This window comes from Schistocerca serialis, chromosome 7 (assembly GCF_023864345.2).
Source record: "Schistocerca serialis cubense isolate TAMUIC-IGC-003099 chromosome 7, iqSchSeri2.2, whole genome shotgun sequence".
Classification (NCBI taxonomy): Eukaryota; Metazoa; Arthropoda; class Insecta; order Orthoptera; family Acrididae; genus Schistocerca; species Schistocerca serialis.
Window position 1 is genome coordinate 248,403,598 of NC_064644.1, and position 288,358 is coordinate 248,691,955.

At 42.5% G+C, this 288,358-nt stretch overlaps 1 protein-coding gene across 1 annotated transcript; it reads right to left on the reverse strand.

Annotated features, from left to right (window-relative positions):
• Positions 1 to 21,392: 21,392 nt before the first annotated feature.
• LOC126412994 (arrestin domain-containing protein 17-like) lies at positions 21,393 to 220,152 on the reverse strand. Its single transcript, XM_050082886.1, has 10 exons — positions 220,126 to 220,152; positions 211,083 to 211,212; positions 199,566 to 199,653; positions 177,465 to 177,558; positions 177,236 to 177,296; positions 119,870 to 120,081; positions 93,856 to 94,038; positions 58,699 to 58,893; positions 41,477 to 41,645; positions 21,393 to 21,787 (listed from the first exon to the last, which is right to left on the reverse strand). Exons 1-10 carry the CDS (start codon positions 220,150 to 220,152, stop codon positions 21,393 to 21,395), a joined length of 1,554 nt encoding a protein of 517 aa, XP_049938843.1.
• Positions 220,153 to 288,358: the final 68,206 nt, after the last annotated feature.

A 288,358-nucleotide genomic window follows, 5' to 3' on the forward strand; every position in this document is an offset into this window, starting at 1 on the left:
ACAAGGGAGAGTACATGCAGATGTGGATGCAAATTCACAGACACTGCAATTGCAGCTTACAGATTCTGTGCCATTAGATACATGTCAAAATAAGATTTTAAGAAACATTTTGACACTACCTTGAAAACATGCAGTAATGTTAACCACAGAAAAGAGCATTTTTTTCCAGTTGCAGAAAAACACTTATAAATGAGAATGATGAAAATTACACCAAAATTACACATTATTTTGTTTAACTCTCTATTTATTTAAGTAACTGTGGAAGAAGAGAGTAACAGCTACCTCAGAGTAACTAGAATCTCAAAATCAGGCCTTTAAGTATCTCAACCTTCCACTGTCAATAAATATTTTGGTTCTTTTGCATGATGCTCCATAGAAACAATTCAAAACCAGAATGGAATAATCAGTAAACTATGACACTTTTCATGTTTACTGATAAAATTTATGTAAATGTTTACAGTTACAGACTTCACATCTGTATTATAAGCACAACATTACAATTTCACGGAGCTAGTACCTGTTGCAGCAAGAATTTAACAGAGTGAATAGTCTTAAGAAGAGCACCAATAATACTAAAACAGGTGTGATTGAGAACAATCAAAATAAATCAGTTGCTGCTGAAGCAATTTGGTTGGGAAATGAGACACATAAAGCAGCAGATTAGTTTTGTTAATTAGGAGTGAGGTATACGACAAGGACAGAAGTTAGGAAAATATATAGCAGACAAATAATGACAATTTTTCCTAAAAATGAGAAGTATTTTAACATCAGATATCAGTTTTAAGTGTTAGGAAGTTTTTCCTGAAATTATTTGTGTTGAGTATAGTCTTATAGGGAAGTGGAACATAGGCAATAAATAGTACATCCAGGAGAAAAACATAACTTTTTGAAATGTGGTGTTTCAGAAGAATGCTGACAAGTAGATGGATAAGCAATGAAGATGTATTGAATCAAATCATGGAGAAAGGTGCATGGTGTGAGTAGAAAAAGGGACATATTGATAGCACAGGCCCTGAGACAACAAGGAAAAGCTAATTTGGTCATGGAGGGAACACGGTGAGATGTTGCGGAGTGGCTGTGGAAAAGAAGGGGGGGGGGGGGGGGGGCATAGAATTGTACTGATAGACTAAGGGTTGACTACAGTAATCACTCTCATTTATAAAATTAGCTGAATTTTCTGCTGGTGCTTGGCAGAACATAAATATATTATTAAGAAGGAAATGTTTCCTAATGTTGCACAAAATTATGTTTATTCAAGTCGCCAACCAACTTTGGTTTCTTAGGCCATCTTCAAATGACAACTGATGTGTCGGCAGCTGGGCCAACACCTTGTAGGTCGAGATGGCTGAAAATGCACGTTAGACTAATGCAGACGGGCGTGAAGTACTGGAACAGGCTACGTAATTAATGCTATGAAGAAAAGTACGTAGCTGGATTAATACTTATCTTTAATCAATCATTGTGGTACATCGCTCTTGACTATACACAGGAGACTTTAATTACAATCACTGTAAGGCTAATGGCACCTTGCTAGTTCGTAGCCATTAACTTAGCTGAAGGCTATTCTGTCTCTCGGCTAATGAGAGAGAAAGGCTTCGTACATCTAGTCGCTAGCTAGGTCGTCCGTCCAACTGGGGCGAGTGCTTGTTCGTATCACGAGACCTGCCTTGTGGTGGCGCTAGGTCTGTGATCACACAGTGGCGACACGCGGGTCCGACATGTACTAAATGGACCGCGGCCGATTTAAACTACCACCTAGCAAGTGTGGTGTCTGGCGGTGACACCACAACAACTGAATGTTGCAAACACTATAAAATGATGTGCAACTTATACAGATATTATTTACACAGAAGATACAAAAATTATGACCGTAGCATGTTTACATAAGATAGTATTATTTTTTGCCATGTAGAAATAATTACATCAATGAAAGAAAGAAACAAACTTTTTTGTATGGAGCTACATTTACCAACTGCTGAAAATAATTTCAAATCTACAATTTCAGTCTATTATTTGTAATAAAACTTAGTTTAAGAGAGGGAGAAAAAGGAAACTGAGTCTGATCACTTAACACTAAACTGGAATTCTGTGTAATTTATTTGTTAATTTCCAGTGTTTTCAGCATGGACATCTTACTACTTTTTTTAAATAAATGTAATACTTCACATTCTACATCATACATGTGGTTATCTGTTATTAAATGATCAGCAAAGGTTGAATCTTTCTTTTTTAATCTGCAGCTTCTCTCATGCTCAGACAACCTAATTACCAAAGCTCTACCTAATTGACCAAAATTTACGTTCCCACAGGGCTTGCATTTGATTTTATATCACTACTCTGTGCCAACAACTGCAGTTTGTCTTTACTATTGAATAAAAATGATATGATGTTGGTATTATAAAATGTAGGTCTGATTGAGGCTGACTGCTGAACGATAATGCTGCCAACAATGTGATTTCACATAAGGACCATTAAGCTAAGATTAGAGAGATTAGGGTTCATATGGAGACATACAGATAGTCATTTTTTCCTTGCTCAATTTGCAAGTGAAACAGGAAAGGGAGTGACTAGTAGTGGTAGAGTGGGCCCTCTACCATGCACCATATGGTGGCTTGCAGGGTATGTGTGTAGATTTAGTTGCAGGACTTCAATTTTTTACCTAGGTTATCTGAAATTTTGCCAGTATGTGGCATGATGCACCAGTTTTTGTAACTACTGACTGACTTGTCCAGCTTACATATTTTCTTTTTTTGTAGTATTTTATCAATCAGGGCAGAGTTGTAGCCTTTACTTGAAGCAATTTTTTTATGTTCTGTATTTCTGTTTGAAAGGCAGATCCAGATGATGAGACATATATGAGGCGGTGCACCACTGAATGGAAAACTGCATGTTTGAGGCTGCGTAGGTGCTGGTAGGAATCTGTAGCTATGGTTTTTCTGTAAATGGTAAGTGTCTCTTTGTACTAATATCTATATTAAGGTCCAAGAAATTGACACAAAATTGGTGCATCATCTCATGTATTGGCCAAATTGCAGATAACCTTGGTAAGAAGCTGAAGTCTTGCAACTACACATGTACATTTTACAATACCAACAGCAAATCAAAATTTTTGTTCAATAGTAAAGACAGATGCAACCCTTAGCCCAGAGGGATGTATATATTCATTGGTCAGACAGAGCTGTAGTAGTTAGTGTATCTGAACATGAGAGAAGATGGAGATTAAGAAAGAAAGATTCAACCTTTGCTGATCATCTAATAGAGAAAACTACTCATATGATCTAAAATGTGAGGTGTTACATTTTGTTATGAAAAATAGAAAGATGTCCCTACTGGAGACACAGGAAATCAACAAACATACAACACAGAATGTCAGCTTAGCATTAAATGATCAGACTCAGTTTTCTCTTCCCTCTTTTAAATTAAGTTTTAGTATAAGCAATAGACTGAAATTGGAAATTTAGACTTATTTTTCATCAGTTGGTAAATGCATCTCCACATAAAAAAGTTTGTTTCCTTGTTTAGTTGATGTAATATTTCCTTGTGACAAGAAATATAATACTTTTCTATGTAAACACCCTACTTGTTATCATTTTTTTATATACTGTGCAAACAATGTCTGCATAAGTCAGACTCATTTTATCTGTGTTGATGAGATTCAGTTATCACTTGAAGATTCCTAAGAAACTGAAAGCCAGTTTGTGACTGAATAAATATAATTTTGCAGGACATTAGGCACTGTTTCCTTTTTAATATTACTCTCATTTATATTTAGGAGTGAAGGAGACTGGGACAAATACAGAGAGCAAAAACTTATCTGCAACTTTTACACAAACCAGAGTTAAAGAACATGAAAGAGAGGCAGTAATGGAGAAGGTTATGAGACATGATTTCAGCCAGTCCCCTACGTTATTCAGCCTGTACATTGAGCAACCAGTAAAGAAAACCCGAGAGAAATTTGGGAAGTGAAGTAAATAGTCAGCGAGATCTCAAGTCTGCCAATAACTTTGCAGTTCTGGCAGAGATGACAGTGGGATTGGAAGATTAGTTGAATGGAATGGACAGTGTTTTGAAAAGAGGTTACAAGATTGTAGAATTGTTAGTATTGATAACATTTTATTTTGTTGACAAATGATGCAACAGGAATGAGTTTCAATTCTGAGTGAGGGGACATTAAATGTGGCGTGATGCAAGTACCAGTGCTTGATCCACTCATGTTCTTGGTCTACATAAATCATTTACCTGGGACACTGGGGGAGCTTTCAAAAACAGATGCTTGTTGAAGACACGGCTATATTGGTGGAGGACCCAAACACATCCACAGCCATGAGAATAATCTAACAGGAATTACAATTGGTTATCAACAAAGAGCTTAACTGGGCTTAATGTAGCAAAACTCATATTATGCAATTTCAGAAGATTCAAAATGACTTGCAAGTGCCAGAATTAGTGATCAATGAGCATACATTGAATAAAGCTGCATCTGTGTAGTTCCAGCACACCCACATGGATAATTAAGATAGCAACAGCATGAGGAAAAGTTAATAAAAAAGCTCAATTCTACCTTTTTCACACTTAGAAATCTCTCTCACTGAGTTGACCAGCAAAGAGGATACCTAGTGTGCTGTACCTTGGCATAATTTCTGTACCAATGCAGATAAAGTGAAGGATTCAATAGGAATATTGTGTAATGTTAATACTGAAAAATCTTGCAGATGCCTCTTCAGGGATGTAGGGATTCATAGACTTACAAGCTAACACACATACTCCTCAGTGGAGTTTGTAGTTAATAAAAAGCATGAATTCAGGATACACAGTGTAACTCAGAACCACAGTAGAAGAAGTGAAAATTATTTTTAGTTAGGCTATGCACCATTCACTAAGGTTCAGAATGGAGTCTTATAGTATAGTACAAAAATCTGTAACATTAGACAGGAAACTGGAAGTCTCCAAATCTTTAAAAGAACGTAAAAGGCTCCATCACCATCCACTCCTATAGGTTATCTCTAAGTTAGTGTTAGTAACGTACAGAATTAGCTTTTTATCATCACTGCTAGTCATATTTGACATAAATTCAATAACATTAGCTGAATGCTGAATCAGTGCTTGGTGGAAAATGGTAACAATATTAAATAGGAAACACTTTCTAATGTTCTGTGATATTCATTCTGTAAGAGGTTGCTGTTAAACATTGGGCAGTCCCATAACTAGCCAGATATTCTGTAATATGTATTCATCGTGTTTGTTTGTCAACATTTGACGCTATCAAGGGCTTTAAGGAAGCCAATAAATATGTCAATCTGTTTATTGCTGTCCATGGACATCTGCTGCTTTTTCTAAGGTATACATCTCCCAAATCACTCAGTATTATGTACATACCTACTTACTTACCTAGGCCAATTCTGTAAAATACCAGCAGTAACTTTGTAATTTGTGAAGCCATGATATACATTAGTGTGACATTTTGAAGAACATTAGGAAGTATTTTCCATTTAATATCATAAATTTAATGCTGACCTGAAGATTATTGATTCATGATGAAGCTATTCTTCGCTCCCATCATGTGCCTGTACAGAGTACTCCTGGCCATTGTCTTGGAGACTTATTTTTGTACAAAAAATAAAATACAGACTTGGAAAATTGTAATCAATCAATACTCTACTTGACACTTTCAAAAGTTATACAATTTACAAGCATCTCTAAAGAATGTGCACTGTAGTTTATGTCAGAATGATATGCAAAATGATTTTTAGTAAATATGCAGGTATGAATATAATGTGTGGTTGGGAGGACAAAAGGAGACAAGTTTTAGATGTCTCAAGACAACAACATTGAGACTGACATGTTTATTGACTTGCTTACAGCAAAGTCAAATATTGTCAAAAAACACAACAAATTCATAATTACAGACTGTCTGGCTGTTTAAGGGACTGGAATGAGTATACTGGTGCTTGTATACTATTTTATATGGAGACAGATATGAACAAGTGAAAATGTTGCTGACAGTACAGTAAATTTTAGGAATATATAAACAACTAAGCAACTTACTAGGACTTTCCTGGACAATTCTGTTATACATATGAAAAAATATTATTTATGGATAAGATTTCCAGAACAATCAACAATAGGTACCATGACATGTAAATGATCTAAAGTAAAAGTAATGGAAATGTAAAGCACAGCAACTGGTGAACATTTTTATTGTTGCTAGAATACAATGTTCCTACTAAATCACTTCAGTGACAATATTAAAATGTTTAGAGATGTGAATCTGAAGCTGTGAAAGATGGAATCACTATGTTTCTCTTGTATTGTGCCAGGGAAGTGCAAAGATGTGATTTATTGTAAGGTGTAATATGCCTTCAAAAGTAGTGGCTAAGAACTTTTGACTAGCCATTGCTGAGTGTAATTGATTTAAAAGATTCTCCTACCTACCTGAGGGAGATGCATGCCTCTTCATTACATGGACAACCAGGGTTCAGTGGTACTAGCTACAGTATTTCCTTGGCAGGACTAGAGTAGCATCAACTTAGTTTCATGTAGCCATCTGAAGAGCTATTTGGAGGAGGAGTAGTGGCTGTGAGTAGAAAGCCGAAAGTAAGAATGTGGAGAGCAGTACACTAACTACATGCAAAAACATACTGCATAGCAGGAGGAAATAGTCACACAACATGATGTGGATCCTTAGGCCTAATTGTAGACCTAGAATGGATAGGTTCATTGGTTGGGAACATTTACTAAATGAGAGTAAATAACAGATTTGTTTGTCAATAGTGTGTAATGGAATCTCTTACTCCAGTGCAAAATTCTAAAAATGCCATACTGTTTCCCATGGTGACCTACACTTACAGTTCTTTGGAAAGAAGTGCAGCTACAACTTATTGAGATCACTCAGTGGACTGCATACCGGTGTCACAGCTGTTGTCAGCTTGCCAGACCTTGGAGCCACTACTTCTCCCACAAGTAGCTCCTTAGCTGACCTCATGAGGCTGAGTGCACCCTGTTCCAATTCTTTCACCCAGGTTAGATTCCTGACCCTACTAGGAACTGTAGGTAAAGGAGCAGAAGAAAGAGTTTCAGGAGAATATGGGCTTGGTAGTACTAGTTAGAGGGGAGAAAGATTAATTGAATTCTACAATAAAGTTCAGCTAGTAATAGCAAATACCCTGTTTGAGAATTACAAGAAGGGTATGTATACTTGGAAAGACCTGGAGATGCAGGAAGAGTCCTGTTGGATTACATCATGGTCAGATAATAATATGAAAAGTATAGTTGCTAATCACCATATAGTGGAGATGCTGAGTTACAGATAGGCACAACAAGAAGACTGTTGGAAAGTGAGCTTTCAGCCAACAATGCTTTTGTCAAAACTAGACAACTGCCTGCCCCAACAAAGATGAGTTGCATTTGCGTGTGTGGTTTGTCTATTTTTGACAGAGGCCTTGTTGGCCAAAAGCTCACTTTCTGACAGTATTATTCCATTTCATTCTGGACTTTTCATTGTTTGATCAAGGTCAGACAGAGGTTAGAATCAGATCTCAGTTTAGTAATAATAACTGAAGCTTAAGAGAATTGTAGAATGGAAGCTTTCATGACTGGTATTGACAATATTGCTATATGCAGATATTTGTTTTATGGGCATTAGGCTATGGTCCAAGGCATAATTTTCTGCCTAAGAGAATTTAACATAATCATCCAGAAGAATCAGTGAGGAAGGAAGTGAGATACTGAAGTATTGGGGAATGATGAGATGCATTTGAATTTAACTAAAGATGTGGATAATGCAATAAGGAACCCTACAGTAGGCAGTTCAGTTGATGAGGAGTGAACATCTCTAAAAAGAGCAGTCACAAAAGTTGGACAGACAAACATAGGTAAATGATTCAAGGCAAGAGTGCAGTGTGCTGTGGTTTTGGAGAGAGGTGACCACCTGACTTAAAGTTACTTCCCCACTCACTGACACAACAGCCTATACAAAAGCTCCACTGCCAACAACAGTGCATTTGGGTGGTTGTTTCTTTCTGTTGCATGTGTATTTTTGTGCTGTGGCAACTAAGTAGAAGCATGTTGTGATTAGTTTTGCTGACAAAGTAGCTGAATCAATGAAGTTGAAAAAGGAAGTTTATTGAAAACTGTTGTCACTAATTATGGAGTTGGTGTTTCTACCATTTGGGTTCAAATGGCTCTAAGCACTATGGGACTTAACATCTGAGGTTATCAGTCCCCTAGACTTAGAACTTCTTAAGCTTAACTAACTTAAGGACATCACACACATCCATGCAGGCAGGATTTGAACCTGCGACCGTAGCAGCAATGCAGTTCTGGACTACCATTTAGGAATGGATGAAGCTGGAATCTAAATTTCTAGAGCGAGCTGTGAAAAATCATTATAGAAAACCGTGGAAAACATCTGTCTTTGAAAATGTAGATGAAGCTCTTTATTTTTGGTTCAACCACAAATGAGATAAAGGCATGCCTTTGACTGGCCTGATACTACAAGAAAAAACTAAAATATTTGCAGAGTTGTTAGGTGAGGAAGAAGGAATTTTTCTTCAAGCTTTGGGTGGTTGGACATGTTTAAAAACAGGTACGACATTTGTTGTCTGCAGACCCACGTATGGTTAATGTTTTTAAAACAGTGCAAGGGTACACTAAGAACCAAATTTACAGTGTTGATCAAATGGGAGCTAATTTCAAGCTTTTGCCTACAAAATCCTTAGATTCCTCAAAAGAAATGTCTGCCCCAGGACACAAAATCAGAAAAGAAAGGATAACTGTTATTTTGGCATCAAACATTTCTGGCACACGTAGGTTGCCCCATCGTGTACCTGGAAGTTGAAAAAACCTTTGACCTTATCTATTATCTATCCCATTCTCTTGTGCCATTTAAGGGAATGGGATAGATAATAGAAATATTTAGCTATAACACTATAATGTAAAAAAAAAAAACAAAATAAACCCTGTTTCCTGTGCGCATTTCTCGTGCATTTGTCACATTCCACATCATAACAGTTTTTCTGTGCTATTGATCAATGGAACACATAACTAACTAACTAACTGATCAAAATGCACTACGAGTTTTTTATAGAGCCTAAAAATATTCGTAGATGTCTTGTAAACTCTCTGACGAATGGTTTACTGATCATTTTGTACAAAAGTTTTTATCTGAAAAAGGCCTGCCTAGAAAAGGCATCTTATTAACTGACAATATGTCTATGCATCCTTGCAAGATAAAAAACAGCAATATTATTGCGTGTTTCCTTCACCAAAATGTAACAAGGTTAATTCAGCCACTGGATCAGGGCATAATAGCGACATTTAAACAGCATTACCATGGAATATTGTTGAGAACCATCCTGCAAGATAGTGACATGCAAAACAAAAACATTAATGATGTGGTGAAGGAATTAAAAATGAAAGACATATTGTATTGGGCTGTGCAAGCCTGGGATAATTTGAAAGTAGAAAGAAACTCTTCAAAGGTTTCAGACAGAACAGTATGATAGCCTTGGAGAAAACAAGACAGAAAGCTTTGAAAACTTGACAGATATGGTAAAAATAATTCCTGCATGTGAAAACATGGATATGTGTGAGGTGGAGAACGGGTTGTTGCAGACAGTTTGCAAGATATCATGGAGCAAGAAATTGTAGAGTGTTGCAGTCAAATGCTGACACAATTGAAAATCCCAAAACAGATGACATGAATGACAGAGTCACAACTGACAGTGGTTTTTGAACACTAGAGGTAAGCATAAATTAAGAACTTCTCTTCTTTCAAAAACCTACTGGATCTAGTGTAACACAGAAATTACAGCATATGTTGTTCTTGTTTTGGGTTGCCCTAGGATTCATTGAATAATGTAATTAGTCAACACCAGCTGGTGTCCTTCTAGTCATGAAACAGTGGTGGGACATGACTGCTCAAAAATGTGTGGAACGATACAAGAAATGAAAAAAAGTTACTGGTTTTTTTGAATGAGTAATTCATATACTGGAAACTACTGTATTAATTATGGTATACTGTACATTAATGTACCGTAAATCCAAAAATTTAATTCTAACTTTAATAAAGAACACAAGCCTAGCATAAAAAGGGATTTTTCAACCCATTTGGCCTTCAAAACTATCCTAAAATATGTACTGTAATTACAGTACAAAATACTGTAGTAAATGTTAGATGTTCATAGTTTAAGCAGAAAAATTATTATCCAAAACTCTTCATTAGTGTGGTTAACCAAGGTTGATGTGTACTTCAATTGATAGATAAAAGAAGGAAGTACAAAAATGTCCAAGGAAAGAATAAAAAAATAAGAAGTGCAGGGGAGCTAAGATGAAATGGTTACAGGAAAAGTGTGAAGAAATTGAAAAAGAAATTGTCATCAGAATGACTGATTTAGCATACGGAAAAATCAAAATAACTGTTGGTGAAATGAAAAGCAATTGTGCTAACATTAAGAATGCAATGGAAGTTTAACACAGATGAAAGAGCAGACAGGTGAAAAGAGAGCACTGAAGGCCTAAATGAGAGGGAGGCATTGTCTGATGATGTCACAGAAGAAGAAATTAGAGCTGAAATGAAAGAGAGGGTATCTAGTATTTGTGTCAGAATTTAAAATGGAAGACCCGAGATCAAATAATGCAGAAGGGATAGGTAACATTCCATTGGAATTTTTAAAGTCACTTGGAGAAGTGGCAGCAAAATGACTATTCAAGCTAGTGTGAGACAGATGACATATTATCATACTTTTGGAAAAATATCATCCATACAATTCTGAGGATAGCAAGAACAGATAAGTGCAAGAACTATGACACAATCAGATTAACAGCTCATGCATCAAAGTTTAAAAAATTAAAGATCTGTTAGATGATGATCACTTTGGCTTTAGAAAAGGTTAAGTCACCAGACAGGCAGTCTGCACTTGATAATGGAAGCAAGACTGAAGAAAATTCAAGATACATTCGTAGGATATGTTAACCTGAAAAAAGCATTTGACAGTGTAAAATTGTACAAGGTGTTCAACATTCTGAGAAAATAGTAATCTATAGTGAATGACACCTAACATACAGTATGTGCAAGAATCTAGAGGGAACAACAAGATTGTAAAACTAAGACTGAAGTGCTCAGATTAAAAATGGTTTATGATGGGGATGGACTCTTTTCCCCTACTGTTCAATCTACATTGAAGAAGAAGTGATGGAAATAAAAAGAAAGGTTTGAGAGTGGTATTAAAATTCAGGGTGAAAGGGTGTCAATGATAAGATTTGCTGATGACATTGCTATCCTCAGTGAAGGTGAAGAAGAGTTACAGACTCTGTTGAATGGAATGAACTGTCTAATGAGTATATGGATTAAGAGTAAACCAAAGAAAGTGAAAATGATCAGTAGTGGCAGGAATGAGAATAGCAAGAAGATCAACATAAAAATTGGTGATTATGAAGTAGATGAAGTTAAGGAATTCTGCTGCCTTGGAAGCACAATAACCCTTTATGGATGAAACAAGGGGCACAAAAGCAGGCCATTTCTGATGAAGAGATGTCTGATAGTACCAAATGTTGGCCTTAATCCAAGGAAGACATTCCTGACAAAACACATTTGGTGCACAGCATTGTATGGTAGTGAATTATGGACTGTGGGAACAGAACAGAATCAAAGATTCTGAAATGCGTTGCTTGAGAAGGATGTTGAAAATTAGGTGGACTTCTAAGGTAAAGAATGAGGAGGTTCTCCACAGAATCTGCAAAGAAAGGAAGAAACATACATTGTGCCATGAAGATAAGATATGAGAAATTAGGGCTCTTATGGAGACATATAAACAGTCATTTTTCCCTTGTTCTCCACCATGCACCGTAAGGTGTATTGTGGTGTATTGATGTAGATGCACATGTAGATGTACAGAAAACACTGACAAGAAGAAGAGACAGATAGTATGACAGAACATGTGTTAAGACATCAGGGGATTACTTCCATGGTACTAGAGGAAGCTGTAGATGGTAAAAATGCAGAGGAAGGTACAGATTGGGATACATCTAACAAATAATTATGTTGAGTGCAAAAGCTACTCCGAGATGAACAGCCTGCCAAAATCAAACTTACATCAGTCCCAGTGTTCTCAGAGAATACTCTTCCTCACAGTACAGATACAGAAAGTATTAATATGATATTAGTTAACTGCAGAAGCATTGAAGAAAAGATCCCAGAAATAGCATCACTTATTGAAGGTTATAATGCCCAGATAGTATGGGGAAAAGAAAGTTGATAGTAACTGGAAGTGAATAGCAATCAAACCCTAGGCTGAATTTGGAATATTTAGCATAAGCTATAGTTATCAATGGTAGTGGCATTTTTATTGCATTAAGGAACTCGATAATATGCAAGTAGATTTTCATAGATTCTAAATGTGAATTAATCTGGATGAAGTTAAGCATCAAAGGTCAGTCAAGAATGATAATTGGATGCTTTTATTGACAGTCTGGGTCTGGAGCTGTAGTGGCAGAGCACTTCAGAGAGAGCTTAGCAGAATATTGTTAATACTTTTCCTGATCATTTCCGTTGTAATAGGGAGTGACCTCAACTTGCCAGATACAGACTGTAAATAGAGTCACGCTATCAAACTGGTGGCAGGAGAGAAGGATTTGTGTGACGTTATTCTGATGTGTGACGTTATTCTGAATGTCTTGTTCGAAAATTACTTTGAGCAGACAGTAAACCAACTCCTGAAGGTAATGTCCTAGACCTCCAAGCAACAAACAAACCTAAAAAAGTAGAGGGAGGATCGTAATGCTGTGATATCAACTGTGCCTAAGCGTTTTATAAGGAATTTAAAGTAAGTAGGAAAATGTTTTTGCTTAGCAAGGGTGACAGAATACAAATTGCACAGTATCTGAGTAATCACCATCAAATATTCAGTGTGCACAAATTGAGAAAATCAAAAGCATCGTCCAACAAACCGCGACAAGTCTGATTTCCAGTCTAGCATACGGTAACTTGTTCAAGTCTGAGAAACGAACCGACCTTCCACCAGATCATACGTGGAACAACAACGAAGAATGACTACGAACAAGAGTTCCTTTCGTGACAGAGGCGACTGTCATGGTGTTGTCTGCAGCAGCTGTCACGTTGCGGCAGGTGCGTAAAACCGCCAGTACAGTTTTTACAACTGGGCCCAGGAGAAACGACGTAGACGGGACAGTGAATAATACAGCTAAAGGCAGATGATGGCTCCGATCGCCGCGCACATAATAAAATTTTAATGGCTGTGGAATTCAACGCAAAGAAAATTATTGTCTTGCTTTAGCACTCGAAAAAGGAAAATATAGAGTTTCCATAATGAAGACTTTAACGGTTTCTCAGCTCCCCGAGCTCATGAATTTCGATGCATAGATCGATATTTATAAGCACTGTTCAGTTGTTAAAGCCAGAAAAGGCACAATCGTCGTCCGCGAAACTCGTGTATTATAAGAAATGGAGTCATACACTCAAACGAGGAATGTGGTGAGACGGCAAATGTCAATATCGTATCGAAATTTGTCGCAGAAATAACACGGCAGTATGATAAATTTTAGGCCGTAGTACCTATATACAGTGCTGTTTGATTCTTGGTATACTATGGTTACACGGAAATGGGTGCGAAACTGCGGCGTTTCAGTAGATTTTGGTCTCCCTTTCAGCACACTTTTTATGAAAAGTTATACTGCTTCAATACCATGTATTACCGATGTGTATTGTATTCCTTACAAAGCAAGCTGTCGAATGCCTTTAAACAAGTATGGGGGCGCAAAATATGTGTTAGGAAGTGTTTATCTAACGCAGTTTAATCGTACGCCGTAAATCATTCTCCTTGTGATAAAATGTTGTATAGTAGCTTTTAAAATTCTATAGGTCATTCAGCAATGACTCAGTTTATTTTTCAGAATGAAAGCATGAACACTGGAACAGCCTTTGTTTATCGAAAGACATTTCACACATATTTTGGATTTATTCTTATCGTGAGACACGCAATCAGTACCACACTGGATCCAAACGAAGACCAACTGTGATGAAAAAAATTAAGCATCCTCTGATACGCATTTTGTGTAACAACTGTGATGAAAAAAATTAAGCATCCTCTGATACGCATTTTGTGTAATCTTCCCCCCCCCCCCCCCCCCCCTTTTTTTTACAAGTTGACGAAACGTTTTGGGGCTGGATCCCTAAAGGAAGGGCCACCCAGGAAGACCAGCCTCAGTTGAAACCCTGGAGAATGTGGAACGAGTGCAAATCCTTTTCAATGTGGAGCCATTACATCGAAAACACATTCAGCACGGCAACTCAGGATGTCACGACTGTCTCTTCTGAAAATAATTAAACAGAACCTTTACCTTTTTCCTTACAAAATTCAGCTGCGACTAACTATGGAGGACAGTGATATGGTGTAGCGACTGAGGCCTTTACAAATGGAACAGTCGTTAAGGATCAGTTTTAGTGATGAGGCACACTTCCGTCGTCATGAGGACGTCAACAGACAGACATGTCTCCACTGGGCTACTGTGAATCCACACATTCACGCTGCTGGAATAGCCCCCGTATAGTTCCGATCTCAAACTGCATGATTATTTCTTTTGGAATTATCTAAAGGACAGAGTCTTCTAAGATGCACCTGCCACACTCCAGGGCCTTCATACTACGATTTCCAGAGAGATCCGTGCTGTCGAAAATTGTCATCTTCAGTAATTCATCACAGAATTCAATTCAAGTCTTTGCACACTCTTTGCTGCAGAATGAGAGCACTTTGAAGACCTTTTCAAAAAGAAGAAAAAAAGGAACTCTTCTTCAAAATATTGGCCAAAGAAGATTTCATCAGATAACTCACCCCGATGAGTTGAATCATCTAGCGAAAATGTCATTTCGGCACAGTGAAGCATTTGCAAAATATTAGGGGTGTCCATGTTACGTGGGAAACTGTTCCACTTAAGAGAAAGTTCCAGTGCATGTTCCCTTTCATTTACTTGATTTCTTCCCTAAATCCTGACTCAGATTTCCTAAAAATAAATAAATAAAAGAGAAGATAACCTGGCGGTCCACGTTTATCAAAATTAGAACAGGGAGCCTGTCTTATTTTGATAATAATGCGTCACTGACTCTTTTATCGCCGGAATAGTATAGGACACTGCAGGCAGACCAGTAAAACACATGAGTGAACCGATAATGCAATGAGGACCTACCAAATGATAAGACACTTTAGCAGGTAATATGTTGGCTCCTGCAAAGAAAAGAACCTCCATAGATACTGAAGACGATTCATCATCCTTAAATGCCCTAACATAGTTGTAATGGTCGCAGTGTGTTCACAAGGATATCAAGACAGAAGAAACTTCTGTCATAAGAACTATAGCCACATTTAATTTGAAACTGCAAAGCAATGCAGGGCTATTAAAATAACCTCACGGTTTATCTTCTGAGAGTGCGAGTGATGAAACGAGAGAAGGCGGCATTAATTTTGTGCTGCTCTCTTTCTCATGGAGGTCCTTCTGCCACATGTCTTGTCTAATATATAACAAAGACTTGGTCCTACTGAAAACAATTTGACAACAGAGAACCGTGTTTTTCTGTCAAAAATAATTCATATCATTAGATCAAAGCAAAGCAAACCTGTGTGTGTATGTGAGAACTTCCTGATTTCTTGTCACTGAAGGCATTAAAAACGTAGGAAAAAGGAGTGAACATCATGGTTTAACATTCGGCCGATGATGATGTCATCACAGATGCAGCGCAAGATCGGACTAGGGAAAACGGGTATGAAGTTCGAAAGTGTTCTTTTCAAAGAAGCCATCAAGACTTTTGCTTTCAACGGTTTGGTGAAACCCTGATGTGGATGGGCGGACAGGGATTTTAATTGTCAACCCGTCTAATGCGAGTCCCGTGGGCTGACCACTGCGGCGTCTCGGTCAGTGCAGGATGTAGTAAGAATAAGTCATACAAAAGCAAGGCGAAGATAATCGTAGCTTTTAGAAAACTAAATAAATAAATCTCAAAACAACAGCTGTTATGGTGCCATAAAAAGATAGGTTGCGTGAAAGCGACAGATTTACACATTTAAAGAATACACATCAACAAGAACGGGTAGTATCAAGCGTTTGGAATACTGTCCTGGAAATGACACTGTGGAAAATGAAATGGGAAGAGAAGAGAGAAGGCTTGGCAACTTGAGATTTGTGGATGCCACTGATGCCACTGTATCATTGCCTAACGGCAACTTGAATTTTCCGAACAACACTGAGTGACTCGAATCTATGGATACTGGTACGGCTTCAAAAAGTCTGTTGATTGACCTTAGCTTAAAGCTTTCCAAAATTCAACGAAATGGATTGAGAGGATATGATTTTGTTGACAACTTGATTCTGGAAACCTGTACTGCAATGACTCCACGACGACCTTTCATTTTTATTTTATTTTTGTACCAGACACCAGTTGCGATCTAAGGCTATTTTCAAATACCTGGTTACGTACGTTGGTTCTTCGGTCATAAAGTAATTGCGATAACAAATATTGGCAATTTAGCGGAAGTTGGTGTTACTAAACAGAAGTACGCATGATCATGTGTTGGTGAGATTAGTGATAAGTTTAATTAGGAAAAGCTTCTGAATGTTGAATTATTTGAAGCTCATTTGGAGCTTATCACACAACAGCTGATAAATTTGAGCATTGTGTTAATGCAAATGTTCGATTGGTGGAAATACAAAAAAGTTAAAAAAGCTAACGCATACAAACCAACTAAATTCAATAAATAGGAATAAACATAACATACAAATTAATTTCAAGTTTTTTCAGAGCGTAGAAAATCTGACTAATATTAGATTTATCCCCACAACAATGACCGTGCTAAATAAAAGCCTAAAATTTAATACAGAACCTCGCTTAGGAAGCAGTACGATGAAAAACCTTATTGAAAATCCTAAGTTAGCTCTCGATATGGCTCACTTGTCTCCACATGATCGAAACAACACTATCCATAAAACCGCGAAAGTAATGTATACACCAACAGAATTGTAAAGTAGGCTCACCATAGGAACAAAGAGAGGTAGTGAAGTCACACGTGAAATCAATAATACGAAAATAAAACAAAAATTAACAGTTGCAGCCATCAAGAAGCCATTCAAAAAATTTATAGGAACTATGGACCAGGATCACAGGAAGTTCTGATCCAACTCGTAAATATGAAGAATAGTAAGACATAAAATCTTCGATCTCTTTATAACCGCTTAGCGTTGGTAAATGCTCACCAGCTGATGTTCTACCAATACATATCTTTAGCTACGAGACACAGACATCGACTAAATTGTTTAAATGGAAACTAAGAAGAGCACAAATAGCAGTGGTAAGCAGAATGTTTACAGCAGATGAAAATGTGGAAATAGGAAAAGACACATACGATCGGCTACAAAACTCAGTGCCATCTTTCACTGAAATGACCGTGAGATGATTATGGCGAACAAAACTAGTGCTACACTGTTGTCCAAGTAACAGACGAAGATTTTGGATAAGGAGGATAGACCGACATACTAGTTCATCCGGAAAAATCACTGTGTTTACTAGAAAAGAAACAGCTCAAGTTCACACTCTATGAAGGAATAGATAAACTCACGAGTCAATGTGTCTCTGAAGAGGCATTATCACTTGTTGATAGGAATGATAAAGTTTCTATTTCAATAAAATAAAGACAAAAATTTACACCGAAGAATAAAAACTGCGTGCTTGATCTCTTGAGGTAAATTCCAACTGTCAATTGTGGATGTTATAAAAAAATTGGAGGAAATGATCCTCAAGTGACTATAGTAAGTAAAATGATAAATAATACACAGTACTGCCAGCGCTGTAAAATCGGGCTTCAACTTTACCCCACAAGCATCCTGAATCATTAAGACGTGATCTTCACATCGCTCCTGCCAAAAGCCTATTTCCACACTTACAAGACATTCCAGGGGGAATACATTTGCAGAACGAATTCATAAAGTGCACATTCGTATTTATTGCAGTACAGCTGCAATACTTAGAGGCTGATCTCAGTGCTGCTTCTATGGTATTAATAAGCTGTTTTTTCGAACTGCCCTACAACTTGGATACTGACGTTTACACTCAATTGTTCCAAACCTGACAATCAGCAAACATGACGAAACAGGTGACAGAAATTTTTGACCTGAAACTTCGAATGAACTGGCGAATAACCAGTTTTTGAAACTGTACTGTACTGTGTAATACCGAAAGATCCCAAGGGGAAGAAACCCATACAACGCTCCGACAAATATCAGTTTTTTTGCTCTGAAATGGCAGCAATAGTAGTTGAACATTTAGTCTACTCGATAACGATTTAGTCCTGTGGGATGTACGTAAGTAAATGGATTAACGTCACGCCACGTTACGAAAAATCACACATTTGCGGAAAAAATGTACATACAAGGACGGGAATAAGGGGAGTTTTCATGGTCTACAACAAAGTGATGGTGCAGAGGGCATAAATTATGATAAAAGAGCAGGAGACGGTGGCGCAAGAGCTCAGAGAAGTGGTTGCTAGAAGGGATTCTCGAAGATACTGCTTAAAAAAGTACCCTAATGTGTCCTGTAATTTGGCATTTTACAATAGGCATTTTGTGAGCGTAAATTATACAACAACAAGTGAACTTTCACACGAACGAATGTCATATCTCTGCAGACAAAATTATGTAACAAGGGTATGTGTGTGTTCTTACTGCAACAGATATTCTTAAATATCATGGGTGATGCAAAAGTAACAGGAGAAGTGAAACATTGAAATGGATTGTCAGCAGAGCGATGTGGTTTTCGTGTTTTTTTAATAGTGATGAAGTCTATTGATATATAGTTGTATTGCGTCAGGTGGTGCTGTAGCGTTGCTGTAGCTCATCGTTATCTAAGAAAGAAATAAAAACATTGCAGGCTGGTAAAAAAGTAAAATAATTATGACAAGGTATTTTTAAGGCCAGCGGTCAGCAAGGGCAGTTTCTTTTACTGATTAGAGGTATCGAAATATACTACTGTGGACTGTACTACACCACCCCGAAAACTACTGCCTTAACACAGTACGTCGATGAATAATGTAACAATTACCGTAAAAAAAGAGGAAAGAACAAGAAGAAAAGAAAAAATGTCTAATGCTACTGGAGCAACTTGTCAAACAAGTTTCACATTTTCGCTTACTTTTGCATCACCATGTAGCTTGTTCGTGAAATTGAAGTTTTACATGACGTGGCTCTATTTCAAGAGCACTCAGACAAGTGCTTCTGCAGTAACACACGTAAAGCTCATTCTCTAACCACAAAATTTGGGAGGTTGTGGAGGGAGGTTTTGATACAAGAAGAGTCGTGATCGCCAGCTGCTCGTTACAGTGTAATTACATTTTCTTTGGTTTCTTACCTCCATTTACTGCTCTGAAAATATCTGCAAAACAATGCGAATGTGTGTATCATTTGGAATCAAAATCGTTCCATTTACTGACGGTACTCGCTGCTGACAGCAGTAATTCTCACTTTGCTCTTCGTCCTCAAGTTACTTTCAGTACTGCTGGGGTCTGTTTCTTTCCAGATGTACGTCTACAGTGATACATTGCACTGTGCATAGGTTTACTGTTGAACTAGCCAGTATACGGATCCTGTACGTGTTCACTGATTGCAGTGGAAGAGCGACGGCAGCCACGTCACCGTACCTCTGCATCTGCAACTTTTATATCGTTTATTCAGTAAACGTATCTAACAGCAAATAATCTGATAATGATGAGCACTGCAGCTGACACTGATGTTTATAATTAATGAAAACCGCTTCAACCGTATTATTACAAATTTATTGTGTTACACAAGTTTCATTCGCAGAACATCTTCAGGCAGTCGAAGATTTTCTACGAAAGAAACGTCATAGCACAATAAATGTGTAACAATACATATATGTCTGGTGTCTCTTACTTTGGGCATGTCCTAAAGAAACAGACATCATTTTGATCCTGCAGCTACTATGAATCAAGACACTAAGAAACTAACGATGTTAGCTGCCAGTGAGCATTGGTCAGTGGGGCAAACTGAAAATTCGTGCCAGACAGGGATTCGAGCCCGTGTCTCGTGCTTACTGGGCAGGTGCGCTGACCACTACGCCATCCGGTCACAGTGGTCACTATAGGCGCACGGACTACCCTAGCATGGTAATCCATCAGCTCATTAGCCTTATCTCGCCCATTCCCGTAAGGGTTCGGCTTTGGTGTGCATCTGCGCTGAAGGGATCGTTGACTGCCATCGCCTCAAGTATACGCGTCATAAGTGGTGTCTGTTCTTTCGGACATGTCGAATCCTGATCCAGCACAAATTTTCAACCTGCTCCGTCGATATCAAGCAGTGCCTACTGCCAGCTAATGTCTTTAATTCCTCAGTGTCTTGTTTCATAGTGGTAGCAGGATCAAAATGGTGTCTTTTCTTTCGAACATGTCTGAAAGAACAGACACCAGTATAGAACTAATGCGATAACAGCCACTGATCCCTTCAGTGCAGATGCACATCAAGCTTGAACTCTTACGGTAATCGGCGTGATGCCACGAGTAATGAGGCTGATGACCAAGGGCACTATGTCAGTGGTGGGTGGTACAAGCTGAGAATCTGGGCGTGACGAGAGGTGTGCTAGGGTAGTTCGTACAGTTGTGGTGAGCTCTGTGCCCAGATGACGTAGTGGTCAGTGCATCTGCCTAGTAAGCAGGAAACGTGGGTTTGAATACCAGTCCGGCACAAATTTTCAGTTTGCTCCTTTGATATAAATCAATGCCTACTGACAGCGAATGTCTTTAATTCCTTACGGTCTTGTAACAAAACAGTTTAGGTGGTTTTTGTTAGTAATTAATATCCAACAGCAAGTACTACGAGTGAATGGAACAAGAAATACAGCTCATACAACCGACAATTGTGCTATTGTACAGATATATTCAATACAACAAAGATGCAAAAATAAAGGAGGGTAAAAAATGAAACGAAATTCATTCAACTCGGGTCCTTTGTACCAAAATATTTAGAAAATATCCCTGAACAACCTCTGGAATTTTGTCTGTGGGCTTTGGTTTCGCTGTGTATAAATGCGCGTGTCTTCGTATAGTTGTAAAGAGAAAGGCGACATTTTCGCCACATTTTCTTTAAAAACAAAACGGGTCAGTTTTCATTTCGAGGGGGCAAATACATCTTCCTGACCCGCCGCAGATGCCCGACAATATAAGTCGACGGAGAACTTCGTCTGTTCCCGATGCAGAAGGATTAATTTCGGAGTATCGCCGCGCCAGTGCCTCTGTGAAGAGCTCCGGTCACCAAGTGACGAGAAGGTAGACGTGGACCGCCAGAGTCTTGAGAAGCCAGTGCCAGAGACGCCGGCGGCGGCTCGGTCACTGCGCGGGCTCGACCATGAGGTGGTCGGGCGCGGAGTGCCTGCGGGCGGAGGCGCGGCCCCGACGAGAGGCGCCGTTGCCCTCGGCGGCGCCCACCTCCGTGGCGTCTGCAGCGGCGACGGCGGCGGCGGCGGCGGCGGCGTGGTGGTGGCGCGCGCAGAGCCCCGGGGGCCGCGTGATGACGATGGTGGGCAGCTGGTGCGCGCCCGACTGGCGCAGCAGCGCGCGCACCGTGCCCTCGGGCGGCGGCCGCGGCCGGTACGTGGGGTAGCGCGGCGCCCAGCCGCGGTCCGACGTGCGCACGCCCGGCGCGCGCTCCAGCGGCCGCCGGCGCCAGAAGTAGCCGTCCAGCGGCCGCGGCCCGAACACGCACGGCTCGCCCGTCGACACGGCTGCCGACAGCGAGCACCTTACACCCAGCTCCCTGAAAGTCTGCTAGACTAGAATATGCAGGAAACAATGCGGGTGCACGATGTATTCTGTGCTGAGAGGAAATACAGAATACTTTGTGGCATCCCCACTCATCGTTTATTGGTCCAAAACTGGAGGACGAAAGTAACTTCCGCACGATGTGTCACTGCCGAGTAACATACACTACTGGCCATTAAAAGTGCTACACCAAGAAGAAACGCAGATGATAAAAGGGTATTCATTGCACAAATATATTATACTAGAACTGACATGTGATTACATTTTCACGCAGTTTGGGTGCATATATCCTGAGAAATCAGTACCCAGAACAACCACCTCCGGCCATAATAATGGCCTTGATACGCCTGGGCATTGAGTCAAACAGAGCTTGGATGGCGTGTACAGGTACAGCTGCCCATGCAGCTTCAACACGATACCACAGTTCATCAAGAGTAGTGATTGGCGTATTGTGACGAGCCAGTTGCTTCGGCACCATTGACCAGACGTTTTCAGTTGGTGAGAGATTTGGAGAATGTGCTGGCCAGGGCAGCAGTCGAACATTTTCTGTATCCAGAAAGGCCCGTACAGGACCTGCAACATGCAGTCGTGAATTATCCTGCTGAAATGTAGGGTTTCGCAGGGTAGAGCCATGGCTCGTAACACATCTGAAATGTAACGTCCACAGTTCAAAGTGCCGTCAATGCGAACAAGAGGTGACCGAGACGTGTAACCAATGGCACCCCATACTATCACGCCGGGTGATACGCCAGTATGGCGATGACGAATACACGCTTATAATGTGCGTTCACCACGATGTCGCCAAACACGGATGCGACCATCATGATGCTGTAAACAGAACCTGGATTCGCCTGAAAAAATGACGTTTTCCCATTCGTGCACCTAGGTTCGTCGTTGAGTACAGCATCGCAGGCGCTCCTGTCTGTGATGCAGCGTCAAGGGTAACCGCAGCCATGGTCTCCGAGCTGATAGTCCATGCTGCTGCAAACGTCGTCGAACTATTGGTGCAGATGGTTGTTGTCTTGCAAACGTCCCCATCTGTCGACTCAGGGATCGAGACTTGGCTGCACGGTCCGTTACAGCCATGAGGATAAGATGCCTGTCATCTCGACTGCTAGTGATACGAGGCCCTTGGGATCCAGCAAGGCGTTCCGTATTACCCTCCTGAACCCACCGATTCCATTTTCTGCTAACAGTCATTGGATCTCGACCAACTCGAGCAGCAATGTCGCGATGCGATAAACCGCAATAGCGATAGGCTACAATCCGACCTTTATCATAGTGGGAAACGTGATGGTACGCATTTCTCCTCCTTACACGAGGCATCGCAACAACGTTTCACGAGGCAACGCCGATCAACTGCTGTTTGTGTATGAGAAATCGGTTGGAAACTTTCCTCATGTCAGCACGTTGGAGGTATCGCCACCGGCGCCAACCTTGTGTGAATGCTCTGAAAAGCTAATCATTTGCATGTCACAACATCTTCTTCCTGTCGGTTAAATTTCGCGTCTGTAGCACATCATCTTCGTGGTGTAGCAATTTTAATGGCCAATATTGTAGTACGATGAAATTTGGAACATAAATACATGGGTTAGATAAAAAGTAGTGGAACACCACCTTAACATGAAGGATGTGCGTCACATGACATTCTCGATGTTTGTATTTGACAACAGGAGGTCAGTTGATGGCGTGCAGTGAGTGGCTACGGCTGTGTTTGAGACAGTTGCTATGTGCACTGACTGAAAGTGCCAAAGGCCAGTTCTAGCACCCTAACAAAATGTGAAGGAAACATGAAAAACGTGTATGGACCAATACTGAAGTGCTATGTGGTTGTAGCGCACGATGTAAGGTGTCAGGCAAATCCAACACCTTCCATGAAAACCCTGACATGATAGCAAATCCGGCAATATGTCACATAGCTCCGAATAAATCCTGACATTAAATGAACCAAGGTAATACGATCAACGAGTGAGCAAATGGAATACCACAGACTAACACAAGAACGTCTAAACGCATATCATATCTTCCCACCGTGAAACAGACGCAGTTCCGAGGGGAGAAACGAGAACAGTAGCCGAGAGCAGAGCCGTGTGTGCTAGAAGGCCCTACGATGAGAGCAGGACAATGGGACACCCGCATCACCACCCGACCGCCAAGAGGTCTATCCCCCAGCCCATGTTAAAAGATAGAGCCCTCCAGAAGAACAGTATAGATCTTACGAAAACACTAAAAGGGCCACACCAGCTGCAAGTTTTAGCGTGAGACTATACGTGTCTCTGTTACGTAGCAAACATTAAAAACATTGCCTCACCACAAAAATATAACGTTTCTCATTGGATAGACAGAATTTTGGTAGGCGGAGCTCAAGGTTAACATTGATACGCTGATTCGTCAGTTGAAAACACAGCCAGATACCTTTTTCTTAAACCAACTTCGGTAAACAATAGCAAGGATGAGTTCGAGAGAGTTGCTACCGAGACGGCGAGGTGTGTGGAGCTGCGCTGCCTGTCGCCCCTGACGCTGCCTAACCACCGACAAGGTAATGAATGCATGCGATGCCGCATAAGAGTGCATAAGTCTTCACCAAGAATTGCAGAAGTCTCATCTGTTACATCCCCTTTTTGCGTAATACTAGTGTCGATCGTCAATTAAACTTCGTCATATTCACATTTGTTACTTGAAGTAAAAATCTGAAATGCGATGATTTTTCTGTTATATAATTATTGAGAAGCCACATCAGCCACTGTAATTTACTACAACTTAAATAAGTAATTAAAGATAATTGAGGGTCACTGTAGACCATTTTTGATAGTTTTCTCTTTTATGAAACTTAATTTAAACCTAGATTATAGATGTAATATGGCATAGGTCATCCTTCGATCCATTATAGAACTTGGAAACCTATTCCGGGAATATTCGTTCACATTTTTGTTGAACGCAGTTGGTTTTTATCATCCTGTATTAAAATATTTCCTTTTATCAATAGCGCAATTTATAAAAAATGTTTTGTGAGTAGAATAAAAATTCCAATGGTAAATATAACTGCTTTTTTCTACGTTTATTTACCAGCTAACTAAAAATAGGAAAGCCTTGAACCCCTTCCAGTAAATTTAGTTAGTATTAAGATTCTTTTACAGGGAGTGCAGTGGAGCTGACGCTGAAATCATTAAGTATTTGATTATATCATCGCTAGTCTCATTGTACTCTTCTGAACTCTACATGTCATATGTGGTCTGGTGTCTTCTTACCAGCAACAGGTCCCAGGTTCAAACTAGTCAATTCCCTAAAAAAACACGCTCAGAGCGTCGTTGCGCGAAAGTGGTAGGGAGATACGACTTAGAACAAACAGACGCCACGCAGAATGTTAGAACGACAGTGTTTCCTTCTGGCATTGCATCCCATCATCCTTCATAACAACATACAATGCCACACGGCGAATCCTGTGCAGGAATTTCAACGTAAGTGGGAGTGGCAGATACTAGAACATCCGCCGTTTTCAGTCGATACGAGTCCATGCGATTACGACGCGTTTTCCAAAATGAAGTAATCTTTTTGGGCACGCTCTACAACACAAGGGAAGGCATCCGTGCCATAGGGCGATCCTCACAACACATCTACAGAGACTGATGCGCTGACGATGTACGACACCTTCCATCTCTGTGAGGGAAGGTGGTCCAGATGCGGAGCGATTTTATTGAAGTCATGTAATACGGTGAACGTCTGTCAGTAACGTCTGGTATGAATTATAACCGTGTTGTTACTACCTTTTATCCAACCTGTGTAGATAGAACTGCCACAGTGTACGAGGGTTGGAACTTTAATAGTGGCAACTATTTATTTACAGCTCGTACAAAATAGATACGTGTTTCAAAGTTTTACTGACCTTCAAAGTAGTCATCAGCATTGTGTACAACCCGTTGCCAGAGATGTGGAAGTCGTAGGGTACTCCTAGCAGTGCCAGTTGTGTTGACAGTTCGAACGGGGCGTTCTATTGCCCGACGAATTTGTAACAGTTCTGAAGCGAATGCCGTGAAGTGTTTTCTTCAGTTTAGAAATCGAGTTGAACTTACGAGCGCTTAAGTCAGGGCAGTGCAGTAGGTGGTATAGCACTTAGCAGCCCCATCAGTGAAGCAAATCAGTAACAGCTTGCACTGTACATGCTTGAGCATTGTCCTGCAAAATGATGGTCAGGTCTCTGTCTCTACGCTGTTCATTTTTGGAACACAACCTACGACCAAGCCTCGTAGTATAGTATAGGAGGCAAGTTAAAGAAATAACAACGAGACCAACATAAATGACATTTTTATTCTAAGATACTAATTATACTGAAGTCACTGCGAATTATGATGGTCGCCTGGACATTACAGACTGTCGGACAAGGTGTTTACACTGTACAGTCACAGTCACTGTCACAGCCGCAGCCCAGTTGAGATGGTCCCACAGATTCCTGACTGGGTTTAAATCCGTGGTGGCTAGGGCATTACGGTTGGCTCATCCTGGTGCCCTTCGAACACACACACATACACTGCGAGCTGTGAGACACTTTGCATGGTCCTGCTGGCAGATGCCATCGTACCGAGGAAAAGCAAACTGCAAGTAGGGATGGAGTGGTCCTCAAGGACAGATGCATACTTGTGTTGATCCATAGTGCCTTCCAGAATGACGAAACATCCCCCGACCAAAACGATCTCTCCTCTGGTCTGGAGTCTTCAGAAGATTGTTCCAATGTGTTTGCTTTCAGACGTTTCACGCCGTACACGCCATTGGGCATCTGTCTGATGGGCCAAAAAAATCTGGTTTAACTGAAAACGCCGCCTGTCACCACTCAGTGGACATCAAGCTGCGGCATTGGCGTTCAAATTCCAGCCTTCGCCGCCAGTGAACAACAGTCAGCATGGGTACGTGAACCAGGAGCCTGCTGCGGAGTCCCACACGCTACAACATTGACTGAACGATCGCTGAGCAGAGACTGTTGGTAGCCCCTTGGTTCGTCTAAGTGATCAGCCGCACAGCAGTCGCACGTCTATTCGCCTGTACACATCTCTGCAGCTATGGTAAACACTTGTTACCTATGGCTCGTGCTGCCACACAGTTGCTTTGGCGACGGTTTGGATTGCGCTACTTTGACATGCATGGTGTACTTTAGTGGCATGCGAACAGTTTACAAACTTAGCCATTTCCGAAATGCTTCTACATTTGATCCAAAAGCCAATGATCATGCACTTTTGGGAGTCAGATAAATCGCTCCGTTTCCGCATTGTGACAACGACTGCACTGTTTCCATGTCCCCCCCCCCTTCCCCAACACTTCCCCCGACCCCCTGACACGCCTTAATACCCTCCATTGCAAGTGCCTCCACCTGCCACCTGTGGGTGTTACTGCACGCTGGCGTCGAACACAGGCTGTGGTCATATTAATGTGAGTGGACCGTGTAATAGGATGTGTTATCACCAAGGACGGCAAAGTATGCTCTGTGTAAGTAGGCTGTTTAGGTTTTTATGTTGGTAACGCCACGTAGCGCTCTGTATGAAAATCACTGACTGTGCTGTGTACAGTCTGTGGCTGGTTTGCATTGTTGGAATATTTGCTGTTGTAGTGTTGGGTAGTCGAGATGTGAAGAGCGCGTAGCGTTGTGCAGTTGGAGGTGAGCCGCCAGCAGTGGTGGATGTGGGGAGAGAGATGGCAGAATTTTGTGGGCGGACGATCTGGACGTGTGTCCGCCAGAAAAAGGAAATTTGTAGGACTGGATGTCAATGACATTTGAACACTACTAAGACCCAGTAAAGAATAATTTTATGATCTACTTTCTTAGAAAAGGGAGCACAAATAGACATTTCCCTTCACAGGAATTGCATACATAATTTTTTCAACGATTTGGTAACTTTTCTGGTACAGTAAGTTAAGGTGATGCATCACCCCAGTGTTATGATCTGACATAGGTATTAGACATTTCCTATCTTTACTCTAATATTCTTTCTGCTTGAGATTTGTCATGTTTATGTATAAGTTATTGCATTTGTCACTTTGTATTACTCTGCTAAGCCAGTTTTACTACTGATTTATTTTTCTTGTTGCTGCACGTTGGCTCATATTAGTTTTAATGTTCCATTTGCTTTGTTAATTTAGATATACTGCTGCTTGCTTTGCCAATTTGCATTTTTCTGTCATTAATGTTTGTGTTAATTTGTTATGTGCAGGTGCATTGCCTCGTCCCTTAGTATATATATCTGAGCTCAGTAGATTTAAGTTGGCTTAAGAGGGGGTAGGCTATATAAGAGAATGAGCTGTGATGAATTGGAAGAAATGCATTGAGAAGCTAGAAGCAAAAAAATTTTGGCAAAAAAGTACTGTACAATGAAGAATAATTATTTTGAAAGAGGATACGAACAGAACAGTAGGGTTTAGGGGCCACAGGTATAGATAGGACTTTTTGGGAATAATGATGAACTAAGGGAGATCTCCAAGAAGTAAAGAAAGTTTTTTTGCAAATCAAATACGATAAATACTGCAATAAAACAAACCCTGTCCTTTCCTTTTGTGTTATCCCACTATATGTTTGTGTACCCTTGTGTATTTGTGTTCCTCCTGTCTTTATGTGTTTATCTGATAAGAGTTATGTTCTAGAATTTTTCTAATAATATGTTATTTACTTTGTAAAGATGTTTAGACATCATTTATTCTGTTTTGTTTTAATGCTCATGTGTGAAGTTGAGGTTTCGAAAGCTATTCTGATCTTTTATGTATTTGCTTATGTCATAATTCATGTAACATTGATGTATAAGTTTATTTCTATTCTTTTTAAAGCCTGTATAACTACAAATGTTATCTGTATTATTATGTTCCTTAATGATGTTTTTTGTATCTTTGTAATTGTAGTCTCATGTCGTAAATTTGCAATTGTATAGACACCAGTTCTTCAAATTAAGTTTCATTTCAATGCACACGTTTTTGTTGGTCACAGTATATGCACAATATGTGAGAAGTTAAAAAAAAGTGACTTTCAGTGCTCGCACAGGTGTTGATAATTCAGGAAGGGACTGATTAACACCATTGGTGGTTTTAAGGACATTTCAAAAATTTTTTGTGAGTGCACAAGTGGTGTTTCATGGACTTGTTATATTATCCGCAAGACTCTTCGATGGTGATTGTGCCAGCTGGTGTGGCCATGCGGTTCTAGGCGCTTCGGTCTGGAAGCGCGTGACCGCTACGGTCGCAGGTTCGAATCCTGCCTTGGGCATGGATATGTGTGATGTCCTTAGGTTCGTTGGGCTTAAGTAGTTCTAAGTTGTAGGGGACTGATGACCACAGATATTAAGTCCCATAGTGCTCAGAGTCATTTGAACCATTTGATGGTGATTGTGCACCCGCACAGTCGCAATGGATGGCTGCTAGCCATCTCTACAAGGACTATAGTGGGTCTACACCTTTGATGGCCCAGCAATACCATTATCTCTAGAAGGACTACAGTGGGTCTGCACCTTTAATGGCCCACCAATACCATTATTTCTACAAGGACTGCAGTGGGTATGCAGCTCTGGTGGCCCACCAATACCATACTCTCTACCATTACTACAGTGGGTCTGCTCTGTGATGGCACTACTTCTTCAAGACTACAAGGAAATCCACTACTTCCACGTGCATTTTCTTTTACTGATCAGACTTTGTGCAATGCAATTACTACAGTGATGAATGGTCAGGACTGTCGTTACGAGAACAATTTTTGCTTTTGACCAACAGTGTATCAATAAGTGTGTGGATTTAATATCTTTGTTATTGCAATTATGAAAAATTTTTTCAAAGCTGTATTGGGCACTGCCCAAAACAATTTGTAAATTTTTTTTGGGGGAGCATGGGGGCTATGTAACTAGGCTGTTTAGGTTTTTACGTTGGTAACGCCATGTAGCGCTCTGTATGAAAATCACTGACTGTGCTGTGTGCTGTCTGTGGCTGGTTGGCATTGTTGCAATATTCGCTATTGTAGTGTTGGGCAGTTGGATGTGAAGAGCGCGTAGCGTTGTGCAGTTGGAGGTGAGCCGCCAGCAGTGTTGGATGTGGGGGGAGAGATGGCAGAGTTTAGAGAGCAGACGGTCTGGACGTGTGTCCGTCAGAAAAAGGAAATTTGTAATACTGGATGTCATGAACTGATATATATAAAATGACTTTTGAACGCTATTAAGGTAAATTCATTGTTTGTTCTCCATCAAAATCTTTCATTTGCTAACTATGCCTGTCAGTAGTTAGCGCCTTCAGTAGTTAGAATCTTTTATTTAGCTGGCAGTATTGACGCTCGATGTACTGTAGTAATTTGAGTAACGAAGATTTTTGTGAGGCAAGTGATTCATGAAAGTATAGGTTATTGTTAGTGAGGCCATTCTTTTGTAGGGATTATTGAAAGTCAGATTGCGTTACGCTAAAAATATTGTGTGTCAGTTTAAAGATGATCACAATAAGTAAAGCGAGAAATTGTGAGTACGTTCAGTTTTGCTCAGCTCTTTGAAAATCAAATAACGTAGAAGTTTACCAGCACAGTCATTTATAAATTTTTCTGAGGGGAAGTTACACGTGCTCCCATGCTGGGTACGAGGTTGGTGAGGAGCTCCTCTGGAAGGACGTTTTATTCATCCACAAGCGCAACTGACAACTGCTGAATGGACGTTGGCACATGTGGACGTGCTGCATATATCTCCCAACACACCACACACATGTTTGATAAGATTACGCCAAGAGAATGGGCAGGCGAGTCCGTTCGCCGAATATTCTCTCGTTTCAGGAGCTCTTCCACCTGAGCTGTTCGATCCAGTTAAGGCCGAATGCGGCCCTGAAAAGACGGACAAGGGGAAGAAAAACAGTGTCACAATAACGTTACCTGGTAAGTGTACCGTGTTCAAAGATTTGGAAGTCAGTACATACATACAACATTAGGGCTCCCCAACCATAACGTCATGTGCGGCAACGCTGGACATACCTCATAGGACGAGAGGTGGGAACACTAAATGCACCCAGAAACATTGTCGAACATAATTGTTTTTGTGGTTCAGATGTTATGGTGGGGGGAGGCATAATGTTGCACATGCATACTGACGTCCGAACTTTAAATACGGCACATTCACCAGTCTACAGTATTGTGAAGCTGTACTCCTTCCCCGTGTGCGTCGTCTGAGGGTTGAATTCGGCTCTGACTTCATTCATTTTTGTGGATGACAATACGCGAACGCATCGAACGGCGAAGGAGGAAGATCTCTTGGAACGAGAGAATATTCGGAGAGTAGTCTGGCCTGCCTGCTGCCCTGATTTAACACCCATTGAGCAAGTGTGGGATGCGTTGGGGAGATGTATTGCAGAGCATCTACATGCACCAACGACCATCCAACAGTTGTCACCAGCACTAGTGGTGGAATGGAATACCCTACCACAAGAACCAGCATTGTGGGTAGCACGGGAGCTCGTTACAGAGGATACATTGCCGTCCGCGGCGATCTTAAACCCTATTAGGAAATATCCTGCCTTTTATAATCTCTAGGGGACCATTATGAGCCGGCCGGAGTGGCCGAGCGGTTCTAGGCGCTACAGTCTGGAACCGCGCGACCGCTACAGTTGCAGGTTCGAATCCTGCCTCGGGCATGGATGTGTGTGATGTCCTTAGGTTAGTTAGGTTTAAGTAGTTCTACGTTCTATGGAACTGATGACCTCAGAAGTTAAGTCCCATAGTGCTCAGAGCCATCTGAACCATTTTTGAACCATTATGAGTAGTGGTGGCTTCAGTGTAACTATTATCTTTTAATAAATGTGCCGTTTCTGTTTGTCTCATTGCGTATTTCTCTCAGTTTCCTTCTACTCTGTTCTGTAGCATTTATTTCTGCAATGTATTGTCGAAGTTTCATCGAGCAATGTTGCTTGGCAGTTACACGTCACGTGAAAGTTATTCACGTCCTTAAGTTTTGCATAACAGTGTAGGCCTATATGCTAGTCCAGTGCTCGGATCTCGGGATCGTTTTTAAAGTGGTTGGGTTGCTACAGTGCTTTTAATTATTGACTTTGGAATGATGAAAAGTTTAGCCCTGTGTCGTGGCCCAAAGCGAGGCTGGCTACCTTATTTAGAATGAGTTTATATCACGACAGTGCAGAAAATTAAAGTGTGTCCGCACCACACGTTTCCGACCATATCGACGGAACAGTAAGTCGCATAAATTCTCTCTTGTGTACTTAGTACTGAGCTAAAGAGTGTGTGAGTTCTGGCCTTTGCCACAAGAGAGAGTGCTTCGAGGATGCGCGAAAGAAGCGTTTGATCCTGTCTCCATCACACACGCTTCATCCGTTGTCTACTCTGGTAACTGGCAACGGTGGGATAGGTACCACACGAGGGACACGTTTCTGCTTCTGACACTCCATAGAAAAATTTAGTTCGGAATACCGTTGCTGCTGCCTCTTAACTTAATACTTATTGTTTTTGCTTTATGTCATCCACAATGAACAGTACAGAAGCTTGGTACCTTCACCATATCTAAACTAACACGAAAATAAACATTAAATATTCCACGCGCAACCCGAAGAGCATGCTACTAACAGTGGCGACAGAACGGCACTGACGGCTGGAGCGTAAAGTTGTATACTGCTCTTTGCCTCCTAAGTAAACTTTAGACAAGGGATACAAATTAATATTCCTTCTTTACACGTGGCAAATTATAACTGCTGTAATAGTAGTTTCAAATATTACACAAAACCAGGAAATAATTAATAAATTGGACTTTTAGTTCTGTTTGTTTCTAATAATACATTTTTATATTTGTATTGGTATTAGGTAATGTACAGTGTGAATCATGCGCCATTGAATCGGTAATCCTAACAGTTCTTCTGATATTAATGGAAACAAGCCACCAACCTTTCGCCAAAATAATGCTAGATCTGTTTTAAGAAAACGTTATCTTAGTGCGTTGTTCTCGTGGAGGCCAAGAAATTGTCTACACACGCATTGAGACTGTATCTAGTTCCTAGAAAATAAATTACAGGATATCAGCACGTTAAAGTCATTGGATTGCAAAAAATCACATTTCCTTAAGTAAATAAAAATGTTATGGTTCAAGTAATGCCTTCTTAATAGGAAACAGAGGGAGTCAGTAGAAATAATTCCTGTGTTAAGGTATCATCAGTCTTCATCACATTGGGAACTAATTAAATAGCATGTCCCATAGTGTTACATCTTAGGCTCCATACATTTTTAAATAGATTAATGAACACTTAACAGTAACAGTACTAGGCACTAAGTTGGTTTTGGGTGCAGATGATGGAAATATTGTAGTAAATAGAACATTACATATCATTTCTGAAAGATCTGCTAATGAAATTTTCACGGATGTCGTTTCTGGGCAATTCACTGTCATTAGACTTTGAAAAACTCGCTGGCTGTGTGCATTTCACATCTGCAACACGTTTCCATCCGACACATGTATAAAATATGTACACATACAGATAAAAAAGGTTAACAGTGTTAAATTTTTGGGATTCATTGTTTGATAAAGGCATTTGGCAGGAGCACATGTGTAACTGTTGAGAGGACCACAGGCAAATAATGGTTTACACTGCGAATATTGTCACACTTAGGTGAAGTAAAAATAAAAATAACAGAATTTTTAGTCCCTAATGTCATACAGTATCGTATATTCGAATGATACATCAAGCCAGGTAAACGTTTCACAGGTCCAAAAACGTGTGATACGAATTATTTATGGTATACATTCAAGAATGTCTTGCGGAAGCCTATTCAAAGAACCGGGTATACTAACTGCTTCTCAGTACATTTTTTCCTTAACGAATATGTCACAAGTAATACTCTGAGGTTACAAAACTCCTGGGATACCACCTAATATCTTGTCAGACCTCCTTTTGCCCGGCGTAGTGCAGCAGCTCAACGTGGCGTGGACTCAGGAAGTCGTTGGACGTCCACTACAGAAATATATAGCTAAGTTGCCTCTATAGCCGTCTGCAACTCCGAAAGTGTTGCCGGTGCAGAATTTTGTGCAGGAACTGACCTTTCGATTGTACCCCACAGGTGTTCGATCGGATTCATGTTGGACGATCTGGGTGGCCAAATCATTCGCTCGAATGGTCCAGAATGTTCTTCAAACTAATCGCAAACACTTGTGGCCCGGTGACATGGCGCATTGTCATCCACAAAAATTCCATCGTTGTTTGGGAACATGAAGTCAATTAATGGTTGCAGACAGCCTCCAAGTAACCCAACAAAACCATTTCTAGCAAGTGATCGATTCAATAGGACCAGAGGACCAAGTCCATACCAGAAAACAAGCCCACACCACTATGGAACCACCATCAGCTTGCAAAGTGCCTGCCGGCCGGGGTGGCAGAGCGGTTCTAGGCGCTACAGTCTGGAACCGCGCGACCGCCACGGTCGCAGGTTCCAATCCTGCCTCGGGTATGGATGTGTGTGGCGTCCTTAGGTTAGTTAGGTTTAAGTAGTTCTAAGTTCTAGGGGACTGATGACGTTAGAAGTTAAGTCCCATAGTGCTCAGAGCCATTTGAACCATTTGCAAAGTGCCTTGTTGACAACTTGGGTCCATGGTTTCGCTGGTCTGCGAACACTCAACCCTACCATCAGCTCTTACCAACTTAAATCGGGTCTCATCTGACCAGGCCAAGGTTTTCCATGAGCCCAGGGGAGGAACTGCAAGCGATGTCGTGTTGCCGCCATAGGCCATTAACGCCACTGGCCTAATGGATACATTCGTTGTACGTCCTACATTGATTTCTGCGGTTATTTCACGTAGTGTTGCTTACCTATTAGCTCTGACAACGCTACGCAAATGCCGCAGCTCTCGGTCGTTAAATGAAGGCCGTCGGCCATTGCGTTCTTCATTTGTGGTATTCTTGTCACATTCTTGACACTGTGGATCTCGAAATATTGAATTCCAAAATGGAGTGTCCCATGCATCTAGCTCCAAATACCATTCCACGTTCACGCCGGAAACCTTTCCACACGAATCACCTGAATACAAATGACATCTCCACCAGTGCACTGGCCTTTTATACCATGTATACACGATACTACCGCCGTCTGTATACAGGGTGTTACAAAAAGGTACTGCCAAACTTTTAGGAAACAGTCCTCACACACAAATAAAGAAAAGATGTAATGTGTACATGTGTCCCGAAACGCTTAATTTCCATGTTGGAGCTCATTTTAGTTTCGTCAGTATGTACTGTACTTCCTCGATTCACCGCCAGTTGGCCCAATTGAAGGAAGGTAATGTTGACTTCGGTGCTTGTGTTGACATGCGACTAATTGCTCTACAGTACTAGCATCAAGCACATCAGTACGTAGCATCAACAGGTTAGCGTTCATCACGAACGTGGTTTTGCAGTCAGTGCAATGTTTACAAATGCGGAGTTGGCAGGTGCCCATTTGATGTATGGATTAGCACGGGGCAATAGTCGTGGCGCGGTACGTTTGTATCGAGACAGATTTCCAGATCGAAGGTGTCCCGACAGGAAGGCGTTCGAAGCAATTGATCAGCGTCTTAGGGAGCACGGAACATTCCAGCCTATGGCTCGCGGCTGGGGAAAACCTAGAACGACGAGGACACCTGCAATGGACGAGGCAATTCTTCGTGCAGTTGACGATAACCCTAATGTCAGCGTCAGAGAAGTTGCTGCTGTACAAGGTAACGTTGACCACGTCACTGTATGGAGAGTGCTACGGGAGAACCAGTTGTTTCCGTACCATGTACAGCGTGTGCAGGCACTATCAGCAGCTGATTGGCCTCCACGGGTACACTTCTGCGAATGGTTCATCCAACAATGTGTCAATTCTCATTTCAGTGCAAATATTCTCTTTACGGATGAGGCTTCATTCCAACGTGATCAAAGTGTAAATTTTCACAATCAACATGTGTGGGCTGACGAGAATCCGCACGCAATTGTGCAATCACGTCATCAACACAGATTTTCTGTGAACGTTTGGGCAGGCATTGTTGGTGATGTATTGATTGGGCTCCATGTTCTTCCACCTACGCTCAATGGAGCACGTTATCATGATTTCATACGGGATACTCTACCTGTGCTGCTAGAACATGTGCCTTTACAAGTACGACACAACATGTGGTTCATGCACGATGAAGCTCCTGCACATTTCAGTCGAAGTGTTCGTACGCTTCTCAACAACAGATTCGGTGACCGATGGAGTGGTAGAGGCGGACCAATTTCATGGCCTCCACGCTCTCCTGACCTCAACCCTCTTGACTTTCATTTATGGGGGCATTTGAAAGCTCTTGTCTACGCAACCCCGGTACCAAATGTAGAGACTCTTCGTGCTCGTATTGTGGACGGCTGTGATACAATACGCCATTCTCCAGGGCTGCATCAGCGCATCAGGGATTCCATGCGACGGAGGGTGGATGCATGTATCCTCGCTAACGGAGGACATTTTGAACATTTCCTGTAGCAATGTGTTTGAAGTCACGCTGGTACGTTCTGTTGCTGTGTGTTTCCACAGCTATAAAATATCTAACTGCTGTATAATGCAATGTGTGTAAGTAAGCTTTAAAAAGTGTTTTTGTTTTCATCAGTTCTAGCATATCCTTGATATTATCCTACGTGCTCTAGTGTGTGAACATTGAAATGTTTCTGCTAAGCTTCCAAATACTATGTAAATGAAAAACATAAAAAAAAGTTGGTTAACGAATTTTCATTCCTTAAGAAGTTGATGCGCATAGCGACTGCAGATTAATTAAGGAAGGATAGGAACACAGCAGTCAGTCTAAATCCCACTGGTTTTTTGTTATTATTGCATATCCTGATTTCAGCTATAAATAGTCATGTTCAATGCATTTGACTGAATTACTATTCAGCAAACTTCCTGCAGTACATAACACCACATGACTTTAGTGGTGTATAGGCAGAAGGAAACCTAGTGGGAGGTGACATTCAACTTGAGATACAGCTGAGTAACATAACCGAAGAATGTTAATTAAATTTTAGAGTGACCCATTAATGGCAGTTGTCATGAAGAATTCAAGCATGGTAGTACTGGTTATGATCAGATATCGGTGTGATGCTCTGGTAGGGATGGTGGTTATCGCTGAAACAACCTGTTATAGGTTACATCAGTTTTTTTTCCACGCCAGTTTAACCTGTCTGCTAAAACCCCCCAGAATAACCGATTTCTGAAATAACTGATTTTCAGTTTTTTATTCGTATTGTTCCTTGTAATAAACACAGAAATCTAACAAAGACTGAAAAATTTTGACTTTCGCAGTTTCAAAATATTAAGTAGACAGATAAAAAATTATCCGTCGACTGCTCACTACTTTTCTCGCAAAGTGGTAAGTGCTTGAATATACAAACAAATCACCAGTATTCTCTTATTGATTCTAATTCTTTGAAACTCTGCTCAAAACTCATGTTGTAAGCGCGAATCATACCTCTGTTTGGGCGTTACAGATAGTCAGCGGTAAAGGGTGAAAACTACGTCTGTTTTTCGTGTTAATTTGTTCGTTTTCAGTAGCTACAAGGAGATAATGGCACATCGTGTAGACACGGCTCCAGATCAGCTACTTTCTATTTTTATTGTATCCTATGAATGGACTGTTAAGGTTTTACTTTATTATTGTCACCATAATTTCCCTCCTCTTTTATTATTTCATAGAAATGGAAGACAAATAGTTAACCTTTTAAAGCAAATGAAGCATTGTACTTCTTTGCTATGTCACTTCGTAACACAGGTTTGGTGCCATTGTATAGTACAACGTATATCCGCCGACGACAGCACTGCATGCCATTTGTTTGTTGCTTGTTCCTGCCACATTGTTATTAAAACAGCACTGATTGTTTTTCCCATTTTATATAACAACGCAATATTTCAAACCAATGCAAATTTTACAAATAAAATTGATGTTTCTGATTTTTCACTCGGATGGTAGTAAAAAAAAAAAAAAAAAAAAAAAAAAAAAAAAAAAAAAAAAAAAAAAAAAAACCACCTGCTTTAACCGAGACGAAACAGATACCAAAAAGTACCGGTGTCGGTTTTAACCGGTAGTTTCCCCTTCTCTAGACTCTAGAACTTAAAATCATCGCCGGCCGAAGTGGCCGTGCGGTTAAAGGCACTGCAGTCTGGAACCGCAAGACCGCTACGGTCGCAGGTTCGAATCCTGCCTCGGGCATGGATGTTTGTGATGTCCTTAGGTTAGTTAGGTTTAGCTAGTTCTAAGTTCTAGGGGACTAATGACCTCAGCAGTTGAGTCCCATAGTGCTCAGAGCCATTTGAACCATTTAAAATCACCCGTCAGCTTGTTCTATAGGTTTCGGAAAGAGCTCAAGAGTCGTCATGACGTCAGGTTAGAGGATGATGTCCATACATAGGTCAACTGCTGCATGAAGCACACTTTTAGTGAACTTATCCCTTGCTTTATTTCCCGAAAGTACACTGCCAGGAAAAAAGTGATCGTACACCTGGAAATACGGTTATTTTGATCCGATGACGGCAAATGCCTCCTGGGAGATAGTAGATGCACTGATAATGGTTTCAACGTCGTCCGCCATCACATACCGTTGTGACATATAAAGCTCTGTATAAAGGAAAGTATGGCCATCCTTTCCCCCTGCGCCCGCCGCCGTCCGCAGTTCAGGACTGGTTGAAACCGCGTCACTTGACATTAGCAGCAATTGTGGGCCCCAGCGTTAAGTGTGAAGCACAGGAAGTGTTGTGTATCTGAAAAGCTTTAAGTAGAATAATGCCTCAGTGCTGTGCTTTTTGCGGTTCGTTTCGAGGCGAAAAGGGAGGAAAACTGTACAGAATTCCTTCCGAAGGGAGAGATGCAACAAGAAGGAGAATATGGCTGATGGAAATCAGCAGAGCCAACTGGCAGCCCACAAGAGACTCGCGCTTGTGTGCGGTGAGTACAGTTTTTATTCATTACTGCAAATCATCTTAAGGTTTAAGATACGCTGTATAACATATTCTGACTCACTTCGTGATCAAATTTGGCGCATCATTATACGTGATTAGCGTAAAGCCGGTCAGTTTGTTTTTAAAAGTTACGTCGTTTTCAAGCGTATTGTTTTGGACAAAACCTTGTAAAAACGGTGAGTTTCTAGTACATCTGTAATTTACCGACTGCTATAAAGGCGTATTTTTTGCAGCACGAAAGATGAAATAGGTAAACGTTGTTTTTCGTTTCGTAGTTAGTGTGTAGGCCTAACTGTTGAAGACGGAAAGTGCAGTATTTGGATGTTTTAGTGCATATTGTTGCGTCCTCCGAAAAACACTCTGTTATGGCTATTTTCAAGATCAATTAAGAACGCGTTGTTAGCGTATACAGCGAAAAATAGTGAGTGGTACCGTACAAAGGTATCAAGACTGGTAAAAAATTTGGCCTGATTGACTGTACCGTATGGTTTAAACTTATGTTTTGGATGCTCAAAATAATAAATTGTACTTTGTTCCACACAATATAATGTACAAATACAAAAAAAATTTACACCATGCAAGCGACGACCTTTAATTCAGGAACCATTAACGTTAGCAGGCAACTGTTATTCCTGTTGCAACCTAGCCGCTGATATACACTATATTAATACAAATACAGTTGTTACTGTTTCCTACAGCCTGCTTTCGATCGTAGGGCTAGCTTTATTCGAACTCATTTTAAAAATATTGTATTCTCTTGTACTTTCGTAATCATTCTCCTAATGTCGTAGAACAATTTGCAGGAAACATTTATGGGACAGATCTGACAAAAATATAAAGCATGCGTAATCATATAGGCACGTTTATCAATTCTATTTACTAAGGTACCGCGTATATATATATATTTGAATCCAATGCTCTATTTCGTACAAAAAAAGAGACATTGGGCGAATTTTCGTAGTACCGTGTAGCGGGAACAAGAAATAAGTCGATATAGAGCTTTAAATAGCAATAGATTTTTCCTTGCACTTGCGAACTAATATTGGTTCGCTTTTGTTCTGCTGACTACCGGATACGACCAATTTAACGCTAATTACGAAAAAAGGTGTTCAAACTCGATACCACAACAAGAACTGCGAAATCTGCTTTCGGTATTAATAAAGGATAGCAGAGAAAAACTGTTTCAGTCTCTCCACAACAAATACTTTTCGACTCATTTATCTTAAAGTTGTTGAGACTTTTTGTTGCTAAATATCCGACATGTTCCGTTTGAAGCCACTGATCAGTTTTAGCAATGCATTAGATCGTTGAGTGCACTTCTTTGATATACACTGCTAAATATGCTGAAGAAGCCAATGTATCACACGCGGCGCAGTGGGGCCAAAATGATGGCGATTGGCAAGTTGGCCGTACTTTCCCTATGCAGAGCTTTAAAGACATAGCTACCAGAGCGCCATCTGTGTCTACTCTTTAACAGGGAATGCTCACAGAGAGAAGGCTTAGTGTGTTGCAAACGCGTGAAGCAAGCAAGCAACCGTGCCACGGAGATGCACACATGCTTCCTACAACTAAGAGAGAGAATTTAGGAGGATTCAAATTGTGGCCTTCCTAGTGGCAAGATGGTCCTTTCGGAAAATTTCCACACAAGTTGGACGCGCTGCGTCAGTTGGGCACCGATACTGGAATCAGTGGTCACGTGGGCAGTCTCACACCCGTAGACGAGATTCTGGACGTCCACGCAGGATCGTCGTATTGTAATGGCACCAGTGGCAGTGACCACCAGAGCAAGGATAAGAGGACTTGTAAGCCCAGAAGTGTCGGCACGAACTGTAGCGAACCAGTTATTAGCAGTGAGACTATGGGCGCGCACACCTCTATCGCAACTTCCATTCACGCCACAGCATCGACGTGCGGTGTTCGACAGGGCCATCAGAGGATCACTTGGAAGATGGAATGGCGCGCCTTGGTCTTCAGTGATGTAAGCAATTCTGCCTGCTAGCAAGTGATGGTCGTGTGCGCGTACTATGTGGACACAGTATGCGCTGTCTCGTAGAGTGCATTCGTCCAAAACATCATGGCCCCACCCTAGGCCTTATGGTCTGGGCTGAGATGACGTACAACTCTCGTTCACCTTCGGTGTTTCTGAAGGGGACCTTACCAGTGCTCGATATTTGCAGATTGTTATTAGATCCGATCTTTTACCGTTCTTGCAACAAGAAGGTGTTATTCCAACAGGATAATACTCGCTCACACATTGCCCGTGAAACTCAACGTGCTCTGCAAGACAGGCAGCAACTTCCCTGGCCAGCACAGTTTCCAGACTTGAGTCCAATCGAGAACGTGTGGGATATGATAGGACGAGAAGAGACTCCTGCGACTCGCCGCCCAATAACTCTTACTGAACTACGTGAACACGTCGAGCAGGCGTGGAATAATGTATCCTAGGACGGTGTCGCTATCTGTACGATAGACTGGATGCCAGAGTCAGTGCCCGCATTGTCGCCAGTGGAAGCTACACCACGTTCTAACACGGGTGTTTCAGCGTGGGTCGATGACTAGTACTTCAGAACCGGTTGTGCTATTGATCTGTAAATGTAATCATTTCATGTACTCCATAGGCACTGCTGCAACAATAAATCTTGAGTGAACTGGATACCTCTAAAAGGACGTACTAATTTTTTCCGGCAATGTATTTTCCTACCCCGGCAACTTCTTTGCTTGTGGAGGTACTCACGGAGGTCTGGGTACTTGGCCATGGTGGCGGCCGGGAAGCGCACCCTGGAGAGGCCGGGGTCGACGTCCGCAGCGGCCAGCAGGTTGGGGAACTGCTTGCACAGTGGCACCGTGCCCAGCCACAGCGGCAGCCGCAGCTCCATCGGCTCCGTCTCCAGCTCCACCAGCAGCTGGAACACGGCAGCGAGCGTTCCCACTCCTTCTGCACTCAGCAGCCCGGCTGACTCACGGGTACAGGTGGAGGAACAGTCGCCACAGAGGCGAATGTAACTCATCGACTCTACCAGCAACTCGACCAGAAGATGAAGCCCAATGGTGTATCAGCTCCGTTTTCAACCCAGGAGGACATCTGCTGTCCCACGAAGAACTTCCCTCCATGGCTGCACGGTGTCCACCCGCAATAGCAACTGTAACTCTCTTACCTGAGATAATTTTTAAACCTAGGGTAGCCACAGGGGAAGTAATTATAAGTAATTGAAGACCAATTCATACGGTATACGGGTATTTACAAACACTACGGCTCATTAATGTCAATACACCCTGGTGTTTCAGATTTACAACACAAATCAAACGTTATTTCTCACAAAATATAATTGTGTTAACTTCCACATGTATAATACAATCACAATCATTGTATTTTACTTTCATCAAAATATCCTACTTTGGATTTAATGACTGCCTCACAAACTCGAGGCATGCGGTTAATCAGTTTTTGTAGGAATCGTGAATCTATACGATTCCACACATCCTTAACAATATTCCAGAGATGTTCCTTGCTGGATATATGAACTTCCCTGATACGTCTTCCACTTCATCCCAGACCATTTCAATGGGATTACAATCGGGGTTTTACCATATCATTCAGAACTTTCTGTTTTTACTTTGATGCATTGTAGTTCGTACAGTATGCCGACCGATGATTTGGGTCATTATCTTGTTGTAAGGTGAACCCTTCCCCTATTAAGCGCAATCCACTTCGTATTGCATCATACTGAAGTCTCCGGTGGGACTGCTTCTGATTCATACACCATTCTATTTGCACAATGTCTCCAACTCTATCTCCGGCAAAACATCCCCAAACCATAATAGAACTTCCACCGTGTTTAACTGTAGGTAAAACACACTGCTGGGCTACCCTTTCCGCTACAAATCGGCGACAAATGCTCTCCTTTTGGTTCCAAAAATCTCGAGCTTCGATTCATCGGTGAATAAATAACACCTTCGTCCACTCTTCCGATGTCCAATTACGATATTCTATAGCCCATTCAAGTCTCTTCTGTTTATTTATGGCCCTTAGAAGGGGTTTCCTTTCTGTGTCACATCCTTTCAAGTCGGCTTCAGTCAGTCTCCTTTTTACTGTTGCAACAGATATTGTTGTCGCGTTCATTTCTACCAATTCTGCACGAAGTTGGGCGCTGTTTTGAATCTACGTATTTCTCTTACTGGTAATTCTGATATATTTATCATCACTTTTAGTTCTTTTACGAGGTCGTCCTGGTCGTGGTATGTCCTTATTGCTACCTGTTGTCTTCTGGCGGTGAAGGGTGTATAGACACACTACACTGTTTCGCAATTTGCCGAATACATAAACCTGCTTGGCTAAGTGCTACAATACATGGATATCTCCGCTCGGCGTTGTGCACACTTCAATGTCACGAAGGAACTGACGTGCAGGAACCACATGTTATGTATCGTAGAAATGCTTGCCGTTCGCTGCGGACATCACATCACTACAGGGAACAACACATGTGCACCAAATGCGGCGTCGGTCGGCAAATAGGTAAACAAACATATCAGGTAGGTACATAACGATTATGTACGCAACATTGTTTGTTGGATAATATTGTATCTCGATGATCACAAACAAAAATCATGATATGTGTACAACTGTTGTACTGTTCCTTTGTTTCCTCAACCGTACCCACGGTATTGGACTACAGAGAACTAGATGTCATTTATTGGGTGTATTGAAATTAATGAGCGGTAGTGTATAGGTATTAAAACTATTAAAATATAAAACTGAATGAAAAGTCTAATAGTCAGCAGTAGTCGGTTTATTGAAGTCAATCAGAGACTCACACAACCGGTTTCACAACTTTTAAATTGTGTCTTCTGATGTAAATAATGCTATGTCGCTTGGTACAGGGGGCTATTGCAGATATCCGCACAGTAACAGTCGGCGTGGAGCAGGCAAAGTTCTCAGCCATCAATTGTTAAAACCATCATCAACGATGAATGCCCTGCCTGTCATAAAATCACGAAATGTCATCACTTTACCTATTAAAATATATTCCTGTGGGTGTGTCAAGCAACAGAAGATGCCCCTCGTAAAAGTTATCCGGGGAAATATTGGGTCCGTAAGGCGACACGCTTACGTTTGTGACCGACAAAACAGTAATCATATCGGCTAACAACACAAGCTACGAGGTGTACAGGGTTTGTTTCCGGAACAAGTGCGGTGGCTGCTATCCGAGTACTGATACGGCAGCCCACGGGCGGCAGCCACCGCACTTGTTCCGGCAACAAGCCCTGAACACGTCGTAACTTGTGTTGTCAGCCGATATGATTACTATTTTGTTGGTGACAAACACACATAAGCGTGTCAGCATCCGGATGCAATATTTCCTCGGATAACATTTACGAGGGGCATCGTCCATTGCTTAACATAGGCCCACAGGAACGTATTTTAATCGGCAAAGTGATGACAGTTGCGGCGCGGCACGTTACTTTTTACCGCCCTGTCAGTGTCCAGCAATGTTCATTTGCTTAGCTAAAAGCTGTAGTAGAAAATACTAGACCACTACTGTCTATTGCAGGTCGCAACATACATAGAATTGTCCGGTAAACGGGATGTGGCCAGCTACTGAAATAAAAGTTTTAACTTGACAATGTAAATTTTCAGGTGTATTTTTACGATAAAGATCACAGTCAATACTGCCAAGTCCGTACCAAGTGTCTACACAGTGTAAAGTTCCCACGCACACCACAATCACACACGTAGCCAGTTTATAGTATTTACACCCGTACCGAGGTTAAGAGAGTTCACTGGATCGTTTAGTTATGAAAATGCTCGCTCAAATGTCGTGCACTCTGCTCTACACGTAATACCTGTTCCAGTTTTAGGTCGCACAACACGCCACGCGGTTTCAACTAACAGTCAAAAGCAATAATTTCGATATTCCGTCCGAAATTCCACACGACTTCCACTATACCGTTCACTTAAATACACTTTATACTACTTCGAGAACTCGTAATTAGCATTTTCTGGGATTTTATAGTACTTTCGTCGGAGCTGCTTTCAATGAGATCTTACTAGTTCGAACCCTCAGTCCCGACCTACTTAGATCACAACAAAGGCTTTGTTCCCAGCATAGAGTGGCGCGAGCCTGCATTTTTCTGATTGGCTGATATCACAAACAGCAAATCAGGTTGCAGTATTATCCAGCGCTAACCCCTCGCTTTACTTCAATGACCAATCATAGTAAAACATTTCTTTCTATGGCAATTGCTAAATAAATAAATTTAGAAAAGTATCAAATATAAAATTACTCCTTCTGAAATTACCGATTAATTCGTGTTCTACTCGCGATTTGTTAGTACCATAAACTGACTGCACATTTAATTATAGTAAATCCCCTATATAGTTTAACTGGTACTCCGTGAATAAACAAAACAATTTTCATTTACTTCTGTTCTTCTTCACTCATAAAACACTCACACTGCTAATTACTACACATATAAAACAATTATAATTATGCAAATACATTAAATATTAGTCAAACATAACTTTACAACATTGTTTTGATTACGACTGCTAGCACTGTCCGTCAAGGAGGTATATAAACTACATAGAGTGGCTATCTGTGAGGTAACAGCGCTCCCAGCGGCAGCAAAAAACAACACTGGCCGCCATTTTTTGAAACGTCTACATGTCAGTGTATTTACATTTGGCGTGTATTTATGGCGTTAGAAAACCACTGTTTTCCGGTTGTAATTTGTTTTAAAAGTCTTATTGACCGATCGCGAATCATGCCCAGTGTATGTGCAGCGTACAATTATGCGCTAATAGAAGTGATAAAACAACTGGAATATCATATTTCAGGTGAGGATCTAAATGCGTGTTGTACTTAGCGTCTTGTGCATCATTTTCGTGTTTAAGCTGTATAAAAATGTAAATAAGCTACTGTATACACGTCTCTTTATTTTTAGATTTCCTCGTCGGTGGGTTGCCAATATGAGGCGAGATAAGTGGCAGCCAACTCAATATAGCTACATATGCTCGTTTCACTTTGAAGATAGATACATGTATAGTACAAACGAGAAAAGGCTACTTCTGGCAAACGCAGTACCGACAATATTTACGTTTCCTGACCATCTGCAGAAAACAACTATAGTATAGAGACAACGAAGGAAACGGCCTGTCAGTGAAGAATCAGCTTCCTTATCAAATGAACCAGGTAAAATAGTTTTCCTGTTATTTATTTGCTATATGGGTTATGTGTGAATTTTACTATTAATCAATGTATGTTTAAAGAAAAATAAAGCTTTATGATAATACTTCATTTTTGTAGGTGAAAGAGTGAATCAGAATGATCATACAGATCATTCTTATTGTTTTCCTAGCCCCAAAAAATTATGAGCCACTATAGAAAAGGACCGAGAAGCTGAGGAAGCAAACGAAACCTGCAAGGCAAAGTGTTTCAAGAAGGAAGAAACACATTGTGACATATAAAACAGTGGTTGTAGGACTAAATAAGAGACTTCAGGACTGTGCTTCTGAAGTGATAGGATGTGACAAAAATAGTGATATTGTGAAGCACTTTTTGCAATGCAAAACAAATGTTCAATTCCTGAATATCCTAAAGAAATAAAACAGTTTGCCCTTACACTCAGTTTTTACTCCTTCAAAGCTTATAATCATTTGAGGAAGTCTGTTAAATTACCCCATCCTGTACGAGCTAAACGGACTTTGCAAAATGAAGCTATGAACAGTATTCATTTGTAAAATTTTCATATAATTCAGCAGATGCGTTTTCTAACAGGGCACAGTTTCAGTATGCCACAGTTAGTCATTGTGCTGTGTTTGTTTGATGAGGAAACCATTCTGCGTGCTACTGATAACGTTATTTGTCTTTCATTTCAGTTACAGATGCCAAATTCAATTTACAGTAATTGGCACGACTTACATCGAAAGTAATTTACAAAGTTAACGCTCATGTTCAAAAGTAAGATAGCAAAGGCTATTCTAGATTAAAGTATGTGGGCGACACTGTAATCAAAATTTAAATGCCGTAAGATTTTGAATTACAAATTTTTCATCTGATTAGTTCCATATAACTTTAAGTTTATACCGCATACAGGGAAAGCGGAAAAACGTCATTCGCGCGTCACAACTCGGACAAAGTGTGTGTTCTGTGCTCGTGTGGGCATTCATTGATAGGTCTGTCACGAAAAATAAGAGGATGGCAGCGGGAAAAATCGCTGCAGAACTGAATGTCACACTCGTGAACCTTGTCAGCACCAAAGCAACACGAAGGGGGCTCCATAAGCTGGAACTACAGGGCGAGCTGGAATCCCAGAACCACTTATTAGTGTTGCAAATGCCCGTAACAGGAAAACGTGGCGCCAAAGCCATAAAACCTGAACTGTACAGCAATGGAAGAAAGTCATTTGGTCGGGTGAGTCTTATTTCACACTTTTTCCAACTTCTGGCCGAGTTTATATCTCAAGAGTATATATGGCGTCAGGGTTCGGTGATGATTTGGGCAGACATATCGTGGAATTCCGTGTGCCCCATGAGTACTCTCCGAGGTCACATTACTGACAAGGACTCTGTAACCATTTTGGCACGTCAGGTCCATCCCTTGGTACCATACCTGTTCCCAAAAGCTGATGATGTTCTCACCGGTCCATCATCCTAACCTGGTTTTTTTAGCACGAGGATGAAACGTCGTATCCCTGCTGGCCACCACAGTCACCAAATCTCATTTTTAGTCAACTTTTGCGGTCTACTTTGGAGAGAGGGACGGGTGATCGTTATCCACCTCCATCATCGTTACCTGAACTTACCACTATTTTGCAGGAAGAATGGTATAACAATTGATTAAAAACCATATTTGTATAGTCTGAGACGATTGGAAGTTGTTTTGAAAGCCAGTAGGATTCCTACATTGTATTAGGCACGGTAATGTGTTGTGTTTTTGGTGTTTGTATATTTTTGTCCATCCCCTGTACTTGCACATTTGAACGGTGCCATTCTACAGTGGCAGCACTGCCCGAATACATATCTCTCCAGCTTCAGTGGGTGCTGAAATACTCGCATCTTAGCTCTATCGGAAAGTGTCATATTACACTACTGGCCATTAAAATTGCTACACCATGAAGAAATGCAGATTATAAACGGATATTCATTGGACAAATATATTAAACTAGAACTGACATGTGATTACGTTTACACGCAATTTCAGTGCATAGATCCTGAGAAATCAGTACCCAGAACAACCACCTCTGGCCCTAATAACGGCCTTGATATGCCTGGTCATTGAGTCAAACAGAGCTTGGATGGTGAGTATAGGCAGCAGTCGAACATTTTCTGTATCCGGAAAGGCCCGTACATGACCTGCAACATGAGGTTGTGCATTATCCTGCTGAAATGTAGTGTTTCGCAGGGATCGGATGAATGGTAGAGAGCCGGCCGGTGTGGCCGAGCGGTTCTAGGCGCTTCAGTCTGGAACCGCGCGACCGCTACGGTCGCAGGTTCGAATCCTGCCTCGGGCATGGATGTGTGTGATGTCCTTAGGTTAGTTAGGTTTAAGTAGTTCTAAGTTTTAGGGGACTGATGACCTAAGATCCTAAGTCCCATAGTGCTCAGAGCCATTTGAACCATTTTGAATGGTAGAGCCACGGGTCGTAACACATCTAAAATGTAACGTCCACTGTTCAAAGTTCCGTCAATGCGAACAAGAGGTGACCGAGACGTGCAACCAATGGCACCCCATACCATAACGCCGGGCGATACGCCAGTATGGCGATGACGAATACACGCTTCCAATGTGTGTTCACTGCGATGACGCCACACACGGATGCGACCATCCTGATGCTGTAAACAGAAGCTGGATTCATCCAAAAAAAAAAATGGCTTTTTGCCATTCGTGCACCCATGTTCGTCGTTGAGTACACCATCGCAGGCACTCCTGTTTGTGATGCAGCGTCAAGTGTAACCGTAGCCATGGTCTCCGAGATGATAGTCCATGCTGCTGCAAACGTCGTCGAACTGTTCGTACAGATGGTCGTTGTCTTGCAAATGTCCCCATCTGCTGACTCAGGGATCGAGACGTGGCTGCACAATCCGTTACAGCCATGCGGATAGAATGCCAGTCATCTCGACTGCTAGTGATACGAGGCCGTTGAGATTCAGCACGGCGTTCCGTATTACCCTCCTGAACCTACCGATTCTATATTCTGCTAACAGTCATTGGACCTCCACCAACGCGAGCAGCAATGTCACGATACGATAAACTCTAATCGCGATAGGCTACAATCCGACCTTTATCAAAGTCGGAAACGTGATGGTACGCATTTCTCCTCCTTACACGAGGCATCACAAAAACGTTTCACCAGGCAACGCCGGTCAAATGCTGTTTGAGTATGAGAAATCGGTTGGAATCTTCCGTCATGTCAGCACGTTTTAGGTGTCACCACCGGTGCCAGCCTTGTGTGAATGCACTGAAAAGCTAATCATTTGGATATCACAGCATCTTCTTCCTGTCGGTTAAATTTGGAGTCTGTAGCACGTCATCTTCGTGGTGTAGCTATTTTAATGGCCAGTACTGTATATTCACCACTGGTCAGACGTCTTTCCTTTTTTACTTTCTCTCTCGCTACTTGATATGACATAAAGTGACCTAAAATTAATCAATAATTTTGCACTTGTAATAATATTAAATCAAAACATTAAGTTTATCAGTCACAAACTTACTTGTTCAGTTACAGTTCGTGAACATGGAACTAACTTTAACTCCTGCTTGTTATGCATCTCTTATCATGTTTAGCCACTGCGTGCTGCAGTGCATTATGGTCGATCATCATATTCCTGCATGTGTACTTTTCTCGAATGAAGTCTCTTTAAACGTACTCTATGTGATATAAAGTATCCGGACACCCCAAAAACATAATTCTTCATAGTAGTTGCATTTAGACATCGTGGCAGAGCAGAATGGGGCGCTCCACGGAACTCACGTACTTCGAACGTGGTCAGGTGATTGGGTGTCACTTGTGTCATTCGTCTGTACGTGAGGTTTCCACACTCCTAAACATCCCTAGAGCCGCTGTTTCCGATGTGATAGTGAAGGGACACGTACGGCACAAAAGCGTACAGGGCAACCTCGTCTGTTGACTAACAGGCCGCCGACAGTTGATTAGATTAGTACTTGTTCCATAGATCATGAATACGACACTTCGTAGTGATGTGGAACGTGTTAGGTTAATAAAAGGTGTCTATACAAGATATTACATTACACAAAATATTACATGACACTTAACATTTTTTTTGTGGGGGTTGGGAAATTACCCACTTACTATATCCAATAAATCATCTAATGAGTAGAAGGAGTGGCCATTAAGAAATTATTTTAATTTCCTTTTAAATGCTATATATGGCTACCTGTCAGACTTTTGATGCTATTAGGTAAGTGACCAAAGACTTTTGTGGCAGCATAATTTACCGCCTTCTGAGCCAAAGTTAGATTTAACCTTGAGTAGTGAAGATCATCCTTTCTCCTAGTGTTGTAGCCATGTACACTACTATTACTTTTGAATTCGTTCGGATTGTTAATAACAAATTTCATAAATGAATATGTATATTGTGAGGCTACAGTGAAGATCTCTAGCTCTTTAAATAAGTGTCTGCAGGATGATCTTGGATGAACTCCAGCAATTATTCTGATCACACGCTTTTGTGCAATGAACACTCTTTTACTCAGTGATGAGTTACCCCAGAATATGATGCCATACGAAAGCAGAGAATGAAAATAGGCGTGGTAAGCTAATTTACTCAGACGTATATCGCCAAAATTTGCAATGACCCTAATAGCACAAGCAGTTGAACTCCAACGTTTCAGCAGATCCTCAGTGTGTTTTTTCCAGTTCAACCCCTCATCAATGCATACACCTAGAAAATTTGAATATTCTAACTTAGCTACCGATTTCTAATCGAAGTCTGTATTTATTAATGGTGTCATTCCATTTACTGTGTGGAACTGTATATACTGTGTTTTGTCTAAGTTTAATGAGAGCACATTTGCAGAGAACCACTTAATGATTTTCTGAAAAGCATCGTTTACAATTTCACCAGTTAATTCTTGTCTGTTGGGTGTGATAGCAATACTTGTATCATCGGCAAAAAGTACCAGCGTTGCATCTTCGTGAGTATAATATGGCAAGTCATTAATATATACTAAGAACAGCAGAGGACCCAAGACCGAACCTTGCGGCGTCCCATTCTTGATTGTTTCCCAGTTTGAGAAATCAACAGTTTTTTGCATATTATGTGAACTGCTTATTTCAACTTTCTGCACTCTTCCAGTTAGGTATGATTTAAACCATTTGAGCACTGTCCCATTCATACCACAGTGCTTGAGCTTATCTAGAAGTATTCCATGATTTACACAATCAAAAGCCTTTGATAGATCATAAGAAATCCCAACGGGTGACTTCTGGTTACTCAAAGCATTTAATACTTCATTATTGAAAGTATATATAGCATTTTCCGCTGAAAAACCCTTCCGTAAACCAAACTGACATTTTGTTAAAACTTTATTTTTACAAAGGTGTGAAGCTACTCTACAATACACTATTTTTTCAAGAATTTTGGATAAGGCAGTCAGAAGAGAGATTGGGCGGTAGTTGTTGACATCAGACGTATTCTCTGTTTTTGCAGTGGTTTAACAATGGCATACTTTAGTCTATCTGGGAAAATACCCTGCTTCAGAGAGCTATTACATATGTGGCTAAGAATCCCACTTATTTCTTGGGAACAAGCTTTTATTATCCTGCTGGAAATGCCATCAATTCCATGTGAGATTTTATCCTAATTTCAGAAGGAGAGGTGGGTGGAATTTCAATTATATCAAATGATGTGGGTAAGACCTCTTCCGTTAACTGCCTTGCTTCTTCTAATGAACATTTAGATCCTATCTTCTCTACAACATTTAAAAAATGATTATTCAAAATGTTTTCGACTTCCGGCTTGTTGTTTATCAAGTTTCCATTCGCTTTGATGGTGATGGCGTCACCCTGTACTCTTGGTTGCCCTGTCTCCCTTGTAATAATATTCCAAATTGTTTTGATTTTGTTATCAGAGGTATTAATCTCAGACATGATGCACATGATTCTGGACTTTTTAATAACCTTTCTTAATGTAGCACAGTAGTTTTTATAATATTTGGCTGTTTATGGGCCATTACTCTTTCTTGTTGTTAGATACTTTTGTGGTTAGAAGATATTTTTATTCCTTTAGTAAGCCAAGGTTTTTTGCGTGGTTTCTTATAGTTATATTTAATTACTTTCTTGGGGAAACAGTTTTCAAATTCTCTTACAAGTGTACCATGAAATAAGTTATATTTTAAATTAGCATCGCATTCCTTGTACACCTCATCCCAGTCTAACTGCTGAAGGTTTTCTCTGAAATTTCTAATTGTTGAGTCATTAATTGAACGCACAACTTTGGAGGGTAGTTTTGAATTATTGACTGGAGCTATGTCATATACAGTAACTAGCTGAGCATCATGATCAGAAAGGCCATTCTCAACAGGACAAGACTTTATGTTTATTTGAAGAGCGTCGTAATGTGTAATAGGCAGATCTATCCAGACCATCACACAGGAATTCCAAACTGCATCAGGATCCACCGCAAGTACTATGACAGTTAGGCGGGAGGTGAGAAAACTTGGATTTCATGGTCGAGCGGCTGCTGATAAGCTACACATCAAAGCGGTAAATGCCAAACGACGCCTCGCTTAGTGTAGGGAGCGTAAACATTGGACGATTGAACAATGGAAAATTGTTCTATGGAGTGACGAATCACGGTACACAATGTGGCGATCCGATGGCACGGTGTGGGTACGGCGAATGCCCGGTGAACGTCATATGCCAGCGTGTGTAGTGCCAACAGTAAAATTCGGAGGCGGTGGTATTATGGTGTGGTCGTGTTTTTCATGGAGGAGGCCTGTACCCCTTGTTGTTTTGCGTGGCACCATCACAGCACAGGACTACACTGATGTTTTAAGCACCTTCTTGCTCCTCACGGTTGAAGAGCAATTCGGGGATAGCGATTGCATCTTTCAACACTGTCGAGCACCTGTTCACAATGCAGTGCGTGTGGCGGAGTGGTTTCACGACAATAACATCCCTCCAATGAACTGGCCTGCACAGAGTCCTGACCTGAATCATATAGAACAACTTTGAGATGTTTTGGAACGCCGACTTCGTGCCAGGCCTCACCGACCGACATCGATACCTCTCTTCAGTGCAGTACTCTATGAAGAATGGGCTGCCATTCCCCAAGAAACCTTCCAGCACCTGACTGAAAATATGTCTGCGAGAATGCAGGCTGTCATCAAGGCTAAGGGCGGGTAAACATCATACTGAATTACAGCATTACCGATGGAGGGCGCCACGAACTTGTAAGTTATTTTCAGCCAGGTGTTCGGATAGTTTTGATCACATAGTGTAGACGGAATGCTCTATTCTCGGAATAGTAATTGACAGTCCCCCGCTACAGGTGTGACGAGTTGTTTACATTGATCTCATGGGGAGGGGTGTAGTCTGTGATTGGTTAATAGGCTATTAGCGACCTAGTGTCTGTTTAACTGCAGCAGAGTATATTGTGTAACCGGGAAACTTACCCCCCACATTGGCTGAAGATACTCACTTGATCTTCGTGCGTGTTTGTGTTTCCAGCCCGAATGCACTGTACACATCTTGCACTAGAGCACCTGCGTCAGATGTTCCCTGAACTGGATACGAGGACAAGATGCTTATGCCTGCTCAGCTCTTCTGCTATATCTGATGATCCCACCTCAGTCCTTCTTATGAGACAATATGGAAAGTCCTGTGTACGAGAAACCTGCCGTGACTGAAGAAAAATCTAGCAGCAGTTGTAGCTGCCTGTGACGACAGGGTTGTTTGAATGGGTGCGACAGACTTTTGTGCGCCGATGTCACGACTCCGTTAAAGATTGTGGAGAGGGGGGACGGAGAAGGGAGATCTTAAATAACTCTTGTGAATGGAGCACCTTATGCGAATTGAGTATATACTGAAACTGTAACAAAACTGCGTCTCGTTGAATCTTTCTCATCGTCGGCGGACTACAGTAAATTTTGAATGCTCTTATTTTCACTTCTCACTTTCGACTCAATTGTATCTAGACCTAGGATTGTCTGTATTTGTGCTTAATCCCAGATAGTTTGCACCATCGTCACCTTATGCTACTGATACAAGGTGACAGTTACTGAACTACATGAAAACAACGTAAACTAGTTACAAGCTACGGCGTGCACACACTTTTTTCAACATGCAAATGTCACTACAGATATTCGGATTTAGGTTATATACATGTTCGATATGCCTTCATTGGCGCAGGCGAATAGCGAAATTCTGCGTGACCCACTGAAGTGTCGGAACATCGATGCTGTCGATGACCTCCTGAATGGCTGTTTTCAGCTCAGCAATGGTTTTCGGGTTATTGCTGAACACCTTGTCTTTAATATAGCTCCACAAAAAGGAGTCGCATGTGTTCAGTTTCGGAGAGTATGGCGGCCAATGGAGGCCCATGCCAGTGGCCTCTGGTTACCCCAGAACCAGGATGCGGTCTCCAAAGTGCTCCTCCAGGACATCAAACACTCTCCTGCTTCACTGGAGTCGAGTTCCATCTTCCATGAACCACATCTTGTCGAAATCAGTGTCACTTTGCATAACTGGGATGAAATCATCTTTCAAAACCTTCACATACGGTTCAGTAATCACTGTGCTATCAAGGAATATCGCACCGATTTTTCGTGACTGACATTGCACACCACCCAGTCACCCGTTGAGTGTGAAGAGACTTCTCGATAGCGAAATGCGCATTCTCAGTTCCCCAAATTCGCCAATTTTGCTTATTGACGAACCCGTGCAAATGAAAGTGGCCTTCGTCGGTAAACCAAATCATGCATGCGCATACTAATTTCCATCATGCCCCGCGGCCAACCGTGGCGTTGGAACGTCCTAACGCAAACCGTTCAGAAGTTATGACGATTTTATTTCAAATAGATCAATAATTGTAGCCCTGTACATTTAGACCGTGTCAGCCTTTTTCTCTGCCGCGATGAGCTTTGAAACCAACGAAATCATGTAACGAGCGGAATAAGTTCGAGTCGCTGTCATTTACACTATACAATGTGGATCTATAATGGGTTTCTGCATTTTTAACTGAAATCAAGAACTGAGCTTAAAACCTGAATGACCTACTGTGTTAATATTGCAGATTTAGCAATATAACTAACGTTATTTTTACTTACTTCTCAATATTAGTCCACCTATTGTCGTTTTAACCTCTAGCTTGATGAAAAAGCATAGCAATTTGTGAAATTTTGTATTTATGTTCATTTCTGTATGTCTTCTACACAAGCACCAGAATTACCTGTTCTTCAGTGAACTGCTCTTTTTTAGTAAACTGTGCATAAAATGGTTCAACGTTCACACGGGACTGGAACAAAACGTTTCAGATTCGTTTTCATACGAATCGTAAAAAGCGCATTTTAATTTTCGTTTGCTGCTGTCAGTGGTGTTAAGGATCCATTACGTGTTGCTTCTACACAAATAGACGTTAACGTTTTATGATCATTATTTGTCCAGTGCAGATACCGAAACAACATTAAGACAAGAAGCAGGATATATCAAAAAATGATGCTGATTATAGAGAAAACTATTATAATAAATCAGAGAGTATTAACATTTTGTCGTCTTAAAATCTTTATCGTTTATCGAGTTTTTGATCTAATGACCAATGTATGTCCCGGCTTTCTACACTGACTGCCATTACAAGTAAGAGAATTTTGCTACGAACTTCTGCTACTGAATTTTTCCTCACAGTTTTGTGACTGTTAATCCTCTGATAATAGCAGCTCTTATTCAGTACCACTTATCATGTGCCCCCCATGGATTTTTGTACAAACTGAAACAAACTTTAGCTAATTATGGTTTTAAATTGAATGAAACTCTAAGTTTAAGCAACTGAATTTTTTGCATAACAATTTTGTTTCGAATTACATCGATAAAAGTACAAATAAAGGGCGTTCTACATTTCACTCTCCGATGCAGAAGACATATGAAAATTAAAAGAAATAAGTGGAAACACATCTTGCTTTAGTTTTTCTTCCGAAAATAGAGGCTACAGTGTCAAAATACTCAGGAGAAAAATGTTTCGTACGCACCTTGTAAGGTGTTTTGTATTCAAAGTATGTCCTTTTCAACGCAGGTTTCGGATAATTTCTTTGTGATTCATCATTGGGAAAACCTTTACCAGTATTCATGATTGTATAAAAAGGAATTACGAAGTTCATATTGTGGACAAAGAAAAGATAATGTAAATAATATTTAATACACTTCTGCTCATACCTTCACGAGACCTTTATCTACAATTTCAGAACGTTTGTACACAAATACTTACACGAAACAAAAGGCTAATCGCATCTGTTCGGTAGCGATATCCCTCCCTAGCGTCAGTCTATAATTTAATTTATTGATCTCGAAAAATGTCTTAGAAAAATTTTAGTGTCCTTAAAACAACAATAATTAAGGAAAGAAATATTAGTGATATGTTCTTCTGTGTAAATAAACGCTGCTCGAGACTTGACGATTGCAATGAAAAAGTCTTGACTGAAAACGATGAATTAAGGTTACTTAATGCTTTCTCTATTAGCCGGCCGCCACGGGTATTCATCAGTATGCTGTTCGAGATGTTAGTTTGGGATTTTTTCTTTGTTTTTGCTTCATTCCCTCGCCTCATATGAGCGGGACATGGTCTCTCGCCGGTACTTGCATCTCATTCTTGAAAGAAAAGGTTCAAAATATGTATGAAGTTCAAACAATACAGTTAAAAGGCAAACCACTTAATTACAGTTTTAAAACTGATGAAGAAGATGATTCTATCGATGGCAGTAATAACATTAAACTGTTGACTTTCTTCACTTTTAATTAAAAACAAAGGCTATAGGTAAGATAAAAAATAAACAGATATATAAAAATATGGTGCAGGCAGGTGACGATCTTAAAATGAAACACTGAAGATCTATCAGGAATTGAAGGTCCTGTACAGGGGAGGGATATTTAAGCGAGGAAAATGTTGGGCGTTCTGTTGGGTTGTAGGGTGAGGATATAAGCAGAATGGTGTGTTGGGCTGTAACTCCAGAGATGAGGCTAGGTGCTGGAATGGATGTGGATGGTAGGAAACAGATAGGGATTGAGAGCTGGGGTGTCGGCTGTAATTTGAAGAGGAAGGGGATTGGGAAAGATGGAGAAGGAAGGGTTGGAGGGGAAATCCTGATGTTGGGTGTGCTAGAAAAGAAAGAGTTGAAATTGACAGGACGGATAAATATCGGAGTGAATTTCATTGTCTGGAAGATGCATTTGTTGAAGTTTTGATTGGGAGAGTCTCTGGAGTGTTCAGAGTTTTAGGATTGGTGGAAAGTGTCGGTATAGGTGTAGTAGCAAACCACGGTTGGAAATTGGGAAACTATATGGTTTGATCTCTCAGGTTTTTCTGGGTGCGATTGATTGATAGTGTGCTTCCTTGTGTTCTTCCGAGTTGTTGTTTCCATTTTATGCATAACATCTCGACGATCGACTAAGCTGTCTTCTTGAGGCTTTGCGAGTTTCGCTGTTATGTGCACTCGCTACCTCGACTGGTTGCAGTGCATGAAATGGAAACAATAACTCGGCAGAACACACGGAAGCACTCTATTACCCATATGATTGATCGAGTCAGGTTTGTGGATAGTGTTGATGTATGAAGGTGTTCTGTGTCAGTGAGGAGAGGTGGGAATTAGATGCAGTTCACTATCCACAGGGAGAAGGCTGTGGATAGGTGAAATGCAAGGCTTTCTAGGATTTAGGGTAACAAGAATTTTGTGGAACATAGAAATAAGACAGAATAGCTCAAACCAATGTTTCGTTGGTGTGGAGGTTAGCAGAGGGATGCAATTCCCTTTTTCTACTAGCTAGTACGTTTAGTCTATTGTGAGATTTCTGTTGGATGGCAAGCACATGAGGCTTCCATATTAGACGCCGGTCGAGCGGAGATTTGAGCTGTTTGGTGTGTTGGTTGGTGGGATAGAACGGTCGTAAATGGTTAGGTAGAACTCAGGGGGATAGAACCTATGGTGGTTCAGCCTATGATTATTTACTTGGTTTTGGAAGCATTTGTCTTGAGAGGCAGTGGTTAGATCAGGATGTAAACTGGATATAGTTGAGTTACAGGAATCTTTGGGATTTCTAGAGTGTAGGATAGAGACATAGGAAAACGATGTTATCAGCATGCTGATGGATTTGAGTGACTGTGCAGAAGATATAAAGGAGTAGAGATTGGACAGAGCCCTTTGGAACGCCTACAGTAGGATGGAAGATATGGAAATTGGTATCAATAGTGACAAAATGGCGGCGGTTAGAGAGAAAGGGGACAGTAAGGCGGGGATACTTCGATGTGAATCTGTCTGGAGTTGGAAAAGGAGACCAATATGCTATACACAGTCATAAACTTTCCCAAGGTCATAGCATATACAAATTGTGGATTATTGATTGTTAAGGGTAAGCAGGTTCAAATGAATGTAGGTTGCGGTAGTTATGCCGACAGAGTAGGATGGAGAGCTACATCAAATCAGTCTTCTGGATGAAAACCACAACGGCAAGAGGGTGGGACTGGAGCTGTGTAGGTGAGGAACTCGAGCTGGACAGCAGAGAAGAAGGCGAGGCGGAATGAGCTGGTGCCAGTTCAAGTGTATATGGATGCCGTGGCAGATGATGAATTCAGAGGTGGAGATCGAGGCTGACAGGGCGGTAGAGATGTTGGTTTCCACATAACGACACGTTGTTTGTCTCATGTAAGGTCTGATATCATGACGACTACACACTGTATGTAGTTTGTACACGCAGAACGCTACAGGAGAGAGAAGAAAGGCTGGCACTCACGTCGAGGCGGTAGTCGATGTCCATGAGCTTGCAGCAGTTGGTGAAGCGCGAGGAGGGCGGCACCGGCGGTACGGTGAGCGGAACCTCGTGCCACGCGTCGGAGTCTCCGCTGGCGACGGCGCCGCGGCTCACCTCGGCCACCACGCGCTCGTCCACGTGGCTGCGCAGCCCGCGGCTCGACAGGTACGTCACCACCTGCACACACAGTGCCGAGCGGCCTGCACCATGTGTTCGCCCATACAGCTATTAACAACTCAACACTACTGGTCCAGTATTTTCGGAGTGGGGAAATTGTTAAATATAGTGTTCCACAAGGGGCTGTGCTTGGCCCGATCCTACAAAAATGCTTTACCTGGGACAATGGAAGGATCCTGAAAACCTATGATAGTCGCTGATGATACAGGTATTGTTATAAGGGTCCAAACATATCCATCAACTAGGAGAATAGTGAAACAGCCTCACAGCTGCGTTGCCTGACGGCAAAAGAGAAGCACACAGAAGAAGAGATATTCAAATTAAACTTCAGTGGTTTGGGAGGGTATGCGATGGTACTTCAGGGATTACAAAATTTACGAGTAAAAATAACTTGGCAGTGTGAACCCACTAATAGGGATGACGTTGCACCATCTTTAGCCTGGATGCATGCACTGATTCGTTTGAGAAGGGTGTCATACAGACGTTATGTCCTATCCTAAGGAAAGCTGGCCTACAAGTGTTATATGTGGTCCTTGATATCATGAATAACGGTACTAAGACGGAGTTGATGTCCGAGATGATCTTACGCATGCTAGATCTCGGGATCTAGCTGGGCACAGCATTACCCCAACATCAAAACAGTTTATAGAGGCACGTTTCTGTGTGAACAAGCATTGTCCTCTTGAAAAATGGCACCACGATATGGTCGCATGAGAACGCAGCATGTCCATTACACACTGTTGTGCTGTCAAAGTTCTCTTATCACTACTATTGATGAGCGAACTCGTATCTGACGATCGGGTGAGGTGGCGTAGTGGTTAGCACGTTGGAAGCGCATTCGGGGGGACGACAGTCCAAACTCGCGTGCTGCCATCCTGATTTAGGTTTCTCGTGATTGCCCTAAATGCTTCAGGCAAATGCCGGAATGGTCCCTTTGAAAGGGCGCGGCCGACTTCCTTCCGCATCCTTCCCTAATCCGATGTGACCAATGACCTTGCCGTTTGGTCCCTCCCCCAAATCAACCAACCAACCATACCTGATGGTTCCTCACACCATGACGCCAGGTGTGACACCACTGTGCCTGTCTAAAACATTGGCAGAATGGGACGGCGGTCGTACGGGGTAATGCAGAATCGCGATTCATTGCTAAACACAATCCGACGCCATTTATCACCAGTCCATGCTTCCCGGCCATGGCATCACTCTAAATGCAGCTGTTTGCGTTGTGGTGTTAACTGCAGTCTATTCAAGCGACATTAATTCCTTAATCCGGCTGGTACTAATTTCTGACCAACAGTGTTGTATTACAGAGAATGTTGCAGGCAGCCCAACACGTTTTTTTTGAAGGCAGGTGAAGTAGTGAAGGGGCTACGATGTGATTGGTGTAAAACACGTCAGTCCTCGCTTGTGATGGTCAGTCGCAGTCGCCGGAACTTTGACGACGAATATGCTTGCCTTCACGTTCCCATCTACATCTACATGATTACACTACAATTCACAATTAAGGGTCTGGCAGAGGGTTCATCTAACCACCTTAAAGCTATTTCTCTACAGTTCCACTCTCGCAGGCCGCGCGGCTCAACGAGATCTTAAATCTTTCTTTCTCCGATTTATCTTATTTTATCATGATGATCATTTCTCCGCCTGTAGGGAGGGGGGGGCCAACAGAATATTTTCGCAGTCATCGGAGGAGGAAGTTGATGATTGAAATTTCACGAACGAAGTCCTACCACAGCGTAAAACGCTTTTGTTTTAATGATTGCTACCCCAAGTCGTATACCATGTTCGTAGCACTCTCTTTCCTCTGCCCTTCTTTGAACTCTTTCGGTCCAGTCTGATGAGAATCCCACATCGCACAACAACACTCCAGGAGAGGGCGGACAAGCGTGGTGTAAGCAGTCACTTTAGTGGACATGTAGCACTTTTTAAGTGGTCTGACAATAAATTGAAGTCCTTGGTTTGCTTTCCCCATAACCTTTTCTTTTTGATCGTTCCAATTTCGGTTATTCGTAATTGTAACCCCAAATTGTTTACTTGAATTTACAGCCTTTACGTTTGCGTGATTTATCGTGTAACCAAATGAAGCGAATTCCTTGTAGTACTTATGTGGATGGCTTTACACTTTCATAATTTAGAGTCAATTGCTACCTTTCGTACCATGTAGACATCTTGTTTAAATCATTTTCCAGTTGGGTTTGATCGTCTGATGACTTTAGAAGAAGAATCACCTGTAAACAATCTAAGAAGACTGCTTAGATTATCTCCTATGTCGTTGACGTAGATCAGGAACAGCAGACGGTCTGTAACATTTCCATGGGGAACGCTAGATATTACATGTTTTTTACCCGAAGACTTTCCGTCAGTTACTAAGAACTGTGATTTTTTGGCAGGAATTCACGAATCCTGTCACACAGGTGACACGATACTCCCTAGGCATGTAATTTGATTAGAAGGCGCTTGTGAGCAAACTTGTCACAAGCCTTCTGGCAATCTAAAAATATGGGGTCAACTTGAAATCCCCTGTCGACAGCATACATTACTTGGTGAGAATAAAGAGCTAGCAGTAATTCACAAGATTTACTTCTAAGTTACTCATATTGGCAGTTGTTCTGTATTCGAATTCTGGAATATTTAAATCGTCTATTTGGTGACGGAGTTTCGGAAAACCACGTTCAGTAATTATGCTTTAGTGGCGCTGTCGTCAGTGACATCACCATTGTTATCGCACAGTGATGGTATTGATCGCACGTTGCCGATGGTGTACTTTACATATGACCAGAATCTCTTTGGGTTTTATGCCAAGTTTTGAGGCAGCGTTTCGTCGTGGAAATTATTAAAAGCATATCGTATTGATGTTCGTGTTAAATTTCGAGCCATGAAGTTCAACGTTGGCCCACTGTCACATTCGAACGCACCACCAATCTGGATACTGCACAATTCGACCAGCCGGTCAAGTGGAGGCTCTCAATCAGCCCCCTATCAAACACTTTCAGGTTCTCATAACTCTGTCTCCCACGAGTACATGGCATCTCAGAGTCCTTCACAGCGATCACCCAACATCTGAAGCTGTTCACGCTCCCTATATACCCTACCGTGCCAGGTAGCAGCACTAAACACGAAAAACGCTAATGCAGTGAGGAGGCCGTTATACCTGTCGTAGAGAATTGCAACTCTCATCATTTACATACCCACCAATGGTGTGTACATGTGCGAGGTTACACCGACATCCTACGATCTCTTCTGGGTGCTTTACTTATTTTGCCACGCAGTGCAGTTAATAGCAAACGACTTAACTTTTAATCTTACGAAGACTCATACGATTTCAAGCAAAGTAAATGACAGGAACTGGAAGTAGAGATCAGTGTGTAATGGGTCCCACCCTGGTGTTGTCTGTTCTTACAGAACTGGCCACTTGCCGTACTGCTTCCTATCGTGACTGTGAACCAAGCATCAGCTTCGTCTTGTATTTGCAGGCGCTAAATACCTTGCTGTCGTGCGCCCACAGCACTAAAGCATCATCTTATACTTGCAGGTTTAATTATTCTTGGTCTCTTGCTTCCTCGCTATTGTTAAAATCAAGCTACTAAGAGAAAATAAAGACAGGTGGAAATATTAGAACACTTCATAAATAAGAGTCATAGACAGACTCAAATAAACAGATATACTGAGTTAAGACCTCTGTTACAGCACACTTAAATTAAATTTCCTAATTTCTGAATGGCTTGGATTGCAAGTTAAGAATCCGACTCTGCTTATAAATGTAATCCATTAATGTGATAACACTGAAATGACCAGTAAAGCGTACTTAAACTTTCCAGTTTTTACAAGTTATTAAACTAGGAGCTAGTGGTCGGCCAATAGGAGAAAGTTTCACACAAGAAATACTGAAATAAAGGGTGTTTCAAAATAAATATACGGGACATCTTCAACTTTTTTAGTCCTTTCTTCCTCAGTTGCGTGTAATGTTACGGTATATTGATGATTTTTACTTATGGACCGTCTGACAGCAACTGAATAAAACACAATTTTAGTGCTATACGCGTTTCGCCTTTATTTTCTGCAAGGCATCATCAGTGGCCTGGAATATGTACATATGTTAGCTATTTAATTTATATTTTTTGTCACTGTGCCTATAGGTTATAAACAGTTCTGGTGGTTGGTATTTCCTATTAAGTAGTAATGTTTTGAACTGTACTTACAGGCTGCGTGGACAATATCTTACATATTACTCTCCTGTTGCAATTGTCCACACAACATGTAAGTACAGTTCAAAACATTACTACTTAATAGGAAATACCAACCACCAGAACTGTTTATAACCTATAGGCACAGTGACAAAAAATGTAAATTAAATAGCTAACATATGTATAGTCATGCTCAAAATTATCCGAACGACCTGAATTGCATTCCGCCTGATTCGCATGCAACCAACATAACGCAGCTGTCTAGCAGGTCCTCTAATCGCTCCTTGGTACAGTCGTTTGACTATTGAAATTGGTTCCAACAAGTCACCACTAGAAAACACTGCGCAGTATCGCAATAACTCAAGATGTAAAGTAATGGTTCAAATGGCTCTGAGCACTATGCGACTTAACTTCTAAGGCCATCAGTCGCCTAGAACTTAGAACTAATTAAACCTAACTAACCTAAGGACACCACACACATCCATGCCCGAGGCAGGATTCGAACCTGCGACCGCAGCGGTCGCTCGGTTCCAGACTGCAGCGCCTAGAACCGCACGGCCACTCCGGCCGGCTGTAAAATACGAGTAATACCACGATACAACAAATATCAGGGAACACCTTATCACAGATAATACTGTCCTTAAGGCTTGTAAGCTCACATTTATTGCAATAAATGACATACCTGAAATGTTACCATTCTCATTATTACGTCAGACAGGTAATGCACGTAGTGAGTTCGTCGTATTCATGATTTCCTCTTCAAAGTAACATACCGTACTTATTATTTAACACAAAAGACATTAAAAATTTAAGTTATTCACTAGCAGCTAGTTGAGAATATGTATGAACTTCCAATGACACGACGAACCGTCTCGTTCTGCATATGGATTCAAACCCAGGTCATGCAGACTAAGCAAAGATTTCGTGACTGACGGAAACTAACAGTCATTCCTGATTAGGCATACAGAGAGTGATATACCTCGATTTTAGACAGTATCAGTTAGCAAAAATCAACTTTAAATTACATAACGCAAACATTTTTAATGGACGCGAATTCCTACCCAGCACCTATTGTCCCTGTTAATGAACTACGAGAGATGTTAAATATTGCTTCTTAACAAGTAACTTACTCGAAATGCCGTGAGGTAAGGCTTTGTGTTGGACAGGGATTCGAACCCAGAACCTAATCGGGTAGATATCGAAGCACAATTAACTGTGACAGTTCGGATTTTCTCGGCAGTAGCTAGATGTTGTAACTGAAATGACGAGACGAAACATTCATTTTTTCTTTCCCAGGACTCCAACCCGGCGCCTATCGCTGTTATATTCTAGAGAAAACGAACGTTAAATATGGGTTTGTTGCACCAGCAGCGACATGTGAGCATGTTTGAACTAGAAATAATATGACGAACAGTAAGTGCTGACTAGAAATATTGCTCCACATATATCGTTGTTGACTATACACAAAGAGACGTCAGCTACCGAATTTTTCTCCACCAGCAGCTTGAAATAACATCTTGAACTTACAGTGATCTCGCAAATAGTTCTGTGCCTCACTGGGAGTCAAAAACGTCACATTTCGTTAGTGCTGACAACGAATGAAAATACAATAAAAATCAAAACTATTATCCACCAGCCCATAGGTGTTCTCATGCTAAAGCTTAATAATACATAATGAAATCTTTAGTGCCGGGCCAGGGTTCGAACCCGTTCACGCGCAATATGTGGAGATGTTGAGGAATCTGCAGTTTTGAACAGACAGCAAATTGTAGCCGAGCTGTATTGTCACGAAGGGTGAAATTCCGCGTTAAGGGCGGTCTGAATTGCATTCCCAGTTCAGAACCAATTTTATCGACATACAGAGGCTCAGATAAAAGATGGAATACGTGTCCTGTGAGCCTACACGGCGTTTGTTTCGTCACTAGAAATAAATAACTAATATGAGAAAGGTTACTGGTGATAGAGTTTCTACACGTCGCCACTCTAGACTTTATTGTGGTTCACCCTAAAGTCTACTTAATAGAGAAGGAATATCATTTTTAATGTGAATTTCAGACCAAAATACCATTTTATCGTCATCAGTTGGTGTAGCCAGAAGAGAATGGAATCTGTCTCTCCCTATCTAAAAACATTGACCGAAGTTGGAATCGAAACGAGACCGTACATATATAAAACTACCATCAGCCCAACAGACCACCAAATCCTCTTCGCTGTGGTTCGTTTTTCTATCGTAACGCCGTTGCGCTACACTGGATGAGAATTCTGACACACAGGCTCCCTGTAGTAATTTGCAGCACGTTCATTAAATTCATTTACTTGGTTGACCGAATCACCATGAACTAGCTGCCTCAGCTACCCAGTGCATACATTCGACTCTATTTTGTAATCACCGAAATAAAATCACGTAACTGCCACCTACGCAGAACTGCCAACAGTGTAGGATGAAGAAATTTAAATAGGAAGTGTTCCTTTCCACTTGAGCTACGCTATTGCGCTATCTGTTCGTTGAAAACATCGTGCAGTGCAAAAAGAAAAGGTGTAACTGTTTGTCTCTCGGAAGTCTAAACCCGGCAATATGCATTATCTCACTGCGCTGTCGAATGCATAAGTTCTGGAGGATTAGTTTTTGAGTTCTGAGGGTGTTGCAGCTATACGTCACTTAGTAGCGTAATGGTAAGTGTCGCGACCTGTAGGTAAGGTGTCGCGAGTTCGAGTACATACATTGCTACATTTTTTAAAACGCAGTTCTACTGTCTGATGAAGTTATCAATGTAATGGAAATTGTAACATAATTCCCTTCACTTCTCAACCCAAAATTGTCTCATGTGGAAAAAAGGCTAACTTCTGCGACATTTTATTCTTTTCAGGTTTAATAGACAGCCAGGCAGTAGATGCATCTCGAAACTTTTGTATTATGTATGGGGAGAGCGCATCGTGCCAAAATACGTCGGAAAAGTATTATCTACATTAGCTGTCGTCTGGTAGTGACATTTTACTCTTCTTCAAACCTTGTTTGACAGCTTTAACTCGGAACAAGTTTTCTACATGCATGTAATCAATAAACTGCATGTGCATTTTCAGACTGTTACAAATAACATCAGAGAATTCGCATATATCGTTGATGATTAATTTCTCTCTCATTGTTACTGTTGTTTTAACAAAAGTAAAGGAAACCTTACGAAATTTGTGAACTGTGTTATAAAAAATGAAATAAAACTACCCACGATATCCTTACGATGAAAGTCTGTTTTAATAAAACTGAGTATCTGTACACAAGCGTGCCTCTATCGACACGAATTAGTAAAATACTACTCACTTAGATTTTGATTGGGTCTGTGATTAATTGGTTTGATGTGTTATACTCAAGAGGTATGCAAATGTGGCATTTCATGAATAAACTCATGTATTCCTAGAAACCCAAAATTTGCTTGTCAGCAGCGGAAAGTTTTGCACCATTGCACTATGGGCCGAAAGTAGTTTTTTGCGATTTTCTTATCGATGTTTGATCTGACTGCCTGTAGCTCTTTCACAGAAGGAATAAAAACGCTACAGTCAATGAGACTGGAACTGCAAACCATAACTGATGCTTTTTCACAGTTTTTTTTTTTTTTTAAATTCTCATTTTATCCGCGTTTGTTCGTTGTATCTGCTCGGGGCGGACGTCGTAAGACATCCGATTAAGTTCTTTGATGATCGATTAACTCAGTTTTTTTATTACAGAGGGTACGTAACCCTCTGTCCGAACACGCTGAGCTACCGTGCCGGCAGCACAGTACAGCACGTTACCACAGAGCTGGCAAAGAGGTATGTGTCTTAGCTTTCTCTTGCGAGACCAATAGTGGCTAGAACTCGTAAACAGCTATTTAAAGGACGAGATTAGTTGCGATTTCCACGTGCAACGACTTTCCTGGCATGAAAACGGTAAATTTACAATCTTTTGTTACACCTCAAGCGATAATAACTCAGATTATTCAATGGAAATGACAGGTAAAATCACGTAAACTTTGAGGCTTAATTCCGTGCACACCAGGAAGTAACTCGTCGATCACAGAGTTGCCAAACATACGTTGCCATGTTGCCAAATCTCAGTTACAGTACTAGCAGGAAGAAGACGAAGCGATGTGATCCTACAGCGGGCTGGGTCTCCAAGTCGCAGCTGCTACGGCCTGGAATACATAATGCGTCTGATTCGCATTTATATAACTAGGTTTAGGGAGTGGAGCGTAATTACTAATAATACTCAGTACTGACTGCAAACTAAGCGTCATAAATCAGTAACTCTCATAGTTGTTTTTATATTTCTTTCGTAAGTGTACTCAAAACTAAGAAACTCATTCACAGACGTTTTCGTGCCTCGCCGATAGTCGTGCACAACAAAGAAATAAAAATAAAAAAGAATGTGTGTGTGTGTGTGACAGAGAGAGAGAGAGAGAGAGAGAGAGAGAGAGAGAGAGAGAAAGATAGATAGATAGATAGAGAGAGAGAGAGAGATAAAAATAAAAAAGTATGAGAGAGAGAGTAAAAAATTGTTGTAAAAAAATTGAATCATGGTATCTAATGAACTCTTTCATTAAAATGACACGTTCCACATCATTAAGAAATATTGTATTTATGATCTATGAAATATGAATTAATCTAAACTATTCATATCATATTGATGACTAGCCATGAAGAGTCATGAATTACCGAAATTTTTTCCAATACCAGTAACTAAAACTAAACTTGAAAATAATAGACGACAATTTTTGTAATAAACTGGGACTTATATCAAGACCCTTTCGTCCCTGTTAACTAACCACGCAAGATGTCTGATATACTTCCATTCTGAAGTAAGAAAGTGTGCTTGCATTTAAAGATGAAGTGCATGATGTGAAGTTCTGCGACGGAGATACGAACCCAACACATAATCGGATTGTTAACTAAGTAAAATCAAATGTTTCGTATCGGTTTTTCTTACCAGCTGCTAGGTGTTTGAATCTAAAATAAGGATACAAACTTTTGTGTCTAAGCGACAATCGAACTGCACACCTACTGTGCATCCACGAATATAGCTTATGTATCAGTTGCTTACTCACTAACAGTAAGATATGTGCGTGTTTGACCAGAAATAACGACACCTATTGCGATTATTGGCAACACATGAACAGACATTAAAAACGTACGTTAATTTTCACTAGCAGGCCGGTGTGCACGTGATAGGGCTTGAAATGAAATTATGAATATTTTTGTACTGGATTAGGATTCGGACCCACATACTTACCTTTGGAGGAGACCTAGAGAAGATTGTAGTATTGGGAAAAGGAACGAAATGATTGAACTATACTGTTCCGAGAGATTCAGATCCTGGAAAGAGGAGATACGAATTCGAATCACAGTCCAGCACCAAATTTTTCAACGTCTCTGGTTCAATCAAGTACAAGTAAAATAATAGCCCTGTTCCTTTAAATGGCTATCGGTTCATCAAATAAAATAAAATTTTCTAATGTAAGTAAGTTTACTGCCGACTGTATTTCTGTTTACCATGACTTCCGCTATGTCATTTCCCAATGTAAAGCGGCTCTGCCCAGTTGTTAATGAAAGAACGTGATGTTTAATGCAGATTCTGGATTATAACGTCTTTCTCTTGAGGTTACCAGAAGTAAAGTAAATGTGTTTGTGCCACTTAAAATTAAATGCCTGAACCCACACATTGCACCTGTGATAGTTCGTTCCACCAGACCATTGTGGCCACATTTCCCGCCCCAGGAGTGTGCTATAACAGATGATGTGCTTAGCTTACAAAATTAGTCACGGTGGAAAAAACGCGAGCCTATTAAATGGTTAAGTAGAAGCAAGTTTCTGACGCGGAGATTATGCTATTCTTATGTCAGCAGGAAGTAAAGACTCTTCTAGGCATCATAGGCTAGATGTAAAGCCATTTTGAAATTTTCACAAATTCAGCAAATTTCTTAGTTCGAGAAAATCCACTGTGAAGTGTAAAGTTACCGGATAATTCGATTATTACCGGCATTATTACTATAATTTTCTTCATACCGCTGCTGGAACATTGTACTTGAAGACCATTTGATGCCTTTTGGTTACTATAGAAGTATTTTCCCAAAACAGGTTCTTTCCCTGTCTACGGAATCCTTTTCATGTTAATATCAAACATCAGCAATTACTTGTAGATTACATTAGAACTAAAGTAATTGATGAAGAAGTTACTTGATAACAAAAACGGGCTGCCTTTCTTCATTTACTTGCGCCTAGAAATGGCTATCGAGTACTACCAAACCAAAAGGCAAGAGATCTTACTGCCTTCCGATATACGTCCCTGTCAGTTCCTCCATATGATTTGGTCGACATGACCTGTTTCAAGTTGTGTATGACAGACAATGTTTTAGAAAATAAATTGTTTTCCTTTGCAATAAACAGAAAGATTTTCATTCTAAGCTATCCAAGTACAAAATTTTCGCAATGCTAGTTCAAATTTAATATTCGCTTCTATTATGTAGGAAAATATATCACAGTTGCAAAACTCGCATCAGACCCACTGACCTTACACTTAGTCGCTGACCATAAATTCTAGCTCAGAGTGACACCAGATTAAGTGACCTAATGTAGCAAATACTGTTTGCCAGTGCTCTTTCTCACCGGAAAATACGCAGTTCAATCATTTGGCTCCATAATACACTGTAACAGTAATTTCTGTGTGGATGCAATGCATACGGATTGTAGAATTTAGTGGCTCTCTCTCTTCCACTTACGTATACAATATGCCTGACCTAAACGGGCCCTTTATCGTTACAGGCTCTGGGCAGTGCAACATCATACTGACAACAGTAATGTTCTTATATTGACAACCTGACTGTTCGTTTTACATGATTTTGTAATCATTTAAATAAAACAACATGACCTTCCAGTGGGAGACATTTCGTCCCCATTTTCCTTCCGTGAAATTCGTCAGTAAGCTTTTTGCCTTCCAACCAGCGAAATGCGGCAGAGTGCGGCCGGTAAACGATTCACGAACCACGATTTAGTGCCGTTAAGACGATTTCTTTAAACATTGTCGTAGCTGAAGGAATTTAGTTTCGTCTTAAATCGTCTCAAGCAGCAAACGTTCACAGACATCTCAAATAGGAAAAAGCTCATTATCCAGGTACGAAGCTTGTAAAACAAACTTCCCACAGTTTGTGTCAGGTTGATCTTTTCGTCTGATGGCACTGTGTAAGCGTTTTGTCTAAGAGGTATCACAAGTAGTGTTCCTGTAGCTGTGGGAATCATTGGTTGAAAACGAGTTTAAAACCAATGGGTACAGTACCGCTAAATATTCAAAATGATTATCAACCTAAGTCTGAGTTCATCCGCAAACTGAGGCGAATTTATAATATTGTAGCTAGATTGTGTATCCTTCCTTGAGTGGGCATTGGAAGGCGTTTACACACACTTATACAATACTATGAATACTTCTAACGCTATAGTTAACATTGCTCTCATAAACTACTTTTTGTTTTTTAATTATTCTGGGTCTTCAGCGTGCAATATGTGTTGTAGATACAGTCTTAGAGCAAAAAATTGACCGCCGAGTCGTTCACGTAAGATGAACAACACAGTCGTGCTCCTCTCAGAATCCTATGTCCGGCAATATGCTCGATCTGGCAACATTGTAGACTACGGCACTTCCCAGAGGAAGTCTTGACTTCAGTCTTAGCACATCGTTCTTGACTACGACCGTAGTCTTGAGGTAAATCGCGAGACTAGCTAATACGACGTCTGGCGACCGAAAGCACACGTCGACAGAATTTTTATCCCCCTTTCCTCTCGGTGCTGAAGCTATGAGTAATACAAGCGAATCTACAATATAATTCGCTTTCTGTCACACTGGTAATAATAGTTTGGTTCAACAATGTTTTAGCGAAAGATTTCTTTGCCGACCATCTGCCTCTGAACACCGCATGCATCTGAGTTCTCTGGGACCCGTTAACTGCCTACCGGCGGGGGCTGAGGCACTGCATTGTCTCGCCTTCTGCCGACAACATCTGCTCCACTCCGCACACTCTACCATGTAAAATATTTTATGATGTTGAGTGGTGACCAATAAAATCTGTCTACGATTTGTGTTTCACTCTTGATAGCAAAGGAGGCACAAAACTATTTTATTTGATGATTATTTTATTACACTAGAATGCAATACATCAATGTGGCACAGAATTAATTTCATTGTTTCTGATCCAGTGCACTATAATTCAAGCATCACATTCGGTTCTTTTTCCTTTCACAGGAGATGCTTCAAATAATTTTTTATTGTCATGGATTCATATGTGTTAGTCAAGACACAGAGAGTAAATGCAATGTAATGTGTTTGGTTTCTTTCTTTGATTCTCTATGGTACATGGATGCAAAAGATCGTGTCAATACCTATCAGAAAATACTCTATAGTTACTCAGGCAAATTGCTTGTGTGATATTTAAAATATTGGATTTAAGGCGACAAAATTGCCCATATTTGAAGCTACCCAGAGAAAAAGTAAGTTGCTAGAGCCGCTGTTAGCAAATGTCTGCGGGGAGTTCCTAATTGCTACTGTGGACATTTAGCAAAGAGGTCCTATAGTAATCAAGAGGTTCATTTCCTTCATACTTATCACCCTGGCATGTGAGCCTTAAGTGAAGAACAATAACTGTTATTGTGATCGCTTCTCAGTTTTGGTTATTGATAACTTGATACCAGTATCTGAGTTTAATTTGTACAGCACTGAAGATGATCACTATGTGATAGAAAATCGATTCTGCTATCAGTAAAACATCAATATTACGGCCAACGCTGACCTTACTTTTAATTTAACGTTTACGATCGTTGTGCACACAGCACTCAAAAATGGCTCTGAGCACTATGGGACTCAACTGCTGAGGTCATTAGTCCCCTAGAACTTAGAACTAGTTAAACCTAACTAACCTAAGGACATCACAAACATCCATGCCCGAGGCAGGATTCGAACCTGCGACCGTAGCGGTCTTGCGGTTCCAGACTGCAGCGCCTGTAACCGCACGGCCACTTCGCGCACACAGCACTCCATGGAGTTGCCAATCAATATAAAAACAACAATGAGAGTTACTGATTTATGATGCTTAGTTTGCAGTCAGTTCTCAGTATTATTAGTAATTACGCTCTAGTCCCTAAACCTAGTTACAGAAATGCGAATCAGGCGCATTATGTATTCCAGGACGTAGCAGCTGCGACTTAGAGACACCAGCTACGGTCACTTCCCAGCCCGCTGTAGGATCACATCGCTTCGTCTTCTTCCTGCTGGTACTGTAACTGAGATTTGGCAACATGGCAATGTATGTTTGGCAACTCTGTGATCGACGAGTTACTTCCTGGTGTGCACGGAATTAAGCCTCAAAGTTCACTTGATTTTACTTGTGATTTCCAGTGAATAATCTGAGTTATTATCGCTTGAGGTGTAACAAAAGATTGTAAATTTATGGTTTTCATCCCAGGAAAGTCGTTGCACGTGAAAATCGCAACTAATCTCGTCCTTTAAATAGCTGTTTACGAGTTCTAGCCACTATTGGTCTCGCAAGAGGAAGCTAAGACATATACGTCTTCGCCAGCTCTGTGGCAACGTGCTGAACTGTAAAAAAAGCATCTGTTACGGTTCGCATTTCCAGTCTCATTGACTGTAGCGTTTTTATTCCTTCTGTGAAAGAGCTACAGGCAGTCAGATCAAACTTCGATATGGAAATCGCAGGAAAATACTTTCGGACCATAGTGCAATGGTGAAAAACTTACAATGCTGCACAACAGGTAACGCCTCTTTCCGCTGCTGACAAGCAAATTTTGGGTTTCTAGAAATACAAAAGTTTATTTATGAAATGCCACATTTGCATACCTCTTGAGTAGAACACAGCATACCAGTTAAACACAGACCCAATCAAAATCTAAGTGAGTAGTATTTTACTAATACGTGTCGATAGAGGCACGCTTGTGTACAGATACTTAGTTTTATGAAAACAGACTTTCGTCGTAAGGTTATCGTGGGTAGTTTTATTTCACTTTTTACAATACAGTTCACAATTTTCGTTAGGTTTCCTTTAGTGATGTTAAAACAATAGTAAACATGAGAGAGAATTTAATCATCAACGATATACGCGAATTCTCTGATGTTATTTGTAACAGTCTGAAAATGCACATGCAGTTTATTGATTACATGCATGTAGAAAATTTGTTCTGAGTTAAAGCTGTCAAACAAGGTTTGAAGAAGAATAAAATGTCACTACCAGACGACAGCTAATGTAGATAATACTTTTCCTATGTATTTTGGCACGATGCGCTCTCCCCATACATAGTACTAAAGTTTCGAGATGCAGGCTGTCTATTAAAACTGAAAAGAACAAAATGTCGCAGAAGTTAGCCTTTTTTCCACATGAGACAATTTTGGGTTGAGAAGTGAAGGGAATTATGTTACAATTTCCATTACGTTGATAACTTCATCAGACAGTAGAACTGCGTTTTAAAAAATGTAGCAATGTATGTACTCGAACTCGCGACACCTTACCTACAGGTCGCGACACTTACCATTACGCTACTAAGTGACGTATAGCTGCAACACCCTCAGAACTCAAAAACTAATCCTCCAGAACTTATGCATTCGACAGCGCAGTGAGATAATGCATATTGCCGGGTTTAGACTTCCGAGAGACAAACAGTTACACCTTTTCTTTTTGCACTGCACGATGTTTTCAACGAACAGATAGCGCAATAGCGTAGCTCAAGTGGAAAGGAACACTTCCTATTTAAATTTCTTCATCCTACACTGTTGGCAGTTCTGCGTAGGTGGCAGTTACGTGATTTTATTTCGGTGATTACAAAATAGAGTCGAATGTTTGCACTGGGTAGCTGAGGCAGCTAGTTCATGGTGATTCGGTCAACCAAGTAAAGGAATTTACTGAACATGCTGCAAATTACTACGGGGAAACTGTGTATCAGAATTCTCGTCCAGTGTAGCGCAACGGCGTTACGATAGAAAAACGAACCACAGCGAAGAGGATTTGGTGGTCTGTTGGGCTGATGGTAGTTTCGATTCCAACTTCGGTCAATGTTTTTAGATAGGGAGAGACAGATTCCATTCTCTTCTGGCTACACCAACTGAAGACGATAAAATGGTATTGTGGTCTGAAATTCACATTAAAAATGATATTCCTTCTCTATTAAGTAGACTTTAGGGTGAACCACAATAAAGTCTAGAGTGGCGACGTGTAGAAACACTATCACCAGTAACCTTTCTTATATTAGTTATTTATTTCTAGTGACGAAACAAACGCCGTGTAGGCTCACAGGACACGTATTCCATCTTTTATCTGAGCCTCTGTATGTCGATAAAATTGGTTCTGAACTGGGAATGCAACTCAGACCGCCCTTAACGCGGAATTTGATCCCTTCGTGACAATACAGCTCGGCTACAATTTGCTGTTTGTTCAAAACTGCAGATTCCTCAACATCTCCACATATTGCGCGTGAATGGGTTCGAACCCTGGCCCGGCACTAAAGATTTCATTATGTATTATTACGCTCTAGCATGAGAACACCTATGGGCTGGTGGATAATAGTTTTGATTTTTATTGTATTTTCATTCGTTGTCAGCACTAACGAAATGTGACGTTTTTGATTCCCAGTGAGACACAGAACTATTTGCGAGATCACTGTAAGTTCAAGATGTTATTACGAGCTGCTGGTGGAGAAATATTCGGTAGCTGACGTCTCTTTGTATGTAGTCAACAACGATATGTGTGAATCAATATTCCCAGTCAGCACTGAACTGTTCATAATATTATTTCTAGTTCAAACATGCTCACATGTCGCTGCTGGTGCAACAAACCCATATTTAACGTTCGTTTTCTCTAGAATATAACAGCGATAGGTGCCGGGTTGGAGTCCTGGGAAGGAAAAAAATAATGTTTCGTCTCGTCATTTCAGTTACAACATTTAGCTACTGCCGAGAAAATCCGAACTGTCACAGTTAATTGTGCTTCGATATCTACCCGATTAGGTTCTGGGTTCGAATCCTTGTCCAACAGAAAGGTTTACCTCACGGCATTCCGAGTAAGTTACTTGTTAAGAAGCAATATTTAACACCTCTCGTAGTTCATTAACAGGGACAATAGGTGCTGGGTAGGAATTCGCGTCCGTTAAAAATGTTTGCGTTATGTAATTTAAAGTTGATTTTTGCTAACTGATACTGTCTAAAATCGAGGTATATCGCTCTCTGTATGCCTAATCAGGAATGACTGTTAGTTTCCGTCAGTCACGAAATCTTTGCTTAGTCTGCATGACCTGAGTTTGAATCCATATGCAGAACGAGACGTTTCGTCGTGTCATTTGAAGTTCATACATATTCTCAACTAGCTGCTCGTGAATAACTTAAATTTTTAATGTCTTTTGCGTTAAATACTAAGTACGGTATGTTGCTTTGAAGAGATCATGAATACGACGAACTTACTACGTGCATTACCTGTCTGACGTAGTAATGAGAGCGGTAACATTTCAGGTATATCATTTATTGTAATAAATGTGAGCTTACAAGCCTTAAGGACAGTATTATCTGTGATAAGGTGTTCCCTGATATTTGTTGTATCGTGGTATTACTTTACATCTTGAGTTATTGCGATACAGAGCAGTGTTTTCTGGTGGTGACTTGTTGGAACCAATTTCAATAGTCAAACGACTGTACCAAGGAGCGATTAGATGACATGCTAGACAGCTGCGTTATGTGGGTTGCATGCGAATCAGGCGAAATGCAATTCAGGTCGTCGGATACTTTTGAGCACGACTGTACATATTCCAGGCCATTGATGATGCCTTGCAGAAAATAAAGGCGAAACGCTTGTGGCACTAAAATTGTGTTTTACTCAGTTGCTGTCAGACGGTCCGTAAGTAAAAATCATCAATATACCGTAAATATACGGGTTTTAAGGCTTCGCAGCTTTCATTATATTCAACTTACGATTACAGATAATTCACCAAATGAAAGAGCAACTCAGTTTTGTTTGTGTACCTGTACGCAAAGGGAAGAGAATTAGTTGTGAATTAGCATTTCCAGTGATGTATGTGTGGAGACCTTTAAGGAGAAACTTACAACTACGTCCTTATCGTTTGCAGTTGTTAAAAGCTCTTCAAAGCCTACAGAGTTCGGTTTAAGTACCAACTTTTCAAACAAAACGTTGCTGCATGACAATGAAGATGATCGGTATCGTGTCGTCTTCGGTGATGAATAGACATTTCACCTAAGTGGAAATGTGAACGAATGTAATGTGAGAATCTGAGGATAAAAATATCCCCACGAGATAGCACAGTTGGAAAGAGGCTACCCTAAACTGAATTTTTCTTTCATATCCCGGCGGAAAGTCTATGAGCCTTTCTTTTTTCGTGTAGCAACTGTCACTGATGTTTCTTATCTTGATGCGCTAGTATTATGGGTCTTTCCCACAACTGGAAGAAGCTGAATCACAGAACTTTATTTGGCAGCGGGGTGGTGCGCCTCCTCACTGGCGTAACTCAGTGCGAGAGTGGTTAAACGATGTTGCACCTTACTGCTGGATTTGCCGGAAGGGGCTTGTTTTGCATGACCTCCACGTTCACACATGAGCTGACTCAATGCGACTTGTACAGTTGGGGATTCATAAAGGCTCTTGTGTAGACCTATGTGTCCCCGCTACTAGCTGAGCCACCTTATCCAGCATCTTTGCATCAATTACATCAGGCCCACTGATCAGGGTTTGAGAAGAACTCCCATATCGATTCGGTGTTAGACGAATGTTGGTCACATTCAACGCTTGTAAGAAAGACTGTTTCAGCTGCTCTTTCATTTGATGTGTTATTTATAATTGTAAAAAAAATGGTTCAAATTTCTCTGAGCACTATGTGACTTAACATCTGAGGTCATCAGTCGCCTAGAACTTAGAACTAATTAAACCTAACTAACCTAAGGACATCACACACATCCATGCCCGAGGCAGGATTCGAACCTGCGACTGTAGCGGTCGCTCGGCTCCAGACTGCAGCGCCTAGAACCGCACAGCCATTTATAATTGTAAGTTGAATGTAATAAATGCTACAAAGCCTTAGAACCCGTATACTCATTTTGAAACGCCCTGTACATAAGAACATGAATACAATCGAGCGAGAGATTCCATCAAATGACAAGATGATGGCAGCAGAATATGTAGTATATACACTCCTGGAAATGGAAAAAAGAACACATTGACACCGGTGTGTCAGACCCACCATACTTGCTCCGGACACTGCGAGAGGGCTGTACAAGCAATGATCACACGCACGGCACAGCGGACACACCAGGAACCGCGGTGTTGGCCGTCGAATGGCGCTAGCTGCGCAGCATTTGTGCACCGCCGCCGTCAGTGTCAGCCAGTTTGCCGTGGCATACGGAGCTCCATCGCAGTCTTTAACACTGGTAGCATGCCGCGACAGCGTGGACGTGAACCGTATGTGCAGTTGACGGACTTTGAGCGAGGGCGTATAGTGGGCATGCGGGAGGCCGGGTGGACGTACCGCCGAATTGCTCAACACGTGGGGCGTGAGGTCTCCACAGTACATCGATGTTGTCGCCAGTGGTCGGCGGAAGGTGCACGTGCCCGTCGACCTGGGACCGGACCGCAGCGACGCACGGATGCACGCCAAGACCGTAGGATCCTACGCAGTGCCGTAGGGGACCGCACCGCCACTTCCCAGCAAATTAGGGACACTGTTGCTCCTGGGGTATCGGCGAGGACCATTCGCAACCGTCTCCATGGAGCTGGGCTACGGTCCCGCACACCGTTAGGCCGTCTTCCGCTCACGCCCCAACATCGGGCAGCCCGCCTCCAGTGGTGTCGCGACAGGCGTGAATGGAGGGACGAATGGAGACGTGTCGTCTTCAGCGATGAGAGTCGCTTCTGCCTTGGTGCCAATGATGGTCGTATGCGTGTTTGGCGCCGTGCAGGTGAGCGCCACAATCAGGACTGCATACGACCGAGGCACACAGGGCCAACACCCGGCATCATGGTGTGGGGAGCGATCTCCTACACTGGCCGTACACCACTGGTGATCGTCGAGGGGACACTGAATAGTGCACGGTACATCTAAACCGTCATCGAACCCATCGTTCTACCATTCCTAGACCGGCAAGGGAACTTGCTGTTCCAACAGGACAATGCACGTCCGCATGTATCCCGTGCCACCCAACGTGCTCTAGAAGGTGTAAGTCAACTACCCTGGCCAGCAAGATCTCCGGATCTGTCCCCCATTGAGCATGTTTGGGATTGGATGAAGCGTCGTCTCACGCGGTCTGCACGTCCAGCACGAACGCTGGTCCAACTGAGGTGCCAGGTGGAAATGGCATGGCAAGCCGTTCCACAGGACTACATCCAGCATCTCTACGATCGTCTCCATGGGAGAATAGCAGCCTGCATTGCTGCGAAAGGTGGATATACACTGTACTAGTGCCGACATTGTGCATGCTCTGTTGCCTGTGTCTATGTGCCTGTGGTTCTGTCAGTGTGATCATGTGATGTATCTGACCCCAGGAATGTGTCAATAAAGTTTCCCCTTCCTGGGACAATGAATTCACGGTGTTCTTATTTCAATTTCCAGGAGTGTATAACCTGAGCGGCTGCATGGGTGACCTTGCGATTTGGTTACTGTTGTACTTTTGAGTTATCGTAATACCTGTTAATATAGTTATTACCACAACAAGGAAGCACAGAAATGCTCAAATGGCTTGGTCGTCAGAAATCGGTAGCCTTCCTTAAACCTCTGATGCTTCAGCAGTCGGGAACCCTACTAAACTGTGATGGAGTGCGGGAGCTGATAGTATAAATAGTGGCGGCCAGAAATAGAGAACCATTGCTTGCATGTGGTGCTATTTAAAACCTCTGTTCGCAGCATTTGATAGGCCAAAGTAGTGCTACTTTTTGCAGCATACCTAACTAAACTATCACGTCAAAAGTATCCACCCCTTAGTAGGTTTCACCGTCTACGTTTATGATGGACTGAACTCTGCTGGGGACACTCTCAATGAGGTATCTGAATGTCTGTGGAGGAATGGAAGCCCATTCTTCCTCAAGAGCCGATGTTGGAGGCTGGAGTCTAGAGAGAAGTCGGCGTTCTAATTTATCCCAAAAGTGTTCCATTGGCTTTATTTGGGGACTGTGGGCAGGCCAGTCCATTTCGGGAATGCTACTATCCCCAAACCATTGCCTCATAGATGCTGCTTTATGACAGAGTGCCGATACACACAGTCATCGTCTCCGAACTATTCCTATATCGTACGCAATACACCCATTACCATAACACCACCTCCTCTTTACTTCACTGTTGGTACTATACATTATCACAGGTGATGTTCTCCAGGAATTCGCCAAACCCACAACATTTCATGGGATTGAGACAGGGTTTAGCATGATTCATCACCACAAATCACTCAGTTCTAGTCACCCACTCTCAGTGGCGTCGCTTTTTAAACCACTGCAACTGTCGCTAGCTAGCTCGACCATCACATCCGGTTCTTTTATGCTCCCTACGCACAGTAGTTGTGCTAGCTGAACTGCTGTTAGCACTTTGGGACTCGCGAGTGATTCCTTCCGCTGATTTCATGCGATTGTTACAACCACTCTCCGCAATATTCGATGGCGTCCGTCCGTCAGTACATGAGGCCTGTCTGACCGTGGTTTAGCTGTAGTTATTCCTTCACGTTTCCATTTAACAGTCACATCACGAACAGCTGACTTGGGTACTTTAAAAGGGTTGATATGTCCCCGGCGGATTTGTTACTCAGGTGACATCTAGTTACTAGTCTACATTCGAAGTCACTGAGCGCTCCTGGACGGCGCTTTCTGAGGGTTCTGTTTCTGTACTGATACCACAGTACCGGCTTCTTTTATACTGGCAAGTCCGCTTCTCGTGACATCTGGTGGTCAATAACGCAATACATCTGGGTGGCCGAATATTTTTGAGCAGATATCGTATGTCTTTTGCAGCAGTTCTGGACGGACCAATTTGGAACGTTTAACGTGTCATGCACTGGCGTCTTATACCGGCCAATGTCACCTTGAAAGTGTATTAGTGTACGTGAAAGCACATTCGTGCACTCATTAAATACCGAAGTTTCCGAATTTTTAGCCTCAAGTACTTCATTTTCTGTGCTCTAGATAACTATAATTTTTATCGGGTTATCGACATCCCTTAAGCATGTTCGTCAGTAAATGGACACACCCTGGTTGAGAGGTAATGGGTCAAATTCCTAGGCATCCAAATGGCTAACAAAGAGAGGTCGCACCAGCATATGGATAAGTTAACAAAAAAGCTCAGTTCTGTCAATATACCATGTGTCCGGTAACGGTACTACAGTTGTTTTATTTTTTCTGTCGACGTTAGGTTTGTTGGCGTTGCAATTTCACAATCAAACTTCCATTATCTACCCCGAGAAACACCTCGGCCTATGCTTAACAATACAATCTTCATTCCAAAAAAAAGCAGAAAAAGATATGGAAGCTATGACGGCGACATTTTGAAGCATCCCTATGCTAATACGAATAATCTTAGAAAATTGTCGATTAGTTTGACTTACGTACGCTTATCTTATCCCCACTTACTGATTACCTAAAAATTATCTTCACGTTAGTTACAGTGAACTGAAACATTAACAACAGTGCCGTCAATGACAGTGTCTCTGTTGTAAGAAACAATTAAATATGGTACCAGAATGAACTACTACACAGAGACTATTTCTGTTTGCTTCAGTGTAATAATAAGGAATAATAGTGAATCAGAACAAAGATAAACGCGGATGTACGTCTTTCCTCATCACCACAGTGTTATTAATTATGATGAGCGTTAAAATATTTGTTTAACTCAGCGACAACAGAGCAGTTATGGCAATATGTTGAAATGACACGTTTATTTAAGCTGCTTGAGACTTCCACCGACTGATGGAAAGAACAAGGTGAATTTTAGAGAGTCGTTGATCACGAAGTCGCCGGCCGCGGTGGTCTAGCGGTTCTAGGCGCGCAGTCCGGAACCGCGCGACTGCTACGGTCGCAGGTTCGAATCCTGCCTCGGGCGTGGATGTGTGTGATGTCCTTAGGTTTAAGTAGTTCTAAGTTCTAGGGGACTGATGTCCACAGAAGTTAAGTCCCATAGTGCTCAGAGCCACAATCACGAAGTCATGAGAGACTTGACGCAAGGTGTGATTGGACACAGATAGACTGGAAATTGATCGCGGCCTTTTCGAAGGAACCACACGACCATTCGTTTTATGTATTGTGATGTACTGAGTGGGTCTTCTATGGATCAAGGATCAACTATTTCATTAGTATCCAAGTGGGAGGAGGGGCGGTATAGGAGTTCATCATCCATAGAGGAACTTCAAATTTGTGACCCAAATGAGGCCTCACATGGTGTTTCACGAGCTTACCATAAAGCTTCACATTTTGTTGTACTCAAACGTAATTTAGATTTACTTTTTCGAACAGATAAAACATACAAAGATTGACCTTTTGTATGTTGCTATGGAACCAACAATTAACCAAACAATATCAGCTCTGTGCTTATGGCAACTATCTGGTTGGCCTACAAAATACTCCTAGGCTGCTCCTTGCAAACCAGTAGTTGATATTTTGAGAGCAAGTGTTCGTGAAATAATCGATTTTCTACGATTCTGGTAATTATAATAAACACGATGAAGACCACATGCAACAAATTTCGAATTAACGTGGAGTGTACCTCACGATTGGATTTGAAAATTTTCAGCCGGCCGAAGTGGCCGTGCGGTTAAAGGCGCTGCAGTCTGGAACCGCAAGACCGCTGCGGACGCAGGTTCGAATCCTGCCTCGGGCATGGATGTTTGTGATGTCCTTAGGTTAGTTAGGTTTAACTAGTTCTAAGTTCTAGGGGACTTATGACCTCAGCAGTTGAGTCCCATAGTGCTCAGAGCCATTTTTTTGAAAATTTTCAGCATTGCGGTGAATACATAAAGGAAAATTGCTCAGCCGTATTCTCATTCAGAAATCGCATTTGAATGTTGGTTGAGTGTGAGAAGATCGTGTAATGCCTTGTGTAAGAAAGAGAAATGCCTACTTGCGCGTGTCGGAATTCGACAGCGGTAGGATCATGGTCTATTGAGACTATGTTGTTTCGTTCCACGATATTACTGCTGGTGTTGGTCAGGAACCGACGTCAGGCATGCTGTTATGCATCAAAATAGCAAAGGAATGGGAGAGAGAAAACTCTTCGAACTACTTACAGCCCGGCATTGCTGAAGCACATGGCAGTACCAAAATGAGTCACTTGCTAGACGTAAACATTCGATATGGTTAGTCGGTCATCAAGAGTTTAACTTCAATACTTCTGTGTGTGAGTGCAAACGAACTGACTGGAAAAGTGTAGGACGAGTGCAGACCAACCTGCCTCGTAAAATTGTGTAAGAAGCACTAGGTAGAATGCTATAAAATCAGGGGTTTGGTGAAATAGTTATGATACTGAAACAAATTGATTAAGCCTATACAGCAAAGCTGAAGACTGGTGACGACTGATAATCAGTGAGACTGATTCGGTCATTACGAATTACATAATACAACAAAGCTATTACTTGGCACCTAACCTTGTTAGGTTGGAGGCAGTCGATCAGTAGTATCGATGGCGTCCATGTCATACGCAATTGATTCTCTGATTATTGCATTGTAACATGAACCATGGACCTTGCCGTTGGTGGGGAGGCTTGCGTGCCTCAGCGATACAGATAGCCGTACCGTAGGTGCAACCACAACGGAGGGGTATCTGTTGAGAGGCCAGACAAACGTGTGGTTCCTGAAGAGGGGCAGCAGCCTTTTCAGTAGTTGCAAGGGCAACAGTCTGGATGATTGACTGTCTGGCCTTGTAACAATAACCAAAACGGCCTTGCTGTGCTGGTACTGCGAACGGCTGAAAGCAAGGGGAAACTACAGCCGTAATTTTTCCCGAGGGCATGCAGCTTTACTGTATGATTAAATGATGATGGCGTCCTCTTGGGTAAAATATTCCGGAGGTAAAATAGTCCCCCATTCGGATCTCCGGGCGGGGACTACTCAAGAGGATGTTGTTATCAGGTTCTACGGATCGGAGCGTGTAATGTCAGATGCCTTAATCGGGCAGGTAGGTTAGAAAATTTAAAAAGGGAAATGGATAGGTTGAAGTTAGATATAGTGGGAATTAGTGAAGTTCGGTGGCAGGAGGAACAAGACTTCTGGTCAGGTGACTACAGAGTTATAAACACAAAATCAAATAGGGGTAATGCAGGAGTAGGTTTAATAATGAATAGGAAAATAGGAATGCGGGTAAGCTACTACAAACAGCATAGTGAACGCATTATTGTGGCCAAGATAGATACGAAGCCAACACCTACTACAGTAGTACAAGTTTATATGCCAACTAGCTCTGCAGATGACGAAGAAATTGAAGAAATGTATGATGAAATAAAAGAAATTATTAAGATCGTGAAGGGAGACGAAAATTTAATAGTCATGGGTGACTGGAATTCGAGTGTAGGAAAAGGGAGAGAAGGAAACATAGTAGGTGAATATGGATTGGGGCTAAGAAATGAAAGAGGAAGCCGCCTGGTAGAATTTTGCACAGAGCACAACATAATCATAACTAACACTTGGTTTAAGAATCATGAAAGAAGGTTGTATACATGGAAGAACCCTGGAGATACTAAAAGGTATCAGATAGATTATATAATGGTAAGACAGAGATTTAGGAACCAGGTTTTAAATTGTAAGACATTTCCAGGGGCAGATGTGGACTCTGACCACAATCTATTGGTTATGATCTGTAGATTAAAACTGAAGAAACTGCAAAAAGGTGGGAATTTAAGGAGATGGGACCTGGATAAACTGAAAGAACCAGAGGTTGTACAGAGTTTCAGGGAGAGCATAAGGGAACAATTGACAGGAATGGGGGAAAGAAATACAGTAGAAGAAGAATGGGTAGCTTTGAGGGACGAAGTAGCGAAGGCAGCAGAGGATCAAGTAGGTAAAAAGACGAGGGCTAGTAGAAATCCTTGGGTAACAGAAGAAATATTGAATTTAATTGATGAAAGGAGAAAATACAAAAACACAGCAAATGAAGCACGCAAAAAGGAATACAAACGTCTCAAAAATGAGATCGACAGGAAGTGCAAAATGGCTAAGCAGGGATGGCTAGGGGACAAATGTAAGGATGTAGAGGCCTATATCACTAGGGGTAAGATAGATACTGCCTACAGGAAAATTAAAGAGACCTTTGGAGATAAGAGAACGACTTGTATGAATATCAAGAGCTCAGATGGAAACCCAGTTCTAAGCAAAGAAGGGAAAGCAGAAAGGTGGAAGGAGTATATAGAGGGTCTATACAAGGGCGATGTACTTGAGGACAATATTATGGAAATGGAAGAGGATGTAGATGAAGATGAAGTGGGAGATATGATATTGCGTGAAGAGTTTGACAGAGCACTGAAAGACCTGAGTCGAAACAAGGCCCCCGGAGTAGACAATATTCCATTGGAACTACTGACGGCCTTGGGAGAGCCAGTCCTGACAAAACTCTACCATCTGGTGAGCAAGATGTATGAAACAGGCGAAATACCCTCAGACTTCAAGAAGAATATAATAATTCCAATCCCAAAGAAAGCAGGTGTTGACAGATGTGAAAATTACCGAACAATCAGTTTAATAAGTCACAGCTGCAAAATACTAACACGAATTCTTTACAGACGAATGGAAAAACTAGTAGAAGCCAACCTCGGGGAAGATCAGTTTGGATTCCGTAGAAACACTGGAACACGTGAGGCAATACTGTCCTTACGACTTATCTTAGAAGAAAGATTAAGGAAAGGCAAACCTACGTTTCTAGCATTTGTAGACTTAGAGAAAGCTTTTGACAATGTTGACTGGAATACTCTCTTTCAAATTCTAAAGGTGGCAGGGGTAAAATACAGGGAGCGAAAGGCTATTTACAATTTGTACAGAAACCAGATGGCAGTTATAAGAGTCGAGGGACATGAAAGGGAAGCAGTGGTTGGGAAGGGAGTCAGACAGGGTTGTAGCCTCTCCCCGATGTTGTTCAATTTGTATATTGAGCAAGCAGTAAAGGAAACAAAAGAAAAATTCGGAGTAGGTATTAAAATTCATGGAGAAGAAATAAAAACTTTGAGGTTCGCCGATGACATTGTAATTCTGTCAGAGACAGCAAAGGACTTGGAAGAGCAGTTGAACGGAATGGACAGTGTCTTGAAAGGAGGATACAAGATGAACATCAACAAAAGCAAAACAAGGATAATGGAATGTAGTCTAATTAAGTCGGGTGATGCTGAGGGAATTAGATTAGGAAATGAGCCACTTAAAGTAGTAAAGGAGTTTTGCTATTTGGGGAGCAAAATAACTGATGATGGTCGAAGTAGAGAGGATATAAAATGTAGGCTGGCAATGGCAAGGAAAGCGTTTCTGAAGAAGAGAAATTTGTTAACATCCAGTATTGATTTAAGTGTCAGGAAGTCATTTCTGAAAGTATTTGTATGGAGTGTAGCCATGTATGGAAGTGAAACATGGACGATAAATAGTTTGGACAAGAAGAGAATAGAAGCTTTCGAAATGTGGTGCTACAGAAGAATGCTGAAGATTAGATGGGTAGATCACATAACTAATGAGGAGGTATTGAATAGGATTGGGGAGAAGAGAAGTTTGTGGCACAACTTGACCAGAAGAGGGGATCGGTTGGTAGGACATGTTCTGAGGCATCAAGGGATCACCAATTTAGTATTGGAGGGCAGCGTGGAGGGTAAAAATCGTAGAGGGAGACCAAGAGATGAATACACTAAGCAGATTCAGAAGGATGTAGGTTGCAGTAGGTACTGGGAGATGAAAAAGCTTGCACAGGATAGAGTAGCATGGAGAGCTGCATCAAACCAGTCTCAGGACTGAAGACCACAACAACAACAACAACATCTTGTATGAGATTGTTCTAATTTGGTCACACTGTTGCTGCCTGATGTGATGACCATGATTTGTAGCTATTGTGAATTGTTCGCATGGCTACTCTCTTACTGTATGGCGAGAGACAATACTATGGAATGTCATCTCTATGAGCTGTGTTTATTTTGAATTTATGTTAGTTTCAAGTTAGAATTTTCTATAATTGTATCTTTACATACATTACAATTGTGTCAATTTAATGTGAACAGTCGACAAAATGGATTGGCCCTGTAAAAATTTTTCTATACAAATGGTCTGAAGATGGCGATTTAATTTCGCTGAAACTAGTAATCCTCGAGTATTTTTGTGCGATGTAGGTCAATAAACTTCTGTACTAAAAAGAACAACCGTGTTCTGAATTTTATTCTCTACATTCGAAACCTCACTTGACACTGCATTCACTTAACATGTGCTAAGAAGATGAAATAACAGAACATATATAACGAAACTTCCCTAGTTTGAAAAGTTCGGTCCATTCAAAGAAACAATACTGACAGACTATAACACATAATAAATTATAATCACGAGCCAGACAACAAATTAACGGCGACTAATCAGAAGCTGAGAAAACCACGCATTCTAACCGTCTGTCTGTCTGCTGTCTGTCTCTCTCCCTCTCTCTTTCTTTCTCTTTCTCTTCTGAGTCAGCAAATTCGTATATTCGCGGTAATATACATTCACACTGCACAGACGCGAGTAGCACAGTAACCATGACAACATTAATAATAACTATTTCATAAGTTTGCTAATCTTCTATCGTGGAAGATGGCTGTCTATTGGTTAACTATAAATCCACCGTGCGCTCCTTGGCAATAACACCATACAGTGAGCAACTTTAGTACTCGTGACGGTCACTGATTAACAAGATCGCAGGGGAAATTAGTAATTTAGATATTCTGTTAAATAACGAAGCTGAATCCATGAAACATCGCGACTCATAGGCTTTCTGCAATTATTCCTGTTTATTATAACTCATGCACTGTTATAGAAAACGGTGATCTGACTCCTTTTTGCAACGAACAGGGACAGGACTGTCATAGAGGATACTGTGTGCGCCAGGCATTCATGTTGTACACAAAAATTCGTGATACACATTCTCTGTCTTTGGGTAGCGTAGTTCATAATTTGGAAAACTAATTTTAATTTAACATTGCTGTTAATGCCGTTTCTATCGCCACAGCCGTCAGTTAATCAGAGCGAGATAAGTCACATACACCATCCGACTGAGAATCGTGCAAACTTTATTCCGAGTGTATTTGAACTGTTTGTGTATCGTGCCTGAGGAGAAAGTTAGGAACATGTTCAGAATTTATCTAGACGGCCGTGAGAAACAGCCTAAAAACTGCACTTTAACTGGGCGGGGTACCAAACCAACGGTCGTCTGTTCGCCTCAAGGATTAGACCCGTGACCAGCTCACATCGCTGTCGCGGAAGCTGACTCTCTAGACGCCTTTAATTCCTTTATCATTTTTGTTCGTCGTTGTTCCCGCCATTTGCTCTCGGTGGACGTCACATGACACTCCTTCAATTTCATCATTATATTCTTCACTCAGTTTTCTTATTACAGAGGACAGCCAGCCCTTCTGACCGAACACGCTGAGCTACTGAGATGGCAAGAAGTTAAGCTACACGAGCATGTCGAAAGCCGCCCTTGTAAATTTTACTATCATAACACATTAAAAGTTTGGATTTGGAAAATCTCTTTAGTTCACCAAAAGCACTCCATATCATTTATATCTTTCTGTTTATTTTACTTTTTGTTTGCTGTCTGTACAGGGTGAAAAGTATTTAAACCGACAAATTCTGGGAGGTTGTAGGGGACATCAAAACAAATATTTTTCCCTTAAATCATTTTTTCCTATGAGGAGTATATAAAGCGGCAGAGGAAGATTTCTCTGGCGGCAAATTAATGAAACCAACAAACACTTTTCCATTTTTTTATGACCAAGAGACAACACATTAATACAACCCAATTTCAGTTACAGTAGATTTTCAAAAATTGCCTCCATTGACACGTAAACAAAGGTTACACCGTCGGATCATTTTCTGTCTGACACTGGCAAAAACCGCAGGAGTATCCCGAATTGTTCCTGCTGCTGCTGCTGCTACTATCAGGGCAACCAGATCCTCTTCTGATGCAACAGGAGTTGCGTAAACAAGGTTGCGCATCTCTCCCCACACATAAAAGTCCAGAGCGGACATATCTGGGGATTGAGCAGGCCATGGTACATGACCACCTCTGCCAGTCCACGTTTCTGGGAACCGTCGGTCCTGGAATCGATGCACACGACGACTGAAATGTGCCGGCGCCCTGTCCTGTTGGAACCACATGCGTTGTCTTGAATGGAGCGCGAAGTCTTTCAGCAATCTGGCAATGCTGTGGCGAGAAAATTGTAATAGTGCCTGCCATTTAATGGCCTAGGTAGCAGATATTGCCCAATTAAACAGTCCCCAACAACACCGACCCACACATTAACGAAGAACCGCACTTGATGAGCGCTAGTAACTGTGGCATTTGGGTTATCTTCACTCCAAACATGCGAATTGTGCATGTTGAAGACTCCATCACGCCCGAACGTTGCTTCATCGGTAAACAACACAGAGGATGGAAATGTAGGATGGTGGTTAGTGTTTAACGTCCCGTCAACAACGAGGCCATTAGAGACGGAGCTCAAGCTCGGGTTAGGGAAGGATTGGGAAGGAAATCGGCCGTGCCCTTTCAAAGGAACCATCCCGGCATTTGCCTGAAACGTTTTAGGGAAATCACGGAAAACCTAAATCAGGATGGCCGGAGACGGGATTGAACCGTCGTCCTCCCGAATGCGAGTCCAGTGTGCTAACCACTGCGCCACCTCGCTCGGTGGAAATGTAGGATGCATTCCACATTGTTCCAGGTACCACTGCGAAAACTGTGCTCTGGGTGGATAATCAACTGGTTCCAGGTTGTGTACACGCTGTAAGTCAAATGGACGTAACAATTGTTCTCGAAGGACTGTTCTTACATTCGTCTGATTCGTCCCCATGTTACGTGCAATTGCACAAGTGCTGATTGATGGATCCTGCTTCAAATGCTGCAAGACAGCTTCTTGAAATTGCAGCGTTCTTACCGTGCGACGGCGTCCCTGTCCAGGTAATCTGCTAAATGACCCCGTCTCACGCAGACGTTGGAACACAGCAACAAAGGTCATATGATGCCTGATACGGCGATTAGGATATTGTTGATAAACACGCTGTGCAGCTCGTACGTTGTGGTGCTGCACGTAGTATGCACCAACCGTATCAGTGTACTCACTTCAGGTGTATCGCTTCATTAGTAAACAGAGACAATGCACTACTACACTGGTGGACAGCAGTTGCCTACAACTGAAGAGCGCAATACGCCCTCTAACAACTGAAGAGAGTAATACTGCCTCCACCGGTTTAAATAATGCTCATAGGGAAAAATGACATTAGGGAAAAATATTTGTTTTGATGTCCCCTACAACCTCCCAGAGTTCGTCGGTTTAAATACTTTTCACCCTGTATAGTCATTATCTTCAACCACTCCACCTACTGATACAAAACTTACCAATTATGACTTCATTGTTAATTTGCACACTTTTCTCTTACAGGTGTTCAGTGTCCAGTAAATGCTTCCTTTGGTTGTTGAACATTTCTCTTATTTCTATCTTGATTTTTCGTTATGTAGATTGAACAGCAGGGGCGAAAAACTGCATGACTACCATACATCCATTTCAGTCCTAGCAATTTTGTCTTGGTCTTCAGTTCTTATTATTACCTCTTGTTTCTTGTAGGTACCGTGTAATGAATTTAATTAATATATTTCGGGAACTTTTTGGTACCATCTCGTACTTAGCACACAATACCGATGAATTTCTGCCAGAGATAGCTCACATTAATCTGCTGGGAGCTCATTCGTCCCAAGAATGGCCACTCGGTAAGCAGAAACATGCTAACAGTACAACAGAAATTGTACGAATGATTATTGCAAGTTCGCACTAAAATAAAGTGAAGGCGGTGTGTCTCCTAGTTTGCTCTGCGTACAGACTGGGCTGAGACTGATATCGGAGTTGCTTGGGAAAGCCTTGGGCTTATCGCGGCGCCGTGGAGGGACGCAGGGCGTGGTCTCGCGGTGACCTTTGGCCGTAACGAGCAGCGGCCACACGCGACGCGCCCGTCGCCCTCAGCCCTAGCCCTTAGCCCGGCACGTGCCCTACATGGTCGCCGCGCCAAGTACTCCAAGGTCCCAACACATCTTCTTCATTCTTTTCGTTGAACAATAATTTTGCTGTGTGGTGATGCAGGACTAACGCGTGAATTTCTTTGATGAAAACTTCTCAGGTTGTCAGTCGAGTCGTGGCGTCGAGTTCGCCGGAAGATGACGAGTGGGAAACTCGTTGAGAGTTCTGGCAACACTATACCACAACTCCGCTGATAACTCGAGAGGATTTCATCAGTATCTTCTGTCCGAGGCATGACTTGTAGCGAGGCTTGTACAGAGTATGCTTGGATTACGTTGCTTACACTCTTTCTTTAAGTTTTTTCCATACTGTGTCGTACAATATATTAGGTAACGAAACTCTTCTCTTCCGTTCGATCGTCTCTACTACCCTTTTTTTCAAATTTGACATATTTAATCGTTGGATCTTTCAACTTGCTTTATGACTGCCTTTCTTATTACCCACCTACGTACCCATGTAATAAGAAAATGTTCTCATCAGTTTCCTGATATAACAAAATCATTTTTGTAACTGTGTTTCGCAACTTGCACAAAAATCGCGTAACATACTGAACCTAATGTTGTTTTATCAAAAAAATGTATGTGAAATCTTATGGGACTTAACTGCTAAGGTCATCAGTGCCTAAGCTTACACACTGCTTAACCTAAATTATCCTAAGGACAAACACACATACCCATGCCCGAGGGAGGACTCGAACCTCCGCCAGGACCAAATATTGTTTTAAATGACATTTGATGTAGGAGAGAGAGGAGCAAGCTGGCTCTCTCACAACTATACTTTGACGTTTTATTAATTCTGTACAAATTTTTATGTTTTATTAATTCTGTAGTTTCTTTTGTTCGTAAACATTCTAATCAGCATTCCATAAACCATGTGTTGAGTCTTTTGATTACTAAGTAACTTTGACTTGCATGGTCCAGTGGAACATGATAAATAAGTTAACGGTTACTCATTTTTAATACATCTATTTTTGGAGACACAACGGAAGCTCGTCTATGCGGACTAGACGGGATCATAGGTCAGATAATCGAAAATCTCTTTAATCCAGAAATTCACATTAAGACAGAATGACATAGGTTATATGTCAAAATAGAAAAATTGTATTTATTGTCACAAATTGGCACAAATTATGCATTATTTTTACGTAAATTGTGACTAAATATTGACAAAAAACAGTTAGTTTATACACTGTACTAATCAACAAGTTTTTTCCGAACCAGATTCGTACGTCGAATGTGAGTCAGACGATCAAAATGGTTCAAATGGCTCTAAGCACTATGGGAGTTAAAATCTGAGTTCATCAGTCCCTTAGAACTTAGAACTACTTAAACCTAACTAACCTAAGGACATCACACACATCCATATCCGAGGCAGGATTAGAACCCGCGACCGTAGCGGTCACGCGGTTCCAGATGAAGCTCATGGAACCGCTCGGTCACAGCGGCCGGCTGTACCACGATCACGTAGTAGTATCGCCAGCAACAGCTCTGCAGAAGTTTTCTGCCTGCTGGCGTTCCAGATAATAAGTTGTGACGTTTGTGCGAAGTTGCGCATCATAATTTAATTTCAGTACAGAGTTACATTCCTGTTATGGCTGTGCGTGTCAGAAGAGTTGGGAAGGTTATCCATTCCACTATGAGAGGTGTTTAAGACACAGGGACCTGCAGTTTCAGTCGCTACATTATGTCCTGGAGCTACGGCAATCCTCTAAAATTCCTATACAAATTTGATGGCAACATGCTTAACTTCAAGTGATAAGACTAAAAGAATAATTTATTAAAAACAAAGCTGACGATACTGGAATCTTTACCCATACTGACGTTTCATATTTACAGTGTTATTTATTAAAAAGCTTCCAGAAGAAATACGAATGAATCAAATTAACAAGACGAATGTCGACAGAGATGGTCGATCTCTGCCTGAAATATACCCTGCACGGGCAGGTGTCGCCAGTAAGCAGTCTAGCTCGATGTTTCGTGATGTTAAGACGCAACTCGTTAGCGAGTGAACAAGTTATAGTTTTGTGATTAAAAGTGAGGTAACTGTTAAAAGCGCTTTGGGAAACGTTTGACACGACATTAAATGATTCTCAAGAAGAGAGATTGCTATAGGGTATAATAGTTACGGTGCTAGATTATGTACCGCGCGGTCTTGGGCGCCTTGAGCCGGCCGCTGTGGCAGAGCGGTTCCAGGCGCTTCAGTCTGGAACCGCGCGACCGCTACTGCCGCAGGTTCGAATCCTGCCTCGGGCATGGAGGTGTGTGATGTCCTTAGGTTAGTTAGGTTTAAGTAGTTCTAAGTTCTAGGGGACTGATGACCTCAGATGTTAAGTCCAATAGTGCTCAGAGCCATTTGAACCACTTTAGGCGCCTTGTCTCGGTTAGCGCGGCTCCCCGCGTCGGAGGTTCGCGTCCTCCCTCGGGCATGGGCGTGTGTGTCGTCCTTAGCGTAAGTTAGTTTAAGTTAGATTAAGTAGTATGTAAGCTTAGGAACCGATGGCCTCAGCAGTTTGGTCCCATAGGATCTTACCACAACTTTGCTAAATAATGTGATTGAAGCAGTGACTTATGAATTTTTACTGCCTCTAATATCGCATTGGTTTTACCATATCGCAACACAATGGGACAATAAGGTGACACCCGTTTTTCTTAAATCAGACTTTCAACATTATTTTAGTTTCAGTAATAGTGATCCCAACGGCAGCGATCTATAGAGAATTGCGCTGGAGAAGAGACCTTTAGGAGCCATGAGGTAAGCAGGCATCTCTTCCAACCACCATCGAACGACCGAGTACATGTTGTTAGGATATACTCTTGCTGTTTATCCAACGTATGCTACATTACACAACGTCACATAGGGAAGGACTGATGGAGTTTGCATATTCTTATATAGTTTATTTATCGCAGTAGGAAGGAAGTTTAGGATGCGCTATAGTGCGTCCTATTCAAGCACGCGAAGTTAGAAAATGCCATTGTACAGCGAGACGTATACGAATATAGTTCATTTTGCAGCGCACGATGTGACATTTGCAGCAAGCGGCACAGGCTCAGGGGAAGTCGGAATGCTCTGGGCGTTAGTGATTTGTTTTTGGCTGCAGCAAATGTTACTAGCTGACAGTACCGCGTCAGATAGTCATTGTTGACTGCTGTGTTAATGTGTTGTACTTCAGTCTCTTTCGTACCGTTTCCCTTCTTGATTATAAATAGGCCTTTATGTAATTGTTTGAGTCAGGATCTTTATTAAACACTTCCATAGATAAGACGAATTCAGTTTTGATTACGAACAGCATTTTAGCGACCGTTACCTCCGTGCGTGCCTTGTGCTTTTGCCTAAGCGAGGTGCCTACATTGCAGGAGGCAGGCGAGAATTTTTCCCGCAGCGTGACAGCTCACCCCCAGGCACTGAATGCGACGGCCGTGCTTCCTTCCTCAACTTCCGGCAACACCCTCTGGCATTGTCCAATTTAGACTTGACATACTGTACTTATTAGACCGCCAACAGCAGACGAGAAAACAGACTGACCTGCTTGAGGCGAGCGCTCGTGCGGTAGATGGGCCGGTCGCTCATGTTGAGGATGTCGGCGGAGACGGCGATCTCCTCGCCAGGAACGAAGCCCGTCCTCTTCACCTTAGCCGAGGCGATCACCGTGCCCTTCTTACAGCAGAACAGACACGAGTTTGTGCTGCGCTGCTCGTAGGCGCCGCTCTGCCAACAAACGTCACGCACTGGCTCGTTACAAATATCATCCGATTACAGTCAAAGTCAGTCCCGCACTCAGTGTAACAGAATTGTACCACAACAGTTATCCACACTCCACAGACACTTGACACTCTGTAATAGGTCAGATACAGGCAGTGAAGAACCTCCACCAATTGGACTTCGTTCAGGGCGGCAATGTGGGTTTCTGCATCTGCTACCAACGAACATACACATACTGTCAGTAACGTACACACAGATGCGCACGCACGCACGCACACACACACACACACACACACACACACACACACACACACACACACACACACACAAACCAACCTAAACATGTACACTCGCACAAACACACTCTCCTATAAACTCACGTTCAAACAAACATGCACTTACAATAAAGGAACACCCACATAGTATGTTGTTCAGGGCGTCAATGTGGGTTTCTGCATCTGTCCCGAACAAACACACACTCACAATCACACAAACACAAATTCACACTAGTTCACTTAAACACATTCCCACCCACAAACACACACAAGCACGTTCACACAAACGCACATATCCACACACTCATGTTAACACAAAAACGCATTAACAAAAACATACTCTTGTACTCACAAAAACTTCCCCAAACACACTCACGAAAACATACACTCACAAAAACACACATTTACGCAAAAATGCACTTACAGAAACTCATGTTCACATAATCACATACTTACACAAATACAAACTCACCGTTACACAAATACACATTCACCCAAACACACATACTCACACAAACACACATTCACACAAATTCATCCTCGCACAAACACATGCTACAACAAACAGACACTCTCGCAAACACACTAACACAAGCTCATACTCATATAAACTCAAATTCAAACAAACTATTGCTCACACAATCACACAAACACACATCCACATACGTTCCACTCTTTCTGTCAGCCTAAGATCAGTTGCAAGTAGTTGATCTATAATTATCAGCTGCTTGTGATGGAAGGTTATTTTCTCATAGTAACCTGGATTTTCGCATGATAAAAGCTGGCTCTGATGTGATATAGCAAACATATTCGCCAACAGTATAAAGTTGTTTGAACATATCCGCGTCTCTTCATGTCAGTCTTTTTACTTATATTTACCTTATGAGATTTCATCATGTGATTCAAGTTTTGATGTTTAGTTTTCGTGCTTAGAAATTATTCTCAGAATTATTGACATTTGTTGGAACATTGCTTAACTTTTTGTCACTCTCATTCGAACTCTCTAACTCCGCCCGAACAGTCCATGAAGACCCAACGGTACCAACCGACCGCCGTGTCATCCTCAGCCCACAGGCGTCACTGGATGCGGATATGGAGGGGCATGTGGTCAGCACACCGCTCTCCCGGCCGTATGTCAGTTTATGAGACTGGAGTCGCTACTTACTGTCAGTGAAACGCACACTGATTAGCGGCGTGTCCTAGTCATTATATGAGGGCAAAATATTTCGATACAAGTAACTTGTCTGATCTAAAAGACTATGTTGTAGCCAATATTAATCAATTGAAACAGTGACAAAACTACAACGATACCTTACGAGATATTCAGCCTTGGCAAAATCCAGTTCTTGATTTTTAATATACTAAAGAAATGGCCCACATTTGAAATAAATTTCAATGACATTCCGTTTAGGTTTTGTTTTGGCTTTTTGTAGTAAATTTAGTTTTTGTATGTTTTTAGACCTTCTGTCTCGCATGTTATTCCGTTTCAATCAATATATTACAAACAAGATCAGCATGTGGACAGAGCCAACAATCAGTGAGGGTACATGAATACTTTTTTCTTTTGAGTTAGGGCAGTTACTAACAGAGTGAAGGGAACAACAAGTGATGTGTGAGAGGGTTCAGGTGAGACTGTGTACATTCGTTCTTACTATGGGGCGACACTGATGACAGCCATATTAAAGTGAACCAGATACACGTTTTATTTTGTGTTGGAGGATAATGATAGTAAACAAGGATGAAGCACAGTTTATATTTTTTGTTTGTAATTTTAAGGTCATTTTATGATACTATATTTCGTTTTAAAGGGAATTACGTTATAAATTAAAATTTTAAAAACAGTATTGCCTCCCGATTTTCTGCGTCCCCGATACAAGAGTGAGACGGAAATTACGTATAACCATTTCCTCTGTGCGGAAGTAGTTTTGGGCTAGATTAATTTTATTGCAATGCCTTTCAAACAGTAATTATTGGTGGTCACGAAGATGGCGGTACCGTTAGAGAGACTCCTTGGTTTGAAGAAGGACATGATGATGGCAGGGATACCTTCCTCGGAGGTGGTTGGCAGTTAGGACTAGCCGGGTTAGGCAGATCTAACAGATCTGGAGAGTTCTCTTAGAACTTGTTTGTAAGGTGAACATAGCTTTTTGTGGGAACGACCGTTTAGGTTTGCAGTACAAAATGATGTCTTCTCTGAAAGTCTTCTGTTTCATTCCTGGGCCCGAGTTTTCAAATGAGAACCAGTAGAATAAATGGTCTAAACTGCGACTTTTCAGTAACAGTGATTTCTGTGAATGCTACTTTTTGGTAAATGCGATTTTTAATTAGGATTCGCCACAATTTGAAGTCGCAGTTCACAAATTCACAACTTGTATCCCTCTAAAATATTACCTTTATTTTAATTCAGTGTTGTTACTTGTTTTAATACTGCTAGCCCTGAAGGAAATAATCAATTGAAATAAGTAACCATGAAGTTAGCTAATATGCAAGTTTCTTGAATTTAAAATACTTCGTGAGAGGGCAGGTTCTCATCAAAGTTCAGTTGAGTTAAAATCGTTGGTTATCATTTATTCAGAGAAAATACAGATTGCCTTCACTGTCTTGATTAGACTCCTCCCTGTATGTCTTTGAAAATTCAATAGTTCCTACTGAGAATTGTAAGACAGTAATTAATGGCGCTCGATGATCTCTTTGTCTAGGAGGAGCTGCAGATTTCTCTGGGTCACCTGTAAATTGCTGGGAATAGTTAAGACTTCGTATACCAGCTCCGTGAACTGATCTAGTGCAATTCAGAAGCCTTGCACATATGTTAACTCTTGAAATGCACGGATTATAAAATGAAACTTGTTTAAATATTTTTTCAATACTGTGCTATATTCTTCAGGTACATTACAGTCTCTTATCTTCAGTACTTTTAACACAGTCGTCTTTTAACACAGTCGTCACAATAGCAAAGTAAAATAAAATTACCATTAATGTCGGACTACAATGATTTACAATTCTGTTAGAGATTTGTACACATTTAGTCTCGATAGCATACCGTAACAGAGTGTGTCATCTACCTCTGATTTTTTGTTTTAAATTTAGCTCTCCAAGGAGCAAATACAGCCCAAAAAGTAAACGCATCTCTGTCGCAGGGCCGGCCGCGGTGGCTGTGAGGTTGTAGGCGCTCCAGTCCGGAGCCGCGCTACTGCTACGGTCGCAGGTTCGAATCCTGCCTCGGGCATGGGTGTTGTGATGTCCTTAGGTTAGGTAGGTTTAATTAGTTCTAAGTTCTAGGGGACTGATAACCACAGCAGTTGAGTCCCATAGTGCTCAGAGCCATTTGAACCATTTGCATCTGTCGCAGGTGGAATGCAGTACATAGCTGTAGTCCACGATTTATTATGGAAAGCAAGATTTAGGGAGGGATAGTTATGGTATGCTAAAGGTGAGGGTCATATTCGAGGACAGTCAGCTCGCGTCCGCCGAAGCTATGGCACAGAGTTTAGGGCCAAATCTTGAAAACTTGAGTAGGCCCTGCAGGCTACTGAATCATCCCATCTCCACCATGCAGAATCAACGCTCTACATGCCAAAAGAAAAACGTGACAAATAACAAAAAATCTGACACAGCCACACCTGCCGAATCTCGACATTCACCAACCGATTCCCAACAGTAACCTCAACTGCCTCCGTTCGACCCACAACCAGGTACTCATTATTAAACCAACGATTTCGTCATGAAACGAAATCTGATGAGATATATGACGACGAAGGTTTTCGGAAGGTATTATCCAGGCGTAACTCGAGACGAAATTACACTGCATCCACGGAATCCGGTGAGAAGCCAGTAAAGTTTGATCTGAACATGCAACCTAGAATTGTTATCGTTGAAAATCTGGACCCCAGGGAAACCGCTAATTACTTTCATACAGCACTAAAACAATTCAGTCTTGAAAAATTTGTTATTGACATGAATTGAGAAGGAACATTGTCCAACTCACCACTTATCAAACTGAGTTTGAAACCAAACTAAAAAAAATAGTAATTGGCACCACTTAGAGACTGGAAGCAACTATCAAGACAATAAATTCACGTAATAAACCACAATCAATGTCGATCACGACGTCGCCAATGAAGAAGTCGAAGAAGAACTACAGATTTAGGGATACCAATTCAAAAAGGCAACGCGTATCTACTCGCGACACTCAGAACGAACCATCAAGAAATACGTGTCATCTTAGATCACAAGGAACTCATAGACAAACTTCTTGCACTCCATTTCAGCATGCGTTGTGTACTACATAAGGTTGAACGATCCAACCCGCTACCTCCGTAACCCACTCAATCCAAGAAATGCAACATTTTCCAACACACTTCCGAAAACGGTCGCAACGAGCCCAAATGTGGGAACTGTTGCGGACATCGCCCAATTTTCAACTGCAAACTAGATTCTAAATAGGGAACACCTAAATGCAGCAATTGCAATGGTACTCACCTCACGACAGATCCAAACTTCTAAGAAAGACCGAAGAAACCAATTTCCACTAAAAGAACAGAAAAGATCAAATGTATTGATGAACTAACTTACCCCGTGGAGGAGCGCTCGCAAACTGAAAACTTTCTGCGCGCATTCACCAAGGAACTACTTAACCTTCTTCCGGAACGTAGATCCCTCAATACTGAAATGATAAAAACGGTTTCCAGAAAGTTCTTCCAACGTGATACGGAAATGACGTACGCCTAGAACAACATACACATCTACATCAGCAAGCCGCCAGAGTCTTACGCCCAAGACTAAGCTAGTACTACACTCTGTGAATTTGGTAATCTTTTCACATTCAAGTCCAGAAAAGACAGTGCACTATATGCTTTGTAAACGGAAATGATTTCTGTGCTAAAAAGAACTCCTGTAAAAACTGATTCGAGAACAAAACCTTACAATTATTGGAATTGCCGAAATCAAATGCTTCGGCAAAGACATAAGCCTTCTGGATTATGTATGACACAGGTTATACAAACGCAAGACAGAGAAAAATATTCATAAGGAGGGGTCGCCAACGTTTATATCAAACAACTGGCCGCTATAACACTTGATTTACCAGAAAAACTGAACACCCACAAAGCTATTGTCCTAAAAAATAGTAGAAAAACATAGGAAACCGGTCTTCTTCGCAACTGTATATGTACCTGCCACTGAGGGACCAGTGGATCTCTTAGGCTACTTCTCTACTCTTGGCCCAGCAATCATCTCAGGAGACTTTAATGCCAGATCTACTGCTCTAGCCGACGGACCCAACAACGAAAAAAGCGATATCCTCAGTGAAATTTCAAACGACAGTCTGATCCACCTAGAAAATATTTCACTTACTTTCATCAATCACACTGGAACCTCCACAGCTGATCACATTATTTGCACACCGCAAATTGCTAGTCACTACAGTGAAATGGAGATAAGTGATAGGCTTTCCAACGACTACCTCCCCATCGTCATTGAAACAACTGCCATTATCCACGTCAAAAATGACAACTACAATAGGAAAACTGTCGTCGAATTAAAAAACCTCAAAACAGAATTTTTAAACAAAAAGCTCAACACGATAGCATTTAATACTACAGAAGACAACTAAAACCAGCTAATCGTCTAAACGATAGAATCTGCCACTACTAGTAATGCACCAAAGAAAACCATCATAGAACACATGGACAAGGTTCCTACTCATATTCTTAACCCAATCAAAGAAAAAAAGAAAAGTAAATATAGACAAATTAAGCGATAACGTTAGGAGAGAGCTAAACCGGAATGGAACCGTCTTAACAGTCAAGTTAGATAAGAGATTCCCCAATTCAGAGAGAACAGATGGGAACGTAAGGCACAAGGAATTGACCGACGTAGTTCCAATCTCTTCTGGAATAAATCCAAGAGAATTATAGGCAAAACCGTCACCGAAGAACCGGCTGTACAAATCGACCACGCCATCACGGTGGACGAAAGAGAGAAGGTTGAAATATTCCGCGATTTACACAAAACATACACAATCATCCAAATCACCCAAAATCAGACAACAACCACGAGGAAATTATTACTAGGGAAGTTCATTCATTGCTAAACAACAGTACCACACCGGACGATCATTCACTGTTGAGAGAAATAACAGATTATGAGATAGACTCTGCCATACTAACCGGCAAAAATATAGCTCGTGGACATTTCTACCATAGGGAATTGCTCAAACACTAAAACCTTTACACAACGCTGGTGACTACTTTGAAGGACAGTAACAGGTGCAAAAAAGTAACTCTTTTGTATCGGTTGTGAATAAATAGTTGCCACGATTTAAGTTCCAACCCTGGTGTATGCCAAACGCTGTACGTAATGAAACCCAACCGCCTGTAGCCAGTCTGACGTTTCAATTTTACTGAGCACTTGGATTAATCTCGTAATGTGATATGCAGATTTTAGGTTGATAAAGTAAAAATGCATGCTTAATGTGGGTTTGATTCATATATAGGGCAGGAATGACGATTGTGGAGGTCGTTCTTTCCTATTTTGTGATGCTTCTTTCGTTAGTGTGTCTGTGTGTAGTTATTGGTCGTAGCAGCTGAGCATTGGCCAAGGGGATTTCGTTCTGACGACAAGAGAGACAGCTCTGTGGGCCCGAAACGGGTCGGAACATGGGCTGTTGTGTGGTAGCGGCTGGCCGCCATGTCGTGCTGTCCTCTCAGGCGGGCAGTAGGCAAACGCTGTTTGAGGGATTAACATTGGAGGGATTGACGTCGGAGGAATTAACGTCGCCGATCTGTCTGACTGTGTGTGGGCACACTACGACTGCGTGGCGATCCTACCTGTGCCCAGTCACGTGGCAACTTTCACCACGCCAAAACAGGAGAGAAGTCAGAATATGCGGCGGTAGGCAGCGGTCGGGGCTAGCATATTGCAATGCGCCGGTGGAAACGACGCAACCGGACTTGATCGCTATAAGTGCGAATCATAACGTGGGAGACGCATAGCATCGCCATTAAGGAACAACTTTGTAGCCTGCCGATGCCTTGCTAGCGCCACTTGTTAGGAACAGTCCACATAGAGTTCTGACACAGAAACCAGGCCGCGTTCTGTTTGGTCGGCGCTCACAAACTATAGAAACAGAGATCTGTCATTCGTAGGAACGCAACTTCCTGAAGCAGCGGTCTGCCACTGCTTGCTCTGGCTAATAAGAATGATACCATTGGCTACAGCTTTAACAAAAAATCTGCGTGATGGAGAGAAATGTTGGAGATGTAGACTCTCGCTGGCCGAGTTGAGTCAATCCTTCAGACTGGCTTACATGTAATTTTGGCGGCATCTTGAGCGAAAGTGCAGCGGCGCGCAAGTTTTAGTCTCATTCACGTGTCACATTCTAGATTCGAGATTCATCACTTAAGTTTCAATTTGTGGGATTCGACGGTAGCCATTCAAGATTCATCATTCGGATTAGAGATTCAAGCTTGGAGACTGGCAAGGGTTCCACGATTGACATCCGAGAGATGCGCAATGGCTTTCCGTAGTCCACTACCTGCTGCAGCGTCAGCTCGCCGTCTAGCTCCACATATTGCGTGTAGACTCTCACAGCAGTGAGAGTCGTCAGTAACATTGACGTGGGAATAAGCGCGTTTGTATGCTTCACATAACTAGGGACTTGAACAGATCTTGAATCGTGAGTGATACCCTGGCCGTGGCTGTGCTGTTTGGTCTTCATACATGCTTGAACCTTCACTTTTCGGAATCGCCGCAATCATCATGACAAATGTGACACCGCATTTGCTATTCAGTTCGGTATATTGCAAGTTTATACCAGAGTTTCTTCCATTCCTCCTTGAGATATCCTTTACGATCCAATATCATAAGAAAATAATCTGCACGGATTCAGATTTTGTCCTGCACCAATATCCAGGTTGTGAGATAATCAGATTTGTAATTTAATGTCCTATGTAGTTTTACAGGCAGTCAAATTTTGTCAATAAATCATGATTTTAATGTATTTCACATTAATCTCAGTGGATGTATATATTCTCCCCTCCACCCTCAATTATTAATTTAATATAAGACCCAGAGCTACGATTCATTTATCAGGGCACCCCACCTGTTTCGTTTCCTCGTGCATACCTTATTATCATCTAAACTGTAGTGGGGAGGTCCGCATATCGAGAGGGAATATGTGTTCATGGATTCCCGTAACCCCAGTGGCGACTGGCAATAGACAATCTCACTATGATGAATGCTTAAGCAATGCGTCACTATATGCCAGACGCATAACCATCACAGGCCTAGATGAGATATTGTGGAGAGGTTTGGGATTAACTTCAGGACATCGATTGATGGCAACTTTTGAGCCGAACAAGAGGCCAAAGAACTTAGTAGGTCCTGTCGGGACAGTCACTCATCAGATATGCTTGCGTTTGCGAGGTATGTCAATAGTGAAAGAAACTGTATCTCGACACCATACACTACCGTGTAAAGGCAAGAAGCAGAGATTGTCAAACCCCGTCGCCAATCGGCAAAAGTCTGTACCTTGCATTTTGTGTGAGCATCTGCCCAGGAATAGCATTCAACGTATAGTATGTCTTAAAAACTGGCATCCAAAATAAAAGCAGACCCTTCAGAGTTTAGGCGTAGACGGCACAGATAGCGAATGAAATGTGCTGAATGAGCAGATACACTCTGTGCAGGTCACCCGAGATTTTATTCGAAAATGGTATTCAGTGGTATTTCGTGGGAAGTGAACCATCCCTGTGGCGCTCACTAGGCGGTCAACACTAACTCATTGCTTTAAAAAGACCAAAGAAGCCGCTGTGCCATTTTGGCTGCAACAACAATGAATGACATTTTCTCACTACTTAAATGCGATCTCAGTGCGGGCTGGAGGAGAGCAACAAATTGTTCTCTTCTAGCGTCGGTCACAGTAAGGCTTCTCGAAGGAGACTAAATCTTATTGGCTACCGACCGCCGGTGAATATTACACGTAAACACCTCAAAATTGGGCTGCCTTAAGATTTATAGGCGTCGATAAGAGAAATGCTATCCGCACTCGTCCCATGTCCCTGCCCCTTTATCCACATCTGCAAGACTTTTATCTGTATCCGAAACAGAGGATCTTAAAATTTTGTAAACACTTTTAGTCGCGTCAGTTGGTACATTGGACCATACAAAAAGTACGAATCTTGTCAGCTTTCGGCTTGTTGGATATAGATAGTGTGGAGTGTAGGATTCACGTTTTTGTCATCGGGAACCCTTTGATACCTTTTTTTTGGGAGGAGGGGGGGCAGTCAAAAAGCCATGATTTTTTGTCAGCTTTTCTGCTAAATGTATATTCAGAAAATGAAAATTCCTATGAATGAGAACTACATGTAATAGACAGAAGTACACAAAATAGTTAGCAGCTTGAACTCTTTGGTCTATACGACATCTAAAATTGGGCATCATCTTCTCCCTCGTCAGTGATGAGGCCGTCAGTTAAGGTTCCTCCTACGTCGTAATCCCCGCCACCATCCTCCTCGTTGAGGTCCGGCACTGGTGAATTCTCGCATACATGGCCACAACCTTTGCCAATGGCCGACTACAGAAGTTCTGCTTTTTGAAGCTGCAGTCTCCTGTATTTCACCATTTGGTACGTTTGCAAGAAATGATTTTGTGTAACAATTATGGAGTTGTATTTTTCATTATTGTTATGGAAATCACCCCTTCTTTTGTAAGGGCCCAGTCCCGAACTGATAAGTGGTTACGAAAAGAATGGTACTGGTTGGAATCTCGAAGAGGCGCCAATCACGCAAGTTGGAATTTGTGTTTTGCCGCAGGTTTATAGAAATGTCACTGCCAAAGATCGTTCAGTGTGTCCCTGTTTATGTTGAAATGCGCATTTGTATGGAATGTAGCCTCGTACGGAAGTCAAATTTGGACAATAAGGAGTTCAGAAAAGAAGAGATTAGCTTTTGAAATGCGGTGCCACAGAAGAACGCTGAAGATCAAATGGGCAGATCGGGTAACTAAGAAATTACTGAATCGAAATGGGGAAGAAAGAAATATATGGCACAACTCTGAAAGGGAGCTGTGTGCAGATTATAACTACGTAAGGGAAACTATGAGTCCAGGGTACATTAGATTATTTAACATTTTTCGTAAAAATCACAATATCAGTAAGCATTCTACGAGTTATTTACTCCTCAAAGGGACATCTGAATATTGATTAACATGTCTGATAATACGTAAAAAACGCTCGTGGTACGATGGGGTTGGACTTAAGGAACACTAGCAATACGGAAAGAAAGATGTCACTTTGAATGAGTTCGGTCAAAAACTACGCTACGTGACGGGACAAAAACAATTTATTTGATCGTATTCTGCTACTGAAATGTTGACTAAGCGTACATCAGATGAAATTGCATCTGCTTGGCAATGGATAAGTAATTACAAATCTGCCGTCCGCTCATGAGTTTTATTAACTGAATGAACTAAGTTAAACTGCGCTTCCATAGGTTCCATGAGGCTTGACAAACTCTGCTCGGGCCTAGCTTTCTACACTCCTGGAAATTGAAATAAGAACACCGTGAATTCATTGTCCCAGTAAGGGGAAACTTTATTGACACATTCCTGGGGTCAGATAAATCACATGATCACACTGACAGAACCACAGGCACATAGACACAGGCAACAGAGCATGCACAATGTCGGCACTAGTACAGTGTATATCCACCTTTCGCAGCAATGCAGGCTGCTATTCTCCCATGGAGACGATCGTAGAGATGCTGGATGTAGTCCTGTGGAACGGCTTGCCATGCCATTTCCACCTGGCACCTCAGTTGGACCAGCGTTCGTGCTGGACGTGCAGACCGCGTGAGACGACGCTTCATCCAGTCCTAAACGTGCTCAATGGGGGACAGATCCGGAGATCTTGCTGGCCAGGGTAGTTGACGTTCCTGGTGTGTCCGCTGTGCCGTGCGTGTGATCATTGCTTGTACAGCCCTCTCGCAGTGTCCGGAGCAAGTATGGTGGGTCTGACACACCGGTGTCAATGTGTTCTTTTTTCCATTTCCAGGAGTGTATTTCGCGATGCCATCAAAGAGTGGAGACGGCACGTTGGGTGGCACGGGATACATGCGGACGTGCATTGTCCTGTTGGAACAGCAAGTTCCCTTGCCGGTCTAGGAATGGTAGAACGACGGGTTCGATGACGGTTTGGATGTACCGTGCACTATTCAGTGTCCCCTCGACGATCACCAGTGGTGTACGGCCAGTGTAGGTGATCGCTCCCCACACCATGATGCCGGGTGTTGGCCCTGTGTGCCTCGGTCGTATGCAGTCCTGATTGTGGCGCTCACCTGCACGGCGCCAAACACGCATACGACCATCATTGGCACCAAGGCAGAAGCGACTCTCATCGCTGAAGACGACACGTCTCCATTCGTCCCTCCATTCACGCCTGTCGCGACACCACTGGAGGCGGGCTGCACGATGTTGGGGCGTGAGCGGAAGACGGCCTAACGGTGTGCGGGACCGTAGCCCAGCTTCATGGAGACGGTTGCGAATGGTCCTCGCCGATACCCCAGGAGCAACAGTGTCCCTAATTTGCTGGGAAGTGGCGGTGCGGTCCCCTACGGCACTGCGTAGGATCCTACGGTCTTGGCGTGCATCCGTGCGTCGCTGCGGTCCGGTCCCAGGTCGACGGGCACGTGCACCTTCCGCCGACCACTGGCGACAACATCGATGTACTGTGGAGACCTCACGCCCCACGTGTTGAGCAATTCGGCGGTACGTCCACCCGGCCTCCCGCATGCCCACTATACGCCCTTGCTCAAAGTCCGTCATCTGCACATACGGTTCACGTCCACGCTGTCGCGGCATGCTACCAGTGTTAAAGACTGCGATGGAGCTCCGTATGCCACGGCAAACTGGCTGACACTGACGGCGGCGGTGCACAAATGCTGCGCAGCTAGCGCCATTCGACGGCCAACACCGCGGTTCCTGGTGTGTCCGCTGTGCCGTGCGTGTGATCATTGCTTGTACAGCCCTCTCGCAGTGTCCGGAGCAAGTATGGTGGGTCTGACACACCGGTGTCAATGTGTTCTTTTTTCCATTTCCAGGAGTGTATTTCGCGATGCCATCAAAGAGTGGAGACGGCACCTGCACACATCAGAATATGCTGTCAGAGACTCGGAGTCTGTGACACTTGGGGTCGGCCTCCACGTTTGGAGACCGCCAGGGCCAAATTCTCGAATACCGTTCTTCTCAGAGACGGCCACAACGATATACTGCTGGTCCTGTCGCAGGCTCCCACAAGAATGTTTTCTGTCGAACAGTCCGGCGAGAGAAACGTGAAGCAGCTGTTCCCACCTACCTAAAGTTTGGTGACTGGCCAACCAGATTTTACAATCCTTGAGGGGAGAAGTTCGTTGTTTACCGAATTGTGCCACTCCAGTTTGTCAAGACAATAATTATTTTGTGAACACGCGAATGCGACCACCAGCGACGTCTCACCACACGGCCGTTGTATGAGCAGGATGGCTGCAGTCAGGTCGGCACCAGGATGACATTCTGAGGAATAGCTTTGGAATAATAGTTTCGTCCAGAGAACAAGTGTCTCGTTCTCACTCCATCTATGAGAACTTGACTGAGGAGCGCAACTACGAAAGACAAAATACCTCCCCACTGATTATCGCATCGGCGCCAGTCTGTCGGCCCGCTAAGGCCTGCACACAGCACCCCTCAGATTTGTAAGTGACGCCACCAGTGGGTGATGAACAAGGGATCGTGTTTCGCCAAGGCGTCTTGCGTCCCAACGACGTCAACTAAGCCTGCCCGTCGGAGAAGGGTTTCTTTCCTAAGCGACCTGCGCGCCCCGATAGCTGAGTGGTCAGCGTGATGGATTGCCGTCCTACGAGCCCGGGTTCGATTCGAGGCGCGGTCGGAGATTTTCTCCGCTCACGGACTGGGTGTTGTGTTGTCTTCATTATCATTTCATCCCCATCCGGTGTGCAGGTCGCCCAATGTGGCGTCAAATATAATAAGATCTTCACCAAGGCGGCTGGACCTGCCCCGCAAGGGGCCTCCCGGCCAATGAAGCCAAACGTTCATTTCATTTCCATTTTCCTTAGCGTCCTTTTGTGTATAGAGTAGAAAGTGGACCTCCCACTGGTGTACCACCTGGACCTTTTTTTTCAGTAGCGTGTGGCACAAAACACATTCTACGAGGGTAACCCCAAAAGGGCTGCAGATTCCTCAACTTGTGCCATAGGGTGGTGGGGTTTCGGGTTCCGCTGGATAGGTCAGGAGTCCACTACACGCAGCAAGCAGCTAAACGGGCAGCAGGGGTTGTGTGGCGTGGACTGGGCGGTTTTTTAGGTTAGATGGCCTCGGGCAAGTACAGAAAGGGCAGCAGCCTCAAAGGGTGCGGGGTAAAGTCAGGACATGCGGGGGCGAAGCAGCAATGGGTATTGTAATTGTAAACTGTCGAAGCTGCATTGGTAAAGTACCAGAACTTCAAGCGCTGATAGAAAGCACCGAAGCTGAAATCGTTATAGGTACAGAAAGCTGGCTGAAGCCAGAGATAAATTCTGCCGAAATTTTTACAAAGGCTCAGACGGTGTTTAGAAAGGATAGATTGCATGCAACCGGTAGTGGCGTGTTTGTCGTTGTTAGTAGTAGTTTATCCTGTAGTGAAGTAGAAGTGGATACTTCCTGTGAATTATTATGGGTGGAGGTTACACTCAACAACCGAGCTAGGTTAATAGTTGGCTCCTTTTACCGACCTCCCGACTCAGCAGCATTAGTGGCAGAACAACTGAGAGAAAATTTGGAATACATTTCACATAAATTTTCTCAGCATGTTATAGCCTTAGGTGGAGATTTCAATTTACTAGGACGGGTGGTAGGGACAGAGCATCGAGTACCATTATACTGAGTGCACTATCCGAAAATTACCTCGAGCAATTGAACAGAGAACCGACTCGTGGAGATAACATCTTGGACCTACTGATAACAAACAGACCCGAACTTTTTGACTCTGTAAGTGCAGAACACGGAATCAGTGATCATAAGGCCGTTGCAGCATCCCTGAATACGGAAGTTAATAGGAATATAAAAAAAGGAAGGAAGGTTTATCTGTTTCGTAAGAGTAATAGAAGGCAGATTTCAGACTACCTAACAGATCAAAACGAAAATTTCTGTTCCGACACTGACAATGTTGAGTGTTTATGGAAAAAGTTCAAGGCAATCGTAAAATGCGTTTTAGACAGGTATGTGCCTAGTAAAACTGTGAGGGACGGGAAAAACCCACCGTGGTTCAACAACAAAGTTACTAAACTACTGCGAAAGCAAAGAGAGCTTCACTCCAAGTTTAAACGCAGCCAAAACCTCTCAGACAAACAGAAGCTAAACGATGTGGAAGTTAGCGTAAGGAGGGCTATGCGTGAAGCGTTCAGTGAATTCGAAAATAAAATTCTATGTACCGACTTGACAGAAAATCCTAGGAAGTTCTGGTCTTACGTTAAATCAGTAAGTGGCTCGAAACAGCATATCCAGACACTCCGGGATGATGATGGCATTGAAACAGAGGATGACACGCGTAAAATTGAAATACTAAACACCTTTTTCTAAAGCTGTTTCACAGAGGAAGACCGCACTGCAGTTTCTTCTCTAAATCCTCGCACAAACGAAAAGATGGCTGACATCGAAATAAGTGTCCAAGGAATAGAAAAGCAACTGGAATCACTCAACAGGGGAAAGTCCACTGGACCTGACGGGATACCAATTCGATTCTACACAGAGTACGCGAAAGAACTTGCCCCCCTTCTAACAGCCTTGTACCGCAAGTCCCTAGAGGAACAGAAGGTTCCAAATGATTGGAAAAGAGCACAGGTAGTCCCAGTCTTCAAGAAGGGTCGTCGAGCAGATGCGCAAAACTATAGACCTACATCACTGACGTCGATCTGTTGTAGAATTTTAGAACATGTTTTTTGCTCGCGTATCATGTCGTTTTTGGAAACCCAGAATCTACTCTGTAGGAATCAACATGGATTCCGGAAACAGCGATCGTGTGAGACCCAGCTCGCTTAATTTGTTCATGAGACCCAGAAAATATTAGATACAGGCTCCCAGGTAGATGCTATTTTCCTTGACTTCCGGAACGCGTTCGATACAGTTCCGCACTGTCGCCTGATAAACAAAGTAAGAGCCTACGAAATATCAGACCAGCTGTGTGGCTGGATTGAAGAGTTATTAGCAAACAGAACACAGCATGTTGTTCTCATTGGAGAGACGTCTACAGACGTTAAAGTAACCTCTGGCGTGCCACAGGGGAGTGTTATGGGACCATTGCTTTTCACAATATATATATATGACATAGTAGATAGCGTCGGAAGTTCCATGCGGCTTTTCGCGGATGATGCTGTAGTATACAGAGAAGTTGCAGCATTAGAAAATTGTAGCGAAATGCAGGAAGATCTGCAGCGGATAGGCACTTGGTGCAGGGAGTGGCAACTGACCCTTAACATGGACAAATGTAATGTATTTCAAATACAGAGAAAGAAGGATCCTTTATTGTATGATTATATGATAGTGGAACGAACACTCGTAGCAGTTACTTCTGTAAAATATCTGGGAGTATGCGTGCGGAACGATTTGAAGTGGAATGATCATATGAAATTAATTGTTGGTAAGGCGGGTACCAGGTTGAGATTCATTGGGAGAGTCCTTAGAAAATGTAGTCCATCAACAAAGGAGGTGGCTTACAAAACACTCGTTCGACCTATACTTGAGTATTGCTCATCAGTGTGGGATCCGTACCAGATCGGGTTGACGGAGGAGATAGAGAAGATCCAAAGAAGAGCGGCGCGTTTCGTCACAGGGTTATTTGGTAACCGTGATAGCGTTACGGAGACGTTTAGCAAACTCAAGTGGCAGACTCCGCAAGAGAGGCGCTCTGCATCGCGGTGTAGCTTGATCGCCAAGTTTCGAGAGGGTGCGTTTCTGGATGAGGTATCGAATATATTGCTTCCCATACTTATACCTCACGAGGAGATCACGAATGTAAAATTAGAGAGATTCGAGCGCGCACGGCAGTCGTTCTTCCCGCGAACCATACACGACTGTAACAGGAAAGGGAAGTAATGACAGTGACACGTAAAGTGCCCCCCGCCACACACCGTTGGGTAGCTTGCGGAGTATAAATGTAGATGTAGATGTAAAAGTAAGGTCTCGTGTTTTTTTATACGTACAGAACTCTGTTCCTGTGGCAGTTGGTCACACTGTTATGAAGCGTACTTCACGCGCTGTGTGTAAACATGTGCACTCCGCGCTGAAGCGCTCAGTCTTGGCTTGGCAGCCGTTGAGAATAGAGCTCCTGTTGGATGTTACCGCGAAGTGCGAATTGCGCGCAGTTATTCGGTTTTTAATCGCAAAGGGCGCTGCACCGATTGAAATCCATCGCCAAGTGACGGAAGTGTATGGTGAGTCGTGCATGGATGTCAAAAATGTTTGTAAGTGGTGTAGAGAGTTTGCAGCCGGTCGGACCGAAATTAACGACGAACAAAGGAGCGGGAGACCGTCAGTTTTTGAGGAGACAGTGTTGAAGGTTGATCAAAGCATGCGTGAAGATGGAGGATCACCCTGGATGATCTCTGCACGTTGGTTCCTGAAGTTTCCCGAAGCACCGCTCACAGAATTTTAACGGAAACATTGAACTATCGGAACGTGTGCGCAAGATGGTTGCCACGAACGCTGACTGAGGACCACATGCGGCAACGAGTTGATGCTTCCCGTGCATTTCTTCACCGCCTTGCAGCCGAATAGGACAACTTTCTGGACTCAATTGTCACGGGTCACGAAACCTGGGCATACCACTTTACACCTGAGACCAAGCAACAATCAGACCAGTGGCGGCATCCTTCTTCGCAGCACGGCGGCGAGCTAGTATGACATGGGCATACAGAAACTGCCACATCGTCTACAAAAATTCATCGACAGAAATGGTCATTATGTTGAAAAACAGCTAAATGTTCAAGCTGTAAACTGATATAAACCATTGTAGAAATAAACAGGTCTAGGTACTTATAAAAAATAGGAGACCTTACTTTTGGGATTACCCTCGTAGAATACGTACATACGAAGATTTATTTTATTTATTTATTTATTTATGCATTTATTTTACCTGGCAAGATTAGGGCCTTCAGGCCCTCTCTTACACCTAACCAGGCATACTCAGATTCAACAAATTTCAGTGTCTACAGAATATTAGGACATATAACATGTTATACAGTATTAATGTTAAAGAAAAAAAATAGAGATTATAAAAGTAGTACAATGATAATTATAACAATCAAAAAATAATTATAACAATCAAGAATAATAAAAATAATAATAATAATGATAATAATAATAATAATAATGACTATGTATATGAAAGTAAACATATTTTTCTTTTATGAGTGTCAGTCCTATTGCTAGTTGGGAATTTTCTCGTTATATTCTTGTAGCTTGTGAGTTATTCTCATCAAGCAGAGACATAAGACGATGGAATGGGGTGAAAGAGATATAGAAGAGGTAGATAGGTTAGAGGAAGAGAAATAGAATGGTAAAATTCGAAGCTGTGATGGAGAGGAGAAAGAAAAAGATGAGGGGGGGGGGGGGGCACAACAATGGTGGCTATACCGTCCCTAATATGTAAGTCTTAAGTTCCCTCTTGAATGTTGAGTGATTTTGGATAAGACGCAGATCACAGGGGAGCGCGTTCCATAGTCGTATGGCTGAGATGGAGAATGACACGGAGAAAGATTTTGTGTTATGTAAAGGTACAGCCAAGATGCTAGACGTATCCGATCTGGTGTTGCGGTTGTGGAATGATGATAGGTGTTTAATGTGAGAAGATAAGTATTGGGGGCACCAGTGGCTAAGAAATCGATGAAGTAAGCACATCGTGTGGAGATCGCGTGCATTATGTGGGCGTATCCAACCTAGCTGGGAGTATGAAGGACTGATATGATCATACAACCGTATGTTGCATACGTATCTAACACAAGCATTCATCACTAGCTCTAGGCATCTTGAATTTTCATTATTTGTGCCATGTTGAACTACATCACAGTAGTAAAGATTAGGCAAGACTAGTGTTTGGACTAATTTTTGTTTAACATGGGTTGGAAATATTTTTCTAAATTTTTGAATTGCATGTAGGGAGGAGAGCGATTTCCGGCAAGCTGTGACTGTTTGTTCTTCCCAGTTTAGGTGTTCATCCAAGATTATTCCAAGGTCTTTTACTGTTTTTTGGTATGGTAGTTGGGTACCATTGAGGAGTATTTGAGGGACTGTTTCGCGAAAGTACCGACTGATTAACTTTGGATGAGATATAAGTATGACCTGGGATTTCTTGGGGTTTAGTTTCAGACCTAGGTTCTGTGCCCACCGAGAAACAGAGCAGAGATCTGCGTTCATACTCGCTACTGCGTCAGCAATGTTCTTGGGGCTTGCACTTACGTACGGTTGGATGTCGTCGGCATATAGATGGTAGTTGCAGGAGTGAATCACTGAAGAAATATCATTAATGTACAGTGAGAAGAGTAATGGACCAAGGACGGAGCCTTGGGGAACTCCAGAGCGCACGTTTTTCCATGATGACTTTTCCGACCCACAAATGACTTGTTGACTTCTGTTTTTGAGGTAGCTGTCGAACCAGTGTATTGCGCTGTTTGAGAAATTCAGCTGCTTCATTTTAATTAGTAATATATCAAAGTCAACTGTATCAAAAGCCTTGCTAAAGTCAAGCAGTGTTAGGATGGTAGCTTCACGTCTGTCCATAGCATGTTTAATGTCATCAGTTACTTTGATTAATGCAGTTGCTGTACTATGGTGCTTTCGAAAGCCTGACTGATATTTGTCATGGATGTTATGAGTTTTGAGGTAATCCGTCAGCTGTTCATGGACGATGTATTCAAGGGCTTTAGATATTGCAGGTAGTATGCTGATCGGCCTGTAGTCACCTGGCGACTTAGGGTTGTCAGTCTTGGGTATAGGTTGAATTAAGCTTTGCTTCCACTCAGTAGGATATGTACTACTGACAAGAGACAGGTTGAAGATGTCTGTGATAACTGGAGTAATAGTGTTTACGACGTTCTTAATCATGCCAATGCTCACTCCATCATTTCCTACTGCCTCGGAAGAGATTCTCATAATTGCCTTGTGTACTGTGCCGGTAGTGACATGTTTTAGGAAAAACTTGTCTCTCGAGAGATTGATATCTTGGGGCTGGTAATTTGTCGCTGCGTGGCAGTTTACGGCTGTTGAGAAGAAATCGTTTAATTCTTCTGCAGACGCTTGATAAACAGCGTCAGATCTTCGCTTCCCTATACCGAAACTGCGCAGCTTTTTCCACAGTGCAGCAGGTTTTGATATGCCGCATACGACAGAGCGGGCATGTCTGATTTTGGCATTCCTCACGCTTTGCTTGGTTCTATTTCGGAGTTTCCTATAAGCTTCGTACGCGTCGGGAGTTGGGTTACGCTTGAAGGCCCTATGTGCAGCATCACGTTCATTCATTAACTGGCGTAATGCAGTGGTGAGCCACGGAGCGGGAGCTCTCTTTACCTTGACAGTGCGTTGAGGAGCATGTTTATCATACAATGCAATAATTTTGCGACATAATTCCCGAATTTTTCCGTCTAAAGTCGGTTCATTGCTTATATCATGCCAAGGGATGTCTGAGCAATCCTTTCGAAGAGCGTCATGGTTAACATTTTTTAGGTTTCTGTAGGTTACCAGGTGAGATTTTTCTTTGGTAGTATGTACTGAGTAATTTAAGAAAATCACGTCATGAGCAGAGAGTCCTGGAGCGGATGTCTGATTGGCGCGAATTATTTTATCTGGTCGCTTTGTTGCTATTATATCTATGAGTGTATGGCTGTGTGGCGTGTGATGAGTTGGGTCCAGTGGTGTTAAACTCATATCATTGGAGTGGAACAGTCTCCTAAGTTTTTCTGCAGAGGGAGATTTTAACTGTAAGTCGATGTTTGTGTCGCCCATAATGATTATGTGTTCATACAGTGTCACGAGCGAGGACAGGGCAGACTGAAAGGAGGACATAGCACCGACGTTTGGAGGTTTATAGATTACTCCAATTAGCAGTTTCTGATTTGATGTATTTATTTCGAAAAACAAGAACTCTGCTTCTCCTTCGCCCTTTGCATCCGATGTGCATACTATAGTAGGTCTCAGATCAGAGCGAATATAGGCACCCACACCACCCCCGCGTCGTGTTTCACGATCTGCCCTTAGGAGAGAGTAACCAGTGATTCGGATAGCGTCGGAAGAAATGTTTGGTTTCAACCAAGTTTCAGAGACGAGGATAATATGGAACAGCGATTGGCAGAACAGGTCACAGAACTCGTCGAAGTGAGCCGTTAGCGACTGAGCGTTCGCGTGGGCCACAAAGAGCCCGCCGCCGGAACCGGTCCGTCCCATTGTGGCCGCCTGTAGGACCGAGCGCGCTCCGTCTACCTGCTGGCCGGAAGAGGGACAAAAGCTGGATTTCGCGGGGGAAGACATATTTACAGGTGTGTCCAAGGTCGTGACTGACTCAAGCGTCTGTGGGCTAAAGGTGAAAGACAAGCTGGAGGTATCGGAGAAGGGAGCGAAAAGAAAGATGGAAAGTGGCAGTAGTGGTTACGAAAAAGATAGTAGTAGTAGTAGTAGTGGTAGTGACGAGGATGAAAATAACAGATATAGAAAGGCGGTTTTAAGGAGATTCCTGTTAATGGAGAATGTTAATTCCCGTTTGACTGACAATATGAATATAAGTGAGCACTTATGATAGGCAACTAAAGAAGCAATATTTCTGTGAAACAATTGACTGATTTTAAATAGAGTACTTATGGTACATATAGAAATAACGAAGCAATATTGACGTAAAAAAATGAAAAGAAAGAATAAAAATTAACTTCTTCTTTTCTTTATGATTAATTTAAATTGATTCGCCGTTGCCTCACAACCGTGGTCAGAGCACGGATAAGGTATTATTGACTGAGCTCTTGCAATTCTTTATGTCATTTATGATGACCGTTTTCATCCTTTGCCTATTACGGTGGCGTAAGTAGCGTAATGTGAAACCAGTCAGTCGGTTAGTTGACATACTCTAATTGACAGACTTGTTTCAACTTAACTAAGTGAAGGGATCGGTTGGCAGCACACGTCCTTAAGCCCTCCTCAAACTGGTCAAGGGAGCTGACGTCGATGTGGATGCGGATTCTAAAATGAATTGCACGAAACAGATTATCCGCGCCATATGTGACGTGCGGGTTAACGTGAAGGTAGAAGCACGAGGGAAGGTAGGTTACCGGATCGTGGCCACGCAGTTACTTCCTTCATAGATCTGCAACGGAAGAACCACTAGATGATTCCTCGTGGTATCTACATCATTACGTCACAAGAAGCAACTACAGAGTGTTTCACAAAGTTGTACTGACCCTCCGCAGGGTGTCCTATGAATCACTGACGACGCAGTGCACAGACATGCCCGATGGTGTTTATTTTCCACAAAGAACGTTAACACTTCACGGATTACAGAGATGAAGTTCTATTAATACTGAAGAATCTATGTAAGCCGCGCGGTGTAGCTGTGCAGTTTGAGGCGCCTTGCCACAGTTCGCGCGACTCCCACCATCGGAGGTTCGTGTCCTCCCTCGGGCATGGGTGCGTGTGTTGTCCTTAGCGTAAGTTAGTTTAAATTAGATTAAGTAGTGTGTAGCCCAGGGATCGATGATCTCAGCAGTTTGGTCTCATAGGAACTTACCACAAATTTCCAAATTTCCATTCTACGTAAATCTCTCCTTTCTGTTCTACACTGTTAGAGGGGAAACTGATTCTTAGTCATCCTGTACGGCAGTTGTAGCGTTCTTCCGGGAAAGGCGACATCTCCACCTCTTGCTTTTCAGTTTACGGGTAGAATGTATCTCCCTAGCATTTCCTGTCAGATTTTCTTACGTAAGTAGACAAAGTACTTCTCTGAGCTCATGTTATATAGTGGAACTATTTTCAAGTAGTTATTTGCGGTTGTTAAGTGTGCTTTCATATAATATATCTTGCTATAGACAGTGGCGGAGAAGCGCTTAAGTCCGGCACCGCGCGACTGCTTCGGTCGCAGGTTCGAATCCTGCCTTGGGCATGGATGTGTTTGATGTCCTTAGGTTAGTTAGGTTTAAGTAGTTTTAAGTTCTAGAGGACGGATGACCTCAGATTTTAAGTCCCATAGTGCTCAGAGCCATTTGAACCATTTTTTTTAAGCGATTAACCTGTAAGTGTGGTGATGGCAGTAAGCAATGGTGAGAAAGGGATTTGACTATTAAAGGTGGCACCTTGCTGCTGTTTGTCATTGACAGCGTTTGTAAACCTTGTATCCATGCTGTAGTCACTTGGTGGTGAATTAATGAATTACGAGAAAGTTACTGCCTTTCTCTCACTACTAATTATGTTACTAGTAGACTGCATAAAGTTCTTTCATTCAGAAATTGCTGGCGCTTGTAGCCACTTATTACACATCCACAGTATATCTTGTAAGCTGGGTGTCGTTGTGTCTTATGGAAGGGGACTAATCTTGTTTAAGTCTAGAACAGTAATCTGCTATAATGCATTGCTTGACTTATAGTGAAATAATTCAAGTTTCGTAACACCTGTTGCAGAGGATGACAGTTTAGCCCTGTGGGCGTCATCAGATGGTGGGGAACTGATGCATTCGATTACCCTCACGCTGTGAAAAGTATTCCAGCCAGTGATAGTGGAGCCAGTGAAATCGACATTGTCGAATTCATGTCGACAGCATGTTATCCCTGGGACAGGCCCTTCAGTGTGGCAGAAAACTGACAGCTCCAGCTGTTGAAATTTTTACATAATAGCTGACTTAACAACTGCAAATAAGAGCTCATCTAATTAACTGAAAATAACTCCACTATATAAACACGAGCTTGATAAAGTTATTTTGTCTATTCGCACGAGAAAACTGGACAGGAAACGCTGTGGGAGTACAGTCTGTTTGTAAACTGAAAAGCGAGCAACATTCGTGTAGAGGAAAGCCGCCTTTCCTGGGAGAATGCTGCAGCTGCTGTACAGGATAACTAAGAATCAATTTCCTCTCTAGCAATGTAGAGCAGTGTGCAGAGATTTACCTAGATTCTGTCCATATACATTTCCCGCCTTAGTATTATTAGCAGCTCATATCTTTACTCCATGTATCGTTAACACGTGCCTCCCCCTCTCCATCGGGCATGTCTGCACACAGCATTGCCAGTGATTTATAAGGCAGGCTACGGAAAGTCGGTAAAAATTTGTGAAACATACTGTAGTTGCTTTTTGTGACTTAATGGGGTAGACAGAATGGGGGATCACCATATTTAATGCAGTTTATTTTTATACTGGGAAACAATTACGTCAGAAGCAGCAGATTTCAAGAAAAACACGAAAAGTGATCATTAAGTTGCACAGGTCAGACCAATATTCAAGAAAGATAGTAGGAGTAATCCACTAAATTACAGGCCCATATCGTTAACGTCAATATGCAGCAGGGTTCTGGAACATATATTGTGTTCAAACATTATGAATTACTTCGAAGAAAACTGTCTATTGACACACAGTCAACATGGGTTTAGCATCGTTGCTGTGAAACACAACTAGCTCTTTATTCACATGAAGTGTTGAGTGCTGTTGACAAGGAGTTTCAATCGATTCCGTATTTCTGGATTTCCGAAAGGCTTTTGACACTGCACCACACAGGCGGCTTGTAGTAAACTTGCGTGATTATTGGAATATCGTCTCAATTATGTTACTGGATTTGTGATTTCCTGTCAGAGAGGTCACAGTTCGTAGTAATTGACGGAAAGTCACCGAGTAAAACAGAAGTGATTTCTGGCGTTCCCCAAAGTAGTGTTATAGGTCCTTTGCTGTTCCTTGTCTATATAACCGATTTGGGAGACAATCTGAGCAGCCGTCTTCGGTTTTTTGCAGATGACGCTCTCGTTTATCGACTAATAAAATCATCAGAAAATGAAAACAAATTGCAAAACGATTTAGGAAAGATATCTGAATGGTGAGAAAATTGGCAGTTGACCCTAAATGACGAAAAGTGTGAGGTCATCCACATGAGTGCTTAAAGGAATTCGTTAAACTTCGGTTACACGATAAATCAGTCTAATCTAAAAGCCGTAAATTCAACTAAATACCTAAGTATTTCAATTATGAACAAGTTAAACTGGAAGGAACACATAGGAAATGTTGTGGGGAAGTCTAACCAAAGACTGCGTTTTATTAGCAGGACACTTAGAAAATGTAACAGATCTACTAAGGAGACTGCCTACACTACGCTTGTCTGTCCTCTTTTAGAATACTGCTGCGCGGTGTGGTATCCTTACCAGATAGGACGGAAGGAGTACATCGAAAAAGTTCAAAGAAGGGTAGCACGTTTTGTGTTATCGCGAAATGTGGGAGAGAGTGTAACAGAAATGATACAGGATTTGGGCTGGACATCATTAAAAGAAAGGCGTTTTTCGTTGCGACGGAATCCTCTCACGAAATTCCAATCACCAACTTTCTCCTCTGAATGTGAAAATATTTTGTTGAGACCGATCTACATAGGGAGAAGCCCGCCCGGTTGGCCGTGCGGTCTAACGCACGGCTTTCCGGGCGGGAAGGAGCTCCTGGTCCCCGGGACGGATACGCCAGGCGGATTTGTGTCGAGGTCCGGTGAACCGGCCAGTCTCTGGATGGTTTTTAGGCGGTTTTCCATCTGCCTCGGCGAATGCGGGCTGGTTCCCCTTATTCCGCCTCAGCTACACTATGTCGGCGATTGCTGCGCAAACAAGTTCTCCACGTACCCGTACACCACCATTACTCTACCACGTAAACGTAGGGGTAACACTCGTCTGGTGTGAGACGTTCCCTGGGGGATCCACCGGGGGCCGAACCGCACAATAACCCTGGGTTCGGTTTGGGGCGACGGAGGGGTGAAGTAGACTGCGGTAGTCGTCGTGGGGTTGCGGACCACTGCGGCTGCGGCGGGGACGGAGCCTCTCCGTCGTTACTAGGTCCCCGGTTAACATACAATACATAGGGAGAAACAATCACCACGATAAAATAAGGGAAATCAGAGCTCGTTCGGAAAGATATAGGTGTTCGTTCTTTTTGCGCGCTATACGAGATTGGAATAATAGAGAATTGTGGAGGTGGTTCGAAGAACCCTCTGCCAGGCACTTAATGTGATTTGCGGAGTAACCATGTAGATGTAGATGTAGATGTAGTTAAACGCTCCCCCCCCCCCCCAATACCCCCAAGCTGAAATTCCATCCTATGCGGGTTTTTAGTATGTTGTTCGTGACACTCCTCCGTACCAACGTACAAAAATTTGTGGCTACTCGATTTTCTCCCCTGTTCGACATTTTCTGGTCGTCATTGACTGACCTAAAAGCAGAAATTACTGCAGAGATATCCGAGGATATCTCCATTTGTACGGATTTCTAACTACAGACCCTCAGTGAGTGGTCTGCAGCAGGTGTATATCTTATCCGTTCTAGCGTACTCACCTCTGCCTTGGGCTCGGCGTTGAGGTCGGCGATGCAGCTGACGCTGAAGGGCGCGCGGTGCGTGAGTCCGGGCGCGCCGGCGCGCTCCAGCGTCGCCTCGCACAGGTAGCGCACGAAGCCGAAGCGGCCGTGGAAGGAGGCGGGCAGCTTGGTGGGCAGCGCCACGCGGAACGGGAACTGGTGCGAGCCCGCCCACAACCGCTCGCGCCGACCTGCGGGCACACCCGCGCTGACAGGCGCCGCCGCTAGCGCAGGTACAGCGCACTGCGGGCTAGTGTGGCACGCAGGCGTCAACTTGTAGCGTGTAGCGAACAATGGGAAACTAAACGGCTCGCTATTAAAATTGCAACAGCACGAATAATAGCAGATGACGGAACTTTACTTATTCTGCGTACACAGTAGAGCAGGAGGATTGTATAATTCAATTTGTGGATGTTTTTGGTGTACAAGGTGCGAAATTTAGTATACGTAGTTGCCACTTTTGGCAGCAATAATACTGTACCGCGGTTGGTAATTGATTCGAGTCGAGCTTGTATGACAGATACGGGTTTGACAGTCCAGGCTGCTTCAAGTCTTTGCCACAGGTCATCAATTATTGTAGTAGCTGGCGAGTGGTTGAGTGCCAGTACCTCGACAATCGAAGACCAAATTTTTCAGCTGATATCCAATCTGAAGATTGTGCCGGTCAGAGCAAAAGTGGGACGCATGTGTATCGAATTAAATCTGGATGCGGTCTTGCGACATCTTGTTGAAAGATAACGTTACAGAAACGTCAAAGATAGGGCTAATTCATCACCCGTAAACTGTCTGATATGTAATGGCTGCTGTCAAAATTACCAGGGATGCGATCCAGAGGTGATTGTTGTGACGGTCCGCTTATAGTGCGGCCGTCCTGATTCTTCATTTATGGATTAACCACGCGAATTAACGTATCGATTTTTTATGAATATAAATGACTGCTGAGGGAACAATGGCCGGACATTGTAAGGTGGAGAGGTCGGATATGCAAAGCAATGTCAATTACTATTACAGGAAAGCTATTTTAACGGATGAAACGGCGTTACTTGTGCGCTCGGTGGAATGAGGAGCCGGCCACTACCAGCAGGCAGCTGAAGGAACAGCTCTAGCGAGGCGTGCGGCAAAGAACAGCCGGATACAGTTTGAACAGTGAAATACAGTATTCAGTGTAAAGATTTCATGTAAAGTCCTAATCTGCATGTTCGGTTGTAAAGATACATGCGCCGAGAATATTTTGAATTACACTTAAGTTACTGGATTGTTGCTCATGTCTGATTCTCAATGCTAGTGATTTTAATCGCTGTCAGTGCGATTTTTTTCATGTTAGCTTAAATTTTGTTTTCGCTCAATAAGTGACACACTATGAGGTTCGGGGTAATGTTTTTTAGTGCTTTCTTTTCGTAACTTTATCTTGTGCTTAAGAGACCAACAAGTCATTTGTACACAGCAGTTTTTTTGGTCAGCGGTTTATTTCCCTCGAGTCTGTTGTGCGAAACAAATTGGAAAGCCAAAGAGGCTGCTGTGCTTGATTATATTATTTTCTACTTATAGCGTCCCAGTGCTATATTACGAAAAGACTTAAAAACAGTATTTATAAAGAAGAGACATTTAAAAATTGAATAATATACACTCCTGGAAATTGAAATAAGAACACTGTGAATTCATTGTCCCAGGAAGGGGAAACTTTATTGACACATTCCTGGGGTCAGATACATCACATGATCACACTGACAGAACCACAGGCACATAGACACAGGCAACAGAGCATGCACAATGTCGGCACTAGTACAGTGTATATCCACCTTTCGCAGCAATGCAGGCTGCTATTCTCCCATGGAGACGATCGTAGAGATGCTGGATGTAGTCCTGTGGAACGGCTTGCCATGCCATTTCCACCTGGCGCCTCAGCTGGACCAGCGTTCGTGCTGGACGTGCAGACCGCGTGAGGCGACGCTTCATCCAGTCCCAAACATGCTCAATGGGGGACAGATCCGGAGATCTTGCTGGCCAGGGTAGTTGACTTACACCTTCTAGAGCACATTGGGTGGCACGGGATACATGCGGACGTGCATTGTCCTGTTGGAACAGCAAGTTCCCTTGCCGGTCTAGGAATGGTAGAACGATGGGTTCGATGACGGTTTGGATGTACCGTGCACTATTCAGTGTCCCCTCGACGATCACCAGTGGTGTACGGCCAGTGTAGGAGATCGCTCCCCACACCATGATGCCGGGTGTTGGCCCTGTGTGCCTCGGTCGTATGCAGTCCTGATTGTGGCGCTCACCTGCACGGCGCCAAACACGCATACGACCATCATTGGCACCAAGGCAGAAGCGACTCTCATCGCTGAAGACGACACGTCTCCATTCGTCCCTCCATTCACGCCTGTCGCGACACCACTGGAGGCGGGCTGCACGATGTTGGAGCGTGAGCGGAAGACGGCCTAACGGTGTGCGGGACCGTAGCCCAGCTTCATGGAGACGGTTGCGAATGGTCCTCGCCGATACCCCAGGAACAACAGTGTCCCTAATTTGCTGGGAAGTGGCGGTGCGGTCCCCTACGGCACTGCGTAGGATCCTACGGTCTTGGCGTGCATCCGTGCGTCGCTGCGGTCCGGTCCCAGGTCGACGGGCACGTGCACCTTCCGCCGACCACTGGCGACAACATCGATGTACTGTGGAGACCTCACGCCCCACGTGTTGAGCAATTCGGCGGTACGTCCACCCTGCCTCCCGCATGCCCACTATACGCCCTCGCTCAAAGTCCGTCAACTGCACATACGGTTCACGTCCACGCTGTCGCGGCATGCTACCAGTGTTAAAGACTGCGATGGAGCTCCGTATGCCACGGCAAACTGGCTGACACTGACGGCGGCGGTGCACAAATGCTGCGCAGCTAGCGCCATTCGACGGCCAACACCGCGGTTCCTGGTGTGTCCGCTGTGCCGTGCATGTGATCATTGCTTGTACAGCCCTCTCGCAGTGTCCGGAGCAAGTATGGTGGGTCTGACACACCGGTGTCAATGTGTTCTTTTTTCCATTTCCAGGAGTGTATTTTTATCATGTAGCCGTAAAATAATAATTTCTCTGGGTAGGTTTCGAGTGCAAGGAAATGTAACAAAATGATCTAAAGAGATGACAAGATGCACTCTTTTGTTAATTTTTTAGTCGTCTTCACTTCCTCTCTTGTCTTGATTGTATATAGACGGACATCTTGCGTGTGCTGGCAAATGTAAGCATATTTGTATGAGTTAAGCATATAATATATTCATTTAATATTATTGTGCACTTTTAATTTGTAAGAGGGGATCCCGATTTCATGTCCGCCTTCCTTGAATTAACCTGCATTCAAGTAATTTGCAGTTCAACAATCGCAGCGGCCGATGCAGCCTACGACGCCATTACGTGGCGATATTAACTTATGAAAAATTAGCGGAAGCGAAATACTCGCCCGCTATTAACATAATATTAATTTTTCTCCACAGCCGCACGATGTTGCAGAAATACGTAACTTTAAGATTCTTATTTTCAGTACCATAGCCGAGAGCCAGAGCCAGGACTCCGACTACAATACAATGGTTAACGGAGGTAAGAAAAATACTGTCGCGCGTGTGTGGGCCGCAACTGTAATTAATAACTAAAGATTTCTTGCTTTAAAGTGAACTGACTAGCCGAGAAAATTAATATGAAAAGTTTATTACATTGTTCAACTTATATGCTCATGTTTTAAGAGAGCCCGCATCTCGTGGTCGTGCGGTAGCGTTCTCGCTTCCCACGCCCGGGTTCCCGGGTTCGATTCCCGGCGGGGTCAGGGATTTTCTCTGCCTCGTGATGGCTGGGTGTTGTGTGCTGTCCTTAGGTTAGTTAGGTTTAAGTAGTTCTAAGTTCTAGGGGACTGATGACCATCGATGTTAAGTCCCATAGTGCTCAGAGCCATTTTTTTTAAAAGATTCAGCGAGTCTAACATTCATTAACGTAACAAATAATTTGAGATTAATATTGTTAAAAAGGAGAACTTCACGAAAGCATTCAACCGTGAATCAAAATTGAATGAAATATCATTTTTATTAAGGCCCACCAGGTAAGTCGGCAACATCCAAAAATAATAATAACAATAATAATATATTAAATTACTACGGCCGACGGACGCGAGATACTGTAGGGCTATTTTGGCGTAAGTTCCACCTTCAGGTTGAACATAGATGACTCAGCTGTTGATACTGCTGTGACGAAACGTCATTGTGGAATAAACTTTCATAATTCGACAGTTACAAAAATAACAGCTCCAACAAAATTTTGACATCAAAGAATAAACTTATACAACAGTGTGACAGAAAATGAGCTATCGATGTTATTTGGATGTCAAGACGACCTGATATAACCTAAAGATGGCAATCACACCGAAAGAAGCCTATAGTAATACATAGCAGTGTCTTTTGTCATTATATGACATATACGACGCAGCGGGTCCAGATGAATAGAAATGGAAAGTGATTCTATGTCTGACAGGATGTCAGCCTGACGCCGCCGCCTAGGTATGCACCTGGGTCAAGTATAGTCGTTTTCAGGCGCTGCGTGGGCGGCAGACAAAGGGCTCTAGAGGCTACTTGTGATCTTTATTCCATGCGGAATGTCCCGCACTGGCAGTTCAGACCTTGTCAGAGACGCAAGAGCGAAAAATACTGAGGGGCAGAGATAGGTCATTAACTTAAGCTTCAGTCGCGGAAGCCGAACGTACAGGCGCCAGCTAATGCTTGTTTTGGAGTCTGATGCGTCACCGAGAAATGCAAGTGGCAGGGCTTTCAGGGCCCGATAGCATCTTCGCAAGACTCGGGCGATCAGATGAGCAACGGAAAATAACCTGCTTAGTGTTTGTCTAAATTTGAATTTGGGGGCGCCTTCGGTCTTAGGTGGGAGCGAATCCGATTGACTCTTCCCCCTTCGACACGCCGATGGGACCTTAAATTTTACAGCAAATTGTTCTGAAGTTGCGTCTTGCGTGTGCCCAGCAATTAGACGAGCGCGAAGCTAGGAAATGCTGCACCTATGCTAGGTGGAGACTAGGAGTCTTGAGGGAAAACGGATTCCGGCTTAGGCTCTCTTAAAATGAGGACGTTTGAGTATTTGGCCCTTCTGGAGGCCCAACCTTTGATAGATAAGGACGTCAAGATTTTCGGCGCCGCGGTACTGCAGAGTGAGACGGAGGAGGGAGATGTGGAGCGACTGGCCACTGCACCATGGACAACTCGCGCACCTCAGACGACCAAATCGTGCCCTACGTGCGAACAGCACCGGCACACGAACGGTAAGACGTGTCTCAAAATTGTAGTTGAAGTTAGGCATGGTTAGGTGGTGAGGTGCTATTTGCCAGCTTTCAATTCCTTCCTCTTGCAGTTGTTGACGAAACTCACCTCTCTTGGAATAGATCTAAACTCGCCATCAGATTGCACAACTACGTTTCTTAAAAGTATATGCAGACAGAGTTTCATTGCGGCGATACAGATGTAGCAAGTTAGCATTCGCCAGTTATAAGCAACTGAGAAATGGTCTCGCCAACCACATACTGTAATTGTTAATTGATACTGCGAGAAGAATTTGGCAGAGCACTGAAAGACCTAAGTCAGAACAAGGCCCAGGAAGTAGATGACATGCCGTCAGAACTACTGGTAGCCTTGAGAGAGCTATCTAAGAAAAAAGTTTTCCATTTGGCGTGCAAGATGTATGAGACAGGTGACGTATCCTCAGACTTTAAGAAGAATATAATAATTCCAGTCCAAAAGAAAGTATGTGCTGTCAGGTTTGAATATTACCGAACTACCAGTTTAGTAGGTTATGGTTGCAAAATACTAACTCGAATTCCTTACAGAAGAATGGAAAAACCGGTAGAAGCCAACCTTAGGGAACATCAGTTTGGATTCTGGAACGCGCGAGGCAATACTGATCCAACGACTTCTCTTGGAAGATAATGTTAAGGAAAGGGAAACAACGTACATAGGTTTTATAGACTTAGAGAAAGCTTTTGACAATGTTAATTGAAATACAGTCTTTGGAATTCTAAAGGTAGCGGGGGTAAAATACAGGAAGCAAAAGGCTACAAAACTTTACATAAACCAGACGTCAGTTATAAGAGTCGAGGGGCATAAAAGCGAAGCAGTGACTAAGATGGGAGTGAGACAGAGTTGTAGCGCATCCTCGATGTCATTCAGTCTACTCATCGAGCAAGCAGTAAATGAAAAGAAAGAAAAATTTGGAGTAGGAACTAAAGTTCAGGGAGAAGCCGATGACACTGTAATTCTGTCAGAGACGCAAAGGACTTGGAAGAGCAGTTGAACGGAATAGACGTCTTCAAAGGATGATATAAGATGAAAATCAACAAAAGAAAACAAGGATAATGGAATTTAATCGAATTAAATCTGGTGATGCTAAGGTAATTAGATTAGGAAACGAGACACTTAAAAGTATTAGATTATTTTTGGTAACTGATGACGGCCGAAGTAGAGAGGATAAAAAACTGTAGACTGGCAATGGCAAAGGAAAGCGTTTCTTAAGAAGGGAAATTTGTTAACATCGAATATAGATTTAATTGTTACGAAATATTTTCTGAATCTATTTGTATGGAGTGTAGCCACGTATTGCAATGAAACATAGACGATAATCAGTTTAGACAAGAAGAGAAGATAAGCTTTTGAAATGTTATGCTGCAGAAATATGCTGAAGGTTAGATGTGTAGATCACATAGCTAATGAAGAAGTACCGAATAGAATTGAAGGCAAAAGAAATGTATGGCTCAACCTGACTAGAAGAAGGGATAGATTGATAGGACACATTCTGAGACATCAAGAGATCACTGGAGGGAAGTGTGTCTGGTAAAAATCGTAGAGGGTGACCAAAAGATGAACACAGGAAGCAGATGCAGAAGGATGTAGGTTGCAATAGTTATTTGGAAATGGAGAGGGTTGTGCAGGATAGAGGAGCATGGAGAGCTGCATCAAACTAGTCTTCGAGCTGAAGACCACAACAACAACTGTATCAGTGTTTAAATATGATTTTCGATATCCATGTCAATACTGCGTTCGTAATTGTACTGGTTTTCTTTGCTCCCTTGTCAGCGAATCTTGAGTTAACAATTGTGTGAACTTAAGGGGACACGCCCCTGAACGGGCTGCATTTTTAGCATTATCTCCACCCTCATAGTGCAACTGATCTATAAGTGAGAGATAGCTCAAAATTCTTACACACCATTAGGGTCATTAGTCAAAGCATTTCCTAAAAAATCATTGAGATTTTTATTATATTTTGGTACTGACAACAATATTTATAATAGCATAAAAAACGGAACATTCACTGCGGTACCATTTTCTTTGGAACCACTGACTGCACAGCTTGGAAAACGAGTCAGAGTACAGACAACATTCACATAAGTGTTTTATGTCTCCACTTTCCTTCCCTGATGCTGATCTGCGAAAAAGACAATTTATTTAACTACAACAAAAATATTTAAAAATTTAGCTCAAATATCACCGATATCACCATATTTTCAGGAAATAGTAGGAAAGGGAGGTAGAGGAGGTCATTCTAAATATCTGTAGCAGTTTTTGTGAGTTTAACTTCAGTCATGTAGGAGAAAAGTGTACCTGAATGATGAAAATTCAAGTTTTCGGTAAATCTCAAAAGAAGATTAACAGATTTATTAACTTACCACTATGCTCGTTTAGAACATTCCAGATCCATATTCCAGTTGTCCTCCTGTTTCCTTATCCCCTATACTTTTTCTCTACATCTTTTCTTTACCCTTGACTCCTTGGTAGCAGCTCCTGCAGCTGCTTTGGTTACCCGCCGCTTATCAATAGCAGTTAGAGCTGAATCCATATTCCTATATTCCTTCCCGTCTGGATGTTCAATTTCTTCATAACATTAATCTTTGAAATTGCATCATCATTGAATGTTATTATTGCATCCATTACACTAATCTTCAGCACTGTCAGTCCAACAAATACAGTTTTGGCTATTATTTCCCATATACAGCTGTTGAAGCTTTCATTTGCATTCTGAGAGAGACCATGCATACATTTCCTATATAGATTTTTATTTGCCAGATCCCTATATACAGGCCTAATTGCTTCCATTGCAGCAAGTGGTAAGGAATGCTTGTGGGTATATTGTATGCCTGTAGCATTGCGCCGGCCGGAGTGACCGTGAGGTTCTAAGCGCTACAGTCTGGAACCGAGCGACCGCTCCGGTCGCATGTTCGAATCCTGCCTCGGGAATGGAGTGTGTGATGTCCTTAGGTTAGTTAAGTTTAATTAGTTCTAAGTTCTAGGCGACTGATGACCTCAGAAGTTAAGTCGCATAGTGCTCAGAGCCATTTGAACCAATTTTTTTGTAGCATTGCTCAACCAGTACTTGCACCACAAATCTTCCCCTTTTGGACACAAACCATGCTGTGGGGTTCCATCTGTTGACACTCTGTGAAACCATGTTGCCCAAACAGCTCGTCTCATGTTCTCCAAATCTCCTACATTTCTCTTTATTGCTAGTTCATAATATTGAGTCAAAGAATCAATTTCACTTTTAGTAAGACGGCATGGACCATCTATGTGTTTTCTGTCTGAAAGTTTTTTTTCCACTGAAGTCTTTACATAATTTTCTTAGTCGAGCTCCCATTGTTTTTGTACATGCCCAACACATTCAAGCTTTTCTATAAGTGTCCCCATATGGTTTGTCATTAACAACAGTAGTGTGTCCTTTACAGTCTTCATCCCCAAGGTAGCCTACAGACCTCACACCACCACTGACCTCTGATCTTCTAAAAATGTTTAGAACTCCTTTCGTTTCCATGATTCCACTAGGGCCATCCAAGTTCTTTACACAAACATGGGTGCCAATAAATTTACTTGAACAACCCTGACAGTGCTTTGGTAGACATTCATACTCTAGTATCTTACTAGTTTCAATAAATGTGGCTGTTACAACCCCATTCAGAGAAGTATGACCTCTCTTCTGCCAAGATCCACCAAATGCTGCTACAATGTCTGTATTCTCAGACAAGGCTACTGCTTCTTCTGCTGCTCTTTTCATTGAAAGTTCACTTACACTGCATAAAGCATTATGTATTAATTTATTGCATCTGTCAAAACTCAGTGGAGGTGGAGGCAAATCCATCACTGCACAAAAAGTCTGGGCAGCTTTCCATCCTTTTCTAATACATCTCATTGCATAAGCAAGCAGAATATTTACACTGTAATTTCAACTGTCAGTTACTGGCGATGTCATAGTATCACTGTGCATCTTACACTAGCTACAGGCAATCACTAACCGTTAATACTATCTTCACAATTGCAGTACTTACATTTCACAGCACTCTTCAAAAGTCTTGACAGCATTTTTAGGTTCACAATAACATTTCCGTCGTTATTGCTGCTCACAGTACTAATAAGCTTGTTCTTATTACATTCAGAAAGCGAAAGTTTACGTCTAGAAGCACTGCCTGTGGACACAGTTTCAAAACAACACACAATAACTACAAAACCACACGCGTATGAAATTCCGAAATCATGTATTCTCAGATCTTTGTTTACATTCGAACCATAACCTTCCAGACATACCTGTACATTGGTTCCAGGAGTCAGTGCCCTAGAATACACCTGTGTTAACGATCCATGAAATGCTATTTTCTATAGACCAAGAATATTTTTTTCAAATTTTTCGTCATTTTCACGAGCATGTCCCCTTAACAGGACCTTGAATGATTTTGTATTTGGAAAACCCTTTCAACAGCTTAAGAAGAGATTGCATGTGCTTTTTCTGACACTACAACAGCTACTTGGATCCCTCTTTGGTATTATTTTAATATCAGATTCATTCACAGTTTATTAGCGATCCGATGCTCACGCCTCGGATAGGTAACTGTGTTCACGGCAGCTGCCCGTCACACTAGTTCCAGGGGGAGAGGGGGGGCGAAAAGTTTTTACATTTTCAATCTCTCGGACGGCACCTTGCAAGAATTACGATAAAATATAATGATGATAAATTTAACTGTTGATGCTTCCTGATTGTAGTGGGATCCTGGTGATATTCTGGTGGGTAAATATGATGATTTTTGCTAATGATAGAAGTAGGTGCTGTTTCTCCTTGGAAATTCTGAGCAGTCCGAGACATTTAAAGTATTCAGGGCTTAGCAGTGATTACCCAATCGTGACTAAAATGTGGATTTTAGCCAGACCTTTTTATTGTGTGGTATCGACCCTGAGACGATCATCTCAGCTAATCTCCCAGCTTCTATGGGCTAGTTGGTAGAACAGATGTCGGAAACCAAGTATAGTCAGTGGCCCCAGGTATATGACCGCAGCATCGTGTTACGTACTCAGTGAAATCCCATACCAACACATTAGGCGTTGGGACCGTCTGATGATGACGAATGCGACCCGGTAACGTTCGTTCTTCTCGGAGTCTCCCGATGCAACTCGTAGAATCAGGACTTGTCAGAAGAGAACATGTGATGCGAGTCCTACCTCTGATGTCGTTTACGTGCCTCTCTCTAACACAGCGTTAAGTGAAGCTGCACCAGCGGTCGCCATGCTGAATGTCGGTGGTGCTCCACACATCGTCGCACCATCCGCATGGATATTTGTTACTCTGCAAAAAAGTCCATATTTCCTGTTTAAGGATAAATGATGCGGGTGTACGATCATGCACGTCTGAGGAAACAGTATGTCCGTTCTCTTGGGCGCTAGTCGCATGGCACCATTGACATCCTGTATGGCTTTAAGTCTGACCCTTCTGAACTCATCGTTCCACCTTCGCTTGACAGTCGTCAGTTCCCGACCAACCCGATCAGCGATGTCGCTGAACGAGAAACTGCAGCCTCGATAGACTAATTTTCTTCCGCCTTCATGGTGATGCAATTTTAGTGGCCTCCAGTGTATTTTATGTGGTGTTCTTTGTGTACTGGATAGACAATGAGGGAAATGTAGGACTATCTCGATAAGACAGTTGTCTGTCATGTACACATAATCAGCACTCATCAGACAATAATTAGTGGGCGACCCACCCTCAGATTCCATCCCAATGGCTTATACCTAACCATTTCGGACCGTCTTATTCTTATTAACAAACGCATGAAATTATCTCGGAGTAACGTTCGAACGCAACTAACATGGAAAACTCTTCTACTAACCTCCTAACAGAAAGCACACAATTTGCTGAAGCTATTAAAACTACTAAAACGCTTGAAAATCAGGATGGCATCCCGTTCATTATCCTCCACGCTTACGAAACATTGATCCGATCTATCCTCTCCTATGCGCATCTGGTCTGGGTATCGTCTTCACCAAAATTTTGTCACTCCCTCCAAGTGCTTGAATGCCATGCTTTCCAATTTGCCTTCCACATTGGAGTCTGTACCATCTCATCTTATTCCCGCACACATTAATCACACATTAATCACACATTAATCACATTAATCACTACCCGCAGTCTCGATTTCAACAACTTCGTTGTTTCCCCTGCAATTTCCTATCTTGGTATTCCACAGCATCACCCATACTGACATATCCCATCAACTGTACCTTTGCACTCACTCCATAATCTCAGATAACGATACTTTGACCGAGTTTCTGTCCCAGAATATGAAGTACACTCTGATATTTATATACCACTGTAGCTCTAACTCCACTCTCCCTGTTCTATCAAACAGCAGACCTCCCCACTTCCCTTTCTATTGTTTATTACTCATTTTCTCATGTCATGGCCCAGTCCACAACCCAGCCCCTTACATCATAGTAATGACTCACCTTACCTCTTTCTTTATACTCACACCCCATGACCGCATCTCCAGTCATTTCCCAGCGCAGGTTCTTCAACTTTCAACCACATTTCGTATTGTCAAATTGGAGCACATGACATATTTTGGTCTTCATGGCATTTTCAGTACTAACGACACCCAAACATGTATGAGTCGTAACCGGTTAGCTGTCATAAGTCCACAAAATTCGATCAAGACAAGTATGAAGAACAAGTATCCGTCAGTTTTGAACGAATGTGCAGTGCTCTTTTTTCAGATTTTCACAGTTCTGTGCCATCTTCATTTCCTGCTTTTATTCTTGTTTGTTTTGTTTAATTTAAAAACGAAAAAAATCAACAACTTATATTTCTAGTACCATCTTTTAATTATTTTAAAATACGTAAATGTTTCACCATTTTTAATTTAGTGTAATAAATGAAGCATTTTAAACCTTTGACCGAAGAACAGGATGCTTACACAAGATGAACCAACATTTGAAAAATAAAAGAAAGTTCGGTCATGGCATAGCAGCGGCCGCATAAATAAGGAATATTCAAGAATAACGTAGCTGCAAGCACTGCACAACGCAAAAGGGTTTCTGTAGTAAGAAACAGTGCTGAGTCCAAAAAAGACTCACAGAAAGCTACGTTTAGAAAGAAACAATGAAAGTTTGATGTTAATACTGTATGCTAGCTTGAAAGTGGAACCTGGAACGTTGCCCTTCACGGGCAGTGCTCCTATAGGCTGAGCTACCCATGCACGACTCACTGCAGCGTCACATGTTTTGAATCGTCCTAAGACAGCCACATACCGTGATGCGCACGTGAGTGACCACACAATACCGAAAACAAAGCAAAATTCGAGTAGAAATTAATAAGAAATAAATCAGGTGACGAATTCATTATACTTTGATGATCAACAACCGGCTAGTGTATTAATAACGTACAAGGGTTGGACAAAAATGAACCCGCCAGGATAGCCGAGAACACTAACACGCCGGCCCCAGATCGAATCCGCCCGGCGGATTAACGATGAAGGCCCGTGTGCCGGCCAGCCTGGATGTGGTTTTTAGGCGGTTTTCCACATCCCACTAGGTGAATACCGGGCTGGTCCCTACGTTCCGCCTCAGTTACACGACTCGCCGACATTTGAACACGTTCGCACTATTCCATGAATTACACTAGAACCAGACAGCTGGGGTACACTAAGTCTGTCCCGGTGGGGTTACGGGGTGGCGGCAGGAAGGACATCCGGCGACCGCTTCATCCTAACCTTGCCAAATCCGTTCCTAACAATGCCGACCCTGCGTCAGTGCGGGACATGGCACCAGTGAAAGAAAGTAAGAAAGGGTTGGACAAAAATGCATGCTTGAACATAAATACAGCTGCTAGCCTAGCGTGTAGGTTGCCCTGTTATATTTGATCAAAAAAGGCACCTGTACAACGTACTCAATACTTGCAAGTGTCAGTCGTGATTAGAACTGTGTTCTGTGTGGTTGTGAGTGCGCTACGTATGAGCTAAGTGAATTCAAACGTCGGCAAATTGCTGGTGCTCGTATGGTCGCTGCTTCAGTAACTAAGGTAGTCGAAGTGTTTGGAGTTTCAAGAGGCACTATATCGAAAATTTATACCGCATATAGGGACAGCGGAAGAACATTATCCTCTAAGTCACAACATGAACGAAACTGTGTGTTGAGTAATCGTGGCGGACGGTACTGAAGAGGATTGTGGCGACAGCTGCAAAAGTCACTGGAGAACTGATTGTCGCCCTCGAAAACCCAAACAGCACTAAAACTACACAAAGGGAGCCCCAGGAGAAGGGACGTACAGGGTCAGCTGGAATTCTTAAATCACTCATCGCTGATAGAACTGCCCATGTCAGGAAAACGTCGTACCGAAGACACAAAACCTGGACTACGGAGCAGTAGAAAAAATTCATTTGCTCCGATGGGTCTTGTTTCACACTGTTTCCAACTTCTGGACGAGTTTACGACCCAAGAATGAAACATAGTAGGTTTTCGGTGGTGATTTTGGCAGCTATATCGTGGCATTCCATTAGGCCCTTGGTTACTCTCCAAAATCGCATTCCTGCCAAGAGTTTTATCAGGTCTATACCATTTGTTCCCCAATGATGACGTTGTGTTCCAGGACAACAGGGCCTCTGTTCATACAGATCGCAACATACAGAACTGGTTTCGTGAACACAAGGACGAATTTTCTCGCATCCATTCGCCACCACAGTCACCATATCTCAATAATATTGAACCTTTGTGGTTACTTTGGAGAAAAGGAAGAGTAATCGCTATCCAACTACATCATTGTTACCTGAACTTGCCACTATTTTGCAAGAATAATGGTATTAGAGTCCCTTGAAAATCATACACGACCTGTATTTATCCTTTCAGAGATGACTGGAAACTGTTTTGAATGCCAACGGTTTTCCTACACAGTAATAGGCAGTGTACTCGTAATGTGTTGTGTTTATGGTGTTTCCATATTTTTAGGGCCGCGTACCTCAGTCGGTAAAAACAGAAACCTTATAGGAGCGCTTTGTTGTCTATGTGCCCGTCGCATTATCAAGAACCCTTTTTCTCAGGAACGGGAAGACATATCAAATTGAAATTTATGATCTATGGGAGGTAACAGTCCCTTGGTGATGAAAAACTTTAAGCTCCTAAGTCTTTGTAATCGAAAGACACGGCTATTTATGTCAAATATTTTGATACTTGCAAACTGACTCTTTAAAATCTGTTGGGTACTTCCTGTTGATCCAGACTCATGAAATTTAAAAAGAAGCTAGGTTTCACAGTACAGGTAAAGGGAAACAATCGAAAATTTGTAATTATACGACACGAAAAAATATTTGTCATTTTTTATCCGTCTCTCTGTCTTTCTGTCCGCCTGTTAAGAGCCCTTTTTCTCTGGAAAGGGAACACGTATCGCGTTTAAATTTATGTCATGTATTAAGAGGAATGGTCCCTTGGCGGTGTAAAACATCTAAGTTTCTAAGGCAATGGAATATGTCCATTCATGTCACATACATTCATTAAAACCTACAATCATGAAATATGGCGAGAATCAAGATTTAACAGTACAAGTAAAGGAAAAAAATCAGAAAAAATATGTCACATGAAAAAATCTTCTTCGTCGTTTTCTATGCGTCTCTTTATCTGTCTGTCTGTTAAGGCCCCTTTTTCTCAGGAGTTGGGAGACGTATCAAGTTCAAATTTATATCACATACTAAGGTCTATGGTCCCTTGTCGGTGTAAAAAATGTAAGTTTCTAAGCCACTGAAACTGAAAGATACGACCAAGTATGTCACATATTTTAATGCTCGCAGACTCACTCGTCAAAACCTTTTGAATACTTTCCGTTGACCCAGAATCATACATTTTGTCAAGAAGCTAGTTGCACAGTACAAGTAAAGAAAAAAATCCGAAAATTGTTAAACTACGATTATATCACATAAAAACATTTTTTTGCCATTAGAACTCACATTGCATTTATCACCCTTGAAAACCATAATAGAAAAATATTACAGCATGCAAACAAAAAAGATAAGTTGCTGTCATATTTTAGTAAGTAAATAAAACTGTTTTATTAAATATCCTTTCTGTACCTGTATAAACTGAACTCCCCTGAAAGCTTCTTTTTTATGTCGGGACTACTCTCAGGAACTACTGTAAAGATTTTGATACGGTCTTCCCTGTATCGATATCGAAAAGAGACAAAAACAGTCGAGATCTCGATTCCCGGGTTTGATGAACTGTCTACATACATAATTAAGTTGGAACGAAGCGCTCAGTGCGCGAATCCACATGCACGCGGTGAATTTTTTCCATCCCTGTAGCTATAATTATATTTCGAAGTACCTAAAAATTCTATCACAAATTAAACCATTAAAGAAATTTCAGAGGGAAAATAAGCCTTATGATAGAGACTCCTAGAACATTGAGAAATTGAAATTTGGAAACAGATTTCGGCTGCTGTCATTTTGAGAGTATTAATAATTCACTAAAGATGGCGATGACTGTTAAAAAGTGGTTAAAATTTTAAACAAACGTCTTCTTACTTGTGGAATGTGTACAGACCGTTGATGCTGCGCCAGGATAGAGAACCTATGGGGCTAAAAGGAAATGGACAGTTGCTATATCCCTTCCACTCGCTCTCCCACATAGACGGTAATGGTGCTATTTTTTTAAAGTCAAAAGCTTGCCTGATTTTGGCACCAATTAGCCCGTAAAATCTGTGTCCCGCCCCATTCTGTTGTAACTGCGAGACCGCCCAGCAGCTGCAGCCTCGTCATCGTTTGCGACTGTGTCGTACGGTAATCATTCACCGCCATGCAGTACTAACAGTTTAACTGTTCATTACTTTGAACAGAACATAACAATGTCGTTCGATTTCGCTCGCCGTTTCTTCGCTTGGTGTTGATGAGTATTTCTCAGTACGACTGCAAACCAACTGCGCCAGTTTCGCGCCCTCCGTCACCCGAATCCCCCCCTCCCTGTCTTGCGTCACGTTACTCTGCTTCTCGTGGTTTAGCATCATCACTCCGATTTGTTCTTAGTCGTTAAAAAGTTGTTATCTGTGTCATTCTGTAATTTTGTAACGTTAGTGAAGACTGTCTTCGGCTTAGTAGTTGTCTGTTCCATTCTGATTTCATAATATACATCTGTTTTTACTATTTCAAATTCTTTTTCTTATACGTATGGCGAATACCTACCACCTTTCCCCAGTATCCAAACAAATCAGGAATCCCTTTTTAGTAGGAACACTGCCGACGCCTCACGGTCTGTTACTAGGAAATCAACTTAAAATGCATGCTTATATCTATCTCGCCCATAAAATGGGACACGTTCTTGTCATCTACACTGTTTGGGGATTGTGAGAGCTTTGCCAGGGAGATACGATATAGTGGTGCATTACGGTCGCCTTTCACAGCCTCAATTATGCCATTAACTCTCTCCTACTTCTCAAACTTCGAAATTCTCCTCCACATCCTCCTTTTAACTCGTCAGGAAGATTTAAAACAAAAAGCAGAGCACACTCCGCTGCAGAGAGAATTTTACTCCAAGAACATAATGTTTGGTCTCGCTTTGCGACATGACTCGTTGGCGAAAACTGTTACTAAAGGGATGTTGAAAGAAAAGACTATCAGGGGTAAACCAAGATAAACCAAGATAGAATGTATATAAGGTGAACGATGGAACAATTACGTTGGAATGTGTTGAGAATAGCTGGCAAGCAAGCGACAGGACTGTAAACCTGCCTCAAACAAACCTTGGGTTTGTTGACTGAAACAATAACTTTCTTAACTGCACTTAGGGAAAACCCATTCCTCTGCTGGTGGATATATTATCCAGCTTAAGATGCTAATTTAAGTAAGTCGCATTTGTTATTCGCAAATACCCCATCTGAGTGCAGCAAATCGCAACCAGTCTCATACCAGTACTATGTTAAAATGAAACATTCTGAAACCTGAGTTTCTCTCGGCGTACAAACTATTCAGACAACTTACGTGGATATCATCGGGTGACGTTTTCGAAAACCGCCGATATTTCGACAGTTTCACATCCTGTCATTTTCAAGGCACAAATGCAACCAGATGGCACTGTGCAAGGAAATTAAAACCTAGGCAGGGGTGTACGCTGACCAAGAACCGTAATGCGGCGTATGCAGGAGAGAAAACACACACACACACACACACACACACACACACACACACACACACTCACACACACGCACTCACACACCGTAAACAACTAACGCCACCACAGAACCAAAGATGGCCGACGACGATAGAGAATATTAATTACCATCTCTGTTCTTTGACCAGGGAGAGAATAGGATTCCAATCAGAATTGAAGCAAAAACCGCAATCTCTATTTGTAAGGCTACTAGCTAGTTAAATTTCAAGTGGTTTCTTAACAACATCCTAATAGCTGGAAGGCCGGCCGCGGTGGCCGTGCGGTTAAAGGCGCTGCAGTCTGGAACCGCAAGACCGCTATGGTCGCAGGTTCGAATCCTGCCTCGGGCATGGATGTTTGTGATGTCCTTAGGTTAGTTAGGTTTAACTAGTTCTAAGTTCTAGGGGACTAATGACCTCAGCAGTTGAGTCCCATAGTGCTCAGAGCCATTTGAACCAATAGCTGGAAGTACACGCCAGAATCTCCGTATTGTAATTTTCTATTGGATGACTGATCAAGGTAATGTCCCACAATATCAGATTTTCTCGGCTGTTGTAAGGGTGTCTGATGCTTATTCTCTGTACACTTGTCCTCCACGGTCTTGATTGTCTAACCCAGTGGTCCCCAACAGGTGGTCCGCGACCCCCAGGTGTCCGCAAGATGCTATTAGAATAAAAAATATATTAAATATATTTCTTATGATAACAGATTTTTTTGTTTTGGCCGCTTCCTGCATTAGCAGAGCTTTAGCGGACGCTAACTTCTGCGTCTAGCGTCTTCCTAGAGCCAACTGAAACATAGAAAACTTATAAAAAGACTCTTAATTTGGCTTTTTTAGGTACTTGATACTGTGATATGACAAGGTCCGAATAATGCTCGATGAGGGGGGGTCCTCGAGAAAATTTTGTTGGGAACCCCTGGTCTAACCAATCCATGACATACTACAGCTGCAAGGAACACTGTAGATACCCGCCTTACGCAAACCTAGAGCATCCTATATAGACGCTAAAAGGTTCCTAATCTTAAATCATGTTCGAAAAACATACTTTACACCGCTTTTTCACCAGTCCTCTTTGAAATGCTACCTAGACTTAGGTGCCACTTCATTATTTCCATCACTCAACCGATTCGCGGTTTTTTTGACAACACAAGACGCCTCTGATCTGTCTTTCACTGTAACCGCTATGGCGAAAGGTGACTTCGAAGTGGGCTAATTCAGTTGATAAGATTTTAGGATCTGAGATGTGGGCCCTAGAAACCAGATAGCACTGGGACAGATAGTGACAACTATCAGCCTGAAGATACAAATTAGTGTGAGTTGACTTCCTAAACTGCTTATCCCAAAGTACCATCAACCTTCCTCCTGACAAACTCTTCAAGGAAGAGAAGGCAGCAACCCTTTTCCACCTCCATAGTGAAGCGAATATTCAGGTAAACTGAACCCAGATGTTCTAATAAACTGCTTAAATTGTCACTTCAACGAGGCCAAAGAAAAAAGAAGCGTCTATATATCTAAAAAAAAAAAAACCACACAGGTTTTTATGCTGTCAACTCGATGGTACGCTGCCTGTCTGTTTACAGAAGAATTCGAGGAACATGCCCTGACGTTGGTAATCTTTGGTTGTGATGTGGAGCTTGTTATTTATGGTGTGCACGTGTGTGTATGTGTGTTTGGGGGGGGGGGGAGGGCTGTTTAAATTTCCTTGCACAGCGCTCTATCTTTGCATTAGTGTCTTGAAAATGACGGCGTGTACATCTGTCAAAATATCGACCGCTGTCGAAGATGTCATTTGGCTATAGTCCCGTAAGTGGTTTGTGCTGTACTCATGGGGCACAGAGGCTCCACGCGGTACAGGAGAGTCAGAGGGGTTGCCTGAGCAACAGGCGTTAAGTGACGAGACGATACTGCAGTTCCGGCCGGGCGTCTTCACCGCTTTATTTTGCAGCACCTGTCACATGGGCAGAATTAGCCATTGCTCAGTATCCTTCATCCGCTGGGTAATTAGGGGGCTGCGCAGTCCTAGGAAGGGAGAGCGAAGTGGAGAGTCAACTGGAGTTTCCGTCAGCTAGCACTAGGAGCGCCATTGGAGCACAAGCTTCCACCCGTCTTCGACGCTGCTGGCTACCAGTTCACTTACAACTCCTTGGTAGTGTGAATTTCCTGATTAGGTCTTTGATACAAAGTGATTATTAGCCAAAAATTGTGACTGATGTAGGTGTTATTCAGACGAGGGTTAACTACTGTATATAGGATGATTGAGCTGCTCCTACCCATGTCTTTTATGCAACCCGCAACGCCGTTTAAACACCCACACGAGATTTTCATATACTCTCGCTCGCTACGTGCAAACTATTAGTCCTACAGAAAAAATGAACAGGGGCCCTTTGTAGGAAATTTAATGTAGTTTAATTTTTTATTGGGATAAGTTTTTGGTGAAAGCTAGGGTTTTGTAGTTATTCAAGGAAAACGCGTTTGATGGCCACTTTTGTACGATTTTCTTGAATAATTTGAAAACTACGGCCTCTGGTGAAAATTTGTCGCAGTACAAAACTTACCTATATTAAACTTCCCATAAAATGGTCCTGTTCATTTTTTCTATAGCAGTAACAGTTTGCATGTTATGAGAGAGAGAATACGAAAATCTTTCAAGTGGTATTTGATGATGTTGCGGTTGAATAAAACCAATAGACACGAGCAGCTGAATTACCCTGTATATTTTATTTAGTAATAAATGTTCTGAAATTTTCCTCTGAAGTGTCAGTCAAAAATTGTGTAAGCCACCTTGGTATAACTGGTATAATATTTTTCATATACGTAATACAGCAGTTTGAATAAAAGTACGTTGCCCATCAATAAAATTAAGAATTTGGAATGGAAGCTGTAGGAATATAGCTAATATACATCGTAATTGCTTTTATTTGGACGTGAACTTTCCGTTGTGACATAGGTCTAAATTAATGGTCGTTATATTTTACGAAGTTACTTAGGACCGTATTCTGAAGTATCAAAAATGTAACAGCTAAGTGATAAAACAATGATATCTCATTCTGTTAATGATAATCTCAGCCACTTTCATGGTGTTACTTATTAGTGACTTGAGACAATGGAGCATTCGTGGGTGGACTTCTGTTGCGACGGTTTTATGCGTATCACGACTAGGCAGTAATCGATTTGTTGGCTGCCTCTGCCATTTTGTATCTTTCACACTTTGCACCAGAGAAGGCAGCATCTTCTACAACGTACGAAGGTTGTGGCAGGGTCGTACTGGATCAAGCATCTAACAGCAGTAACTCTGACCAATGATCACCGCATCTGCTGATGATTAAAGTTTTGAGTTACCTTGTAACAGAAACTGAAGTGGGTCACATCAGGAGTAGCAACACTGTGTCTCATAGTAGGAGTAAATCGCAGTCTCTGGTCGCCTCTAGCATTCAGTACAAATTTGCCCTGAAATTATTTTTACACTTCACTTCGCAGGTCTTTAGTTCCACAAATAGAATTATTTGTTAGCAACTCGCACTGACCCCTTATCCTACGCTGAAAAAACACACACTTAGCCTAGAACAGTATCTGCTACAAGCATTCTAAAGTATTAACTAGTTTGCTAAAATCTACAAACTTCGTTGCTTCTTGGCTCATAACATTTATGGCATGTGAGCAGAGCTACGGATGTGTATTTTTGCTTACCCTCACGATGACTGAAAACATGTGCATCGTTCTTCATAATTCTGATCTCAGCCATAACCTGAACTGATGGTAGCATTTTTCTTTGTTTGCATGGAAACAAAAATTTATGAAGCCATTGCTAGGTTTCTGTAACTCACAAACAGTAAATTGCGAGAACATAAAACTAACTACTACGTAAAAAGATGTCTTCGAGCTGTTCCGTCTAAACGATGCACTTTGGACGCAAAATGCAAGTGATGTTTCAATAGTGTGGCAAGCGAAAGAAGCTCGTTACTGTGAGAACGCCATACTTTCTCTGGACTTGGCGTGGCGAGTGTCGTCGAGTGACTGCAGGTTTTTTTCCTTGCGTTATTGAGCAAGCGAACCGTATGCCCGGCCAGAAACAGTTGGTCTCAGGACTGGTTATTGCCAGTTCCAATTCAAGGCAGCGCACAGTGCGAGTACGGGAAGTGACCGCGGAAAAAGTTGCTACGGGCCGGCGCGGTGGATTGCTATTAATGGGATTAATGCTACCGAAGATGAGAAGAAAAAGGACTCGCAGCGCCAAAAGGAAAGATGGTGGAACGTGCAAGTAAAATGTTGACAAACAAGACTTAACCACTTTATTGAAAGCCAATATCGCATCTTGACCACAAATATTTATTTCGTTTCTTTGTTAGGCCTTTATGCATTATGCCATTATCTGAGACCGGAACACTGTTGATACAAAGCACTCTTTCTAAGTATTGTACTTACATGGGGAGGACAAAATTATGAAAACACGACAAACACAAAACATTTTCATGCCTAATACCGTAAAGCTAAACCGTTGTCGTTCGAAACAGCTTACAGTAAATACGGTTTAAAGGGAATCTAACACCATTCTTCCAGCAAAATAGTGGCAAATTAGGTAACGATGACTGAGGTGCATAGCGTTCACGCTACCTACTATCCAAAACAGTTCACAAAGACTCAGTATTGTTGAGATCTGGTGACTGAGGTGGCCAGGGAGTTGTGAAAATTCATCTTTGTGTTCACATAACCAGTTCAAAATGATGCAAGCTGTATGAACAGGGCCTCTGTCATCTTGAAACACAGCATAAGCACTGCAGAACAAACACTGCACCAGAGAATAGATTTCATCAGCCAAAGTGGTTAGATAATCGCTGACAGTAATGCGATCTTGCAGAGTAACCTTGGGCCAGTGGAATATCACGAGGTTGTTGTCCAAATCATCACCGAAGCCCCACCATATTTCACTCTTGGGATATAAATTCGTTCTGACCCAGTGTGAAACAAGATTCATTCGATCACAAGACTTTCTTCCATTGCTTCATAAACTATGTTTTATGGCTTCGTCACCACGTTTTCCTGTTACAGGGATTTGAGTCTCTGAAGAGCGGTTTTGGAAATACCTCTTGCCCTGCAGTTGCCTGCTTTTAGAGTTCCCTTCTTGTTGTTTTGGTGCTGACTGGGTTCGCGAGTGCGACATTCAGTTCTGCAGTGACCTTCGCACCTGCTATCCTTTCACTCTTCATCACAACCCTCTCTAATGAACGTCTTCCATTATTACTCAACACACACTTTTGTTCCCGTTGTGACATAGCGGATGGTGTTTCTCCACTTTCCCTGTACGCGGTATAAATCTTCGATACGGTGCCTCTTGAAACACCAAACACTTCAGCTACCTTGATTACGGAAGCACCTACCTTAAGAGCACCAACAATCTACCACGTTCAGATTCAGGTATCTCTGACATAATACACTAACAACTACACAGAATACTGTTCTGACCTCGACTGACACATGCAACGTAGTGAGGACATTGCACAGGTGCCGATCGTATCAAATACAACAGTCCAAGCTGCAGGCTTCGGTAGCATATACATTTACGAGGGCCTGCGAATTTTTTAAGTGAAATCTCGTAAAGCTTTTTAAATGAAACAAACATTATTAACATCCTGCACCTTTATTACTCATGTGTACGTATTTATTTCTCAACATTGTCACCCTTGCAATGAACACATTACCCCAGCGAGAGACTAGTTTGTTGATATCGTCACTATAGAATGTTTGACTTGGTTGATGAAAGCACAACCACACTTCTGTTTGCAACGGTTCGTCATTATAATATTGGAGTCCTCGAACTTGTTCTTTAAGTTCCGGAAACAGAGGAAAATCGGATGGAGCCAAGTCAGGAATGTATGGATGATGATCGATGACACTGAGCCCATTGAGTATTCAGCACGACTATGAGCATTGTCATGCTGAAGGAGAGGGTGCTGCAATTGTGGATGAAACCTTCAAATTCCAAACTCGATTATAGCACACTGCTTCTCATCCACCAACATAGTTACGTTATATACCACCATGTAACACGCTACGTCTCGGAGCCACGGAAATTTATTCCTACAAAGAAAACTCTTTGGCCTCAATCATTGACTTAAAAGTTGACGACAAAAATAGGAATTTTCTGTATTCTTGCAAGCGACGTTGCTGTACGCACTGAAAACCTATTTGTGTGAGTGAGGCACAACAGACATTATATTGTGTGCAAAGAGAAATTTTACAAAACTGCATATAGCACCAAAAGTCTTTTTGTATTCAACTGAAATCTATAAAAGACTTCCATGATCCGCTGTATGAACGGTAGTAAAACCATTTTATGAAAGATTTTGAGGAGCGGGTACTCGACTCAGCCGTTTTAAAACCAACAGTTTGGCGGTACGTTGATGATGCATTTATAGTTTGGTGTCATGGTTTGGACAGTTTCCAAGAATTCCTTCACCATCTCAAATGCATACATAAAAACAAAAAATTTACTGTGGAGGCAGAGAAAGAAGGCTGTTTGCTATTTTTAGATGTCTTGGTGCGACGTAAGAGCGATGACACACTTGCAGCTTCGGTATTCCGAAAGCATACTATAGTGACCTGTACTTACGTGCTACTAAAGTGCGCGTCATTTATGTTGGCGGCCGATTTTAGGTTCGTTCTGCGCATCTGACGTCACAAAACACAGTCAGCCAATGAACAGAGAACGACGTTGCCAGATTTCGACTGCAGTGCAGAGCATGGACGAGTGTCTTCAGTTTTAGAAACGTTCAGTTATAAATAAAGTAATAGAACAAAAGCAATGTATTGATAGCAGACTTTCTTTTATAGAAAGTTTGGAAAAAGCATTCTTTATACCAACTGCTCCATATTCTATTAATTAATTAAACAAAACAAGCAATAAGACTCCTAATTCAGGCGATAGTAAGGAAAGGTGTTTGTATCAATCTCACGAACTGCTTTTTCGCATTAAAGAACAGCGGTAATTGTTCATTTCCTATTGTACTTCGACGAAACGTGAATATTCATAGCCATACCAACGGTGCTTGTCAGTATTTTGCGTGACGTGTTATACTTCTCAAGGAGTAACGAATACAGATGAGCTACGTTAGCGTAACGGTGAATGTGTTGGGGCTTCTACATGAAAGGTTATGAGTTCAATCCTTGTGAGGTGCATAATATTTACTTTATTTAAAAACAATATTGAAGTGCCATGCTTAACGAATTTTATTCGTTTGAATGCAATTTTTTGAAATTTCTAGTGCTTTGTCTCTTCATTAACCCCTTAGCTGCCGCGGACAGGTGCTCCCCGCATTCCGCGCTGTGCGCGGTTTTGTCATCACTGCACTGCTCGCCTGTGCAGACACATGGTGTTCCCACTGCTTTGAAACACTTATCATTCGATTTCACAAAAACTATTTGGCCCAAAAATTAGATTTTTACACGTCTTCTTGACTGATACCTTTTCCCCATAAATGACTTAATTTTGTTTCGATGTTCAACGCAGTTATTATGCAGCATTAAATGTAGTAAACCATTTCACGAAATTTTGAAGAGTTTGCAGAAGTAAAAGTCCATAGTGTATACTTTCCGTATGGTCGATTTTAGTTGCCACAATGTTGAGAATGAAATGTGGACAAGATACCTAAATTTCATATAAAATTTACTGTATAACATCATCTCATTTAATTTAAGTACCACATAGGTATCGTATGTAATATTGAGAAATATTCCGTCTTTCGCGACTGTAATAAAAGTTTTATTTACACTGGGCGCGTTTGGCTTTATTTTAAAGCACTTCAGTCAATGAAAGGTATGGCACATACACAATGGTACTCATGTTCTCTTTCTTGTTTTTGTTCCACAGTCGCAGTTTTACCAATGGTATTGAAATATATTCCTCTTCTGCAACTGTAATAAGCGACTTATTTAGACCAGACGCGTATCTCTCTTTTGAAGCATCTTCAATGGGCAGTATTTTGTCTCCTCCATTGCCAAGTCACCTTTCGTAGTTTTGTGCTGCGGTAACACAATATTCAACGTTTGTGTTGGCTGATCAGTGTTTTAGCAAATAAATGTTGTTTGTGTGTGCCACACACAAAAATTATATTTGACATAGCTCAGAGGACTTCACTGATAGACGGTATATTCAAGTCCTAATGTTTTTGTAAGTCCACAGTTTTGTTTAATGTATTTTGTGTACTGTCTTTTGATTGATTGAAGTGCTTTAAAATAAAGCCAAACATGCCCGGTGTAAATAAAACTTTTGTTACAGTCGCGAAAGATGGAATATTTCTCAATATTATATACGACACCTATGTGGTACTTAAATTAAATGAGATATTGTTATACAGTAAATTTTATATGAAATTTAGGTATCTTGTCCACATTTCATTCTCAACATTGTGGCAACTAAAATCGACCATACGGAAAGTATACTCTATGAACTTTTACTTCTGCAAACTCTTCAAAATTTCGTGCAATGGTTAACTATATTTAATGCTGCATAATAACTGCGTTGAACTTCGAAACAAAGTTAAGTCATTTATTGGGGGGAAGATATCAGTCAAGAAGATGTGTAAAAATCTAATTTTTGGGCCAAACAGTTTTAGTGGAATCGAATGATAAGAGTGTCAAAGCAGTCGGAACACCATGTATCTGCACAGGCGAGCAGTGCAGTGACAAAATCCTGCACAGCGCGGAATGCAGGGAGCACGTCTTTGTAGCAGCGAAAGGGTTAATGCGGCCGTGGTGGCTTTACTTCACGTACTGCGCGCTCCCCCCTAAACGTAAGTTTGCGAACTATGCTATACTATGGCGCTGCTTCTCTTGGCGCGTGCGTCGCGTGCAACTGGCAACGCAGCAATCTCCCGCGTCTGGGCGGGCATGCGCGAGCCGCCAAGATAAAATAATTCAACTATAGTTGTCACCATCCGGCACAAACAATGGGCATTCCGACCTTTGATTCACCGAACCTATACCATCTCACATGCCGATAACCTTTTAACGGAATTGGAACTCCTCCAAACTGTGTTCCTGGAAAACAGATGTTCGTCTCAGCAGATACAGAGAGCTTTACAGACATATGAACGGCTGAACAAGGGAGAAGATGAGTCATTAAAAACGACAGCTTAACTGCCATATAGTGGAAGCTTATCGCGAAAACAGGCAGAGCGCAGGGATATGTAAGATTAAACTGATCTTTCGTCTTCCATCAAAAATTTCGGCGCCTCTCTGGTCTATCAAAGACGATTTAGATCTTCGCAAGGCAGATGTTTATAGGATTCCGTTCGCGTGCGCCAGATCTTATATAGGCCAAACGACGAGAACCGTTCAGGAGCGAATCGTGGAATATCACAGGCCTACGACGCCTCTTCCAAGCCAACAAACGCACTATTGCTGAACACGATAGTTCTACTCGACATTCGATGAAATACAACTGAACAAAAATTATGGATCATACTTCAAATTTCTGGAACTGCATTTTAAATGAACCAGTGGATATAGGACTGTCTTAGGCAGTGGTTCCTAGTTAGATACTGCATGGAATATTGTCGTATAAAAAGTTCATGCTCTGCGTGGCTAGCGTTGTTACGCGATTTTACCATGCGAAAATTGATCTCATATCGGTGAGGCGATCTTTCACCACGGATGCTGTTCCGAGCAGCGCAGAGAGTTGCAGCAGAAGCGCCAGCACTGCCTTAAATTGCCACAAATTTCATGGAAGAAGTGTAAAACGGTTTAGGTGTGCTGTGAATATTATGTGGTTTACGCTTTCCATGGTAGCTTTTTCTCACACGCCTGAGTGTTATCCAGTCACACACGGATTGAACAAAGCTGTTTTAGCCGTACATAACAACATAACCATATTGTTGCGCCACAGCTCTTCATCTCTCAGCAGAAGAACCGCGTGACCGACTTAGTAACAGACGTCATTGCAGACTGATGCAAGAAATCACAGGGCAGGGGCGGGTTAGGTGTTTTGTGTAAGACGCTGTGAGTGGTTTATGCTGACATAACAGAAACCGCTACTGAAAGGCGAAATTCCTAAGTCGACCTGGAGCAACCGCGGCTGTGAAATTTCTGACACAGTGGAAAGGATGGGTCAGTGACGTCGTGGTTCCACAATGGCCACCCATTGTGCTTCATTTCCGTTGTGACTTACGAGCGAGACGGACCGCCGTTTCAGAAACAATGACGCACCGAATTAGTATGAATGCTATTCATTTTAGACAGGAATATCAGTCACCGCCAGCAGCCAGCTACAAAGGGAAGAGTACATCAGTCTAAGTCCAGGAAAGGGCCAACAAGGTACCCCTCCATACGCTGCCCGCGCTGTCAGAATGTTGTTGACTTGGTGTTTTCTAGCTGATAGACCGACTTGATGGCTAACGACGAGCGGTGTAGAATAAGTACAGCAACACGTTTTTATCTCAGCCAGTTTCGGTTGCAAAATGCGAAATTCGTTGTGAGAGATCTTTGAGTATTCCTACTTCAGCCCCTACAGTTATAACAAGTTTCGATTGATGGGGGCGCTAAAGGTACCCTTCGAAATTGCGTCTGTAACAGAGGCGCGTTCCAAGCAGAGAGCTGACATTGAGTTCCTTTTGGCGGAAAATCAGAGCATCGCAGATATTCATAGGCGCTTCCAGGACTTCTACAGACACATGGCAGTGAACAAAAGCACGGCGAGTCTTTGTGTGAGTCGCCAGTCATCATGGCAACAAGGTCGCACAAACCTGTCCGATCTCCCCCGAGCTGGCCGGCCGCGCACAAGTGTGACTCTTGCAATGTTGGAACGTGCGGACACTTTCACTCGAGGTGATCGACGGATGACAATCAAACACCTCGCTGCCCAACTGGACATATCTGTTGACAGTGCTAACGCAGTCGCCCACCAGTTGCGTTCCTTGCCACCTGACAGAAGAGCAAAAAGAGCAGCGAAGGGCCACTTGTGCGAAATTGTTTGCGCGTTACGATGCTGATCGTGAAATTTTCTGTCGAACATCGTCACAGGCGATGAAACGTGGGTTCATCACTTCGAACCGGAAACAAAACGGCAATCTATGAAGTGGCGCCACACACCTCTCGTTAGAAGAAAAAAATTCAAAGCCACACTGTCAGTCGGTAAAATTATGGCAACGGTCTTCTGGGACTCTTAAGGGATTATTCTGTTTGCTGTCCTCCCTCATGGTGAACAATCAAGTCTGAATTATATTGTGCTACCCTGAGGAATCTGAAGAAACGACTTTAGTGTGTTCGTCACCAGAAAATGCAAACGAACTTCTCCTTCTCCACGACAAGCAAGATCTCACACAGCTCTGCACACCGAATAGGAGTTCACAAAACTTTATTTGACAGTTCTTTTTCATCCACCCTACAGATCTTGCACTTTACGACTGCCACCTTTTTGGCCCAATGAAGTGTGCACTCTGCGGGAAGCAGGACATGGATGATAGGGCGGTTATTGATGTAGCAAGGCGTTGGTTCCGATCGCGAATATTAGTGTGGTATCATGCAAGCGTACAGGCCTCCCAGTAAAGCGGCGTAAGACCGTTGCATTGAACCGAGATTATGTTGAAAAAAAAAGAGATATTGCAGCCAAAAGAATGGGGGAATAATATAGTGTACTGGAATCCTGAATAAAACCAACCTGCTTTTAGAAAAAAAAGTGGTGCATTACTTATTAAACGTTCCTCGTACCATTCACTGCAGGCTGCAACGCAGCTCGTGCCTGGGCCATCTAACTGCACAGCCGTAATTGCCTGTGTGGAAAAAACTCTGTGACTGCCATCTACTGCATGAACGCACGGCACCCCTGTGACCCTCTGCTGTCCACACTGGGTCCACAGTTTGATTCTGCACTCTCTTGTGTGTCGCCCATTGAACTGCATATTTATACCAGTTGGTGTGGCTGCCTACTCAGACTGACACTTACCAATTGGCTGCGGGACCTGAGTCAGCACCATACTGGCTGCATAGCCTCACCAAGCCGCCACCTGCTGCGCAGGGCGATGTTACCTGCTGGCTGTGACAAAGCGCCACTTTCTGATCCACGATTCCTGATTCGTCGACCAAGCCCGACTTGTGCCTTAGGCGTGTCGACTGTTGCCTAGCACAGTGTCCAATGTATTTTGGTACGGAATAGAAGATTATATTTAATTACTGTTTTTATAATGGGACGTTGGGCACTCATCTGGTACCTACTAAACATATCACTGCAGCCACACATAGGATGGTGAACTGAAAGCCTTGCTGACTACAATTAGTCTGAAGACGCATCTGCTCCAAACGGATGTGTGACAGATGCTATATTTATTTTGCAATATTTAACTGATATGTGTCATAACTTGCAGTATGCCATTTCACTGTGATTGCATATTGAAGATTTATCATAAATAGCGTACCCTTATCATTAAACATCAGTTAATCACGTATCAGCGATATAAACCTTCGAGGAACACCATAATATTTAAGGCAAAAGGCGGCAAACATAAGACTACAGCCCGTTATAATGTACAATGTTTTGGATTACTGTGCCGAAGCATGTGCATTTGTAAGTTCGCATCCCGCTAGGTGATAATATTTATTTTATCTTAGCATAATTAACACATTCTGGGAATTTCTTACGAGTGTTATAATGCATGTTCTGCAATATTCGATGTTATTTATGCTTCCATCCGACTAGAAAACAAAGAATGAAATATATGTTTGGCTGTTTATTTAACAATACGTGGTGATTTCCGAACATGTGGTTAGCCAGGAACCTAAGAGGACAGCTTAAACTGCTGAGAGTGCAGCTGTGATAATCTTGTATATTTTTCGTTGCCACAAATATTTAGCTATTTCAGAAGATGAACGGAGAGCAGGCTTTGCGTATGGTCAAGGTGAGATGCTTCTTGCGTCGCTTCAGTTTGGAGCTGATGTGTGTTGTAGATTTAACTTGTTGTCTAGCATCCCCCATCCACTGTAGAGGTCAACTCCAGACCTCTACAACAGAAAAAAGATAAAATTGCCCTCAGCCCTAAAGGTGGTTTGAAAACTGTAGTGGTATACTACGCGTGGTGATATTGGAGGTCCTTTGCTTTTGCAAGACAGTCTGAATCACATTATTAAATGTTTAACGGAGGTGGAAGGAGCGTGATCTTGAGCCCAAGGACTGTGTTGATGCAGCTCTCCACACAGTTCTCTCTGTGCAGGGCTTTTCATCTCCGAATAAATACTTCAGCCTACTACATTCATTTGAACTGCGTACTGTATTCAAGCCTTGGTGTCCCCTACAATTTTTACCCACCCCATTTCCTTCCATTACCGAACTGAGGATTCTTTAGGGTTTTCTAGATTTGTCACATCAAGCGATGCCTTGTTTTTGTCTGGCTGTGCCGTAAGTATCATTTTTCCCAGTTCTATTCAATATCATTCCATTAGTTGTTCCACAACCCATTCAATTGTCAACATTCATCTCTGGCACCACGTTTGAAATGCATCTGTTCTCTTTTTGTCTGCACTAATTGTCCACATTTCACTTCCGTGCAAAACCACACTCCATGCGTGTACATTCAGAAAATACTTCCTAACACTTAAGTGTATATTCGATGCTAAAATCTTTCACTTCATTTGAAACGCTTTTTTTGCTATTGCCAGTCTACAGTTTATGTACTCTCTACTTCAGCCATCATGAGCTATTTTAGAAGTCAAGTAGCAAAACTTATCTACTACTTTCACTGTCTCATTTCATAATCAAATTCTGTCACCATCGCCTAATTTAATTCAACCTCATTCCATTACCCTTGTTTTACCTTCTTTGACGTTCACCTTATAATCTCTTTTCAAGACACTATCTATTCGGTTCAGCTGTTCTTCAAAGTCCTCTGAGAGAGTTACAATGACGTCGAACAACCCCAAAGGTTTTATTTCTTTTCTCTAAACGTTCCCTTCACGGCTTGCTCAATGTACAGATTGAATGACACCAAAGGGAGGCTACGTCGATGTCCACTCCTTTTTTAATTACTGCTCTCCTTTCATGCCCCTCGACTATAGTAACTGCATTCTAGATCGTGTTGTTGGAGATAATTTTTTGTTCCCTGTAATTTTCCGCCTGCCACTTTCAGGATGCCAGTAGCAAAACCCTGTTGTTGAGCTAAGATTGCACTTCGATGGGGAGATTTGTAGTCATCAGTCTTAATGATTAAATTGGTTGAATGTGCAAAATGCAGAAGACATTTTTCTGCAGACTTCGCACGAGAGCGCTTAAAACTTTCTGCATTCTTCTCATTGTTTCAAAAAGTGTTCCGTTCATGCAACTTTACACTGCAGTTTCGCCGTGCGCTTTCAAAACAATGTGTCGTGCCTGTACTTTGAGGGGTGAAAGTGGTGTGCTTTCGCGGCGACAAAGTATCAGATATCGTCATATGTTGACTCTTAAATATTTCAGGTCGAGCAGCAGGCGATACGAGAGCTAAAAATACTCGCCATAGGCCACGGATTCGGCCGTGGGGCAGTGTGGTTGCGTGTCTTCTAGTTTGCGTCCTAACCTATGCGGCATAATGAAGTCACGCAGCCCGGATCGCCACACCTGTTGGTCGATTTCCCGCTCAGCGGATCACGCCTTGAACAACTCTCCTGTCACGCAGTCTGACAACCCGCCGACAAAGAGTGGGCCGTTATTGGTTCCGGCGGACACGGAGGCGTGGCCCTACTACGAGGCTCCCACAGTAAACACCAGTGTCCTGATATACCCGCAATGGAGCTGCTGTCTGCAAATGTATCTTGTTCCAAAGTTCTCACCGGTTTATGCCACGCATGACTTTCAATGTGGCGTCACGATATTAGCAGTATATCACTTTTTAGGTGCGTGCCACTTTTAGGCCAGCTGAATATGTACATTTGTCGACTCTAACCAAACTGTCTCTGAAATCTATTGCTTATCTTTCGAATATTTAGATACACTTTTTATTTCTACTGGACACACAACGCGAAATTTTTATTTTTAGAAATAGTTACATCAGAATGTTGTTGTTTTGGTGTTCAGCCCGAAGAATTTTTTAATCCAGTTCTCCTCGTTAATCTGTCCTGTGCATAGCTACTGCAGTATACGTAAGTAGAATTACTTGCTGCATTCAAGCTTTGGTCTCCATCTGTAACTTAAACTTTACCTAACTCCCTACACACACACATACACACAAACACACACACACACACACACACACACACACACACACACACACACACACTCTCTCTCTCTCTCTTTGCTCCATTACCAAATTAACCAGTCCGTTGAAATAAAGAGTCGAGATTACAATAACATTTGTTTATTTACCGGTTCGGCTTATGTTAAAGTCATCCGCGGAATTTTTGTGCCCCCTATGGCTGGTACTGGCGACTCCTCGGTTTTTCATGTGACACCACGATCGTACACGGTGCGATCGCGGTATCAGGTAAAAAACCGAGGGCCGGCCGCTGTGGCCGAGCGGTTTCAGGCGCTTCAGTTCGGAATCGCGCTGCTGCTACGGTCGCAGGTTCGAATCCTGCCTCGGGCATGGATGTGTGTGATGTCCTTAGGTTAGTTAGGTGTAAGTAGCTCTAAGTCCAGGGGGCTGATGACCTCAGATGTTAAGTCCCTTAGTGCTTAGAGCCATTTGAACCATTTCTGAAAAACTGAGGAGACGCCAGTACCAGCCCTAGGGGGCCCAAAAATTCCGAGGATGACTTTAACGGAAGCCGAACCGGTAAATAAACAAATGTTATTGTGATCTCTTCTGTTGATTTTCACTTAAGTATAGCGCCAGATCGCTGCACTTCATAGGCAGTGTTGTCTAAATTTATTAACTATTCAGTGATGCTTCAGGATTCGTCCTGTCAACCTATCCCTTCTTTTACTCAAGTTGTGCCATAAAGTTTGTTAGTATATCCTGCTTACAAAAGCAATGATTTAGTGGTTTATTTATTTATTTTATTTGTTAACGTTACGCAGACATATTAGTTCAGAACAGTGGTGCAGCAGCACAGAACTAATTAAAGTTCGTGAAGGTATTAATTAATCATATCATTCCCAGTATGGCACGTATTACTCTCTTCCTCGTTGTTCGGTCAAAAGGAGATTTTTGTTGAAGCTAGTCGCATATGAAAACGGGAGGTCGCCATTCAAGAAGCAACCTGCATTAGTCATCCTGCGGATCCTTAATCGTCACTTTGTATTGATGAGAACGGACTGAAGATTTAGCAATAACATTGAAGTTAACAGCCGTTTTGGACACAAGGAACATCACAACTAGGCAAGCGGGAGTATTACAAGTTCAGAAACTTTTATTCTGTGTTCTTTTCTGTACTCTTTACCATCCAAGATCCACATCCACACAATCTTAAAACATCTTTTCAAGAAAGCAGCCATTTGGTTGAACACCACCCCTCACAAATACTTTCAGAAAAGTTTCAAATTCCAGTCTGCATTGTCAAAAGCTTGCTGTAAGTCTACAAAAGCTACAAACGTAGGTTTGCATTTCTTTACCCTACATTCTAAGATAAGCCGTAGTTTCAGTATTGCCTCATGTGTTTCGACATTGTTTAGGAAACTAACTGTTTCAAAAAAAGTAGAAGGCTGGAGGAAAGTTCTGTTGCTAGGTAGCAGCCATGGAAGAGGTGTGGGCCAGATTTTGCAGGAAAAATTAGGTGGCAGGTACCAGGTCACAAACTTTTTCAAACCAAATGCATATCTCAGCCAGGTGGTATAGGATATAGGTTCTTTGTGTAAGGGTTTCTCAAAGCACGATCATGTCATGATAGTGGGTGGAGTGGGAAACAGTACTGACAGGGATCAGAGCTACAGTATTGAGTGTGACCTGGTAAAAATAGCTTCTCCAACGACCCATACCAACGTTGGGCTGGTGCCTGCTTTCGTGCGGCATGATCAGCCCCAGTTTAACCGCTCTGTCACGAGAGTAAATATGGAGTTGGATGAGTTGCGTAGGGCAGCCACTCTGTCAGACATTGGTTTGGTTCCTGTCGAGGCTATTGATAGTTGGGATTTCACAAGGCATGGCCTACACCTCAATAGGAAAGGGAAGGGTAAACTGGCAGGGTTGTTAGCGAAATCCATAAGGGGGGACACTAGTACTCATGGATGTACCTCTTTTTTAGACTAGTATCAGTGTCCAATGAAAAGGTCAGGCAGGCAGGTGCTAAAGATGTCCAAAACTCACAAGATTCGCACAACAGTAAAGTAAATAATAATGTTACCATATTTAACCAAAATATAGGTGGATTAAAGAAAAAAGTAGATTCTCACAAAAGTAAAGTAAAAAATAATGTTACCATTTTTCACCAAAATATTCTGGGGTTGAAGAATAAAGTAGATGAGCTCCTGGTTTGCTTAGATGACATCGAATCTGATAATGTAATAGATATACTATGCCTATCTGAGCATCACATTGTGTCTGATATGGAAAAGGTAAATATCACTGGTTATAAACTAGCTGCACATATGAGTAGAGAGAATTAGGTGAGAGGAGGAGTTGCCACATGTTTTGTCTAGATCAACATATAGAACTATGTGCCTGTCAACTTAAACTGAAGGAGGACTCTTTTATAATTGTAAAATTATATAGGTCCCCTTCAGAAAACTTTCATTTATTCCTGGAAAACTTGGATGCCTTGTTGTGCTATCTGTCAGATAGGGGAAAGCAAATTATTATTTGTGAGTACTTCAGTGTTGATTCACTGAAAGAGCGTAATAGGAAGAATGACCTGGAAGTCTTGCTTTGTTCTTTCAATTTGACATCTGTCATTGATTTTCCTACTCGGGTAGTAAAGGACAGCAGCACATTGATAGATAACACTTTTATAGACCAAGAAAAGTTTAAAAACATAAATTCTTGTCTTGTTGAGAATGGCCTTTCTGATCATGGTGCTCAGCTAGTTACAGTATAGGACATACCTCCATTCAGTAATGAAAAACTACCCTCAAAAGATGTGCATTCAATTAATGACTCAACAATTATAAATTTCAGGGAAAATCTTCAGCTGTTCGACTGGGATGAGGTGTAGAAGGAACCTGATGCTAATTTAAAATGTAACTTATTTCATGATACACTTGTAAGAGAATTTTAAAACTGTTTCCCCAAGAAAGTAGTTAAATCTAATTATAAGAAACCATGCAAAAAAACCGTGGCTTTCTAAAGGAGTACAAATTATCTTGTAACCACAAAAGGGAACTGTATCTAACAAGAAGAAAGAATAATGGCCCAGAAACAGCCAAACATTATAAAAACTACTGTTCTACCTTAAGAAAGGTTATTAAAAAGTCCAGAAGCCTGTGCATCATGTCTGAGGTTACTACCTCCGATAACAAAATCAAAACAGTTTGGAATATTATTACAAAGGGAGACAGGGCAACCAAGAGTACAGGATGACGGCATTACCATCAAAGCGAATGGAAACTTGACCAACAACAAGCTGGAAGACGAAAAAATTTTGAACAATCATTTTTTAAATGTTGTAGAGGAAATAGGATCTAAATGTTCATTAGAAGAAGCAAGGTAGTTAATGGAAGAGGCCTTACCCACACAATTTGATACAATTGAAATTCCACCCACCTTTCCTTCTGAAATTAGGAAGATAATAAACTCTCTTAAGAATAAAAGATCACATGGAACTGATGACATTTACAGCAGGATAATAAAAGCTTGTTCCAAGGAGATAAGAGGGATTCTTAGCCACATATGTAACAGCTCTCTGAAGCAGGGTATTTTCCCAGATGGACTGAAGTATGCCATTGTTAAAGCACTGCATAAAAATAACTACCGCCCATTCTCTCTTCTGACTGCCTTATTCAAAATTCTTGAAAAAGTAATGCATTGTACAGTAGCTTCACACCTTTGTAAAAATAAAGTTTTAAAGATTTAACAAAATGTCAGTTTGGTTTCCAGAAAGGTTTTACAACGGAAAATGCTATATATACTTTCACAAATGAAATATTAAATGCTCTGAGTAACCGGAAGTCACCTGTTGGGAGTTTTTTGTGATCTGTAAAAGGCTTTGGATTGTGTAAATCATGGGATACTTCTAGATAAGCTCAAGTACTGCGGTATGAATGGGACAGCGCTCAAATGGTTTAAATCATACCTAACTGGAAGAAAGTTGAAAATAAGACAGTTGAAATAAGCAGTTCACATAATATGCAAGAAACTGGTGATTTCTCAAACTGCAGAAAAATCAAGAATGGGGTGCCTCAAGGTTTGGTCTTGGGTCCTCTGCTGTTCTTAATATATATTAATGACTTGCCATTCTGTATTCACGAAGATGCAAAGTATATACAGTTCCACACAGTAAATGGAATGACACCATGAATAACTATAGACTTCGATCAGAATTGTGAGTAAGGCAGAATATTCATAATTTCTAGGTGTATGCATTGATGAGGGTTGAACTGAAAAAAACACACAGAGGATCTGTTGAAACGTTTGAGTTCAGCTACTTATGCTATTAGGGTCATCGCAAATTTTGACGATATACATCTCAGTAAATTAGCTTACCACGCTTATTTTCATTCTCTGCTTTCGTATGGCATCATATTCTGGGGCAACTCATCATTGAGTAAAAGATTGTTCATTGCACAAAAGCGTGTAATCAGAATAATTGCTGGAGCTCATCCAAGATCTTCCTGCAGACACTTATTTATTGAGCTAGGGATCTTCACTGTAGCCTCACAATATATATATATATATATATATTCAGTTATGAAATTTGTTATTAACAATCCGAACGATTTCAAAGGATGATCTTCACTACTCGAGGTTAAAGCTAACTTTGGCTCAGAAAGGTGTAAATTAGTATGCTGCCACAAAAGTCTTTGGTCGCTTACCTAACAGCATCAAAAGTCTGATAGATAGCCATACAGCATTTAAAAGGAAATTAAAATAATTTCTGAATGGCAACTCCTTCTACTCATTAGATGAATTTTAGAATATAGTAAGTGTGTAATTTACCCACCCCCCACAAAAAATTAAAAGAATTAAGTGTCATGTAATATTTTGTGTAACGTAATATCTTGTATAGACACCTTTTATTAACCCGACACGTTCCATATCATTATGAAGTGTCGTATTCATGATTTATGGAACAAGTACTAATCTAATCTAATCTAATCCGGCATCCAAACTGATTTTCCTTGGAGTCCGAAAATAAATCGTATCAGTATTTTGCAACCACTTATTATTAAACTAATAGTTCGGTAATATTCACGTTTGTCAACACCCACTTTCCTTGGAATAGGAATTATTGCATTCTTTTTGAAGTCTGAGGGTGCTTCACCTGTCCCATAAAATAATGGGAACGAAAGTCTATGTACAAGTTGGAAAAGGATCTGACAACATTTCTAAGAATAGGGGTTCACGAAAGAAAAAGCAGTAAAGGACGATTGGTCTTTAGGGTCCCATCGACAACAAGGTCAATAGAGACAGAGCAGAAGCTCAGATTTTTTGAAGGATTGTGGAGGAAATCGGCAGTGCCATCAGCATTTACCTTATGGGCTCTAAAATGCATAACTTAAGAACTATGAGCACTTGTTGAATAGGAAATATGTGTTCCACAACAGCGAATTCGGGAAATCACAGAAAATCTAAATCAGGATGGCCGGATGCGTATTTGAACTCTCGCTCTCCCTAATGCAAGTTCAGAAATGAAAGAGGGCCAGCAGCCGGGAAGATAATACACAGTTGCAGCCTATTGCTCATGGCACTGAATCTGTATTTCTAGGGAGCAGTAAACGACGTTAAGGTGAAATCTGAAAAAAGTAATTACAAATAACTAAGGAAAAACAAAATCTTTTGAGGTTTGTTGATGACACTGTAATCCTAGCAGAGACGGAAAAGGACCTGGCAGATCAATTGAACTGAATGGATAATGTCGTGAAAAAACGGTATAAAGTGAAATAAGTCGGGTGATCGGAAATTAGATTATGATACGAAACACCAAAACTAATACACGAGTTTTACTCTATGGGCAACAATACAAATTACAGTAGCAGAAACAAAGAGGATAAAAAAATGCAGACGGGCAATAGCAAGAAAATCTTTTGTGAAAAACCAAAATATTTTAACACTGAAATCAATTTCAAGTGTTAGGAAGTGTAGCCTTATTCGGAAGTGAAACGTGGAAGAAAAGCGGTAAAGGCAAGAAGATTTTTGAAATGAAAAAGACCAGAAGACATCAAATGTAGAGGCAAGTTCCCCAGCTGGACTCGGCCCCCTCCCCCACCCCCCTCCCCACAACGTCGTTATCAGCCAATGCGGTGTTTCATGACTTTGCATTCTCCTGAAGGTCTAGCTGGACAAAATAAAATTACACTACTGGCCATTAAAATTGCTACACCACGAAGATGACGTGCTACAGACGCGAAATTTAACCAACAGGAAGAAGATGCTGTGATATGCAAATGATTAGCTTTTCAGAGCATTCACACAAGGTTGGCGCCGGTGGCAACACCTACAACGTGCTGACATGAGGAAAGTTTCCAACCGATTTCTCATACACAAACAGCAGTTGACCGGCGTTGCCTGGTGAAACGTTGTTGTGATGCCTCGTGTAAGGAGGACAAATGCTTACCATCACGTTTCCGACTTTGATAAAGGTCGGATTGTAGCCTATCGCGATTGCGGTTTATCGTATCGCGACATTGCTGCTCGCGTTGGTCGAGATCCAATGACTGTTAGCAGAATATGGAATCTGTGGGTCCAGGAGGGTAATACGAAACGCCGTGCGGGATCCCAACGGCCTTGTATCACTAGCAGTCGAGATGACAGGCATCTTATCCGCATGGCTGTAACGGATCGTGCAGCCACGTCTCGATCCTTGAGTCAACAGATGGGGACGTTTGGAAGACAACAAACATCTGCACGAACGAACATCTGCACGAACGCACATTGGAAGCGTGTATTCGTCATCACCATACTGGCGTCTTACCCGGCGTGATGGTATGGGGTGCCACTGGTTACACGTCTCGGTCACCTCTTGTTCGCATTGACAGCACTTGGAACAGTGGACGTTACATTTCAGATGCGTTACGACCGTGGCTCAACCCTTCATTCGATCCCTGCCGAACCCTACGTTTCAGCAGGATTATGCACGACCAATGACCTGTACGGGCCTTTCAGGATACAGGAAATGTTCGAATGCTGCCCTGGCCAGTACATTCTCCAGATCTCTCACCAACTGAAAACGTCTGGTCAATGGTGGCCGAGCAACTGGCTCGTCACAATACACCAGTCACTACTCTTGATGAACTGTGGTATCGTGTTGAAACTGCATGGGCAGCTGTATCTGTACACGCCATCCAAGCTCTGTTTGACTCAATGCCCAGGTGTATCAAGGCCGTTATTACGGCCAGAAGTGGTTGTTCTGGGTACTGATTTCTCAGGGTCTATGCACCCAAATTGCGTGAAATGTCTGTTCTAGTATAATATATTTGTCCAATGAATACTCGTTTGTCATCTGCATTTCTTTTTGGTGTAGCAATTTTAATGGCCAGTAGTGTACTTTGGGTTTCTATCACTCTGTAGCAGAGCGCACACGTAATCGGCCGTTATGTATTTTGACAGTGGGAAACTTTCTACCTTGTGCTACAATTTTCGTTACTTCTCCTAGATACTGGCACTTCGACCTTTCGACTTGTACAGGGTGTCCCATGTGGAGTACTGATTATTCAGCGATATGACAAGAGCAATCATTCGAATGAAAAAAGTCTAGTAAGCATAGTCTCTAAAATGCATAACTTACTAGCTACGTGCACTTGTTCCGTAGAAAAGATGTGTTTCACAATAGAGAATGTGAACCAGTGCTCGTAGCTCTTAAGTAGTTAGGACCAAAATTTTCTAGACTTTTTTCTGGTTTTGTTCCACCTGTCAAAATAGAGAAAGCAAAGATCTTGCATTAGAAGAGATTTGTTTCACAATATCGAAGATGAACAAGTGCTTATAGCTCTTAATGTATGCATTTTAGAGCCCATGTTTACTAGACAGTTTCGCTTTCGAATGATCGTTTCTGTCATATCCCTGAGTACTGACCATTCTTTCTGGGACACCTTGTATATATTATCAATAGGTAAGATTTAAGGTTAGTGATTATCACTAAACCGTTTCATTTAAAAATTGGATTAAAACACATTGGATTAACAAAATGTAGGTTGTAGTTCCATAAACGCGAGCCCATTAGTTACCGTTATAGTCTGCCTGTGTTTGTACACGCTCCTGTTCTCTTGGAATTCTTTAGCAGATTCCAGAGAATAAATGAATCAGGTTGACCACAGAGAGTGAAGTCCATCTAAAATGACTAAAGCTATAGATGCAGTATGGAAAAAGAACAAGGCCAGTAAAGAGTTTAATATTTCGAAAACAACACATATACTTGAGAAAGCATGAAAAACAAAAAGAGCCAGTGCAACAATTTCGGGTGAAGACCTTGAAGAAGAGCTGATACACTGTTGCATTGCAATGGAATGTTCTTTTTTTGGGCTAGCACGTAAATACTTGCGAAGAAAGCTCTTCCACAGTGGATTAGTCATTTTCTGAAGTGCCACAAAACTATGTCATCAAAAAGGAAGCCTACTGAAAAATCCTATAACAGCGTCCGCAGCTCGTGGTCGTGCGGTAGCGTTCTCGCTTCCCGCGCCCGGGTTCACGGGCTCGATTCCCGGCGGGGTCAGGGATTTTCTCTGCCTCGTGATGACTCGGTGTTGTGTGATGTCCTTAGGTTAGTTAGGTTTAAGTAGTTCTAAGTTCTAGGGGGCTGATGACCATAGATGTTAAGTCCCATAGTGCTCAGAGCCCAATCCTATAACAGCGCTCTTGGTTCAGTATAGAAATGCGAATAAATTTTGTAGCTTCAGGAAGATGTTTATGAGAAATGTAAAATCACTCCTGGGAGAATTTACAGCGTTGATGGGAATGTCATTACTGCGGCACAATTTCAAGCGAGAGAAGTGTTTTGCCTTAAGGGTAAATAGCTGGGCCGGCCGCGGTGGCCGTGCGGTTCTAGGCGCTCCAGTCCGGAGCCGCGCTGCTGCAACGGTCGCAGGTTCGAATCCTGCCTCGGGCATGGTTGTGTGTGATGTCCTTAGGTTAGCTAGGTTTAAGTAGTTCTACGTTCTAGGGGACTGATGACCACAGCAGTTGAGTCCCATAGTGCTCAGAGCCATTTGAACCATTTTTTTAAAAAGCTGGTAGGTGCCTTGACACCAGCGAATGGGAGCCTTTATAACAAGTGTTACTCGTAAGAGTGCTAGTGGCCCATTCGGGCCTCCTTTAGTAATCTAGGGAACCATTGAAAACAGGATTCCAGCACGAATAATCTTTTGGAGTGCAAACTTCAGTGTGAAGCCAAATCAGCTCCCCCAATCAATGATTCCGACACTTCACCGACTTTGCCAATCCAACAAAGGACGGACCGCAGACTGTTTAACCTAAATCAGTCAACATCTTCGGTAGGTCTGGCTGTTTCTCTCCTATCAGCTAAATTCGAGGATCCTCATGATTTAACATTTTCTAAGACGAGACCAATTTATTTCACTCCAGTTCCAAAATACAGAAAGAGGATCTCGAATAGTGGACAAAAAGCCTGCAGTTCTATAGTCATCGCATCAGTGCCTTTTAAAACCGAATTAGTTCTAGCTCAAAAAGGTTAAGAAGCCACGGAAACTAAAGAGCAAGCAGGGGATCATGTTCAAGGATGCAGATGTAATCACGGCTGGAGCCGAGGTTCAGCAGCAGAGCATTCAGGAAACGGTAAAGCATTCGTGAGAAAAGTCTAATTTTGAGAAAAATGCCGAAAGTTTAGTTCTGAAGATGAAAACTGCGTTTCTTCTGGAACGTCTGCACGTGCACTCCTCCCGTGAGTTTCCCAGTCCAGACAATATGACACTTTACGCATGATTTTGTGGCAGAAAGTTTTTGGAGCGTAGTTTGCACCTGTTTATGGTTGGGAGCGATCCGTTGGTTTAATGAAAGGAAATTCCTTTCGAAAACAAGTTCGCTAAATATTATATCTTTCACAATGGCTGGTATCTACAGAAGCTTTCTGTCATCATCTGATAATCGGAAATTTAACGAACATACATATCAGTCATAGGACTGTTTCCACTATATAACTGACATGTATGCACTTTAAATTTCTGAAGATGGGATGATGATAGCAAGCTTCCTTCGATATCAGGATCATGTAATAAACAATATTTAGCGATCTTGGTTTCAGAAGGAATTTCTTTTCGTTAACTCTTGGAGTATTATAATGCGGGGCTTAAGTCATGGGCTCGTTGAGGGCCAACGTGTATTATACCGAGACTTAAAACGACGCACATTTTTGCCGCTAAATGATATAATTGGTGACGTAAGGGAGAGGGCATCCGGCCACCAGTCGTCGGTAAAATTGCCAAAACCCATATAACAATGCCGACCTTGTTGAGAAATAGGAACAGACAACGAAGAGGAAGAAGAAGAAGAAAAAAAGGAAGAAGAAGAAAACAGAAAGAAAAATAAACCCATATGCAGAAATACATAGAAAAGAAAGAAACTAAAAGACTGTACTGATGGAACAGGAGTATATCATAACTGAAGTAGAATGAGATTTTCACTCTGCAGCGGAGTGTGCGCTGACATGAAAATTCCTGGCAGATTAAAACTGTGTGCCGGACCGAGAATCGAAATCTGGACCTTTGCCTTTCGCGGGCAAGTGCTCTACCAACTTTTTTTTATATATCTCATTTTGTTCGCTTTCGTTCGTTGCATCTGCTCGTGGCGGACGTCGTAAGACATCCGTTTTAAGCTCATTGTTGATCGATTAACTCAGTTTTTTTATTACAGAGGGCTGCTAACCCTCTGACCGAACACGCTGAGCTACCGCGCTGGCTATTTAACAAGAGAGCTTCTGTAATGTTTGGAAGGTAGGAGACGAGGTAGTGGCAGAAGTAATGCTGTGTGGACAGGGTGTGAGTCGTGCTTGGGTAGCTCAGTTGATAGAGCACTTGCCCGCGAAAGGGAAAGGTCCCGAGTTCGAGTCTCGGTCCGGCACACAGTTTTAATCGGCCAGGAAGTTTCATAAGTGAAGTATGTTGCAACTGAGAATAGTCTATGTTAAAGATACTAGCTGATCAGCCAGGACATTATGACCACCGACGTATTATCTACATAAACCCGTCCAGGCGATAGCAGCGTCATTTGGCGGGGAATGATCGCTAGTCAGACACGCACGTTGCATGTAGTATCAGCGAGCGTGCTGTCCGTGTGTAGAATGGGGAAGGTTCAAATGTGTGTGAAATCTTATGGGACTTAACAGCTAAGGTCATCAGTCCCTAAGCTTACACACTACTTAACCTAAATTATCCTAAGGACAAACACACACACCCATGCCCGAGGGAGAACTCGAACCTCCGCCGGGACCAGCCGCACAGTTCATGACTGTAGCGCCTAAGACCGCTCGGCTAATCCCGCACGGCCAATGGGGAAGGCGCGCGATCTATCTGAGCCTGACCGACGATTGAATGTGATGATCCGGAGGCTTGGCACGAGCATTTCGGAAACTGCATGACTTGTCGGGTGTTCGAGGAGTGATATGGTGAGTATCTTAAATACGTGGATAAACCAAGGTAAAACTACGTCCAGACATCGTGAAGTTTGGTGGCCACCCTTCATTACAAATGTCGGACATAGTAGGCTGGACAGTCGGCGAACTATGGTGGAGCTAAAATCAGACTTAAATGCTGGACGGAGTAAAAGTGTGTCTGAACACGCAGTGGACCAAACACTCTAACAATGGCCCTCTGCAGCCGACAACCCGAGCAGATGCCAATGTTTCACCACGACATCGTCAACTACGACTGAAATGGTGAAGTGATCATTGCCACTGGATGTTGGCGCAGTGACAGAGCGTTACAGGGTCTGATTAATCTTGATACGTTCTTCATCGTCCCATAGCGAGGGCACGTATCCGTCGTCTTCCTGGGGAACAGCTCCTTGACACCCGTACTGCGGGATGGAGAAAAGCTCTCAGCATCTCCTTTATGGCCTGGTTAACATTCTCGTGAGCATCCAAGTGTTCAGTGGAGCTCGTGCAAGGCTCCATGACAGCCTAGGAGTATCGTACACTGGTTGCAGACTGCGTACACCCTTTCATGTCGATCACGTTTCCCGACGGCAGTGGCATTTTCCAACAAGATAATGCGCCATGTCAAAAGGCCGGAAATCTGGTATAGTGGTTCGAGGAACACACTGGCTAGTTCCAATTGATCTGCTGGCTTCCCAACTCGCCACACCTCAACCCGCTCAAACAAACTGGAATGTGATGGAACACGGTGCCAGAGCCCATTGCACGCTCCCCGGAATTTAAGGGAATTAGGTGATTTGTGTGTGCAGATGTGGTGCCAACTCCCTCCAGCGACCTACTTCATTGCTTCCATGCCTATGCGATGCTGCTGTTATCCATGCCAAAGCGGGACATACCAACTATTTGGTAATGATTGTCTTTTAAGTTCTTCACCATCACTCATCCTCAGAAGGATGGATAGAGCCGTCAACCGCCGGAATCGCTGTTCGCCTAAGATATAAGAGTCAAGCAGGGGGTAGTCAGCTCACTATCCGACAGTGACAGCTGCAGGCAGAGGGAGCATGGTGTTCATACTATCGATTCCTAACGCTATGGTGGGCACTTGCGCAGTGGCTTCGAAAAAAAAAAATGGTGGACCTTGCCGTTGGTGGGGAGGCTTGCGTGCCTCAGCGATACAGATGGCCGTACCGTAGGTGCAACCACAACGGAGGGGTATCTGTTGAGAGGCCAGACAAACATGTGGTTCCTGAAGAGGGGCAGCAGCCTTTTCAGTAGTTGCAGGGGCAACAGTCTGGATGATTTACTGATCTGGCCTTGTAACATTAACCAAAACGGCCTTGCTGTGCTGGTACTGCGAACGGCTGAAAGCAAGGGGAAACTACAGCCGTAATTTTTCAAAAATGGCTCTGAGCACTATGGGACTCAACTTCTGTGGTCATCAGTCTCCTAGAACTTAGAACTACTTAAACCTAGCTAACCTAAGGACATCACACACATTCATGCCCGAGGCAGGATTCGAACCTGCGACCGTAGCAGTCCCGCGGTTCCGGACTGGGCGCCTAGACGTAATTTTTCCCGAGGACATGCAGCTTTACTGTATGACTAAATGATGATGGCGTCCTCTGGGGTAAAATATTCCGGAGGTGAAATAGTCCCCCATTCGGATCTCCGGGCGGGGACTACTCAAGAGGACGTCGTTATCAGGAGAAAGAAAACTGGCGTTCTACGGATCGGAGCGTGGAATGTCAGATCACTTAATCGGACAGGTAGGTTAGAAAATTTAAAAAGGGAAATGGATAGGTTAAAGTTAGATATAGTGGGAATTAGTGAAGTTCGGTGGCAGGAGGAACAAGACTTTTGGTCATGTGATTACAGGGTTATAAATTCAAAATCAAATAGGGGTAATGCAGGAGTAGATTTAATAATGCATAAAAAAATAGGAGTGCGGGTTAGCTACTACAAACAGCATAGTGAACGCATTATTGTGGCCAAGACAGACACAAAGCCCATGCCTGCTACAGTAGTACAAGTTTATATGCCAACTAGCTCTGCAGATGATGAAGAAATAGATGAAATGTGTGACGAGATAAAAGAAATTATTCAGGTAGTGAAGGGAGACGAAAATTTAATAGTCATGGGTGACTGGAATTCGTCAGTAGGAAAATGGAGAGAAGGAAACATAGTAGGTGAATATGGATTGGGGGGAAGAAATGAAAGAGGAAGCCGTCTGGCAGAATTTTGCACAGAGCATTACTTAATCATAGTTAACACTTGGTTCAAGAATCATAAAATAAGGTTGTATACCTGGAAGAATCCTGGAGATACTAAAAGGTATCAGATAGATTATATAATGGTAAGACAGAGATTTAGGAACCAGGTTTTAAATTGTAAGACATTTCCAGGGGCAGATGTGGATTCTGACCACAATCTATTGGTTATGAACTGCAGATTGAAACTGAAGAAGCTGCAAAAAGGTGGGAATTTAAGAAGATGGGACCTGGATAAACTGAAAGGACCAGAGGTTGTAGAGAGTTTCAGGGAGAGCATAAGGGAACAATTGACAGGAATGGGGGAAAGAAATACAGTAGAAGAAGAATGGGTAGCTCTGAGGGATGAAGTAGTGAAGGCAGCAGAGGATCAAGTAGGTAAAAAGACGAGGGCTAGTAGAAATCCTTGGGTAACAGAAGAAATATTGAATTTAATTGATGAAAGGAGAAAATATAAAAATGCAGTAAATGAAGCAGGCAAAAAGGAATACAAACGTCTCAAAAATGGGATCGACAGAAAGTGCAAAATGGCTAAGCAGGGATGGCTAGAGGACAAATTTAAGGATGTAGAGGCTTGTCTCACTAGGGGTAAGATAAATACTGCCTACAGGAAAATTAAAAGGACCTTTGGAGAGAAGAGAACCACTTGTATGAATATCAAGAGCTCAGATGGCAACCCAGTTCTAAGCAAAGAAGGGAAGGCAGAAAGGTGGAAGGAGTATATAGAGGGTTTATACAAGGGCGATGTACGTGAGGACAATATTATGGAAATGGAAGAGGATGTAGATGAAGACGAAATGGGAGATAAGATACTGTGTGAAGAGTTTGACAGAGCACTGAAAGACCTGAGTCGAAACAAGGCCCCGGGTGTAGACAACATTCCATTAGAACTACTGATGGCCTTGGGAGAGCCAGTCATGACAAAACTCTACCATCTGGTGAGCAAGATGTATGAGACAGGTGAAATACCCTCAGACTTCAAGAAGAATATAATTATTCCGATCCCAAAGAAAGCAGGTGTTGACAGATGTGAAAATTACCGAACTATCAGTTTAATAAGTCACAGCTGCAAAATACTAACGCAATTCTTTACAGACGAATGGAAAAACTGGTAGAAGCGGACCTCGGGGAAGATCAGTTTGGATTCCGTAGAAATGTTGGAACACGTGAGGCAATACTAACCTTACGACTTATCTTAGAAGAAAGATTAAGAAAAGGCAAACCTACATTTCTAGCATTTGTAGACTTAGAGAAAGCTTTTGACAATGTTAACTGGAATACTCTCTTTCAAATTCTGAAGGTGGCAGGGGTAAAATACAGGGAGCGAAAGGCTATTTACAATTTGTACAGAAACCAAATGCCAGAGTCGAGGGGCATGAAAGGGAAACAGTGGTTGGGAAGGGAGTGAGACAGGGTTGTAGCCTCTCCCCGATGTTATTCAATCTGTATATTGAGCAAGCAGTGAAGGAAACAAAAGAAAAATTCGGAGTAGGTATTAAAATTCATGGAGAAGAAGTAAAAACTTTGAGGTTTGCCGATGACATTGTAATTCTGTCAGAGACAGCAAATGACTTGGAAGAGCAGTTGAACGGAATGGACAGTGTCTTGAAAGGAGGATATAAGATGAACATCAACAAAAGCAAAACGAGGATAATGGAATGTAGTCAAATGAAATCGGGTGATGCTGAGGGAATTAGATTAGGAAATGAGGCACTTAAAGTAGTAAAGGAGTTTTGCTATTTAGGGAGTAAAATAACTGATGATGGTCGAAGTAGAGAGGATGTAAAATGTAGACTGGCAATGGCAAGGAAATCGTTTCTGAAGAAGAGAAATTTGTTAACATCGAGTATAGATTTAAGTGTCAGGAAGTCGTCTGTCAGGAAGTCGTTTCTGAAAGTATTTGTATGGAGTGTAGCCATGTATGGAAGTGAAACATGGACGATAACTAGTTTGGACAAGAAGAGAATAGAAGCTTTCGAAATGTGGTGCTACAGAAGAATGCTGAAGATAAGGTGGGTAGATCACGTAACTAATGAGGAGGTATTGAATAGGATTGGGGAGAAGAGAAGTTTGTGGCACAACTTGACTAGAAGAAGGGATCGGTTGGTAGGACACGTTTTGAGGCATCAAGGGATCACAAATTTAGCATTGGAGGGCAGCGTGGAGGGTAAAAATCGTAGAGGGAGACCAAGAGATGAATACACTAAGCAGATTCAGAAGGATGTAGGTTGCAGTAGGTACTGGGAGATGAAGAAGCTTGCACAGGATAGAGTAGCATGGAGAGCTGCATCAAACCAGTCTCAGGACTGAAGACCACAACATGCTGAGGTACTACGCTTATAAAATTCACCACAGAAGTAAACTGTGTGTGGAATGGATGATGGTTGTTTACCGACAGTAGCATAACCAACAGTAAAGAGCCGTCAACCACACTAACTTAAACTAAAACGCCAAAGAAACTGTTACAGGCATGCGTATTCAAATACAAAGATGTGTAAGCACGCAGGACATGGTGCTGCGGTCGGCAACTCCTATACAAGACAAGTGTCTGGTGCAGTTCTTAGATTGTTTACTGCTGCTGCATCGGCAGGTTATCAAGATTTAAGGGAGTTTGAACATGGTGTTGTAGTCGGCGCACGAGCTATGGGACACAGCATCTTCGAGGTAGCGATGAAGTGGGGATTTTTCCGTACGACCATTTCACGAGTGTACTGTGAATATCAGGAATCTGATAAAACATCAAATATCCGACATCGCTGCTGCCGGAAGACGATTGTGCATGAACGCTACCAATGACGACTGAAGAGAATCGTTCAATTGGTGACAGAAGTGCAACCCTTCCGTAAATTGCTGAAGATTTTAATGCTGGGCCATCAAAAAGTGTCAGCGTGCGAACCATTCAACGAAACATCATCGATATGGGCTTTCGGAACCGACAGCCCACTCGTGTACCCTTGATGACTGCATAATACAAGGCTTTACGCCTGGCCTGGACTGTTGATGACTGGAAACCTATTGTCTGGTCCGACAAGTCTCGTTTCAAATTGTATTGAGAGGATGGACGTGTACGGGTATGGAGGCGACCTCATGAATCCGTCGACCCTGCATGTCAGCAGGGGACTGTTCAAGCTGGTGGAGGCTCTGTAATGTTGTGGGGCGTGTGCAGTTGGAGTGATATGGGACGCCTGATACTCTGACAAGTGCCACGTACGTAAGCATCCTGTCTGATCGCCTGCATCCATTCATGTCCATTGTGCATTCAGATGGACTTGGGCAATTCTAGTAGGACAATGCGACAAGTCCAAAACTTAGACAGTGTGGCTCCAGGAACACCCTTCTGAGTTTAAACACTCCCGGTGGCCACCAAACTCCCCGGACATGAACATTATTGAGCATATCTGGAATGCCTTGCAACGTGCTGTTCAGAAGAGATCTCCGACTCCTCGTACTCTTACGGATTTGTGGACATCCTTGCAGGATTCATGGTGTCATGTCCCTACAGCACTATTTCAGACATTAGTCGAGTCCATGCCACGTCGTGTTGCGGCACTTCTTGGTGCTTGCGAGGGTCGTACACGATATTAGGCAGGTGTAGCAGTTTCTTTGGCTCTTCAGTGTATGACAAAGTATGTTATGTAAGCCATTTTTTTTTTTTGCAAGCTAATGAATTACGTTGAAGTAATTGTTTGTTATAAAAAACTACAAAACGTTAACAGGGATTTTTATTTATTGCATTGTCGCGGCGGATACTTGGCGTAAGCAAATGGATATTCTGGGTGTGATACGTAGTTTTTCGGGCCGCTATGTCGCATTTTGTCCGGGCGGACAGTCGTTCCCCGCTATATTGCTTGATAAGTTATCAAAGAAAAGAGAATTCAGTTACCTATCAGTCAAAGGTACGGCAATTAATCGCCCAATATTTGATAATAGTGAGAACAAGTCATAAATAGGAGTTTTAACGCGTCTGAGAATCATTAATCTCTGTTCAGAGGTCAATGCAAGTCGCGATTCAGCAGTTCTGCCAGTTTCTGATAGGAACAGGTAATCAGCTGCACAGACATTACGAAAATATTTAATTGCAACTTAACTGGACTAGAGATCGAATGATTTGTGCCACTATTCGATGTAAAAACATTTTAGACGAACCTGAAACAAAAGTACTTCGGTAACATAGTGTTGTTATGATGCCTAAGTAGCAAGTCTAATTAATTTTGAACGTCGAATGCAGAATCAGTATAACACAAAACTACACTTACGCTAGTGCACGGGTTGTAGCACTTTAAGATGTAACAATAGCATGGACGAGATTCCATGGTCGATGCAAAAGTGAGAAATCAATAATGAAACTAAATATTGTTAAAGATCTGGAATAGTAAATGAAGTGTTACGAAAACTAAATGTCGCAAGATCTCTCGCGGCCCTGTGGGTGTTGGTATCGTGCAAGGAAGCGCGTGATGGGCTGACAGCCACTGTGCTCTACTGCTGGCACGGCTGAGACTCGGTAAAAGTCGCGGGATCGATGCCCCGGAGAACGCCTGCGACCGAGATTGCCGGCGGCGAGCATCGGCCCAATTACATTCATTCGGCACGGGTCACGCGAAACCAGCGCGTCGCGGCGCCACGCGAACCGCAGTGTAGGAATCAGACCGCCTAATTAAGCGGAGTCCGTAAGGAGCAGCGGGCCCGCAGCTGATGGCTGCAGGGGCGTTTCTGTAAGGCGACACAGTGCGTACGTAGCACAGATGGGAAACTGCTTTTGCACTGCTGTCACTAGTACGCAGCAGTGCCATTTGTTCGAAGCAGGAGTGTACAACCACTATTTGTCTTGTATACGCCCACATGCTTCGGGATGATCGTTCTCGGTCGTATGTTCTCCGCTATATGACACACTTGCGCTCAAAAGTGTTCTTCAGGGACTAGAGTATTGCCAGCAGTGCACCAGGAGAGTGTGATAGGACCGCTCTCGTTCTCTATAAATTGGCCGACAGCGTGAGCGGCAATCATCGTGTGCTTGCTGATGACGCTGTAGTAACCTACTGGCCATTAAAATTGCTACACCGAGAAGAAATGCAGATGATAAACGGGTATTCATTGGACAAATATATTATACTAGAACTGCCATGCGATTACATTTTCTCGCAATTTGGGTGCATAGATCCTGAGAAATCAGTACCCAGAACAACTACCTCTGGCCTAATAACGGCATTGATACGTCTGGGCATTGAGTCAAACAGAGCTTGGATGGCGTGTACAGGTGCAGCTGCCCATGCAGCTTCAACACGATGCCACAGTTCATCAAGAGTAGTGACTGTTGTGACGAGCCAGTTGCTCGGCCACCATTGACCTGACCTTTTCAATTGGTGAGAGATCTGGAGAACATGCTGGACGGGGCGGCAGTCGAACATTTTCTGTATCCAGAAAGGCCCGTACAGGACCTGCAACATGCGGTCGTGCATTATCCTGCTCAAATGTAGGGTTTCGCAGGGATCGAATGAAGGGTAGAGCCACGGTCGTAACGCATCTGAAATGTAACGTCCACTGTTCAAATTGCCGTCAACGCGAACAAAAGGTGACCGAGACGTGTAACCAATGGCACCCCATACCATCACGAAGGGTGATACGCCAGTATGGCGATGACGAATACACGCTTCCAATGTGCGTTCACCGCGATGTCGCCAAACATAGATGTGCCGATCACGATGCTGTAAACAGAACCTGGATTCTTCCGAAAAAATGACGTTTTGCCATTCGTGCACCCAGGTTCGTCGTTGAGTACACCATCGCAGGCGCTCCTATCTGTGATGTATCGTCAAGGGTAACCGCAGCCATGGTCTCCGAGCTGATAGTCCATGCTGCTGCGAACGTTGTCGAACTGTTCGTGCAGATGGTTGTTGTCTTGCACACGTCCCCATCTGTTGACTCAAGGATCGAGACGTGGCTGCACGATCCGTTACAGTCATGCGGATAAGATGCCTGTCATCTCGACTGCAAGTGATACAAGGCCGTTGGGATCCAGAAAGGCGTTCCGTATTACCCTGCTAAACCCACCGATTCTATACTCTGCTAACAGTCATTGGATCTCGACCAACGCGAGCAGCAATGTCGTGATACGATAAACCGCAATCGCGATAGGCTACAATTCGACCTTTATCAAAGTCGGAAACGTGATGGTACGCATTTCTCCTCCTTACACGAGGCATCACAACAACGTTTCACGAGGCAACTCCGGTCAACTGCTGTTTGTGTATGAGAAATCGGTTGGAAACTTTCCTCATGTCAGCACGTTGTAGGTATCGCCACCGGCGCCAACCTTGTGTGAATGCTCTGAAAAGCTAATCATTTGCATATCACAGCATCTTCTTCCTGTCGGTTAAATTTCGCGTCTGTAGCCCGTCATCTTCGTGGTGTTGCAATTTTAATGGCCAGCAGTGTATATGGGGAAAGTGTCGTCGTTGAGTGACTGAAGGACACAGGATGATTTAGACAGTATTTCTATTTGTATGGTGAATGGGTGCATGCTGCAAATATAGAAAAATCTTAATTTAGGTGAGTAGGAAAAACACTACTATAGTATTTGAATACAGTATTGATGATGTATTGCTTGACATAGTCACGATGTTTAAATATGTAGGTGTAATATTGCAAAATGATATGAAAGGAACGAGCATGCAAGTTCGGTAGTTGGCGAAACGAATGGTAAACCGGTTTATTGAGAGACTCTTAGGAACATGTAGCTCATCTACAAGGTAGATCACATGCAAAATACTACTGCGACCAATTCTTGAGTACAGATCGAGTGTTTGGGATCCACACAAGGTCGGGTCGTATTAACCGAGGACTTTAAAGCACCGCAGAAGCGTGCCAACTTTGACTGTCAGGTTCGATCAACAAGCGCGTATTTCGGAAATTTAGAGAGGGGATTTGCAGGTGATCGCAGAAGAATCTAATCCCACTAACGTCCTACTTCTCGCGAAAGGACCGTGAAGATAAGATATGAGAAATTAGGGCTTCTACGGAGGCATAAAGACAGTAGTTTTTCCCTCGCTGTGTTTGCTAGTGAAATAGTAATGGGAATGACCAGTAATGGTACCAAGTACTTCCCCGCATACAGCGCACGGTGGCTTGCAGAATATACCGGGTGATCAAAAAGTCAGTATAAATTGGAATAAATCACGGAATAATGTAGATAGAGAGGTACAAATTGACACACATGCTTGGAATGACATGGGGTTTTATTAGAACCAAAAAAATACAAAGGTTCACAAAATGTCCGACAGATGGCGCTTCATCTGATCAGAAAAGCAATAATTAGCACAACAAAGTAAGACAAAGCAAAGATGATGTTCTTTACAGGAAATGCTCAATATGTCCACCATCATTCCTCAGCAATAGCTGTAGTAGAGGAATAACGTTGTGAACAGCACTGTAAAGCATGTCCGGAGTTATGGTGAGGCATCCCTAGAGATGTCGGTCGATCACTATAAACTTGCGACTTCAGGTAACCCCAAAGCCAATAATCGTACGGACTGAGGTCTGGGGACCTGGAAGGCCAAGCATGACGAAAGTGGCGGCTGAGCACACGATCATCACCAAACGACGGGCGCAAGAGGTCTTTCACGCGTCTAGCATTTTTTTTGTTCTAATAAAACCCCATTTCATTCCAAGCATATGTGACAATTTTTACCTCTCTATCTACATTATTCCGTGGTTTATTAAGTTTTCAGATTTATACTGACTTTTTGATCACCCGGTATTCAGGGTGACCCAAAAGTCCGTTAACGTTTGAAAAAGCACCAATTCATGGAAAATGTAAGCAGAGAGGTAAAATTGGACACGCACGCCTGAAATGACATGGGGATTTATTCAAACCAAAAACGAGTGCAAGAACTGGCCAACAGATAGCTCTGGACAGCAACACTCCATGGGTCTATCAGCACCCACAGCCAATGTCATTCCATTGTACAATGTTTGTTCGCCGATGGTGATACTGTGTTCCAAGGCGACAGGGCCGCCGTTCACACAGCTCGCATCATCCAGGACAGAGTTTGTGGGCACGAAGATAAATTGTCACACGTCCTCTGCCATCGCAGTCACTAGATCGCAATATTAGTGAGCCTTTATGGGCTAGTTTGGAGAGAACGGTACGTGATCGCTATCCACTTCCACCGTCGTTAACTTAATTTTCCGCTGTTTTGCAGGAAGAATGGGATACGACTTCCTTGAAAACGATAGAGAACTTATATTTATCCATTCCGAGGCGACTGGGAGCTGTTTTGAATGACAATGGTTTTCCTGCAGCGTATTACAGATGATAATGTCTAGTGTTTGGTGTTTCCTTATATTTGTCCAGCGATTGGACGTGTGTTATCTCTGCTTTATGAGAGACAAGTTTCTCACGCCACTGGATAAAGCTATCCTTGTTGAAAGTCGATTGATGTGGCTTACGCAAGACGAGGTACTACCAAATTTTCTAAGACTCGTACGATAGTGCCTAACACAAACGCTAATCGAATGCTGGATTTATTAAGAACCTGCAGTAGCACGCTCTCTCCGTGCACGTGAGCTGAATCCATCAGATCTCTAGCTTTGGACACAGCACGGGCACCCGTTTACAATGGTGATCAGATAGGAGGGCAGCCTGATATTTTCGCACGATATCGGCATTCTTTGAGTGTAAGAATGAGCCGTAACCACTTTGAACACTTTCTGTAGTGTCAACGGATCTACATCTATATCTACATCTACGTGATTACTCTGCTATTCACAATAAGGTGCCTGGCAGAGGGTTCAATGAACCACCTTCAAGCTGTCACTGTACCGTTCCACTCTCGAACGTCGTGCGGGAAAGACGAGCACTTAAAGTTTTCTGCGTGAGCCCTAATTTATCTTATTTTATCGTGATGATCATTTCTCCTTATGTAGGTGAGTGCCAACAAATTGTTTTCGCAATCGGAGGAGAAAAATGGTGATTGAAATTTCATGAGAAGATCCCGTCGCAACGAAAAACGACTTTTGTTTTAATAATAGCCACTCCAATTCACGTATCACGTTTGGGGCACTATCTCCCCTACTCCGCAATAGTACAAAACGAGCTGCCCTTCATTGTACTTTTTCGATGACATCCGTCAGACTCATCTGATGCGGATCCAACACCGTACAGTAATACTAGAGAACAGGGCGGACAACCGTGGTGTAAGGAGTCTCTTTAGTAGAACTGTTGCACCTTATAAGTGTTCTGACAATGAATCGAAATCTTTGGTTGGCTCTACTCACAAAATTATATATGTGCTCGTTTCAATTTAGGGTATTTGCAACTGCAGTGGCTAAGTATTTAGTTGAATGTACAGCCTTCATATTTGTGTGACTTATCGCGTAATCGAAATTTAGCGGATTTCTTTTAGTATTCATGTGAATGACTGCACACTTTTGTTTATTTAGGGTCAACTGCCACTTTTCGCACCATTCAGATATCTTACCTAAATCATTTTGCAATTCGTTTTGGTCATCTGATGACTTAACAAGACGGTAAATGACAGCACCATCTGCAAACAATCTAAGACTGCCACTGAGATTGTCTACTATGTGGTTAATATAGATCAATAACAATAGAGGGCCTATAACACTTTCTTGGGGAACGTCGGATATTATTTCTGTTTTACTTGATAACTTTCCGTCCATTACTACGAACTGTGACTTTCTGACAGGAAATCACGAATCCAGTCTCACAACTGAGGCGATATTCCATAGGCACGTAATTTGTTTAGAAGACACTTGTTAGGAACGGTGTCGAAAGCCTTCTGGAACTCTAAAAATATGGCATCAATTTGACATCCCCTGTCGATAGCCCTCATTACTTCATGAGTATAAAGGGCCAGTTGTATTGTAGAGTGTAAAGTGGACGAGACTCTTTATGCTAAGGATTATTAAAAGTATCAAGAACTGAAGAGTACTCGCTGTCTGCCTTTTTATTAAGCAAGTGATGTCGTTATCTAATTTTGAAACAGAAAATTTTGATACCCTTTTTCTCTCTCGAGAAGAGCGCAAGCTTCTACTTTTACAACTGTGTTCTTTTTCTCCTCAACAACCCCAATCATACTGGCTTTCATGTTTTCTCGGCGTGATCGATTAATTCTGTGCTTATGGATCGATATTTTGACGACCGACCCAATTGTCTTCTTGAGTTCGACGAGGTGTCGTTATACATAATCGTTTCGTGGACTCAAAACGGACTGTAGAGTTTATTGCATTATTTATCTACGCATATTATAAAGTCCTCCTTCGCGTTTTTCTGTATGTATATGAAGGCAAATCTCAGGGATTTCTATAGGGATTTTCATATGGTTATCAACTTATCACTAACAGATAGACGAGTCACAACGAAAGTGGTGTATACAGGGAGTTTCAAAAATACCAAAACAAGAAAAAAAACGTCTGTTAACATGGGCTCTAAAATGCATACCTTAAGAGCTATGAACACTTTTTGTCTTCGTTACACTGAAACTCCTCTCTTCTGTTGAACAAGGGCTCATACATCTAAAAATATAGTTTTTAGAGCACATGTTTATTGGACTTTTTTCTTTTTTTAATTAAGGGATCTGTCCCCAAAGTTTGTAAAAGTATTTTTATAACACCCTTTATAATTTATTGGTTCAAATGGCTCTGAGCACTATGGGACTTAACTTCTCAGGTCACCAGTCCCCTAGAACTTAGAACTACTTAAACCTAACTAAACTAAGGACATCACAGACATCCATGCCCGAGGCAGGATTCGAACCTGCGACCGTAGCGGTCTATAATTTACTATCGCTACGCCAGAAAAGTTGTCTGGTCATCCGAAGCAGGCCTATGTTGCTAGTTATCATGTACTTCAGACTCTGGTTGCAGTCCTGGCAGCGATTACGCACTATTACGCAGCTCGCAGCAAGAAGAAGATGGTAGAAGAAGCACATCATTAATTCAGAATCGGTTTTGCACAACTGTAGAATAAGCAGCAGGCCAGGAAAGCTCAGGCGGCTGCGATTGCACTCACTGCTGTACTTGTGGCCGAAGACGTAGAACTTGTGCTCGAAGTACTTCTCGCTGGAGCGGAACTTGTGGGGGGCGGCGACTGCGGCGGCGGTGGCTGCGGCGGCGGCGCCGGCGGCGGCCACGCGGTGCCTTGGGTAGGTGGCGCGGTGCTGCGGCGTCCGCGCCGGCGGCGGCCCGGGGGCGGTGCTGGGGGCGGCGCCGGGGGCTGCCGGGGACGGTGCCGGCTGGACCCAGTCGTCGGCGCGGCAGCCCGGGCACAGCTCGCTCGTCACGTCGGCCACCCCGGGGCTGCTGGAAGGACGCCACACCCTGACGACCAGGTGACTGCGGCACGCACAGTGTTCGCAAACCTCCGTGCTTTGCTCATTATGAGTTCACCTCTAATGTAGACAAGCACATTACTGGTTGTCGACCCTAGTGTACCTCCACCTGGTATTGTACCACAACTGCAAATATGCCGTACATACTGTTGCGTAGAAAAACTATATATTCTCTTTATTTTCAAATTAATGGGAAACAGGTGTATATGAAGATGTTTTCTTTTTGTTTACTACGATTGATTTAGAAAAAAATGGTTCAAATGACTCTAAGCACTATGGGACCTAACATCTGAGGTCATCAGTCCCCTAGACTTAGAACTACTTAAACCTAACTAACATAAGGACATCACACACATCCATGCCCGAGGCAGGATCCGATCCTGCGACCGTCGCTGCAGCGCGGATCCGGGATGAAGCGCCTAGAACCGCTCCGCCACAGCGGCCGGCCGATTTAGAAGCTCTGATGTCTTCATAATCAGGCATATGTCGTTACAATCAAATTTCTCCCCACTCACGGGGAATATGTTTATCTCCTTGTAGAATTAGTAAACAGACAATCAGTAGCAAATTGGAAGATTTATTAGAACCCCTTTACCATGTTTTCAATGTTTATAATAACGCCTTCTTCAGGAGGAAACAAAGACAATCCAAGCAAGTTAATAGTACCTCGTTACGATTGCAAAAACAAATCTTATTCAGACTCACTGGATTACATGTTGAGGCAGAGGTACGTTAAAATATAGCCGAAAGGCATCGGTCAAATAAAGGTGACGTTTTATATTTGAATGAAGCCTGTGCCACAACATGTAATCCAGTAAGTCTGAATGAGTTTTGTTTTAAGAAGACGTTTTTGTAAACGCAACTGATTGGCTGTTTACTATTTCTACAAGAAGGTTTCATTCTACGGTTGCTGCTCCAGCCATATACAAATTTTTAATACTTATTTATCTGCTTAATCGCTATTGTCACGGCATGTGCTAATAATGAAGACATGAAAGCTTCGAAATCACTCGTAATAAATGAACAGAATCAAATACAGCTGTTGCAATCAATTTCAGAATAAAGAGAGTAAACAGTTATTCTTCGCAACAATAGTATACCAGTATCTCTTCAGTAAAGCAGAATATGAATACCCTACATATTATGATTGAAGAGGATAATTCCAAAACTAATGCCTCCCATTTATTTTTATGGAAAGTACAACAGACTCACGAAGCACAATAACACAAATAAACAGAGCGAGAGTTAAGCTATATACTATCGTTTTTCCACGTAGTCACCGTCATTCGTTACGAAATTTTCCCAACGACGAACAGGAACCTGCGGGCCGCGTCCGTTGAACCTTGAACAAGGCCAGCCACTGTGTTACTGGTTGCCGTATTTTCTAATGGAAGCACGCAGCCTTATAAATGTTCGTATAACAATAATTTATTTTGCCAGGATAGTCTAATTACTACTAATATTCACATTTCAGCATAATATTGTCGTCTTCGGATGGCATTATTAATCCACTGTTTAGGCTTCTTTAATGAATTCTAGCTATATAACAAACATCATGAAATAGTGTGAAATATGTCAGTAAATATGTGTGATAGCCAGAGTTTATATATCATCTTGAAACTGTGGATTAATCATCACATTTGAAGATGGCAATATTAAGCTGAAACCGGTAATTTGAATAGTTTTAGTAATTAGGCTACGTTGACGCAAAAAATTCTTATACTGCACTACAGCTTTGACAAAACCGTCTGTGTCCTGCAAATGTAGGTCACCTAGTCAGTCTTCATAGGCCCAAAGATGTGGAAGTCTGATGGCGTTAAATCAGGTCTGTATGGTGGCTGTGGTAGGATAGTCATGCTAAATTTGGCAGTGCGTCCTGTGGGCGGAAAACTATTGCGACCGTGGCGTTGGCATGTTACAAGTGAAAGTTTCTCTTCTTCTCTGGCCTTAGCCTGAAAATTGGGGTTTTCCACTGTGCCATGTTCTGAACTATCAGCTGATATAGACTCTAAGAAATCCAGAAGAACCACATCCCACCTATCCCATGGGTCTGTACACTTAACTTTACCTGCAGATAGCTGTCTCCTGGAAGTTGTTCTTTGTTGGAGAATTAGCATGTCGCCACTCCGTGGACTGGCTTTTGGATTCCGGACCGTAGTGGTGACAGGACGTGTAATCTCTGGTCATGGTACTGTTCAGAAAACAGATTAATGTCGATGTGAGCGCAAAACGTGGCAATTAATATAAATGAGAAGAGATAAAAATAATTTTTGTATTCCTTCACTACTAAATTATTATAAATAACTGCCACCTCTTCTTCTCGACGGTATCCTAATATCCTAACAGAAAAGGTAATGGACTTGCCTGAAACTTAGGATGAGCACCTCAACTGGCCAGAATACATTGTCACCACTTGAAAGAAGACTTCCCCTTGTCTTTATGCCCTCCAGAACTTACGCGACGTGTGAGGCACGTCTGAAAAGTTCGGTGAATTGTCTCAGAAAAAAAAGGAAACAAGCGTTACAAATAAAATACTCGTATTTTTACTGGCCTTCGGGGTGCACTCAGCCTCGTAATGCCAATTGAGGAGCTACTCGACCGAGCAGTCTCCGGTCAAAGAAAACCATCTAACGACAGGGAGAACGGTTTGCTGACCACACGCCCCTCCTATCCGCATCCTCATCTGAGGATGACACGGCGGTCGGATGGTCCCGGTGGGCCACTTGTGGTCTGAAGACTGAGTGATTTTTTTTTTACTGGCCTTAAAAGTAATCACCATTAGCTACAACAAACTGCTGTAATCGGTTGTAAAGATATTGGAAAGTGTCAGCAAAGGCTTCTTGTGGAATCGCTCGAAGCACCGTGGTCACACTTTATTTGATATGCGCAACGTCTGCATGTTCAACTTTGTCGCTCAATGCAATGTGACTGTTCTTCATAATCCAGCTTATTCCTTAGATTTGGAGCCGGCAGAGTTTATTTTGTTTGCCCTCTGTAAAATTGCTCTGTAAGGCGTACGCTTCGCAGACGTCGGGCGATTCCACAGGAAGCGTGTGCTGACTGTTTCCAACAGTGTTACAGCCGATGTCTATTGTAGGTAATGATAATCACTTTGAAGGCCAGTAAAGGTATTTTCTCTGTAATTCTTGTTCTCTTTATCTTGGCAATACGTCCACCATGTGTGCGGCAGCCGAGTCATTAAGTACCACATGAAGCGTTGCGTAATGCGCCGATCTATAACGGGGCAGTTCTTTTCGGCAAGAAGCCATGTCTTTAAACATCTATTGCGTAACGATGGCCCGCTGGCTGTTGTGACGGGCTTCAAATATTTTCGTTGACTAAAAGTGGCTTTGGGCACCTTTAAAATATCTCGATGCTGGCAGAAGCCCTTATTATCTTTGCCGGTAAGCATCTGCTCAGAGTCTTCCACATCCTTGCATGTTCAAACCCACACAGACGGCGGAGGTCACTAAGCTATTACTTGGCGCTGAAATGAATGTTTGAAGCAAGACATGTGAAGCGTATTTCTGTAAACTGCGTAAGTTTCGTGAAAAACAACTGCCTGCCACATTGACATCGGTGTTGAAGAAAAAAAACAAAAAAAAAAAAAGAAACCAACCAACAGTCGTCTGTGAATGTGCCACCGTTTGCAGTTCATGGCTGATTGTCAAATAAAGAAGACTCGCTCTTTACAGACACTTGCACACATACATTTTAACTGTGATGGAGCAGGATTTAGTGACCGGAAAGCGGAAGGAATGTCCAGAGAAAAATTTAGTAACATGCGCAATACCAAATGGAAGAAATTTATCGCCGTGGATAGAAAACAGCTGAAAACAGAGTCGGTCAGACCATAGAGCTACCCAAGATTCTACACAAAGAATTGAAGAGGTGCTACTGGATCCCGTCGCAGAATATTCGTCAAAAAGTACGGTAAATGTGACCATGAAATCCATAATCCCACGAATACAGTGAGTAGTGATGGAGAAGCAACTATGTTAGCGTCATAAACAACGTATACAAGCAATGGCGACAAATCTAAAATTCTGTTCCGTCGATGCATTCTGTCGTGCAATGCACACATTAAAACTGGTGGTCGTCGCTACGAACAGCTGCTTTGAGCCTAAGTTGCTGTTATATCAGTAAAAAGCACTACTCAGAACCACCTCTGAAGACGTCTACCTCTGAAGATGTCCAACGCAGCACTGGACGAAACAGAAAGGGTTTATGGACCACGACCATAAAACTCAGAAGGCTCACCAGCAGCTAAATATTTATTTCCGGCTATTTTTCTATGATTGCAAGGTGCTCAGTTCGTGTAGTTTTCACCATAAAGATTCGGGGCACCCTGTCTATAAAAAAAGGTCAAAAAAGTTTAGTACTCCTTGTATACCTGCGAACATGTGTGGTCTTCAAAGAACTGTTTTTTGAAACAAAAACATTTTCTACGTTTTGTTTAAAAGCGTACATCGTTGCACATCTGTGAAATGAAAACGCTCTGCTGCGTAACATTCTACACCGCCTGCTTTGTGGCATGCTTCGATTCTCCTTTGCATGTTGTTTACAGTGTGGTCCACGCGTTGCTGGTCTCTTCGACACACAACCTCCCGAGATCAGTATCTGAGGAGGGTTGCTACGAAAATGCAAGGCAATTTTGAAGCGGTTCTAAGATAGCTCTGTTGGGTTCATGTCAGTATGTCAGTAGATACCTCATGTCATTCCACTCAGTTAATTTCTGCTACTTGGAGGAAGATGTCGATGAAGTGTTCACGGTGTGCTGTCAAATGAAATGAAATGATCGTATGGCACTACTGGGTGGAAGACCCCGTACGGGGTAGTTCCGCCGCCTAGTGCAAGTTTATCTATTTGACGCCATTTCGGCGCTTTGCGCGTCGATGATGATGGGATGAAATGAGGAGGACAACACAAACATCCAGTCCCTGGGCGGAGAAAATCCGCGAGTCGGATAGGAATCGAACTCGGGCCCCAGGATCCAGAGACAGCAATGCTAACCACTAGACCACGAACTGTGGGTGGTGTGCTGGTGCATTATCTCCCTGAAAGACGAATTCTTCGCGCCGACATATTGATTTTAGGACTGGATAACAGACTGGAGAATCCTGTTCCGATCTACACAGCCCTCAAGGTGTCCTCGATAGCGACAAGAGGTGTCATCCGTACATGAAGCTGTCACAAAACGTGACTCAACCATCTCGCCGCTAAAACCGTGGGACCGCTTGCTTCAGACGTGCAACGGTGTCTGGCCGCCTTCATGCTCTTCTACGACGATCATCAGGTGTCAGAAAAATCCTGCACTGGTCAATGAAGAGAACCCGACGACACTGACCTAAGTCCTATTTCTGTTGTTACCTTGCCCACCTTATTTGGGAGGGAGGGTGGTTGTTGTATTTTTGTACTGTTGTCGCAATGGGCACCAGGCCTAATTGACTGGGAGGAAAAGGTTGCAATCTGTCTGAGTTGAGAAAGTACCTCATTTTTCTCAAAAACGGTGGTGCGCAGTCATGTTAGGTCCTCCTCGGGGTACCTCATGGCCACATCAGTAGATAGCGTTGATCAGCTGGTGTTTCTGACCATACGGCTACTACGAAGAAGATATTCAATGTTTTGTGTCCCACGATAACTGAATGTTCGAATCACATCTATATGGTGAATTCTACTTCTCGTGCTGGCAACACTTTTTTGCTGTACAGCGGTAATGCGTGCATAGTTCAAGCTTGACCCTTCGAGGTATGTTGACAAACTAGTGAGAAAGTATTGTACACAGCCCACATTGTCCCGCTGGCCCCTGGAGACCAACATCCCTTACTGAACTTTACTATGAACTCAGGATTACTTTCACATGTATTACACGGGTGGCAGTTCGTACAGGATTATTGTGGTCAAAGAATATTAAGAAAGAGGTTTGTGATCAAGGAAAAATGCCAATCATGAGGGTGGTGCAAACCTTCTCTTTTCTTTACCGGTAATGGGACCCAACTGAGATCATATATTCTGTTATTATAATAATTGGTGAGAAAACATAGATTGTTGCAGAAAAGTCGACAGGAAAAAGGTTAGCAGAAATTCGAGCGTCTATAAAATGATCGACTGCGTGACGCATACAACTTCCACCGTTATACCATAGCGAAATACCTTGCCGAGAACCTAAATTCTGGTCCTACGTAGAATCGCTAAGCGGGTCGAACACTTCTCTTCTTTAACTCTTCGACCAGTCTGGCGTACCAACGGAAGACAACAGAATGAAAGCTGAAGTTTCAAAGTTTGAAATTACGCGTTTAAAAAAAATCATTCACACAGGATGATTGCACATAAAGGCCAACATTTTTACCGTCGCACAGGCTTCCTATAGACATAGAAAATGGCGTCCATGGTGTTGACAACCAACTAAAAGAATTCAAAATAAATAAGTCGCCAAGGGAGGATGGAATCACAATTCGGTTTTTAAAAAAATGGTTTAAATGGCTCTGAGCACTATGGGACTTAACATCTGAGGTCATCAGTCCCCTAGAACTTAGAGTTACTTAAACCTAACCAACCTAAGGACATCACACGCATCCATGCCCGATGCAGGATTCAAACCTGCGACCGCAGCAGTCGTGCGGTTCCGCACTGAAGCGCCTAGAACCGCTCGGCCACAGCGGCCGGCTTCAGTTTTAATGAGAATAGTCTTCGGCATTGGCCCTTACTTACCTTGCAGTTATAGCAAATGTACTCAGCGCTTAGCCCTAAGCGACTTGAGAAAAAAGAGCAGAGGACTATTGTGATACGAAGGGAAAAAGAACAGAACGAAAATTTACAGATCAGTATCCTTAACGTCGGTTGCTCTAGAGTTCTTGAGCATATTCTAAGTTCGAAAATAATACATTTACTTGAGACAGGAAAGTTTCTGCCTAAAAAATGAGCATGGATTTAGAAGATATCGCCCGTGAGAAACTCAGCTTGTACTTTTCTCGGATGATATATTACGAAACATGGGTGAAGGGCAACAGGCAGATTCTAGATTCCTAGATTTCCGGAAAAAATGTTTGACACGGTACGCCACGGCCTACTGATAAGAAAGGTCCGAGCGCACGCAGTAAGTTTGCAGGTATGTGAGTGGATCAAAGACTTCGAAAGCAGTACAACTCAGTGTGTTTGTCCTCGATGGCGAGTGTTCATCAGAGACAAGGGTATCGTCCGGAGTGTCTCAAGGAAGTGTGATAGGGCTGCTCTTGATCTCTATGTGCATAAACGACCTGACGGAGAGTATGAGTAACAGTCTGCGATTGTCTGCTGATGACACTGTAGCGTACGGAGAGAAGATGACGTTTGAGAGATTGTCAGAGCACACAGGACGACTTAGAATTATGTGAGGAATGGCAGCTTACTAAATGTACAAAAATGTAAATGGATGCAGATGAGAAGGAAGAAACAATCCTCTGATGTTCTAATACAGTGATAGTAGCGTATTGCCTGACACAGTCGCGTCTATGAAATATCTAGGTGTAACGTTGCGACGCGGTATGAACTGGAACGAGCAAGTAAGGTCGGTGGTAGGAAAGGCGAATGGTAGACTTCGATTTATTGCGAGAATTCTGGTAAAGTGTATCAAATGTAACTCATCTAAAAGGGAGACGGCATATAGGACACTCGTGTGGCTCATTCTTCAGTGCTACGACTGTTAAGGAAGACATACATGAATTCGGATGAATGCTGCTAGATTTCTTCCCGCTAAGTTCAGTCAATACACTAATATGCTTTGTGGAGTCAAAATGGAAGTCCATGGAGGGAAGACGACGTTCTTCTCGCGAAACATTATTGATAAAGTTCGTACGAGTAGCATTTGCAACTCATTGCTGGGCAATTCTACTGCCACCAATTTACATTTGAAGTTAGTACCAAACAGGCAAGGTAAGAGAAATTAGGGCTAATATGGACTCATGTGAACTATCATTTTTCCCTCGCTCCATTTGCGAGTGGAGCAGGAAAAGGAATGACTAGCAGTGGCACAAGGTACCCTCCGCCATGCACCGTATAGTGGCTTGCGGAGTTTGTATTTAGATACATCCGGAGATGTGGAATGGTATTTGTCTGGATTGTTATTAATTCTGTGGCTTTCACTTCTTCGCAATTTCGTTCTTTAAGCCTAACGAGGTCTACACTACATTAATTTAAGGATCTCGTTTTTGGAATCCACTCTTTTTAATTAAAACTTTGTCATGCCTTGTCAGTCTTGATGTGAATAAGAAGGCAGGTGCCGTCAGGTGCGACTGCTCTCAAACCATCACTTGAATAACTGAAGTTTGCAACATACTAAAACGAGTAATTTACAGTATAATGGAAACAATGGTAGAAGCTGACCTCAGTTACGATCACTTGCGGCAGTACTGACGCTACCAAAATGATCAGCCAGAACGTTAAGACCACGTAACTAATAGCCGGCAAATAGCGGCGGTGCGTCGAAATATGGTAGCAATGAGGCCTTGGTAGGTCGCTGGACGGAGATGGCACCACATTTGGACACACAAGTCACCTAATCCCCACAAATTTCTGTCGGGGGGCGATGAGCTCTGACGTCACGTTCAGTCACATCCCAGATGTCTTCGAAGGAGATCAGATCTGGTGAGTTGGAGAGGGGGGGGGGGCGGGGGGTAGCACACCTATTGTTCCTCGAACCACTCTATCACAATCATGGCCTCGTGACGTGGTGAATTATCTTGCTGAAAAATGAAACTGCCGTCGAGAACATCACGGTGCCTTGCACGAGTCCATTGGACCCATGGATGCCCACATGAATGTTTCCCAGAGCATAATGGAACTACCACCAGCACCAGAATAGGTTTCAAGGAACTGTTCCCCTGGAAGACGACGGATTCGCGTCCTCCCATCGGCATAACGAAGAAGGTATCGGGATTCGTCAGACTATGCAACGTTGTGCCGATGGTCACGTTCCCATTTCAGTCTTAGTTGCCGAAGTCGTGGTGTTAACATTGTCAAATGCATAAGTCGTTGGCTGCGGTGGCCCATCATTAGAAGTGTTCGGTGCGCTCTGTGGTTAAACACACTTGTACTCTGCCCAGCATTAAAGTTTGAAGTTAGTTTCGCCACAGTCCGCCAACTTTCCCGGTTTACCAATCTGCCCAGCCTATAACGTCTGGAATTGGTTTCACCTTGGTTTCGCCATGTGTTGAGGACTCTCACCACAGCACTCCACGAACAGCCGAGTCCTGCAGTTTCCGAAATGCTCATGCCGAGCAGTCTGCCTTTGGTCAAAGTGAGATAGGTCGCTCGCCTTCCCCATTCTACAAAAGGACAGCACACTCACTGATCATACATACACCGTGCGTGTATCTGACTAGCAGTCGTTCCACGCCAGGTGGCGCTGCTATCGTCCGGATGGGTTTATATCGATAGTAGGTCGGTGCTCATAATGATCCGCCTGATCAGTGTATTTACGTTAGAAGATAGACTTAAGAAAGGAAAAACTACGTTTATAGCATTTGTAGTTTTACAGAAAATGTGTGAATATATTAATTAGAATGACTACTCTTTGAAATTCTGTAGGTAAGAGTGACAAAATACAGGAAGCGCGAAGTTATACACCACTTGCACAAAAACCGTCTGGGAAAGCAAGTATGGCTTTTCACTCTCTACCCAGATCAAACTACCCTTGAGCCCTGAGAGCTCGAGAATTTCGCCGCCTTCCCGCAGGATGTAGCACGTGCTGAAAACTAGTGCTTGTGGTGGTGCTGGTGGTTGTAATATGTATTGGACGCTCAACAGCGACATCATCAGCTCTCTTACTAAACTTACTGGAGAGGAATGTGGTTATCGGTGATTAGCAATTGTATAACAACGTCACTAAAGTTATTGAAATTAATCTATATCAAAACGTAGGTTAATATGTTCCTGAGTTGGCGGCAGTTCATTCAGACATTTGAGAGAAAACAGCACTATTCAATATTCTGAATTTCTCTAAAAACGGAAGTTTCAAACTTGAAATTTTGAAAGCATATGTAGCTGAACACACAAACATCTCTTTGAGGCCGCTGCAGAATATCTTCATTATTTTCTGAGTTACTTCATAAAATGTGAAATTACGAGGGCTCTTCGAAAAGTAAGTTCCGATCTGGCGCGAAACGGAAACCACAGTGAAAATCCTATGAAGCTTTCCACAGACGTGTTGGGCAGTGTCCCTAGTATCTCCATCGAATGCGTCACGTCGCTCGTTTCAGTTCTGACCGCACAGTGAGCACGTAAAGATTCCTAGAAAATAGTGCCTCCCGCCAAGTTTAAGGGCCTGGTGACAGAGTTCGGCTGCTTTCTTGCAGCTCCACATAACATAATTATCGTGCGTTTCGTTCTTCATGACAATTCTCAGCAGAAGTGTGCGTGGGCGACGAAGATGCTTTTGAAGCGTTTTCGATGGGAAGTGTTTCATCACCCACGATACAGCCCATAATTGGCCCCCTCTGAGTTTAATTTCTTCTCACATGAACCACTAGCTATGAAGACAACATTCTGGCACAGATTGAGAATTGGGGAAAAGCACAGGCTGGTGCCTTTTATGACGAGGGTACTGGAAAGTTGGTACAACGATACGACAGATGTCTAATTTGGAGCGGCAACTTTGTAAAGAAGCAGCTGGAAGGTGTAACTAACCTTTGTAAGCAAAACGTTTTTGATTTTCACGGTGGTTTCATTTCGCACCCGATCGGACCTTACTTTTCGAGTAGCCCTGACAGATGGAAAAACAAAAAAAACTATACAAGGTGTAACGGATTTAAGTGCAGATATTTTATATGTGCTATCTTAATTTGTACATACAAAACTGTGTTGGTTGTCTTTTCTCTGTGTCGAATAGTCTTCCAACAAACACGTAACAAACTTTACAACCCGATGTTTTCTTCATAGTCATAACTGCACCACTAAGTGGGCCGCACCTGACGGTGTGGAGCAGCCACCTTGCGGCCAGGTGCCACACTTCAACAGCTACCCTGCTGCCCCAGGGAATATAAGCATTAATGGCTTGCTCTTGCCACTTGTGCTTGGGGATACTAACCAACCTAAAAACACACTACTTCTAATAGCAGTAATTATTACTCAGCAAATGAACCAAATACTGACGTAGCGTTGTTCAGTACGCTGTTTTCGGTCACCATTAAAAATATCTGCACTCACATCATGTATATACAAGGTGTTTCACAGTTCTTGTTACAGGCCTCTAGGGATCATAGAGGGGGAATTAATAGATAAAATTTTGATAAGTAACCCAAATCCGGAGATAATAGTGTTTCGATTTGAAATAAGTTTGAAGGCTGGAGCACTTGCAAATATCGAGCTTCACATTTTCTCAGTATGGGCTGCTTTTCCGAGAAAAGATTGTATACATCCAGAATATGCCCCAGACTCCTGCAACAGACGGACGTCAGCTGTAACGGATTTTTTATTTATTTGGTCTTCCGAGCAGCAACTCGATTTAACCCTCAATAACACATAGTTCCAATTTATTTATTTATTTACACGTCAAGTTCCGTAGGACCAAATTGAGGAGCAATTATCCAAGGTCATGGAACGTGTCAATACATGAAATTACAATATAAAAGTAAAAACAGATAAAAATAAAATGTTTATCAACCCAAAAAAAGTCAGTCCATAAGTTTAAGTGAACGCAGTCAATAATACAACAAGAAAAAGCTTAATTTTTCAAGGAACTCCACGACAGAATAGAAGGAGTGATCCCTGAGGAAACTCTACAGTTTAGATTTGAAAGCGCGTGGATTACTGCCAAGATTTTTGAATTAGAGTGGCAGCTTATTGAGAATGGAAGCAGCAGTGTACTGCACACCTTTCTGCACAAGAGTTAAGTAAGTCCGATCCAAATGCCAAGTATTAACTGAGTGAAAGCTGCTTATTTTTGGGAATAAGCTAATATTGTTAACACGAATTGACAGTAAGGAATATATATATTGAGAGGCCAATTTCAAAATACCCAGACTCGTGAACAGGGGTCGAAAAGAGGTTCATGAACTTACACCACTTATTACCCGAACCGGCCGTTTCTGAGCCAAAAATATCCTTTTAGAATGGGAAGAGTTGCCCCAAAATATAATACCATAGCGGGCCGCCGTGGCCAAGCGGTTCTACGCACTTCAGTCCGGAACCGCGCGACTGCTACGGTCGCAGGTTCGAATTCGGCCTCGGGCATGGATGTGAGTGATGTCCTTAGGTTAGTTAGGTTTACGTAGTTCTAAGTTCTAGGGGCCTGATGACCTCAGACGCACGACTGCTACGGTCGCAGGTTCGAATCCAGCCTCGGACATGGATGTGTGTGATATCCTTAGGTTGGTTAGGTTTACGTAGTTCTAAGTTCTAGGGGACTGATGACCTCAGATGCTAAGTCCCATACTCCTCAGAGACATTTGAACAATTTTATAATACCGTATGACATAAGCGAATGAGAGTAAGCAAAGTAGAGTAATTTTGGACGCGAACGATCACTCACTTCAGATACCGGTCGAATAGTAAAAATGGCAGCATTAAGTCTTTGAACAAGATCCTGAACGCGGGGTTTCCACGACAGTCTACTATATATCTGAACATCTAGAAATTTGAACTGTTCAGTTTCACTAATCGCCCATTATGTGAAATTAAAACGTCAGGGTTTGTTGAACTGTGTGTTAGAAACTGTAAAAACAGAGTCTTACTGTGAATTAGCGTTAGTTTATTTTCTACAAGCTATGAACTTAGGTCATGATCTGCACTATTTGAAACCGAGCCAATCTTGCACACAACATCCCTTACTACCAAGCTAGCGTCATCAGCAAACAGAAATATTTTAGAGTTACCTGTAAGCTAGAGGGCATGTCATTCATATAAATAAGGAACAGGAGTAGCCCCAACACTGATCCTTGGGGCACCCTCCCCCCCACCCCCACTTGACTGTACCCCACTCATAGCCCACATCACATCCATTCTCAACATTGTGAATAATGACCTTTTGCTGTCTGTTGCTGAAGTAAGAGGTGAACCAATTGTGAGCTCCTCCCCGTATTCTGTAATGGTCCAACTTTTGGAGCAATATTTTCTGATCAACACAATCAAACGCCTTAGTTAAATAAAAAATATGCCTAACGTTCGAAACCTTTTGTTTAACCCATCCAGTACCTCACAGAGAACAGAGAATACAGCATTTTCAGTTGTTAAGCGACTTCTAAAGCCGAACTGTACATTTGATAGCAAATCATGTGATATAAAATGATCAACTAGCCTTACATGCACAGCCTTTTAAATAACTTTAGCAAACACTGAACGCATAGAAATAGATCTAAAACGATCTGCATTATCCCTTTCTCCCTTTTTATAAAGCTGAGTACTTTAATCGTTCAGGAAACTGACAATTCCTTAAGGAAAAATTACAAATACGGCTAAATACTGGGATAACGTGTGCAGCACAGTACTTTAATATTCTGCGAGGCATTCCATCATAACCATGAGAGTCCTTAGTCTTCAGTGATTTAATTATGGACTCAATGTCTGATTTTGTATCGTCGACCTTATACTGCTGTACAGACACTTCCTTCACAACTGACTACATGGTTTTAATTTTATCCCGTGAATTAGCTATTCTATTTGCTTACCATATACTATTTGTCTTCCTAATAACATTTTTAAGCACCTTACAATACTGTTTGTAATTGGCTACTGCAGCTTGACTGTGACTACTTCTAACATTTTGATATAATTGCCACGCTTTGTTCTACATGATATCCTTATTCCACTAGTCAGTCACCCGGGCTGCCTATTACTGCTAGTATCCAGTTTAGAAAGTTCTAATGGAAAGCAACTCTCAAAGAGCATGAGAAATGTGTTAAGGAAAGCATTATGTTTATCATCTATGTTATCGGCACTATAAACATCCTGCCACTCTTGTTTCCTGACAACATTTAAAAAACTCTCTATTGCTGTTGGATTAACTTTCCTACACAGTATGTAATTACATGTGACATTTGTTTCAGTACAAAAGCCTTTTAGTGTTAAAATTTGTGCATCATGGTTTGAAAGGCCATTCACCGCAGAATGCCCATCTAATAATGAAGAATGAATAAAAATATTGTCAACAGTTGTGTTACTGTTCCCCTGCACTCTAGTTGGAAAAAGCACAATCTGCATCAGATCATATGAATTTAGGAGACCTACCAACGTCCTTTTTCTTGCCCCATGATATACAAAATTAATATTGAAGTCACCACATATAACTAATTTCTGGTACTTCCTACAAAGTGAATCAACAACCCTCTCTAGCTTGAGCAGAAATGCTCTGAAGTCGGAGTTAGGGGACCTACAAACAACAACAATTAGAAGTTTAGTTTCACTAAATTGAACTAACGCTGCACAACATTCAAATATCTGTTCAGTGCAGCGTCGTGATACGTCTATGGATGCAAAAGGAATACTGTTTTTAACATACAGAACTCCTTGAGAAACAGCCAGCTAATCTGTAGCCTGGTAAAGGAAGCCTCTGAATTGTCAAATTATTTAAGTGGTGCTCCAACATACCAATAATCAACATCTATAAGCAGTTCACTAACTTTATCTCTAATATCTCTTACATTTTGATGAAATATGCTAATTCCTTCTCTACCTGGAAACATGACATCCTCTGAAGGTGACCCTTAGCTAGAGGGACTTCCTTTAAGCAGGTATACCTATCAGCTGACTTAAATCTAAAAAAAGGTGCCGCTCTAACACCAACTACTACAGGAATTTTTCCACGAGTGATGCCACCACCACCCACTACACTGTCACCTATAAGGTTTGCCAGCCTCCTCTTCCCATACCTACTGAGGTGGAGGCCATGTCTAATGAAACCCGATCTTCTGATGGAACCAACTGGCACCACTGAAATGTGACCCATGCCCTCTGCCAACAGCGCCCTCTCTAGCCCATGTTAACGTGCCTAACAGCCGCATTAAGATGAGGCCGATCATGACGCTGAAACAGTTGCACGAAATGCACGTTAGTGCCACCAGTTTGAGTAGCTATCTTTACCAGGTCACCACCTACATGATATTCCCTGTCCCTATCAAGACTGTTCCCTGCTCCACCCACTATCACTACCTGATCCTCTTTCGTAAAATTCCTACATAACTCCCCTACGCTGTCAGTCATCTGAACCAACCATGCACTAGGCTTCACAATTCTGGTGACCTGATACTCACTCCTCAACATTTCCTGCAACTGCTGGCCCACACCTCTACTGTGCGAACTACCTAGCAGCACAACCTTCTTCTTGCTGTTAGACATTGCAACTGACCTAGGCCTCCTAATTGCTGAAGACTGCTGCATGTTCCCTACATCTACAGCTAAAAAGGCTCCTCTCCCCTCAACTCTGACAGTAGGTCAAATTTATTGCATATACGCAAAGTATAACAGTCTGAATACCTCCTCCTGCTAGCTGCCTTCTTGCCAACTGTCAGTTCCCATTCCCCACCACCCTTCACCCTCCTCAACCTGTCTAGTTCCTCCTTTGCGCGTTGTAACTGCACCTGAAGGTCACAGATCGTACGCTCCTTCTCCTCTATGAACTTATTTCTACTAAAGATTCTGCATTCCCAGGAGAGGATCTCGTAGAGTGTCCACTGGCTTCCGCACTGCATTCCCCCCATTGAAAATACTTTGAAAAAAATCCCACAGCGTAACCCACCACTCACAAACCTACAACAGAACCCACACTTATCATTCATGGTAAAATTTTACAGTTACTGAAAAAAACTATACGTCTACGTTATCTAAGTTCAGTACCTAAGTACAATGTACATAGAATTGAACAAAACAAGACAGAAATGCATATTTTCCAGTAGAGAAAGCTCAAACCGCCCCAGCTGTGTCCAACAATTAGAACAAAAGGCTGTTAAAATTGTGTTCGGTTACAGGCACATCATTCCTGAAATATTTTCAGAAGCAAGACAGAAAAATAGAATATGTACGATATTAAAACTTACAGATTGTGCCCAGTACTCTTAAGCGACTTAACAGTCACTTTATGAAGGCGAATGTCTTTGGTAAACAAAAGAGAAGTAGCTGATTGAGGAAGGTGGTATCCCAAACTCAGCAATGTCCTCAGAAACTCCAACTCTTTGCAGTCAAATTTGAGACATGTCGTTGACATCAGCTTCCGACTCAGGATCACACTCACTTGCCGGTGAAGCGTAAACGTTGATCCAATGTAGATGTTGAGGAAAAGAGGCGTCATTGAAGCGAAGTCGTATCATAGGAGAAATAGTGGATCGGTCCAAGTGTGTCCTCATGTAATACGGATGTGAAGGAATCTGAGGTTGGAGCACTGAGTAATAGCCGCCTTCCATTTGCTGCGAGACGTCCCACATCTCTTGCCATTGTTGGTTTGCGTGACCCTTGGCCTCACGTAAGTAGCCACTGTAAGGTAATTTCAAATCCGGGACAGTGCGTAAAGATGTCGCTTGCTTGGCTAATGCATCAACTTCCTCATTATGTAGGATACCTGCGCGGGAAGGCACCCACAGCAGATGGATTGTCCGCCCCATCCGTGTGCTGCGAAAATATTCCGAAGCCAGTTCAAAATATAGCGGTTAGTAGTTTTGTTCCATGTCCAGTGCTGAATACTTTGAGGGGCGCTTTGAGAGTCAGACACAATTAATACCTTGGGGAAGGAAGCGGAAGAGACAAACTTAAGAGCTTCCAGAAGTGCCACTTTCTCCGCTGTAATTATAAAAAACGCTTGGGGGCAGTTTGAAGGTTTTACGGATCTGAATCTGAGGGCAAAGAAATGCATTCCAGTATACTATTCGTGCGGAATTTTGGATCCATCGGCATATACGCAGAGAAAACCAGGCCACTGAGCTGCAACAAGATGACTGAATCCACTACTGACATTAGTACTTTCCAAATAGTTAATATTAAAATAATAGATAGGAATATGATAGCTGAGCGTATGAAGATATCAGTCAAAAAGAGACAAATGCCGTGAAAATCGTGTAGTGGTTAAGAGAGGTGACCAAGTGTCAAAATTGGTGCAAACGGCCGGAGCCTTATTCCTTCTGCAGAAGGCAGTCCATAGTCGGTAAATGCAATCTCTACTTTGGTAGACAGAACTATCCATAAACGACATGTCTTGAACGTAGAATTTATCCGATAACATTTGGCTTCTAATCTTCAAGAGCATCTCCCCTGCTTCCTCAAAATGACCATTAGCTGGCGTAGACCTCATGGCTCCAAGACAGATATGAATGGCTCTGTATCGAAGAGTATCTATGTTTGGTGAGATGAACCTTTGGCGCATTGTGCTACAGTCGACAGCTATAATCTTAATCGATATCGATTAATCCTCCTGTACACTATGAGTAACTACTCTGGTGCCGTTCCCGACCACACACGGGTGAGTGATCGAATTATATTTAAGCCTTCTTCACACTTGACAACAATGGATCGGATGTGATGCGCCCAGCTTAACCGAGAGTCAAAAATCATCTCCAGAAATCGAGCGTGAGATTTTATGTGGAAAGTGTACTTTCCTCAGGTAGTATGATCATCAACGGGAGCCGATGTCGAGTTGTAAAGTAGACGATTACTGATATCTCAGCCTAAATCTCCAGGCTATTAGTTAAGGCTCACCGGCCACTTGACAATCTTCTTCTTCCGTGCAGATGCACAAACAGTGCCCGAACTCTTACGGGAATCGGCAACGCGCCGCGAATAATGAGTATAATGGGCGGGGGCGCTACGAATGTAGTGCGGGACAACACGTTGAGAAAGTGGGTTTCGCGGGAAGCGTGCCAGATATAAATCCTTGCAGTCGCACTATCCTCTGTGTCCTCGGTGGCTCAGATTGATAGAGCGTCTGCCATGTATGCAGGAGATCCCGGGTTCGAGTCCCGGTCGGGGCACGCATTTTCATCTGCCCCCGTTGACGTAGGTCAACGCCTGTAAGCAGCTAAGGGTTTTCATTTCATTGAAATTTATTAATAAATAGCGACTCATCAATATATGGAAAGGCTGTGAGTAATGCCGCTTTGGCCTGAAGATGCGAACGGCAGTGGAATAAACACAGGCATCGTCTGCATACTTCAATATTTTTGTGGGGGGAGTGATTATGCGCTCTAAATCATGCGTATACAGAGTAGAGACGACGGGGCTTAAAATTGCACCATGAGGCAAGCCCTGGCAGAAAAGAAATGGTCCGACCATGTTTCCATTGTAACGGACGTAAATGGTCCTTTGAGCGACCAGGGTACTGATACCATAAATCATCCACGGAGGAACTTCGAACCCTGCCTGTTTGTCCAAGAGAACTTGTATACGAACGTGATGATACCACCCTTTTAACGTCCAGAAAGGCAGCGACCGCTATTTCTTTGTTTTGAAAGGCCGACGTAATATATATAGCAAGTAAATACAGATTGTCTATAGTCCCTTTACCTTTTCTGAAGCCGTATTGACTCAGTTTCACCAAATTATGATTTTCAAGCAACCATTCCTACCTCCTTTTAACCATTCATTCCAGAGTTTTGCTAAAACACTACAACAAAGTAGTCGCTCGATAATTAGAGGTCACATTTGGATCCTTGCCACTTTTCATAATTGGAATATTTGCTTTCGTCTTTCATGTTGATAAAATGGAAATGTCGTGTGGCTAGGGCCTCCCGTCGGGTAGACCGTTCGCCTGGTGCAGGTCTTTCGATTTGACGCCACGTCGGCGACCTGCGCGTCGATGGGGATGAAATGATGATGATTAGGACAACACAACACCCAGTCCCTGAGCGGAGAAAATCTCCGACCCAGCCGGGAATCGAACCCGGGCCCTTAGGATTGACAGTCTGTCACGCTGACCACTCAGCTACCGGGGCGGACTTTCATGTTGATAAGAGGTCCTTGTGCATCCAGTACCGATTAAAAATCTTTTGCCTCTGTCGCATAGAATAATGAATAAAATCAATACCAGGGCAACCGTCCCTCGATGGTTTAATAGCTTCGTTGAATTCTTTTTTGTAGAAAGGACGAAGGAGTACACGGTAACGGTTATCTTCAACAGGAGACGGGTGATTCTAGAATGGGGCTGTGGGAGGAGCAAGTGTGTCTACACTCCTGGAAATGGAAAAAAGAACACATTGACACCGGTGTGTCAGACCCACCATACTTGCTCCGGACACTGCGAGAGGGCTGTACAAGCAATGATCACACGCACGGCACAGCGTACACACCAGGAACCGCGGTGTTGGGCGTCGAATGGCGCTAGCGGCGCAGCATTTGTGCGCCGCCGCCGTCAGTGTCAGCCAGTTTGCCGTGGCATACGGAGCTCCATCGCAGTCTTTAACACTGGTAGCATGCCGCGACAGCGTGGACGTGAACCGTATGTGCAGTTGACGGACTTTGAGCGAGGGCGTATAGTGGGCATGCGGGAGGCCGGGTGGACGTACCGCCGAATTGCTCAACACGTGGGGCGTGAGGTCTCCACAGTACATCGATGTTGTCGCCAGTGGTCGGCGGAAGGTGCACGTGCCCGTCGACCTGGGACCGGACCGCAGCGACGCACGGATGCACGCCAAGACCGTAGGATCCTACGCAGTGCCGTAGGGGACCGCACCGCCACTTCCCAGCAAATTAGGGACACTGTTGCTCCTGGGGTATCGGCGAGGACCATTCGCAACCGTCTCCATGAAGCTGGGCTACGGTCCCGCACACCGTTAGGCCGTCTTCCGCTCACGCCCCAACATCGTGCAGCCCGCCTCCAGTGGTGTCGCGACAGGCGTGAATGGAGGGACGAATGGAGACGAGTCGTCTTCAGCGATGAGAGTCGCTTCTGCCTTGGTGCCAATGATGGTCGTATGCGTGTTTGGCGCCGTGCAGGTGAGCGTCACAATCAGGACTGCATACGACCGAGGCACACAGGGCCAACACCCGGCATCATGGTGTGGGGAGCGATCTCCTACACTGGCCGTATACCACTGGTGATCGTCGAGGGGACACTGAATAGTGCACGGTACATCCAAACCGTCATCGAACCCATCGTTCTACCATTCCTAGACCGGCAAGGGACTTGCTGTTCCAACAGGACAATGCACGTCCGCACGTATCCCGTGCCACCCAACGTGCTCTAGAAGGTGTAAGTCAACTACCCTGGCCCACAAGATCTCCGGATCTGTCCCCCATTGAGCATGTTTGGGACTGGATGAAGCGTCGTCTCACGCGGTCTGCACGTCCAGCACGAACGCTGGTCCAATTGAGGCGCCAGGTGGAAATGGCATGGCAAGCCGTTCCACAGGACTACATCCAGCATCTCTACGATCGTCTCCATGGGAGAATAGCAGCCTGCATTGCTGCGAAAGGTGGATATACACTGTACTAGTGCCGACATTGTGCATGCTCTGTTGCCTGTGTCTATGTGCCTGTGGTTCTGTCAGTGTGATCATGTGATGTATCTGACCCCAGGAATGTGTCAATAAAGTTTCCCCTTCCTGGGACAATGAATTAACGGTGTTCTTATTTCAATTTCCAGGAGTGTATAAATTCCTCTAGCGAGACAGTGGTAGCAGGAGGGGGAGGGGGGGAGACAGTCGGCTGGTTCTGAAAGCCTTTGTTTTATGACAGATGCTTGCCATACTGGTTTCATTATTGAGGGAAGAACGAAATTTTATCCAACTGTCCTTTTTCTTTCGGAAATTTGTTAGCTCGCTCATTTTCTTTTCGAACAGCCAGGAAGTTATCCATAGTGGGATTTTGACGATAGATTTTTAAAGCAAGTCTGCGCTTAGCAACTTGTCGAGAGGATTCGGGATTCCACCAAGGAAGGTAACGGTGCTGCATGACGGTGAACTCTTTTTCCTTAGGGATGTTGGCATCAGCTGCAGTATCCATAGCGTTGATTAAAACTTGATATAAATCTTCATCAAGCAAGTCACGTCTCATGTTTCAGAACGCCGGCCTAACTGCCTGTTTATAGGAGTCCCAGTTGGTTTCCTTGATTTTCCACGCACTGTTAGCGTAACATATGTGCGTAGTATCAATGTTGATTTTGATGTCGAACTCTACTGAGAGATGATCGGATGCCACTGAATCTGTTTTAACGCGGCAGTTAGATAATTCGGTAAAACAGGGAGTGCAAAGCGTTACGCCGACAGCTGAGGGTCTACCGAAAGGTGAGGATACCATAGTAGAAGCCGTCATCGAGTATCGCTAGGTTATTGTCTTTGATAACATGCATCAGTGTCCTGCTCTTTTTGTCATGTCTCCTCCCCATGCTACGAGGGTAATCCCAAAAGTAAAGACACCGCCATTCTGTTCAGAAAATTATGAAATGGCGTGATTGTTGCTTGGTGTAAGGTGTAAAGTGGAATGCCCAGATTTTGTAATCACGCTGTAATAGCATGCGTTCTCAGAAATGATATGTTCACAAAGGTACATGTGTCACATTGGAACAACCGAAATAAAATGTTAAAACGTACCTAAGTTCTGTATTTTAGTTTAAGAAACCTACCTGTTACCAAATGTTGGTCAAAAAAATTGTGAGCTATATGTTTGTGACTATTACAGCGCCATCTATCACAAAGCGAAAAAACATTTGTATTTCTTTACGTACTACACGTATGTGTAATAAATATGGGGGTTCCTATTTTTTAAAAAAATGCAGTTGATATCCGTTTGACCTATGGCAGTGCCATCTATCGGGCCAGCCATAGCGCCATCAGGTTTCCCCATTCAAGCTAGACGAGTTTCGTTCTTTGTAGTTCTTTCGTTTTTTCGTTTGGTGCTTATTTCGTGAGATATTTGACCCGGTCACTATCAATGGACCACCCTACATATATAATGTCTGTAGAGAGAGAGAGAGAGAGAGAGAGAGAGAGACAGAGACAGAGAGAGAAAGAGAGAGAGAGAGAAACAGAGAGAGAAAGAGAGAGAGAGAGAGAGAGAGAGAGAGAGAGAGATACGCAGGGCGCTGCTTGCTGGCTGCTGGCTGTCAGGCAGGCCGGTGCTTACATCTTGTTCTTCCTGAGTCGCGGCCGCGGCGCGGGAGGCTCTGACGTCACGCTCACCGCCGCCTCGCCCACAATGCGCACCGTGATGCCTGTAACCGAGAAACAGCTCAGTGTAGTACACAGTAACACATATCATGACGTCAGCATTTGTTATTACCAAATGAATTTGTATTTAGATATGGTGAATATGTATCTGACAAATTAAATATTACGTTATGTCATTGGAACAGGTCATCAATTACTGTCGCCGTAATTCGAATTTGGTGGTACTGCTTAAAAATCAAGTTCGTCTTATTAAACAGTAGTAATTTATTCACTGTTTTGATATGAGAAATTCGTGTGTTTCCACAACAGAGGAGTATGCAGATGAGAACTGAAATGAAATGAGCGTTTGGCGTCATTGGCCGGGAGACCCCTGACGGGGCAGGTCCAGCCGCCTTGGTGCAGGTCTTATTACATTCGACGCCACGTTGGGCGACCTGCGCGCTGGTTAGGGATGAAATGATGATGGAGACAGCACAACACCCAGTCCCTGAGCGGAGAAAATCCCCGACCCAGCCGGGAATCGAACCCGGGCCCGTAGGACGGCAATCTGTCACGCTGACCACTTTTTTGGTTTTTTTTAGGTGTTGTAGGTCAGGGGGCAGAGTGGGCAGGGGTCGTACTTGGAGGCCTGGCCACGTTCTCCCCGTCTCCTGACAGGATAAGGAAGAGGCAGCGGGAAGGAAACATTGTACATTTATGTAATTTTTTAATTATTAACAATATTGTTTTATTTATTCATTTAATTTTAATGTCCCAAAAGAAAAATCATATATGAAAAAGAAGGGAAAGAAAAATAGGGCCGAAGTGACATCCTCGTCACTTCACTGGGAGTACATCCTGTCCCACGAAACAACGTAAATCTGGGACTCCCCACCGCTTCAGGGAGTTATGAAACATGTTGCCTAGAAAGTTCGCAAAATGCGTTTTATATTTAGAGTGACGTCGGATGATTTCGTGTTGTTCTAGTAGATAATGCCAATAGTCCATGCCCGAAATCAAGGTCCGCGAGAGCACGTAGTGCGATGTGTGTCCTCCAATCCAGCGGATTGCCGATGTTTTTTGTGAGGGGAAAAAGACAGCGTCAGGGAAAAATAAACCGTCCATCGTGATAGTGGATTCGTCGGTGCGTCGGAGGAGGGCCATGATGCGTTGCGTCAGCCGCCAAACACCCTTTGCCTCAACGCACTGCAGAGAATGTTCGTCGGTGTCCTGCATGCCACATATAAGGCAGAGCGGGGAATCTACCATGCGAGTGTTGTACAATCGTTGGCGGTTGACTGTCTTTCGGTTGATTAATGTATACCATGACGATCACGCTGCTGTGGTGAGGAGAGGCGTATGGACAGCTCGCCAAATCTGTCGCCAGTCTCGCGTTGGGTATTTAAGTTCGACAACATTGCTGCCATGGTGACGCCGCAAGTATCGATATACCTCACGGGTAGTGGGGATTCTTGTAGAAGGCATCTGTAACTGAACATAACTAAAATCAACAAAGAATCGCGCGACGTGAGAAAAAGAGGGCGATATTGTGCCTACCGCCACCGGCGGTTCAAAGGACGTGGGAAGAAGCACATCCAGGATAGCCGACGTGATGGCGTGTTGCCGTTGGTTCCAAGTTCGTAGCGTCGCTCGCAGGTATAGAGCTAGAGCCTTGTTCCGCACATCCGTGAGGTTAAGTTCTCCAGAATGGTGTGGGAGAGTTAAAGTCTCTTATTTGATCTTAGACAACATTCCTTGGCTGACATAGTATCCAAAGGCCGCCAGTAATCTGTCAGCAATACCACGTGGCATTGGCAGTACCTGTGCCAGATGCGGCAGTCGCGAGGCCAGGTGAACATTAGTGTAGTCCACCCTTTGGAGCAGGTCGTGCGTTCGGAGTGAATTGTTGCGTATGTGCAGTCGGACGTGCTGGAGGAGACGTCGATAGCTCGCCGCCGCTGATTGCCGTAGCGATCGGGTGAACAATACACCTAAGCATCGCAAGATGTCCACACCACTCAGCTATCGGGGTGGACAGATGAGAACTGATACTACAAAAATAAAATCACGGATGGCAAGCTACACAACAATGTAAAGATGGTCCTACAGAACCAAACAATCTAGAAAATACGAACTGAATAACAGTGCTCACTAATGATGACACAAATATGCTAAAGCGTTTGGACATTAAAAACAACAACCATCTGTATAATAGGCGGACCTAAACGTCCGTAATTTAGTCCGCAACCAGCCTCTGTAGCCGAGGTTGCTAGCACGCGGTTCTGTGGTGGCGCACGACTCGGAGGCACGTCTATTTGAATTCAGGAGGTGGATGAAACTTCCACTGGCAATATTTGGCCAGCGGAAGGAGGAGAGGTGGTGGCGTAAAGTTCCTGATGACCTGTGTCTACGCTAATGCCCTGTATTAAATTCTGAACCTCTACTCTGTGCCTCATGAAATGAGGTATTGTGACTCTGCTGACAGTGATCGTTCCGTCGGATAGGGACGTCCAGCTCGGCAGTCCCCTCTTTTTCAACATTCACCACAAATGTAACACGCTATACTACACTACACAAACATCCATTATATCAGGTTACCTTCCATTCAAAAGGCTGTTGCACTCAGCAACTGTTATATTGACTTGCAAATAATGGATATCAGCTATCAGTCGTCCTTTTTAAATTTTATTGGTAGATCTAGATTACAGCTATAAACTAGCCATTCTCAATGCACTATCAGTTCACTGAACTGAGGATGAAGCCAGAGCAACAGGCATTACATGCATTGATCAAAATGATAGTGCTTTGAGAATGGCTAGTTTCTAGCTGTAATCTAGATCTGTCAATAAAATTTAAAAAAGACGACTGATAGCTGAAATCTATTACTTACAACATCCATTATAATCACCCACAGTCCACAACCACACATATGACAAAATTCTCAGGTATCCGCAAGGAAAAGGTCTCATGTGCGCAGATGAGGAACACACTTTCCGACTGGCGGCTGAATCCTTCCAGTGGAATTTCCCAGCTAACAGTGCCGCACGAAATTTACATTCAGCCCGCAAACATGGTTGCTGTTAGAGCTTCGTAACCAGACAAATATGGTTCTGGGTGCACGTTGCATGCATCAAACATCAATAAATAATGAAAAAGATATTCAGTCAATGGAAATGTCCAGCTACTTCGCATCAAAGTACCAAGTGAGGAGGAGCTCCCCAACGGCCTGAATGTTTGGAGAGCGTCTTAAATGCACCGTATGAGGTAATAATAAGTACTTACCCTGTAATTGCTAGGTATCGTAATAAGAAAACCGCTCACGAGTTAAAAGGTCTTTCTATTTTAGTTTGAATAATTCGTTCTCATGGTAATGATTTTTTTAATTCTTTTGTTTTATCCTTATGTTAAAGTATTTATTTATAACTATTTTTTTGATCCCTCTTTGTTTGGTTAGTAATTGTTGATGGTCATTTAACACAGCCCTCAGCTGTTGAAGTGAAAGACGAATAAACTTCAGTTTTACAGTGCCAGTGAACGAATGTGTTGACCCACCTAATCATGGCAGATTATCGACTTTTACTGTTGGCGGGCAAACGGAAACCAGAAAATTAGAAATTTTGAAGAGTAGTAGAAAGTGTTGAGGCAAGCCACACGTGCAATCGATATCAAAGGTGTCAGAATCAATATCCACTTGACAGCAAAAAAATTTGGTATGTGCAGCGGAATTAGTGATCTGAAAGATCAAGATAGTAAGGAAGGACAAACATTACAGATTATTTTGAACGTAGCGAATGTGTAACGCACATGCAAGAAACTCAGCAGAAATTAACAATAGACCTGGAGATGAATAACAGCTGCTTCCTGAATTATCTTTTTTTATTGGTTTATTGCTGACATCTTGAAACTGGCAGGAGAGGTAATAATAAATCAATTGGCAAAAGTATTTACTTCCTGCCTGCACTGCGCTTCAATCCCACTATCGTGGAACAAGGCAAAGATTATATTGATACACAAGAAAGGAAGTATTCACAATATCAAAAACTATCGTCCTATCAGCTTACTCTCAATGTTGTACAAAATTTTCACACAGATCGCGTTAAATCGAGTTATTCCATCCTAGATTCAGCCCAGCCTATGGAAGAAGCAGGATTACGAAGCAATGTTAGCACTATTGACCACATTCTGACCGTTAGTAAAGTGATAAGCAGAGAAAATGAATACCACCTGCCTCTCTGCTTTGCCTTTGTTGATTTTGAAAAGGCGTTTGACTCCGTTAGCAATATAGCTGTTCTCCAAGCTTTCAGTGAGTAAGGAGTGGGAGGAGCGTACATTGAAGTGCTCAGCAATATCTAAGAAACTTCTTCAGCTTATGTTAATATCGGCGAGTCGACTCAAGAATTCCGCATCATGAGGGGTGTCAAGATTTACTGATGATATTGCCTTATTGGCCAACGACTTCGCAGAGCTCCAAATCTTAGTTACAGATCTTGCATCGGAATGTCAGTTGGTTGGCTTCAACATGAACCTTCCCAAAACAAAAGTAATGTCGAACAAGTGGGTCCCAGCTGAAGATGTGAAAGTCAAGGACAATCCATTAGAAGAGGTCAGTGATTATATCTACCTTGGCCAGATTATAAATATGAAAGGAGAAGTAAGGCCAGAAATCTATCGGCGCATCAAGCTTGGCTGGCAGGCATTTGGGAGGAATTCAACAGTATTCAGATCGAAAGTGTCAGTAAATCTGGAGAAATCAGTATTTGATCAATGCATTCTTCCTGTGCTGACGTATGGTTGTGAGACATGGACACTGAACTCATTTACAAAAGGGAAACTTATGACAGCACAGAGAGCCATGGAAAAATCAATGCTGGGCTGTATAAGAAAGGATAGGAAGAGGACAGATGATATCCGGTCTGTGACGAAGGTTAAGGACATCTTAGAGACAGTAGGCTCCTTGAAATGGCAGTGGGCTTGCCACGTCGCGAGAAGGAAAGACGGCAGATGGACGAAGCTGGTACTGGAGTGAAGTTCGAAAGAGCGTCAGAGGCCTAGAGGAAGACCACCGGACAGATGGGACAAAGATATCAAGGAGATCGCTGGTAGCACCTTTCAGAGAACTGGCCAAGACCGTTCCACTTGGAGAGGACTGCTGAAAGCCTCCGTGACTCCACGACTCGAGAGGCCACATCATTTAATGATTCAATTGGCTGATGATGATGATGATTGATCATTAGTCTTCCACCTGGTTTAATGCTGCCCGACACGAATTCCTTTCTTGTGCCAACATTTTCATCTCAGAGTAGCGATTGGGTGTATTCCAATCTCTGTCTTCTTCTACAGTTTTTAGCCTCTACAGCTTTCTCTAGTATCGTGGAAGTTATTTCCTGATGTGTTAATAGGTGTCCTACCATCCTGTCCCTTCTTCTTGTCAGTATTTTCCATATATTCCTTTCTTCGTCGACTCTGCGGAGAATCTCCTCATTTCTTATCTTATCAGTCCACCTAATTTTCAACATTCTTCTGTAGCACAAAATCTCAAATGCTTCGAATCTCTTTCGTTTCGGTTTTCCCACTTCATGTTCCACTTCCATGGAATGCTGTGCTCCAAACGTAAATTCTCAGAAATTTCTTTCTCAAATTAAGAGCTACGTTTGATACTAAGAGACTTACGATGGCGAGGAATCCGCTTTTATCAGAGCTAGTCTGCTTTTGATGTTCTCCTTGCTTCGTCCGTCACGGATTATTGCAGAATTGGTAGCAGAATTCCTTAATTACCGTCTACTTCTTAATCCCCAATTCTGATCTTACGTTTCCCGCAGTTCTCATTTCTGCTGCTTCTCGTTACTTTCGTCTTTTTTTGACTTCCTCTCAATCTATATTCTGTACTCATAAGACTGCTCATTTCATTCAACAGATCCTGAAAATTTTCTTCACTTTCACTGAGGATAGCAATGTCATCAGAGAATCTTAACGTTGATATCATTTCACCTTGAATTCTAATCCCACTGTTTAATCTTTCCTTAATTTCCGTCATTGCTTCTTCGATGTATATGTATTTTAATCCGAGCGCTTCGCTCTTTCTCCTCCAGTCTTTCTGTCCCACCTTAGTTCTTGTACATATTACGTATTACACGTCTTTCTCCATAGCTTACACCCATTTTTCTCAGAGGTTCGAACGTCATACATCATTTGACTCTGTCGAACGCCGTTTCTAAGTCGAAAAAAACACATATGAAAATATCTTGATTTTCTTCAGCCTTGCTTTCACTATCGATTGCAACGTGAGAACGACCTCTCTGGTGCCCTTACCTTTTCTAAAGCCAAACTGATCGTCATCTAACAGATCCTCAACTTTCTTTTCCATTCTTCTGTATCTTATTGTTGTCAGCAACTCGTATGCATTAGCTGTTAAGCTGATTGTGCGATACTTCTCGCACTTGTCGGCTCTTGCTACATTTAGAATTGTGTGGATGCTGTTTTTCCGAAAGTCAGATGGTATATCGCCAGAATCATACATTCTACACACCAACGTGAGCAGTCGTTTTGTTGCCACTTCCTACAACGATTTTAGAAATTCCAATGGAATATTATCGATCCCTTCTGCCTCATTTGACCCTAAAGCGCTTTTAAATTTTGATTGTCATATTGGATCCCCTAATTCTTCCCCGTTGCCACCTGTTTCTTCTTTCATCACGTCATCAGACAAGTCGTTCCCCTCATATAGCCCTTCAGTCTAGTCTTTCCAATTACCGCTCTCTCCTCTCCATTTAACGGTGGAATTCTTACGAACTCTCAACGTTACCACCCTTGCTTTTAATTTCACCAAAAGTTGCTTTGTTTTTCCGTATGCGGAGTCAGTCCTTTTAGATTTCTTGACGTTTTCATTCAGCCATTTCGCCTTAGCTTCACTGCAGTTCCTATTTATTTCATTTCTAAATGACTTAAATTTCTGTATTTCTAAATTTCCCTAACTTTATTGTACTTCCGTCGATCAGCTTAAGTATTTCTTCTGTTAACCATGTTGCTTCGCAGTTACTTTCCCTGTACCTAAGTTTTTCATTCCTTCTTCTGTGCTTGCACTCTTTCGAGATGCCCATTCCTCTCCAAACGACGTGGCTACTGAGCTATTCATTGTCGCATATTTCTAGCCTCAGAGAACTTAAAGCATATCTCTTCATTCCTTAATACTTCCGTATCCCATTTCATTACGCATTGATTCTTCCTGATTAGTCTCTTAAATTTCAGCCTACTCTTCATCATTACTGAATTGTGATCTGAGTATATTTGCTCCCGGGTACGTCTCACAATTCAATATCTTTTTTCGGAATCTTTACTTGACAATGATGTAATCTAGCTGGGACACTCCCGTCTCTCCAATCCTTTTCCAAGAATACCTCCTAATCTTGTGATTTTTGAACAGAATATTCGCTATTAATAGCTGAAATTTATTGCAAACCTAAAGTAATCTTTCTCCCCTCTCATTTCTACTTCCTTGCCCATATTCACCCGTAATCTTTTCTTCTACTGCTTCTCTTAGAACCACATTCCAGTCCTCCCATTTCATGGCAATCCCTCCCGGAGATGCGAGATGCGAATGGGGGACTAGTCCGGAATCGTTTGACACTGGAGAGATCACCATGAAACTTCTTCAATTACAGGCCACATGTCCTGTGGATATACATCATGTATAATATTTCATGCAGCTGTTTCCACTGTCTTATACGTCCTCATACCGTCGATCATTGCTGATTCTTCCGCCTTTTAGGGGCAGTTTCCCACCCGAAGGACAAGACAGTTTCATGAGCGTCTGTCCGCTCCTCCATTCTCTTAGACAACGACGTTGGCAGAACGAGGGTGCCTCTTATGCCTGATGTCTTAGGCCGCAATTTCTGATGATTTTTCTTCAAAATTTAAACATTGGTCAGGTTAGAACCCGGGACCCAAAAAGTTATGAACGCTGGCCAAACACTGTACCCCTATACTTCAGAGTTATCTACCTGAAATAAAAGAGCAGCAATTACAATGCAAAGCTTCTGTTTCAGATCAGCTTCAAGAAGTACAGGGTACAATAATATAGGATCGCAGTGTTGTAACAACTGATCTGCAAGAAACGAAACGCACGTTTGTTAAGGAACGACAAGTCCGCGAAACGTTTTTAAAGAACAGTACGCCCTAAATCAATTTTTGGGTGATTGTTGTCATGTTACATAAAAACTGGCTTCATGGGTGCAAAAAGATATTGATTTGAACTTTAGGGAGCAGTATATGCAAAAGCTTTTATACAAGAATGTGCACCGCGCGGGATTAGGCGAGCGGTCTGAGGCGCTACAGTCATAGAACGTGCGGCTGGTATTGGTGGAGGTTCGAGTCTTCCCTCGGGCATGGTTATGTGTGTTTGTCCTTAGGATAATTTAGATTAAGTAGTGTGTAAGCTTAGGGACTGATGACCTTAGTAGTTAAGTCCCGTAACATTTCACACACATTTGAACATTCTTGAAGAAGAATGTGCCAAACTACTGCTTATAACGGGGAACCACAAATTACTTATCTCATTCATTATAAATTATATAGTTTGTGATACATCAAGTATGCATGTGAAAGTGTCGGTTCTTGTAGCAATGTTGAGGATTTCAGGAACAAATTTCTTCGTAAGTAGAGCTCATAAGATGTACAAGAAGAAACATTTCTCTAAGTCTGGATAGCATACAAGAATCAATCTCACTCGAGATTTTCTGTATGTATTGCTGGGATAAGTTAAGATAATTGGGCACACAGACAACGAGGTACATGTAAAGATCTACAACACAAAATCCTAATCTCTGTTCAAGAATCATTAGTATCAGCTCCAAGAGATCGGAAAGTTTGTCAGGTTCCTTCATCGAGTGGAAACTAAGATTGAGAACTACAGAATAGTCCGATGCGTACAGAAAATGCCAAACTTAACTACAACTGGGTCGATGTTCTCATGATGCCCGCGAACCACTTATGTGCCGATGGTGGGATGAGTGTTTTAGAAGACGAAGCGAAGCGCAGGACGACTTCAAAACCGGAATCAGGTCTTATAATGAAATGTTCGTAACTTAATCTTGGCTAGAGATGGACTGAAGTTTGCAATTAACATTATCCCTGATTTAACTAATGACAGTTTTAATAATGATACATCTAATACTAAACGTAGGAGACAGTACACTTACTAATACCGTAAAATTCAGGCATAACGTAATACCAGAGAGGAGAGTGCCGCGCCAAATACAAACCAGCCAATCCCAAAAGTTTTAAATAATAAAGATTGTTTGCAGAACTGCAGAAGATGCTGTATCTTCGGGGCATAGAGGCTCCACGTAGTACAGCGGACTAAGCAGGGTTGTCTGCAAAGCAGGCGTATACAACTGGACGATACCACACTGGTAGTTCCTGCCAGGCGTACAGAGGGTGCAGTGGAGAAGCACTATTTTGGAGTACCCATCAGATAGGCGGAACTGGGTTTCCAACTGTTTTCCACTACAGGTAACATCAGACGATGATTACTCTGAACTAAATGGTTTTAATCGTCCAACCATAAAAAGTGATATGCTTAAGAGAAAGATGTGGTGAGTGAAGAAATTGCCAATTCGCTAATAGCTATCAAAAGGCGCAAGATTTGGTAGATAGAAGGCCGAAATTTTGCTTAGATTTTTCAAATTAGTGCCAAAAGAAGGCCATGCAGTAAAAATGCTATTATTGGTATTGAAGATAGTTGAATCTACAGGCAAACTACCCAAAATAGTTACATATGCTTTACGCAGTGGAAAACGCAACGCCAAGCTTTCATTGATAATTTATCTGATCAAGGGTATCAGGACTCCTCTTAGTGGACGTTAATACTAGGTGTGCCCACCCTTCGACTTTATGACAGCCTGAACTTTGCTGGGGACACTTTCAGTGATATCTCTGAATGTCCCTGGGGGAATGGAAGTCCATCCTCAATAGGCTATATCAGAGTAGGTAGAAATGTTGGACGCTGGTGTTTGGAGCGAAGTCGATGCTCTAACTCGTCTTAAAGGTGCTAAAGTGGGTTCAGGTCGGGAGTCTTGGCGGGCCAGTCCGTTTCAGGAATGTTACCATCCATAAAACGTTACCTCACTGATGCTGCTTTATAAACAGGTGCACTGTCTTGCTGATATAATCGTCGTCTTTAATTATTCTTCTACCGTACACAGTACACAATATTGTAAAGTGTTTTTGTATGTTTTCGCATTCCTTTAACCACAACAAGGAGACAACACCCAAACCATGAAGAACACCACCATATTGTAACATCACTCACTTGGCACTTCACTGTTGGCACTACACATAATGGCGGGTAGCGTTCTCCATGCATTCGCCAAGCCCAAACACTTTCATCGGATTACCACAGGCCATCGGATGATTCGTCGCTCCCAATTACTCGTTTCCTTTATTATAATAACTGTTTTCTGTCCACTTGTCACTTCAACACCCGACCTGCTGCCTTGGATAAAAAACGTTAATGAGTTGCTCTTGCCTCATGTATTAGTACTTGGAGGTACTAACCAACTTAAAAACAAACTACTCCTCATAGCTGTAATTATTAGTCTGCAGATGAAGTAAATGCCTTCGTAATGTTGTTCAGTACGCTGTCCTCAGTCACCCATAAAAATATCTGCACTTATACCTGTAACGCCCTGTGTGTGACTATATGTTGCTGATGGCAATGTGTGAATTAATGGTCATTGATTAAACCAGTATTGTTTTGGTCTGTGTATGAATTAATTGATACAGTACTGTTTCGTTATTGTAAGTAAATTCTCTCGAATACATTCAGAGAGGGCTTACTTTCGACCTCCATACTGTGATCACAGCATAATCAATGTTCAACTCCGGTAATATTTTTCTGTATCCGTTTGGCATTTTGTTAACAGTTTAGAACTACCATTGTACATTATAATTTATCCGTCTTTGAGTAGAACATTATCCTAATATTGTTAGATGCAGTAATTCCTTTTAAATCGATTTTACATGTGTAGCACATTGCAAATCTTGTATCAGTTGCTAAATAAAATCGAAACGTTATTAGCCAGCAAAGAATCTTATTTGCTGATAAAGTGTGCTACTGGACACTGATGCTAAATGTCTCAGTGTCTGAGGCGAGAATCCGTGCCTTGTCACGAGGAGTATTTACTGTTCACCTTGGGAAAAGGATGGTGAACGGTCTCGACCACGAAGGAAACATCCCAGCAGTAGCCGGAATTAATTTAACCACTCCATCCAGCTCAAACTTAGGTGAGGATGGCCCGTCAGAGAATAGAACTTTACTCCTCCTAAATGAGGATACCAGTGTCTTAATCACGGCGTCGCCTCGCGTTATATGAACCAGAAGACAACGTACTTGCCGACCAAATATAATGATGGAATCTTTGCCTTATTTCAAGCTATAAAGAAAGCCTTCTTAGCGCAGCATTCGGCAAATTAGGTGTGAGTGCGGCGCCGCTGTTACCTTGAACGGTGAGGCAGTTGTCCAAGTCGACACGCACTTTGCCGCTGACGACGTCTCCGGAGAAGTACACGCAGCCCGGGTCGTCCAGGGTGACGTCGAAGCGCCGGATCTGCTCGGGCGACGGCGTACCCTGCAGACACAGACGCCGTACTTGTGTAACGATGACGTTAGGGCTGTACCAGCCGCTGCCCAGGGCGTGGCACTGATTGGCAGCGAGGCTGGTCCGCAAAAATGTCAGTTCAATGCAGCCAGCTGCCTCAAGATATGATTATGTTGACCACGGTTGCATCAGAGGACACGCTATTAATTTACATCACAATCGAGGAAGTGTGCTGTTAAGTTCGTTGGTGTAGTGCTGGGGAATCTGAGAAGTAGTATAACATTCCGGTACCGGATCCAAGAACAAGACCCTCCATTTCGTGTACAGTCTGCACTGCAGCAATCGAGAGCAGAACCAGAACGGTTGTTGGCTGTTCTCGTAAGAATTCTCGATTCTCTGATGTGAAATCGTTTCTGTGTGTTTACAGATACCTCTTAATACAAGGATTTCCACTGATTCACTTTCTGCTAAGAAAATAACCAGCACTTGAAAGATGTGTTAAAGTAAGAGTGTTGAATGGAAAAACAGATTTATATTACTAGTCACTATTTATTCATATCCACGATGCGTTTTGGAAGTTTAAACATCTATCAGGAGGATTTATGTAGATTAATATGGCATGTTCACCTCGAGCCACGGATTTGGGGTAACTTGTGGCACTCTCTAGCAGAGAAAAAAAATAGTGTATGACTGATAGTTTTGCGGAGGTCTTTGACATAACAGACGAACGAAAATATAAATGTGAAAGTAAAAATGAAAATAAATGTACTGACAATGGTCACAGGCTGCTTCTCCTTTCCTGTTACGTAACATACACCGTCACACTCTGTAAACAATGAAGCGACAAAGATGGCGTATACAATCCAGTAAGCGCAAAGAACTTACACCAAAGCAAAACACTACTCTGGAGCAAGTCTCAGAGCATTTTGAAGATCTTGGTTTGCCTGAATGAACAGAAACACTTGTATAAATATTTTCAGTGATCACAGATTATTTTCTGTCAAGCTTACATAAATTAATACAGTCTATACATGTGAGTATTAAGGATGACTTATTAAAAATATTAAGGGTAATAATAATGTTGTCAACAATGTGAAAATTGATCGAAACAAACGAAATGAATTGAAATTTGTGCTGCGCCCGGGACTCGAACCCGGGTCTCCTTGCTTTCTACGTAGAAATGCTAACCATTACACCACTGCAGTACAATGGTCAACATTGCTGCACGAACTACCTAACCTGAAGTGAAAATTTATATCAAAACAACAATTTGCTCATCATTACTACGTTACTTTGGTAATACCTGACTGTGTGTGTGTGTGTGTTTGTGTGTGTGTGTGTGTGTGTGTGTGTGTGTGTTGGAGAGTGGGACAGAGGGAGATTTTTTTTCTTTACCAGGCAGTGCCACAGGTTACCCCAAAGTCGTATGCCACATTAATTCACATGAGTCAATCAGTTGATGGAGGTTTAAACCTCTGCAACGAATAAACAGTGACAGGTAACATTTAACTTACAATTACTGGAAAGAATTTAAAAAGGTTGTGTGGTTACTTAAGAACAGACGCTGTTTTCTTCTGAATTTGTTTGTTAACTATGATGTCGCGTTTCGTGTTTAACTCATCGTCTGATGACAGACAAAAGTAACAGACGTTACATACAAATTTTAAAGAAAAGCAGATTTCTTACTAAAGGCAATTCTAAACTGACATTATTCAAGGATATTGTAAAAGATTTCAATTGATCTTTACTTGAAAATTTTTCGTATGTATACAAACAAAAAACATTGTAAAGATTTTTATACGCTAGTTTTATGTAACGTGTTACTTGAATCTTTATAAGTAAGGCAGGATTTTTGCCCGTGTGTGGGCAAACAATTTTTATGTGTTTTATATATTGACATGCACTTTCGGAAATTGTGACCTAAAAATTTCAATGTATTACTTACATTGGCCACGAATCGGTGTGGCACTCTTTAAATGTGCATCGATACGGTTACGCCTCCTAGCGTGCCCGAACCTTCCTCCTGGTTAGTCTACATATTAGTAATTACAGTATTTGACGTCTGCATCAAAGCCCGATGTATTTGTATATTAAGTGGTATTTTTTCTGTATCAAAAAGCCTTTTGTTCAAATGTTCAAAAATGTACAAATGTGTGTGAAATCTTGTGGGACTTAACTACTAAGGTCATCAGTCCCTAATCTTACACACTACTTAACCTAAATTATCCTAAGGACAAACACACACACCCATGACCGAGGGAGGACTCGAACCTCCGCCGGGATCAGGCGTACAGTCCTTGACTGCAGCGCCCTAGACCGCTCGGGTAATCCCGAGCGGCAAGCCTTTTGTTCTTGAACATTGTTCGTTTAGAACTGTTATGAGAAATTTACGTTTGTGTTTATAACAGGACATCAGATGAAGTATTAAACCCGGAATGCGCCATGACAGTTAATAAATAAATTCGAGAAAAATCTGGCGAGTGTTTCTAATCAAACAGTCTTTCAAAATTCTTTATAATAATTATATTCATAACGGTTGCATGCCTATACTAGGACTTCCAGTCTGATTTAGAAAAGACTAAACATGTTGTTTCACTCGTCATCAGTAATAGTTACGGTAAAGCTTAACCAAATATGTTCTCATTTTAAAAAAAAAGTGAAATGATGCGTAGGTAATATCCAAATTAGCATAACATCTCAAAACTTCTTTATGAATTGTTATATTAATTTTTGGCTGTGATTGCGCAAAGATAAGACAATAAAAATTTTGGAAACGAGTTCTGATATAAACAGAGGAGTTGTTTATTTGTAAATTTCGTTTTAGAATTCTGTTGCACCAGAAAAAAGATTTGTGGTATTTGTTTCTGTTCAAATAAAAGTGGGTAATACAATAAATCTGAATTTAACAGTGAAATAATTTTTTTGGCGAATAGTTTCCTTAAACTGTCACGAGAAAAATTGATTAACTACGAAAAAACTCTAATAAAAAGATGTTTTTATTTTTATTTTTGTGCAGAAAGTATCATGTTTCTGTTGTGTCCTGCCCACTCGTCTAATATGGAGCGTCTAGGAAACCCGCTTTCTCGAATCTCTAGACAACAATTCATACAAATCGTATTTGTGGTGTCACCTAGGTGGTAGCCTTTAAATCGGCCACGGTCCGTTATTATACGTCGGACCCGCGTGTCGCCACTATCAGTGATTGCAGACCGAGCACCGCCACACGGCAGGTCTAGTGTAGGGAGACTACCTAGCACTCGCCCCAGTTGTACAGCCGACTTTGCTAGCGATGGTTCACTGTCTATATACGCTCTCATTTGCAGAGACGACAGTTTAACACAGTCTTCAGCTACGTCATTTGCTACGACCTAGCAAGGCGCCATAGTTCAAATGGGTCAAATGGCTCTGAGCACTATGGGACTTAACTTCTATGGTCATCAGTCCCCTAGACCTTAGAAATAGTTAAACCTAACTAGCCTAAGGACAGCTCACAACACCCAGTCATCACGAGGCAGAGAAAATCCCTGACCCCGCCGGGAATCGAACCCGGGCGTGGGAAGCGAGAACGCTACCGCACGACCACGAGCTGCTGACAAGGCGCCGTAGTCAGTTACTATAATTACTATCTTCAAGAATGTATTTTGAACAGATAATATTGTGAATCATGTACCGTCAAGAGCGACGTTCATTATTAATGGATTAAAATTAAATATCAAACTAATTACGTCCGCTCTCTGAATTCTCATTCCTTGCCACGTTCCAGACCTCACGTCGGTATAGCTCTTCCCTCCTCACGCCAGCCTGCGTGAGCTAAAACGCGTGCATTTCGGCCTCCACTCGTAACACGGTGTTGGCTCTTCTGCTATCACAAAAATATTAACAGATTTTTATTGCAGTACGATACATGACAATACTTAAGTTTGAGAAATTTACAATGGGATGTCGCAAGCAAAGGACGACATGAAACATAAGCAATCTCTCCTGTGTATACAACTCTTAATACAAGTGAAAAAATACAGCTCGTAAATCGCTGCTGTAGCGTTCGTATAACGGCTGGACTTCAACTCGTCAACGGCCAGTCGGCGCTGCTCTTATGTTCTCTTCGCTGCCGTCTCGGTGTCGTCCTAGAGAGGGGTCGGTCAGCTTACTATTGGTTTACGTCGTCTCACAGCCCTCTCTGCTCTAATGTTCTTGCCCGTCGTGTCGGCGGTTCACTTTACACCGGCACAGTTTCACTACAAAAGTAACTTCAGAAACGGATGTACCCTTGCTTTCTTTAAAATAAGACCGTTTTCTTTAGAGACATCAGATATGTCATGAAATCACACGGTATAGGTGCATACGCGAAGGATTCCCATCCGAGAACCGGGAACCGTAAGCTCTACGAGCGCAGCAGGTTGCCTGGTTGTTACATACGGTGACCCTAGCAGCTAGGTTGTACTCATGTGTATCTGATTTTCTTCGGTTCTGCAGAACTCAGCTCTGGATTCCTTGCTGTTCTCGATTCCTCTCGTGATTACGTCGGTGCATTTTGGAACTATCTGAGATCCAGAATGTTCACAGTTCTCTTGTTCGTTATCTTGCAAGGCAGTAAATACAGTGTCATCACGTTATTATCGTGGTTTTAACGCGAATCAAGACTCTTTGGTGACGACTGACAATATACAACTGATATTAATCTGTATAGAAGGTTTTATATCACAATAATAGTGACGTATGGTTTTGTCCACTTGGTGTTCACCCGACTACACAGAAAACATCGTCTTATTTATAGTTGCAAGGCACATTTTTTTTTGGAAAGTATGAGTATTTTAATTTGTAAAGATTCCTTTCTGTTCTTCTTAGTTGTGCAATGTCGTCAAAGCACTTCTATGTCGCGGTACAGTGCGTCCAGACATTTGCGACAGACGCGATTCAGCTGCCCGTCGTAATTGTAACTGTTAGTAGGCTTAGTGCACCGCTGATTAGTGACATTTTTATTAGAGATAAGGTTAAGAAGTCTCAGATCTGGTTTTACGAAGTAGCATCGCATTGTCAACGGAAAAGAGAGATTTTAAGACGACAGTTAAAAGAATTGAATATCAGAAAACTATCCCAAAACCAAACACTTCAGACTTCTCACAAGCTAGTTCTACAGCGAAGAAGGAACTGAAGAAAAAATGGTCTTACTTAGGGGAAATATTGTAACATTCTACAATGAAAGTTTAAGTTTGTAAATGCAACACTCGTATCACATGATGTACACTGCACAACAAAATTAAAGGATAACTTTTTCGAAACCTCGTACTTGTCTCCCATTCCAACGCATAAGTTTGAAATTTGTCTCAAAGGTGCCCTCAACCTTCCTCTGTAGCGGTGCATGCTACGGTCGCAGTTTCGAATCCTGCCTCGGACATGGATGTGTGTGATGTCCTTAGGTTAGTTAGGTTTAAGTAGTTCTAAATTCTAGGGGACTTATGACCACAGATGTTGAGTCCCATAGTGCTCAGAGCCATTTGAATCATTTGTAGCGGTGCAAAAGCGTGGCGCGCTGCCACATCACCTTCGGGCTCAGCGACGCTTCAAACAGCATGGTGTTGACACACGCGAAGAAAGGCCACAACTCATAAGTTCATGTGAGCTCATACATGGGTTAATGATGTCACATTGGCACCAAATTTCATCAAAATTCTGCCCAACGCCGACGTCGACGTGTCACATGATGGGAAGGCCTTTGCACCTCCCATTATCTACATTTAACTCCTCCTTTTGTCGTCTCTGCGGAGGAAGTCAGAACCGCGACACTCAGCGTTGAAATCAGGCTGTTTTCTTACGGGTGGCTGATGGAAACATTTTAGACACACCGCCACTCAGAATCGAGACGATTAGGCCCCAGGGGGTGGAATAAAATGCTTCAATAAAATCAGCCTTTGCTTCGAGGTGGTGATTCCTACACATTTTGTTGTCAGAAACAGCAGCTACTAGTGCAATCAGTAACAGGGGGACGTTCTTGACAAAGTTCGACACTGTTGCCATTCCTTTGGGCGTTTCAACTCTGGGGCTGCAACACCATTGAAAGTGATGTGACCTCTTTGGAGTGCAGAGAGACCGCAATTTTTGCTCTGTTACGCAGCGTGTAACCACTAGGGGCTATTCAGAACTATTCGACGAAATCTGAACGTTATTCAAGGCAGCAATGGTTTTTGGCTTTTTCAGTTCTCCTTTTCCACGCTCTCCTATGGCGGGGCCACGGGGGCGTGCGGTGCAACGTTTACATGTGCATGAATAAATGGCGCAGAGCCCCTCTGAGAGCCCTACTTCGACGACACCCTCAGTGCCATCCACTCACGTATGATGAGCACTTTAGAAATGTACCTGTCAAAAAATCACTCTCGTGGCTTCTCTAGCACTTGAAGGTAGGCAAACCCCACCAAAGGGTTGCGAAACGGTTGACGATTCAGTCTCCTGCCTTCTCTAGCACCTAAAGATAAGCAAATCGCACCTCCGCCACACACCGTCAGGTGGCTTGCGGAGTATGGATGTTGATGTAGATGTAGATGTAAGGTGTGTCGAAGGTGTTGCCGAGATTGCGGAGTGTACTTCCCATTGTACCATTTATTAGGACTTCTTCAGCTCCATTCACGTATGGAGCACGAGAAGAAAGATTGCTCGGACGAGTTTGTGCTAGGTAATCAGCCGTATCTTGTCTTCGCATCCCTAGGGCCCCGATGCATACAGCGTTTTATATACCTAAGCATCTTACTTAAGGCTTACCTTTGAAACCTCGTAAGCAGACTTTCCGCGCTTATGAAGGGTAAATTGGATTATGCACTGCTGGGCTGTTCACCTATTTGTTCGTGCGATCTGGCTCGCACCCACGCCTCAGCAGTGCTCGCTGACCTGCTCGTTGTATGTAGTGGAACGGTGGAGCGGAGGAGGAATTGTAACAAGGCAGTTCGGCAACAAGTCTATTCTACGGCTGCTAACAGTCCTATGGAGATGTATCGCTTTATGTTGGTTAATTAATGCCTATCGTGACAAATTTATTTCCTAAAGATGTCGCATTGATGAGAAACAACAATGAAATGAAACATACATTTCTATTAATTGATGAGGCAAGGAACATGGGGTAGCTAAATAATGAACATGACATTTGTTATGAACGATGTATACATATGATAAATGTCGTTATCGGACATAGTTTAAATTGATATCACCATGTATTTCGTGACTATTTTATTCATTTATGCTTTACACTGAAGAATAAATGTCTGGTACCACTTTTTCAGCGCTGCTAAGTCTTAGATAAGCTTTTAAATAGAAGACTGTAGGTGAGTTTCTATGGGTTGATTTCGTTCACTTCATTACAGAAAAAAGTTGCTCTTATCAATATGCACGTCCAAACGTCGACATAATCGTAGCTGCAAACTTGTGAAGTTGTGCAGATTTATGTTGAGGACAAATTTTACACGTGTCCACAAGAATTATTTTATGATGGGACTTATCACTCAACTGCTTGTAACACTACAAATCCGTAAATTCTAACTGTAGCTAAGCATCCTGAAATGACGTGGTTGTTACCTGCTAACTGATATTAGTGTGCCCAATCTTCACTTTGAAGTTCCCCTATTCGGCCACAATGCTGTTTTTCAACGATTTCAAAAGAGTTACTCCAGCGTTTAGGCACTGGGCCATTAAGTACTAGTATATACGCTTGCGTTGGAAACTGCGGCCAACTGAACGTATTGTCGTTGCTCTGGAGACAGCGCACGGTTCGTGCTTCCCCTGCGCTACGTAATGACGTCTCACAGCCCATTTTACCGCGAGCGCTCACTTCTCAGGCGGCGAGGGAGCGTTAGCGCTCGTGCTGGTCTAAAAAATGGTTGGAATGGCTCTGAGCACTATGGGACCTAACATCTGAGGTCATCAGTCCCATGAGCCTTTCAAATTTTCATTACTTTGTTTGTGCGGCCAGTTTCAGTGTTACATTACGCCAGATTCAGGCCTCCCTCTCTGACGTGTTCGTGCGACTCGCCCCGTCGGAGGTTCGAGTCCTCTCTCGGGCATTGGTGTGTGTGTTGCCCTTAGCGTAAGTTACTTTAAGTTATAAGAAGTAGTGTGTAAGCCTAGGGACCGATGACCACAGCAGTTTGGTCCCATAGGAACTCACAAGATTTCCAAATCTGTGTATTGCCACGTTATCGAAAATTAATTTCTTTCTATCATCAAGTTCCAAACTGATACTGTTGAACTCCAAGGGCCGTTAATAACTCCGCTACCTAACATTCTACCAAAAAACTCATGCAAAGTTAAAATTCTCTCTCTGTCGTTTAATACCACTTTCTAATAATTTTTACAACAATACCAATATTCGTTAAAAACAGTTTCCAACACATCTAGCTATAATTTTCCGCGTAGTAAATATTTCTAAATTTCAAAGTGATAAGGTGATGTCCACCATTATATGGCGTGTGCGTTGATCTACCGTAATCTCTGACTTGTTTCTCATAGGCCTGAGAGCTGCAGCCAGCGTAGCATACGAGCTCAACAGCTGCTCGTCATGCGTTTTTTTGTTTATGTTTACATTTTTACTATTTGTTTACGTTTATGAAGTGAGAATCTCCTCATAAGTTAATCATCCTGTACATTCTGAAATCATATTATCTTTCAGTAAATAACTGTCAAATCGTAAACAACAGTTCAATTTTTGTAAACCAAAAGCAACGAAAACACAAACTGCGAATTCGCTGTCATTTTTATACATTTGACAAATTTTCTGAATAAAAGATGCCCCACGAACACGAAAAGCGTCGTTGATAAAAGAATTAAGATATAACCAAGACTGTTTCTAAGTTAAATAAAAACTGGATAATGGCCTGAAAAGTCGAAACTAGCTGTGAAACGAAATAATAGCTTGAGTAGGAAAAATGCTGTGTTCCTTCAATAAGTATATTGTTGTAGTACCCTCAGTGAAGACTCTTTGTAATTCATTGTACCAGTTTGGCTAATATATACCTTTTCGTATATAAATAATGTCACTGACAACTTCCCGACCGCGCCTATTAGTTCCCATACTTGATACAGACCATGAAATAATTGTTGTTAAAGTCAAATAACGTAAAAATGTTATTTAGATAATAATTTTGTTTTTTAATGTAGTTCCAAAGTGATAGGGTACAATTTTCAACGTAGTGCATGTTTCTAATTCTCAAGTGACGAAATGTGGTTCCATTACTGTATAATGTGTGCGTGGGTATAAGACAATCTTTGTCTTATTTTTCATTGGCCGTCAGAGTAGTACACACTGGTGAACATATATATTTTTTACTGGTTTATGGTTACATTGTATGAGTTTTCTCATAAGTTAATGAACTTGTGCGAACTTGAAATTATTTTATCTGTCAATAATAGTACTAAATGGCGATGTGCAAACAGATTTAACGCCACTGAAAAATATCTTCAAGAATTTTGGGTTCCTCGTATACATGGTTAAAGAAGTGTCTGGACTGTTTACGAGAAAGAATGCAAGAGCAGTATATGAGTTAAACAGTAAATTAAATGTACTGTGACTGTTTTGTTACTTTGGAGATGCACACAATTTTTTGTTAACCTATTCAAATAGTAACAGTACAGACAAACCAAGTTTATGTAAGTCTATCTTTATACACGGTAGTTGCGTGACCTCAGCTCTTCAGTACAAAATATCAAATCAAAACACATTCAGCCGTTCAAATTTACGGTTTATTTTATTTGTGCAGCCAGTTTTAGCGCTACATTACGCCATTTTCAGGTCCCCTGACCGACTTGTAGGTAGAATCCCACTTCTGGTCCAGTCAAAATACGGGCCAGCATCCAGTCGGAAAGGCAGCATTGAGACGGCAAGTGATGATCGAAGGGATCGCTGTGCTAATAAGAAATCTACGGATACTGGTCATTGAATTTTGGGACCCTATTTTGACTGGACCAGAGGAGGGATTCTTCCTACACGTCGGACAGGAACTCCTGAAGCTGGCGTTAAGTAGCGCTGAAACTGGCCGCACAAATAACGAAAATTTCAACCGCTCAAGGTGTTTTGATCTGATATTTTAAACCACGGTTTGGTCAACAGTTACATACGAGGTCAGTTCCATTTCTAAAAACTAGATCGACCAACCCATTTTGCTACGTATTACACAATGTCGTTACAAGGCTTGAGAATCCTCCATTCGAGTGCCCCGAACATGCAGTTAGAGAGAGGAGTCAAATATTTATAGGGTACAGAAACATGTGTTAGATAGGTTTTGAATTTATTATTCAAAATGACTTTCAGTGAGCAAGAGAGGAGACCTAATTTTCAGGCAGTTGGAACCAACTAAGCAGGCGTTGAGATAGAAAGGAAAAATTTGGAAATTTGTGGTAAGGACTATGGGACCAAACTACTGAGGTCATCGGTCCGTAGGCTTACGCACTACTTAATCTAACTTAAACTAACTTACGCTAAGGACAACATACACACCCATGCCCGAGGGAGGACTCGAACCTACGATGGGGGCAGCCGCGCGAACCGTGACATGACGCCCGTAGACCGCACGGCTACCCCGCGCGGCGGATAGAAAGGAATAGCAAAGAAATAGAAGTGGTATCATATGCCGACACAAATCACACTAGCAAAAGGGTACAGCTGATATATTACAGACATTATTATGAGTAACTAAAGAAGTCAAATCTGAGGTGATAAGGATCACCGCTAAGGATAAAGGGGTCGAATCAACTCTCAATGCTGGAGCAAATTTAAAGAAAGATCTGAATTAACAGTTGATAGGACATAAGAAGCAATGTGGTACTAGAGATAAAAAAAGAATTTAAAATAAGATCGCCGGCCGAAGTGGCCGTGCGGTTAAAGGCGCTGCAGTCCTGAACCGCAAGACCGCTACGGTCGCAGGTTCGAATTCTGCCTCGGGTATGGATGTTTGTGATGTCCTTAGGTTAGTTAGGTTTAACTAGTTCTAAGTTCTAGGGGACTAATGACCTCAGCAGTTGAGTCCCATAGTGCTCAGAGCCATTTTTTTAAAAATAAGATCCAGAAAATAGTGGAAGAAATTATAGAGGAGAAGAATGATGTGAGAATCGTCCAAAATAAGCAATCGAAATTAGAACTTCGAGCTGTGTCATTTTGGAAAACACACCTCCGACTAACTGGCTGTTCTCATGTTGAATTAAAAGAAAAAAATAGTAAGTCCAAGATAATTAAAAAGAAAAAATTAATTTACATCTTGTAATTTAAAACAAATTACCCTTCTGGGACCCGTATTTTGAAACCAAGACTAAAAGAGCTTAAGAAAATAATAACTTGAAGAAGCCATATCAAGTGAAGCAAAGATATTGAATATTTGCTCGGCAGTCGTAATTGCGTTGATACTGAGTTCAAGAGTGTAATTATAATACGACTATGTTGGTGGAAAGAGATAGACAGACACTACTAAAAGCAATTAAGTTAAAACCACAGTTTCAATTATTATATTCAAATCATTAATATTATAAACAGTTTGCATACGATAAAGATATGAAAGGTAAAAAAGCTGGTGCAGGTAGAAAAATTACATAGCTGAGCTGGCTTGTAACTTTTGTAACTTAATCTCCGACGTTGTGTTAAACTGACAGAATGAAAGTGTGTAGATTTCGCTGGATTTAATTTATGACAAGTAAAAAGTTTATGTATGTGGTTTTGATACTGTATTTGATGCGTTATTACAGAGTGAAAGGTTTTATTTTCAGTATCCATTCCTATGTTAATTTTGAATGCGGTTAGGCTATATAGACGGTTTACGATTTATTAATACGAGGATGCAATAGACAATTCATTCAGTGCGATCAGCTTTAAACTCATTTAAGTTGTATACATCATTCTATTAAGCTAGAGACCATATTATGAAGCAGATAACTACGTTTAACTGTATTTTTTGTAATACGCTAGCTATTTAGAATTACTTCCGTGTACTCTTGTCCCTTATCTTGAAATCTACGAATACGTATGAGCATTCCTTAAGAACTAGGGAATCTTTTTTAAACATAGAAACATTGTGAACCGGTAAGAGTTTTATTTCTTTTACTGTAAAACATAGTCAGTGGTGGCATTTTATGTCCGATTTTCTCTTTCATTTGGAAGTGTCGTCTGCCAGCACATTTCTGAGGCATTCCTTCTTTTGGCACAGAGATGTTTTGCCTAATCTCACGTTTGTTTGCGGCATTACAAATTTCTTTACACGAAGTACGACACAATATAGCACCACTAGTACTTGTTTAAATACTACTGGCTAGAGGTATCTGATGTGACCTAAAATCGTGTGTAAAGTAGCACCACTCATGCTCTTTTATATAAATAAAATGAAACGCCTAGTTTACACAAAGAAGCAAACGTATTTAGGTCACTTCTAGTTTTAAAAACTATGTCGAACAACCAATTTTTACACCTGTAATCAAACAGTAGTGGTCCTTGCATCTATTTATATGCAACACCTGACGTTTACTTGTTCTGAAAGTCAGTTCCCAATCCTAACATTAAAAGTCGATCCTCTGCAGATATTCCCGCATTTCAGTAAAATTTTCTAGCGTTACTGCTTCTCTACATACAGTGGTTCACTTAAGAAGTCGGCGGCTCTTGCATTGAGTGCGGATGTTAGGAATTCGTTGACGTTGCTCGTACCCAATAGAATGATAGTATACGGTAGCCAATGAGAATCGCTAAATCCAATGATTTCTTTCGGAAGAGAGTATGAATTGATCACATTTGTTTTCGGTACGAAGAGCGCCAGAATAACTTTTACTGATCTGGTTATTATGAATTTTAAGGTTGCTTACTGATTTTCGCATTTCTTTGGTGAATGTAAAAAACAAAGACGTGCTGAGAAACTGACCTGTAGCGAAACATGAGGCCTGGGTTTGTTGGACTATGACAGTTTAGTTGAAAGTTGCCTAAGCCGGTGATTGTGAAAACAAAAACCTTGTTGTGGTGACAGACTTCCCTGTAACGTAGCCCGAGGCCTAGGTTAAGATGGAATGTGATAGTTCGGTTGGGAGTCCGCGAAGCCAACGTATATGGGTGGAAGAAAACTAGTGGACACGGACTGATCTGTAGCGTAGCCCAAGGATTGTGTCAAAAATCTTATCTGGTAGCTTCGAAATGGCACGACTTCCGAGGTTGTGGTTACGCACGAGCCTAAGAGTTTAAATTTTGCTAAGTGTTCTGTTATATATGACAACATTCTGCACAATGTTTTCCATTATGTCTCCATGCAATTTCATGCAGTCCACAACTTGACTTCGTTAATGAGACACTATTTTCTCATTGGTTCTGTAATTATTCGCCGTGTTCACCTCCTACCATTCACCGCGCAAACAATTACCAATTGCAACATGCAATGTAAAAGCCGCTTACACCATAAGTGCACTTGTACCGTACTTTCGTTTGCCAACAACCTCAACTTCCGAAGTTATCCGTTATGTGTATTATGAACAGTGTTGGTCTTATAACAATCCCTTCTGGTTTGGGTCAATCTGTTTTCGTGCAGTGAATTTTGCGATATGCACAGCTGCTGTGAGTGTGTTGTTTACGCACCATTGCTGCGGCGGCGACAGAGCACTTGCTGCGGTTGTCGGTCACCATTAGACGTTGACGCGCGAGGCGAGGTGGCGGGCAGACACTGCCAGGCGTCGCCCCAGCGCTCGCCGCCGCTGGGCGTTGCCGGCCTAATTGAATTGCACGCAATTACCTGCCTGGCCGCAGGAAGGGCGTCGGCCCTCCCGCGACACGCACTCTCACGCACACACAGATGTTCAGCTGTCGTGCGAATTCCGTGACTGTAAGCTGTCTTTTCACTGCAGTAGTTCCTGTCGTCACCAGGATGCAGCTAGAGGCACATTAAAAGTGTGATTGCTGCCTCTGCATCCACTGTCCACAGTCTGCATACCACTATGACGTCCACTGCATAGGTCACTTCCCATAGTGCCATATACTAAGTTTTTATAGTTTAACTCTTTCGGGTTTAATGGGACACACAAAGTCCACTACAGTAATAAAAAGCTTTGAGCATGAGGACGTATGTCCTGTAAAAATCTAGTGCTACCATATAGCACTGTGTTCCCTAGCTTGGGGGGGAATTAATCCATGAGGTGTAAAATTAAATTTAGTCAGGGGTAAAAACTAAAATGTTTAATTGTATTATGGTGACTAAAGTGTGTTTAAAAAGATCATTATTTTTATCACTATCTTGTAAGACTGTAATAGTTATTGCAGAAGTTTCAATAATCACATTTTTCTTAAATAACAGTATTAAAGTGTGACAAAATATAATGGAGGTTGTTGTTGTGATCTTCAGTCCGAAGACAGGTTTCATGTAGCTCTCCATGCTACTTTATCCTGAGCGAGCCTCTTCATCTCTGAATAACCACTGCAACCCATATCCTGCTGAATCTGCTTACTGTATTCATCTCTTGTTCTCTATTTATGATTTTCACCGACTCCCCCTCCCCCCCCCCCCAAACACACGCACACACACACACACACACACACACACACACACACACACACACACACACACACACACACTCAAAAAAACGTTCCTCCATTACTAAAATTGGGATCTCTTGATGTCTCATATTGTGTCAACCTATCCTTTCGTTTGGTCAAGTTGTGGCACAAATTTCTTAGCTCCCAGTTTTGTTCGGTACCTCCTCATTAGTTACGTGATCTATCCATCTAATTTTCAACATTCTTCTGTAGCACCACATTCAAAAGCATTTTTCTTTTGTATCATTTTTTATCGGCCATGTTTCACTTCCATACATGGCTACACTTCAGACAAATACATTCAGGAAAGGCTTTCTAACATTTAAATCTATATTCGATGTTAACAAATTTCTCTTCTCCAGAAATTCTTTTCTTGTCATTGCCAGTCTGCACTTTATATCCACTCTACTTCGACCGTCATCAGTTGATTTGCTGCCCTAATAGCGAAACTTCTCTACTACTTTAAGTGGCACGTTTCCTAATTTAATTCCTTTAGCATCGCTTGATTTAATTCGACTAAATTCCATTGTTTTGCTTTTGTTGATATTCATCTTACATCTTCCTTTCAAATGGAAGTTATAGTTTCGAAACGTATGTGAGAACAACATCTTCCTCTCATAGTCCACGTACTCAATACATATTTTGTACCTTGTACCATGCATGTATGCCGGTAAAATTGAGACATTTACGTCACATATTGTTGTGTACATAATTCCGCATAATCAGCGCGTACACAACTTTCCCACTAGAGCGCGCCCCACTAAGCACAACAGCACAGGAACAGCGCTCGACCGTCTCCGCACTATGAGATGGCACTGCCATAGAGATGGATCAAATCCTGTTTCCGCCGATCCGCGTATTAATATGTAACGCAGCCAATGAGATTGCTGCTAACGTAGAACCTTTTCTCCTCGCGGATCACAATCGCGCAGTGATACATGAATGCGCGAGGTATTATAACTAGTGTACAGACCTCTGATTAGTCAGTCTACATTTGTCCGTACCAGTCTATAGTCAAGTTTCAGTCTGCGCCTAATAAGATTACCATATTCCTGTACATAGCCATGAAGATAAATGTATAGACACTTTTGTCAAGTATCAGAGATATATGTGAGAATAAGATTAACGTACCAATACCAAAGGAACTTCAGATTGTCAATTGTAAATAGCATCCAGAACCAAGTTAAGTAATTTTTATGCTTGTTATTATTTTAATAAATGTGTGTGAAAATTAATCAAGTTCTGTTTAAAGTTTGTCACCGTCAATCTGCTACTCTAAGCATGCAAGTGGCATTTCTATCATCTGACCTAACGGCAAAAGATAAACACGCCACGATAAGACCACGAGACATATTGCTGAGACTCGCCTACTTCGTTAGAGCGACAAGTTAAATAAGCTGATGGTGTGTGTACGGAAGGTCTTACAGTACGCGCACCACACATAAGCTTGGATATCTTATAAACAATGCCATCTCCTAGTTGTAGGTAGCTCTGGTAATGGACCAGAAATGGTTTTGTTATGTCGTTAGTAACAGACAAACTAACTAATTGACAGCACAACACAACAACAGTCAGCATGTAATAGCTGCTGCACTGCTATAAGGCTTACACAGTCGTATTATTATTATTAACATTATTGTTATTAGTGTCAGTGGTCAGAGAGAAAGAATTGTCATTGTGAAGTCTTCCAGTGACTACCATTTCAGAAGTAAGGAGTCCAACAATGAAGTGGTTTACAAATAGTAGTATAATGCACGCATTTTAACTTGGTTAATTTTAAATGTGGGTGGAAAGCGTGGGTGAAGCAACTTGTCGCTATGAACAGGAGTGATGCAGAGAAAGTATGTTCTCTAGAAAGTGCCTACCTTCAATGTGGTTAGCCAGCTTTCATTTCTGAGAAGGAATTGTAGATAATACTCGCGATGGACAGAGAATTACTTCATCATTATATTTAAAAAAAATTGTTCTAATTCGTTAGTGTTTCAGTAAAACACCTGGAAAAAGTAAATAAAATTTATCTTTCTTCATCCTATACATGCCAATGGCAGTGCCGCAGTCGTAAAACCGGTTCCCGTCAGATCACCGGAGTTAAATGCTGTCGGGCTAGGCTAGCACTTGGATAGGTAACTGTCCGGTTCAAAATGGTTTAAATGGCTCTGAGCACTTTGGGACTTAACAGCTGAGGTCATCAGTCCCCTGGAACTTAGAACTACTTAAACCTAACTAACCTAAGGACACCACACACATCCATGCCCGAGGCAGGATTCGAACCTGCGACCGCAGCGGTCGAGCGGTTCCAGACTGAAGCGCCTAGAACCGCTCGGCCACTCCGGCCGGCCAACTGTCCGGTCTGCCGAGCGCTGTTAGTAGACGGGGTGCACTCAGCCCTTGTGAGGCAAACTGAGGAGCTACTTGACTGAGAAGTTTCGGGTCCAGCCTCGAAAACTGACATACGGCCGGGAGAGCGGTATGCTGACCACATGCCCCTCCATATCCGCATCCAGTGACGCTTATGGATTGAGGATGACACGGCTGGCGGTCGTCACCATTGGGCCTTCAAGGCACGTTCGGGAGGAATTTAGTTTTTTTCTTTCTTAAAATGAAAGCATTCAAAGAAAATCCTTTCTCAACTAAAGTTCATTTAGGCGTTAATCTCGGTGGAGGGGGAGAGGGACCAGGGAGGAGGGAGGCTGGTGCACTGGGTAACACGTGATTACTCTCAGGGGTAATGGTCTGAGAAAGGTTGGGAACAAGTCTAGCGAGAAGCTTTCGGAACAAGGAGAAAAATTCTACGGACCATGCGTTGGATAGAGGAAGTCTGAAATGGATACCTTACACATTATGGAAATTGACTGGAAACATTACTACACTCCTCATCCATTATGCTCGTTTATATGTCGTTTGTAGTTAGCGGGACGCATGTTCTCTAGCGAACTTACAGAATGGTAGCGCAACTTCGATATTTTCGTCTGTAAATGAGATAAAACTATTACTACTACGTGTACCGCTTATCGAATAATGTTTGATATGTACAATATCACAATTATAAGAAAAATACATTTCTAAGTTTCTATAAATCAAGGAAATTAACACCCTCCAGTAACAATGCAGAAATATGATCCAGTCTATTTGCAGCCAAATCATCACATGATTTGACATGGAATGGTACAGGAACATATTCCAATCGATTCCTTAATGTGCCGGATACGGCTTCGACTGAAGTTTTCAAAGTTTCAGTTACTTTGCTTTGCGCTGCGTGGAAAAGAGTGATAGCGTAGTAAGCTTCTACAGATACGAAATTCAGTTCTGTAAAACATTTCGGTATGCCAATGATAAACGATGACTAGGGGAGGTCCTTGCACTCAGAGAAATACATTACGAATCACCTTTTGTTTGAGAGCCTTTGTGGCGAGCGGACTTATACGACTCGCCCTTCAATAACAAAAGCTTGGCAAAACAAACCAGTTAAGTTGAAGGTTCAGTATATCGTTGACGCAGTGATGCTTGTAACGATATAGTACTGACGTTTTGCATACACCGAGGTGACAAAAGTCATGGGATACCTCCTAATACGGTGTTGGAACTCTTTTTTCCCAGCGTAGTGAAGCAACTTGCCGTTGCTTGTACTCGACAAGTCGTTGGAAGTCGCCTGGAGAAATATTGAGCCATGTTACCTCTACAGCCGTCCAAAACTGCGGAAGTTTCGCCGGTGCAGGACGTTCTGCACGACCTGATCTCTCGATTATGTCCCATAAATGTTCGATGGGATTCATGTCGGATGATCTACTTGGCCAGATCATTCCTTCGAAATGTCCAGAACGTTCTTCAAACCATTCGAGAACAATTTTGGACCAGTGGTATTGCGCATTGTTATCGATAAAAAGAGGGTTGCTTTTTACTGAAACAAAGTCTCATACTGTGTTATGCCTCTTGCTGCGATTGGGAGATGTGGATACTCCATGGCTTGCACCTACATAGGAGGGGGAAGGAAAGATTAGCTGAGCACCTCGCAGGGAGTGCGAGAGAGGCCACTAGAACACAAGACCAAAGACCTGTGATTACTGTAATCAAAAGAGCATGTTTTTCAGGTTAGAGTCAAGTTACAGACAGAGTGTCCATGAATGGGTGCAAAGTAGCCGAATACAACGATTTCCTGTGAATGATCGATTCAGTTTGGCCACAGGATCAAGTCCACTCTATGTAAACAAAGTCCACACCACTGTGGAGCTACCACCAGCTTGCACAGTGCCTTGTTGACAACTTGAGTCCATGGCTTCGTGCGGTCTGCGCCACACTCGAACCCTACCATCAACTCTTACCAACTGACATCGGGGAACATCTGACATAACTACGGTTCTATGGTCTCCTAGGATCCAACCGACACGGTCTCGAGACCAGGAGAGGCGCTGCATGCGATGTCGTGGTGTTAGCAAAGGCGCTCGCGCCGGTCTTGTGCTGCCACAGCTTATTAGCACTAGAGTTGGCCTCACTGGCCAAACGTTTACGTTCGTCGAACGTCCCACATTGATTTCTGCGGCTGTTTCACGAGTGTTGCTTCTCTGTTCGCAGTGACAACTCTACGCAAACTCCGCTGGTCTCGGTCCTTACGTGAAGTCTGTCGGCCCCTGCATTGTCCGTGGTGAGAGGTAAGGCCTGCATATGGTATTCTCGGCACAGTCTTGACACTATGGATCTCGGAATATTGAATTCCCTAACGATTTCGGAAATGGAGTGTCCCATGCGTCTAGCTCCATCTATCATTCCGCGTTCAAAGTCTGCCACTTCCCTTCGTGCGACCATAATCACGTCGGAAACTGTTTCAAGTAACGGTTCCTTGAAATTACTGCAACCAGTTGCCTTTTGTTTCGTTCTTCAATTTTTATTATCCCGTTACCAGTTTCGAACCCCCTTTCCTTTTCTTTTCTTGTTTTGACACGAATCACCCGACCAAATTGACAGCTCCACCAATGCACTGCCCTTCTATACGTTGTATACACGATACTAGCGCCATCTGTATGTGTGCATACCGCTGTCCGATGACTTTTATCACCTCAGTGTACTACGTTTTCCTTCATAATGTGTACTATCATTCAAAAACGACCATTCAGGGTGGAGAAAAATTATGGACTTTCGTGGACTCTGTGAACGACTAGTAAAACTACCTGAAAGTGACCCTGCGAATATTGTCTGTACAAATAATTTTTGTAAAATCAGTAATACATGTCGAATTACCAAAATAAAAAAATCGCCTGTGCATTTTTTAAATTATGAGAGATTTGCCCTAGGGACAAAATGTGATACTAAATTTTGTATGAAAGTTATACTACGCCGAAGATTAACAATGAGTGTAAGTAGGCTATTTACGTTTTCTTATTGGCAACGTTACGTAGCGCTCAATATGAAAATCACTGGCTGTGCTGTGTGCAGTCTGTGGCTAGTTTGCATTGTTGTCTGCCATTGTAGTGTTGGGCAGCGGCAGCTGGCTGTGAATGCCATTGTAGTGTTGGGCAGCGGCAGCTGGCTGTGAACAGCGCGTAGCGTTGCGCAGTTGGAGGTGAGCCGCCAGCAGTGGTGGATGTGGGGAGAGAGATGGCGGAGGTTTCTAATTTGTCATGAACTGATATATATATTATGACTTGTGATGATATTAAGGTAAATACATTGTTTGTTCTCTATTAATATCTTTCATTTGCTAATTATCCCTATCAGTAGTTAGTGCCTTCCATAGTTTGAATCTTCTATTTAGCTGGCAGTAGTGGCGCTCGCTGTATTGCAGTAGCTTGAGCAGCGAAGATTTTTGTGAGGTAAGTGATTTGTGAAAGGTATAGTTTAATGTTAGTCAGGGCCATTCTTTTGTAGGGAATTTTGAAAGTCAGATTGCGTTGCGCTAACAAAATATTGTGTGTCAGTTTAAGCACAGTCGTGTATAATTGTTCTAAGGGGAAGTCTCGTGTATAATTGTTCAAAGGGGAAGTTTCATATGGCGACCCTGCCAGGATACCTCACTGGAATCTTCTGATTTTTCTTGTAGTTTGTGTATTTAGTGTAGCTTTTGTTTATTGCTAGCGCGTAATTATAGAGAGAATTTCCTTTGTAGTTGCAGTCTTTCATTGTTGTATAGTAAAACAGTTGTGGCATGCATGTAGATTTGCACTAAGTATTTCGCAGCTGCGCTTGCAATTAACTAGATATTATTTTCAGTGCTATGTCAATGTGTTCTCTTATTTTTGATCTTCAAATTGTGTTTTTCTGTGTTGTCGTGTGAAATACTGTGACAATAATGGCGTGTGAAAAACGTAACACTAGGCTCCAAAGTAAACTGAGAAATGACAGTGAAAATGAAAGCAGTGTGTTAGCGCCACCGAGTAATGAATTAACTGATGTTCAAAGTAGTAATTTGGTAATCGTGCATAGGGAAATGGAGCGGGCTGCAAACAATGGTGTAGACTGTGAAACAGGTAGTGAACAGGGAAGCATTTTCGATCGATCGGTCGGCAACAGCTCGCCTCAGGAATCCGAAATGACAGGACACAATTTCGCAAATACTGTAGATTCAGGTTTTGGGTCATCACCGTTTTCTCAAATAAGTCAAGACACATTTTCTGCTTGTCAAAATGTGAATGTTGCCGGTGCAAATGCACTGCCGAAAAGCGTAGAGAAACAGATTCCAGACACTAATACATTATTATTGCAATTAATGCAACAAATGGAACAAAATCAGAGACAAACACAGCAAAAGCTTGAAAAGTTAGACACAATGGAACAACACCAGAGACAAACACAGCAACAGTTAGACACAGTGGAACAAAATCTCAAAAAGTTAGACACAGTGCAACAAAATCTCAAAAAGTTAGACTCATTGGAACAAACTCTCGAACAAACACGTGAGGATTTAACTGCTGAGTTACAAAACATTGAATCGAAATGTCAAAAAGTCTGTAATGACGTAAAAACTCAAATTTGTGAGCATTTTCAACCTATTTTTTCGCGTCATGAAAATGCATTACAGAATCACGAAGCAGCCATAAAAGAACTGCAAACTATTGTTCATGAAAATCACAACACCTTGCAAGCTAAAATTGATGCAGTTGCATCTACCGATTCGGTTACGCAACTTGCAAAAAGTCAAGAAAACTTAAAAGACACAGTAGATACGATTTCAACACAAATGGACACTCTGAAACTTGGTTCAGAAAAACACACTGAGGAAATGTGTTCACTATCGGAGAAAGTAGCCGAACTTTCGGATCAGGTCACGAACTTATCTACAAAGGTAGATGATGATCTGAATGACACAAGACCTGTAGCCTTCACTGACACTGAAGAGTGCGAACAAATTAGGAAATTCAAACAAAATCAGAATCAGATTAATACACAACACCAAAGAGAAATCCGGGAAGTACAAGATCAGCTGACACAGGTAATACAAGAATTACGTATTTCAGAGGATACTCGCGCCCCAATACGGGAAGAGGGACTTAGAAATACGGAACAACCACAAAATAATAACACAGGGCATTTCGGAAGTTATGAAAGAAATTGGCAATGTGCACCGAATTTTGAGATGGAACGGCCGACACGACCTAACAATGACCGATATGCGACTCGCCGACATGATGATTTTGACTATAAGCTGTTCATTACTACCCGTAAATTCAAAACATTTAAGAATTCTGGCAACGACATTCATCCACAAGCATGGCTCCATCAATTCTCTCATTGTTTTCCTCCCAACTGGTCGTTGGAACACAGATTAGAATTTATGTGTGGCTACTTGGAGAATGAACCAGCTGTAAGAATGCGATCGGTAATTCACGATTGCCACAGTGAAGGAGAGTTTTACCATGCCTTCCTCTCAGCATATTGGTCTCAAGCCACACAAGACCGTGTAAAACATAGCATCATAATGATGAAACGTTTCGAACAATCTGAATTTTCCAGTCTTATGAAATATTTTGAAGACATGTTGCATAAGAATCAGTATCTTTCAAACCCATACAGCCCCTCAGAACTCATCCGCATTTGCTTAATCAAACTGCCTGAACATTTACGACATATTATTTTGGCAGGACGTTGCAAAGACGACATTGAAGCATTTCAGGGACTCTTACAAGAATTAGAAATTGACACTGACAATCGCGGAACGCGAAACCAGGAATACAGCAATTACAGGTCACATCCGTCGCAATTCCGCGATGAAAGAAGTAATAACTTTACACGACAAGGCTATTCTCACAACACAAATCGTGACCAAAACAGACACCACCCGTATGACAACCGTTGGCAGAGTAGTAATAACTACAGGGAAAGATCACCTCTCCGTGGTAATGACTATCACAGAGACAATAAGATAAACAGACAATACGGGAACCAAAATAAATACTATCAAGGGAGACAGAATAACTTTAGACGCAACGGACCAGCGCGCAGTTACGATTCAGGGAGAAATTCTCCACCATGTGACCGACAAGAAAGAAACTATGGAATCTACCGACATGACGACCGACGATATGATCGTAACGACAGACCTGAATTGCATCAGAACTGGCGGGATTCAAACAGAGCAGGGCCCTCTCGTCACGGTGAATTTGTAGAAGTTAGGTCTCCAAATCCCAATAACGACGCGCGCCAACAAAGAAACAGACAATGACTCACACCGCAGGCAGCCGCGTGCGCCGGCTGGCTCAGAGGAAAATAACATTGACGCTAACCTTGAGAAAAATTCCAGTATTCTTTACCGACGTATACCGCATGACAATTGCATTCAAGTTCAAACTCTGAGTACTATGAAGAGTAAAGGTTTACACCACATTTCACATGTAAAACCATTTATTGAAAGATAATCTGCTTTTTAACTTTGTCTTTGTCATATAACTTTTCACTTCACATTTTTAGTATGCTTTGTCAGACTTAAGAAACTGTTAACATGCAAGAATGTTTGAAGTTCAATATCCAGCCAAGAACCAAGAGAAATTATTTAAACAGAAATTACGAATGCATTGTTATTGCGAACAGACGACACAGTGTAATTGTGTGTGTACATTCTTGCTTGTTAGTTGTACGATTAGAACATTTACCAGTACTGCTAATGAGATTTTAATGCAACATTTTGGTTTACTTGAAAATACATTCCGGATTTAAAGTACTTTCTGTGAGATACCAGATGACACAGAGGTTAGTTTATGTGACAGCTACACGATTTTTATCACGACGCTACTAATGAGTGACAATTTACAATGTTGCTTTTGCGGTGTATCTGTTTTATATCTGCACAGTTTTCTGAATTCTTCTGGAAAGAAAAACATGTTTTAGTAGTAACTTTTGTGGTATAGCAACAATGAGACAGCCTTTTTCGTGGCACAACGATACGTTACTGTACAGTACTTTCTTCATCACGCCAATAAGCATAATAACTACGATATCTATACGCAAAGCATTTCACTTTTGTTTATCATGAGGTAAGTACATTGGCTTCTGCAGAACTTAGCTTTCGGAGGAAAATAACTACGACACTTCCACAGAGATTATCTTACAACAAGATGCACATTTAGCGCTACAGGACACGCATTTCAGTGATCAATTTTATACTTAAAACATTTATTTTTAAAGATTTTTGAATTACAAAGAAAGTTTTCCGTGATATATTTCATTCCATTGGTGTAATCTGTAACACCTGAGGGTATAATTACATTTATCCTCAGGGGGGTACACGTTTACTTTGTGTACCATGTGTGTGGCATCCACAAGGAACCCTAGCTAATATGGTATTTGCTTATACAACTTTACACATCGGTACCATATTTCTCTAACACACAAATTACACAGCTATCCGATCATTTAACTGAGAGAGACAAACATTTATTTTTACTATATCAGTGACAGATGTTTACGCAATTACACAGTTGGGTAACTTCAAACTTATGAAATTGTATTTTGTCTGTACTGTGTGAACTCTTCATATTTTTTTGGAACCATTGTGATACTATGAGAGCTTTGAATGATGTATTTGGTATGGATTCATGATTTTTAAAGTACGTTTGAGGCAGATGACACTTTTGACATGAGCAGAGAATTTTTTAGGGTTTGAAATTATTGCAGAAAGCTACGACGTTTTTGAGATTTGACTGAGGTGTAATGATGTTATTTTTACGACGACGATGTGCACTATGCTGTTGAGGTATGTTTATGGTCACTAAGCTGATGTTATGTGAGGAATCTGATTATGCTATGTAGTTATTATGTGTTGATGAATACGAATATGTATATGTGTAATAAGGTAAGGAATAATGGGTAGTGATTAGGGACTCTGATTTGTGGAAAAGGTTGTTGGAAACCAAGAATCGTACTTTAAGAGTTATGAAATGTGTGACTGTATCACAATGCTGACGAATATTTTTTTTGGATACTTATATTTATAGGATTTTGTTTCTACAGATTTGCAACGCTAATTCTTGACCTGTGAATTATGTGAGACTGTTACCGTAGCGGAAGCTGGTGTCGTAAATATTTCCGTAAGAAAGTTAAGTGACCACCTGCACATAATGCGTCGCGGGCACCCACCTGGGCGACAGCCGCCCGAAAAAAAAAAGCCATTAGCCTTTCCGGAAGCACAGGTAGAAAAAAAAAAGGGGGAAGGCCATTATCCTCGGTATTGTCATTTCCTTGTTGAAAGTATAATGTGGAGCTCGTAATTTATGATATTTACTGAAATGCCTAATGAAATGACGAGAAATATTCGTACATCTGCACACCTGATTACGACAAGCGTCTTTCTACGAGAGTTGAGAGAATTTCTACTAACTTATGAAATGTCACATGACTATTGAATGATATTTTTATGCTTTGGTTTGCGTAATTGCTTATTTCATTTGATACCTGTTTTTCAGCTGTGTTGCAGCATTGCTTTTATAAAATGAAATGCATTTGCTAATGTGAACACTTTCTGTCAACAGATCTATTAAATAATTACTTTATGATCCACATTCTTTAAAAAAAAAGGAGCACTTGGAAAGGAAAGAACAATAAGAAGGAACTAGTAACTGCATTCATAATTTTCTTTTCAAGTAATTGGTAACTTTTTGGTAGAATAACTTCTTGTGGTGCACCACTTTAATTACATAGACATTAAGATGTGAATATACATTTCCCTTATCTGCATTGTTGTTTACTGTAATATTTTTTCTGCTTGCGCTATGTCATGTTTCAGTATAAGTTGCTGCTGTTTGCCAGGCATAGTGTTATTGAATTTGACTTTTGCTCATTTATGCTGCTAGCTTTGCCAATTTGCATTTTTTTTTGCATTGCTGTTTGTGTTGATTTGTTATGTGATGCTGCATTGCCTCGTCCCTTAGTTTAGCATCTGAGCTCAGTAGATTTAAGTTAGCTTAAGAGGGGGTAGCCTCTAAGAGAATGAGTTGCGATGAATTGGAAGAAATGCATTGAGAAAACAGGTTTAGGTAGGATTTTCTTGGAAATAAATGTTGAGGTAAGAAATGTGTGAACATATAAATACAGAAAGCATGCTTAGATAGAATTTTTTTTGGTGGAAACAGAGGATGAAATAAGAGGAAAGATATATGAAGTTTTGGGTTGGACTGCAGTACCAAATGTTACACTGAAAACGAACCCTGTCCTTTCCTATTGGTGTTATCCCACTATGTGTTTGTGTACCCTTGAGTATTTGTTTTCTTCCTGTTTCTGTGTACTGTTTCATAGAATTTTTTTTCTCTTCTAATACTAAGCTATATTCACTATGAGGAGGAATACTGTTATCCTCAAATATAAGTTGCATTAATAATATGTTATTTTCTTTGTAAAGTTGTTTACAATTCTGTTCTGTTTCAATGTTCATGTGTGAAATTAATGTTTCGAAAACTATTCTCATTATTTTATGTATGTACTTATGTCACTATTTTTGTAACACTGACGTATATGTCTATTTCTATTCTTTTGTAAAGCCTGTGTTACTGCAATTGTTATCTATATTGCTATGTTTTTAATGATGTATTTTGTACCTTTGTTATTGTATTCTTCTGTTATAAAATTGTAATTGTCACCAATTCATGATATTATTAACTTGTAAGTTCCATTTCACTGCACACGTTTCTGTTGGTCATAGTATGTGGACAATATGTGAGAAGTTGGGACTGTTAGTGTTTGCACGTGTGTTACTAATTCAGCAAGGGACTGGATAACAGCATTGCTTGTTCTAAGGACAATTCCAAAAACTTTGTGAGTGCACAAGTGGTGGTTTATGGACTTGCTATATTCTCCGCAAGACTCTTCGAGGGTGATTGTGCACCTGCACAGTCGCAACAGATGGCTGCTGGCCGTCTCTACAAGGTCTCCAGTGGGTCTGCACCTCTGGTGGCCCACCAATACCATTATCTATACAAGGACTACAGTGGGTCTGCATCTATAATGACCTACCAACGCCATTATTTCTACAAGGACTGCAGTGGGTCTGCACCTCTGGTGGCCCACCAATACCACAATCTCTACCAGGACTCCAGTGGGTCTGCTCTGTGATGACCTACCTACCAATACTCTTCAAAACTTCGAATGACTCTGCTGTGGGTTTGCTCCATTGTGGCCCATTACCTGTCTGCATGTCGAGTCAGCACTGTCTTTCCATTGGAAGGACAACACTACTTCTTCAAGACTGCATGGAAATCCACCACTTCCGTGTGCATTTTCTTTTACTAATGAGACTTTGTAAAAAAAAAAAAAAAAAAAAAAAAAAAAAAAAAAAAAAAAAAAAAAAAAAGAAACCTGTGATTACCGTAATGAACAATGTGGACTGTCTTTATGGACTGTGAGAAATTTTAGCTTTTGACCAACATAATATTAATAAGTGTGTGCATTTTATATCTTTGTTATTGTAATTATGAAAAAATTTTTTTCAAATCTGTATTGGCCACTGCCCAATCCAATATGTAAAAATTTTTGTGGGGAGCATGGGGGCTATGTAAGTAGGCTATTTACGTTTTCTTATTGGCAACGTTACGTAGCGCTCAATATGAAAATCACTGGCTGTGCTGTGTGCAGTCTGTGGCTAGTTTGCATTGTTGTCTGCCATTGTAGTGTTGGGCAGCGGCAGCTGGCTGTGAATGCCATTGTAGTGTTGGGCAGCGGCAGCTGGCTGTGAACAGCGCGTAGCGTTGCGCAGTTGGAGGTGAGCCGCCAGCAGTGGTGGATGTGGGGAGAGAGATGGCGGAGGTTTCTAATTTGTCATGAACTGATATATATATTATGACTTGTGATGATATTAAGGTAAATACATTGTTTGTTCTCTATTAATATCTTTCATTTGCTAATTATCCCTATCAGTAGTTAGTGCCTTCCATAGTTTGAATCTTCTATTTAGCTGGCAGTAGTGGCGCTCGCTGTATTGCAGTAGCTTGAGCAGCGAAGATTTTTGTGAGGTAAGTGATTTGTGAAAGGTATAGTTTAATGTTAGTCAGGGCCATTCTTTTGTAGGGAATTTTGAAAGTCAGATTGCGTTGCGCTAACAAAATATTGTGTGTCAGTTTAAGCACAGTCGTGTATAATTGTTCTAAGGGGAAGTCTCGTGTATAATTGTTCAAAGGGGAAGTTTCATGAGTAGGGTAGGCGTGTGGCATCAGGGAGATGTGTTGCGTCCCATCCTTTGTTTGAGAGCCTTGATGGCCGAGCAGTCGCATGACAAGCTCGCCGTCCAGCAACAAAACAGCAGTGTGATCAACTTTAATAGCAGCCAAATTATCACAAGATTTGATTTGGAATGATACAGAAACATATTTCAATCAGTTAATGTTCTAGAGGCTGCTTAGACTGAAGTTCTAGAAGGTTGAGTTACTTTGTTTTGGCTGTGTGGGAAAGAGTGAAGTCGTAGTCGGATTCCACATATACAGGGTGGTCTATTGATCGTGACCGGGTCAAATATCTCACGAAATAAGCGTCAAACGAAAAAACTACAAAGAACGAAACTTGTCTAGCTTGAAGGGGGAAACCAGATGGCGCTATGGTTGACCCGCTAGATGGCGGTGCATAGGTCAAACGGATATCAATTGCGTTTTTTTAAATAGGAACCCCCATTTTTTATTACATATTCGTATAGTACGTAGAGAAATATGAATGTTTTAGTTGGACCACTTTTTTCGCTTTGTGATATTTGTTTCTGTATCAATCCAAACCAAATCTTGTGATAATTTGGCTGCTTTTAAAGTTGATCACACTGCTGTTTTGTTGCTGGACGGCGAGCTCGTCATGCGACTGCTCGGCCACCAAGGCTCTCAAACAAAAGATGGGACGCAACACATCTCCCTGATGCCTCGCGCCTACCCTACTCATTGTTAATCTTTGGCGTAGTAAAACGTTCATACAAAATTTAATATCAGGTTTTGTCCATAGGGCAAATCTCTCATAATTTAAAAAATGCACAAGCGATTTTTTTTATTTTGGTAATTCCACACGTATTACTGATTGTACAAAAATTATTTGTTATTTTAAAGAAACGCCGTTCATGTCCGTTTGACATACGGCAGCGCCATCTAGCGGGCCAACCATAGCGCCATCTGGTTTTCCCCTTCAAGCTAGACGAGTTTAGTTTTTTTGTAGTTTTTTCGTTTGATGCTTATTTCGTGAGATATTTGGCCCGGTCACTATCAATGGACCACCCTGCATAGGTAATTCAGTGTTTTGTAAAACCCAGCTCTTTCAAATTTTGTGTGAACTTAGAACTAAAATAACTTTCGTGGTTTAAAACTATTTTTGCGCATTTATGCTTGATGATTTTTTTTCCATAATCAGTTCCACCATAGGTTCCTTTTTCTCATACTCACTGTGCAAAATCAGAGATAACGCAAGTCCAATAATTCTGGAGTGAAAATAATAGCGATCATGTTACTTGAAAGTAATTGCCTTTCCACAAACTGGAGAAATGGATTATGTCCATTTGAGTGGTAACGCTGCTAATAGTTTCTGTAGCGCGTTATTCCAAATCTGTGATTATGCCAGATTCAAAAGGATAATTTTATTGAAATAGAATTTTTAATCAACATAAGCCAAAGCACGAACTCAGTGTTGCATAATTTCAATACAATCATATGTATTCAGTACTAATAAATGAACCAGTTGTGCTGTGCTCTGTTGCAAACGCACCATTATTTTTGTGCCAAGTTCACTTATTGATTAAGCACCTGGAAGGGTGTTTCTTATATGCATGCAGTACTCATAGATGCCATAAATGTTAGATGTAGTATATCAGTGTTCGAGAACCGCCGCGGTGCACTACAATCTGTCACCGCGCGATCCAGAGAAGTTACAGCCCATCGTCGGAGCTGGCCGCGTGAAATGCAACCGACTGATGTTATCAACAGTAGTAAAATTCAAGAAATGTATTCGCAGTTGAGAATGTGAAGAAGCACCAACTGTCTAGGGGAATTGCGACAGTGAAAACTGTGCCGGACCGGAACTCGAAACCGGATTTCTCGCTTTACGCGAGCGGTTGCTTAACCATTCTAGCTATCTGTGCACGACTCACGGCTGGACCCAAACTTTCATATGTCGTCGTTTGTGCGACACAACCTATACTCACACACACATTATGTAACGCCCGTACATGAGAGAGCATTTTAATTGAAAGTCGATGCCTTGTATCGGCGGGTAAGTACGATATTGCACTGCCTCTGTTGTGAAGAAGTACGATATAGTGCTCCTTCGTACATGCATGGACGTCGTATACAGGGAGTAAATTTTAAGTTGACGAACCAGAATAACTAAAAAAAAAGCTTCACACGAAAAAAAGTGTAGAATCCAAAGTTGATTATTTTCGAGGGGGACACCTGCTGGTGCTAAAATTAGCCCGCCACCCCAGCCCCCTGGGGGTGGGGCGGGAGGCAACTTTAAAATTTCAAATGGAAACCGCCATTTCTTATTGCAGAATCAGATTCTACATAATAAACTACGTACATTTTGTCTTAAACATTTATTTTGATTCTTGGTAGTTGGCGCTGTAATCCAAGAAAATGCATGTTCTCATTTTTACGTGGAAAATGGTTACGGATAAATAAAAAATACTTATTTACTTCGAAAAGTTTGAGTCGCTAAAACTAAAACTCTCCCTGGCTCCCCATAGGGTCGAGTTTGAGAGAGAGGAATTAGAGTTTTACAGATGTTGACTCAAATATCAATTTTTTCGCAGATTCGGATAAGTTTTGTTTGTTTCGTGGTCATGAGGCCACAACACTTTTAATGGGGAGAGGGGAAGATTTTTAGTTTTAGCGAATCAAAATTTACGATGTAAATAAGTATTTTTCATTTATCCGTAACCATTTCCCACGTAAAAATGAGAACATGGATTATAGCGCCAACTGCCAAGGATGAAAATAAATGTTTAAGACAAAATGTACGTAGTTTTTTACGTAGAATCTGATTCTGCAATAAAAAACGGGGGTTTCCAATATAAATTTAAAAGTTGCCTCCCGCCCCACCCTCAGAAGGCTGGGATGCCGGGCTAATTTTAGCACCAGCAGATGTTCCCTTCGAAAATAATCAACTTTGGATTCTACACATTTTTTCGTGTTGTAATGTCCCCACAGAAAATACCCTCTACCACGCACCAATTAATCATTTTCAATCAAACCATCCACATTCATTCACTTTGGAAAAGTTATCTGATCTGATTTTCTCGTAATATATGCGGCGACAGCTCGACGATGCCAAAGTATTTTCTAGTGCGTTTATTCTTTGAAATAACAGAGATGCATATATGCATTCTCCATGGTTGTTAGAGTGGTAACTAGGACAGCTTCTGGAGTATCTGTTGAGGAATTGACGTGTTTCTGAGAGATACATGTTCTGCTTTTCTTCTCGCTAAAGCGAGCCAATTAACATTTGTGCCGCTAGCGGTTTGTTTGAAGAGAAAGAGACTGTAAAAGGAAAATAATTAAGGCGTGGGATCACCGGAGATCTGGACATGTCATGGAGATGGATTTAATACACAATTTCCTCCATAAATAAGGTTTGTGACTTTTTTGTTCTGGAGTGAATGAACGAATGAGTTTTTTCTGGCCGGCCGGAGTGGCCGTGCGGTTCTAGGCGCTACAGTCTGGAGCCGAGCGACCGCTACGGCCACAGGTTCGAATCCTGCCTCGGGCATTGATGTGTGTGATGTCCTTAGGTTAGTTAGGTTTAATTAGTTCTAAGTTCTAGGCGACTGATGGCCTCAGAAGTTAAATCGTATAGTGCTCAGAGCCATTTGAACCATTTGAGTTTTTTCTGAATCATTTGATGATCACGTTGGCCCTGTAATTAGTCGGGAAGGTTCAGTTGTGTCGAAGGGAGCTTGCAATCACTGAGTCTGTGTTAAATCGTCCAAAAAGGCATCGTACACATCTGGAATTCGCAATCTTTCGCAAAAGGAACAAATTGTCCAAACGATTGATTCTCCCGACTGACTGCAGTGTTTAACAGTAATAATAAATGTAAAGATCTCTTACAGCAAGCCAGCCGCTGATTACCAAGACGAAGGACTCCACCAAAGATCCTATTTGGCTGATTTCACGTAATGAAATATTATATTAAAAACTGTACATAGATAAAGGAGAGAAAGAGAGAGAGCGAATGGAAATAGAGATAATACTAATAATCCTCCATTAGTCTAATTTTTTGCCTGTCTTGGCTTTTTCACGGATCAGCCAAGAACTGGGAGGGCCTTACTTTACTGTATAGATTTATGTGTGAAGGTGAAGGGATCTTAAAGGCAACAGATACACGTCTATACAGACAAGACATTACACAGAGATAGCGGCTAGCTGCAATCATCATCTATTCTTAGATAAAGAGACGGCAACTTATTACCCGAACATTAAAATGTTAAAGTGTGAAGCTTATTTTTCGAGTTATTCTGGTTTGTCAGTTTAAAATTGACACCCTGTATATATTAAAATGGTTGAAACAAAAAGCGGCACTGTAAATTTGACCAGATTGATGGTTCCAATTAATTTTAATGTGCTCAGATAGGCAATACCATTTCAGACGAACTAGCTTTCGGTTAGAATCTTGAAGAGAGATGGTAAAGGTCGTTGTCGGCAGCGTGCTGTTGGGTGCGGTATACCGCCATAGGAAGAGACTACCGACGATATTTATCTCTTCGAACATCCTCCCAAAATAATTTTTTGGAGGAATACGTTTCTGTTTTCGAGGTTGAAATGGTTGAAATGGCTCTAAGCACTATGGGGCTTAACATCTGAGGTCATCAGTCCCCTAGACTTAGAACTACTTAAACCTAACTAACCTAAGGACATCACACACATCCATGCCCGAGGCAGGATTCGAACCTGCGACCGTAGCAGCAGCGCGGTTCCGGACTGAAGCGCCTAGAACCGCTCGGTCACAGCGGCCGGCGTTTTCGAGATTAACGGAGTTAGGAATCGTCTATTGATTCGTTTGGTAACGAGTTAATTTTCAACCGACCTGAGTAATTACAGCACAATGAGCTGCAATGTTACACAAATGCTTGTATTTTCAAAGACAATAATAGCGACAGCTACCTTACGTTAGCTTCAGTATATTAAAAGATCATTGTAAATATTGTTACCATTATTTTGTCATTATTAGTAGAACGTGCATGATATTTTTTGCTGTAGTGTGAGTGAGTATATGAATGCAGTGGCATATTTGCGTGAAGGAATGCGATCCCATTATCCTGTTGTGCTCCTCGTAGACACGCGTTTCGTAATAACAGTGGCGGCACGTATCCCACCCACTTTTTATCGTAGGCACGCCAGTGAATTAATTAAAAGTCCCACAAACTATGTCCAATAGTGCGTTAGTCGGAAGGTCACCTTGTTTTCTTTCGTAGTTGATTAACAGATCCACTGCTCTCTAACGAGTGCGCGTGACGATGGTCACTGATGCTCGATAGTTGCAGTCAGTCGAAACGTAATTCCCGAGTAGAATTACAAAACATGCGAGGTTTTTTTGTGCTGCACATCGACTGCCACACATAAGCAGAGTCACTGCTATCCACATGCGTCGCCACTCATTGCAGATAATATGAATGTTTGAGAAACGTAACTACTATAGGGTACTAAAGACACAATACGAAAAGCGGAAGAATTAACCGAGCTACGTGGTGCAGTGGTTCGCACACTTGACTCGCTTTCGGGAGGACGATGGTTCAAATCCGCGTCCAGACATCGTAATTTAGGTTTCCGTGATTTCCCTAAATCGCTTCCGTCAAATGCCTGGATGGTTCCTTTGAAAGGGCACGGTCGGCTTCCTTCCGCATCCTTCTCTAATCCGATGGGAGCGATGACTTCTCTGTTTGGTCCCTTCCCCCAAATCAACCGATCAACCAACCAAGCAGAAGAATTTTGGCACCAGAGAGAAATTACGTAACACTGGGTGGCGGAAGCTTGACAGGCATCAGAAGCACATGTGGATGAATCTTTCCTCAATAAATTAAGCTATTGATGGTTTTAAATATTGACGTAGCATTTATAAAGAACATTTTTTCTTTTTAAATAGTTCTTTCGAAGCACAACATGAGAAGACGCTGGAGAGAGCAAGCTATTAAAATGTGGTGCTACAAAGGCATAGTACAACTGAAGTACGAAACGAAGAGGAGCACCACGGGAAAATGAGTATAAAGAAGTCCATGGAGCAAGAACTGACAGATGCGGGAAAGATGAGTTATCTAGGAATTATTCATTTTAACTTTGGAAGAGGCTAACTAGATGGAAATTTTGCAAGAGGAAACAAAAACTAGAAAATACAAAATATTTTAAGGTGGTCACTATACAGAGTGCCCATATATGCTTGTGTTTCAGAAAAGGGAATGTTTTTTATGAGAACCACCGTTTTACGTTGATGATCGACGTTCTTTTTCCGTTATAGCTGTGATGTCATGTGATTTTTCTGCTGGATACATGGTATAGGGGTAACATCTTTGACTATCATTCAAAACATTAAGGATCCCGGGTCCAAACCTTGCCACTGCTTAAATTTCGAAGAATAAACATCAGCAATAGCGTCCGAAGATTTCCGGCATGACAAGTCACCCTCGTTCTGCCAACGGCCTTGTCAAAGAGGGCGGAACAGCGGACAGAGATTCAGGGCACTCTCTTGTCCTTGAAGTGGGAAACTACCGTTAAAAGACGGAAGAATCAGCAATGATTAACGTCATGAAGATGCAGAAGGCAATGAAAACCACTGCACTGAAGATACATAATATGTATCCACAGGACATGTGGAACATAACTGAAAAATGTCATGATGATCTTACTGTACGCAAAAAAGTACGGAATAGTCCCCACCCTGATCTCCGGAAGTGAAATGGAAAGAAGACAAGGATTTCTGGTCGGCAGCAACAGAAAATGGTGTACCGGGAGTAGGATTCGTCAAAAGTAGGAAAGTGAGGCAGAGAGTGTGTTACTGTGAACAGTTCAATGATAGGGTTGTTCACATCAGAATCGACAGCAAACCAGTACAGACAATAATGTTGCAGTTATAGATGCCAACGTCGCAAGCAGAAGCCGAAGAACGGACTGATTACATGAGGATATTGAACGGATAATTCAGTACGTAAAAGTAGATGTAAATCTGATAGTCATGGGGGACTGGAATGTAGGGGAAAGAGTAGAAGATCTGTTGAAGGAGAATATGTGCTTGGCTGTAGGAATGGGAGAGGAGAAAGACTAATTGAGCGCTGCAATAAATTTCATGAGGTAGTAGGGAATACTTTGTTCAAGAGTCACAAGTGGAGGAGATACACTGTGTGATGAAACGTATCCGGACATCTGGCTGAAAATGACTTACAAGTTCGCGGCACCCTCCATAGATATTTCTGGAATTTAATGTGGTGTTGGCCCACCCTTAGCCTTGATGACAGCTTCCAACTCTCGCACACATACGTTCAGTGAGGCGCTGGAAGGTTTCTTGGAGAATGGCAGCCATTCTTCAAGGAGTGCTGGACTGAGGAGAGGTATCGATGTCTGTCGGTGAGGCCTGGCACGAAGTCGGCGTTCCAAAACATCCAAAAGGTGCTCTATAGCATTCATGCCAGGACTCTGTGCAGGCCAGTCCATTAGAGTGATGTTATTGTCGTGTAACCACACAGCCACAGGCCGTCCATTATGAACAGGTGCTCGACTGTGTTGAAAGATGCAATCGCCATCCCCGAATTGCTCTTCAACAGTGGGATGCTAGAAGGTGCTTAAAACATCAGTGTAGGCCTGTGCTGTGATAGAGCCACGCAAAACAACAAGGGTGCAAGCCCTCCCTGCGCAAAACACGACCACAACATAACACCATCGCCTCCGAATTTTACTGTTGGCACTACACACGCTGGCAGATGACGTTCACCCGGCATTAGCCATACTCACGCAGACATCGGATCGCACATTGTGTACCGTGATTCGTCATTCCACACAACGTTTTCCCACTGTTCAGTCGTGGAATGTTTACGCTCCTTACACCACGCGAGCCGCCGTTTGACATTTAACGGCGTGATGTGTGGCTTAAGAGAAGCCGCTCGACTATGATATCCAAGTTTTGTCACCTTCCGCCTGACTGTCATTGTACTTGTAGTGGATCCTGATGCAGTTTGGAATCCCTGAGTGATGGTCTAAATAGACGTCTGTCTATTACACATTACGACCCTCGTCAACTGTCGGTGGTCTCTGTCAGTCAACAGACGAGGTCGGCCTGTATGCTTTTGTGCTGTACGTGTCCCTTCACTTTTACGCTTCAGTAACACATCAGAAACAATGGACCTAGCGATGTTTAGGAGTATGGCAGTCTGGCGTATAGACATATGACACAAGTGACACCCAATCACCTGACCACGTTCGACGTCCGTGAGTTCTGCGGAGCGCCCCATTCTGCTCTCTCATGATGTCTGATGACTACTGAGGTCGCTGATATGGAGTGCCTGGCAGTAGGTGGCAGCACAATGAAAATAATATGAAAAACGTATGTTTTTGGGGGTGTCCGGATACTTTTGATCACATAGTGTATCATCATCTCGTATTTCTATGTGTGGTTGTGCGTGTGTTTTTTTCTTCCATGTCATTTGTTAACCTACCTCAGCGGTGTCCATGTTTTAGTTCTTCTACACTACTGCCATCACTTCTGCTGGATGTGATTAACACATTCGACAAGAAAGTGATGAGAAAATTGTTTGGCAGAGTTTTAATTTCACTAATGCCTCTGAAATACTGTATATTCATTACTATAGCTATCATTATTAATTTTGTTATGAACTATGGAAACGTATGGTTACATGTAAGATAGGACCTGAACTTCTGCTAGGTGAAATAATGCATAAATACGTACATGGGTAAATTGAAGACGAAGCAGAAATGTGAGTGGTCACAATACTCTAGTCTGCAAAGCTTAAGGACGAAAGTGATTTTCACAGTATTGGTCTCTGCCAACTAAGATAACTGGATGAAAATTGCACCAGATACAGAAAGAACTCTTACAGTGTAGTAGAGAAGATAACTGAAAGAAATACGCAATGAGCCGAACACAAAAAAAAAAAAAAAAAAAAAAAAAAAAAAAAAAAAAAAAAAAAAAAGTGCAAGTCTTTTTTTTCTCGATGCCACATTGGGCGACTTGCGCGCCGGTGATGATGATGAAAACACAACACCCAGTCCACGAGCGGAGAAAATCTCCAACCCGGCCGATAATCGAACTCGGGCCCGCCTGCATGAGGGGCAAACACGTTACCACCCTGCTAAGGAGGAGCCGAACATAAATGACACTTTTATTCACAGACAATAATTATATTCTGAAGTCGGCACGATTTGTCATGGTTCCCTGGAAATTGCAAAAGATGGGACATGGTTCTTAATGGGGTGTATGATCACCATGGACGGCGGTGCACGCCTGCAACATGGTGCCTTGCAGGCCACAAGGTTGGTAACGAGTTCTTGTTGTAGGCCGTTCCATTCCTACACCAGCGTTGCTCATGGATGGTCACAGACGCGCTGCAATGTGTCTCCCCAAAGTATTACACAGAAGTTCGATAGGGTTCAAGTCGAGGGAACGGACAGGCCAGTCAGTTCGCCAAATATTCTTTGGGTCCAGAGCGCTTTTCGAAGTGGTCCCGCACTGTTATCTATAATCAGGATCGAATCCACCACTAAAGAGACTTGCATGGGGTGCAGTGCAGCACTGCAGTAACGTTGACCGGTTAGTGTACCTTTTTCAAAGGTTTGGAGGTCAGTGTGTCCATACAACATTATACCTTGCCGCACCATAATACCTGGACCCCCATTGCGATCGTGTTCGAAATGTTCCTGGGCGCATTACGTGTTCCCTCCTCTCGCCATGTCAGGGTACATCCAGCATTTTCGAACATGATCGTTGTGGTGTTCCAGGCGCTATGGTGTGGAAAGGCATAAGGTTGCAAGGGCGTACTAACCTTCAAATGTTTAAACACAGAAAACTTACTATTCAACGTCACTGTGACACTGTGTTCCTTCCCCATGTAAGTCTTTTAAAGGGTGCATTCGGTCCTGTCTTAATTTTTATGGATGACAACACGATACCACATCAAGTAGGGCAGATGGAAGAGCTCATGAAACCAGAGAACATTCGGCGAGCTGGCAGGGGTGGCCGAGCGGTTCTGGGCGCTTCAGTCTGGAACCGCGCGACCGCTACGGTCGCAGGTTCGAATCCTGCCTCGGGCATGGATGTATGTGATGTCCTTAGGTTAGTCAGGTTTAAGTAGTTCTAAGTTCTAAGGGACTGTGACTTCAGAAGTTAAGTCCCATAGTGCTCAGAGCCATTTGAACTATTTGAACGCCCGCATCTCGTGGTCGTGCGGTAGCGTTCTCGCTTCCCACGCCCGGGTTCCCGGGTTCGATTCCCGGCGGGGTCAGGGATTTTCTCTGCCTCGTGATGGCTGGGTGTTGTGTGATGTCCGTAGGTTAGTTAGGTTTAAGTAGTTCTAAGTTCTAGGGGACTGATGACCTAAGATGTTAAGTCCCATAGTGCTCAGAGCCATTTGAACCATTTGAACCAACTATTTGAACATTCGGCGAATTGACTGGCCTGTCCGTTGCCCCGACTTAAATCCCATCGAACACGTGTGGGATGCGTTGGGCAGACATATTGCAGAGTATCCACTACCCAGCAGTCGTCAACCACGCTGGTGTAAGAATCGAACGGCCTACAACAAGAGCTACTTACCAACCATGTGGCAGTACGTTGCAGGGCATGCACTGTAGGCCGCCATGATCGTACACCTTATTGAGAATCATGTTCCATCTTTTGTAATGCCTAGGTGACCATAACAAATCGCGGCGATTTCAGTGTCATTATTATCTTTAAACAAAAGTGTCATTCCTTTTCGTCTCATTGCGTATTTCTTTCAGTTACCTTCTGTACTATACTGTAAGACTTCTTTCTATGGTTGTCGCAATTTTAATCGAGCTATGTTACATGGCAGTGACACATCACGCGAATGTTACTTCTGACCTTAAGTTTTGCTTACAAGTTTATTATTAGAACTGACTACTTCGGCGATCAGGGAGTTGTGTGACGAACGCAGCATGCTTTTTCGAAGTTTGACGAGCGCTTACTTGCTGGGCCGTTGGCAATGAGGCTACTTTGCGGGGGAGTCCTTCGGCGGGGCTTTATCGCGGGTCGCGTGTCGTGGCGTGACGCGCAGCTCAGATATTCTCCCTCTCCTCTGCTCCCCTCCCCATACCTTCCTTCGACCGCACCACCTGTTAACTGCTGCGTTTTGTTGTTGCCTGATCGCCAGCTCGTGGCCTTTAGTCTCCGCGTCTTCATTTCCTCTCCCCCTCTGCCTTGCTCCTTCACTTCCTTAACAGCTTCGTTGTGTATTAGCCTAGCGTGCTCGCACCCCTATATTCTGACCCTTTTCCTCGGCCGTGGAAATGCGTGTCCGGTACTAAACCTTGTGGTTGTAGAGCGCGATAATGCTGCGGAACAACGCTACGGTGTCGAGGTAAACTAGCCGCACTGAAGGAAATCGCTTCCACAGGTGCAACGACTCTGCAACAGTTCTGGATTTTATTTACTTGTTTACTCTCAAATAATAAATGAATATAATTCTAGTGAAATAATTGCTGGTATTTTTGTGGAGGCAAACCGAGTTTCAGGTGTGGCATGGCCGGGGATACAGACAATACCACTTAAAGAATTTTTATAGATATTTCAGCTGTTTTCAGCTGCCGGAGGAATGAGCTGGCAGCTGTGTACAACAGTTACAAAGTACTGACAAAGCATTCCCAAGCACCAGTGTTTAAGAGCGACGTGTGGCGCACCTGGGCTAGCGATAAGGAAAGTGGCGGCACTCGTTAAAGTGCATTTCCATGGGCCACATGTTACGGCAATGTGTGGCCACAATAGCGTTGCCGTCAACATCGCTGAAATGTGGCTGCAATACACGTAAACGCTGCAGTATTGCCCAGAAATACTGCTGACAGAGCAGGCTGTTGCAGGCCGATGCCGAGGAATAGTTGGTGATTCGGGAGGAGGAGACCAAAGAATTAGGACATCCGTCCGTTTGGATTAGGGAATAATGGGGAAGGAAGTCCGCTGTGCCCTTTTGAAGGAACCATCCCGGAATTGACCTGAAGCGGTTTAGGGAAATCACGGAAAACCTAAATCAGGATGGCCGGTCGCGGGTTTCAACCGTCGTCCTCCCGAATGCAAGTACATTGCGTTAACCACTGCGCCACCTCGCTCGTTCCGAGGAATGGCAGAGGGAACGGCAATGTTTCATGTGACTGGGCAATATTGAGATGTATCTGTTTTAGTCAAACAACTTCCATACGAGCCATTTACTTACATGCCGATTTCTGGCACATACTTCTGCTTTTTTATCAGTAACACATTGCTCGATTTCCATATTTTCTTTGCTGTATCGGCTATACTTAGGTCTTTGCCTGTGGCCTTCCGAGTGTATCTTCCTCAAACAGTGAATAACGAGCTCGTGGTTGCTTTGCAGGGGCAGAGTAGTTTTCGAAACGAGGGAATGGCAGCTGGTGTGTAGCAGTCAGTTGGAGTGTGTTTGTTGTAGTTGTTGCCGGCAGGTAGACGGTGCTGGCCAGGAAGTGGTCGCTAGAAGTTTTTTGTGATGGTCAGACAGCTGTGTGATGCGTTCTATTTTGGCATTCCTGCGGATAGGAGGCGTGACTTTGGTATCAAGTGGTAATGAGCGACGATATGATAAGTTACACTGAAAGGGAGACAGAGAGAGCCTTGCATGGCTGCAGTAATGAGTTGATATTGAGGACGTGAGTTCAACAAGCATATACAGCTCCTCTCTGTTTGCCTACTCAGCAACACGAGGTAATGTGTTCTTTTCCTGTACAACTTGGAGTGTTACATTGGAACGGTGTGGTTGCTTAGACCTTCTTCTTGAATGTGTAACAGACTGTCACAAGCAGCTGCGATCAATCTGTGGCGGATCTTGTCCTGTTTGGCTCAAATGGCTCTGAGCACTATGGGACTCAACTGCTGAGGTCATTAGTCCCCTAGAACTTAGAACTAGTTAAACCTAACTAACCTAAGGACATCACAAACATCCATGCCCGAGGCAGGATTCGAACCTGCGACCGTAGCGGTCTTGCGGTTCCAGATGTCCTGTTTATGAACTGAATTTAACTCGTGATCAGGTGTAGTAAGTCATTACTCTATTCACTAAATAGACATTGCACTTCTGATACCATTTTCAGACGTGTATTAAGGGACCGATCTTTCCATAACTATGTTGAGAGCAGCAGGTGTTGTTTGTACACTAATCAGATGAACTCTGTAAGGCTAAATTTTGAAATGCAATAATAATACAAAGGTTGTGCAAATCTCATATCTTTACTTCGGATTCTCAGAGTCTGCAAATCTAATTAACTGAAGCATCAGTTTTATTAGATACTAGAAGAGAGCAAGCGTGAGGCGTAGCCCAGGGCCTACATGGAAGTACTTGAATGAAATGTTCTCACACCTAATCCGAGTTAGTTTTCTCAATCAAAACACAATTTCTGCTCGTAAGAGGTAATTACAAAGAACAACCTTTTGTATTAGTAATTTATTTTCAGGTCTGATAAAGTTATCCACTTCGCGAGCTTCGAGACGGTTTCTACTCAACATTTCATTCACTTATTTTGCGGTGTTGTCGCGTTGCGAGGCCATTCCAACGAAATATAACGTTATACATGAAAGCATAGCTCTGAGTTTCTTCCTTGCTAATCTAGGATATATTAAATGAAACAAATTGTTCCGTTGCGGTATATAACTGTACAACCAGAACTGAGAATAGTCAGATTGCATTTTGTTAGTCTGGGTCTCAGTTATTTTTGGAGGACTTTATACGTATAAATCCGTACAGTTTAATAGACGCCGAAAAGTATGTGCCCGCCCTTTAGCACAAATCAATCCCTCTCACCTCAGCCTTGCTTCCTGTTTCTGACGCCGACGGCAGTGCACTGTCAAGCCATGTAATCTGAGCTGTGAAATATTGTTGTTTCAATTCATTTGGAAAGATGGCATAGATATGTAGAGATACTATGTGTTTGTTGTCTTCAGGGATGTAAAAATCGACAGTCGAGACAACAGTCAATTTCATGAATGTGATACATACGTCTACGACCAGAGATATGGAACATAGAATGTAATATGTAAAAAGCACATTCTCACCTTTACGTCGTAGTAGAAGATTTGCAATAATGAACCATAATTGTATTCTATATATTTTCTTAAGACCTCTACGTAACGTATGCCACCAGCTTGCCAACCGTCCTTTCTTTCTTTACTTTTTATGTTTCATAACTCTGATAGAAGACGTATCACATTTATGAAATTCAGAGTTTCCTCACTGTACTAGTGAACCACAGTAACATATTATTATAAATATATGATTGTTATTTGAAACTATCTTAATGGGGCCGACCGCTGTGGCCGAGCGGTTCTAGGCGCTTCAGTCCGGAACCACGCGGCTGCTACGGTCGCAGGTTCGAATCATCCTTCGGGCATGGATGTTAGTTAGGTTTAAGTATTTGTAAGTCTAGGGGACTGATGACCTCAGATGTTAACTCCTATAGTGCTTAGGGCCATTTGAATCATTTTTTACCTTAATAGGTTACTAACGGAATGATGACGTAAATATACAGAGTTTGTCAAACAACAGCCAGCCTCAACTACTCGCGAAGTATCCAGCATATCAGACAAGGCCGAGAGGACCGAGTTTTGGGGGTACAACAATAACATCGAATATAGAGGCAATTTTGTACTATACTTACCTACGTGAGTTAGGGCTGTGGCTAATAAGGTTCAAAATTGACAGCGCCACTAAGAGTCTTAAATTTGATAGGCCAGTATAGCATTCACGGGCTCAATAACCATTCTTGCAGTACCCAATCTAGACTCGGAAACAAAACGGATTACCGGGATATGACATGGATAACAAATAGGAATAAGAGAGAATTGTTTCATGTTGCTTGGACAGTTGTCACCTGGAACGTTAGGCGAATTGCTCTTAAGAAAGTCGAATTACCCAAACATTTGAAAGAAGCGAAATAGATTTTGCGGAAATTACAGAAACAGAGAAGACATCTGAAAATTAATAGCTGTAATGACTATATTATGATCTAAAGTAGAGTAAAATAGGAACAAAGAGCAAGTAAAGATGTTTCCCTCTACATTCATAGGAAATGGGAAGATACTCGTAAAATTCTGTACAAGTACGTTAATAAAGGCATTGTATTATCAGGAAGTGAAAGTCCAAGAGGAATCCTAAGAGTAAAGTCAACTTCTTCAGAAGAAGGAAAAACTGACGACTCTAAAGCATTTTATAAATAATTACAGACGATTTTAAACAGGTACAATAAAATAGTGCTAGAACTGACTATATATCAATTCCAAAAATAGTAGGCACATTTGGTAAAAACGTGTGTAATGAAAATGGCAAAATATTACATTTTGTTATCTTTAATCATTTGAAAAATACTAATAGCTCCTTTAGGCAGAAAGACATACACAGATTTACCTGGTTAGCAAGAGGATATAAATCTTAGATAATAAAATAATAAATGAGGGATTCCTGGACAGATTAGAAATACCTGAGTTTATTGAGATGTGGATACTGGATAAGCTCACTTCTTATTGGTACCAATATTTGACATTTATGCAAACTGGAGAAAATCAAAGAAACCAATTAAGAATCAAATATTTAAGGTGTATATTTTAGAAGGCAGCAGCATGAGAGATCTCTTACAACTCGGATGATAAAGACATTAGTAAATTTGGAAACTGTAGAAGACCTGGAAGAAGAATGAAAAAAAACCAGTTGTTTGACAGATAGCTAATGCGGTACTGGAAAAGAAATTTCTCTTCTCTCCAATTCTATTCAATACATCCTCATTAGTTATGTGATCTACCCATCTAATCTTCAGCAGTCTTCTGTAGGACGACATTTCGAAAGCTTCTATTCTCTTCTTGTCTAAACTATTTATCGTCCACGTTTCACTTCCATACAAGGCTGCACTCCATACAAATACTTTCAGAAACGACTTCCTGTCACTTAAATCTATACTCGATGTTAACAAGTTTCTCTTCTCCAGAAACGCGTTCCTAGCCATTGCCAGTCTACATTTTATATCCTCTCTACTTTGTCCATCATCAGTTATTTTTCTCCCCAAATAGCAAAATTCCTTTACTACTTTAAGTGTCTCATTTCCTAATCGAATTCCCGCAGCATCACCCGATTTAATTCGACTACATTCCATTATCCTCGTTTTGGTCACCTGATCAAAAGTCTTGTTCCTCCTGCCACCGAACTTCACTAATTCCCACTATATCTAACTTTAACCTATTCATTTCCCTTTTTAAATTTTCTAACCTACCTGCCCGATTAAGGGATCTGACATTCCACGCTCCGATCCGTAGAACGCCAGTTTTCTTTCTTCTGATAACAACGTCCTCCTGAGTAGTCCTCGCCCGGAGATCCGAATGAGGGACTATTTTACCTCCGGAATATTTTACCCAAGAGGACGCCGTCATCATTTAACCATACAGTAAAGCTGGATGCCCTCGGGAAAAATTACGGTTGTACTTTCCCCTTGCTTTCAGCCGTTCGCAGTACCAGCACAGCAAGGCCGTTTTGGTTAGTGTTACAAGGCCAGATCAGTAAATCATCCAGACTGTTGCCCCTGCAGCTACTGAAAAGGCTGCTGCCCCTCTTCAGGAACCACACGTTTGTCTGGTCTCTCAACAGATACCCCTCCATTGTGGTTGCACCCACGGTACGGCTATCTGTATCGCTGAGGCAGGCAAGCTTCCGTACCAACGGCAAGGTCCATGGTTCATGTGGGGGGGGGGCATAAATGTTAGTAAGAGTTTATATAGAAACACGAAGTCGTTACAGATGTGGGAAGTATAATCACAAAGCTAATGATCACGAACAAAGAGCTAAGGCAAGAGTGCTGCATTTCTCTCAGACACTTTTCAACATATACACAAACGAAGTGATCAGTAAATGAAAAAAAGGTTGAATAGAAAAGGGGTACTTTTAAATCGTGACACTAAACAAATAGCAATTTTATATGTAGATGACCTAACTTTGATGCAGAGAAAGAAAGTGAACTTTAGATAGCGGTCTATAAGTTGCAGCAGATAGCCTTAGACTACAACCTAAGACTATCTTCAGATGAAACGAAAGTGATGGAATTTCAGGGCACACCAACAGTCAAATCAAAAACAGTCATGAGTAATAAAATATTTGAGCAAGTTAACCATTTTAAATATCTAGGACTCTATATCACATATAAATATAATCACAATGTGAACGAAAAATGAAATAAATTTATTCCATATGTAGAACGTTCGTAAAACAACAGCAGTATCAACACTTACTTTTAGAAGTGAAGCATAAGCGGCAACCAGAGACCAAGAGAGGAGAATACAGTCTCAAGAAATAAGGGTTTTAAGAAAAATGGACGGATGTAAAAGAGAAGATCGTAAAAGAAATGGGGATATAAGGGAAATTTAAGCATATATAGCCCAAGCGAAAAAATAAAGGAAAACAGGAGGAAACGGAAGGAATATATAGACAATATGGGTGGAGAGAGATTTCCCATAAAGCCTCTCAGTTATAAATATATTGAAGAAGAAATGTAGGAAGACCATGCAAGAAATACAGGACCGTTCAATTTACATAATACATGAAGAGAGGAAGAAGAACTACCTTAATGAATTTTTTGAGTGTTGCTATCAAAGTGTTGCACATCTGTGATACCAAGAGGCATATCGATGAGAAGTGGACTTTGAAGCGGTAAGCCTACGTCAAATTTGTGTACGAATCGCAAGTAGCTGAGAATCGATGGGTAATTGCGAGTCAGGTTGTGAACTAGAATACAGTACAGAGTGTTTCAAAAAGGATATACGTGTTACAAAGTATTGTTTTGTCCAAAATATTGGTCGCTGCGCCTCGGTTCAGCTATTGGAGAATCGAATGCATGATGTAGTTTATATTAATAGCCACTAGATGTCAGTTGTCTTCTGTTTTGCTTGGGAACCGTCATATACGAGTATTTAAAATGACTACTCCACAGCAGAAATCATTTTGTGTTCTCGAGTTTGCGAAGTGAAATTCCGTGATTACAGTGCAAAGACGTTTCAGGTTGAGGTACCAAATTGATCCTCCGGATGGGTGGAACATTCGCAGATGGTATCGACAGTTTCTAGACACAGGATGTGTATGTAAAGGAAAGAGTTCTGGCCGCCCTCGTGTTCCTGAAGAAAATGTTGCACGAATTCAAACTGCTTTGCAACGTAGTCCTTCAAAATCAACTCGTCGTGCCAGTCGGGAGCTACAACTGCCTACAACAACAATTTGCCGTGTTTTGAGATGTCGGTTGGTTATGAAGCCATACAAGTTACATCTGTTACAAGCTCTCCGTCCTGATGACAAATGCAAACGTGTGGCATTTTGTAACGATATTCTTGATTCTATTGACAATGATAACACTTCCGCACAACGCATTGTGTTCAGTGATGAAGCAACTTTCCATGTTAGTAGTCAGGTAAACAAATTCAATATTCGAATTTCAGACCTACAGAACCCACATGTAGCCACTGAACTGGCTCGCACCTTCACCGGAGCTGACGTCCCCGGATTTCTATCTGTGGGGAAAGTTGAAGTATATTTGCTATCGTGATCCACCGACAACGCCTGACAACATGCGTCAGCGCATTGTCAATGCATATGCGAACATTACGGAAGGCAAACTACTCGCTGTTGAGAGGAATGTCGTTACATGTATTGCCAAATGTATTGAGGTTGACGGACATAATTTTGAGCATTTATTGCATTAATGTGGTATTTACAGGTAATCAAGCTGTAACAGCATGCTTTCTCAAGAATGATAAGTTCACAGAGGTACATGAACCACATTGGAACACCCGAAATAAAATGTTCAAACATACCTACTTTTTTTTTTCTTTATTGATTTTCAATTCCCCCCCGAAGGGGGCGGGCTGGCAGCAGGTTAGTACGCTGCTCTACAACCTACAGACTTTTTTAAAAGCGGAAGAAGAAAAGAAACAAGAAAAACAGGCGATAAAACGGTGACTTAAAGTGTAAAATGGCGGAAAAATGCGGAGAGTTAAAACAGAAAGCAAAGGTGTTGGCAATGTCAATAAAATACACAGGAATCAGACAAGTAACATAGTAGACACACAATTAAAAAACATGGTGACAGTCTGCTTTCTGTTCGCAAGAGATAAAAAATCACACCCAGCGACAGTATGATGGCCGTTCGCAACACTTCCCAAAAGACACAACACAGGCAACACTCTGTAAAACACTCACTGTAATACACTGCACGAAAATGGCGGCACAAAGATGACACTCCCGAGCCAAAGGCAGATGGGTGGGGGGGTAGGGAACTGGAGGAGAGTTAAAAACCAGGAGGGAGGAGAGGAAAAAACGAAAGGGGGTGGAACCAAGGAGGGAGAGGACTCATAAGGGGGAGAGGGATAGGGCAGACGCGAGAGGGAATGAGAAGAGGCAGAGGAGGGAAATGCAAAAGGACTCAGGGGAGAGAAGGGGGCAGAGAGAGGGGAGGTGGGGAAAAAAGAGGATGGAAGGGGGGAGACGGAGCCCGGGAAAAGGACAGAGAAAAGGAGGGGGAGTGAGCATCAGAGTTGATAGGAGGGATAAATGGAGGGAGACAGGGCATCATCAAGGAGGGGGAGTTGATGGAAGCCACCTTGGGAAAGGAGATGAAGGGTGTAGAGATGGAGGGTAGGGGGGGCAAAACAGTGAAGACGTGGCAGGGGGTGGGGATGGTAGAGGAGAGGAGCAACCAGGGGGTGAGGAGGATCAAGGCAGCTGGAGGTGTAGAGGATGCGAATTTGTTCGAGGAATAGGAGCAGATGGGGGAAAGGAATAAGGTCATAGAGGATCCATGTGGGGGATGGGAAACGCATACCGAAGGCGAGGTGGAGTGCATGACGCTCAAGGATCTGGAGGTACTTATAGAATTTGGGGGGGGGGGGGCAGATATCCAGGCAGGACTGGCATAACAGAGGATGGGACAGATTAAGGATTGTAGGTGTGGAGGATGGTAGAGGGGTGCAACCCCCATCTCCGGCCAGAGAGGAGTTTCAGGAGTCAGAGGCAGTTGTGGGCTTTGGATTGGATGGAGCGGAGATGAGGGATTCAGGTGAGCTGACGGTCAATGGTGAGGCCAAGGTAGGTGAGGGTGGGGGTGAGGCGGACAGGACGGGCGCAGACAGTAAGGGAGAAATCCAAGAGCTGGAAGGAGCGAGTGGTACGACCTACGATGATTGCCTGGGTCTTGGAAGGATTGATTTTCAGGAGCCACTGGTTACACCATGCAGCAAAAAGGTCAAGGTGATTCTGGAGAAGGCGTTGGGACTGTTGGAGGGTAGAAGCGAGGGCGAGGAATGCGGTGTCATCGGCATATTGCAAGAGGTGTACTGGAGGGGGGGGGGGGGGTTTGGGGCATATCTGCTGTGTACAGGAGGTAGAGGAGAGGGGAGAGGACAGAGCCCTGGAGCACACCTGCAGAGGAGTAGAAGGTGTGGAAATTGGATGGTAACATAGGAGGGGCGGCGGGAGAGGAAGGAGGCTATCAGGCGGATGTAGTTGATAGGAAGGGCGTAGGTTTGGAGTTTAAACGGGAGACCGGGATGCCAGACACGGTCGTAGGCCTTTTCGAGGTCGAGGGAGACAAAAATGACGGAGCGACGGGAGTTAAGTTGGAGGGAGAGGAGATGAGTGAGGAGGAGGAGTTGGTCATCGGGAGAGAAGGAAGGTCAAATGCCACATTGGGTGTTGGGGAGGAGGTGATTTTGGCGGAGGTGGTGATGGATGCGCTGGGAAAGGATGGATTCCAAGAGCTTGCTGAATACCGATGTGAGACAGATAGGACGATAGGAAGAGGCATCAGATGGAGGCTTGTTGGGTTTGGAGAACATCAGGATACGGGAAGTTTTCCACATGTCGGGATAGAAGCCAAAAACGTACCTACATTCTGTATTTTAATTTAAAAACCTACCTGTTACCAACTGTTCGTCTAAAATTGTGAGCCATATGTTTGTGACTATTACAGCGCCATCTATCACAAAGCGAAAAAAGTGGTCCAACTAAAACATTCATATTTCTTTACGTACTACACGAATATGCAATAAAAAATGGGGGTTCCTATTTACAAAAACTCAGTTGATATCCGTTTGACCTATGGCAGCGCCACCCAGCGGGCTAACCATAGCGCCATCTGGTTTCCCCCTTCAAGCTAGACAAGTTTCGTCTTTGTAGTTTTTTCGTTTGACGCTTATTTCGTGAGATATTTGGCCCGGTCACGATCAATAGACCACCCTGTATATGTGGAATCCGACTACGCCTTCACTCTTTCCCACACAGCCAAAACAAAGTAACTCAACCTTCTAGAACTTCAGTCTAAGCAGCCTCTAGAACATTAACCGATTGAAATATGTTTCTGTATCATTCCAAATCAAATCTTGTGATAATTTGGCTGCTATTAAAGTTGATCACACTGCTGTTTTGTTGCTGGACGGCGAGTCCGTCATGTGACCGCTCGGCCACCAAGGCTCTCAAACAAAGGATGGGACGCAACACATCTCCCTGATGCCACGCGCCTACCCTACCTTTGGCGTAGTAAAACTTTCATACAAAATTTAGTATCACATTTTGTCCCTAGGGCAAATCTCTCATAATTTTAAAAATGCACAGGCGATTTTTTTTATTTTGGTAATTCCACACGTATTATTGATTTTACACTCGACTGCAGTATAAGATACTGCTGCTGGGAAGTCAGCGACAGACATCGTCGACAGGCCGGTGCAAGCCAACTCTACTGGGAGGCTGGTGCGAGCTACCGCCAACTTCCTGAATGGCCTGCGATGCACGACATATCAGATACTAAGCTAATAAGTCGTACTTTGTGTTATCAGTACAAAACCAAGGCAGGCCAATGGTTACACGTAATGGTTATAATCAAACTTCTGCTACTTGAGAGGGGCTTCATGAAAAACTAGAGATCCGTAGGACAATGAAACTTTGTGCAAAAATTTGTAAGACATGTCGAAGAGAAATGATGCATAAACTGTTAAAGGAAAAGTATTTTTTTCCACATGAGAGAGTAACGTTTATTAACTGAGTGCCATGTTTACATTCTAGATCACAAACATTTCTCATAAACTGTTTTATATTCCGGGCAACTGCAGCTGTTGAAAGGCATTTTGTTTAGAAGAACTCCGCTTAAAGCTGGTAAAACTGTTGTTTATTAAAGCACAACCGGTTTCGCGGCTTCAAGCAGCGTCATCAGGCGAACAACGTTAAAAGCTCATAGGCATACCCATCGCTCTTAGTCAAAATTTACTGTTCAGAGAATGGCGAGCGAAAGGTAAAGAAGGCGTGCTCAGTTCTTTAAAATTTGCCTGCATCAGTGTGACTGCGGGACAGCTCAGTGCTAGGCAAGGCAGAAGCGGCTCGCACGAACGACGAAGAGCGATGGGTATGCCTATGATGGTTTAACGTTGGTCACCTGGTGATGTTGATGATGTTGTTTGAAGCCGCGAAATTGGTTGTGTTTTAATAAACAACAATTTTACCAGCTTTAAGCGGAGTGCTTCCTAACGTCATGACAAACATTACTCAGTGTGACGATCATTTTCATCCAGGATAGTAGCCAGGAACCGCTCTAGTACATTTTATTTTCAGCCTTCAACGTGTGTGAATGTCCTGTTGATAAATTCTCTTCTTCAGTAACCCCACAGCCAAATCTGGTAGTCCTGGGGGCCACATAGTTTCGAACGATCTGTCTATGCTTCGGTTTCCTCCATGTGTTACAGAGTAACCGAGGACCTAACGGGCAGTGTGAGGTGGAGCTCCATCGTGCATCAAAACAGCTGAGTCCAAAGCACCTCTCTCCCGTAGATCAGGGACCACATGTTGGCGAAACAGATCACGGTAACGTTCAAGCTGCATGTCCCTGTTTCTTGGGATCCGAGCTCCTCAAACAAAAAAAGGACCACTCATGATCGGTGCCGTGAAGCTACAAGCTGTGCACGAAACTTCATGAACGTTCGTCGGCGGTGACGATCCCTAAATGCGACAGTTGTGAGCGTTCACTGCCTTGGTGAGTGTAAAGTGTACTTCATCACTCCACAAAATGTTCCACGGCCACCGGTCGTCAACTTCAACCCTTTAAAGGAACAGAGCAAAGTCTACTCGAATGTCTAGAGCACGTGGCAACAGTTGGTGAATAATCTGAAGTTGTATGGATACTGTTTCATAACTGTGGGCGGCACTTTTCGAACGGTGGTCCATAGAATGTTCAGTTCGTACAGTGCATGAAGATAGCACATTACATCCAGCATCCTCAGCCGTGGCAAAAGTAACTTCTAAAATAATCTGTGGTGCAATTGGCAATCTCCAGTTGATTCGAAATTCCAAATTACATTCTTCAACTCCGGAGCGGAAAGAGGACCTCACTGTATTTGTTTAATACGTCGATACTCGCGAAGACGCGAAGAGAAACAGCACTATTGCTTTTGTTTTGATAAAACAGTTTTATGAATAAAACCCTATTCACTTTGTCCAGACCCATTTCGACTGCAACTGTATTGCTCACTGATGCTTGTGTTTCATCCCTACGTCGCCGTGACAGTACAGGGGCCTAACGGGAAATTGTCAGTCACACTAACGCTACTAGTAATGCAAAGCCTGCAGCGCACAGTCTGGGCCTCGTTCATATGAAATTGGGTACCCATGTCATTTTCCGTCATATAAACTTTGTCCTCGATGATGTCCTATTGCCTGGTGTTTCCTTTTCTTCTTTATAAGATATTCCTTCTCTTAGACTGCCAACATGACATATCTTTTTCGAACTCAGCTTATTTCCCCTTCTATATGTCTTCAATTATAGCTTTTTGCTGACAGTTATTCCTTAGACTGTATCGGAGCCACTTCAGTTTCCACTTTATGACATACCTCAGGAGATTTCATGTTTCCTTTACTCTTTTGTACGCCTCCTAATTTATTACTCTATCCACTTGTTCAGTTTCCTCCATTCTCCACAACCAGATTTCAACGTTTTACACATATTTATCCTCACTGCCAAGTTTCTGCAAGATAATTCTCCATTGATGGTCGCACTGTGTTTCATCTGTTTTAATCTTCTTCTTTGTTAGCAACTGTCCCGAAATGTAGTGGGATGCGTCCTTTTGGCTCTCTGTCTTCATTTTGCGCGATCTTGTGCTTTGTCAGGAAGGAGACCCGCTTTTTTGAGGTCTACGCGGAATGTATCTAGCTAACGTTACTCGGTCTGCCAGTTGATAGTTTAGGCATTTGTTAATGTTTCTTGATCTTCTCGACGTACGTGCCCATGTCACTGTAGATAGTTCTCATCTTACTAACGATGGTGCTACTCTGTAGCACCTACAAATTTCACAGTTTGTCACATGATCAAATGTTCACCAAAATATTTAGTGTTCCATCACAAGAAGGTGTTACTCTGTTTCTTTTGTTGCGGACCAACATTCGACGCTGTGCAAGGCAACTGGACAGGAAGCAGTGATGTATTTTCAGCTTGAGTCGGTGCGGAATCTTTTTTATCACAACCACACCAGTTATTGTCCGACATTTAAGCCAAGTAATGCTGAGGCGGTTTGGAATTCCGGTAACGAGCAAGCAGTCGGCAGTGATTTGTGATCAAAGTTGCTTGAAGATATTTGTCTTTGGCAGATCTATACTGTCGGTCTAGAAGGGGTCCGTCTTATTTGCGCCTGTTGACCGGTATTCCGTCGTCTTTAGAGACGTATTGCAGACATCTCAAGGGAGATTTCCCATCATGGGACTTGTCGTTGAAGGTCGTTATTGTCTTCAGCAGCCAGTGGAACATCATCAGCATACAGAAATGTTGAAGCTGCTAATTTCTGAGGACGTCTAGTGAGCGCGTCCATTAGTACGACGAAGAGAAGTGGCAGAAGAGCAGATCCTTAAGGGACACCCATAGAAACAGGAAAGTCACCTGACACTCCAGCAGTGGATAATACTAGAGTTTTAGTGGTTTGGTACAGTCTCTAGGAAGATAAATCATATGAGATTAGTGGTACTCGGTCAAAAACCTTTACAGGTCCAGGAGAGCGAAGATATACGTCTCACAGTATTTCTCAGTAAGCAAGAGAGTTGAACGGATAGCATCAGTGGTACCACAGTTTTCCAGAAAACCACACTGACTGTTGGTAATATTGACATTTTGGGTTGTCTGCTGACTATGATGCTCTCGAAAATCTTCATTGTATTTGGTAGGGTGGTTCATAATTTCGGCAGTTGTTTTTTTGCCCGTTGTATCCCAAGATCAAGTGGTCGAAGACGAGATAAGTCGATTGATCCACTTTTTTTTAAAACTTTTTTTGTAGTCTTCAGTCTTTTGACTGGTTTGAATTCCTCTCCTGTGCCAACCAACTTCTTCATCTCAGAGTAGCCCTTGGAATCCACGGCCTCAATTGTTTGCTCGATGTATTCCAATCGCTGTCTTACTCTCCGTTTTTTACCCTCTACGGCTTCCTCTAGGTCGATGGAAGTTATTCGGTGATGTTTTAACAGATGTCCTATCATTCTGTCCCTTCTTCTTGCCCGTGTTTTCCATATATTCCTTTCCTCTCCGGTTCTGCGGAGAATGTTCTCATTCGTTACCTTATCAGTCCAGCTAATTTTCACCATTCGTCTGTAGCATCACATCTCAAATGCTTCGATTCTCTTCTTTTCCGGTTTTCCCACAGTCTGTCTCAGTGTCATACAATGCTCTGCTCCAAACATAAATTCTCAGAAATTTCTTCCTAAAGTTAAGGCCCTTCTTTGATACTAGTAGACGAGTCTTAGCCAGTAATGCCCTTTTTGCCAGCGCTAGTCTGCTTTTGATATCCTTGCTCCGTCCCTCAAGGATCATTTTCTGACTAGGTACCAGGATTCCTAAGTTCATCTATTTCGTGACCATCAATCCTGATGTTAAGTTTCTAGCAGTTCTCATTTCTGATTTTTCTCATTATTTTCGTCTTTCTTCGATTTACTATCAGTCCACATTCTGTATCATTACACTGTTTATTCCACTCAGCATATCATGTAATTCTCCTTGACTTTCATTGAGGATAGCAATGTCATCAACTTATCTTATCACTGATGTCCTTTACCTTGAATTTTAATTCCACTCATGAACCTTTCTTTTTTTTCCATCAGTGGTTCTTCGATGTATAGATTGAACAGTAAGAGCGAAAGAGTACACCATTATCTTACATCCTTTTTAATCCGAGCATTTTGTTCTTAGTCTTCCACTCTTATTATTCGCTCTTGGTTCTTGTACAAGTTGTACATTACCGTCTCCCCCTATATTTTACCACTATTTGTCTCAGAATTTCGAACATCTTGCACCATTGTACTTTGTCGAATGCTTTTTGCAGGTCGACAAACCGTATGAACTTATCTTGATTTTGCTTTAGTCTTGCTTCCATTATCAACCGCAGCCTCAGAAATGCCTCTCTGATGCCTTTATCTCTCCTAAAGCCAAACTGTCGTCATCTAACACGTCCTCAATTACCTTTTCCTTTCTTCTGTATATTAGTCAAGCCAGCAACTTGGATAAATGAGCTGTTAAGCTGATTGTGCGATAATTCTCGCACTTGTCGGCTCTTGCTATCTTCGGGAGTGTGTGGATGATGTTCCTCCGAAAGTCAGATGGTATCTCACCAGACTCATAAATTCTACTTGCCAACGTCAGTAGTCTTTTTGTTGCCACTTCTCCACGATTTTAGAAATTCTGATCGAACTTCATCCATCCATTATGCTTAATTTGATCTTATGTCTGTCAAAGCTTTTTTAAATTCAGATTCTAGTAGTGGATCCCCTATCCCTTCTGTATCGACTCCTGTTTCTTCTTCTATCACATCAGACAAATCTTCCTCCTCACAGAGACCTTCAATGTCCTCTTTCTACCTACCTTCTCTCTCTGTAATTGAAATTGGAATTTCCATTGCTCTACTAATTTTACCAGTCCTGCTTTTAATTTCATCGAAATTTGTTTTGACTTTTCCATATGCTGAGGCAGTCCTTCCGACAATCATTTCTTTTTCTATTTCTCCACATTTTTCATGCAGCCACTTCGCCTTAGCGTCCCCGCGCTTCCTATTTATTTCATTCCTAAATGAGTGTATTTCTGTATTCCTGAATTTCACTGCACATTCTTGTACTTCCTTCTTTCACCTATTAACTGAAGTATTTCTTCTGCTACCCACGGTTCCTTCGCAGTTACCTTCTTTGTACCTATGTTTTTCTTTCCACCTTCTGCAGTTGCCCTTTTTAGAGATGTCCATTCCTCTTCAACTGAGCTTCATTCCTTAGTACTTCCGTATCCCACTGATTGCTCACTGATTCTTGCTGTCTTGTCTCTTAAGCTTAACTGCTCCAGTTATAGTATCTCAATGAAAGGAAGGAAGATTAGGATTTAACGTCCCATCAACATCGACGTCGTCAGAGACAGAGCACGAGCTCGGAATGTTTCAAGGATGGTGAAGGAAATAACCCTTGCCCTTTCAAATGAACCATCCCGTCATTTGCATGTAGCGATTTAGGGGAATCACAGGAAACCTTAGTTTTAATAGATGGGCGCATAATTGAACCGTCTTCCTCCAGAATGCAAGTCCATTGTGCTAAGTAGCTCAAAAAGACACCGATGAAGGAGTATACAGGGTGTTACAAAAAGGTACGGCCAAACTTTTAGGAAACATTCCTCACACACAAATAAAGAAAAGATGTTATGTGGACATGTGTCCGGAAACGCTTAATTTCCATGTTAGAGCTCATTTTAGTTTCGTTAGTATGTACTGAATTTCCTCGATTCAAATTGTAAATTTTCACAATCAACATGTGTGGGCTGACGAGAATCCGCACGCAATTGTGCAATCACGTCATCAACACAGATTTTCTGTGAACGTTTGGGCAGGCATTGTTGGTTATGTCTTGATTGAGCCCCATGTTCTTCCACCTACGCTCAATGGAGCACGTTATCATGATTTCATACGGGATACTCTACCTGTGCTGCTAGAACATGTGCCTTTACAAGTACGACACAACATGTGGTTCATGCACGACGGAGCTCCTGCACATTTCAGTCGAAGTGTTCGTACGCTTCTCAACAACAGATTCTGTGACCGATGGATTGGTAGAGGCGGACCAATTCCATGGCCTCCACGCTCTCCTGACCTCAACCCTCTTGACTTTCATTTATGGGGCAATTTGAAAGCTCTTGTCTACGCAATTCCGGTACCAAATGTAGAGACTCTTCGTGCTCGTATTGTGGACGGCTGTGATACAATACGCCATTCTCCAGGGCTGCATCAGCGCATCAGGGATTCCATGCGACGGAGGGTGGATGCATGTATCCTCGCTAACGGAGGACATTTTGAACATTTCCCGTAACAAAGTGTTTGAAGTCACGCTGGTACGTTCTGTTGCTATGTGTTTCCATTCCATGATTAATGTGATTTGAAGAGAAGTAATAAAATGAGCTCTAACATGGAAAGTAAGTGTTTCCGGACACATGTCCACATAACATATTTTCTTCCTTTGTGTGTGAGGAATGTTTCCTGAAAGTTTGGCCGTACCTTTTTGTAACACCCTGTATGTACTGGCGTCGGCGCATCTACGAGTAGATAATCTGCATGCGTTGGCTCTAGGATCAAGGCCAATGCCAGACGCGTCGTGTCCCACTTACGCTGGGTGGAAAGACGTTCGCTACGTTGGCTGTGTGCGAGGGGGGGAGGGGAAGCAGCGAACACATCGACCGTCTTTGGCCTCGTGGCCAGCGGCGGCAGTGGCAGCATTAGCATATTGACCAGCACGTGCATTAGCGGCGCCACGTCACTAAAAATATGCGCCGCAGGTGGCAGGTGGGCCCGAGTCTACGGCGCCGCCGCGACCATCGACCGCCGCCCACGTGGTCGCTGACGTCACTCTTGGCGATGACGTGTCGCCCCGCCCGCGTCTTACGTCGCCAGAGGCCGTCACTCGGAGTCCCACGCCCTGTTGCTCGCGGGCCGCAGTCCTAGCTGAGTGACTGCGGGCGAGGCCGAGTGGCGACAGCTTGACCTGCGCCAACAGTTCCGCACTAAGTTAAAATATCATCCCCATCCTTATCCAGTCACACCGAACGATGCCTCTGTCATACAAGTAGTTGTAGAAACATTGTCATTTGTTTTAGGACTTTTGAGGTTATTGGTCGATCAGTGCTACTGTGATTTCTCGTACCGTGAAAGTGTAGTACCCTAGACGCCTGTTGATAGTTTACTGATACTTCAGGACAACGAACCAAAAATTGATCACGCCTAGGAGACGCAAATGTCCCGATCATGTGACAATGCCTCTAGCCTTCATAATAGCGTCAGTGCAGTAAGTGGGTTCACAATTTTCTTCAGCTTTGCCACATCCAATGGAAGCCACTCATTGATGAGTAGAGCACGTAGAGGTTACAGAGTGCTGGGATGTTTTCACCTGCCCCAGACATTTTCTACAGGTTTAAGACTGGGTAATTTAGCGGCGTAGTGAGGTGCACGATCAAACGAGGAATGCGTACTTGTGGTCCTTTGAATACGGCTGTCGTGACCTTTGTCTTCACCACACAGTATATTCATGATGAAGATGTAGAAAAAAAAAACAACACTGGTTTAAAAAGAATTTTGAAATAAACACCGTGCTTCATTTTCACGGAAGTCTGAATGAGTGAGACCAAGGCAAGGTACGATAAACAGCCCCAAGCCATAAGAAAACCAGCTTTGCTGTGAACAGTTCCCTGCATTGAATAAGTGTTCGTAGCTTTGTTGTTGTTGCGGTCTTCAGTCCAGAGAGCGGTCTGACGTAGCTCTCCATGCTACTCTATCCTGTGCAAGCTTCTTCATCTCCGAGTATCTACAGCAACCTACATACTTCTGAATCTGCTTAGTGAATTCATGCCCTGGTCTCCCTCTACGATTTTTACCCAGCGCGCTTCCCTCTAATACTAAATTGATGCTTCGTTGATGTCTCAGAAAGTGTCCTACCAAGCGATCCCTTCTTCTACTCAACTTGTGCCACAAATTCCTCTTCTCCCCAGTTATATTCAATACTTCCTCATTAGTTACGTGATCTACACATCTAATCTTCAGCATTTTTCTGTAGCACTTCGTAGCTTTATAATTGGAAAAAGAGGCAGAATCACGGCTCGTCGGAACATGTAACACATCTGAAGTCTGCTAACGTCCAGTTTCTGTGTTTTTTGGACCATTGACAACGTTCTCAATGGAGAGACGTCTACAGACGTTAAAGTAACCTCTGGCGTGCCACAGGGGACCATTGCTTTTCGCAATATATGTAAATGACCTAGTAAATAGTGTCGGAAGTTCCATGCGGCTTTTCGCGGATGATGCTGTAGTATACAGAGAAGTCGTAGCATTAGCAAATTGCAGCGAAATGCAGGAAGATCTGCAGCGGATAGGCACTTGGTGCAGGGAGTGGCAACTGACCCTTAACATAGACAAATGTAATGTATTGCGAATACATAGAAAGAAGGATCGTTTATTGTATGATTATATGATAGCAGAATAAACAGTGGTAGCAGTTACTTCTGTAAGATATCTGGAAGTATGCGTACGGAACGATTTGAAGTTGAATTATCATATAAAATTAGTTGTTGGTAGGGTGGCTGCTAGATTGAGATTTATTGGGAGAGTCCTTAGAAAATGTACTCCATCAACAAATGAGGTGGCTTACAAAACACTCGTTCGACCTGTACTTGAGTATTGCTCATCAGTGTGGGATCCGTACCAGGTCGGGTTGACAGAGGAGATAGAGAAGATCCAAAGAAGAGCGGCGCGTTTCGTCACAAGGTTATTTAGTAAGCTTGATAGCGTTACGGAGATGTTTAGCAAACTCAAGTGGCAGACACTGCAAGAGAGGCGCTCTGCATCGCGGTGTAGCTTTCTGTCCAGGTTTGGAGAGGGTGCGTTTCTGGATGAGGTATCGAATATATTGCTTACGCCTACTTATACCTCCCGAGGAGATCACGAATGTAAAATTAGCGAGATTCGAGCGCGCACGGAGGCTTTCCGGCAGTCGTTCTTCCCGCGAACCATACGCGAGTGGAACAGGAAAGGGAGGTAATGACAGTGGCACGTGAAGTGTCCTCCGCCACACACCGTTGGATGGCTTGCGGAGTGTAAATGTAGATGTACATGTAGAAGGGTTTCTGTTGAATGGACTTTTGAGAGGTACCGTATTCGAAAAGAATACTGCATACTGTTCCTTCCAAAGTGATATCTCGGAAATTTACTATCTTATCAAAAGTGGCTGAGTACCTATTTCTGGATATTAATATGTGTGTGTCCACTCTTTGCTTTTATGACTGCTTGAACTCTCTCTGCACGTCTGTGGAGGAATGGAAGATCGTTCTTCCTCAAGAGTCGAAACCAGAGAAGTCGTGATGTTGGACGCTGGGGTCTGGAGCAAAGTCAACTCTCTGACTCATTCCAAGAGTGTTCCATTGGTTTCAGGTCGCTGCTCTTGATAGGTCTGTCTGTTTCAGGAACTTTGCTGTTCACAAAAAACTGCCTCACATATGTTATTTTATGGTACAATCATCTTCTCCGAACTGTTTCTCCGCTGCAGGCATTTAGCGTCTTTTTAAGTGCAATAAGGAGGACCACTCCCTAACTCCGAAAAACACTCGCATACCGCAGCACCACCTCCTCCGTACTGTGATTGGATTGAGGAGTTCCTAGATAACAGAATGCATCATGCCATTCTCAATGGAGAGAAGTCTTCCGAAGTAAGAGTGATTTCAGGTGTGCTGCAGGGGAGTGTCGTGGGATCGTTGCTATTCACAATATCTATAAATGACCTTGTGGATAACATCGAAAGTTCACTGAGGCTTTTTGCGGATGATGCTGTAGTATATCGAGAAGTTGTAACAATGGAAAATTTTACTGAAATGCAAGAGGATCTGCAACGAATTGACGCATGGTGCAGGGAATGGCAATTGAATCTCAATGTAGACAAGTTTATGTGCTGCGAATACATAGAAAGAAAGATCCTTTATCATTTAGCTACAATATAGGAGGTCAGCAACTGGAAGCAGTTAATTCCGAAAATTACGTAGGAGTGATTTAAAATGGAGTGACCATATAAAATTAATCGTCAGTAAAGCGATGCCAGACTGAGATTCATTGGAAGAATCCAAAGGAAATGCTATCCGAAAACAAAGGAAGTAGGTTACACTACACTTGTTGGCCTACTGCTTGAATACTGCTCACCGGTGTGGGATCCGTACCAGATAGGGTTGATAGAAGACATAGAGAAGATACAACGGAGAGCAGCGCGCTTCATTACAGGATCATTTAGTAATCGTGAAAGCGTTACGGAGATGACAGATAAACTCCAGTGGAAGATTCTGCAAGAGAGACGCTCAGTAGCTCGCTACGGTCTTTTGTTGAAGTTTCGAGAACATACCTTCACCGAGGAGTCAAGCAGTAAATTGCTCCCTCCTTCGTATATTTCGCGAAGAGATCATGAGGATAGAATCAGAGAGATTAGAGCCCACACAGAGGCATACCGACAATATTTCTTTCCACGAACAAGACGAGACTGGAAGAGAAGGGAGAACCGATAGAGGTACTAAAGGTACCCTCCGCCACACACCGTCAGGTGGCTTGAGGAGTATGGATGTAGATATAGAAGTACTTCACCGTTGGCGATACACGTGATGACAGGTGACGTCCTCCAGCCATACGCCACACACAAACGCTTCCATTGGATTTCCACAGGGTATGGCTTGAGTTATCACCCCGAACTTTAGTTTCCACTCGTTCAGTGCCCAGTGCCGTCTGTTATTTCACCGCCTTAAGCGTCGCTTAGCACTGAATACATACATGTGTGGCTTAGGAGCAGCTGCTAGACCGTTGCACACAATGCTTTTTGAGTCTCTACGCACACTCATTGTGTTAGCTGGAGTGGTGGCAGCTCTATGGAACTCACGGATCATTCCCTCCGCTGGTCTCACGTGACTTGTTACAACTGTCCTCCGCAATGTTCGACGGTACCTGTCCGTCAAAACAAGTGGTCTGCCACGTCTTGGTTTAGCTTGGTTGTTCCTTCTCGTTTCCACTACACGTTTACCTCGCTAACAGTCGATTTGGGCGGCTTTACGCATAATGGTGTTCCTCCCTGTCGTGACATCTAGTAGTTAATTCTGAATTACACAGGGGTGTCTGGCTGCTGCTTCTGATCAGGCAGTGTAGGTTGAGATGGGCCAGCTTTCACTGACAGCAGAACTCCTGTTACTTTTCGTACTATTATGATTGAGATCGCGTGACATCGTGGCCAGGCGGTTCTAGGCGCTTCAGTCTGGAGCCGTGCGACCGCTACGGTCGCAGGTTCGAATCCTGCCACGGGCATGGATGCGTGTGATGTCCTTAGGTTAGTTAGGTTTAAGTAGTTCTAAGTTCTGGGGGACTGATGACCTCCGACGTTAAGTCCCATAGTGCTCGGAGCCATTTTTTTGACTTTTGGTGTTGTAAGTGAGGTATGTGTTTGATTGTCTGAGTTGACCTAGTTTCTTCATATGTGATGCTTTAATTCTGTTGTAATTTTCGTTTAGAGCTTCATTTATGACATCATGGAAGAAAGGTACTTGAGATGGACGGGTGAGTAGTAGTACACCACTGGCCATTAAAATTGCCACACCACGAAGATGGCGTGCTACAGACGCGAAATTTAACTGACAGGAAGAAGATGCTGTGATATGCAAATGATTAGCTTTTCAGAGCATTCACACAAGATTGGCGCCGCTGGTGACAGCTACAACGTGCTGACATGAGGAAAGTTTCCAACCGATTTCTCATACACAAACAGCAGTTGCTCGGCGTTGCCTGGTGAAGGGTTGTTGTGATGCCTCGTATAAGGAGGAGAAATGCGTACCAACACGTTTCTGACTTTGATAAAGGTCGGATTGTAGCTTATCGCGATTGCGGTTTATCGTATCGCGACACTGCTGCTCACGTTGGTCGAGATTCAATGACTGTTAGCAGAATATGGAATCGGTGGGTTCAGGAGGGTAGTACGGAACGCCGTGCTGGATCCCAACGGCCTTGTATCACTAGCAGTCGAGATGACAGGCATCTTATCCGCATGGCTGTAACGGATCGTGCAGCCACGTGTTGATCCCTGAGTCAACAGATGGGGACGTTTGCAAGACAACAACCATCTGCACGAACAGTTCTTCGACGTTTGCAGCAGCATGGACTATCAGCTCAGAGGCCATTGCTGCGGTTACCTTTGACACTGCATCACTGACAGGAGCGCCTGCGATGGTGTACTCAACGACGAACGTGGGTGCACGAGTGGCAAAACGTCATCTTTTCGGATGAATCCAGGTTCTGTTTACAGCATCATGATGGTCGCTTCCGAGTTTGGCGACATCGCGGTGAACTCACATTGGAAGCGTGTATTCGTCATCGTCATACTGGCGTATCACCCGGCGTGATGGTATGGGGTTCCATTGGTTACACGTCTCGGTCACCTCTTGTTCGCATTGACGGCACTTTGAACAGTGGACGTTACATTTCAGATGTGTTACGACCCGTGGCTCTACCCTCCATTCGATCCCTGTGAAACCCTACATTTCAGTAGGATAATGCACGACCGCATGTTGCAGGTCCTGTACGGGCCTTTCTGGATACAGATAATGTTCGGCTGCTGCCCTGGCCAGCACATTCTCCAGATCTCTCACCGATTTAAAACGTCTGGTCAATGGTGGCCGAGCAACTGGCTCGTCACAATACGCCAGCCACTACTCTTGGTGAACTTTGGTATCGTGTTGAAACTGCGTGGGACAGCTGTACCTATACACGCCATCCAAGCTCTGTTTGACTTCATGCCCAGGCGTATCAAGGCCGTTATTACGGCCAGAGATGGTTGTTCTGAGTAATGATTTCTTAGGATCTATGTACCCAAACTGCGTGAACATGTAATCACATGTCAGTTCTAATATAATATATTTGTCCAATGAATACCCGTTTATCATCTGCATTTCTTCTTGGTGTAGCAATTTTAATAGCCAGTAGTGTAATTCTAAGTGCAATTTATATGCTAACATATTTAAGTGGTTTTTCTTTTTGTACTGTTGTTTCACCTCAGTGTTCAACCATATTTTTTCCCCTTTCTTTTGAGCCAATTTGGCAAAGAAAGAACTGTTGTTAGTTTTCAGTTTTACATATTTGGGGGTCAAATCCTCTTTCAAACAGACTTTGTTGGACTTTATGCTTAGGTTAGTTTTCAGTATTTTCATTTTAATGTTTTTGTAGGCCTGGAAACCCGTTTCAAAGAACACATTGACTGTTTAAGACTTGATAAACCAAATAAATCAGCTATAGCGAAGCATATAAATGAAACAGGACACAGTGTTACAATAGACAGCGATCCCAAAGTACTACATAATTCAGAAAAGAGCTGGAAAATGGACATCTGGGAAGAAATGGAAATATTCATCCATGGCCACATGGGGAGTAACGAGATCCTAAATGACATGACAGACTTCAAAAATTCACATTTCTTTTCCAGTTTCACAACAGAATAAAAGATACATAACATGACAGTCGTTTGACTCTAGCCCCAAGTAATAGCTTAGAAATAGGTAAAATAAATAGTTTCTATCATGATGTGTTCAATAATATTGTAACAGGTGCTCAATTTGTAATGTATTTCGTCTACCCACATCTCTAATAACGTGCAGAAGGCATGTAAACATCTGACACCACATAGATCGACAAATCGAAGTCAAACCGAAACCAGCTGTATTTCGACCGCCATCTTGTCCTCTGCATTACAGAACTGTTTGTGATCGTGTTTCCAAGTTACTGCTATACTAGTGACAATTTTTGAACAGTAACCAAGCGAGCCACGGAAATGGAAACAACTCAACGCATCACAACGAGACTGCCACGCCAGAAGAACAAAGATGACCACAGCATTTACAAAAAGACTGTGTAACATCAGTATGACCGTATTGTAAAGTTGTTTTTGTTATGCCATTTAGCCTGAAGATGAGGTATAAACCTTGAAACATGTCTCTAAATAAATAAGTAGTACAATAGTTGACAAAGTTTGTGACTGGTAGCGGTAATTTAAAAAAACCCTTTCGTATCTCTTGAGTCAGCCATGGTCGAAAAATAGTCAAAATAGCTTCAAATTCACCGAACTATTGGCTGTAAAAGATAAAAATTGCGTATTCATCCTCATGGGCTACAGTGCACTCATCAGTAAGTTTCTTGGAAGAAAATAAGCAAAGAAACTTAATGATACAATGAAAACTTAGCTGTTCATATAGCACTCAGTACCAGTTACTTCACGATAAAGCCCGTGAGCTTTCCTCAAGAAAACAGTTAAAGTTCCACAACACCAGTTCACACTATAAGTCCCACAATGGCTTCGCACTAAACTTACTTTAAGTCCAACTTGTAGCTGATGCAACAGCCTGAAACTGTTAAAGTCCTTACTAGCTCGTCCTACGTGCAATCGACCCGCCACGAAATTCTCTAAACCCAGTTTTTTATGCTCAGAATTATTCCCCCTCGCAAATGGAAAAAAAATCACAAGACCCTACAAACGGCCCAACCACGAAATTCTCTAAGTCCGGAGCGCTCAAAAACACGGCTATGTTGCTTATCACCAAAAATGACGACTCACAGAGACTATCTCCCTCCTGCCCCCCCAAGACAAGTCCATACCGAAATCCACATTAAAGACGCTGTCGCCGTTATAAACACTCGGTCTACGACCGCTGAAGTCAGATCGACAACTTTATAAGACAACTGTTGAAATTCATAATTTAGAAAGTTAATGTACCTGTTATACATTAGTGTATATGGAAATGTTTCGAGATATCTCATGCTGCATTTAGTTTTCTTCTGTTTGGCATAATGTCGTCATAAATAACGTTTTTATATGGCTGTGCTTAGTTTTTCAGCTTTTTAGAAATAAGTACTAATTAATAAGTTAAACTATACATCCTAATAAATTCTCACTTGTATATAGTTTGCAGTACTGTCGCTACACGACTGCTTTTACAGAGCGAAATGCACACTTGGCTTGTCTCGTAAAAATGTGTACAATTTCAGTGAGTCTACGAGACTGTCTGATACAACGTGTAATGTGCCAAATGAAAATTTGGTACTTTATAAGGTTTTTCGGGACTTCAACTTGCACCAAAATGTCGGTATTACTGCAGTAATAACTTACTTACAATACCTGTATAGAAACCAGGGAAATTTGATGTGATTTCTACACCATTTGTTAATCGTATTGAATGATGATAACTGGAAGTTGAGAAGTTTGCACGGCCCATACTATAGTTTTGGCACGTCGGGGCAAAGGGTGCTGCTTGGGCGGCAAAGAGCTTCTTGCTGCCACGAACTGAAGTTGCTGTCAACTGTCGCCGAAGGCGACGGCCGAGCAAATACAAATTTTACATTGTTGTACGAGCGTAGCTCTGTTCTTTCAATAGAGTCAATGGTTCTACGTCACTTTTCGTTGTAATAAGGGCAGTTTTGCTATCTGAGATCCGGAGGCGACAGCGGTGGGAAGATTGCAGCTTAAGGAAAGGTAGAAATCTATGCTGGGTACACAAATAGCTGTAGCTGTTAGTGGTCTCTAGATTGAGGCCATTGAGAAGGGGCCAAAGAAAATTGTTGAGGCGCCGGAGGTCTTTTTACGAAAGTGACTGGTAGTTGGCCTCTCGTGCTGTGGAGTCAATTTATTATTTATATTATTATCATTTACATTTATTATATATATTATTTATTATATTTGTTATTTATTTATTTTTATATTGTGGAATTAATACGTCGAGTTTTAGTACGATCTTGATGAAGTTATGTGTAAATGTTTGCTGATGAAGTAGTTCCAATGATAATATTCGTAAGAACTGCGTTTCTTGACCGATGATAGGCCTTCGCAAAGTGCAGTGGGTGCTAGAGGAATTACGTAGTGGCGAGTTTGAGGTCCTTGGTTCGAAACTTACTCAGTTGCATACGGCCGGGGTAGCCGTTTATTAGTATATTGTTGAGAGAAATCGTTTGATGGCCGATTCGTTGCTAGAGTCAAGATTGTAGGCGAAATGGGTGACTGGCCTGGTCGGGATTGAAAAGGTGATTCGCCACTGTTGGAAGGATTTGTTGGAAATTTGTTAAGCAGAAGCTAAAGCTATTGAAATGTTCCATATAATTAACTGATTTTTTTTTGTCAGCCAGCCCCGTTCGATTTTAGAAGACGAAAGCATAATTATTGGTGATAGGAACTCGACTTCGACCAAGAGACTAATAATGTCGAATAGTATTGTGAGATCTCTGTAAGAGCGAAAGTCTTCGTGGAACCATTTACCAATCTTCCTTTTTTTCCACAGCGTTGTATCCTCAGGAGTCACGAGTGATCCAGAGTAGCCAGGGCGTCGTTAGGTTTTGATAGCCAGTCTCTGAAGAGGCTGAGGTTTTTTGTGGGAGCATCTATAATTCAGGTAGCTAATTCCAGAGCCCAAAGAGGGTGTGGCGATTTTTCTTAATTAGATGCGGTTCTGTGTAGGGAAATATTAGGAGGTGGCTCATCACAGATATTTGTTAAGCATCCTGTAGCAGTGTCGCTTTATATTGAATAAACCAGCGGTTATTTCTTGGAAAGAAAACAAACCTGTGTTCTAAAATTAAAATTTAGATCCCTAGCTACCCACACAATCTGGGTCTCTCGCCTTCGCAGTGGGCTGTCTCCTTAGACATTGACGGGTAAAAACACGTTAATTTCTGAGATGTATTCGGAGCTTAGCAATGAAACTCTCTTTGTGGAATAGACAGCTAGGAAATGGAAAAAAACTGCTCATATTTTCAAGTTGTTGTCTCTAAGGATGGGAGCAGGACGGTATTTCGAACAATATCAAAATACCTTGGGTGATATTTTTCATGAATTTGAGATCCTTTTCCAGGCTTTTGAAAACATAAATGAAAAGTGTAATGACTTTTCAATTCCCTTTTCAGTTGACGTTGACAATATGACAACAATGTGAGCTGCAGTTAGTACTAAGTGTGACAGCCAATTACGTGATAAGGTTAATAATAAAATTTGTCTCGCAGAATTTTATAAGAATCTGTGTCCACAAGCTCTGCAAGACACCACACGATGCGTGGTGGGGGGTATCCTCTACTACTAATGGTCATTTCCTTTCCTGTTGCACACGCAAATAGAACGATGAGAAACGACTATCTGTATGCCTCCGTTCATATCTTCGTGGTCCTTCTACGAAATCCATGTTCGAGCAGTATAATGGTTCTGCAGTCAGCTTCAGATGCCGGGTTTGTAAATTTTCTCAACAGCGTTCCACGAGAAAAACGTCGCAATCTTTCCAAGGACCCCATTCGAGTCCCCGAAACATTCCCAGAACACGTGTGGGTTGTTCGGACCTACTAGTAACAAATTTACTCTGAAATGTTTGGATGTCTTCCTTTAATCCGGACTGGTACAAATCCCAAACTCTTGAACAGCACTCATGAATGGGTCGTACTAACGTGCTGTATGCTGTCTCCTTTACAGATGAACCACAGTTTCTCAGCGTTAAAGTCGCCAGCTACTGTTATGTCGATACCTGGATCCACTTAATGACCTAAACAACCTAAACAAATTTTTCCATTATGAAGAGAACGAAATCCACCCACAGAAGCTCTCTGACAGACTTCAGTATAAAAGCTTGTCTTTGAATAGCAGTGCTCCAAAAGTGATACCAGATATTGATTAACATCCATTGACATCCTTTGTTTTTAACATTTAAATGAAATTGAAAGACGATGAAAAAGACGGATTCGTCGAATTTAACGTTGTCGATGTTTGAGATCCAAATCGAAATACATGATAAGTAATAGAAACCCTCAGCTACCGACAGGTGTTGTTGATATACCTCGATGGAGACAGCTGAAAATGTGTGCCCCGACCGGCACTCGAACACGGGATCTCCTGCTTGCATGGAAGACGCTCTATCCATCTTTTTTTTTTAATAAAAAAATATTTTTCTCCTGCTTACATGACAGACGCTCTATCCATTTTTTTAACAGCAAAACAAGATGTCGGGAATGAAGTTTTTTTTTTTAAAGGGAGGTAGAAGAAACAGAAACCTTTATTATTCACAAAATAATCATAGTACGTCCTTACACATTATAACTGTCCTGGAAGGAACCTCGCTGCCGTCCTAATAACAACAATGTCAGAGTGGGGCCGCCTCCGGCACCCTAAAGAAAAGTATTTATAGATATGAAAACAAAATTCGAAGTACATCCCATTGCTAACTGTGCAAGTGTTAGTTCTTCCTACTTCGCTTACTCGTATAGTAGTCCTTAGGTGATCGCTTTACTTGGTCGGTTTCACAACGACAGCACCGCCGCTCGTCTTCGCGCACCCGGCACACCCCGAGTATATGACGGGTCCGCAAAAACCGTTACTAGGAAATTGGCATACCAATCCTTGTTCTTTTGTAGCCGTAGCAGTTTTGTGTGTCGATCTTGCAAGTATTGCCAGTAATCCAGTACGTTCAGTACGTTCAGACGTGCGTCTATATAGATGTAATGGACCGTCATACCTCTGATCCACGCCACTGCGTTCGTCTTATGACGCGGAAAATACGTTTCCTCTGGAAAAAACACTATGTCAGGAGATACTGCTGTATAGATAATGCGCCACGTGAATGCTATTATCTTCCTTGCGAGAGTCCAGACAGCCAACGCCTCGCCGCAGACCAGCCGATGGTCGTCCGTATCCAGCACGCCGCATTGCTGACACATGGGCGAATCCATCAAATGTATTGCGTACTTTATATCATTCGTAGGGTATTTTCGATTCACTACAGTGTACAATGTTGATCTGACTGTTGTAGGTAGGTGGGGGTGGTGGACCTTGCGCCACACCACGTGCCAATTAACGGCTGGATGTTTCCGTTCCACCCTATTCCGACGCGATCTGTCGAAGAAGCACATGGTACATGTCCTTCGATGTCGATTGTCGGGACTTCGGTAAACGCTCTCGAACGTAACTGTGTTCCACGATGAACGTGCGCACATACGTTAACGGGGGCGATATATGGCCGACACTGACTGGAGGAAGATGCGATGTTGATACTAGTTATTCGATGGTCGTCCCGTAAGAGAGTGATTCCTGTTGCGCCACCATTTGAGCATAGTATTAATATACATGCCCTTCTCGTGCACGTTCACTAAACCAAAGCCCCCCTCTCGCGCTGGGAGGGTAAGCGTGTTGTACTGTACCTTAAAAAGCTGTACCAGGCTTACATAGTACCCATAAGCCGCCTGAATCCTCATAGCCATCATGCGCGTCAAGGGGAGAAGGCGTGTCAGGTGGCACATCATGGGCGCGAGATAAAGATTGACGAGTAACACTCGCTGCAGCATATCCATCGACGTTAAGGCGTTTAGTCGTACTGCCGTGCGGACTCTGAGTAACAGCCGTCGGTAGTTGTCCGCAGCCGTTCCCGCCGTCTCCTTATGAAAGGTGATACTCAAACAGCGGAGGGTTTGCACCGCAGGTAAGGGTCCTTCCGTTCCTGGTTCTAGTCCACGCCCCACATGCATGAAATGTGATTTTCCGAAGTTGAACTCGCTGCCAGCTGCCATCCCATACGTCTGTAGCCAATCCAGTGCTGATTGAGTCTCCCCCTCATTCCGTACGAGGATCACAATGTCATCCGCGTATGCTCTGTGCATTTGAATGATAGATGTCGTAGGTAGATCCTGGTAAGACGGCGGTGAAGGCCTGCGAGGCACGGTTCTAAGGCAATCGCATATAGGAGGATCGACAAGGGGCAACCCTGTCTGACTGATCGTAAGATCTGAAAAGACTCAGTTCTCCCTCCGTTGATCACCATCGCTGATCTCGCGCCGTGCAACAACCGCATCACTGCAGTGGTCAATAATGGCGAGACACCCATCCTGTTCATCACCGCCGCGAGGTACACACGATCCACGCGATCAAAAGCATGATCGAAATCTACAGCAACCAGCGCCCCTGGAAGCGGCATGCAGCCGCGAGGGTGACGACGTCACGATAGTCTCCCAAGGCTGTGTGGATATTACTGATGCCGCCAAGACAAGTCTGATCGGCATGTACTCGATTCTCCAGCGACGTTTTAATACAACTGCCCAGTATGCGATGAAGATCTTGTAGTCACTATTAAGGAGGGTCAAGGGGGGATAATCACAAAGTCGTTTGCCACCACGGGGCTTGGGTATCGGTATCATGAGCCCTTCCGTGAATTTGATGTGAACCGGTACTTCTTGCGGCAGAAGCTCATTAAACATGCATAGACACATTGGTGTCATAATGGTCACAAAGGCACGGCAAAATTCCAACGGGAATCCGTCTGGACATGAGGACTTGTTGTAGGCACGTCGTGTAATCGCTTCCTCCAGCTCTTCACACGTAATTTCAGATAACACGTCCGCTTCCCCGTTCACACTCGTCGCGTCTGGGATCTCTTCCAGGACGTTTCCCAACTCCCCCTGACCCTAAAATGGTCCTTGAAGGCCTGTGCTGTGCCCTTTTGTGTTGAAAAATGACGGCCATCGCCGAGATCGATCTCATGTATTAACGTCCTTCGTCTTCTTCGTCTTTCCTTTATCACATAATGCATCGAGGGAACCTCGTTGGGCAGGCAATCCTGCGACCTCGCTCGCATCATCGTACCCGCCATCCTCAACGTCGCAAGTTGTACCAGCTTCGCCTTGACTCGGTGGACGGACGTCTGGCGTTCTGGTGTAGGTGGATCAGCTAACAGTTCCCGGAGAGCCGTAAAGTAAAACTCAGTGGTCGTGCGCTGCCATTGAGAAACCTCCTTCCCGTAACCTATTAACATCCTCCTTAAAGCTGGTTTCGCGCACTCGATCCACCACTGCAGGACAGAACCGAAAGAATTTCGTCGACGGAGGCAGCCATGCCATGCGTCCTCTACCATTCGTCGGCATTCTGCATCACGCAGGTGGGAGACGTTCATCTTCCAATTACTCCTCCGTTTCCATACCTGTTGTCTATCAAGGTTAATCGTACAAATATATGCCTCGTGGTCTATAATCGCTGCCGGCCATATTTCTGCGTCCACCGTCGACATTGCTAACGCCCTTGAAACATAGATCCGATCCAAACGGCTCGCGGAGTGGCTAGTAAAAAATGTATATCCTGGTTGGTTGCGATACTTCAGGTCCCATGTATCGACTAATTCCATCCCGTTGACCAGCTCCCTACGTTCTTGGCTAGTAGTATAGTTAGGTTGTTGGTCCTTTCTATCGAGCTCACAATTAAAATCTCCGCCGAGTATGCAACCATCGTATCGTCCCTGGAACAACGGTGTAACCTCATGGGCGTAAAAATCTGTTCTGTCCCTTCTCTTATCCGAGCCTGACGGTGCGTATATATTGACCAAACGTATTCAACCTATGGTCACGGCTGTACCACGGGCAGAAGGCAAATACTTTACTTCGTCTGCATTTATCCCTTCCTTTAATAGTATCGCTGTGCCAACGCTTCTCTCGTCACACGGGGAACAGTAAATGTCGTAACCTTAAAAGTCCGAGGGGGGAAGGCTACCCGGCCATTGACCTTCGTCTGTGAGAATGCGCACAGGTTGCCCGAACTCTTACGGGAATCATCACCTTAGTGTGCGCGAGTAATGAGTGGATGGGCAAATATCTATTAGGTACATTACGTATGTAGATTGTGAACAGTTGGGAATGTGGGTGTCACGAGAAGCGGGCAGCGTGCAAGGGATAAGTCCCTGCAGTCGCGCTATTCATCTGTGTCCTCGGTAGCTCAGCGTGTTCGGTCAGAGGGTTAGCTGCCCTCTGTAATAAAAAAAAAAAAAAAACTGAGTTAATGGATCCATGAAGAACTGGAACGGGTGTCTTGCAACGTCCGCCCCGAGCAAGGAAAAAAAAGTGAATAGAGCGTCTGCCATGTAAGCAGGAGATCCCAGGTTCGAGTCCCGGTCGGGACACATTTTCAGCTGTCCCCATCGAGGTATATCAACAACACCCGTAGGCAGCTGAGGGTTTCAATTAATTATCATTTATTCTAGAGAAGCTGCACGGTCATCAATGGTATCTGTTCTTTCGAGAGCAGTTACTATCTTCATAAATCGAAGTACTTTGATTTGAAAATAGCGTATTCCCTTATTTTTGTTACAGATTAACTAATAGTGATTCCCAGTGCATGAAGCACTTGTAGGCGTTTTATTTCTTGAGAATTACCTTTGGCTGGGAGGGCAGTTTCACAGACAGACAGCAGATCAAAGCGAACCGAATGCAGGTCGTTAAAAGTGACGCCGACGCAGGGTAGGACAGTGTTTGCCGAAGGTCGTTGTGCGTTCTGAACAGGACGAGGAGATGCCCATCGGGAGTCGACATAATGCGGACAGCGATGGCCGTGTGGTCGGTTTCAGAAGAGTCGCTGGAATTATCCATGAGATAACCGCCGCTCCCACTTTCCTAAAGAGTTTTTATGCGGCGAGGGCGTTTTAAAGTACAGTAAAGGTCCCAGAAGGCGGGCAACAGTGAACCTTGGGCGGAAAATGCAGAGGATAGGAGAACAGTATCCTGGCGGCACTATGCAGGTTCTGTGAAAGCTACAGGTGTTTATGGCTCTATGCTCTCAGCAGAACATGGCAAGTGAGGTGTTAGGATTCTGTAAGTCTGAGACTGTAACTTTCTAGTCTCAAAAACACTTGTAGCTGGTCCCTCATATATATACGAAGCAGATTGGAATCTTAGGAGGGTCTTTGGAAACAACATGCTATGAAACAGTAACGTGATCCTTTGAGGCACCGACAGGCTAGAGGAGAAATAAATTCCTTTCTTTAGCTGTACGCCTCTGGGCACGAAGATGCGAGATTTTCGTTGGTCATCTGGGTCTGATGCAGTTGTTTTGGAAAATTATTGAGAAGTGGGAAGACGCTCCAGGACAATTGACGCTTGTCATTGGATGACTGCTCGTGAGAAGCTAGTACTGACTTTCGAAGAAGGGGCAAATGTTACGAGGGAAGACACGAGGAACTAAGGTGACTTCGTTCGCTGATAGTGAGAGAATCTCTTCGAATTTTGCTGGCAGAATTCGGCGTCAGAAGTAGTCATTTTATTTTGCATCTCCAACTAGAGCATGGTAGCTTTCGGGATTCACAGGCATCGTCCAACACAGTGGCTGCCGACAGCAGCATTGGTGGTCAACAAAACGACGCCGTTTAAAAAAATGACAATATGTAATCGGCTTCGGCGTGTGTAGGTCTCAATGCACTCACTAAACGTTAGAGTGTTAAAGAGTAGGAGAAAGACGTCCTTCTGAAATGCGTAATTTAACGTACTCGAATTCCGCCGATCACTGGAAACGGATCATGGAAACGGATCAGTGCACTAATAATGTCATAACCTATCTATCGGTTCCTCGTCTTCAATCTCTGCCAACTTTATTTACTTGTAACTGTTTTATGTTCTTATGATGTCAGTGAATAGGACGTTATTAAACATGTTTGAGTGTAAGGTGAGCATGTCATTTTAGTTTTTGTAAGTTATCGATGTGCACATCAGAGAGAGAGAGTTAGTGTTAAATAATATTAGGTCTTGTCGTTGCACAGTCTTTATCTCTGCGCAGTCTGTATACGATAGATGAAGAAAGACTTAGTGTAAAAGACAGAAAGGATGAATTTGATTTATATATTGAAAGGCGAAAAGAATATGGTTCAAATGGCTCTGAGCACTATGGGACTTAACTGCTTTGGTCATCAGTCCCCTAGAACTTAGAACTACTTAAACCTAACTAACCTAAGGACATCACACATATCCATGCCTGAGGCAGGATTCGTACCTGCGACCGTAGCTGTCACGCGGTTCCAGACTGTAGCGCCTAGAACCGCACGGCCGAAAAGAATATAAATTCTGAATTTTTTTTGAAGAGAAGAAGTTTGAGGTAAGACTGCAGCACTGTCCAGCTAGTTTGTCGGTATCTTTATTGTCAGCTAGTTAACTTCGTTCACTTACTCAGAAGTGAAAGTAAGACCACCCCACTTCCATGAGTTATGCATTAACATATCAACTGATTAAACTGTTTGATATTTATATAAATTCTCTGTTAATACTGTATACTTTTTAAATCATTGTTCACTTCGTTAAGCATAGTATTATTCAGACCAATATTATGTGTGAATTGTACGCAAACTTTTACTCTGTCTTTGTGAATACATAATTCATTCTAAATTCGTTGTTTTGGGATATTATTTTATAGAAATAGTTACTCTCGACATCGCACTGTTTAAAGAACGTTTTTCATTACACATTGCCACATTGTACCATTTGGTATGCAACAGTCTGGATATTGTTTGGAAATTTTATTTAAAAATATAAATCTAGCTTCGCCATTGCCTGCTTGCTGTTTGCCGCTGTGCTTTTGAGAAAGCTGCAACAAAATTGTCAAGACTTGATGTGAGTGGAAATTTTGATTAGGGCCAGATAATTGTTTTACTTCAGTTGCGCATTTAATATAAAGACAAGCTGTATTCAGACCAGTTACAGTTCAGTTCAAATTAGGTTCCGTTTAATCAAAGGTTAGCATACGAGTTTAAGTTGGAAAATAGTTTGTGGACACATAGTTTTAGTAATACATCACCTTTTTGAGAGTGGGATGTAAATTTCGGCTAAATTTCATACAGAAACACATAGTGGGAAACTTGCACGTGTTATACTTCAGTCCAACTTCTGCACTCGTTTTGTGTGAGGATTTATAATAAACAATAGAACTTACGATAGCACTGACTTTCATTACAAACGTATCTCACCTGGCCACAAGATTAATCTTCTACCACCCTTTTGAACACTGTAGGGCCATAATTTTGCGTTAAAATCCTTGCGTAAAAAATGATAGTTTACGTTCTCCAGTGGTTATCTATATACTGATATAGGTTAATTACCTAAAGGCGTAGCAGATGTAATAAAAATGCTTACAAAATATGCTATGTGCTGCATGTCTATCCTATTGCTATTCCTTTTCCCCTCCCTTGGGGAACATGTCTGTGGTGTTATTGGGAATGTTCTGCATTCTGTTGCTGACCTGCAAACAGTCTCAACTTTCTTTTTGGCTCCTTTTTCCTTTTTTTGTTTCCTTTCTCCTCTCGTTCCTCTGCTTCGGCGTTTGAGGATCCTCTTTTTTTCTTCTTTCTGCCTGTGCGCTCCTGAAGGCCAGCCTACGCGTCTCACGCGTTAAAGGTAACTGGGTAACGCGTAATTCCCAGCCCCGGGTCGACAGGTAGGGTTCGCACGTACATCCTGGTACAGGCCAGACCCAGGGAGGAGTGATTGCCTTAGCTGTAACCTTCCCAGATTGCCCATTGGTCCCTCCGTCAGGTTTTCGAGAGGTGTGACCTGAGGTGTGAACAATCACCTAAGGCAGGTGTGCCCCCTTGCGTAGGGGGCCTCCAGTTGGAAAGAACGCGCCATCGGAGACACTGGCAATCATGGGGTATTTCCTCACGATGAGTCACTCATCCTCTCCGTCGCCGTCGACGAAACGTAAACGTGATGAGGCTACTGATTCGAAGACTCTTCCCCCTGCACCACAGTTCCTTATGGTATCACGTACTGAAGAGGGTCAGTCCTTCACCACTGTCAATCCGTTTATTATTCAGAAAGGTGTTGATGCAGTTGCTGGCCCTGTGAAATCCTGCTCTCGTTTACCTAATGGCATCTTACTTTTGGAGATGGCTTCTGATGCTAAAGCACAACAACTACTTGCTGCCTTGCTTCTCCATGGCTACCCTGTTCATGTCGAGGCACATAGAACTTTGAATTCTTCCCATGGTATAATTTACACCAGGCTGCTTGATGGTCTAACTGAGGCTGAAATATAAAAATGGTTCAAATGGCTCTGAGCACTATGGGAATCAACTGCTGAGATCATTAGTCCCCTAGAACTTAGAACTAGTTAAACCTAACTAACCTAAGAACATCACAAACATCCATGCCCGAGGCAGGATTCGAACCTGCGACCGTAGCGGTGTTGCGGTTCCAGACTGCAGCGCCTTTAACCGCACAGCCACTTTGGCCGGCACTGAAATATAATCTTACCTCTCTGATCAGGGTGTCATTGCCGTTCATTGTGCAATGAAAAAGGTCGATTCCTCCTTGGTGCCCACCTGCGTTGTTTTCCTCACGTTTGATAGGGTGGTGCTGCCATCCAAGATTAAAGCAGGCTACGAAATCATTACAGTGTGGCCATACATTCCGAAACCGATGTGCTGTTACCAGTGGACTAACTCACAAATGTTATCATTACTGCTGCAGAACGTTCCATTCCTCGCCCTTCCTCTTTACAACGTCGTATCTGTCTCCTGGTGGACTGAGACGTGCCACGACGCAATCCGTGCACGGAGACGTGCTCTCCGCGTTTTTAACCGACACCCTAAACTGGAAAACTGCATTCATTATAAACAGATGCGTGCAAAGTGTCGTAGAGTTCTTCGAGATAGCAAAAGAGCTAGTTGAATTTCGTTCACTAGTTCTTTCAACGGTTCCACACCTTTCTCTGGTGTGTAGGCCAACCTCCGACGGCTCTCTGGAACAAAGATCCATTCCCCCATTTCCGGTCTGACAGGTGCCACTGTCATCGTGGATCCTGTTGCTATCTCCAATACCTTGGGCCGCCATTTTGCGAAAGTTTCCTCCCACTATTACCCTGTCTTTATCCATAGAAAACGAGTGGAGGAGGCTTGGGCGATACCCTTCTCTTCTCCGAATCGTGAGTGCTACAATGCCGCCTTCACTATGAGGCTCTCAGTTCATCTCAATCCTCCACCCCAGGGCGAGACGTTATCCACATTCAGATGTTGCAGTACTTCTCTCTTGCGGGAAAGCACTTTCTGCTTAACACATACAAACGCATCTGGGGTGAGGGCACAATTCCTGGACGCTGGCGTGAAGCCACAGTCATACCCATGCCTAAGCCCGGTAAGGACAAAAACCTTCCTTGTAGCTACCGCCCCATCCCTC

What these genes read in the sequence shown, in the direction of transcription:
- LOC126412994 (XM_050082886.1), bottom strand. Translation starts at nt 220,152, where the DNA reads ATGAATTACAAAGAGTCTTCACTGAGG. An exon ending in GCTGCCGCGCCGACGACTGG is followed by an intron (nt 177,297 to 177,464) that starts GTCCAGCCGGCA and finishes GCCCCCCACAAG; the next exon opens with TTCCGCTCCAGCGAGAAGTA. An exon ending in CTTCGGCCACAAGTACAGCA is followed by an intron (nt 120,082 to 177,235) that starts GTGAGTGCAATC and finishes GTGTGCCCGCAG; the next exon opens with GTCGGCGCGAGCGGTTGTGG.